The 288,358-nt window shown below is 37.7% G+C and overlaps 1 protein-coding gene, 1 long non-coding RNA gene and 1 other non-coding gene across 3 annotated transcripts; 1 reads left to right on the top strand and 2 right to left on the bottom strand.

Moving 5' to 3' along the window:
- Positions 1 to 10,740: 10,740 nt before the first annotated feature.
- On the bottom strand, positions 10,741 to 12,091 carry LOC118890710. The gene is made up of 3 exons (XR_005018812.1): positions 12,014 to 12,091; positions 11,743 to 11,865; positions 10,741 to 11,022 (listed from the first exon to the last, which is right to left on the bottom strand). It is a non-coding gene; the product is annotated as an uncharacterized LOC118890710 (long non-coding RNA).
- A 66,031-nt stretch (positions 12,092 to 78,122) lies between these two features.
- Positions 78,123 to 196,932, top strand: SPRED1 (sprouty related EVH1 domain containing 1). The gene is made up of 7 exons (XM_036843081.1): positions 78,123 to 78,477; positions 127,206 to 127,380; positions 148,705 to 148,873; positions 151,244 to 151,293; positions 166,067 to 166,219; positions 188,877 to 188,978; positions 191,101 to 196,932. Exons 1-7 carry the CDS (start codon positions 78,446 to 78,448, stop codon positions 191,749 to 191,751), a joined length of 1,332 nt encoding a protein of 443 aa, XP_036698976.1. The 5' UTR covers positions 78,123 to 78,445; the 3' UTR covers positions 191,752 to 196,932.
- On the bottom strand, positions 97,122 to 97,256 carry LOC118891458. Its single transcript, XR_005019029.1, has one exon. It is a non-coding gene; the product is annotated as a small nucleolar RNA SNORA70 (small nucleolar RNA).
- Positions 196,933 to 288,358: the final 91,426 nt, after the last annotated feature.

Raw genomic sequence — 288,358 nt, 5'->3', positions numbered from 1 at the left:
TCCAATTTTCACAGCAGTGGTTTGTCCTATGACCTCAGTTCTCTGACGGATCTAAGAAGAGTTGTTGGTTTTCAGTTTGTTTAGCTTTTTGTTGTTGCTTTTGTGTGGAGGAGAGAGACAACGTCCAAGCTCTTTACTTGCTGGACCAGAAACCGGAAGTCCATGTTACGTATTTTATTCATTTATTTTTGTCTGTTGTCTTTCTCACCCACTAGAATGCAAGCTCTGTAAGTGCAGGGATGTCTGTCTGATATGTTCACCACAGTATCCTCAGTGCTTACAACAGTGCCTGATGCACAGTAGGCACTTGGATATTTCCTTGAAGAAATTGAATAAATGAAAAAACGTATCCCGGTAGTTTCTAGCACAGAAACTTCTTAGTGGACCACTGCACAAGGGCCTTCACCTATACTGTCCCTCTGCCTGGAAAGCTCTTTTTCATCCTCCACTTTACTCTTTACCTGGTTAACTCCTAACTCCTAAGCATTCACTGAGCTTAAATGTCAGTTCCTCAGGGAAAACTTTCTTCACCTTCAGGTTGAGGATCATAAGCCCTCATAACCCTGCTATTTCCTCTCACACTTATTGTAGTTAAATAATTATATAATCACTTATTTGATATTTATATGTATCACAAGTTTATACATTCTTTAAAGGGAGGAATTATGTCTCTTCAATTCACTTTAGTATCCCTGGCACCTAACAGACTGCTTGACACATATTAGATGCTCAGTAAATATTTGTCATATGAATAAAGACAACAGTTATCTTGTTTTGGTAAAGTAAAGGTATTATTGCTACTTAACAAATTGCCCCAAAACTTAGTGCCTTAAAAATAACAATAATCATGTATTATATCTCACATCTTCATAGACCTTCTATGGGTCAGGAGTTTGAGAGTGGCTTAGCTGAGTGGTCTGGCTGGAGGTCTCTCATGAGGTTACTGTCAAGACATCAGCCAGAGCCGCGACTATGTGAAGTCTTGTCTGAGGCTGAAGGATGGACTTCCATGGTGGATCTTTCAGGAGGCTGGCAAGTTTGCAGTGGCCATTGGCAGGAGGTCTCTGTTCCTTCTCATGGCGGCCTCTTTCAAGGCTATGTGGATACTCTTACAATATGTCAATTAGCCTCCCCCAGAGTGGGCAATCTAAGAGGGATCTAACGGAAATGTAAAAAATTTTTTATGATATAGCCTCAGAAGTCACAAGTCATGACTTCTGTCACATTCTGTTTGTGAAAAGGAAGTTCCTACATCTGGCCCCATTTAAAGGGAGAGTTTAGACTCCCCACATTTGCAAGAAATTGTGTCAAAGAATTTGTGGACATAAATTAACAAATTAATGGATAAAAGAATGTAGTGACTCAAAATCAGTTTTCCTAATTTTGGAAGAGAGAAGGAAAAATAACTCTGCAGTCGTTTAAGAGCAACAAAATAAAGAATCAAACAGTAGATTAATATCTGGAGAGATTACTTTTTTAATATCAACATGGTTGCAGAGGTATAATGTTCATAAATGCTTTTCTACATTAGAATATCTTAGGGGAAAGAAATAACAAATGCTAGAAGGTCAAAGACCAACAGCCAACACAGCTATGCAAAAAAAAAAAAAAAAAAAAAAAAAAAAAATATATATATATATATATATATATCTCATCAGTGTATAAGGTAATGAATGGTAGTTGCAAAATAATTGCTCTTTCCATCCTTGCAGGGGTTATAATACACCTATAAATATCTGAAAAAGAAAATCTTCTTCAGTCTCTCCACACATTTTTGGGATTGTGGGTGGAGGACAAGGAGTACATAGAATTACTTTTTCTTTTTTTTTTTTTTTCATCTTTATTGCAGTATAATTGCTTTACAATGTTGTGTTAGTTTCTGCTGTACAACAAAGTGAATCAGCTATATGCATACATATATCCCCATATCCCCTCCCTCTTGCGTCTCCCTCCCACCCTCCTTATCCCACCCCTCTAGGTGGTCGTAAAGCACTGAGCTGATCTCCCTGTGCTATGCAGCTGCTTCCTACTAGCTATCTATTTTACATTTGGTAGTATATATATGTCAATGTTACTCTCTCACTTCGTCCCAGCTTACCCTTCCTCCTCCCCCTGTCCTCAAGTCCATTCTCTATGTCTGTGTCTTTATTCCTGCCCTGCCACTAGGTTCATCAGTACCGTTTTTTTTTAATGAATTTATTTATTTATTTATTTTTGGCTGTGTTGGGCTTTCTCTAGTTGCAGCGAGTGGGAGCTACTCTTTGTTGCGGTGCATGGGCTTCTCATTGTGATGGCTTCTCTTGTTGCAGAGTACAGGCTCTAGGCACGCAGGCTTCAGTAGTTGTGGCACGTGGGCTCAGTAGTTGTGGCTCACGGGCTGTAGAGTGCAGGCTCAGTAATTGTGGCGCACGGGCTTAGTTGCTCCACGGCCTGTGGGATCTTTCCAGACCAGGACTCAAGCCTGTGTCCCCTGCATTGGCAGACAGATTCTTAACCACTGAGCCACCAGGGAAGTCCCAGTACCATTTTTTTAGATTCATATATATGCGTTAGGATACAGTATTTGTTTTTCTCTTTCTGACTTACTTCACTCTGTATGACAGACGCTAGGTCCATCCACCTCATTACAAATAACTCAATTTTGTTCCTTTTTATGGCTGAGTAATATCCATTGTATATATGTGCCACATCTAGAATTACTTTTTCTACTGATTCCTATCAGCCAAATATCCGATCCTAGGATTAGAGAATTAAGCAGATAAAGTACAAGGTTAGAATTTGAAAAGGCATAAATTATATAATCTATTGTAATAGTACCACCATATATATTGCCAAGCAGGACTTTAGCACAAGCCAAGATCCTTAAACCACTTTTTGTGGAGGAGAAGTTAGCCTCAGTGTCTTAGATCTCCAGTTTGGGTGTATACTATCTGTCTGATAAAAAGCCTTCTCTAGTTTTAATCGACCACTGCCATCTCTTTTCCTTCCTTTCCTGGGCCATTTTGAGCATGGAAGAATGGCTTGTAAATTACTTAATAATAAATAGCCCACACCACATAAGAAATATGTGAATAAAAGAAATGGTGGTAATTCCTAGGGGATGAAAAGTCCAGTTTAAAAAAATACATGTGTGTGTATGTGCATCTCTCTGTGTATATTCCTTTTTCATCTGACTTCCTACTAAATGAAGATTTCACATAAGTGACTTTTTCATATAACAAAAACTTACTCCTTCAGGTACTCAAACATTGTTATTTTAATGTAATCACCATTAACAGACTATAGTAAAATACTATAGTCTCTTTAGTAAAATAAATGTAGTAAAATACTATAGATTTTTCTATATTTTTAAACACAGTATGCTAAACTTTACCATTTGCTTGATGATTCCAGATTATGATTATTAAGGATTGTTCTATATTTTTACAAGGCAACCTAGTGCAACAGAAAGATTATTAGATTAAGAATCACAATGACTTCATCAAGTTCTTCAACCTCTCTGACACACATTCCTCACCTGTAAAATGGGAACAATATCTTCCCTGGATTTCTCAATGTTTATGATAAATGTTAAATTATATAACATATGTAAATGTTATCAATCAACTATTGAATAGAAGAATATAGATACTAAAATAAAGGACTTTTTAGACCAAGAAGGATTATGCAACTCTGATTTTGATGTTTTTGTGTTTATTGTATATAAATCATGATTCCCCAAAACAGTTAGATTATGTTTAAAGTTACAGTAAATAGATTCTGAGTAAATGGACTCTCCTATGGAAAAAAATATTTACTTTTGATCAATGGTTTTTATAATACCCGTATTTAGTATATGGAGTTCTCTTTTTGCTTATTTTTTCCTTCTTTGCTCTATCTCTCTGGTTAGTTGAGTTTGCTAGATGAGGGAACTCTGAATAACTGAAGTTTTATATTCTGTATATCTTTTCTTAGCACGAAAGCAAATGTCATGAATGCTTTACTTAGTACAATATTCCCATGTTGATTGTCTCTGAAAATATCAATAGCTGTAAAAATATGGCCAATACTGAGCGACACAGAGTGGTCAGCATGGGCACTGATCATAGCCATCATCGTTAAGTTTCCCAAGTATTTGGGAAAAGTACTACATCAATACATTTCTAATATTATCATCAGGCTTTACTACACTGATTTCTAAGAAAACATAGTTCAACCAGCCACATTACTAAACAGGGTGGATAGTACTGGAGGCATTCTCTCTCCAGAGCTGTTGTGTAAAGCAGTGTGTCTCTCCTCCAGAGAAAACTTTCAACCTCACCTTCCCAATTCCATCACAGAACAAAAAGAACAACCGAGCTATGGAAGCTACAGGCTCCAAATTTGACAGAGATTTTTTTTTAAATAAAATTTATTTTTTAAAAACTTTAGATTTACAGAAAAAATGTGACGATGGTACAGAGAGTTCTCATATACCCACACCCAGTCTCCCCTGTTACAGACACTTTACATTACTATGGTATGTTTATTACAGTTAGTGAATCAATATGGATATATTATTGTAAGTTCATACCTGATTCCCATCTTTTCAGTTTTTACCCACTGTCCTTTTCCTGTTCCAGGATCCCATCCAGCTCTCCACACTACATTTTGGGGTCATGCCTCTTTGGTCTCTCGCGGCTGTGGCAGTTTGTCAGATGTTCCTTATATTTGATGACCTTGACAGTTTGCTGAGTACTGGTCAAATATTTTGTAGAGTGAGTCTGACAGAGATTTTGAAAGTCATTTCAGGGCAACACTTAAGGTAGTAGTTTCTAAACAGTGAACTGTGGCCCAGGGCATCAGAATCAGCTGGAAAACTTATTGCTCGTTCTGACCTCATACTATTGAAGATGAAGCATAGGTATTTGTACTTTGAACAAAACATCCAAGTGGTTTTCCTGAGCAGGTCATTTTTGAGAATCACTGGTCAAAATTGGATGTCTGAGGGTGCCCACCACTCTGCATAATCTCACTGTTGATAGAATGTTCCACAGAGAGGCCCAGGATTCTGCCATTCTCCCACCCCAACCTAGAGGGGTGGGATAGGGAGGGTGAGAGGGAGACGCAAGAGGGAGGGGATATGAGGATATATGTATATGTATAGCTGATTCACTTTGTTATAAAGCAGAAATTAACACACCATTGTAAAGCAATTATACTCCAATAAAGATGTTAAAAAAAAAAAAAAAGAACTAGTGCTCTGATTTTCATCCCTTCAGCAAGTATATACCAAGCTCCTACCACACGCAATGTGGTGGTGCCAGCTTTATAGCAGAATAAAGCAGATATGGCCTCTGCCATCACTAAGCTTAAAATCCTGTGGTAGGAGGAGGGGAGGCAGTATATGAAGCAAATAATCAGTCAGATCTCTATATATCATGGGTGTTATAAAGGAAAACAGGATGTTTGAGACAGTATAACTAGTGCTTCAATACTGATGAGTATGGGAGTGGTCAGAGAAGCCCTCTGTTGAGAAATGACATTCAATTTGAGATTTAAATAATGGGTACCAATCAGTGGTTTGGGCAATCCAAGAGCTATTAACACGAAACCTACAGGAGCAAGGAGTTTCACTTCTTGGACATGATTGTTCTCAAACTGTAGTTTCAGGTCCACTGAGCAGTGTGCCTTAAAGCAGCTTAGGAAAATAACAGTCAAAATCAGGAGGGAGTCCCCATGACTGGTGGGGGTCCATTAGGAAATCCTATTCCTGCTTGTTTGTTTATTTATTACCTGTTTTCAATCTGGGGTTCTAGTAATCAGCTTTTACATAGTTTGACCTAAAACAGTGGTTCTCAATCTTGGCGGTACATTGGATCCTCCTGGGGAGCTTAAAAAACAAACAAACAAAAAACCAATGGCTTGGCCTCACTCCTAGAAATTCTGATTTAATTGGTCTGGAGTATAGTCTGAACATGAGGATTTTCTAAAGCTCCCCAGATGATTCTAACATGTAAACAATTTTGAGAATCATTATTTCAAGAAGAAAAAAAGCTGAATTGATCTATGAGGAAAGTCAATGAAATAGTTAAAAATAATCTGTGTGTTTTGCATCTCTCTGTTGGAAAACAAAGAACAGCTGGTAAAATCGAACCATAGGTGACTAAGGTTAACGATAGCCTCACTGGCTCTCTACTTCACATATAGATGACCCTCTTTGGCACTCGATTTGTTTGTATGATGCAATCCTTTACGCCTAGGGCTTAGTGTGCTGGGCTGAGGAAAAAGATGTACGTGCAGGCTAAGAATATCTTGTCCCTCAGAAAATTTGAAGTCCACTGGAAATATATAACTAATATCCACAAAATAATAAAATAGAGTGTAGGAATTAACTGAGACAATGGAAGTTCAAGAGGTGGAAACAAGCTACACTGAGGCTGGGCAGGTCGAAAGAGACAAGAGGATGTGGGTTTTAAGTGATCTTGGGAGTAGGAAAAGGAGTAAACCCAGGCAAGGAAGAAGGAATAACAATCATAGAAGAAAGAGAATAGGGAAGAGACCTGCCTTGTTGCCCCCAGGGCGGGAGTCGGGAGTAGGAAGAAATCAGCTGTCTCTCTAGTTGAAGTTGGCCAGTAACCAGTAGCCATTATTACATCTTGTTTTTCAGAGAACAATTATTCTTGGGCATCTCTCCTCATAGTGAAGAGGACTGATTCTGTTTTTTCCATTTTCCTCCATCAGAAAAGGGACTAATCTATGATTTCTGAATGCTTTGATGTGAACTGACAGATTTCACAAATTTTATTTCCTCCCAGGTCCTCCAGTCCTCCTGTCATAGGTAGATAAAATAGCGTTTCATATTTTAATGGTATATTTTTATCACTCAGGTACAAGTGTATCTAAAGAGAAATCAGATCACATCTATATCGTATTATGTCTTTACTAAGTGCCAGGCATGGTGAGAAGCACTGCACATACAGTATTTTATTTAATTTTCACAACATTTCATTAGGAAACTATTATCCCCCTTTTTTCAGATGAAAATCATAAAGTTCAGAGAAGGTAAGTAATTTGCCCAAGTTCACACAGTAAGTGGTAGAGTCTAGACTTGTGCCATGTCTACCTTATTCTAAAGTTTAACTTGTAGGTACTGCCTTTTACAAAGTTTATAACAGACAAGAAATTAAGATTCTTGGTATTACTTTACTGCACTTAAGACCTCATGATTACTGTGCAGCAGAACCACCTGTGATACATTTTTAAACTGTAGAGCTTGGATCCCACCTTGCAACTACTGAATGAGAATATCCAGGGCAGAGCCTGGAAATCTGTAATAGTCTCTAAGCCCCACAGGTGTTTATGATGTGCAGCCTGGATGGAGAACAATGATCCTATTTAGTGGCAAGAGCTGGGAAACGTGTGTGGCCTAGATGCTACTTCCTTTGCTTATATGCAGGTCTGCATAAGGCTCCTCACCTAGAAATAAGTGTAACATCTTTCTATTCAAACCACTAGAAACAACCATAATAAGGAAAACAGTGATGATGATAATTAATAGAAGCAAGTTTGAGAAGACACTGTACCTTGGAGGAGCTCAACCAATCCCAAATTCAGGGAAATTATGAAATGTCACTATTTCTAGTCAGCAATGGGATTGTTGCATTCTTCCAAAAAATATATTAAAACATACTGTACTAGCACTGTTGTTTATGGTTTGCAGATGTGCTTCTGGAGCTGAAGGCTGTTTAAGATGAATCCAGTTGCTGGCTTTGGTCATTTCAGCATATATTTTTGGCATCCTTAGAAATTATTTTATTTAAGTACTAAGAAAGGTCAGATTTGAGCATCATCAAATAATGGCAGTCTTGTTCATCGTGATCTCAGTGGCTTTAGTTGTTTTTACAACCAGCATGTGGTTACTTCAGGCAAAGGGGTTTGGGATAACCACAGCAGGCTACAAGAACCAAAGTGGAGAGTATTTGGAAATAAAGTGGGATACATAAGTTTGGGTCAATCCTTCATCCTTTCGGAGAGCAGCAACAATTAATATCCATGTTATTCAGAGAACCATTCTGAAATAATTATACTTAAAACTAAATTTTCTTTCTTTGGGGGCAAAAGACTATCACTCAAGTGCTGTCTATGTGAAATGAGACCCGTAAAGGAAACTCAGCATTCTTTCATCATCCTTAAGAACTGAGGCACAAAGTAGAAGGCAAAGATGAAACTAAGCTTCATAAGATTTATAAAGCATCTATCAATCATTTGCTTGATTGTGGCATATTTGAAGCTCTGTACTAATACGTTGTTTCATAAGCAATTGAAAACTACCAAGAAATGTTTTTGTGTTGAGTTGTTTGACATTCCCTAGGTCTAAATGCAAGAGAATATAAGTGATAAGTCAACTTCTGGAGGTAGGAGGTTTACCTATCATTAGATCTTATGTAACAACTTATAACTGCCTAGGCTTTCAAAAATAGGCAAGGACATAGCAATTAAAGAGCAGTTTTGGAATGCATAAACTCACTCCAAGCAATAAAATTAAGGCCATAAATTTATTTGCCTACCAGCTCCTGCATATTCATTTGTTGTTACAAATGGTTTAATATAAACAGGGAGGACAAACTACCTAACATCCCCACATTCTGTGATTCCCTAGGAAGTGGCAATTATCAGTGGAAATTAACAGAGAGAGAAAGTGGAAGAGAGCAATTAACATCATAATTTCTCTTGCTTTATCAAATCCGAATTGCAACAGATTTTTTTAGTGGCTAGTTTTATACAATTAGAACCCTCTGCAGTTTGATGAGAACACATTGTTGGAACTTATTCTTAGAGCAGTCTCACCTAGCAGAAACATCTCCAAAGCATCAACTGAAAAATAGACATGTACTTAGCAGAGAAAAACCTAGAATAGCAAGGTATGTAGAACAGTTTTACATAAATACCTTTGAAATCATAGGTTTACAGTTATCTACCAAATAGTGGTGGCAATTCTGAAAGCACCACTGCTGGATAGAGGATCCGCCGCTTCAAACATCATTACACCAAGACCCACTCTTCTCAGCAGTGATTCTTTGCTCTCAGTGAGTAGAACAGACTCACTTTGCAAAGGTGAAGAAAGGTAAAAGGCCAAGTGACATAACATTTTTTAAAGTGAATTCCCCATTTTACATCTTAGTTCTAGATTTATAGAATCATAAAACATTCCATCTGGAAAGAACCTTGAAGATCATCCAGCAACCCGTTCATTTTACAGGTGAGGAAACTCAGACCCAGAGGACTTAAGTGGCTAGTTCAAGGCCATATTCCTAGTTCACTGCTGAACCACTAGGTATATCATCAGTGCCCCAGCTTATTAGAGAGAAAGAGACAGATTTCCCTCTCACATTCTACCAACTAGAAATTCTTTGAGGTTAACAACTAGTTCTTTTTTTTTTTTTTGGAAGGCACTAAACCCATTGGTCATTCCCATATTAATGGCTTGAGTGCTTTAGACAGGCAACATCTAGATGTTTCTGTGAAAGTGTGAAAGGGAGGTTTGTTTGCAACTATGTGGAGGGGAGCAGAGAGACTCTATCCCACAGGAATGTAGGAGGTTTGCTGAACTTGCCATCACATTTTAAAATGTCTATCCCTAGGTCCTAACTTACAACTTGTATGACCTTAAGAAAGTTACTTGATGTCCCTATGCCTCAATTTTCTCATTTAACCAGGATAATAACAATTACTTCCAAGGTTGGTATAAAATTAGATTTCAGGTTGTTAATTATGAAAATACCAAGGAAAATGCCTGGCATTTAGTAGGTGCTCATTAAACATTAGTTCTCTTTATTTTTCTTTTCATTCACCATTACCCCTGCCAGAAAGGTCTAATAAAATCAAAGTGGTTTTTAGATCCCTGGGCTTAAATTTCCTTATCCATAAAATAGAGATCAGATAGCCTACTTCATGGGGTCCTTGTGAAGATAGAACATGATAATGTCTATGAACGTGCTTTGTAAAGTATACACTATTATACGCATAGGGGATTGAGGCTGTAATTGTTATGATCCACACCCCAGTACTCCAGACTCAATGCTATGTTTTCCAATCGGCTTCAAACACCTTCATCTATCCCCTCCAAGTACCTGACACTCTTCCTTCAATTCCTAACTTGCCTTCTTCTCTGGTCAAATGAACAGTTGCTCAGTCTTTGCTGTATGCTGGGATGCATAATAAAGCCCAGACTCTCTACTCTACCCAACTCCTTTTCAGTGTATGTGTATTATCTCATTGGGTGCTTACCACACATTGTTAGCCATTTTTTGCACTTATATATTTGGATTCCTCTACTAGGTTTCTGTGCTCTTCAAGGAAAAATAATACGTTTTTTTGTTTTTGTTTGGGTTTTTTTTTTTTTGCAAACTCACAAGTCTAGCAGAGTACTTTGATCTGAGAAGGTTTCACAATACCTATCTGTTGAGTGATCAACAGATTACAGTATTGAATTTGGTCAATAACTTTGTTTTAGTTACTCTACTTATATTAAAAATTACCAGAGGAAATTCCCTGGTGGTCCAGTCGTTCGGACTCTGCACTCTCACTGCTGGGGCCCAGGTTTGATCCCTGGTGGGGGAACTAAGATCCCGCTAGCTACGCGGTACGGACAAAAATAAAAACAAAAATAGTTAAAAAAAAAACAAAACAGAAAACTTAGTGGAGTAAAACAACCATTTATTATGCTTGTGGATTCTGTAGGTCAGGAATTTGGAGAGGGCACAGACGGAATGGTTCGTCTCTGTTCCTAGGTGGCTGACGCTAAAAGGCTTAAAGGCTGGAGGCTATAATCATTTGAAGATTATTTGCTCACAATTAATGGTAGCTGTCCCTGGGAACTTAATAGGAGCTATTGACTGGAACACATATACATGGTCTCTTCACATGACCTGGGCTTCTTCACAATATTGTGCCTGCAAAAAAGAGTCAGGCAGAAGCTGTGTCTTTCATACCAGCCAGCTTCAGAAGTCACACAGCATCACTTCTGTCATATTCTACTGGTCAGAGAAGTCACCAGTGCACCTAGGTTCAAGAGGAGGGGAAGGTTCACCTCTAGTCTGGTTCTAAAGGAACATGTAAGTGTAGAAATGCCACTGTACCCATTTTTTGGGGAAATGTAATCTGACACAAACCTTTATTTTTCTAATGAACTAACACCAAGTTTTTCTGTGTTTTAAATTTAAGGGGCTGTCTTACTTAAGTCTCTAAATAGATGACTGGAAATCTAGAGGTCATTTGTTTTACAAATTGAGAAAGCAAGGCATGGGAAAGATGTGAGCATAGTGAGCATGGGTCCAAACAGCCCTCTCCATTGCTGATCAACTGGATATTCAGGGCAACAGAATCATTAGTTACTATTTAGGTAATACGTAAGTAGTCCCATATTTGGCATTGGGTTTGAGCTTCTTTTTCTCCCCCAAAAGATGCCTTATCCTTGTTGATACCACAAAGTTGGCTCCCTGATTGATTCCCCTGCCCTGAGAGCTGACTCCTTCCTTGGCTGAAATAACAATCTATTTCTGATGCTGTCATACTCAATAGCTTACCTGTGATTGCATGGCTAAGGGAGAGTAGAAGACAGTTTTTCAAGTTTATATGTTCTTTACTTTTCTATAAGAGGTTCAGGGCTCCCTATTATCAACACTTATCCACCCCTAACCACCAAAAAACAAAGAAAAACAAACAAACATGGATAATGTGGCAAATAAAGGCATTACAGTCCACAGAGTATGCAAAACTAACCTGCAGACATCTATTATCATAACAGTGAAGCAGGCTTCTCTAAGAAAGGTGCACAATAGAAGTTCTCCATGATCAGTTTAGTACAGAAGACTTGTTCTCTTCCAAGACATGCAGCAGGCAAAACTATGAGACAGTAAAGTTTGTATTTTGCCCTTCCTCCCCATGCATTTACACGTGCACACACACACACACACACACACACACCTCCTGTTAGTGCTCATTCCTGCTCTGTCTACACTTAACAGCACAGACTACCATGATAGCTACTCACCCTGTTCTTCTGGTCTGCTAAGAAGGTTTCTTTAATATTCTCCATATAAAAAACTACATGATCTTCTAGGTTGTTCACCCCCCTTCTCAGAGTCCTGAAGCCAATTTGTTCTACTGGTCATGATTAATTGGTTAATTAGTTATTCCTTCCAGTTAAACTATTTGTTATTAAGATCTTCTGGGGACATAGATCCTTGGACTGCAAAAAACAGTAACAAGAATCAGCACTACTTAGCAAAAGCCTTAAAAGAGTGAAAATCTTTTGACCTGCCAATTAGACTTCTGGGAATATATGCCAGGTAAATAATTGAACTCAAAGATGTGTGTAATGTAGATGTTTACCACCATGTTACTTATCATAATGAAAATTTAGAAATAATCTGAATATCCAAAAGTAGGGGAATGGTTAAATACAGTAGAGTATATCCAATTAGTGAAATAATGGCAAGGAATTCACATAATGGGATAATATACAAATCTTTAAAATAATAAATTAAATATATATTTATTGGTGTGGAAATTCTTTGATAATATATTATGAAATATAAAAAGTAGGGTATATAGCATAATATAGAGAGCCATCTGGTCTTTGTAAATATATTTTTCATATGTATAAAATTTTTCATATGCATATTCTTCCAGGAAAACCCTGGAAGGATATACACCAAAATGTGTTATAAAGCCTCTGGCAGATGTTTTGGGATTATTTTAATTTTTATCATTTTTGCTTATTTGAATTTTCTACTTTTACCCAATGATGAGTAATACTTATATTTCTTTTACAGTTAAATAAGTTAAAAATTAGAGGTAAGTCAGTAGAAAATGTATTTTAACCAAATAGAGTTTTCCATTTTCCGTCAAATATAGCATGTACACATTGCTGTATTTAAAATTGATAACCAGCAAGGACCTACTGTGTAGCACAGGGAACTCTGCTCAATATTCTGTAATAGCCTAAATGGGAAAAGAATTTGAAAAAGAATAGATACATGTACATGTATCTATAACTGAATCACTTTGCTGTACACCTGAAACTAACACAATATTGCTAATCAGCTATACTCCCATATAAAATAAAATTTTTTTTAAAATTTTATCCCATAATCAGCCATCCATTCTGTCCATGGGTAGTCTAAGTTTTAAGGGGCAGTAGGTAATTATTTTATCAAAGTATATCAAGGATGCAAATCTTACAGCTCAATACATGTATGACAGTAGGTAATTATCTTAAAATGAAAATGGAGATCAATATCTGTACCTATAACAAAGGATAAATAAGAAGTAGAAATTCAGGTGTCAAGGTGATGTCTCTCCATTCCCCAAGTTCAATCAAAGTCACATGAACGGACTGCCAGCCAGGGAGTCAACACACTAGGGAGCAATCAACCTTTGCTGCTAAGTAATGAGTGGGAGAACATTGTACTTACAGAAATTTTCTCAGGAAGAGTGAAATATGTGGCTTAAAGAAATACTTGGATAAGGCAAGCACTAGGATGCGGTGTGAGGCCTCCCAAGGGGAATGTTTAAGGCCCATTTCCTAAGGAGGTGGGTCAAGTTAACTTCAGTGTGTCTGATTGCTGAATGGTGTATGTGAATTCAGGGACAGCACTAAAGTGCTTGGACCTTAAAAGAATAGGCCGAGGGCTTCCCTGGTGGCTCAGTGCTTGAGAATCTGCCTGCCAATGCAGGGAACACGGGTTCGTGCCCTGGTCTGGGAAGATCCCACGTGCCGCTGAGCAGCTGGGCCCGTGAGCCACAACTACTGAGCCTGCGCGTCTGGAGCCTGTGCTCCGCAACAAGAGAGGCCACGATAGTGAGAGGCCCGCGCACCGTGATGAAGAGTGGCCCCCGCTTGCCGCAACTAGAGAAAGCCCTCGCACAGAAACGAAGACCCAACACAGCCAAAAATAAATAAATAAATAAATAAAATTAAAAAGAATAGGCCGAGCTCTGCTTCCAGTGGTCTTTCTTCTACGCTTTCCCCCTGTAGTGCTCAGACTCTCCTGCACATAAATATTTAAGTATTTAAAGAAAGTTGAACCTACCGAGACTGAACCAGGAAGAAATAGAAAATATGAACAGACCAATCACAAGCACTGAAATTGAAACTGTGATTAAAAATCTTCCAACAAACAAAAGCCCAGGACCAGATGGCTTCACTGGCGAATTCTATCAAACATTTAGAGAAGAGCTAACACCTATCCTTCTCAAACTCTTCCAAAATATTGCAGAGGGAGGAACACTCCCCAACTCATTCTACGAGGCCACCATCACCCTGATACCAAAACCAGACAAAGATGTCACAAAGAAAGAAAACTACAGGCCAATATCACTGATGAACATAGATGCAAAAATCCTCAACAAAATACTAGCAAACAGAATCCAACAGCACATTAAAAGGATTATACACCATGATCAAGTGGGGTTTATTCCAGGAATGCAAGGATTCTTCAATATACGCAAATCAATCAACGTGATACATCATATTAACAAATTGAAGGAGAAAAACCATATGATCATCTCAATAGATGCAGAGAAAGCTTTCGACAAAATTCAACACCCGTTTATGATAAAAGCCCTGCAGAAAGTAGGCATAGAGGGAACTTTCCTCAACATAATAAAGGCCATATATGACAAACCCACAGCCAACATTGTCCTCAATGGTGAAAAACTGAAACCATTTCCACTAAGATCAGGAACAAGACAAGGTTGCCCACTCTCACCACTATTATTCAACATAGTTTTGGAAGTGTTAGCCACAGCAATCAGAGAAGAAAAAGAAATAAAAGGAATCCAAATCGGAAAAGAAGAAGTAAAGCTGTTACTGTTTGCAGATGACATGATACTATACATAGAGAATCCTAAAGATGCTACCAGAAAACTACTAGAGCTAATCAATGAATTTGGTAAAGTAGCAGGATACAAAATTAATGCACAGAAATCTCTTGCATTCCTATATACTAATGATGAAAAATCTGAAAGTGAAATTAAGAAAACACTCCCGTTTACCATTGCAACAAAAAGAATAAAATATCTAGGAATAAACCTACCTAAGGAGACAAAAGACCTGTATGCAGAAAATTATAGGACACTGATGAAAGAAGTTAAAGATGAATCAAATAGATGGAGAGATATACCATGTTCTTGGATTGGAAGAATCAACATTGTGAAAATGGCTCTACTACCCAAAGCAATCTACAGATTCAATGCAATCCCTATCAAACTACCACTGGCATTTTTCACAGAACTAGAACAAAAAATTTCACAATTTGTATGGAGACACAAAAGACCCCGAATAGCCAAAGCAACCTTGAGAACGAAAAATGGAGCTGGAGGAATCAGACTCCCTGACTTCAGACTATATTACAAAGCTACAGTAATCAAGACAGTTTGGTACTGGCACAAAAACAGGAATATAGATCAATGGAACAGGATAGAAAGCCCAGAGATAAACCCACGCACATATGGTCACCTTATCTTTGATAAAGGAAGCAAGCATATACAGTGGAGAAAAGACAGTCTCTTCAATAAGTGGTGCTGGGAAAACTGGACAGCTACATGTAAAAAAATGAAATTAGAACACTTCCTAACACCATACACAAAAATAAACTCAAAATGGATTAAAGACCTAAGTGTAAAGCCAGACACTATCAAACTCTTAGAGGAAAACATAGGCAGAACACTCTATGACATAAATCACAGCAAGATCCTTTTTGACCCAGCTCCCAGAGAAATGGAAATAAGAACACAAATAAACAAATGGGACCTAATGAAACTTAAAAGCTTTTGCACAGCAAAGGAAACCATAAACAAGACCAAAAGACAACCATCAGAATGGGAGAAAATATTTGCAAATGAAGCAACTGACAAAGGATTAATCTCCAAGATTTACAAGCAGCTCATGCAGCTCAATAACAAAAAACCAAACAACCCAATCCAAAAATGGGCAGAAGACCTAAATAGACATTTCTCCAAAGAAGATATACAGATGGCCAACAGACACATGAAAGAATGCTCAACATCCTTAATCATTAGAGAAATGCAAATCAAAACTACAATGAGGTATCATCTCACACCGGTCAGAATGGCCATCATCAAAAAATCTAGAAACAATAAATGCTGGAGAGGGTGTGGAGAAAAGGGAACCCTCTTGCACTGTTGGTGGGAATGTAAATTGATACAGCCACTATGGAGAACAGTATGGAGGTTCCTTAAAAAACTAAAAATAGAACTACCATACGACCCAGCAATCCCACTACTGGGCATATACCCTGAGAAAACCATAATTCAAAAAGAGTCATGTACCAAAATGTTCATTGCAGCTTTATTTACAATAGCCAGGACATGTAAGCAACCTAAGTGTCCATCATCAGATGAATGGATAAAGAAGATGTGGCACATATATACAATGGAATATTACTCAGCCATAAAAAGAAATGAAATGGAGGTATTTGTAATGAGGTGGATGGAGTTAGAGTCTGTCATACAGAGTGAAGTAAGTCAGAAAGAGAAAAACAAATACAGTATGCTAACACATATGTATGGAATCTAAGGAAAAAAAAAAAAGGTCATGAAGAACCTAGTGGCAAGATGGGAATAAAGACACAGACCTACTAAAGAATGGACTTGAGGATAAGGGGAGGGGGAGGGGTGAGATGTGATAGGGTGAGAGAGTGTCATGGACATATATACACTACCAATGTAAAATAGATAGCTAGTGGGAAGCAGCCGCATAGCACAGGGAGATCAGCTCGGTGCTTTGTCACCACCTAGAGGGGTGGGATAGGGAGGGTGGGAGGGAGGGAGACGCAAGAGGGAAGAGATATGGGAACATATATATATGTATATATATATATATATATGTATAACTGATTCACTTTGTTATAAGGCAGAAACTAACACACCATTGTAAAGCAATTATACTTCAATAAAGATGTTAAAAAAAAAAAAAAAAAGTTGATTTGTAGGGGTGCCAAAATTTTAGTCTGCCTGGGACACTCATATGCTTCATTCCAATTCTGAATCCAGCATATAAATTCTCAGGACTCAAGTCTCACCAACAGTACTGGAGCTTCTGCCTCCAAATGGCATCTTCATAGGATTAAATTTATAGCCGTTAAGAGATGTGCTATAAAAACGCCTTAAAGATAAACAACAAGGACCTACTGTATAGCACAGGGAACTATATTCAGTATCTTATAATAACCTATAATGGAAAAGAATCTGAAAAATAATATATATATATATATATATATATATATATATACACACACATATATATGTAACTGAATCACTTTACATCTGAAACACTGTAAATCAACTATACTTCAATAAAAAATAAATAGCAACAACAAAACTTTTAAAGAATTCTCGTTAATAAGACTTTTGATACCAGAATGTAAGAGGATATGCTATATTCTCTCATCTTGTATTATATTCTCCCCTCTTGTATTATATTCTCCCCTCTTGTTTCTTTGAATTGTCCAAATTATTTGCCCTTAATATTTTGGTTCTATATAAATAAAATTTAGGTAATATTATTAGAATTACTAGAAATATTCCCCTTTGGAAATGGTGCAGTACTCCGTACATTCATTGGTTGAACATACTCTACATGAGTTCAAAGGAGTTATAGACAAGTCAGTTGATGACAGCCTGTCTGGTAGGTATAGTGGCAGAAAGATACATGGCACATGGCGTGTCGTGGGAAGAGAGCACCTGAAACACCGGAGAGCGTGCACGTTAAAAGAAGAGGTGACCACTAGACAAAAGAAGGGGAAAGATCATGTCCCACAGCAACATCTACTTGAGCAGTTTCCCAAAGTTTGTTCTATAGAGTAGAGTTCAAAGGGATGCTAATAGGTAATCATCAATAAAAGGGTCTGTGAAAAAACGTTTAAAAAACACTGGGTTAAGCATCAGACCAACCCCAAATGAAGAATGTACTATTAAAAATAAAGGAGAGGGAAGACCACTGGTCAAAAATGTCAATGCCATAAAAGACAAAAAAGGCGGTCGTGGCAGTCAGAGCGCTGTGCCCATCAGATCTCCTGTCAAGAAAGAACCTTCTGCAAGGAATGGAGTTGGCTTCCAGCCTCCAGCGGCCACAGCTCTATATCAGCCCTAATGTTTATGCTGAGACCACACTCCCTATAGGCTGTTCCCAATAATGACTGAGCAAGGAAGGAGAACTACATCTGGGCCAGTTCTGCCCAGTGTAGGACTCCTCTAATGGGAAACCTTTGCTCTGGAGCTGCCAATGGACCTTGTGACAGATCTTTTATCTTGTATCTTCTTTTGTTTGTTTGTTTTTTTAGTTTTTTTAAAATTTATTTTATTGAAGTATAGTTGATTTACAATGTTGTGTTAATTTCTGCTGTACAGCAAAATGATTCAGTTACACATATATATACATTCTTTTTCATATTCTTTTCCATTATGGTTTATCACAGGATATTGAATATAGTTCCCTGTGCTACACAGTAGGACCTTGTCATTTATCCATCCTATATATAATAGTTTGTATCTGCAAATCCCAAACTCCCAATCCACCCCTCCCCCACTGCCCTCCCCCTTGGCAACTACCAGTCTATTCTCTATGTCTGTAAGTCTGTTTCTGTTTCATAGGTAAGTTCGTGTCATTTTATAATAGATTCCATATACAAGTGTTATCATGTGATATTTATCTTTTTCTGTCTGACTTACGTCACTTAGTATGATAATCTGTAGGTCCATCCATTATTTCATTCTTTTTTATGGCTCAGTATTCCATTGTATATATTACCACATCTTCTTTATCCATTCATCTGTTGATGGACATTTAGGTTGTTTCCATGTCTTGGCTATTGTGAATAGTGCTGCTGTGAATATTGGGGTCCATGTATCTTTTCAAATTATAGTTTTGTCCAGATAAACACCCAGGAGTGGGATTGCTGGATCATTTGGCAGCTCTATTTTTAGTTTTTTGAGGAATCTCCAGACTGTTTTCCATAGTGGCTGCACCAATTTACATTCCCACCAACAATATAGGAAGGTTCCCTTATCTCCACACCCTCTCCAGCATTTGTTATTTGTAGATTTTTTAATGATGGCCATTCTGACCGGTGTGTCCTCTTGTATCTTCTGTATCTTGACTATGGTGGTGGCTACACGAATCCATCCATGTGATAAAATTGTACAGAGCTAGACACACATACACAAATAAGTATATGTGAAACTGGAGAAATCTGAATAAGGTCTGCAGATTGTATCAATGTCCATTTCCTGGTTGTGCTATTGTGCAGGTTATGGGTGAAGGGTATACAGGATCTCTCTGTATTATTTCTTCCAACTGCATGCAAAACTGCAATTATCTCAGAATTAAAAGTTCACATACACACACTCTAATCTTTCCTAATGTGTTAACATTTACCTTTCCCAAGGAATAGATATGTATTTTAATGGCATCTAATGGAGGTAATGCCTCTATCCAGAAAAGCAGTTCCAATAGCTGGCTGCCTTTAAGTATCTAGGATAGACCCAGGGGAAAGATATTTTTATGCAGGCAAGTCTTTCGGTAATGTTCACATCTCACGACATTGGTAGCTGCCTACTCCACCTACTCCATCTCCCTTCAGTGGATTGAAACTAAAAGTTCGTTCTTATTCATGAGGAGCTGTGTTTAGCCTTGTTCAACTAGGTAACTATCTATGTACATTTCTCTGGGTTATAGGGCAAAACTTAAGAACACTGTTTTATTCTCACTTCTTCCCTTTTTGAAGGTGAAAGAAGAGATCTATTCTTGAAATGTATGTCTAGGACCTCAAAGCATGAGAAATTAAAAAGCCAAACTCAGATGGGTATATAAAAGCTTCCTCCCTCACCCTCCTCTCAGCCACTATGGAGGAGTAAAAACCTTTTTTTTCCTGTTGACCATCAATCAACAAATATTTATTTACAACCTTTTCAACAAGCTTTTTCAACCATTACTAGATCATTAGAGAAGACTTCAAACTCCCTGGCCCTTTAAAGGCTTTAGGGATTTAGCTGCAGAAAGATGAAACCATACACAGTTAATGGAGCCCCCACTCCATACTTCAACCGCAGGTAGCTTTTAAGAATCAATTTGTGGTTCTGGATAAACGGGCTGCACTAGAATGGGAACCCCGAAAAGAAGCAACTGAAAAAGGAGATAAGCAATTAGAAAATTGTAGTTATTGTTAGAATACTGCTCAATTATATTAGACCTCTTTAAATGAAAAAAAAAGTATGTTAAGCTACAAAATAAACATTCTTCACTACTTGTGCTTTGTATTTGAATAACTGAAAATGCTCTGCAATTAGGACATTTAGTAATTTGCCTTTGCAAATAACCTGTGGGCCAAGATGATAAATGATCTACTTAGAATGCTGATTTTATTCACTTCCCTGCATGTCTTTCAAAGCCTCAGCAGGTTAGAAATTTTGTACTTACTTGCAAGATTGCATTTATTCTTTCAGCAAATCATGAATCACAAAATTGAGCACTTCCAACCTCACAGAGTAGGGGGAGGTGGTATATGGCAACTCTCTGTACTAGCTACTCAATTTTCTGTAAACTTAAAACTTTTCTGAAAAATAAAATGTTAATTAAAAACAGAACAAAAACCTCATAAGGAACCAGAGTTAAGGTTAAAAATATATCTGAATAATTTCCTTATGTTGTGTACTGATATTCTGGATTCCTCCCCTTTCAAGCAAATGTAACAAAAGCCACCTGCCTCCATCTCCCTTCCCCAAAGGGAAGAAAGGACGGCAGACCTGCGTGGTTCTTAGGGACCTCACTCCTCAGGAGGAGAGCTGGGTGGGAGTAGCTGACGTGGGAGGCAAGAAGAGAAGAATCCCTAAGAGAGGCCCTTGCCCGGAGGGTCAGTCATCCTCCGCGCCTTCTGTAGCAGAGAAAATGGCCACATCTGCTGGAAATAAAAAAGAGAAAAGCGTTCTGTGTTAGCACATGGAATGTTTAGGCATGCGAGACGGGGCAGACAAGACTGGCATACAGTCTGCGGCCAGTGGCTGGGTCAGGAGACACTGGCGTTGCGAGACACAGAGATGAAATGGTAGGAGAGCCTGCAGGTCCTAAGGCACTCGTTCCCCAGGGATTCCCCTCCACTGTCTGAGCAGAGGATCGGACCGAGTTGGTAGTTCCCACAGGGCACGGGCAAGGGGAACAGAAAATCAATTTGCTGCAGTAGGACATCCCAGCTCTATCCCATGACTGGTATGGCTGGAGGGAAATCCCTGTTATGTAAGTAATCTCTGAAATGATTCACTAAATCATGCAGTGTTGTTAAAATGCTGCATCCTTTGTAATAACAATTCCCATTAATTTTTTTTTAAAGTACACTTAACTTTAAGAGAGTCAGATGATGCCACCCATTTCAGAAAGAGTAAAAAATGGGAAGGCTCTGCCATGTTGCAGTTTCCTCACTTTCCAATCCCAAAAAGACTTTTCAGAAACATCAAACCAATTAGACTTAAAATCCTGAGACTCCTGCCTCGGCTATACACACTTTACATGGCCTTGGGCAAGAAGGTTCACTCCAAAGTCTCCTTTTTTTTTTTTTTTTTTAAATTTTTATTTATTTATGGCTGTGTTGGGTCCCCGCCTCTGTGCGAGGGCCCCCTCCAGCCGCGGCAAGCGGGGGCCACTCTTCATCGCGGTGCGCGGGCCTCTCACTACCGCGGCCTCTCTTGTTGCGGAGCACAGGCTCCAGACGCGCAGGCTCAGTAGTTGTGGCACACGGGCCCAGCTGCCCCGCGGCACGCGGGATCCTCCCAGACCAGGGCTCGAACCCGTGTCCCCTGCACTGGCAGGCAGACTCCCAACCACTGCGCCACCAGGGAAGCCCCCAAAGTCTCCTTTTTAAGTCTATAAAATGAGGATAATATCTTCCCAGGAGCAGCCACCACATCTAAAGTGCCACTGGTGACACTTTATCAACTCCGTCAATACATACAGAATGCTAAACTGCATAGGGTACGACTTAGGATGCGAGATGCCAGGAACTAATACGAAACCTCAGACTTTTAGAATGCTTCACATGGACTTCTCAGAAATGTCAGTTAATTCCCTTTCCCCAATCCTAAAAAGCCTAGAAGGGTATATAGCATGGTAATTTCCTATCATGGGTCAACATGGAGGAAGCAACATCTGGGGGTTTCCACAGCTCTTTTACAGTTCAAGGGCGTAGAGATAACACTGGAATTCCCAGCAGCAGCCTCAGTAGTAGAGTTTCAGGATTATAGACGGTGCATGTGCAGAATTGCCATAAACCTTCGAGGTATAAGAAGGGTTTCCAGATCCAGACATAGCAGTCTGGATTGCTAGTCTCTATTGTACTTTCCCAGATAAAATTAGGATAACAAATAATGCCAAAGTTGTAGACCAAACTCCAAGCTTCACTCTTCTCAATACTCCCTGCTGTGCCCAAGAGATGGATTATGGCTTCCAAATAGTCTTGTCCTGGTGCCTTTCAATGAACCCAGCTCGCCCACACAAATACATGCTACAGTCACATGGAACACCTGCCAGCCACAGGAATTAGGAATTTGTCTAGACCATTTCCCTTAAAGAGATGAAGAAATTTCCCCAAGGTCACACAACCAGGAACAGGCAAAACTGGGATTCAAATTAAGTTTACCGAACTATAGAGATGGTGACCACTGCTACCCGCGGCTCTAAGTGCTCCTTTAAAGGAAAAACAATGCTGCCAATTTGGTTTGACAGGTGACCTGGTCCAGGGTAAGAGCACTAGTGTTCAAGAGGCTAATAATAAAACACACAAAGAATCTCAGGCTCAGGTGGCTCTGTCAATTTCAAATGTTGTCATTATTTTATCTGCCAGGATTCATCTCTGCCCACATCTCATATTGTACAGGTCGCCAGTTCCTAAACAGTATTGAAGTCAGTTAATGTGTATTTTGCGTTTGCTATGTTCACTGCTGTTTACTGAGTACTATGTGGAATTAAAAGAGGAATGAAACATCTTTCTGGTCCTCTAGCAACTCAACTGGGGACTAGGGGTGGGAGTGCAGATATGGAGAATAAAGCAAAAACGCAAATGTCTGTTATTCAGCCCACAGTAAGATAAATGCCAAGAGAGAAAAACCAAGTCCTGTGGAAGCACAGGTATTACCAAAATGATTTTTCTTAGAGTACCTGAAGTTCTTTGCCATCACGTTAACCCTAAACTCACCTAATAATGTGTCTATCAGTTTACTTTGCCTCAGTAGAAGTTGCCTGAAAAAGTCTTAACTTGCTGTTGCCATAAGTCCCTCCTTCTATTTTTATAATAGAGAAGCAAAATTCTCCACTGTTGTTGGTTTTTTTTCCCCTGAGCATTCTTAACATGTTAGGACTTAGTTCTGATCTTTTTGAGAGCAGCATAATTGGTAGGAATGTGATCAAGGGCCCTATTCACTAGGAATGTACACACAATTTACATGGCCAAATTATGTCGGTTTCGGGGACATGTTCTCAAGTCACGTAGAAGCAGCTTGAAGATTAATGCACACCTAGGGAGGGTGGGAGGGAGGTGCAAGAGGGAGGGGATATGGGCATATATGTATACATATAACTGATTCACTTTGTTATACAGCAGAAATTAACACAACATTGTAAAGCAATTATACTCCAATAAAGATGTTAAAAAAAAAAGATTAATGCACACCAAAAGAATATTCTTTTTTTTCCCCCCTCAGATTGTTGCAGCAATATAGTGAGGCCATTCTCTCTGCCGGGCTTGTGTCAGCACTTCCCATCTAACCCTGTTTTTTCAAGTCTTTCAGACTTGGCTGTGAAACTGCCCTGTGGGTCTGAAATTCAGGAGACAGTATTGGAAGGCCGTTTTGATTAGATTTTTGCAAGTCTCCCTGTCTGAGCTGTCTGCTTCTTACGTGATAACCAAGGAAGGTTGCACAATTCTTAAGCTGTTGTTTCTAAAATGAAATGGGATTATCTACCTGACAACCAGGACTGAGTTTAGTCTTGCTGTTCAGGAACCAATTAAAATCAATTGCTTTGATCCTTTAGAATTATATCTAAAACACTTTTGAGTTGCATAAAAATTTGAGATATGTGATTTTAATCTCCATTTTTATGAAACATGAAGATATTATACATTTTGTCTGATTCTCTCCTTCATGCGATTTTTTTCACCCTCTAAAATCTGGAACTAAAGAAATTCTTCACATGCTTACTCTCACCTTCAAGTGATATGCTTCACTCTGATGCCTGATTATTGAGAGGCAATAGGTACCCCGATTTCCAGACAATTACTCTGTTTGTTTCCAATCTAAAACACACAGATTTCTCATTTCTCTTAGTGGTGTCAAGAATTGGGGTGTGTTTTTAGAGATGAAGCAATAAGGGAAGTTCACAGATTGGAGTGTTTCCTTTAAATCATTTTGCCCTTGGTTTCTGCAGGCTGCTGAGAAAGGCAGATTGGTGTGGTGGAAAGTGCATGGGCTCTGAGTCAACAGACCTAGGGTGGAATATCAGTTTTACCACTGTGTGACCAAGGGCATATTAATGGGCCTTAGTCCCCTCAACTACTAATCTGTGAAAATAACACTTCATTTATAAGGGGTTCAAGTGGTTAGGATTCACTCATATATTCAATAAATACTGGGGGCGGGGGGTGTTTTCTATGTGCCAAGCACATAAGCATTGGAACTGCAGATACAGTCCCCACCCTGGTGAAGTCTACAGTCAGGTAGACAAGCTTTAATCTGATAATGACCTAAATAAAAGTAAAAAGGTAGAGTTACCAAATGATAAGTGCTAGAAAGGAAAGGTACATGCTGCTTTGAGAGCATATCAACCTCATCCAGGGAACCAGGGAGGCTTCCTTAAGTGAGTGATGTTGAGTGAAGTCTGAAGGATGAGGAAGCATTAGTTAAGCAGAGCTGGGGGTACTTGGGGGGAGTTGTGTTCCAGGCAGAGAGATCAACATGTGCAAAGGCCTTGCAACGAGAGAGAGAGAGAAAGAGAGAGACAGAGTGAAAGAGATTTTAAATAATTGGTTCCTACAATTGTGGAAGCTTGGCAAATCCAAAATCTGTAAGGAAGGTCCAGAGTAGAGTTGCTGTTTGAGTCCAGAGGCCACCTGTTGACAGAATTCCCTCTTCTTTGGGGAGGTTAGTGTTTTTTTCTATTAAGGCCTTCAACTGATTGGATGAGGCCCACCCACATTATGGAGGGTGATCTGCTTTATTCAACATCTACAGACTTAAATGTTGATCTCATCTAAAAAGCATCTTTACAGAAACATCTGAAATAATTTTTGAGCAAATATCTGGGTACCATGGCCTAGTCAAGTTGACACATAAAATTAACCATCAAAAGTGCCTACTGGTACAGGTGAATGAGTGAGGTTTTGACCCTTCTGGTTTTTGAAGAGTAAAATGCTTAATCCTAGTATCCTTGGGATCTACTCCCAAGTGTATTTATTTCCGTAGATTCTCATGGCATCTCTGTGCTAGGGTGCCAGCTCAATCGAGACAGTTTCTGAACAGACAAAGCAAAGTTTTAGAAGAGACACAATGGGCTTTGTGTTCCGCAGGATTCCCACCTACCACAGGCCTCAAATGTCCCACCTTCCAGAGTGGGGTGGTGAGATGTTCCAGGAAGAGGTATAGCTGAGGGACCTCCCCTCTCAAGAGTTTCCCACCTTGGAAGATTAAGGCAAGAACTGTTTAGTTTGTCAAGGAAATTCCCTAAGGAAATATTAACTTTAAAACTTCACAGTTTCGACAAGGAAGTTATAAAGACCAACATCTAAGAGCTGAAACTTTTCCCCCACATTCTCATTAAAAAAGAAAAGGAAGGAAAAAAAAAAGACTTCTCATAAGTAGCTTCCCTGTGATACTTTCGTGCTTGTGTGAAGAAATTGGAGTTATGCATTATAGTTTAACCACACTGACTGTGTTTGTGATATCAAGTCATAATTTCCCCATGGCATTAGCATTTGACTTTTTAATTCACAAAACCCCTCCCTTCTGCTCGTGAGGAAAAAAATGGCAGGCTCTGTTTTTTTGTTCATATATCCCCTTATTCAAGAAGGTAAACAAGAGGTAAAAGTCAGAGAATTCAGAGGGTATTAGGGACTCTCTGAAGACATTCCATCTAATGCCACACCCATTTTTTGTTTTCTTTTTTTGTCTTTTTATAATTCAAAGAGGGGCAGCATATTTAATAAAGGGAAGAGAAAGTTTTCAGTGTTAAGAATCATTCTGCAGGGCTTCCCTGGTGGCGCAGTGGTTGAGAAGCTGCCTGCTAATGCAGGGGACACGGGTTCGAGCCCTGGTCTGGGAAGATCCCACATGCCACGGAGCGGCTGGGCCCGTGAGCCACAATTACTGAGCCTGAGCGTCTGGAGCCTGTGCCCCGCAACGGGAGGGGCCGCGATAGTGAAAGGCCCGCGCACCGCGATGAAGAGCGGTCCCCGCACCGCGACGAAGAGTGGCCCCCACTTGCCGCAACTAGAGAAAGCCCTCGCACGAACCGAAGACCCAGCACAGCCAAAAATAAATAAATAAAATTAAAAAAAAAAAAAAAAAAAAAAGAATCATTCTGCAGACCGGCTGATTTTTTAGTTTCACTCTAGAAGAACAAAAGACAATAGGCTTAGACGTAGCCTAAGTGATTGGAGTTATGGGGATCTGTATGATATTGAGAGAAATGCAAACGAAAAGGGGTATCTGAGACAGATTGTGGACTCTGCTTCCTGAAAAGATCAGAGTGATGCTAGACCAGGATTTTCCACACCAGTAATATGAGGACACACCGGTGTGTTAAACATCTTATCAGTGTGTCTCAGGAAGGATTTTTGCCTCACATACCCCAGGAGCCAGTGGCCCCAGGTCTGTTACTGTTCAGAACCCCCAAACTCTTTCCTTCTTTCTATTACCCTCTCAGTTCAAAACACAGCCAGAACTTTGAAGAAACAAAAATGGTTTGGACAGCCTGCTCTGAGGTGTGTCCTCACCCCAACAGCCAGCACCACTAGCGTCACTTAGATTTCCTTTCTATAACATACATGATAACAAAACACAAAGACTCATCTATGTTGACACATACCATATAACTACACACACCAACTTAAAGATATATATAAATGGCAAATTGTTCTAAATAATGTTCTATAACTTTTTTCTCTGTGTGTAAAAATATACTGATTTTCTTTTACCAAAAAAAGTGATAAATTACTCTTTTAGAGAGCTACAGTATTTCCACCAGATTAGCCGGTTATTTAGAAGTTGAGACAACCTGAAATTTGCAGAGTCTTCATCACCAAGTACCATCTTTACTTTAGGAACTAGCTAACGCCAACTTAGACCACTGTAGACAGCAAATCTCTGTTCTTCTTTAGAGGTAGAACTGAGCAGAAGCAAAGAAACCAATCAGACTTAAGGGAGTAGAAAGGCAGAGGAAGAGAAAAGGGAGGTGAACTGCTTATGGGACCACTTTTTTTCAATCCCGTGATTTATCACAGTAAATACTTGTCAAAGGACAAACATTTCATTCACCCCCATCCCTCCCCCATCACAGCTTTCCTTTTTTTCCTTCCCTTAATGAAACACCTCCAATCAGTTTTTATCCATGACTGTCAGCTCTTATTTCCACACCCTCCTCACGTTGTAGAAGTAAACCCCGGCCACTTCAGAAATGTGTAAATTCAACATAGAATGATTATGTATGATACATACCACGTCTTACTAGGATGATGTGATGTTGCTGTACCTGAAGTTCAGATAGGATGCTCTAATTGTAAATAATCTGTCAAGGTCCTCGTATGTGTATAGTTTAAACTGAGTTCGATTTAAAAGATATTTCTGAATCCTGGCATATTTGTTTTAACAAGTTTACACTTGTTTGTAAGAATTGAGAAAATTTTATTACCTTGCATTATGAGAGAAAAGGACTTTTTTCCTACCACAGAGGGTCCGACTTTTGTTTTTTGACATGATGGATCAAGAATCAATGCTAAGTCCAGGTTCCAAGGGGGAGAGGCTATTATGATCTGAATTGTATCTCCCCCAGACTCATATGTTGAAGCCCTGTATCTGTAGATATAGCCTCTAGGGAGGTAATAAAGGTTAAGTGAGGTCCTAGGTATGATGCCCTAATCCTCTGGAATTGGTGCCCTTATAAGAAGAACAGACAACAGAAATCTCTCTCTGTGTATGCACATAAAAGGAGGCCACGTGAGCACACAGGGATGGTGACCACCTATAAACCAAGAGAAGAGGCCTCAGAATGAAACCTATCAAGCCAGCACCTTGATGTTGGACTTCCCAGCCTCCAGAACTGTGAGATACAAATGTCTGTTGTTGAAGCCGCCCACTCTGTTGAATTTTGTTATGGCAGCCCTAGCAGAGGCAGACAGAGATCACATTCCTAATTGGGAGGACCAGGAGATGGGCCAGGACTCGAAACCTAGTGAGCAATCTGAATAGCTAGAATGCCCCACGGTTGAGAAAACACAAGGGAAGCACCAGTGTACATAGAAATGCGGCCTGCATTTATAGTGAGCTCTGAGAACCAGAGGATCAGCGAGTGCAGAGCTTATTGGTTTAGAGCAGAACTGGATTTGAATCCCGGGTCTTCCCAGCTGTGTGACCTTTAGCGACTTTTTCTGAGTTTCAGTCTTCTCGTTTGTGAAATGAGGATAAAGATGGTAACTATTCATTATGAAGATTAAATAAAGTATATAGGTAAAGAGCTTGGTACAGGACCTGCCTCACAGGAAGCACTTACTTAAATTATCCAAAGCAAGAAAGAGTCAGAGCAGATAGGCTAAGGTTGCCACTTAACAGCTAGCATGGCCAGAGGATGGAGGCAAAGCACAGCTCAGAGTGACAGTTCAACATGGGGGCCTGGGAAGCACATCTCCAAAGGGAGGACGACTACCAGGAACCCACAGCACTCTAAGATATAACTGTTTGGACCCAGATCAGGGGCTGGCTGCTTGCTATCTGTTCTAAGCAGACTTGCTGTTATGGACAGAGGTAACGTCATCATTTTAGAAGAAAACAAAGAGTGTAAAAGACAGAGTAATTGTAGTCAAGGAAAATCAACAAAGGACGGTGAAGCATCTCTGGGCCAGCAAGAGAAGGACACCACCAGCAACCCTAGGCCAGGGCAGGGAGTGGTTTCAGGATCCCAGTGAGATGTGTATTGTATGAAAGGGTCCCAACAGGAGTGGTGGCCTTTTCTAGAAGAACACGGCCAATGATAACCAGAGGCCTGGCAGGAAGGATGATGGGGAATAGGTAGGTCCACCTCTCTTTCCTGCTGCCCTCTTCCTCCTTTGCCAGTGCCTCCTATCAGCCAAACCCAGAAGGAAGCCAGAGGCAAGGGAGCCCAGGTGGGTTAGTCCATAGACATCAGACTCACAGGGCTCAGCGTGGAGAAGAGTGGGGTGTAAATGTGAAGGGGCACACAGACTATACAGTGCAATGAAACAGGGATAAAAGGAGTGTAACTTTCCTCTAAATAAGAAGAGGGTCTGAAGACATTGTTCTTAGAATTGAGACTAAGTCCTCTTAGGAAACCTCCTCGGTGTAACCACAGACTCATCAAGGCAGAAAGGAGCTAAGAAATCCCTCTGTCTCCTCAGGGACACGAAGGCACCTCCCTAGCTCCATCATCCAACACACATCTCCTCCTCTGACTATATTCCCTCATGTGTGTTTCAGAATCTTCAACACCTGGTTTCTGCCTGGGTGGCTCCTCTTCTCTCCTTCAGCTTCCTGGAAGCTTAAAATTCTTTCTAGAAATTCTGTTTCCAAGTGAGCTCTGATGACCCTATCCTACTATACCTGGGGATAAGTTTGACTTCAAATGTTTTAGAATCTGGTGCATATCTGAACAAAATTCAGGGGGGAAAAATTTTTAATCTTTTGCTTCTTCTTTAACTTGTGTCCTGAATGCTCTTTGTTTTCTGTTAGTCATTGAAGACTAATGGGACTTCAATCATTTTCATCTTGGACTGTAGTGCAAAGATGTTGACTTTGGGATCTAGTCCCCTTGCCTCCACCCCACTGGATATGCACTCATAAGTCTTGTTGACATTAATGAATAGTTGTGTGAGCACAGTGCGAGGATAAGAGAGACAACCAAGGGGTCAGAGTGGCAATTTCTTTCCTAGAAGCAAGAGCAATAAACTTTGTCCAACCAAGGAACCAGTGGAGTAGCAACGCAGGCTATTCTTTTTTCTTTATTCTATAGGGAAACATTATAAGTTCTCCTAATTAATAGAATCTTTTGTGCATCACATTCAGAAGAGAATTTCCCTTTCAAGAAGGAATCTAACAGCACAGAAAACATATGCATTTTTGGCTGCTTTTCAAGCCATATTTATTACCTAAGTGCTAGGGTGGAGGATGGTTTTCTTGCCAACAGGATTCATAGGACACAGCACTTGAAAGCACATCAAGGAATGAACCATTTCTGTGACAAGCACAATCGCTGCCTGTAACTCCAACTGAGCTGGTGCTGTCAGCACTGACCACACAAACCACAGACTAACTGAAGAACTTCAGGCACCTGGGATTAAACACAGTCTCCCAGTATTATGAGGTGCTGGGGCCAATCCCCAGAGCCACTTGAATTTAGAGAAAATAGCAGCTGGTCAGACAGAGACCATTTCCGACTTCTCCCCACCATTTTGGACACAGTGATCTTCCTGGGGCTGAACTCTCCCATATCCTGTTGCTGGAAAGGAGTATCCTATTCACCAGAGGGCCTAAACTACTCCACACACCCTTTGCAAAACAACATTTCTGGAAGAAATCCAATGACCTATGAAACTAAAGCAGGGAATCTGCCAGATACTTAAGACACAGGCAGGTTTTCTTTGGTGCCTCCCCCCTCTTCTGCCCACCTTCTCTCTAGTCTCTTCCAACTTCCAAAGTCAGAAATTCTCCTTCCCTCAGAGGCAGCCTGAGAAGATGAGGCTGGAATAAAAGGTAGTTACAGAGTTCATGCAAGGTGACAAAGCTGGCACACACTAAACACTTAGCATTATACAGCCACCCCCTAAGAGTGCTCTAAATCCATCAGTCATCATGGAAAAATTAGAAGCTTTACTGGATTCCTGCCTCTCCAAACAGATCTTCTGAATTTCTTAATGGACTCTATAATTCAGCATTTGAGCATAGAGCTTCAGACCAGCAAGACTGTCTCTGTAACACTCTGTCAGGCAACTTGGAACAGGCAGAGGAGGACAAGTCAAAACAATCAGCTATTTCATTAAGGGGATAAGATTAACCTTGAATAATGCCCAAGGCTGACTCACATTGTCAAATATTATATATGATCTCTATGAGCAGGCCATTTTCCCAATTCACTGAAACATCTGCACATTTCAATGAGCTAAGCTTTACCCTGTCCACTGCCCTCTGGCTGCTTTTGTTGTGGATTATATAATTTAGTGAATGATGCAACCAGAAGAATGCTTTCTACCTGTGCTTTGTACATGAGGCCTGTTGATTACTACAACAGGCTAGATGGCTCGGAACCTTGGATTTCAACACCCTGAATTGCTCTGTGACCTTGGGCCTGTTACCTCCCCTCTCCTGGCATCCACTGTAAAAATGGGGAGGAGCAAATATTCTTACCTCTCTTACCACTGGATTTGAAAATACATTGTAACTGCCATGAAAATAATCACTAGTCCAAGAGACCAATGCCCAAAGAAGTCAGGCTAAGAATCCTAGAAAGTAGGCAGTAGGCAGAATTTAAAGCAAAAATGTTTTTGCCTTTTTTTTTTTTCCACCTGCGTTGGGTCTTTGTTGGCTGTGCACGGGCTTTCTCTAGTTGTGGCGAGCAGGGGCTACTCTTCATTGTGGTGCGTGGGCTTCTCTTGTTGCAGAGCACAGGCTCTAGGCACGTGGGCTTCAGTAGTTGTGGCACGCGGGCTCAGTAGTTGTGGCTCATGGGCTTAGCTGCTCTGCGGCATGTGGGATCTTCCCGGACCAGGGCTCAAACCCGTGTGCAGTCAGATTCTTAACCACTGCACCACCAGGGAAGTCCTGTTTTTGCCTTTTTAATTTGCCTTTGTGTTTAACTATGTGAGAAGCTCTGTGTTTAAAAGAGGACTCTGAGTATAACTTAGATTTTCATTCAGTGATGTGAACAAGAGAAAGAGAAGTTAGAAAAGTCTAGGAAGTAAAAAGTTTGCTTTGTTAGATGTAAAAATGCTCACATTTTACCCCAAACTATATTCCACAAGGATCAATAATTTAAATGTAAAAAAATGATGCTATGAAAACACTAGAAGAAAATGGGTGAATATTTTTAGTATATGTGCTGCCAAAGCGATCACAAAATGGGTGAATATTTTTATAACTTTGGAGCCTCTCTAAAGATGTCGTGAAATCCAGATGCCACAAAGGAAAAAACTGATGGAATTACTACATAAAATTGGAAAACTTCTTTACAGGAAAAAATTAAAGATACACACAGGGTCAATGTGCAAAGAAGAACAGGAGGCAATGTTTCATTTCACATGTCAGAACAAGGCAAATGTCCTCAACATACCAGGTCCTCTTTAAAAAAAACCAGTATGAAAATTATGAATACAAAAATGTGCAAAGGAAATGAACAGGCAACTCAGAAAAAAGATTCAAAAGACCAATAAATGTACAGAAAGATGTTCCACCATGCTCATAACTAAAGAATTATAAACCAAAATCATACATATATGTATGTATATATATATAAATATAATACATACATTTGGCATTCCACATTCTAATAGAGTGAAAACTGATAAATAGTTGGCAAATTGGCAACATATATTCAAAAAATTTTTTTAATAAATTTATTTATTTATTTTTGGCTGCACTGGGCCTTTGATGCTGTGTGCGGGCTTTTCTCTAGTTGCGGCGAGCAGGGGCTACTCTTTATTGCGGTGCGCAAGCTTCTCATTGCAGTGGCTTCTCTTGTTGCAGAGCACAGGCTCAGTGGTTGTGGCTCACGGGCTTAGTTGCTCCACGGCATGTGGGACCTTCCCGGACCAGGGCTCGAACCTGTGTCCCCTGCATTGGCAGGCGGATTCTTAACCACTGCGCCACCAGGGAAGTCCTATATTCAAATTTTACTTTTGAATTCAAAGTGGTTCTTCTTCTAGGAATTTATTCTGCAGATATGCTCCCAAAAGTATACAAAGACTCTGCTTTAGTATTGTTTGTCATAACAGAAATCTGGAAATAGTCATGTGATGCAATACTCCAGTGAATTGTACTAACAATACAAGTCGTCGAAGATTTATTCTTAAGGAAACAATCTCTAGAACAATAAACATAGTATACATCCATTTGAGGTTAAGAAAGGATCTATAGTATTTAGAAATGTGTGTGTGTGTATATGTGTGTGTGTTGCTTAAATGTACTTCCTGTTGTATCAGAATCTGGGCTGAGGTTTCAACATTAATAATAGTAAGCAACATGTTCCCCCATATTTTAAATAGAGATATATTATTACTCATTCAGAACTTGCTAAAAGGTAAACAAAACCTTATACTTCAACTCTTAGCTCATCACCCACCTTCAGTCTCGGAAAGGATGTTAGAGGATGATCAGAGTGAGGAAGAAAAGGATGTGCCATTGGCCTGATAACATTACAGTTCCATGGGGTTCCCTCCCTCATGAGGAGGCTGAATGGAGTGCCAAGAAGAGAGAAAGAAAGAGAAAACCTAAGAAAGAATGGGAGGCTCACCAGAGTGAGAAAAAGCATCTCCCCCACCTTATTGCTTGCCAATCTGCAAAAATTCAGAGGGATCCCTCCATGCTGTTCTTGCAACAGAATGCGGTGAGAGAGCTCTTGGGTAAACTTAATCTGTGTTCCCTGGAACTCAAGGGCACAGAATGGGGTGCCTGCCTCCTGCCTTGAGAAGGCTGAAAGCCAGAGGTTGCCTGGAATGACCTGTAATAGCAGAGCAATGACAGCGGGCTGCAGTGGGAGTGGCCATTTTTCCAGGGTTTGGTGGGGCAACAATGCCAAATTTTCCCATGGGCTAAGCCATCTGGAAGTTAGCCAGGCTAGTGCCATCTTGGAAAGATCTTGCCCCGGAGCTCTGCCGGCTGGGGCAAGATAACCCCAGCAGAAACCTTCGGAGAAAGGAGAGGAATCCTAAGACTGCTCTTGAAGGAGAGTTGTGAGAGGCGAGGCTGAGAGAGAGCATCTCCCACAACAGGAACAGTTCAGAGAGCAGAGAGCAGAGTCCCTGATTGGGCAGAGGGAGTCTCTGAAAAACTCACAGAACCACCCCATGTAAAAAAAGCCAGCACTAGGTATCCACCGCCCGGAGGGCTTAGATTTCTGATTACAAAGCACGCGTTGAGCAAGGCCTGTCCTTTACCTCTGATCCACCTCTGCGGTCTGTCCGGTGCTAGAGGGGCCAGGGCAGCAGGGTTCAGTGCCGGATCCAGAGGAGTGGAAAAGCACAGCGCAGGAGGGTGAAAAGCCACATTGCACACTCCTCTTTCTCCCTGCAGGTTTCTGAACCAGGTTCAGGCCTAAGCCCCAGGAAGGGTGAGAGATTTTAAACTAGATATAAGAAGGAACTTTTGATTTTGATCAGATTGCCCTTTTAAATACATTTAAAAATAACAGACTGTTTTTAACATCTAGACGTATTTGGAAAAGCTACAGGATCTGCCTGATGTATTGTCCAAGGGCTGTGCAGAAAGATCTGTAGAGTGAGTTTGAAGGGCTTGGCTTAGGGGAAGAAGAAAGCTACTTTTTTTGATTTCACCCCATTTAGTCTAGCCCATTCGATATACCAGTTATCCATGCATTAAACACTCCTGAAAAGAGAAACAAGAAACTCCTAGCTGTGCTTACTCAAGGTGTGGGAATAGGGTGTCACACAGGTGGGGGCTGTACTGTCATTCATCTGTACTTTTTGCATTGTTTACAATAAAGACAAGTCACTCTGAAAATTTAATATGTTTTAAATATGGAGCTAACACACGCTTTGAAGCCAGATGAATTTATGACAACTCTCTGCCCTGGGGCATTTATAGTATCTTTCTCAGAATCCTCTCCTTCACCTTTAACACAGTTACCTACTGCCTACTTGGCCTAATCAGCTAGGATTGGGTGGAGTTCCCTGGCCACCTACTTGGCCCCATAGTGCACCAGAACCTTCTGGCGTCTATCCACGGAAGTGTGCTAGAGAACAAACAGCCCCCAAAAGGAGGCTCCAGACAGCCGATGCTGCCGCCAGTCAGTCTCATGGAACTAGGTGCATCCCCAGGTGAATTCCTTAAGCCTTTAAAGATGCTGTCAGGGCTCCCGATACGTATATAAGGTACCAAAAGGAGTTCCCAGCATGAACAATCTCAGGTCTCGAGAGTTTCACATCTTTCACTGAGATGCTCATTCATCCACCCATCAAGCCTTCATTCAATGTATTCTGACACCTAATATTATGATTGACCACAATGTACCATACTGTGAAGTAGAAAACAAATTGCTGACAATGCTGAGAAAAGGAAAGAGAAATTTTACTCAGTGGCCCTTTTTCCTAAGAATTATTTTGTTTATATCACAGTAATCCTCTCGTGTCAATTCAATGGTGTATTTGGTCTACAACCTCACAAATACCCAAGAGTATGGTAAGGTAGTTTCTTGCCTTCAGATTAAATGGCCTGTGAGTGGGCTGCTCACCTCGTGACTCCATCAAAGAGATAGAAGGAATCTGGGAAAGACCTTGCTCTAAGGCCTGAGCAAGGGCCTCATGCCTTTGAGTGACAGTAGCAAAAAAAGACAGCCTCTCTCACCTTTGTCTTGCCTTTCCATGGAGGGAAAGTTTGTGTATCTCACTGTATTTACTCTTCTAAAAACTGATTAGAGAGCTAATCCTTCAGGCTCAGGGAGAAACAACCAAGGACCTCTTTCCATTTGCTCTGGAAAATGCTGAGGAGGCAGTGAAGGAAAGGGACACAGCAGGGGCTGTGCTGCCACCTTGCCCAGCCCCAGACCTGCCGAGTCCTCTTGACATCCGAGCCAATCTGGGGTGCCTGCGTATTGGCTCTTCTCAGCAATTGTCACTCATTCCTGTAGGTTACAGAGCAAGAACCTCATAAATCCAAGGCAAGGTGAGAACCATGGATGAGGAGGGTCAGACACTGTGAAGTGAGCAGTGCAGGGAAAGAGGCAAAAATCAGGAATCATTTCTGATGGTAGAATCCAGACCTGTGGCCATGAGCCAGGATGATGTAGGTACCTGAGGTCAATCAGAGCAGCAGAAGGAAAAAAGGGGATGAGGGAGGGTAGAGGAAAGAGTATGTCAAGAACTTGATTTTTAAAAAAACAAACAACAGCAACAAAAAAGCAGAGGTAAAGAAGAAAGTTGAAGCAGAGGCAAATTCAGTTTAGGGCTGGCAGCCCGTTTTCTCTTTCAGTATGTTTTCCTCTGCTGAAGACACGTGATCTGCTGGGTCATGCTACGACCGCTCCCCGCCCCCCGCCTCCTGCCTCCCCAGTAGTTGGCTGTGCTAGGGAAATAGCTAACAGGATCATTAACCTGGATTTCAGAATCTGAGTATGAAGATAAAGGTAGATCCTAACACAGCTCTCTCTGGCTAGTTATGTATTACGACAAGACTGCTGGGAAAGGAAGTTGCCCAAGGCTGAAATATAACAATTAATTAACAATGCAAAAGAACAGGCTCTGAAAGGTAAGGACAGGAAGCACTCCGTAGTCCTATAAATTATTCCTGCTTATTGAGTGCTAAAAGCACAAGTTCCAGACATATATAAATAATATATTTGTATAAATAATTGAAAACACAAGGAAAATTACATAAGCAAGAACGAAATCTAAATTTAGCAAGGCCCCTGGCTTTAAGAACCCTTATAAACTACGCTTTTCACTAAGCCCCATCACCTCATCCAGGAGAAAAATCAAGATGAGAAATATTTTACTGTAGTGTATGGAACTGACCATAGCATTTCCTTTCTTTTTCCAGTTTTCAGTTTCCACACCTAAAAAAAAACAAAAAAAAAAGAGGAGTGTGAATAAATGAGCTCTAAATTCCCTTCCAGCTCTGTTACCATATTATTTCCTTAAAAAATTACTATAATACTCATTAATTAGGATCCTGTTTATACTTCTATAGTTCAGGATAATAACTTGTTTCAGGCTTGATTTTCTGTCTTTATTGCAAAATCCCCTGTGTAAATCCTAACATCTCGAGCATCCCAATCATCTCTCAATTTCCATTTTATAATTTATGGTTTGACTTATCCTTAAACAGCACTTTCTCTAGTAACCTTGGTAATCTTGGTGCTGATTAAGCTAACAAATAACTCTCTTTGGCTAAAAGTGTATACTGTAACTACAACCTTAGTTCATGAATTGGCTAAACTGTTTCTTTCTCTTTGGGATATTAGCTTGTTGGCTGTTTCCTCCAGAGGAAGACTTTATACCAAAAGCTCTGGTGTAAATTAAATAAATGGGCTTCTTTTCCAAGTTGTGCAAAAGGAGCAGGTACTCCCTGGTCTTCTTTCCTTTAGAAATGGTTACACTTGATTCTAGGGACAAGTTATCAAGTAGCCAACCGGAAGCCCTGGTTAATGAGAAAAGGAAAAGTCAGGTGCTCTCTGAGTTAGACATAGCATTCAGCATTCTTCCTTGATGACTCTGTTTAAACTCAGAGATAACAGCTAAATCAAACTGTCATTTATTGAATAGTGACCATGTGGCAGGCACACATTGTCTCTAATCTTATGACAATTTGGGAAAGAAGATAATATTATCTATACCATTAGATACTAGTACTATAGATATCAGTAACTATGTATACTTATGGATACTATAGTACTATAGATACTATAGTATAGATATTAGTGTCTATACTACTAACCTTTGAGTCTCAAAGGTTAAATACCTTGTCTGTGGCCACATAAGAGACAGAAATAAGATTTAAGCCTGGGTGTCCTCTGACTCCAGTATTCTCACACTATTTCTTAGACCCTTTTCAAGCAACATACCTCAGGGGTGAAGCCTATTGGCCTTAGAAACAATACCTGGTTTCGAATCCTGGATCTAGAATTTACTAGCTCTGAGGTCTTGCACAAGTTTCTTAGCTTATTTGAGCCCTTCTTTTCTCATCTGTTGATAGTAATAGTACTGAGTAGGGTTGAATGATGCAATATTGCAGTAATACAATAATGCAAGTACATGCACTTGGCACATTGCTTGGAAGTAATAAGCACTCAGCACATGATGGTGGTTACAGCTGCTTTTGTTATATTGGGCTCCACCAGACGCAGAATTGATTCTGCTTGGAACAAGTTCTGCAATGGAACAAGGCCCTTGCCACAGTATCCACCAACAGTAGGTCCCTAATAAACGTTTGTTAATGATCTCTGTGGTGGGCTTTATAATGTATTTTTGTCTGGGTAAGGGGGTACGTGTGCATTTATTTTACTTTTATTTACATTTCCTACACTGGAATGAATATCTTTTTCTTTTTTTTTTACCTTATACGTGTATGTGCACACGTGCATACACATATATATGTGTGTACATGCTATATATGCAGGGTCCCAGTTTGTCACAATGCCACAGAAATGGTTTATTTTAGAGTTTATCATATGGTATGAAAGAGCATATCTGCATCTGAAATTCCTTATTGACTATTTGGTATCAATACAACACATGTACTTTGAAGAATACCAAAGAATAGGGTTTTTTTTTTTCTTCATTTTCTATTTTTTAAAGATGTTATGAAATGTTTATTTATAATTCAAAAAGACACATGCACCCCGATGTTCATTGCAGCACTATTTACAATAGCCAGGTCATGAAGCAACCTAAATGCCCATCGACAGATGAATGGATAAAGATGTGGTACATATATACAATGGAATATTACTCAGCCATAAAAAGGAATGAAATTGGGTCATTTGTAGAGACATGGATGATTCTAGAGACTGTCATACAGAGTGAAGTAAGCCAGAAAGAGAAAAACAAATATCGTATATTAACGCATATATGTGGAACCTAGAAAAATGGTACAGATGAACCGGTTTGCAGGGCAGAAATTGAGACACAGATGTAGAGAACAAATGTATGGACACCAAGGGGGGGAAAGCGGCGGGGTGGGGGGTTGGGGGGGTGATGAATTGGGAGATTGGGATTGACATGTATACACTAATATGTATAAAATGGATAACTAATAAGAACCTGCTGTATAAAAAAATATAATAAAATTCAAAAATTCAAAAAAAAAGAAATGTTTATTTATATCTCTCAAATTTTACCTGGAAGCCACTTATATCTTCAAAGAATAGGTTTTGGAGCAAAATGTCACATAGTGAAAATGTGTGTGTGTGTGTGTGCATGCCTGTGTGTCTGTGTGTCCCATACCATTCGTTTACTATGTAGTTATGATGCTGTCAAATTCATCAGTTCAATTTCTGGGGAGACAACAATTATCCTTACCGTACATTCATCTTATAGTTGATAAATACAGATGGTTAGCAACAATTGTTCCCTCCCAAGCTGTTTAACAGAAAAAAAATTAATACCCGTAATTGAGTTGGTTCCCTATGCTATACATGTTCAAGGAGGCAGGCGAGAGCCATAAAATATGGCCAAGACTGGTCATAGTCACTTTCTGAGCCAAAAATCACAGATGTTTGAGGCATTAGGGGTTATGAACCTTGAATAGAAAGCTGGGAAAAGGTGTCTCTCTCTCCCAGTCCCATAAAGTGGAATACAATATCCTCTCCATGAGTAGAATGCCATTCTCCTTGGATAAAGAAGACAGTGAACCTTGTGAAAATACTGACCTTAGGACCTTTGCACTGACTGTTCCCTCTTCCTAGAAATGCTCTTCCTATAGAAACTGCGTGTCTGGCTCTCATTTCCTTTGAGTCTTTGCTCACGTGTTACCTTCTCAATGAGGCCTAGCCTAATCAGTCTGTTTAAGATTGCAACACTCTCCCCCCAGCACTCCTGATTCCCTTTACCCTGCTGTATTGCTTTATTTTTCCATACTATATACTTCTTTATCAAGTTTGGTATTTATTGTCAGTCATCTAACACTAAAATGTAAATTCCATGAGGTCAGGCATCTCTATTTTGTTCATCATTGTATCCCAAGACCCAAGAGAAGCACCTAGAACATAATAGGTCCTCAACAAATATTTGTTGAATGACCATTCTGCAGATGATATTGATGACAGTTATTTCCACAGATAGACATTGCTCCATGCAGACAGGTATTTTCCTAAAAAATACAAAATTTCCATATTCAAACAATGACCCATTACAAAAACAAAATTCTTTGGGGAAAGAAAAAGAATAAAAAATAAAATCTATTATTGTATACATTTCTTTCTTTCTTTTAACTGAAGTATAGTTGATTTACAATGTTGTGTTAACTTCTGCTGTATAGCAAAGTGATTCAGTCATACATATATATATATACACATTCCTTTTTATATTCTTTTCCATTATGGTTTATCACAGGATAGTGAATATAGTTTCCTGTGCTATACAGTAGGACCTTGTTGTTTATCCATCTTATATATACTAGTTTGCATCTGCTAATCCCAAACTCCCAATCCTTCCCTCCCCCAGCCTCTCCGCCTTGGTAACCACAAGTCTGTTCTCTATGTCTGTGAGTCTGTTTCTGTTTTGTAGATAGGTTCATTTGTGTCATATTTTAGATTCCACATATATATGATATCATATGATATTTGTCTTTCTCTTTCTGACTTACTTCACTTAGTATGGTAATCTCTAGTTGCATCCATGTTGCTGCAAATGGCATTATTTCATTCTTTTTTTTGGCTGAGTAGTATTCCATTGCATATATGTACCACATCTTCTTTATCCCTTCATCTGTTGATGGACATTTAGGTTGTTTCCATGTCTTGGCTATTGTGAATAGTGCTTCTATGAACATAAGGATGCATGTATCTTTTTGAATTATGGTTTTATTATTGTATACATTTCTTGAGGTGGGAGATCCTGACATAGTGATCCAATCACACATAGTGGATCTATATACATAGATCTACTCACACATACATCGTGATCCAAACATACAAGTCTGTTCATTTCAGGAATCTGGTCAACTAAATCACACACAGTGGTCTGTCCAATTCTTTCCCCAAGTAATATCTATTCATTTGGGGGTGATGCGGGCTAATCTTCATACAATTACATCTATCTGAAATTGTATCACAATTCCCCAGGCCTTTTTTCAATGGCTTTTGCAATCTGCCTCATACAGAATCCTAGTATTCCATGTTGAGGTGCTGTAAAAGCATTTCACAGCAAGAGCATATCAAGTACAGTGTGAAAGAGTTGCTCCCCTACCTCCAATATTTGAAGTTTATGTGAAGGTATAATTTCAGAATCCAGCACTTTTCTCTGTTATTGTTTCCAAGTTATACTCATCCTTACCCTGTAGGACAGCAGTTCTACCTAACCAAAATTAAGAATGATGCCTCTGGTGACACCAGAGTATCTCTACCTTGTATCTCCAACTATATAACTGATACTATAAAAAGAGAAAAAAATAATAAATAATTGTAACCACCCCAACTTCCCATCCTTATTTGTCCTTCCTCAATTTTTTACACCTTCCCCTTAAAGTTGACCAATAGTTACAAATTTATATCTTTATTATCATTTGTCATGTACATTTATAATAATTAATAATTAGATTGAGAGATATAAAAGTTAAATGCTTGATCATTTTTCAACAAAGTATACATGTTGTGAATTTCAAAGCATTTGAGAACTTCTGATTTAAGAATTCGTTTGGAAATTAATTTTCCCTAGATTGAATTGGATCTAGCCTGGGGTGGATGTTAAAATCAAAGTGTCTTCAAAAAGTGGATGTAGGGCTTCCCTGGTGGCGCAGTGGTTGAGAATCTGCCTGCTAATGCAGGGGACACGGGTTCGAGCCCTGGTCTGGGAAGATCCCACATACTGCGGAGCAACTAGGCCCGTGAGCCACAACTACTGAGCCTGCGCGTCTGGAGCCTGTGCTCCGCAACAAGAAAGGCCACGATAGTGAGAGGCCTGCGCACCGCGATGAAGAGTGGCCCCCGCTTGCCGCAACTTGAGAAAGCCCTCGCGCAGAAACGAAGACCCAACATAGCCAATAAATAAATAAATAAATAAAAAGATCTTTAAAAAAAAAAAAAGTGGATCTAGGGACTTCCCTGGTGGTCCAGTGGTTAACACTCCCCACTCCCAGTGCAGGGGGCCCGGGTTTGATCCCTGGTCAGGGAACTAGATCCCAAGTGCCACAACTAAGACCCAGCACAGCCAAATAAATAAATAAGTATTTTTTAAAAAAGGGGGATCTAATTCAAGTGAGAGTAGGCATATATACCCTTACCAAGCATGGATCTAAAATCACTGGAAATGCTGAATGGTTGTTACAATATTTGGAGCTCTCCCTTAGTATAGAATCACTTGCAGTGTTGAACAGAGTATTACTAGGATAAAAATTTTTTAAATCTCATGCAAAAGTAACAGGATTAAATGTGTCTTTGATGAATGATATTTAAAGAAAAAAATTCTTTAACAAAAAAATCTCCACTCATATAAAACCATCCAATCCCAATTGGCCATCGTCACTGTGATTTCCTGATCTGTGACTTCTTTGTCTCCAACTCCATGCTCTGATTGCAACTGTCACTGAGTCACACAGCCTGCTCTAGGCATGGAGCCAATTTGATTACAACAACTGCTTGTGTGACAGAGAAAGGTGGTTTTCAGGGCCCTAGCAAATGGCTCACCCAAGCTTCTGACTCTGGGGCATAAATTTTGACTGTCATTCACAAGATGGAAAATAAAGATCCGCCTAACCTAGTAAACCAGCAACCTGGAAAATACATATGGACACAGAGTTCTACAACCAGGATACGGTAGGAATGATCAGATTGATCCCACTCTAGCCTTGTAATAAGCACAAAAAAGCACAACCACATTCCTCAAAAGCACAATTTCCATGTATACTTAATACGTTTGCAATCATTTTTATTTTCCAAGGTTACAGGTGTGGCTTGCTCATGTTTTAATCCCAGGTGCCTCATACATGGCATATGCATAAAAATAGTTATTTTCATTCTAAGTGACTTGTTATTTCATAATATTTAAAATATTAACAAGTCACTTAGAGGCAAAAAGGTACCTGCTAGGTAGCCTCATCCACCGCAAAACCTGCTAATTCAGGGGGAGGAATCTAAGTATTCTTTTAATCTTTAAGACTGAACTGAATTGTTCTGTTTTAAATTAGTTTTTTTAGTTTCATGGAAACCAAGCCCTGTTTTGTTTTTGGTTTTTTTACTTAGCAAATAATATGGCATTCTACTAGTATAGTTAATACAATCAAAAATTATTTATTTAGGGAATTCCCGGTCCAGTGGTTAGGACTCTGCACCTCCACTGCTAGGGGCCCAGGTTCCATCCCTGGTTGGGGAACTAAGATCCCACAAGCCGCGCGGTGAGGCCAAAAGAAAAATTATTTATGTAAATAAGATATCTTAACCATGATGACAACTATGAAGGATATCACTTTGTATTTATTTTCATGTCTCTATGTTTCTTTTTCTGGTTTTCTATTTTATTTATTTATTTTTGGCTGCGTTGGGTCTTTGTTGCTGCATGGGGGCTTTCTCTAGTTGTGGCGAGCGGGGGCTACTCTTCGTTGTGGTGCGCAGGTTTCTCATTGCAGTGGCTTCTCTTGTTGCGGAGCACAGGCTCTAGGTGTGCGGGCTTCAGTAGTTGTGGCATGCAGTCTCAGTAGTTGTGGCTCACGGGCTTAGTTGCTCTGCGGCATGTGGGATCTTCCCGGGCCAGTGATCGAACCCGTGTGCCCTGCATTGGCAGGTGGATTCTTAACCACTGTGCCACCGGGGAAGTCCCTTCTGGTTTTCTAGAACATGAAAACTCTTCAAACCCCTGGAAAGAGTAAGCCTTTTATTATATATCTTTTGCCCTGACTAATGGTATATCTTTTTTTTCATTCATATAGTTCACCTGACAAAACCTTCCTAAACTGAGTACTTAGGCATTTGTGGGAGAAAGAAAAATAGACTGAAAAATAATCATTGGAGCTACCATATAATGAATAGTTCTTGGGCTCCACTCCTGTGCTAGTGCTTTACATGTATTATCTCAAACAAACCTACATGGCTGTTACTATTCTTATGCCCAGTTTCCAAATGAAGAAAGTTAGAGAAGTTAAATAATTTGCCCAAGGTGATCTAATAAGTAGGGAGCTGAAGTTCAACCCGGGGCTCATTGACCCCAAAGCACAGTTCTTTCCCGTTTACATACAGAGTTAGAACCAAAGGAAAAGATGCATTTTGCTATTCCAACCAGCAATTTGGATGGCAAATGAGACACATGTGCCTGAAACAACTTAAATGATTCTACAGGAATACAAAAGGTAATATAAGATGGTCTACGCAAAGGACCACTTTCTAGTAAAATAAACCAACTACACAAGCAAAGTAGAACTTGGGAAAGTCAATCCCAGACTGGAAAGAATCTGCAATTTTTAGTCATCCCCATTCTTCCTCCCTCTAGAACATTCACCTCCCAGCTCAGCCAGCTTTTTTTGTGCTTTTGTTTTGCAGCTGGGGTGTCCCTCAGGGTACTCAGCTTTCCATAGATTTCTGGCCACAGTAGAAACTTATTCTTCTTTCCTTTTAGCTGAATCAAAGTTGGAAGTTTCCAAAAAGTATTCTACTAAGAAACAAAGGGGAAAATGAACAGGGAGGAGAAAGAAGGGGAGGAGAGAAAGTTTAAAAAAAAAAATGAAGAGAGAAGTAAGAAGAACATTTGAAATTACAGAAATTAATGTTTACAAATGCCAGATATTTTTAAATTTTTGTTTTGTTGCTTTGTTTTGTTTTCCATTCCTGAGGAAAGTCTACTCAGAGCTCTGTCTTTTCAATTTAGTTAATTCAAAGATCTCAAGTTTCTTTGTTTGCCTTTCACTGGGGGTGGGGGTAGGTGGCAGCTAAGGTTTCTCTGTGAATAAAGTGCGTCCATTATCTTATTTCACTAGAGGGACCCAATGAATGTGGTATTATCATCAGCTTTTGACAGAATAGGAAACTGAGGTTCAGAAAAATGAAATACCTTTTCCAAGGGAGCAGAATTTCTGACCCTTCTCCTCTCACAGTTCCACTTTACAGCCTTCAGAACTCTCCCTTTTTTTGGCCCTGAGGCACTTGCTCCTACCACTTTGCATTCTCTCCTCCGCCCATAGGTTCTCCAGTAGTGGAAGCAAAAGTCAGCCATAGGTAGTACACCTAAGACTGGGGCTTAGAGGTTGCATGCAAAGACTCTCAGAATGCTTGGGTTCAAATCCTTGTGGATTATGTGTGTGTGACTGTGTGACCTTGGGCAAGTGCCTCAACCTTGCTGGGGTGAGATTTCTTCATCTGTAAAACGGGGATGAATCATGGTGCTAGGTGAGAACTAAATATGTAAATACCTCAGTGAAGTGATTAGAGCAGGGCCTAGCACAGATAAGCATTACATAATAGTAAAATGCTGCTATTAGGGAAGTTGTTGTGTGGGAAGGAATAAGAAATTAGGACTTTAACACTCTTCCTAAAACTATCAGCACTCACTGAGTGATGATGGGTCAGCTCCATGGCTTGGAACAATTATGATAAACAGCAAGGAATATCTCCGAAAATAGGAATACCTTGGAATTGCCAGTGTTAATACAATCAATTATATTGATCTTTGAAGTAATGGTTCACAAGGAAAAAAACACATCCTGCTGTTGAAAGATAAACAGAGGCATATCACATTTTTAAAAGTTTGAGCAAAAACTGATTCAAATCAGGCAGAGACAAACCGGAAGTGGTTAGGAGTGCTTCACCAAAAGAGCTAGTGGAAAGACTTTTCTAGAGAAAAGGCAGAAGCAAAGTAGAGAAATTATTTGATTGGCTGTAACTTAAGTGTTTGCCTTATTTGGGAAAGCCAAGTTGGCTGTTTGTGGTTGGTCGTCCTTAGGTTTCCTTTTCTTAACCTTGAGGCATTTCAGCTCAAGTTTTGGTTTGCTTACAGGAGCTACTAAGGCATTAAAGCCACCTCAGGGACTTCCCTGGTGGTCCAGTGGTTAAGACTCCACGTTTCCACTGCAGGGGGCATGGGTTCGATCCCTGGTTGGGGAACTAAGGTGCTACATGCACAGTGAGACCAAAAAAGAAAAAAGAAAGACACCTCAGTCTAATGGCCTTGTTTAATTAGTTTAACACTGTTGGCCATTTTCTTACTGTGTGTATTTCTTTGAGCAAAAAAGGAACTATAGATAAACAGTTGTTTATCTTGGGGCTGGAGCAACCTTCAGAGGTGATATTTAAATGCTTTCATATTCAACCACAGCCTTCCAACTACCTTTCATTCCAATACAGATGTTATGAAAACACACACAGAGAAGGCAGATTCAAAGACAGCCCCAGATATGAAATTCTTTCCCAAATGGACTGTTCCTCTTGAAGGAAAATGTTATTCATTTATTAAAGAGATATCTATCTATCTATCTATCTATCTATCTATCTATCTAGAAAGAGGATTACATAATTTGGAGGACTGGAGAAAAGACATTTTATAGTGATGCCCATTTAAAGAAAACTTCATTGAATGAGATATAGCTTCAAGTCAGGCCCGTTTTCAATGACCTGAAGGATTTAAATGGGTCCTTTAAAAACAGATGTATTATTTGTGCAATAGACTGGTTAAGAAAAGTCTCCAAGTCTTTGACATAAATAATAATGCTTTAAGCAAAATTAATATTCCTGCTATAAAACTAACTTCTGTCTTACCTATTGAAGCCTAACTTCTGTCTTACCTCTTGAAGTTTCCAGTTATTCTTAGAATAGTTTAGATGGGACCTGGGAAACTTTATTTTTAACAGGTTCCTTGGGCAATTCTGATGCACACCAAAATTTGGAACCCGCTGACATACTTTTTAAAGGCTGCCAAGTAGTATATTATATAGACATGATACCATTTATTTCATCAATCTCCTTGTCTTGTGCATTTAGGTTTAATCTAAGTTTCCACCATTATAAATCATGCTGTGATAACTTTCTTTATAATAACAGCTAACATTTATTGTGTGTTTCCTATGTATCAGCCACTGCACTACACACTTATTTCCTTAGGACAAATTCTTAAGAGGTAGAGTTACTCAGATAAGTTTTGTGTATTTTTAAGGTTTTTGATGCCCATTGCCACGATGACACTCCAGAAGGTCTGCTCTGTGGTCACTTTTGAGTGGGAAAACACTGACGGTTATGTTCCATGAAGACTAGTGTTCAGCTATCAGCTCAGTAAGCACTGACAAACAGTGGCTCATTCAAGAGACTTAGAAAAGATACAGCACAATGTTCTGACTCGTTCATCATATCTTAGCTGCTATTGTTGCTAAAAGTAGCACTCCTGAGTGGTTGCTTCCAGGAATGCCTATCCAGAATCCGGCCACAGAGACTGTATGCTGTTTCTGGGAACTGGCACATTTCACATGCTGTCCCTTCCGGGGCCCATCAAGGCACAGCCATCTCTGGTAGTCAAGGGAATGCAAGGCAGTGTGGAAATGCTGGATTCATTTTTTTAAATAGCATTTAATAAGAAAATGTTCTGATATCAGACCAAAAAATATGTACTGACCTATGTGTCCAGGTAATAAAGAAATTAAAGCAGGCCTAAAAAAACTAATCAGGTAGGCATACTGGAGACATCCAGTGAACAAAAATGAAATGCCTTTTCTCTCCATTGCTCTTTTCTTAGATTTTCATGGAATGTAATGTGTGGAGAACTCTGTGGTATGAATTAATTATTCATACCACATCCTAGCCTTCTAACATGGGAAGGGGCAAAAGAAATCATTTGGAGGGATGGTATTTTTCCATGTAACACCAGTGTGAGATGTTTTTGGCTACCTAAATAGATATTTTTAAAATCACAGCAGCAATCCGTTATAATGCTAGCACTGGGAAACAAAGTCATATTGTTTTCAAATAAATCTGGCTGATTTAATTAACATAAATTAGATCATTTAGGATCTGTGCAGAAACGGTAAAATGCAAGCACTATTTCACCTTTTCAAAGCAGAGGGAAACCACTTGCTATCGTGAAAGTGTGGAATTTTGAAACTGGAATGGATTTTATTTTTCATTGTCTTCTCCAGTCTTTTTCAGAACATAGTAAGAATAGAAATTATGAATAATTTCAATAGAGATTATCTAGTCCCCGTTCTTATTTTATAAATCAGAAAACTAAGGCACAGAGAAGTTAAGTGAACTTCTGAAGGTCACAGAGCTGGCAAATGGAAAGTGTGAGGTCTGACTACAAACCAAGACTCGATGTACTGTCTATTCCTATATATTCTTTCCCTCTTGGCATTCCCAAAGAATTTGCAATTGTACATATAAATGTTCCTCCCTTGAGGAAAAGTAGTAAATGGGGCATTGTAACTACTAGCTAAAGGTGTTTATTTTTTTCTCTCTACGTACACTGTGCCTGCTATATGATGAAAACATCTACCCCTTTGAAAGCCTTGTGTATGTTAAATATGTATCTTATGACTGGGTGTGTCTCAGAGCAATCACTCTTTGTGTGGATTTTAGAAAAGCTGATATCAGAATCAATTGGCATGTAGGAAAGCAATGACGAGGCAGAGAGAATGGGATATTTTCTTGAGTTTTCGATCAGGAAGATTAGGGGCAGTGATTTAAAAAAGCAAAAACAAAAAACTAGGCTCTTTAGAAGAAGGGTGATGAGAAGACAATCTGTTTGATCTAAAGAGTGAGGACAAGAACTTCCATGGCTGTTCACTGTTGTAACCACCCTGATCACCTGAAAGCAGCAGTTCTGGCACGTAGTGAGTGCTCGGTAAATGTCTGTTGAATAAGAGAACACAAGCCTGGCACTCAGGAAACCTGGAATCCACTTCTAGCTCTCTTACTAGCCTTGGTCCACCTACTTTTCTGAGCCTCATTTTCATCCTCTTACATTTTCATCATGTAAGGCTTGGATTAAAGTATTTCATGGTAGATACAGACACTTTATTCTGCCACACACCCTCTTCAACTCCATCATCTATATGATTACAATGGCACCACACTACTAATCACCAAATTCATAAACCCCAACCCTGCCCATGGATAATGTTGATTGATCCAGTGGGTCCCATATTAGTTTTTTTCACAAGGAATTTCAGAACTGGAACCAAAAAATTAATATCAGCCTCCTTTTGGTGGCCGAAACTGATGCAATTGAGAGTATACAAACCTACCTCTGGTTTGTGGCCACCTTCCTCAATTTGATATGAGTGGTAGAAATAGCCAATAGATAGAAAAAAGAAGCAGACACAGAAGTAGAGCAGAATGACAGAAACAACTTTTAAATCCATGACCCTGAGGCCCAATGCATTCTTGTCCTTTATGTAATTAGATGCCTGAGAATTCTCACATTAAATTCCCCATTTTTAAAAATTAAATAGGACATGTAGCCATTAAATCATCTATTAATTGAGATGAAAAATTATATCCAATATATTCTAATATCTCTTTCATTTCTAAAAGTTGAAGATTCTAAGGACTATGACGCCTGCAGCATAGCCAGATAGGAACATTATACTTTGACAGGAAGCAATTTAACCAGAGCAGACATGAAAACAAGAAGATGTTCTGCTGATGGGAGATTTCCTAGAGTGGGGATCAAAGGAATATTTTCACTCAGACATCAGGGAATTAAATGAAGTCTTGTCTTGCCTAAATGTGAAGGTAAGTCATGGAGAAACAAGACAGAATGGATGTTATTTCCACAATCCCAAGAAAGCTATAAAACAAACTTCTCTGTGATAATTTAAAATTTTGATGTTTTGTTCACCTGACCTTAATCCCAGGCCTAATACAGAGTTCTGTGTGCACGAAGTGTAGAAGCACGGGTATTGTTAAGAAGTGAAAGTGGAGAAAATTATAGACGCTTTAGTGACATCTTAAGTCGAATTAAATAAAGTAACTAAATGGTATGTTTAGAATTTGCCTTCTTGCATATAATTCATGTCCCCAAGATTTCCTTCCTCTGTAGTAGAATAGTTTTACATTTTCACTGAGTGACCCTAGTATGTACTTTATTGAGTGATTACTATGGAAGAAGCACTGGAGAAGAACTATAAGCGTATTTCCTTGGGACTCTGAGATAAAGGTCTTCGTTATGAAGTGTTGGGAAGCTTTTGATCCTGTGTGCTGTGGATCTGCTTTGCCATACTCTCTCTCTCTCTCTCCATATATATATATATATATTTTAATTGAAGTACAGTTGATGTACAATATTATATAATTTACAGGTGTACAATATAGTGATTCACAATTTTTAAAGATTATACTCCATTTATAGTTATCATAAAATATGGGCTATATTCCCCGTATTGTTCAAAATACCCTTGTAGCTTATTTTATGCCGAATAGTTTGTACCTCTTAGTCCCCTGCTCCTGTATTGCCTCTCCCTCCTTCCCTCTCCCCACTGGTATCCACGAGTTTGCTCTCTGTATCTGTGAGCCTGCTTCTTTTTTGTTGTATTCACTAGCTTGTTGTATTTTTTAGATTCCACCTGTAAGTGCTAACATTCAGTATTTGTCTTTCTCTGTCTGACTTATTTCACTGAGCAAAATGCCCTCCAAGTCCATCCATGTTGCCACAAATGGCAAAATTTCATTCCTTTTTTATGGCTAAGTAATATTCCATTGTGTATATATGTGTGTGTGTGTGTGTATACATATATATATATGTGTGTGTGTGTGTGTGTATATATATATATATATATATATATATATATATATATATATATATATGACATTTTCTTTATCCATTTATCTGTTGATAGACACTTAGGTTACTTCCATGTCTTAGCTATTGTAAATAAGCTGCTATGAACACTGGGGTGCATGTATCTTTTCAAATTAGTGTTTTTGTTTTTTTTCAGATATATACCCAGGAGTGGAATTGCTGGATCATATGGTAGCTCTATTTTTAGTTTTTTGAGAAACCTCCAGACCGTTTTCCACAGCGGCTGCACCAATTTACATTTCTACCAACAGTTCACACTGTACTTTTATCTTGGTGATGATAATGGGGCAGAAGTCCCCTTCCCGCCATACTCTTCATGTTCTTTTCTCATGAATGAACGTACTATTTTCCTGTTATTTTCAAGTTGTGTCACTTGGTTTTAAATGTAGATCTGAACTGGGTTTGGTATCTAATATTGATCTGACAAAAAGTCATTTCTAAATGGAGTCTCTGAAGACGCCCTAATAGACCAGGTCTCTTAGTTAACACATATAGCAAAGAAGAACTGACCCCATTGCTCTAGTGGTCTCCAAAGTGGTGGGAAAACCCCAGGAAGTATACAAATGATGATCTATTGGGGTACACGAATACAATTTTATAACTGTTACTTTCACTTGTTTTTTATCTCATTTATTTTTAAAATTTTATTTTGGAGTGTTTTATAATGAACATAACATATATATATATACACACACACACACACACACAGACACACACATATATATATATACACACACACACATATATATAATTTTTACATTGATTTATTTGATGCTGTATTTAAACATTACCAATAGGGCTATAGTTCATTCTTTGAATGATCTTGGGAGCAGGGATAATGAGATAAGGAGAATCATGTTGTAAAATAATGCTAGATTTGGTTGGAGTCAGAGAACATGAATTCAAATTCTGATATACTTCTTACTAGCTGTAAGTTTGGGCAGATAAGTTCACCTTTTTGAGACTTCAGTTTCTACATCTGCTAAATGGGTATATGAGGTTTACATGAGACAATGTACATAGGTTTAAGCAGAGTATCTGGTACATAAAATTTTAAATAGCATATAAATCTCAAATATATTATTAAATACTCATTTTCTTAGACTCTCTAAATATATCACATTATCATTAATCAACACATAGAAAGGGACTATTCAAACCTGTAAAGTATGTTATCTTAAGATAAGGAATATCCATCCAAATATCCTAGTATTTGGGTAATACTAATTACTGAGTAATAATTATTCCTTAGGTAGATTCAGTAGAATAAAGGTTTTCCTTTCTTTTCTTCTATTATTATCCCAACAATACCTGATCAGTTTCATTTAAATCCATGGCTTTATAAAGAAACACCCAAATAACATCATTCACAAAATCCTTCTGCAAAATATTTCATGAACTGAGGTAGAAAACTCTGGCAAGAAATTGCACCCAAATATTTTGGCTTGGACCTTTATACTATTTCTGTTTTGCACCAATTTTTTTTTTTTCTTTCATGAATGGCCTGGCCTTAGGCCAGACAGGAAGGAGTTGGAAGGAAAAGATAGAGTTTGGCTGGAAAGAAAAGTTCCAATTACCTCTGTATTTTCCTTAGGGGACAAATTCCCATGCCACCAGAGAGGAATTTTAACCTGACCTGGGTAGTGTTGCCTTACCTACCAGGGGCTCTCAACATTGGTACTGTTGACATTTTGAGCTGGATAGTTCTTCAATGCAAGGGGCTGTTCTTAATAGCATCCCTGGCCTCTTCCCAGTAGATGTCAGTGGTATAATCCCTTCCCCCACTCCCATCCCAGTTGTGATAACCAAAAATGTGTCTGGACATCACCAAATGTTCTCTGGGCGGGGGGAAAACCACCCCTAGATGAGAACCACTGTCAGAGAATAATCCCCATTATCTTTTCTACCGTGCTCAAGATTGAGTCTAATGAATTAGGGAGAACGTGAAATCAAAATCCAAATTTCACAATGTTTTTTCTAGAATTTTTTAAGGGCACACTTTGTAAATATTTGGCCACCAGCTTGTGTTACACCTAAAAACACAAATCATATGATGGGCTACAGTCAATCCCATCTTTCTTTATAAGAATCCACATCTCTACAGTTTTTGTGAATCTTTGAAGCACAGCAAGGGAGATGCCAGGACAGTGTTCCCAAGATGGAAGAAGTATGTCTGGATGTGGGTGGAAAGAGTGGCTGAGCCAAAGGCTATAGAGCGTGAGGAACACCAAGCCCACAATGCAGTGCATTTCATTGGTGCTGATGTGAGCCCTGTTTGTTTAGCTGGCCACTGGGTTGATGGCATGAGAGGGTCAGAGGGCAATTTTCCCCATTTCTTTCTTTCCTATCTCCTTCTTCTTTTTGTCCTTCAGCTTTATTATTTTTTTCTTTCTTGTCCTCTTACCCCTCACTTGCTTCTTTTCTCTCCTTGTCCATGTCCTTCTTCTTAGAGTTCCTTTCCCATGTTACTATTTTAACCAAACACTGTTCATGTAAGCCCAGCAGTGTGGCTGTGAGTAGGGCTCTTGAACCAGTTAGCCTGAGTTTGAATCAAGGCTCTGCCACTTTCTTGCTGTAAGACCTACTCAAGCAAGTTATTTAACTTAATGTGGTTTCATTTCCTCATCACTAAAATGGAGATGATAACTACCTATCTCATGATGAAATTTGTATTAACACATGTGAAGCACATGGAACAGAGCCTGGCATGCAGTAAGCACCCAATATATGTTAGCTATTATGATTATCTTCATGTCCTCTACCAAGGAAGAATGATCACACTTTTTTTTAAATTGAAGTATAGTTGATTAACAATATTGTGTTAATTTCAGGTGAACAGCAAAGTGATTCCATTTTTTTTTTTTCAGATTATTTTCCAGAATAGGTTATTACAAGATATTGTATATAATTTCCTGTGCTATACAGTAAATCCTTGTTGCTTATCTACTTTATGTATAGTAGTTTTTATCTGTTAATCCCATACTCCTGTTTGTCCCTCCCTCCCTCCCTCTCCCCTTTAGTAACCGTAAGTTTGTTTTCTGTGTCTGTGAGTCTGTTTCTGTTTTGTATATAGAGTCATTTGTATTATTTTTAGATTCCATGTATAAGCGATACCATACAGTATGATAATCTCTAGGTTCATTCATGTTGCTGCAAATGGCAATATTTCATTCTTTTTTATGGCTGAGTAATATTTCATTGTGTATATATATACAGCACATCTTCTTATGCCAATCACCTGGGTTTTTTTGGTTTTGTTTTTGTTTTTTTAACTTTATCTTTTGGATAACTTTTTTTAAATTTATTTATTTTTGGCTGCATTGGGTCTTTGTTGCGGTGCGTGGGCTTCTCATTGTGGTGGCCTCTCTTGTTGCGGAGCACGGGCTCTAGGCGCGCGGGCTTCAGTAGCTGTGGTGCGAGGGCTCAGTAGTTGGGGCTCATGGACTCTAGAGCACAGGCTCAGTAGTTGTGGTGCACGGGTTTAGTTGCTCTGCGGCATGTGGGATCTTCCTGGACTAGGGCCCGAACCCGTGTCCCCTGCATTGGCAGATGGATTCTTAACCACTGCACCACCAGCGAAGCCCCCAATCACCTGTTGATGGGCACTTGGATTGTTTCCATGTCCTGGCTATTATAAATAATGCTGCTATGAACAATGGGGTGCATGTATCTTTTTGAATTAGAGTTTTCATCTTTTCTGGATATATGCCTTGGAGGGGGATTACTGGATCACATGGTAGCTCTATTTTTAGTTTTTTAAGGAACCTCCATACTGTTTTCCATAGGGGTTGCATCAATTTACATTCCCATTAACAGTATAGGAGGGTTCCCTTTTCTCCACACCCTCTCTAGCATTTATTATTTGTAGACTTTTTGATGATGGCCATTCTGACCGATGTGAGGTGATATTTCACTGTGGTTTTGATTTGCATTTCTCTAATAATTAGTGATGTAATTGAGCATCTGTTCATATGCCCGTTGGCCATGTGTATGTCCTCTTTGGAGAAACGTCTATTTAGGTCTTCTGCCAATTTTTTGATTAGGTTGTTTGTTTGTTTGTTTTTATATTGAGTTGTATGAGCTGTTTGTATATTTTGGAAATTAAGCCCTTGTCAGTTGCATCATTTGCAAATATTTTTTCTCATTATGTAGGTTGTCTTTTTGTTTTGTTGATGATTTCCTTTGCTGTGAAAAAGCTTTTAAGTTTGATTGAGTTCCATTTGTTTATTTTTGCTTTTATTTCTTTTGCCTTGGGAGACTGATCAAAAAAATATTACTACTATTTATGTCTGAGAATGTTTTGCCTGTGTTCTCTTCTAGGAGTTTTATGGTGTCATGTCTTATATTTAGGTCTTTAAACCACTTTAGTTTATTTTTGTATGTGGTGTGAGAAATTGTTCTAATTTCATTGAATTACATGAGGCTGTCCAGCTTTCCCAACACCACTTGCTTTCTCCATTTTATATTATTGCTTCCTTTGTTATAGATTAATTGACCATAGGTGCGTGGGTTTATTTCTGTGCTCTCTATTCTGTTCCATTGATCTCTAAGTCTGTTTTTGTGCCAGTACCACAGTGTTTTGATTACTGTAGCTTTGTAATATAGTCTGAAGTCTGGAAGGGTTATGCCCCAGCTTTGTTCTTTTTCCTCAGGATTGCTTTGGCAATTCTGGGCCATATAAATAGTACCACACTTTTATGTAAGATTCCAGGAACATCTACCCATATGTATTTATTGAGAGGGTTATGATATATTACTGGTCTAATATAGAGGATAAAGTTATGTTTCTGTCTCCTAACACCTTTTGAAATAATGCTGGTTTTATTTAATACCTTTGTGCTGGGGAAACTGTGCTAGGGGAACACTATGGACAAAAGTACATTTTATAGTAATAGAACATATGTAGTTCCACTGAATTTCTCCCTGAAGTATATGTATTGTTATTGCTAGTTGAAATACAATGTACACAGTGTTGCCATGTGACTGGAGAAAAAGCAAATTTTAGAAGTACATAAACAAAAATAGAATATCAAATACAGGAATGAAAATTTTGAAAAGCCCTAGTTGATCCTTGAACAACACAGGTTTGAACTGTGTCAGTCCACTTATAAGTAGATTTTTTAAAATAATAAATACTACAGTACTACACAATCAGGTTGACTGAATCTGTGGATGTGGAACTTTCAATATGGAGGCCCGACTGTGAAGTTATACACAGGTTTTCTACTGAGTGGGTTGGTGTCCCTAACCCCAGCGTTTTTCAAGAGTCAGCTGTATTTTTATTTTTTTATCTATTATTTTTCTTAGAAAAGATAGCGACCCATGCAGAAGAATGTTTAATAAATGAGTATTTTCATAACAGCTACTTCACAACAATATTCAGCTAAGGGAAACAGCTAAGGAAATTGAGGCATATAGAAATTAATGAGAAACAGTTGGATTAGGAAATTCACTGAAGAAACTTGAATAAAATTAAACCTAATGATTAGAGAAAGGCAAAATAAAACAGCAATAAGATACCATGTTGGGTGGTACTAGACTGGCAAAAATTAAAAGAGATTTTTTTTTTAAACATCTTTATTGGAGTATAACTGCTTTGCAATGTTGTGTCAGTTTCTGCTGTATAACAAAGTGAATCAGCTATATGTATACATATATCACCATATCCACTCCCTCTTGCGCTTCCCTCCCACCCTCCTTATCCCACCCCTCTAGGTGGTCACAAAGCACTGAGCTAATCTAAAAGAGATTGTTAATATCCACTTTGAGTAAGGGTATAGAGAAAAGGGTACTCTCATACACTATTGGTGAGAAAATAATTAATTAAAAAAATGGAAGAGCATTTTTGGAAGACAATTTGGTATTATCTTTCATTATTTAAAATATTCGTTCTCTTTGACCTTGTAATTTCATTAATATAAATCTTTCCAAGAGAACTCTTCACTTTTAAGCTCAAAGATAAGTGTACAAAGATGTTCATTAAAGCATTGTTTCTAGCAGAAAAATCAAAATCTGCAAACAATGACTGATATCCATTTATAGAGAGAAACAGATAAATTATAGTATAGTCACATTATAAAATACCATATAATCACTTACAAGAATGAACTCTACTGTCGAAAATGTACTTGGCATGTTAAAAAGGAAGTAGAATAATATGTAAAACTTGTGTTCATTATATGTGTATGTCTATAAGTACATAGAAAAGGATCTGAAATTATATATTCTAAACTGTTAATAGTGGTCACCTTTAGGCAAGCGAGATTGGAGTCCTCACTTTTACTCTGTACTATTTTTCTACAGAGTTCTAAGTTTTTACAGGAGCACTTGTTTTAATTAATTTAAAACTGAACCAAAAAAGGCAGTTTAGTAGCACTTGAGGATTACTGTGGTGATATATGGAAAAGGCCATGTAAATGTTCAACTCTGATATATCTGATTTGAGGTAGCTGATTAAGTCTTGGGATTTCTTCATCTTGATATCATTTTGTGCCTTTTAAATTTATAGTTCTGAATCGCACAAGGTGCATGATGACCCAGCTTCACATGAGCTTCCTTCATATTTTGGAGAGGCAACAGGTAACTTCTGTCAACACTGTTGAGGGTACAATACTAGACATTTTGAGAAGATAAAAGAAATCTTAGAAAGTAAAGCCCCCATTCCCTTAATGTGATATACAGTAGGAATCTAAGAACATTTTTTGGAATAAAATAAATACAACAAAAAATATGTCAGTATAGAATTTTTGCATGCATTCAGAAGAGATGAGAGAAATGGAAGGCTCAGTGAAAACTACCTTGGGGTGGATGACATGAGAAGCAGCCTTGGGCATTTAGTACACAAAAAGCAGCCACAGACAGTTCTTGAGTTGGGAATCAAAACAAAGTGCATTATGTAAAAGATTATTTTCTCAGAGTATTTAGGTACTAATTAGTAGACTGCTGAAATAAACCAAAATTGCCTATATAATAAATAACTGCCAGAAAACATAATTGAAAACAAGCAAGCCACCTACATAGACATCTATTAGATCACTGGGTGGTATCAAACAGACATTCTCCCAGGGAAAGTGAAGGTAGGTATTAGTGAAAGGGGTGAAATATTTAAATAGGCTGAAGTTTGGGGAGTGGCTGTAAGAGCTTTATCCTCATGGGGCTTCATCTTCAGCATTCTGACCTTATTGTTATATAAAAATGTACAAAAAAAGAACAATTTATCAAATCTCTCTTAGCTCCAATTGTCCCTTTGGAGGTAGAAATTATACAAATAAAAACCATCAGCATTTTTTTTTTCTTTTCACACTCTCCTTGAACACATGGGTAACGACATTTTCAAGGATGGTGTTCCATTTCATTGTTCTTGCCTATGTTTCTTCACAATAGTGTTTTACAGTAACTCAATGTGAAATAATAGGGAAAAAAAGATGATAGATAGATAGATAGATAGATAGATAGATAGATAGATAGATAGATAGATATTAGATATATATTGGTCTCTGCCCCTGGTTCCTGGCCCAGAGCGCATAAAACCCTTGTAATTTCCTAAATGATAAGAACACTAGGACCATCTCTTGTTCTAGTATTTGTCTTTGACCCCCATCCCTGACATAGAGCTCCTGAAACTCTTGTAATTTCCTAAATGATAAGAACACTAAGACCACCTCTTGTTCTAGTATTTGCCTTTGACCCCCCATCCCTGACATAGAGCTCCTAAAACTCTTGTAATTTCCTAAATGACAAGAACACTAGGACCAGGGCGGAGTCAAGATGGCGTACCAGGAGGACGCGGAATTCACGTCTCCTCACAACTAGGGCACCTACCAGGCACTGGTGGGGGACCATGGACACCTAAGGGGAGGGGAGGAACCCCCAGTGACCGGGTAGGACGTGGGGCATGGGGGGAGTGAAGGGGGAGGAGAAGTGGAGGAGGGACGGGACTGGCGCCCCTGAGGGGCGGCTGGGGGAGGGGAAGGGATCCCATACCCTAAGGGGGAAATTGGGGAACCACTGGGAGGGCAGAGGGTCAAAAGGGAGCGTGGCCAGGCTTCTCCTGCCCACTTGGGCCCCTGGGAGCCTGCTGAGATCCTGGGCCTGATCCTCTGCCCACTGAGGCCCCCTCCAGCTGCGCAGTCCTGAGGGAGTGGGAGGGAGGGAAGGGGGAGCAAAACTAAAGGCTGGACCTCCAGGACAAGCACCCCTGAGGGGTGGCTGGGGAAGGGGAGGAGTTCCCAAACCCAGTGGGACCCACGCACATTTAGGGGTCCAATGGCGATGGGGGAGACCCTGGGGGAGATGGTGGGGGAGGGGCACAAAGGAACAGAAGGGAACACGGCCAGTGCCTTCCCTGTCCACTTAGGCACCGGGAAGCCTGTTGGGCTTCCTCTGCCCTCGGAGCCTCCCTCCTGCTGCACAGAACCCAAGCCCCACGCCTACACCCCCACCCAGGGCCCTACCTCTACACTCGGAGACCCCCTCCCAATGGCGCTGGGCCTAAACCCCACCCACACACCCTCACTCAGGGCCCTACCTCCAAACTCTGGAACTCCACACTCCAGAGGCCCTCCTTTCCACATGCTGCCTCTCCCCTTAAGTGCAGGTCCTAAGCGGAGGCCCCGCCCCACGCTTGAATGTCACCCAGCCTAGGCCACGCCCCCAGGGCCTTTTGTGGCTACATGGGTCCTGAGCCTACGCCCTGCCCCACGCTCAAACTTCACCCCCCCAACCTGCCTAGGTCCCACCCCACCCTAAACCCTGCCGCTGCCTAAGTTCCACCCCTGCCCATAGCCAAGGCTTTTTTTTTTTTTCTTCTTTTTTCCTCTTTTAAATTGGGATCCTGTTTTACCTTGTTGATTCATTGTTGTTGATTCTTTTATATCTTTATTTTTCCTAATAAATCTTTTATTTTTCTAATTCTATTTTATTCTGTATACTTTATTATTGTTCTCTTCTTTTGGCTTGTTCCCTCCCTTTTTTTTTCTCTTTTTTTTTTTCCTGTTGTGGTTTTATTTTACCTTTTGCAGTTGTTTCAATTATAGTTTTATTTTTCCTAATATATTTTTTATCTTTCTAATTTTATTTTCACTTTATTCTTTGACATTGTACTGCTTTCTTTCTTTCTTTCTTTCTTTCTTTCTTTTCTTTTCTTTTCTTTTCTTTTTTTCTGCACCACGAAGCTTGCGGGATCTTGGTTCCCAGGCCGGAGGTCAGGCCCAAGCTCCTGTGGTGGAAGCTCCAAGTCCAAACTACTGGACTAAAAGAGAATCTCAGACCCCAGGGAATATTAATCAGAGTGAGGCCACCCAGAGGTTCTCATCTCAGCACCAAGACCCGGCTCTATCCAACTGCCTTCAAAATCAAGTGCTGGACGTCTCAGGTCAAACAACCAGTAAGACAGGAATACAGCACCACCCATCCAAAAAAAAAAAAAAAGAAATGACAAAAATTGAAGGCGAAATAGGCAACCTACCTGAAAATGAATTCAGAGTAATGATAGTAAAGATGATCCAAAATCTCGGAAACAGAATGGAGAAAATACAAGAAACATTTAACAAGGATCTAGAAGAACTAAAGAGAAAACAGTGATGAACAACACAGTTACTGAAACTAAACATACTCTCAAAGGAATCAATAGCAGAATAACTGAGGCAGAAGAACGGATAAGTGACCTGGAAGATAAAATGGTGGAAATAACTACTGCAGAGCAGAATAAAGAAAAAAGAATGAAAAGAACTGAGGACAGTCTCAGAGACCTCTGGGACAATATTAAATGCACAAGCATTCGAATTATAGGGGTCCCAGAAGAAAAAGAGAAAAAGAAAGGGTCTGAGAAAATATTTGAAGAGACTATAGTCAAAAGCTTCCCTAACATGGGAAAGGAAATACTCAGTCAAGTCCAGGAAGCACAGAGAGTACTATACAGGATAAACCCAAAGAGAAACATGCCAAGACACATATTAATCAAACTATCAAAAATTAAATACAAAGAAAAAATATTAAAAGCAGCAAGGGAAAAGCAACAAATAACATACAAGGGAATCCCCATAAGGTTAACACCTGATCTTTCAGCAGAAACTCTGCAAGCCCGAAGGGAGTGGCAGGACATATTTAAAGTGATGAAAGGGAAAAAACTACAACCAAGATTACTCTACCCAGCAAGGATCTCATTCAGACTCGATGGAGAAATTAAAACCTTTACAGACAAGCAAAAGCTAAGAGAATTCAGCACAACCAAACCAGCTTTACAACAAACGCTAAAGGAACTTCTCTAGGCAGGAAACATAAGAGAAGGAAAAGACCTAAAAAAACAAACCCAAAACAATTAAGAAAATGGTAATAGGAACATACATATTGATAATTACCTTAAATGTAAATGTATTAAATGCTCCAACCAAAAGACATAGACTGGCTGAATGGATACAAAAACAAGATCTGTATATATGCTGTCTACAAGAGACCCACTTCAGACCTAGGGACACATGCAGACTGAAAGTGAGGGGATGGAAAAAGATACTCCATGCAAATGGAAATCAAAAGAAAGCTGGAGTAGCAATACTCATATCAGACAAAATAGACTTTAAAATAAAGACTATTACAAGAGAGAAAGAAGCACACTACATAATGATCAAAGGATCAATCCAAGAAGAAGATATAACAATTATAAATATTTATGCACCCAACATAGGAGCACCTCAATACGTAAGGCAAATGCTAACAGCCATAAAAGGGGAAATTGACAGTAACACAATCATAGTAGGGGACTTTAACACCCCACTCTCACCTATGGACAGATCATACAAAATGAAAATAAATAAGGAAACACAAGTTTTAAATGACACATTAAACAAGATGGACTTAATTGATATTTATAGGACATTCCATCCAAAAACAACAGAATACACTTTCTTCTTAAGTGCTTATGGAACATTCTCCAGGATAAATCATATCTTGAGTCACAAATCAAGCCTTGATGAATTTAAGAAACTGAAACTATATAAAGTATCTTTTCCGACCACAATGCTATGAGACTAGATATCAATTACAGGAAAAAAACTGTAAAAATACAAACACATGGAGGCTAAACAATATGCTACTAAACAACTAAGAGATCACTGAAGAAATCAAAGAGGAAATCAAAAAATACCTAGAAACAAATGACAATGAAAACACGATGACCCAAAACCTATGGGATGCAGCAAAAGCAGTTCTAAGAGGGAAGTTTATAGCAATAAAATCCTACCTCAAGAAACAAGAAAAATCCCAAATAAACAACCTAACGTTACACCTAAAGCAATTAGAGAAAGAAGAACAAAAAAACCCCAAAGTTAGCAGAAGGAAAAAAATCATAAAGATCAGATCAGAAAGAAATGAAAAAGAAATGAAGGAAACAATAGCAAAGATCAATAAAATTAAAAGCTGGTTCTTTGAGAAGATAAACAAAATTGATAAACCATTAGCCAGACCCATCAAGAAAAAAAGGGAGAATACTCGAATCAACAGAATTAGAAATGAAAAAGAAGTAACAACTGACACTGCAGAAATACAAAGGATCATGAGAGATTACTACAAGCAACTCTATGCCAATAAAATGGACAACCTGGAAGAAATGGATAAATTCTTAGAAAAGCACAACCTTCTGAGACTGAACCAGGAAGAAATAGAAAATATGAAGAGACCAATCTCAAGTATTGAAATTGAAACTGTGATTAAGAATCTCCCAACAAACAAAAGCCCAGGACCAGATGGCTTCACAGGTGAATTCTATCAGACATTTAGAGAAGACCTAACACCTGTCCTTCTCAAACTCTTCCAAGATATAGCAGAGGGAGGAACATTCCCAAATGCATCCTACGAGGCCACCATCACCCTGATACCAAAACCAGACGAAGATGTCAAAAAAAAGAAAACTACAGGCCAATATCTCTGAAGAACATAGATGCAAAAATCCTCAATAAAATACTAGCAAACAGAATCCAACAGCACATTAAAAGGATCATACACCATGATCAAGTGGGGTTTATCCCAGGAATGCCAGGATTCTTCAATACATGCAGATCAATCAATGTGATACACCATATTAACAAATTGAAGGATAAAAACCATATGATCATCTCAATAGATGAAAAAAAAGCTTTCAACAAAATTCAACACCCAATTATGATAAAAACTCTCCAGAAAGTGGGCATAGAGGGAAACTACCTCAACATAATAAAGGCCATATATGACAAACCCACAGCAAACATCATTCTCAATGGTGAAAAACTGAAAGCATTTCCTCTAAGATCAGGAACAAGACAAGGTTGCCCACTCTCACCAGTATTATTCAACACAGTTTTGGAAGTTTTCATAGCAATCAGAGAAGAAAAAGAAATAAAAGGAATCAAAATTGGAAAAGAAGAAGTAAAATTGTCACTGTTTGCAGATGACATGATACTATACATAGAGAACCCTAAAGATGCTACCAGAAAGCTACTAGAGATAATCAATGAATTTGGTACAGTAGCAGGATACAAAATTAATGCACAGAAATTTCTTGCATTCCTATACACTAATGATGAAAAATCTGAAAGAGAAATTAAGGACACACTCCCATTTACCACTGCAACAAAAAGAATAAAATACCTAGGAATAAACCTGCCTATGGAGACAAAAGACCTGTATTCAGAAAACTATAAGACACTGATGAAAGAAATTAAAGATGATACAAACAGATGGAGAGATATACCATGTTCTTCGATTGGAAGAATCAATATTGTGAAAATGCCTATACTACCCAAAGCAATCTACAGATTCAATGCAATCCCTATCAAATTGCCAATGGCATTTTTTACAGAACTAGAACAAAAAAGTCTTAAAATTTGTATGGAGACACAAAAGACCCCGAATAGCCAAAGCAGTCTTGAGGGAAAAAAAGCAGAGCTGGAGGAATCAGACTCCCTGACTTCAGACTACACTACAAAACTAAAGTAATCAAGACAATATGGTACTGGCACAAAAACAGAAATATAGATCAATGGGACAAGATAGAAAGCCCAGAGATAAACCCATGCACATATGGCCAACTTATCTTTGATAAAGGAGGCAAGAGTACACAGTGGAGAAAAGACAGCCTCTTCAATAAGTGGTGCTGGGAAAACTGGACAGCTACATGTAAAATAATGAAATTAGAACACTTCCTAACACCATACACAAAAATAAACTCAAAATGGAGTAAAGACCTAAATCTAAGGCCAGACACTATAAAACTCTTAGAGGAAAACATAGGCAAAACACTCTATGACACAAATCACAGCAAGATCCTTTTTGACCCACCTCCTAGAGAAATGGAAATAAAAACAAAAATAAACAAATGGGACCTAATGAAACTTAAAAGCTTTTGGGCAGCAAAGGAAACCATAAACAAGATGAAAAGACAACCCTCAGAATGGGAGAAAATATTTGCCAACAAAGCAACTGACAAAGGATTAATCTTCTATATATACAAGCAGCTCATGCAGCTCAATATTTTTTTTTTAATTTTTTTAAAATTTTTAATTTTTTTAATGCTATTCTTGTCTGCTTACATTCTTTTTATGTATGTATGTATGTATGTATCTATGGCTTTGTAGGGTCTTCATTTCTGTGCGAGGGCTTTCTCTAGTTGTGGCAAGCAGGGGCCACTCTTCATCGCGGTGCGCGGGCCTCTCACTATCGCGGCCTCTCGTTGCTGAGCACAGGCTCCAGACGCGCAGGGTCAGTAATTGTGGCTCACGGGCCGAGTTGCTCCGTGGCATGTGGGATCTTCCCAGACCAGGGCTCGAACCCGCGTCCCCTGCATTGGCAGGCAGATTCTCAACCACTGCGCCACCAGGGAAGCCCTCAGCTCAGTATTAAAAAACAAACAACCCAATCCAAAAATGGGCAGAAGACCTAAATAGACATTTCTCCACAGAAGATATACAGATTGCCAACAAACACATGAAAAGTTGCTCAACATCACTAATCATTAGAGAAATGCAAATCAAAACTACAATGAGGTATCACCTCACACGGATCAGAATGACCATCATCAAAAAGTCTACAAACAATAAATGCTGGAGAGGGTGTGGAGAAAAGGGAACCCTCTTGCATTGTTGGTGGGAATGTAAATTGATAGAGACACTATGGAGAACAGTATGGAGGTTCCTTAAAAAACTAAAAATAGAACTACCATATGACCCAGCAATCCCACTACTGGTCATATACCCTGAGAAAACCATAATTCAAAGAGTCATGTACCACAATGTTCATTGTAGCACTATTTACAATAGCCAGGACATGGAAGCAACCTAAATGTCCATGGACAGATGAATGGATAAAGAAGATGTGGCACATATATACAATGGAATATTACTCAGCCATAAAAAGAAACAAAATTGAGTTATTTATAGTGAGGTGGATGGACCTAGAGTCTGTCATACAGAGCGAAGTTAAGTTAGAGAAAAACAAATACAGTATGCTAACAAATATATATGGAATCTAAAAAAAATGGTTCTGAAGAACCTAGGGGCAGAATAGGAATAAAGACGCAGATATAGAGAATGGACTTGAGGACATGGGGAGGGGGAAGGGTAAGCTGGGACAAAGTGAGAGAGTAACATTAACATATATACACTACCAAATGTAATATAGATAGCTAGTGGGAAGCAGCTGCATGGCACAGGGAGATCAGCTGGGTGCTTTGCAACCATCTAGAGGGGTGGTATAAGGAGGGTGGGAGGGGGCTTCCCTGGTGGCACAGTGGATAAGAATCTGCCTGCCAATGCAGGGGACATGGTTTCAATCCCTGGTCCGGGAAGATCCCACATGCCACAGAGCAACTAAGTCCACGCACCACAACTACTTCTCCTGAGCTCTAGAGCCCGCGAGCCACAACTACAGAAGTCCATGCGCCTGGATCCCATGCTCTGCAACAAGAGAAGCCACTGCAATGAGAAGCCCATGCACTGCAATGAAGAGTAGCCCCTGCTCGCCGCAACTAGAGAAAGCCCGTGTGCAGCAATGAAGACCCAACACAGACAAAAAAAAAAAAAAAAATATTAAAATGGAGGGTGGGAGGGAGACACAAGAGGGAAGGGATATGGGGATATACATATACATATAGCCGATTCAGTTTGTTATATAGCAGAAACTAACACAACATTGTAAAGCAATATTACTCCAATAAAGATCTTTTAAACAAGAAAGAAAGAAAGAAAGAAGAACACTAAGACCATCTCTTGTTCTAGTATTTGTCTTTGACCCCAATCCCTGACACAGAGCTCCTAAAACTCTTGTAAATTCCTAAGTGATAAGAGAGCTGGGAACATCTTTTGTTCTAATAAGGTGACTCTGGGTGGGCTTCTGGATGGGGGACAAGCCATGATCAGAAGCTTGGAATTTTTGGCCCCATCCCTTATCTTCCGGAGAGGGGATAGGGAAGTAGAAACTGAGTTAATAATTGATCATGCCTATGTGAGGAAGCCTGCATAAAATGCCAATAGTAGGGGGTTCAGAGAGCTTCTGGGTTGGTGAACACATGGAATCTCTACCCCTTTCCCCATACCTTGCCCTGCACATTGCTTCTATCTAGAGGTTCATCTTTATCCTTTATCATATCCTTTTGTAATAAACTGGTAAACATCAGTAAATACTTCCCTAATTTGGTGAGCTGCTCTAGCAAATTAAACCTGAGGAGGGGCCTTTGGAATCTCCCATCTATAGCCTATTGGTCAGAAGCCTAGGTGATAACCTGGGCTTGTAACTGGCGTATGAAGTTGGGGGGCAGTCTTGTGGGACTGAGGCCTTAACCTATGAAATTTGATGCTACCTCCAGGTAGATGGTGGCAGAATTGAGTTAAATTGTAGGACATGCACCTGGCGTCGTTTGGTGTGGGGGAAAAACCTCTACATGTTTGGTAATCAAAAGTGAGGTGTTCTGTGTAAAAGTAACAGAGACACACAGGAGAGAAACATAGTAGGGAAGAATTGATTTTTCCCTACACGAAAGGAAGAAAACTGATTTTTTCCCCCCTGAGTACTCACCTACTGTCAATCCTCTATTTTAAGTGAAGCAAAACCAGTTGTTCCTGTAGCACTTTATTTGTAACTCTTATAGCACTTACCATGGTGATTTACCAACTTACATCTTCACCAGACATGAGTTCTTTGAAATCAAGTACTGCTTTAATTTCATTTCTAGTACTTTGCCTGGCATATAAAATAATCAATCAATTAATTAATACTTCTGGTATAGATAGCTTTTGTGTATTTATTAAAGATGGATCTTTTGAGAGGTGGACGTAACACCACTCTCCAATGAATTCTGATGATAATTTTTCTGAAGCTTCTCTCTATCCTTTACTGAGTACTTTTGGTTTTATAAAAGAAGATCAATATCAGAAGTGAAGGTGATGAAAAAGAATAAAAAACCAAGAAATAATTATTGTTAGAATTAAATGAGTTACATTTCAAGTGATTTCCAAGGAAATTTGACATTGTAGATATATGAAAAGTATAAAATAAACTGGAATCATACATAAATAGAATTTATGAATTTGAGTGAAAGCTTGGCATAATCTCTAATATCATTTATACATTTGAATGGATAGGAGCTCCAGAGACAGCTGTCTGACCTATCACAGAGCTCACTTTATAAGTTATTATACAAAAGCAATTTGATACACATGAATACTGAGGTTTTATAAAAACTTGGAAATGATGATTAACTAAATATAGACATTAAACAAATACGTAATTAACAATAATGTCATGGGACTGTCAAGAGTAACTCATTTCTAAGATGTAGACTAGACCAAATAGTGTAGGACTGTAGAAAACAATTTCATTTTACCAAATCAATTCTAAAAGCTCTATGGAAACTAGCAGGGGATGTACTTCAAATAAGCCAGGACAATAAGTTAGTAAAGAGAAACTGTTCAAAGTACTTGGCACAGCTTGGCAGGGGACCCAGAAGGAAGACTGGGATGATCCAACCAAGGAAGCCAACTTGAAATAAACAAAGATTGGCTAAGACCCAGAAGATAATAAGGGTGTGAAGTGTTTTAGGGCTTCCTGATAAAGAGCTTTAGAGCTGAGGGTGGCATTCTCTAGTATGAAGGAAAGTCTGTGTCTTCTTAGGATTTTAAATCTTACGGAGAATGAAAGCATCTCTTTCTGGTGATGTAAGGACTGGCCAGATGTCACTGGAACTGAAGTTTTCAGTATCTAATAATTTTTAAACACAGCACATGGTGTATACTTTAGATTTTATCATACAAAGATACTAAAGATATTATCATAGGATTCCAAAAGGGATATATTTGGGGATGCTAATAAGATTATTGTCATTAGAGGGAAACAACAGTAGTTATTTTTACTACTTGCCACGACGTTTGTTCATATAACATCTTGTATTTTCTAAATGCTTCCTTTTGGTTTTCCATGTCTTCCTAGCTAGACTGTAAGTTTCTGAAAAGCAGGTTCGCTCCCAGAACCTCAAGTAGTCCTGAATATTCTGTAACCAACATGTATTGCTATTTGTATCCATTCTCTTCTCTCTAGCCCCCGACCAGTGCCCTAATTTTTTTCTTATGTAGACCATTGCAACAGCCTTTTTACTGCTCTCCAAAATCTCACAATATATCTAGGAAGACATGGAAAACCAAAAGGAAACACTTAGATAACACAAGATGTTATACAAAGCAGATAACAAAAATAACTGCTATCTTTTCCCTCTAAGACTGACATTTCCTCTATAGCTCTCCTTCCTTATATCACTATTGCCTAAACTTCTATATTCTTTGAATTATAACTATTAAACTATATATTATATATGTGTGTACACATACACACACACACACACACACACACACACACACACACACATTGCCAACATAGATGGAGGGCTGGAAGGGCCAATGTTATATGTAAACACAGGGTCTTAAGTTTGTTTTTAGATTATAGTAGAGCAAATAGAAGTTAGGACATGCAAAGTTTTAAGACTCCCTGAGTGGGCTGTGTAGAACCAGCAGGGTTCACTCATGCCTAATAAAGTGTAATAAATTCCAATTAAAGTGTGATGTTGCAGAGTGGGGAAAGGAGGGAACCTTCAGCTTAGAAACAGAGAGTACCCCAACTTGCCTAAAAAAAGAATGTTTTTTAGGAAAGTAGGAAGATTTGAGAGAAAAGAGGGAAACAGGGAGGGGGTGAGGAAAGGGGCAGACCTCAAGGGCACAGTCAGTCCACTGGCAGAGTCCCCGGACTGCAAGGAGCTCAGAGTGCATAGTAGGCTTAATCCAGATAGAAGCGGAGATAAGGTGCTGGGCGGTCTAAGTCCTAGACCAGAAAGAAGAGGCTGAAAGAAAACAGGAACAAAAATCCTCTTAGGGGGGCCAGGTAAAAGGGCTGGAAATAATGAGGGGAATATTTTACTTTTATAAAAGGAATATTTTACTTTTATACAAAATCCTGAAGAACAATAGACCTAGTCAAGGTTAGGAAAGTCCCATAATTAGAAAGAAATCTTCAGCAGGACTTCTTAAACTTTAGTGTGCAGATGAATTACCTGGGGATCTTGTTAAAATGCAAAGTAGAATTCAGTAGGGCTGGGGTGGAGACCAAGAGTCTGCATTTCTAACAAGTTCCCAGGTGGAGCTATGCTGCTTTGAGTAGCAAGGATTTACGGTATTAAACATGAGCATTTAAAGCATTTTTTATAAAAGAAATAGATCAATGAATCAGTATAGAGATCTTCCCAATATAGAGAGATCCCAATACAGAGATCTTCTGTGGGTTTATCAAAGACTTTAATTATGAAATTATCCTCCCTTTTACCTTTAGTTGAGGGCAATGAAGACAGTTTTTTTTTATTGGAGTATAATTGCTTTACAATGTGTTAGTTTCTGCTGTAAATGAAGACATATTAAGATGAAAAGAGGGAATACAGTGCCTCAGTTCAAACCAATAATAACATATTTGATAACATAATTATTGCTAGGTGTCTGTATTAATAACAAGATAACTACCTGTGTTGGTTACAGCTAGTACATCTGCATGTTAAAGTGCCCCAAAGAACTTTCTGTGATGACAGAAATGTTCTCTATCTGAACTGTCCAATATAGTAGCCACTAACCATCTGTGGCTATTGAGTACTTGAAATGTAGCTAGTATAACTGAGGAGTAAATTTTTAATCTTATTGAATTTAATTAATTTAAATTGAAACAGCCACGTATGGCTAGTAGCTTCCATGATCATCAAAGCTGCTGGGCTGACCAAAAGACAATCAGATGTTTTTGCCTTCTGATGGAAGTAGTCTTCCTATCAAGGCTCTAGAACTAGCTACCAATCTGCAGAGGAGACCCCAGAAGTGTTCAGATCACATTCTGAGAACTGATAGTATAAGAGAATTTACTACCTGACGCCCACAGAAGGCAGTTGATAAAACAGCCAGGGAATTCAATACTCCCTTTATCTAAAGAAGAGTTCTCCTGCCAAGTCATCATCTACAGTAATACTGACTTGAAATAGAATATCCCACGAAGGATTCTGCCTTTGAAAAGTTCCATATAATACACACAAACACACACATATGTGGGCTTTTGAAGGAGAATTTTTTTTTTTTTTTTAAGTTTTTGGCCATGCCAGATGGCATGTGGGATCTCAGTTCCCCGACCATGGATGGAACCTGCATCCCCTGCATTGGAAGCGCAGAATCTTAACCACTGAACATCCAGAGAAGTCCCATGAAGGAGAAAATTTGAGTTTCACCTCTAGCTACATCCTCACTAATGTGTGACCTCTGGCAAGTCACCTAACCTCTCTGATCTTCAGTTCTAATTCTCTCTGTAAATTGGAGTTGATAATACCTAGTGGGCAAGGGTGTTAGGAAGGTAAGTTCCTGAAGGACACTGTAAGTTTTAAAGTCCTATGCAATGGCTAATTATTTATTACTCACTAAAAGGGAAGTGAAATGCCATATTTAGAACAGAATCCAAGGAACTGCTCAGACTCTTTTGTTGTACTGAACTTGTGTTGCATGCCACATGACCTTGGAAATGTTATGTAACGCATATTCAATCCTTCATTTTTGTTTTAACGGGATATAACCTTCAAGGAACGAGCATTCCAAAGCCATTTGGGAGAATGATGGTAAGGGAGGAGTGCTTTATTTAGTAGTGTGGGGCCTGGTAAGCATCCTCCCTGCTAAGATTATACTGAAAAGAAAGGAAATCGCAGACGGCTCATTTCCCTTGTACTGGTTGTAATCTTGTGGAAACTTCCTGTAAAAGGCAGTTATAGCATTAAACGTAAACTGATTTCACACTCGCCGGATACTACCAGGGCAACAATTGCGGTCCTTTGGGAGAAAAATAAAATAGCATACTTATCCTTTATACTTTGTATTAGTTTGGAAGAACATAGAAACCCTAGTGATGGAGAAACAAGACTCATGCCAGAGGCAAGGAAACTATTTAGAAACATGGTTACCATTTAGTAATTCCACTGAGAGGCAGAGCTCATTAGCCAAGAGACTGGTTACACTAAAAAAAAAAAAAAAAACACAAAAAACAAAGAACAAAAGAACCCCAAAACATTCATTAAACAAAGTACAGCATGAAAAAAGAGTCCCCTTTGATCTAGGTACACATTAACTACAGTTTTAAAATACAAAATACAAAATTTTAATAACATCTGCTAAGGGGTAATGTTAAGAGTAAGTTTAGAAATGGAAATGTGTACATATATTTTATGTACTGTTAGAACCTCAAATGTTGGCATGGCTGTCTCCTTTTTGCTTTCCAAGAATACAGATATCTGCTGAGAGCTTATTAGTGCAAGGGACAGAGTGTGTGAAATGCTGAACTGCAGCAGTGTTGAAGTCACAATAGGAAGCCAGAGGGACTCCTGATTTCCATCACAGTGTCAGTCAACACAGCATCATTTTCATACATACATAAGGCCTTTGCATAATATTTGAAAAGCCTCCATTACTTGAAACCACTGCTAAAGAGAATAGCAAAAAATGTGAAATGCAGCCTCTGCCTTCAAGCCACTTAAAAGAAACATGAACTCAAAAAAGTTGATTAGGAAGAGAGAGAGAGAGAGAGAGAGAGAGAGGATTATCAATAAAAGTATAAAACAGTGAAGGCAAAACAGAAAAAGAATTTGTGAAGACAAATTCTGAGTACATAAGAAAGATAATCAGTATGGACAAGTGGTCTGGAAAGAGGGAGAAAGCCTTGGAGAGCTACATGCTGTCTGTCAGTGCCTCCATGAAAACAGGCTACCTTTGCTATGCTTATGAACCCTGGTCTGACACACACATGGAACCCAGAACACAGTTGTACCTTAATTTTCATGGCATCCTATACTGGCAACTAGTTGGCAATTGTGCTGTTGGTTCATGCATGATTTTGATAATTAATCATCTATAACAGGTTAAGTGGCTGTGGCTAATTCCTAAAGCTGAGGACAATAGTACTGAGAGCCACCTGTGAGCACCAGCAACTGTGACCAGCCTCTTTCCCAAAACCCACCTGAGAAAACACAACTGAGCAAATACAAGTGTCCCCTGCCCTGCTGACCCCTGACATGGCCATAGAATCCTTCTTGACTAGTGCTCACTGGTAGCTATACCAGCTGAATGAAGTTGGAACTTGGGTGAAATTGTGATCTATATCTTCTCACGTGGCTTATCAAGTCTTATTGGATCTACCTTCCCTAGCTAAACCAGCCCTTTGGCCTTGACCAGTACCTACTTAGTCTGTGATATACGTTGGACCGCACTTTTTTGTGTTCTGCTGGAATGAGCTCTCAGGGATGTGTTCAGAGATGGGATGACACAAATAGTTGCAAGGAAAGAGGGAGAAGCCTGTGAAGGGCTAAGAAGGATCTAGTACCTAGCATGCTTCTGGAAAAGCAGATTTCTTGGTCCCATTGCTGATCTGCTGATCACAATCTCTGGTGTGGCGCCTAGGAATCTACATTAAAGCAGTACTTGCAGTGTACTTAAAAAACCTTTTTATTATGGAAACTTTTAAATATATAAAATAGTACAGAATAACCAATCTTGTTTCATCTAAATTCCTACCTACTTCTCTCCACTCCTGACCCCACTGGATTATTTTGAAGCAAATCTTAGATATTATGTCATTCATTTGTAAATATTTCAGTATGTATTTCTGAAAGATAAGGACTTTCACAACACCACAACACCAATTCTTTATAATCATCAATTTCCATGTAGTGTTTGTTTCTCCAATTATCTCAAATTTTATTATTTTTTTAAGGAGTGAGATAGATTTTTTTTTCCTTTTTTTCTTTTTTTTTTAAATTGGGGTATAGTTGTTTTACAATGTTGTGTTAGTTTCTACTGTACAGCAAAGTGAAGTAGAGTTTTCTGTGCTATACAGCAGGTTCTTATTAGTTATCTATTTTATACATATTAGTGTAAATATGTCGATCCCAATCTCCCAATTCATCCCACCTCCTCCCACCCCGTTTTCCCCCCACGGTGTCCATATGTTTTTTCTCTACATCTGTGTCTCTGTTTCTGCCTTGCAAACCAATTCATCTGTACCAATTTTCTAAATTCCACGTATATGTGTTAATATATATTTTTCTCTTTCTTTTTACTTATTTTTCTCTTTTCTTTTTACTTCACTCTATATAACAGTCTCTAGGTCCATCCATTTCTCTACAAATGACCCAATTTTGTTCCTTTTTATGGCTGAGAAGTATTCCATTGTATATATGTACCACATCTTCTTTATCCATTCGTCTGTCAATGGGCATTTAGGTTGCTTCCATGACCTGGCTATTGTAAATAGTGCTGCAGTGAACATTGGGGTGCATGTGTCTTTTTGAATTATGGTTTTTTCTGGGTATATGCCCAGTAGTGGGATTGCTGGGTCATATGGTAATTCTATTTTTAGTTTTTTAAGGAACCACCATACTGTTCTTCATAGTGGCTGTACCAATTTACATTCCCACCAACAATGCAAGGGGGTTCCCTTTTCTCCACACGCTCTCCAGCATTTATTTGTAGATTTTCTGATGATGCCCATTCTAACCGGTGTGACGTGATACCTCATTGCAGTTTTGCTTTGCATTTCTCTAATAACTAGTGATGTTGAGCACCTTTTCATGTGCCTCTTGGCCATATGTATGTCTTCTTTGGAGAAATGTCTATTTAGGTCTTCTGCCCATTTTTTGATGGGGTTGTTTCTTTTTTTGATATTGAGCTGCATGAACTGTTTATATATTTTGGAGATTAATCCTTTGTCCATTGATTTGTGTGCAAATATTTTCTCCCATTCTGAGGGTTGCCTTTTCTTCTTGTTTATAGTTTCATTTGCTGTGCAAAAGCTTTTAAGTTTCATTAGGTCCCATTTACTTATTCTTGTTTTTATTTCCATTACCCTAGGAGGTGGGTCAAAAAAGATCTTGTGGTGATTTATGTCAAAGAGTGTTCTTCCTATGTTTTCCTCTAAGAGTTTTATAGTGTCCGGTCTTACGTTTAGGTCTTTAATCCATTTTGAGTTTATTTTTGTGTATGGTGTTAGGGAGTATTCTAATATCATTCTTTTACATGTAGCTGTCCAGTTTTCCCAGCGCCACTTATTGAAGAGAGTGTCTTTTCTCCATTGTATATCCTTGCCTCCTTTGTCATAGATTAGTTGACCATAGGTGCGTCGGTTTATCTCTGGGCTTTCTATCCTGTTCCATTGATCTATGTTTCTGTTTTTGTGCCAGTACCATATTGTCTTGATTACTATAGCTTTGTAGTATAGTCTGAAGTCAGGGAGTCTGATTCCTCCTCAAATTTTAAAATACTTGTTTAAATCAGGATCCAAATAAGACATAACACACATTGCATTGTTGTTATGTCTCTTGTACCTCTTAAGGTCCAAACACTGGGATAGACCAGGGCAGCTGCTGATAGAAAGTCAGACTAGAAGACCCCTGGGCTCTGAGCTTCATTGTAGGACCATTTCTGATGGTTTCAGGGTAGAAGACTAAGAGCTCTGGCCATTCAAAGACAATTTTTCTTTTAAAGTTGGTAAGATCTTCAACAACTGTGTGAGAGGAGAGAGCTACAAATTCACCCTTTAAAGAAGGGCACAAAATTGTCCTGAGAATGGCCTGGGGAACACCAAAGGCAGTGAATGGATGGTGACTGTGTCTTGGTCATGGGACTGGGAGCAATTTGGAAAGCATCAGTTCGAGCTGTTGATCATACCTTGTCCCTTTAGGTAAGCAATGTGTGTACAAGTAGCCAGCGCAGTGCCTTGCACACGACAGCCAAGATGGTTTTCGTATCTTCTCTCAAAGTTTGTAATTGATACTTTTCCTGATGCACTTGAACCTCAAACAGATATGAATTTTCTTCAAAAGAAAAGGAGACCTTTGCAAGTGACCCAACTTTCCTTGTACTTACTTACCCATAATAACTCTGAGAGCTATGCTTTATTGATGGCTTACTAGGGACCAGGCCATGTGTGTAGCAAAAGTGGTACATGGAAGAAAACTGATGGTTATTTGTTGAATGGATGAACAAGGCTACTGAATGCTTTACATTGAAACTTCAGAGCAACTGCCACCACCTTGTCATGGAGTTTACTATTATCTCCGTTTTACCAAATCATGGTAAGAGCGAGACACTGAGCTCCTAGTCTGTTCTAAGTGCTTTCAGTATATTATCACCTCATTAATCAGTACAGCAGTTCTAGGAGTTAGGTACTATTATCCCCATTTTTTACACAGGCACAGAGTTTAAGTAACTTGCCTGGAACACAAATTGTCTAGAACACAAATTACAACTGATGGAACTTGATTCAAATCTGAGCAGGCAAAGTGGTGAGTACTGGAAGGAGAGCAGGGTAGTACCAACACTCCCAGTTACAAGTTCTTTGGAGGAACAAGGCCAAAAATGCAGGTTCAGTGGTAACAGAGGTAACCTCTGACTATGGAGGATCCCCTTACCTCTTCCTTTCACCAACACTGCCCCTTCCTTGCTCTCAAAAAGGATAATTCTGCTGCGAGGCAGGAAGCAAGAGTTACATAAAGAAACCTCGGAAATCAATGGGACGGTTTTTTGGGCAGACTGACTAAACTCCTTCATTTATTCCTCAAACACTTATTAAACACCTATTATGTCCAAAACACTGTTAACAAGCTAGTGTAGGGCTCCCGAGAACAGCAATCCTGAAACTTTCTGGAGATGGCAAAAGAGGAGTGCTGGCTCGTTCGGGAGTTCTCCCACTTTCTTCTTCCTCAGGAATTGTTCTACCCCTCAAGGTGGCAGGAGCAGGAACCTTCATTCTCAGGTCTCACAAACCTGAGAATGAAGAGAAAGCACTGCACACAGAGCTAGACTGATATCTCGGGAGATGCGTCAGAAACCTGGGACTCAGTCCGCCAGGACTGATGATGTATAGGCTGGCTTTCTAGGTAGAGAAGAGATAATAGAATTTGCAGAGACAGGAGCTCTGAGTCTTCTGGTCCCGCAGACCCTAGACTCCGGCCCGCAACCCCAGCAGGTTTCTGTACAAAAACCTTTTGAACTGAATGCATACATTGTCCTCTAACAATGCAAACGCAGCAGCTGCCTATTGAATAATCGTCCCGCCTCCGTTTAGAGCAGTTCGTGCGTGCCACAGAGGCATCTTCTGCGCTATAGTTATGCAACCTCACTCGCAGCGGGAGTTATTTCCTGTGCTTCTGGCTGCGCCAGATTCATGTAACACGCCTACCCAGGGCTCAATGTAAGTCGTTCTCCATTAACAACCAGTCTAGCTTTCAGAGATGAATGCCCCGCACAGCATACCCCTTGCGCGGTAAGAATTCAAGGTATTAAAACTCTTTCTCGCTCTCCAACACACACACACACACACACACACACACACACACACACACGCACTCTCTCTCTCTCCCTCTCTCTCTGTGTGCACGCAGCTAGGAGACTGCAGCAGTGCAACCAGAGGGACAGCAGGCGGAGCTCTCTTTGTACAGTCCCTCTCTCCAACCCCCACCAACTGAAGATGAACTCATGCCAGTTCCATTCTTTGCAAGGAAAACACACACACACACACAAACCCAGAACAGAGCAGCCTCCAGTTTCCTCCTGGAGCACACTGTCATTCTAGCCTCTCCGTTCAAACAACCCGGATATTCCAAAGCGAGTAACGGGGAGCATCGCGCCGCAACAATGCAACCTTCCGAGCTGCTCCCCGTGCAGCTCCCACCCCCGCCCCCTTTCGCGGCGTGCCAAGAGTTTGGAGCGCGCGCACGCACATGAGCGCGGTGCCTGCGTATCCCTCCGCCTCCCTCCTCCTCTCGCCGCTCGGAGGCTCGACAACGATTTGGGAAATGAAGGGAGGAGGGAACTACTTTCCTGAAACTTGCTATGCTGCACACGACTTCGAGTTGCAGTGATTCGCCCGGAGGCCGAAGCTTTTAGTCCTCCTACCCACACGCCCTCTCAGTCCGGGCACCCCGCTCGGCAAGCCCAGCCCGTACCCGCTCCGGCCCTCCGGGAAGCCGGCGTCCCGGAGAAATCACCAGGGACTACTTCGCCTCCTTCTCCCGCGGGCGCCCCCCGGTTCGGGCAGCGGCGGCGGCGGAAGGAGCGGGCGGCGTGAGCGCTTCCGCCGCCCCCCTAGCGGCTCCCCTCTGGCGAGCGTGAGGAGCTGGCCCGCCGAGCTGCTGGTGGGCACTGGCTGGTGGGGGGCTCGCGGCCGCTGTCCTCGCTCTCCCGCCTCTTCTCGGGACCCTGCACCTCGGGCGCGCCGCTCTTCTCCGGCCCGGGTGCGGACGATTGGTTCGCTCGCCCCTGCCTCACACGCGCCCCGCCGCCCCCTCCTCCCCCCTCTGGAGTCGTTCGGGCCGGAGCGTGTCTGGAGGAATCCGCCGCCGTGAGGCCCCTCGCCCGCTTCTGCTAGTCCCGAAGGACCGGCCCGGTCGCCGCCGGGGGCTGAGCGGGCAGCCGGCGGCGAGGCGGGAGATGGTGGGGTGGGCTCCGGCAGGACCGCGCCGCCGCCGCCCGGAGCCTGGGCTCGGCACCCCCCCGCCGGCCCCCACCGAGCGGAGCCCTGCTTCCTCCTCGCCGCATCCCTGAGGGAAGCGCCGCCTCTGCTCCCGGGTTCTCCGCCCGCCCGCCCGCTCGCTCCTTCCTGGCCGGACCCCGCCGCGCTCCACCCCAGTGGCCGGAGGAGCCGCTCTCCAGTCTGCCTTCACAGCCCCCTTCCGTTTTTCCTTTGCTCCCAATCCTCCCCGGCCTCATCTGATCTCTTGGTTGGGCGCTGAGGCGGGGGAAGAGGCTGGGGTCGCCACGGCGGAGGTTGTCGCCGCCACCCCCCTGCGGGGGTGGCCGGGGTTCCCGGCTGGGGGGGCACCGTTCCGGGTGAGGCATCCACCATGGTGAGGCCCCTGAGCCGCTGCCCCCGCGCCCCCCCGGCCGCCGCTGCCTCCTGCCCCTCGGTGCCGCTGCTGCTCCTCCGCCTGCTGTTGCTCCTCCATCTCCAGATCGGATCACGGTGAGGGAAAGATGAGCGAGGAGACGGCGACTTCTGACAACGAGTAAGCACCTCACAGATCTACATTACTTCCCCCCCACCCCCCATTCTTCCTCGGCACCTCCCCAGACCCCCTCGGAGACTTGGGTGCTTGCAATCCTGGAGAGTTGAGTGCATTCTGTTCTGGAGAAAACATTTGATTTCCTTAGCCATTTTATTTAATGGCAGCAACCCCCGACCCCCACCCCCACCTCCAGTATTTAGTTGCTTGCTTCTGGGAGAAGGTATTGAATGTTGGGCTGGAGTTGGGCTGGAATGGCAATTTTATGTCCATGAGATGGAATAATGTAGATGGATGGAGACGGGGTAGAAATTACCCCAGTGCCTGGAAGACCTCTGACCTGTCCTTTTTCACTTTAGCACACCAGTCAACATACCTTGAATATCCGTCCAGACTCCTTTATAGCTATTTCGCTTGGAAACTAATGTGTGGGAGCACCTCCTGCAGCATACTGCTCTTGAATCTTAATTCGATGAGTCAGTGACTCTTAAATACCGATTAAGCCTCCCCCCTCCCCCCCCCCGCCCTTTTTAAACTTATGACCTGTAAGATTCTTGTAAAAAATAGGGCGAGGGAAACATTTTTATAATTTAATAGCATTAAGGACACCTGGAGTGTGGGAGATGTTGAACTATTCTATTTTGCCTTTGCGAATACTGGATTTGTCTTTATCAGGAGCATAAAAGAATTTTGTAGGCTAATTTTTATCTTTCAGCTATATTGAAACACACCGTTTACGTTGATTTAACACTGTTTACATTGCTGAACATCTTGATGACTTCATTCATTAACTTGTAGAGCGTCCCGGCTTAAGTTTTTGTTTATTTGGGCTGTCCTTATGTTTTCTAAACGAAATACTTTGGCTTTTAAATATTTTGCTTTAACATAACAGCTGACTGGAGGAATAATGATGCGGCAACAGTTTCCTATTGAGACGGGGTTTAATTCCATGCGAATATTTGTGTCCGTTTTCTTGTAATTAAATTCAAGTTTTATCTTCGGAGGGTTGGAAATAGTTAAGTGAGTTAGGACTAGTCCTAGGACACATTTCTTTAAGTAAAGTGCATTCCTCGAATCAGACCTTTCTGAGAAAACTTTAAAGTCCAAGGCCTAGGCTTGTTTAACATAAAATAGCTTGAGAAATGCCAAGCAGCGTCCCCCCACCCCTCAACACACTCTTCTGATGAGCGGGGGTGGGAGAAGGTGGATTGCTGCAGTGTCAGTGCGGTCTAGAAGCAGAAGTGGCCGCCATGTTCTCTCTCTTTTTGTGAATCGCCCTCATTTGCATAGCACACTCTTCATTCATAAAAAAATAATTAAACATCCATCACCTTGGACATCTTGAAAGGATTTCCCAAGAAGAAAATTCGAAGCTCAGTTGTCTGTCTTCATGTAGATTTTTGAGTTCAGAAAGTAAGGAGAATTCGAAGTTATAGGTTAAATTCAAAAACAGACGCCCACACAAACAACTACCCCTGTTCTCAGAATGTTGACACAGTTATGTGGGAAATATCAGTTCGGGGAGGTGCTGGGATCACGTGATCGCCTCCATTCATAAAATACCTGGCTGTCCATTCACAGTGCAGTACACTGTCTCACTGCCTTCCCGCAGATTAGACCTACTTTGAGAGAGATCAAGAAGTATCTCAGCGCTTAGTTAGGAGAAAAACTGCTAAAAATCCGAACAGAATGACGATAATTTTTGCTGCTGTCTTCTTTTAAGAAAGTAGCCTGGATTAAAATGTCAAGTTCTATTTTGGAGATGGGAGAAGACTAATTACTATATTTAAAGTAAAATATTGAATACCTCCTTTTTGGGTGCAGCTAATTAGAAACGCTAATATGGGAATGTGAATTGACACACCTGTGAAATACAGTTTTTAAGTGAGCTCTTTTTCAAATACTTGTCATGGACAAATTGAGAGTACAGGTTTTTTGGTGTAGTGATTATCAGTGGATGATGCCACTTTTACACTAAAAATGAATAAATATTCCCGGTGGTTTAATTCCAAAGATTTGATATTTGAAACACCTAAGGGCAGTATTTACTGGTAGGATTGCCTTTAAAAAAAATTTTTTTTTTTTAAATGTGTTTAGTATGGGACAATTTGGAAATTATCTCACTCACCCAGACTTTTAGAATTCTGTTTTCACAAATTTATCCTGGTTTATTCGTAAATTTTTCCCTACTAGGGGCTTTGTTATGTTAATGTTGGTAGGACAAGAATAATGTTTTAGCGTATAATTTTTTGCCATGAGATGTTAACTCTTCATGGGGACAAACTCTTGGAGGTGTTACTTTAAATTTTTTTTATTTTAGAAAGTGATGTGTTCATCCGATAATCAGTTTTATTATAGCCCGCATTGTTTGTGTAATAGCTAAACCACAAAGAGTGAACTTCTTAGGAATGTAGACTTTATTCCGATAACTTACATATTTCATCTTTCATATATATAGTAATGTTTTGAAATGGCAATTTATTATATACAATCATACATATTATGAAGAAACAAGAGATATATTATTGTAGATGCCCTTAAAGCCTTAGCATAGTTTAAAACTGCCCTGTAATATGGATTTTATTTGGGCCTTATGTTTATTTTTTCCTTTTGCTTTACTCTCTTTTTTTAAATCCACAATCAATAGGTATTTACTTAAAGTAGAGACTGTTCTTAACACTCGAATGTTTTTCCACCTGATTTCGACCTTTAAAAAGAGTGAAAATCACCAATATCTTGGCAAACTGTTAACCTTTTCTAGATAGCCATTGTGGTAAAATCTAGTAAGGCCTTTAGAGGCCTCATTTTGAAATCCTCTAGTACATGCTTATTTGAAATTAGAGTTCTGTGTAGAGAGAGAAATAGTTCTCAGAGGTTGACTGTGGGTATATAATTAATCAAGAATTACTGAAGGATCATATTATAAGTCTATAACACTTTGTCTTAGCAGTGCCAAACTTGGGGAAGGGTTGGTGAAAGTCTGCTTTTCTTCTCTAACCTTCAGTAGGAACTGGAACTGCATTAAAAGTGCCATTTAAAAAAAAAAAAAAACCCCTCCATGCAAGAGTAATAGTTCATTTCAAATAATGTACAAAATGGTCTTTAAAGTAAGTAATAATTTATTTATTAAACAAATATTTATTTATTTAATAAGTCTTAACATTTGATATATAATCAAACTTTACCTTTTCTGTGATGTTGATGATGAATCATATTCATTTATTGGATTTTTACTATGTGCCAAGAATAAAAATATGTGATAAATGCTTTACACATGTATTATGTAATTTATGTATATACATGTAGCTTCAACAGAGTAGAATTGCATAGTAGGTACTATCATACCTTAATATATTGTGAACATTTTCCTGTGTCATTAAATATTTCCTAAAACATAATTTTTAACACCTACATTATATTCACTGTATAACATATATTAGTTTTAATCAGTCTACTATATCTCTTATTTCTGAACAATGCTGCATTTGATCCTGAGTTCTGTCTTCATCCAAATTTATTACTTTTTCCTTGAAATAATCTAGGAGTGGAGTAAAAGATGCAAATTTTAAGTTGTTTTATTTTTTCTGCTAAGTTGCCCTCTAGAAAAGAAACAGTGTCTGAGAGTGCTTATGCCTTGAAATGTCTGTCCAGTTCTCTTTGAAAAAAATTTTACCAATTTTGAAGGTGGGAGTGAGATCATGTTCCTACTTTTAAAATGTGATGGATAATAAAATTGATTTTTCAAAAAACTTGTTAGGTTGTTTTGGGGCAGTTGGACTGTTTTTAAATATAAGCAGAATTAAAATGATCATACAAAAGGCATCTGCAGATAACTTATTTAACTCTTACCAACTTTTATGCAGTATGGTATAATATAAAGAACATTGGACTTGGAATTGGGAGATGCATTTCTGTCCTCAGTGTCACTAATTTATTCTATGATTCTGGGCAAGTGACAGCCTTTGTGGCCCTTAGTTTGCTCACTTGTAAATCAAGGAATTTGAACTAAGCATCATTATGGGCCCTTGTGCTAAATTACCCTAAAGTAATACAGCGATAGACATGTTGCAAGTCACTAGACTTGTAACATACATATTTGTTAATTGGTCAATTTTATTAGATTGTTGATTTTGACATATTTAAGCAAATGAAAGACTTCCAGTAGAGATCTTGTAGAATTATGAAGTAGAAGCATGAATTTTGAAGAAACAAGATAAATTTGGAAATAGTTGGTGCATTCATAATCTTTTAAGACTTTCTCATTTTGAGCTTAATTTAATAGCCATGTGTCTTTGATAATATATATACATCACAGATGGAGAACTTTGTAGTGCTCTTTTTTTTTTTTTTCTTTTAAATAAATATGGTCTCTGGATAAATAAGTGAACAAAAGGCTATTGGGCTTAAACATCAACTTGAGTAGTTCTAAGAAGAATATATTAAGATACCAGCCCTCATGCTTTACTTACTGGCCTAGAAGTGTCAAAAGTAAATCTTCTCATTTGGTTATTCATACAAATCATGTTAATCTACTACTAAAGGATAATTTCACATTTATTCAGTGTAACAAATTAACTCAGACAATGAATTTTTTCATTCTTTAACATTTAAGTTTAATTCGCTGTTTATCTCAAGTTGTATGTCATAGCTGCATCTCATTTTAGAGTCCAGTACTAAAGTTATTACAAATCCCCAAGATGTTGTTTTTGTGGCACTCAGAATGGTTTGAAATGGAAAACAAACAAACAAACCTATTGGTGTATTTTTGTTTAAACATAGTTCATTATTTTTGCTAAAACATAATTCATTAGTAATGGATCTCAGACTGAGGTGTTAAATTGATTTAGACACAGAGTCTTAGAATTCAGAGTGTTTTTACTAATCTCTAACTGAAACTTGTTTACTTTCATAATTGAAGAAAATACCAGCAAAGCATAGCAGCATCAGAGGTACTTGTGACGGCAACTGTATTAGTTTCCTAGGGCTGCCGTAACAAAGTACCACATGTGTGTCATGCCCATCTTCTCATAAGGACACTACTGGATTAGGAGCACACTCAACTCCAGTATGACCTTCTCTTAACTAATTACATCTGCAGTGACCCTCTTTCCAAATAAGGTCACATTCTGTGGTACTGGGGGTTAGGACCCAACATCTTTTTTGGAGAGATTCAATTCAACCCGTAATACCAATAGAAATCAGATTTTTTTTTTTTCTTACAGTACAATTGCTGTTCAGTTGTTACAGATATCTTGAAATAGCACTTATGGTCATCACTAGTTTGAAATTATTATAGTTATTAAGCCATTGCTAGAGCTTGTATTTTAATATGTTAGTACAAAAACATTACTATATCAAAATTAATATTTTAGTATATGTGCTGCCAAAGCAAGCACCAAAATTAAAAATATTTTGATAATTATTTCAATATAATTGATTTCTTTTGTAATTTTATGTATTTTGTTTTAAGCCTTTAATATTCTGAGAAAGGGGGCCATTGGCTTCACCAGACTGCCGAAGAGGTCCATGGCACAAAAAGCTAAAGTCTCCTGCTATGACTGAGGTCTAAAGACTGAACCCAAAGATAGAGATTATAAAATAGGAAGATTAAGAAACATGAACGATAAGATGAACAAGTCCAAGTTACAGCTAACGGTTGCAAAAGAAGAGGTAATGGGAGAGAGGAAATATTGAGAGATACTGGCTGAGAATTTTCAAAAAGTAGCAAATTAAACCCAATTCAGTGAACTAAAAACAACAAAGCCTCACAGTAAAACCGAGTTTATCGTGAGATTGCAAGAATGTCAACATGAGAAAATCAATGTAGTTTATCACATTTGAAGATTAAGGAAGAGAAATGATAAAATCTTAAATGCCAGATTGTCATTCAGTCTCTGCTTATAATATGGAAGTGAATGTCCATAATTTATAGATTTATAATTGTTCATAAATATGGATTTATATTATTTTTCTGCTTCCTAGAAGATTTAGACTTTTAATTTTTCTGATTTAAAATGAGAGTGTTGGATTTGATCAACTTTTAGTGTTGCTTTTAGTTCAAGAATCCTAAGTGATTTTCTTTGTACTTCTGAAATCCACATTTAATCATTCATGTAGCTCATAAATACAGGATTGACTACATAAATTACTTTGTATCTGAAATTTTAAAATTACCTTGGAAGGCATTTTCTTTCTATATTTAGAGTATGAAGAATAAGCTTTGGTAAATTTAAGAGTAATTGGAAATTAAATTTTAATCTAATATCAGTTTTATTATTTTATTTCTAAATGTTATCTGTAAAACAGGGAGTATAGTTTAGATAAAGGCCATTATGACTTGGAATGCAGAATGTAATTGTTCTTCTGGTAGTATATAATGGTACTGTTTCTTATGATTAGACACATTTTGTTTGTCTATTCCCTTGGTTAGAGATTACTTTCACAAATACACCGTATTTGTTAATGTGTTGGTATCCAGTAGTTGCATTACTGAAATTTAGATGGAATTTAGTGAAATGTGACTTTGATGCCACTTTTTCAAAGTTACTGTAACTTTTACCACATCAGAATGTTAATGATTAACTTTGGCATAAAATCACCAAACATTTTTTACTGTTCTGTTGTGAATTACATTGATATTCTGAGATTGGGATTAGGGATCAATTCTGGGTTTGCCCCCTTAGTAATATGTAAAAACATTTCAGAATTTTAGTTGCTGAATTATATATGTGGATTTCTTAGTTTTTCTGGATTTTCTTCAAGAATTTCAGTTCAGTGACATTTGAGTGCCTACTGGGCACTTGACTTTTATTTAGCCCCGGAGATACAAAGGTAGGTAAAACCTGATAACTGCTTTCACTATCCAGCAAGGGAACTAGATCTTCTGAAATGTGGTGAGTGCTCTGCGTATGAAGTTCTTCAAGGCTTAAGAAGAAAGTAATTCTACCTTTGGTGGATGGCAGAGTGGGAGTTGTGTGAAGGAAGCCTTCAGAAAAGAGATGGCATTTAGGAGTCAGCCAGAGAAGAGGGCAATGGAAAGAGGAAGGGCATTCCAAGAAGATGGAAAAAAAACCCCAAACAAGCATAAAAGTTATTTCAGTGGTCTAAACCAAACCTGCAATATCTCCCAAGTATGCCTGTAGTTGAAGTGGAAAATTGACCAAGGAGAGTATTAAATAGTAATAGAAAAATGAATAGGGAGAATCAGGAGTGTTTTTAAGGGAGAGTGAGAAGAGACAACAAAAGAAAAGTCTTGAGAGGTAGGAGAGAAAGTATGGAAGACAAAATGGGAAGTGATGAAGTGGAGACAGCAAAAAGTAAGATTACATAAATTTAGGGGGAAGTGTTAATAGTTGAGATTATTTGTTGGATGAGATGGTGTCAGTAATGGAGAGGAAGAGAAAAAAAAGATTTAAGGAAAGGTGGGTAATTGGGAGAGCAAGGCCCAGGAAAGAGAAGTCTTGCAAACTGTTTTACTGCTTGTGTCAGATACTGTCCTAGATTTAATCCTTCTAATGACCATGTGAGCTAAGTGTTATCCATAGTTTACAGATGAGATAACTGAGACTTAAGAGAGGTTTAGTAACTTGCCCACAGCCACGAAAGGGAGTGTTAGAACTGAGATTCAAATTGCACTGTATTTATACTACACTATATCTCATATATTTAATGGCCAGACTAGATTTTGAAGAAAATAAGTTTGAAGTGATAGGTAGACAAGTAGAAGTGACAGCTGTTTTGAGGGACTACAAGTTTTGGTAAAGTTAAAGAGCATGTAGAGTGGAAGTGGGGAAAATCTAAAGATAGATTTTGATCAAAGAACACAGACTCCAGAGTGATAACATATGAGGGAAGATTAAAGTAGAAAAAGGTTGTTAGAAGTAGAGGAACCAGGATCTGTTAGGATATTTAAAAAGGTCACCACTGTGGCTGTTCAAGTTGCTGGGTTGGTATCAGAAGTTGAGGCAGAGAGGAATCCTGAGCCAGCACCAGTGTATCTTATAAGTGTGTAGGATGAGCTGCTTAGAGTGGGAGTATGAATATTGACATCTGCCACTGCAATTTAAAGAGACAGGAGTAAGCGTTTTGGGATTGGAAATTGAAAAGGATTATGCCAAGGGGAGGAGGATAAGAAAAGGGAAGGGCTTAGCCTGGAGGAGTTGAGAGTATTGGAAATGAATAGGATCTCATGTAATAATGGTCCTACCAAGAATGAGGGGTGTTGGGAATTAGGAAATAGAGAGGAAGACGAAATATGAATAAATTATCCAGATTTGGATTTTATTAAGAACTTTGTTTTCTGAGAGGCTGATCAAGATGTTGACTGATTTTGTAGGGCTTTATCCAAATAAATTATATTGTCTTTGACAGAATGTTTTGTATTTTTTGTGTACTCCATTCCTAATGTGGTTAGAAAGGCCTTTTCAAAACAAAATTCACTAATTAAATTTCTACAATTAACATGGTGTTCATAATTAACATGATCCTGTGGTTACTACTGACTGTCCCATTAAGACTTTGGCAAATCATGTAACCTGTCTTTGTGCTTGATTCTCCATCTGTAAAACCAGGATAACATGGCCCTACTTCAGAGCCATGTTAAGATAACACGTAACCTCCCTTCCCCTCCCAATAACATTTTTTGATTAGAGATAAGAGAATATTAAAAAGAACTTACAGTTCTTGAGAAGAAAGGTACTATGTTCATGAAATAATCAGTGCTCATTTTCATTTAGCCTGAAGGTAAGGTTACTTTTTAAAAAGGATTATTGATCTGCTGGAAAAATTGTATTTCAGTTTCAATGTTAAAAAGCTGCTTTTCAGAAAAACTTAAAATTTAAACATTCCAACAAGCAAAAAAATAATTTAAATCTATATTGTGAACATTTTTAAAGCAATTTTAATACCTGAGCACATTTTGGAAGTACATATGAGTAGATTTGATGTCTCTCCATTAATTTCAGGGAAAAGCTATCTTTCTCAGAGTCAAATGAAGGAGTTTTCAAATTATATGGAGGGAAAAAAATCTACTTTCATGGGAGAAGGGGAGAGGAATTTTTTTTTCAGGCTATTAAAGATTTAGACATTTAATTTTTCGCAACTGTAATCAACTAGGATCCCTGTTAATAGGTGAGATAGGCTAGATCTGCTAGCTAGAAGTTCATTGCTTGTGGTTTAGTGCCGACTTTAATTTGGACAGCTAAAGGTCTGTAAGCTTATGTTTAGTTCATTTTATAGTCATCAACAGCTAAAGGAAAAATTTGTTTATATTTTGATTTAGCCTGATGTTTAGCATTATTATTCTGAAACTGTATCATTAATTCAAAAATAACAGCCTTAGATACATAATTACTGAAACTTGGTTTACGAATGAATTTTAAGTTATCTACAAATCAAGATTTTGAATGAATGTAAATCAGGAACTTAAAAATACGATGATGAAAAATGTATATGCTTTTTCTCTTGAGAATTATTTGATCTAAAAAACCAAACTTAATTAACTTAATAAAGGTTAAGAAAATATAGCAAATAACTTTAATAAGTAGCATATCAAATTAAGATATTCTTCAACTCTGCATTATGATTTTTTCAAAAAGGAAGGGGAGAGACAGGAGATGAATGAATAAGACAAGGTGGCCTCTCTAATCATCTTAGTTTTCCGTAGCAGTTTTTCATCTTGATACTTCTGGAGAGAGCCAGACTTAGCTTCTAAGCGAGCCAAAAGAAAAAGAATGTATCTGATGTTATATAGACCCTATTATTGTTGAGTCTGAAACTGTGTAATGTGTACTAGGCCCCAGCATACATCAAATAAGTCGTTTGATTATGGGTAACTTCTAGTCTTCCCATTTTTGCATTTACGCCTTTTCAGACAGATTTAGCTAGGTACTTAGGAGGAGGAAAACTGAGCTGAATCCTTTTAACTGACTCCTATTGTCTGAATGTTTGTTTCCCCACCAGACTCATATGTTGAAATCCTAACCTCCAAAGACAATGGTATAATGAGGTGGGGCCTTTAGGAGGTGCTTAAATCATGAGGATGGAGGTTCCACAGAGATCCCTAGCCCCTTGCACCATGTGAAAAGTCCCTAGCTATGAACCAGGAAGAAGGCCCGTACCCAGCCATGCTGGCATCTCGATCTTGAACTTGTCAGCCTCCAGAACTGTTAAAAATAAATTTCTGTTGTTTATTCGCTACCCAGTCTGTCGTATTTTGTTATTGCAACCTGAATGAACTAAGATGCTGACTTTTCTTTGTTTTGGGGAGGACAAGGAGCAATAATTACATCAAAGAAAGAAGAAAATCAATTAAAAACCCAACATAGTTTTCAGTTGCTTCTGGTTCCATACAAATATATTTTACGTGTTTTAATAGTGTACATATGAATATTTATTATTTATTTTCACTGGATATACTTAAAGAATTTCTATGCTTATACATAGTTTTTTAGTAATCATTATTTTAATGCCTATAATAGTTCATCAAGTTGTACCATAAGTTTACATAGCTGTTTTCTTCTTAGTGAACACTTCAGGTGTCCAGCTCTTATAAGTAACATTGTAATGGGCATCTTTTCTGCATATAATTGTTTTTTTCTGTTCAATTAATTTCTTAGGATGAATTTACAGGAGTGAAATAATTATGTCAAGGAATATAAGTGGCTTTTTAAAAATTCTGGTTATGAAATGCTGCTTCCAAAAATTTGTATTTTTTCTGTTGTGGATTATTTATAAATGACATTCTCATATTTCTTAGATTCCATTTTTGTTCTTTAGTACCTTGCGGGTTTTTTTACATAGCTCCCAGTATGTAATTAAATGATAGCTAATATTTGAGTTATTACCAGCATTGTCTTAAAATCATTTGATAGATTTAGTCTTCATAACAACTATTTTAAATGTTACTACTATTATTACCACCATGTACAAAGATGAGGAAGCTGGGGCTTAGGGAAGTTGAATAGCTTGGCAAAGATTACATAGCTGGTGAAGACTCCAAAGCATGTACCCTAAAACAGTAGCTTTTAAACTCTCGACTGTAATAGTAACAAATACTTTATACTGTTTGACACAGTGTACATACATACATACATGCATTCATACACACACACACAAAACCTTTTGTAAAACAACTTAGACTTACTGTGACGACACAGGCTGACTTCTGTATTCTATAGACTAGAATTATATATTACAGAATATTTTATCTATTCTGTGTAAGAAGTTAATGCTGGTAAAGGCCCTTGTAGTTAAAAGTACCCAGTTCTGAACTACAGTGCATTATATGGGATATTGTCCTCTAAGGATGTATCTCCTTATTGGTACTAAAGATTTACATTTATGTTCAGCTTATTATTTCATGAAAGAAAGAGATAATATGAAAAGGTATAGGATTCTCAGGGGAGTGCATTTCAAGGTTGAATTGTGAGGCATTGTAGGGGAATTCAGATTTGAATTGCTGTAACTAGATTATAGATAATAAGCCTTATGTCATTGCTTCTCAGATTTCTTTCACTGAAGTGCCCCGAATGTTAAGGGAGTGTATCCCAAAGCAGCCTGTAAAATTGTATAATTATTTTGAAATCTAGTAAACTATCACAAAGATATCATGTGAATATTGCATTTTAATCAATAATAGAGTTGTATTTTCAGTATGAAATGTTTTTAGTCATTTATATTAGGAAAAAAAAGAAGAACTCTTAACCATGCAGTCTTTACGTATTTATATCCTATGGCATTATATGTCTCTAACTTGTATGACACATTCCTGGGAGAATGTGTACTCTGGTGAGAGGCAGCATTTGGGGTACATTAGGGTGTTGCTCAAGGGTAAGTCATGATTGTGCACTGTAATTATAGCAGCTGCCATTTTCAAACAAAAAGTAGGAATGTATGAATCCAGCAAACATTAATAGAAACTTTTTGAAGTACAAAAACAATATAATCACATTGTAGGAAACTTGGAAGACAACTGGAAATTACCCATAGAAGAAATTTTCTTTTTTGCACTCTTATTAAAAGTTTTGTAAAGGCAAGAAATATATAGGAAGGATTTGAAACTTAAAATTTGTTGTTTCTCTGAAAACTTCATGTAGATCATACGATTTATATAGATAGTGAATTACCTGGGTCAGAAAGAATAGAATTATGCTAATTGGCACACTAAGAAATCTGCAAAGCTGTGTAGAAAAGAAAGAAAAACTCAGGTTCTAGTCTCAGTTTTGCCATTTACTTATGTGACTTAGAGCAAATCTTTTAGTGTCTGAGCATCTGTGCTAATGAAGACAGTAATCTTTTCTCATCCATAAATTACTTTTTGCCTGAAAATTGTATAAAAATGGATTTATGTATGTATGAGTTTTGATTTACTCACAAGGAAAGGTAGTGTTTTCTAGAGGATTGGGGGAAAAAAAGAGAGGTAAGGCAGAAGACAGAAAAAGAAAAGGTTCTAGCAAAACCTTAGGGAGAGGAGGAAAGCTGAGGAAAATGAACCTAAGCCTTAGAATTGAAATGTCTGGGCCTGTTTGGGGAACTAAAGGGGATTGTACACATAAGGAATATAGCTAAGTTAAAGATTATATAACCTCCATATTGAGAAGTAATGCAAAATATCTACATAGGTTACATAAGCTTTGCGAAATATCTACATAGTTAAAATCAAACTGTGTATTAAATGCACTGGAAAATGCCCTTTTAAAATATTGTTTTCAGTAAAACAAGTTCACAAGAATGTTGAGAACCTGAAGTGGGATGGGGGAGATCCTAAACGCTTTAAAGTGATCAGGGGATGGTAAATGAGAATTCGTTATACAAGACCCACTATTTTTGAAAGATAGTTACTGTTGATATTCTGTCCATTATTTGAGCATGCTTTCCTTATTTCTTTATTAATGAAGGTAAGGTAATTATAAGAGTTTTCATAAGCTCATATATTAAAGCAGTGTTTGGTACACAATAAGCACTGTTTGCCAGTATGCCTTCAGATATGACTGCAGTCTCTTACCTTATTTTCTTTCTAAGTATTTAAGTCTTTTCCTCAGTTGCAGTAATAACCTTACCATCTTAGTTGGGGAGGGATTCCTGCCAGCTTTTGTACATCTCCAGCCTTTGAAATCATTATAAAGCAATTGTAGAAAATACATTTTTACCACTAGGTTTTAATTCACTGTCTCTCATTTCTTTCCAAATGTTTCTATTACTTTATTGAAATACTTTTTTTTTCTCTGCTGAAATTTTCCTTATTTCCATTTGCTACCATTTGGGCCTTATCGGAGTTCTTTGAGAATCTAAAGCAGTGTTTCCGATAGAAGTTTCTGTGGTGAAGGAAATGTTCTGTTTGTGCTATCCAGTATGATGCTCCTGTGTGGCTGTTTGGCTTATGAGTACTTGAAATGTGGCTTGAAGGACTGAGGAACTAAAATTTTAATTTAAATTGCCACATGCTAATGATTCCTTTATCAGATAGTGCAGATCCTGAGTGTTTCTAACCCTTCAGTCCCAGCAAATTTTTGAAACCAATGACATGGTCTCTATTCAATCTTAGCCAGTTTGTTGAAGAAAATTCTAATCTTTTAAATAGGGGGATAGCTAGAGGAAGTGCAGCATTTTCCAAAGTATGGAACTTGCCCCTGGTATGTAAGGTAATTTCAGTTGTTTCACAGATGGGGCATTAAATTGACAAGTTACTCCTTTCTCAATACTTTTTGCATCTTAATTAAAATTTATTTTTTATATGTTTGTTGTTTTTTAATAAGGAAGGAGTGATGTCAACCTCAGTCTCTGGTAGATAAGCCAATACTGTTTGGCTTTTACTATATTAAATTTTATGGTTACCATCTATTTATGGCTTGTGATAGTTTTTTTTTTTTTTTTAATTGGCTGTTGTGATTAAAACCTTTCCTTTTAGGAATAACAGTTTTTGGATAATATATATGGTACACATATAAAGCAAAAAAGTAATGAAGGTCATGACTATCAAAACAAAATTGAGTTTGTGACATACTGATCTAGTGGAAGAATTGGATTGGTAGGGAATCAGGAGCCCTGCTGTGCCACTAGTTTGCTGAGCAGGTCTCTGTCTTTTTTAGGGATGGTTTCTACTTTTAGGAGGTGGGAAAGAGGTTGGTTTAGAGTGAGAAGAGATTTTAAATCTTAAAATGTGTTTTATTCTGTAATAAATCATACCATTTTAGGTAGTAGCTAATGTGTGTTAATAAGCATTATGTCATTTGACCCTTCATTCCAAAGCAGGTTACAATTAACTCTCAATTCTTTTTTAAAAAACCTTTGGTGCACAGAATTAGACTATTCATTATCTTGGTTCATACTGTCATCATTGGTCTATATATGGACCTCTGTAGTCTACTATTTTTACTTTTTAATTGACAAATACCCACTCACAGTACAATCCAAGAATCAGGACAGTGATGATTATTAAAATCTACCTAATGTGCTTCTGTTATATTCCTTTTATCTCTTCTTAGAGCTTACTCTATCCTGAGTTGTGTATTTACCATTTATTTCCTATTAAAAAAAACTTTATCATATATATTTGAACTCTATAAAAGGAATATACATATGTAAATATCAACTCCTGAACTTGATTTTTTTTTACACTCAGTAATAGTAAGATGTGTCCATTCTTTTTGCTATAGTTTTTTGTTCATTTGCCCTGACGTGTAATATTCCATTGTGTGACATTACCACAATATAGACAATCTGTTGTCTAAGGATATTTGAGTTATTTTCAGTTATTTCCTATCATGAACATTACCACTGTGAACATTTTTGTAATATGCTTCTGATGCATATATGCTAAAGGTTCTCCTTAATATATATTTAGGAGTAAAATAGTTGGATTTAAGTTATGTTGTAAATTTTCAAGTTTATAAGGTAATGCCAAACTGTGTCCCCACATAGTTCCAATTTGTACTCCTACTGGCAATGTAAGAGAATGGGTATAAAAACTGCATTTTTATAGCAGATAATGATATTTGCTAACATTTTTTGATTGCTTACTATGTGCCAGACACTGTTCTCAGTGCTTACATGAATTAATAAATTCTTAAAATCCCACAACCACTCTATTGGGTACTGTTACATCCATTTTATAGATGAGGAAATTGAGGCATGATGAGGTTAGTTAGTAAATGACTGTTAGGATTCAAACTTGGTTAGGTCGGGCTGCAGAGTCCAGCCTCTGAACTGTTGTGATATTTTACCTCTCCAAATGCATATCTGTGCATTCACCTTCTCTTCCCTTTTTCCCCTATCCCCATCAATTTCTTGGCCTTTATGTACTTGAGATAGTGAGTGTTGGTTATTTTGTCCTTATATTATTGTGTGTTAGCATTGTCCATTGTATAGTCTTCCTTTAAAAAGCAATTTCTTTGAAAACCTGAGTTTCCTAGAACAAGTAAGATGGCTCAGATGATATCTAGCATTTTTGGCTCTAGTATTTTGTAATTTGACATAATCTCCTATATATTTCATAATTTCAGGGTAATCTTATTCACATTTTCTCTTTTTAAATATTAAAATGTGAAACAGTTTAGTGTACTTTATTTCATTGTATAATTTTATTTAAAGTTAATTCTTTATTTTTTAATAGAATCTTTTTAATCTATTAAGTAGTTAAAAAAATTCTGGCATGGACATGAATGTATACTCATCTCCACATAGGCTTTTGTATGTACATCTCTTGAACTGAATGAATTTTTTTCCTTTAACATTTGTAGGTATTGTTCTTGAGGTAGTTTATTTATTAAGCCAATTATCTTTGTAATCTGCTAGATGCTTGGTAGATGTTTTGTTTTTTGTTTTACCTTTTAGGTACTGAGTTAAGATGAAGTGTTATTTTAAAATTCTAATTGTAGTGATAGATGAGAATTTATTTGCTTAACGTTGAATGACAAAATTCTAGACCCAATAATATACACCTAATTATCCATATATCTTGCCAAAGTAGGGTATTATCTAAACCTCAGATGTTAAAGTGTTTAGGTTCTGTAAAAATAGTATTTAGAACTGTTTCAGTAAAGAAAAGTCTGTTAATTCAAATCCGTTATATGTGTGCTGCACATTTAGTGGTAGTTAAATGTTTTCGGTGCAGTGGGCCCTAAAGGATCAATCACACGTGTGTTGGAGTGGTAGGCTGATAGAAGCAGCCAAACAGATGGAGATCAGGATGTTGCAGCATTTCTCATTAGTCAAATTTAGTCCTTCTTCTGGATTTTACATTGCTCTTAGGTTTGGCACAGTCATTAGTGCTGATGCTGAATGAAACAGCTACAGTAAACGTTTATTGAGCCTTTCTTATATGCCAGAGAAAGGATTGGAAACTAACATTTTTGAGATTCCAGGTGTTAAGCCTATAGGCTTTGGGGATGTAGATGAGTAAAATCTGGGTCTTTGCCTTCACAGAGTTCTCAGTCTGCTCTTAGAAATACATGATTGGTTCTTTGGTAATGAAGGACTTGATTCTCTGCTAGGGGAAAATACAGTTGTCCCAGAAGAGTGAGGAAAAACATTGAAAGTAAAAATTACTTCATTTTGAAGAGACATGTTTACATGTTATGTGTAACTGTGTATAGTTCAGTAGTCTTGTGATCTGACAAAGTAGCTATAGTCTTGTCTTTCAGTTCACTTTGAAGTAGGATAGATTGTGTAAGAAAGGCAAAAGATTTAGTGTCTTAACAACTTAGAGCTAAGGGTAGATGATTACTATGAACTTAGTCTTTTTATAACTTCACACATTATGTATTATAAAGTTCTATATATTAATGTTTATTTATAGGATGTGAATGACTTTAGTCTTTCCTTTTTAAAAAATCATGTCTGACTAGCAAGAGCTTTGAAATGAGTAATTTGTAATTGTCTAGCCCAGTTGGGTCAGGCTTTAGTGTAAGAGCATGAGATATGTCGTTCAAAGACAGATAAATGGTTCAGACAGCCTAAATTTCTGATAGGAAGACTAAGGGGCATTTTAGGTGAAGTACACAGTTGTGGTTCCAGACTCCTCACATAACTTGTCATGAACCTACTGAACCTACTGTAATTTTTCTCTGTTTCCTCTTAATTATTTGTATTAAAAATTGGAGATTTTATGGGCAGAGATGTCAAGGTAGAAGCACTGAAGGGATTACATGAACATTGCCTCTTACCAGCCTACATAATCTTGAGAATTTTTTCACTATTATATACTAAAGAGCTGCTCAAAGATATGTGGCAGTTATTGGTAAAACAAGTATAAGCTAGTCTTCCTCATATTGCTGTGTTTCTTCAGAAATTCATGTGTGTTTATATAATCTCACTTTGAAATAATTTTAGACCTACAAAATAATTTTTTCTTACAAAAAAGTAGGAAAAAATATACAAAGAATATCCATATATTCTTCAACTGGCTTCCCAAAATTTTAGTATCTTACATAGCCCAATCAGGAAATTAACATCGATGTAATAGTATCTACTGACCTTATTTCAAGTTTCATCAGTTCCATAATGTCCTTTTTTCTAGTTCAGGATACAATCCAACATTGCATATTGTATTAAGTATTCATGTCTCCTTAGCCTCCTTTAATCTGGAATAGCTCTTCGGTGTTTCTTTCATAATTTTGAAACTTTTTTGAAGAGTACTGGCCAGGTATTTTGTGGAATGTTCTTCAGTTTGATTAAATTGAAGTTAAACATTTTGGGCAACAATACTATAGAGTGAAGGTGTCTTCATGCTTTAGGAGGTCTGTGATGGTGATATATCCCATGCTGATGATATGAACTTTGATCATTTGATTAAGATGATGCCTGCCAGTTTCTCAAATGGTAGATCCTTTGTGTAATAAGCATCTTCTAGGGGGTGATACTTTGAGATTATGTAAATATCCTGTTTCCTATTATACACTTGCTCACTATTTTTAATGTCTGTTTATGAGTCTTGTCTGTAACAAATATTGTGATGTTTGCCAAATTGGTGATTTTGTTTCCATTATTCCTTTCACCTTTATTAATTGGAATTCTATAGACAGCTTTCTCTTCTCCCCACCATTTATTTATTTATTATTTATTTCTATTAGTATGGACAATAATCCATTGCTGTCATTATTTTGATACTCTGTTGTCCTAGATTTGGCCATTGGGAGCCCCATCAAGCTGGTTTCTGTGCCTTTTGACATGTTCCTTCATTTTTTGAGCACTTCCTTTTTGTTTTGTTTGTTTAAATATTTTTTTTTGTTTTTTGACAGGGAAGTAGGATTTATTGGTGGGCATGAGCAAGGAGGGGACACTGTTAAGGCTGTCATGAATGCAGGGCCCACCATTTGTCCAGGGGCCACAATTAGGCATGCATTTGACCCCACACCCATCCGGGATGAGCCACTTTTTTGCTACCCTGTTTTCAAATTCATCTGCATTCAACTTAGTAAATCCCTACTTCTTGGAGATATGGATCTTCTGGCAGCCAGGGAACTTGAACTTGGCCCTGCAGAAGGCCTCAATCACATGCTCCTTGCTCTGCAGCTTGGTGCGGATGGACACTATTACTTGGCCAGTGTGGACCCTGGCCACTGTGCCCTGGGGCTTTCCAAAGGCACCATGAACACCTGTCTGGAGCCTAGATTGGGACAGCATGACAGTCATGAATGGCCACTGGAAAGGGCTGTCTCCAAGGTCCCTTAGGGCAACCCATAGAGGCAACAGGCTGCATACACTACCGAGGAGGCTGCTGTTTGCAGCCATTGCACACGGGGCCCCCATGGGGAAAAGGGCGCGGTCGGCTTAATTGACCGCAGATGAGCACTTCCTTTTTGGCTTCACAAGATGTTCTAGGCTCATTTCGTATTTTCCCTGCCACAGCTGTAGAGTCATCCTATTTATCCAAGGAACTCTGGTTTCTTTTATTGGAGAATTATATTTAGAAACTATTATCTGAGTGGTAGGTGTGCTTATTGGCATTAGGGTGATGCTGGTGGTACTAACCCCATTTTACAGATGAAGAAAACTAAGCTGAAAGTTAAAGTCTTGTTCGTAACAGCCAGGTAAAAGTGATACAGTTGGGACATAAACTCAGGCCTTCTCTGTCCAAAGTCCGGGTTCTTTCTACTTACTCTCCTATATCACTGTAATTCCTTCCTTACACTTGTCTTTTCCGTTAATTCTGTTATTTGTCTTTCCTGGCACGAACAGGGCACACTTTAGTTCGTAATATTCAAGACAATTATTAAACATTATAATAGGTATAGCTGTTTCAAAACAGAAAATAGTCATTGCAGTCCCCAAAATATTATATTCTTGCTATGGTTAAGGCAGTATGCTAGACATTGGTAGTATTTGAGTATATGTTTTGGGAGGACATTGTGCTGAGAATGTTTTTTTGTTTGTTTACTATGTGGCTTTTTTTTTTTTCCCCCTCAGTAGTTAAGGGGTTGAGGTAGGTGGTATCGCTATTGTAAATTGATTCATTATCCATGGCTCTCGGCCTTAGCGCCATCTTCTGAGAAACGTCCGCCCCGTGAGAGCGAAGTGGAGGAAGCAGCGCATGTGCAGGCTGAAGCGCAAAAGAAGAAAGGTGAGGCAGAGGTCCAAGTATACTCGTACCCGTGGAGGCCACGGGAGCAGAAACAAAGGGCAGCCAGAGTCCAGGCAAGCTGGTGCAAATTGTCAGACTGCCTGCCTCCTGTCTAGAAGTTGTCTCAACGAATCTGGAACATCCATGACCATTACGATCGCCTCAACCACCTTGGAAAGACCCACCTTGCTCGTATCAAAACGGTCCCCTTTGGTCCTTTGCCCTGGACCTGTGATATTCTGGACTAGTTCTGTTCTCAGTTGTGGCTGAGAATGTAACATGTGTACAATAAATCATCTCTTTTGCTGTCTTAGCTGAAGAAAAATAAAATAAGTTGATTCATTATCCATGAATCCAAATGGCTTAGAGATTTATATATTATGTATAAATTATGCTAAATGAATATATAGTATTTAGATTAATATATAATATTTATGTGCCTCCTTTTAATACATTGCCACTTAATTTAGTAATATTATGCAACCATATATGATATGTTTGCTAAGCACACTTACGTAAGCACTTTATGTTGTTGCTTTTAATTCTTACAGTATCTTCTTGAGTCGATACTATTTTTCCCATATTCCATGTGAGCAAAGAGACTTAAGTGATTTGCCTAAGATCATAAAGTTTAATAAATATCATAAAGTGGTTTTAAATCCAAGTTTTATACTGCCTACTGTGTGAAGTACTGTTTCTGTTATATATGTATTCACAGTTTCAGAGTGTCTGTTAGTTGTCATGTTGAGGGTTTGATGAACGAGTTTATTCTGTATACCTCCATGGGGGATTTTGAGTTCATTCTGCCAAGGTTGGAAGCCCAGTTCTGTCACTTACCAGTTTTGTGATCTTGGACTTTTGTAAATCATGTCTGTAAAATGAGGATAATAATTATATGTTTTGGAAGATTATTGTGAGGATTAAATGTAATCCATGTAAAACATTGAACTGTGTAAATAGCAAGTACTGAAGTGTTAGCTGCTATTAATAGTAGTAGTAGTAGAAGTAACTAATTCGTTGCAAAGAAACTTTAAAAGTTCATACTGTAGAATAAATACTAAGTATTAATTGACAACTATTTATGATGGACTACCTGGGATAGTTTTACAAGTCTTGGATAGTTCATGGAATCAAAGAAATTTAGAATGAGAAAGGATTTCGATTAAATAGCATCTTGTCTCTTTAAGTTTTTTGGATGAGGGTATTAAGGCCTGGAATGATAAAATAATTTGCCCAAAATGTTACAGTTGCATTGTATCAGTCTCAGTGGAAACTTTGATTTTTGACTGTTAATTCTATGTTTTTTTCCACTGTAGATTTTTTTCCCAATATCTGTTAAGGGAAATAATTTATTTAGGGATGTCATCCTCTTCTTTACTTTCAGGAATCATTGATACCAGTAATCAACAATAATGCCTAAAATATAGCTAATGTAAGTTGGAAGAGAAATATCTGATTTGCCTTTTTAAAGGGATTTTAAAGGGATTTTAATCAGAATCCCTTCATTAATAGGAACAACAGGTAAATGAAAAAGCATCTCTGAAAGCACAGTTCAGATCCTCATGCTAGTCAGCAGGATCTTGGCAAGAAATAGTTTATTTAGCTTGTGGGTGAGTTGTTTATTTAATTTTTAGAAAAGTAAAAGATGCAAAGAAGGTAAAGGTCATGTAGATTCTTATCATCCAAAGTTAATCACTGTTAATCAACTGTCTTAGTCCCAGGTTTTTAAAAAAAATCCATTATTGTTTTTGTGATGGTAATTATAATTGAGTTAGGCTACTAAATCTATTTTATCTAAAAATAGATGAGATGAAAAATGTGATACTTTAGCCTCAGTTGTTTAGGACATTTGGTTGAGCACTGTATTCAGGAAGTTAATGAGTGTGTATGTGGACCAGCAAACTACATTTTCTTTTGTAAGCAAAACCAACTGTTTGCAAAACCAAACAAGAACGAGTAAGTGCAAATTATTTAGCATCTCTTATAACTAAAAGGACTACTTAGAATGTGAACTCTTGACCATCATTCAGGAATGTGGCTGTAAAATGGATGGCACATTAAAGGAGAAAGCAGTGAATTGCTTTGCCTAGTGAGTGAGCTTAGCCCATCACCTAACATCCATATCTAAAAAGTTGTTATTTATTCTTTTCCCCCACACACATAGCCATTGTGACAAATTCATAATCTACCAGTATGATGAGATATTTCGAAACTAGGTTAGATGAGGAAGAGTCATAGGAACTTGTCATGTTGAGCTTGGGAAGAGTTGATCAGCAAAAAATGTTAGCTATCTCCAGATAATTAAAAACCTCATAAAATATTTGGAGTAAACTTAGATTCTCTTATTCCTGAGAAAAAAACCAGATGGAGGTTAAAGGGTGGGGATGTAAATTTTTGTTTTATGAAGAAGACAACTTCCTAATGATGTGAGTTGGCTAATAATGGAATGGACTGTCTCCTGAAGTTGGGAGTTTCACAACTTGTTATTTTCAAACTGAGTTAAAAAGAATTATGATCATCAATGTAGATCTTTTCAAAACGGATCTTTTCTTTAACCTGTGTTGTGTGTTGTGTTAGTCTATGTCTTTCAGGTTCCTTATAACTGCTTAAGTTCTATGCTTTTTAATTTTTATACACTTAGTACACCACTCTGATTTGAAGTTTCCACCTTCTGAAAATGGCACATTTTTCTGTATAAAAATAAAATGCATACCTTTGGAGAAGTACCTCACAGTTTGAGATGTATGGATGAAGAAAAAATCATCTGTTAATCTTTTGGTTTAAAGGAAAGCACACATCACACATATTCAATTCATGTTCACTTATAGGAAGTTCCTGAAAATTTTAAATGTAAAGTTCCTACCCATTTCAACATACCTTCCTCTTTAGTAGATGCTATGAGCTCTTATAGGGCAAAGAAAGTATGTTTTTGTGGCTGTTTTAAATTTATCTGTGGAATATCTATATGAATTTTATCTGTGGAATGAAAAAGCTTTCACTCCTTGATGCTTTCGCCAGCATTACTGAGATCATATATGTTCCCATGTATACATCTTTTTGGAAATAGGTGTGATTTTACTATATGTTCATTAAGCATTCCTTATTCTGCTCAAGAAACCATGGATGGTATGTTTGATTCATTCCAGCTGTGTCTGATATAAAAGCTGCTGACCTAGATAGATAAGTGGTATTAGACTGGTTTGAGTTTTTGGATATTAGAAACACTTGAAAATTCTTATCTTTGCCTATTTCCTAATACTAATGGGAAATATATTCTCTATATCTTAACTATAATCCTTTACTTATTACAGATTTTAAAATGAAAGTTTATAGATTATAATTTGATGATTAAAATTTGCTGATGGTTGTTTAACTTGATGATTAAAGTTTGGCGATGGTTGTTTTATTTCACCATTCCCTGTTTTTAATTTCACATGAGGACCGTGGCTTGTAGGTTAGTAGGAGCCTTACTGGCATGCTGTTTTTGTTTTGTTTTTTAAACTACTGTGTATGAGGACCACGATGCTGATTTAAATCCAATGTTGCTCATAATTGAAAAGCTTCTCCTGAGTTTTAGTGGATTTCCATGAGGTATACTAGGTTGCTGAACATTTTTGGGGTCAGGGGATGGAGTGGTATTGGGCTTTATATAAAGGGTATGTTGTCAGGGTGGACATGTTTACTTTGTGAAATTAGGATTACAGATTTGAGACTTGTTTCTCTGCAGAAGGGGGAGTCATGATTGTGGAATCATTTTTTTAAGTAGATGCTCTGACCTTATATTTAGACTTATAAAATTGTAGAAAAATGGAAAATATAATTGATAAAGAATATTTATTCCAAATATTATTCTTACTTTTACATAAATGAAGCTGGGAGTAAAGAGCGACTTTTTTTTTTACTTTCTAGTCACAGCTATAAGTTGTGGAGCAGAACTAGAACAGCATGGGTTTTAAATCCTTGCTCAGTCACTTGCAAGTGACGTAAGTTACTTAACCTCTTGAAACTTTAGTTTCCTTATCTGTAATATAGAATAACACCCTTTTGCAGGGTTATCATCAGAATTAAAGATAAGTCCCAAATAGATTAGGCATATGGTAAGAGCTACGTAAATGTTTGCTATTAAATGTTTGTTATTAGACCTTGGATTGCTTTGTTTCATTTTGGTACTTTTATTGTTTTTGTGATTATAAAAGAAGAGAATAAAGGTAACCTCTAACTCTGCTACTAAAGGATAGCCATGATGACATCATGTTGTGAAGTTTTAAGGTGTATTATTCACATTTTATCTTTTTATTTCTCTAAAACTGAGTCTTAGGGCTTAGCCTCTTACTGTGAATGAAATATGTAGCTCTTGCAGGGTTTTGAGCAAGAGTCATGTGACCTGACTTATATTTTTAAAAGATCACTCAAATGTTCTTGGCTTCTAAATATACTTAGACACTTTTTTTTGTTGTTGTTACCTTCTTTTTCCCCAAAAAAGTCCACTGATATATATATATATATTTTTTAATTATTATTTATTTATTTACTTATGGCTGTGTTGGGTCTTCGTTTCTGTGCAAGGGTTTTCTCTAGTTGCGGCAAGCGGAGGCCACTCTTCATCGCGGTGCGCGGGCCTCTCACTATCGCAGCCTCTCTTGTTGCGGAGCACAGGCTCCAGATGCGCAGGCTCAGTAATTGTGGCTCACGGGCCCAGCTGCTCCGCGGCATGTGGGATCTTCCCAGACCAGGGATCGAACCCGTGTCCTCTGCATTGGCAGGCAGATTCTCAACCACTGCGCCACCAGGGAAGCCCCCCACTGATATTTTAAACTGAATTTCCAACAAATAAACAGCATTTAGATAGAATTATTATCTTTAGAAAACATACAATAAAATGTCCTTTTATTCATTCAGGTCCTTTATACTCTTCATTAAAGTTTTACAGATTTCTTTATATTGATCCTACGCATTTTAGTTTAGTAATTTTATATATTTTTTATTGTAGATTGGCTCTTTTTGTATTGTAATTTCTTAATTCACTGGTAAATAAGAAAGCCAGTTAATTTTTTAATTATTTCTTATATCCAACTGCTACACTGCACTTTTTTTTTTTTTTAACAGACTTTATTTCTGTAGAGAAGTTTTAGGTTCACAGCAAAATTGAGTGGAAGGTACAGATTTCCCACATACTGCCTATGCAAACACATGCCTATCTGCTACCATTGTCAATATCCCCCACTAGAATGGTACATTTGTTACAATTGATGAATCTATGTTGATACATCATTATTACTCAGAGTCCATAGTTTACATTAGGGATTACTCTTGATGGTGTAGCGTATTAATCACAGTTGTTTTAAATTCTTGGTTTGATAATGCCAACATCTCTGTCATATCTGAGTCTGGTTCTGATGCTCTGTCTCTTTAAATTGTGTTTGTTACCTTTTCGTATGCCTTGTAATTTTTTCTTGATAGCCAGACATGATGTATTGGCTGAAAGGAACTGCTGTAAATAGGCCTTTAATAATGCCCTGGTAAAATGTGAGGGGGGTAGGGAAGTGTTTTATAGTTCTATTATTAGGTCTTCTTTTCCTCCAGCTTTAATGAGTTATAATTGACAAATAAAAATTGGTTATACTTAAGATGTACAGTTTGGTGTTTTGATATTCGTATATATTATGAAATAATCACCAAGTCAGTGTAATTAACATATTTATCACAGCATATAGTTATCTTTTTTATTTTTCTTTCTTTTTTCTTTTTGGTGGTAAAAACAATTAAGATGTACCCTGTTAGCAAACTTCAAGTATATAATACAGTATTGTTAATTACAATAACATTGCTGAACATTTGGTCTCCAGAACTTAGTCTTTTGTGATCCTATGTCTCTGGACTGTGAACTTCTCAAATGCTTCTTTGTTTCTCCCTCACCCCTCTTAGGTAGGACAAGATGGCTGGAGTGGGCTGTAGCTGGGTATTTATTTACCTTCCCTTAGGTCAGTTAGGTTCTGATACAACTTTAGGAGGTTAGACTCTGGTTAAATAATTTCTCCCGAGGGCAAACTTTGTTAAGAACAGTGTGCTCCATGTATTTCAAAATGCTTCCTTTCCCCCATCTGGAAATATGAGGGAATTTTTCTCTGATATTCACTGTGAGGACTTGGTAGAGTGCCAAGGGGTAAAACTCACAAAAGTGGGGGGCATTTCGATGACTGGGTCCCCTTGGAGTTTTTAATCTCAGAATTTTCCACACTGAGCCTCCAGCAATTCATCAATTATACCTCAGGTTCCCCTCCCCCAGCACTGTTTCCCAAAGAGCTCTCTGCTCTTGCGTTTCTGTTACAATAAATTGTCATTCTCTGTATTCATCTGCCTGGCTCTCCAAGTTTGGGGGCAGTGGTTTGCCCTGTGACCTCACTTCTCTTATGGATCTAAGAACTGTTGTTGATTTTTAACTTTGTTCAGCTTTTTACTTGTTGTTAGCATAGATTGGTGGCTTCCAAGCTTCTTATGGGCTGGTCTGGAAACAGAAAGTCTTCCTTATTTTTCTAATACATTTGCTTGTTTTTTTGGGGGGGGGTGGGCTGTGTCGGGTCTTATTTGAGACACGTGGGATCTTTCATTGTGGCATGCAAGCTCTTCGTTGTGGTGTGCTGGCTTCTCTATAGTTGTGGCGCTCATGCTTCTCTCTAGTTGTGGCATGTGGGCTCTGTAGTTTGCGGCACGCGGGCTCTCTAGTTGTGGTGCGTGGGCTTAGTTGGCCCGCAGCATGTGGGATCTTAGTTCCCCAACCAGGGATCGAACCCACGTCCCCTGCATTGGAAGGTGGATTCTTTACCACTGGACCACCAGGGAAGTCCCTGCTTGTGTTTTTTTAGATAAGCAATCGTATAATCTACAAATAAGGATAATTTTTAAATCAATATTTGTATTTCATTTCTCTTTTCCTTCCTCACTCCTCTTTAATCATATAACTGCAATATTAATTTTTTTAACTTCCTCAGTAATGTCCTATAACTGGCTATAATAGAAGCATCTCAGGTGTTTCACTTAGAGGTATGTAATAATCATTGAGTTTTTAATAGCTTTTACCATGTTAGGGAAGTATTTTTCTAATATTTCTTTACCAAGAATATTTTCAAGAACTAATGTTGAATTAAAAAATTTTTTTAAAGCATCGTTCAAGGTAGTAAAGTTTTTCTGAAACAGTGTTTCTTAATTCCCAGATTAGTTCCCTTTTCAGCATTTGAATCTTGGGCTGCAAACTATGTAAAAATAGTATCATCCTACTTTATTAAATTTATCAAATTTATATTTAAAACTCTGCTCCTGCTCTGTTTCTGTGTATTTTTATTTATAGTGCACATTATTATGTTGCTATTTGTATTGTCTATCATGCTATTTAATAATGCAATTTAGATGGTGAACTCCTTGAAGAAAAAAGTACCCTTTGCATAAAGTAGTGTTCTATCAGGAAAACCACTCTATTCCTTCCTTCACTGTTCCGCTTCTTTCTAGTTTACCTATGTTCATCCTTCCCCTTTCATCGGATCCAGAGTGCACTTATTTCCTGGGTAGACAAATCACTCTGAGATCTGAGGTAGTCTTCCCTGAATGACACATAGTTGAGACAAATTTTATATCTTCTGGGTTTTGCTAGGATTGTAAGAATGTACCTGCTTGCAACTCTCAGTGTCATTAGAGTTGGTTTTGGAGGCTCTTAGGCTTACCTGCCCCAAGTCAAAATTACTTGACCACAAAGGCACAGGGGAATGACTGTTTCTGGAGGAAGGGAGCTCAGAGGAGGAAGGTAGAGGAAGCTAGGGGAAATTTCCTATTTTAATCTTGCTTAGTACTAAAAATTGTATAAAACATTTTATTGTCGTCATAGAGGTTTATCAATGTGCACATTTAAGTTAGAAGTAAAATTGGGGTGTTTTGTATGTTTTTCTGTTCATTTATTCAACAATTACATACATATTGAGCACTTACTATATCTCAGATAACATTCTAGTGAACAAGGAAAACAGTGTCCCTGCTCACATGGAACATAAGTCCTATTAATAGGAGACAGAAAATAAATACCTAAAGAAATAAGTAAATAAGGGACTTCCCTGGCAGTCCAGTGGTTAAGACTTTGCCTTCCAATGCAAGGGGTTCGGGTTCGATCCTTGGTCGGGGAGCTAAGATTCCACATCCCTCGGGGCCAAAAAACCAAAACATAAAACAGAAGCAATATGTAGCAAATTCAATAAAGACTTTAAAAATGGTCCACGTGAAAAAAAAAATCTTTAAGAAAAAGAAAGAAATAAGTAAATAAGATAATTTCAGATAGTCATAAGCATTATGAGGAAAAGAAAACCAGGAAAATAGAGTGTAATAGATAAGGGTGGAGGAAAGCTGGATGTTGGGGCTAGTTTAGATTGGGTGAATCTAATTTGAGGAGGATTCATGTTATCTAATGCTTAAGGAGGAAGCCAATAGCATATCTCAGGGGAGTCTCCAAGTAACTGCAGAGGACCTGGGGTAGAGGGAGACTGTTTAAAGCGTGGAAAGAATGCTGTTATGGTTGGAGAGAGGTAGTCAGAGAGGTGTTGTTTTGTAAGTCATGCTAAGGAGCTATTAAAGGACTTTAGATTGCCAAGCTATTTTAAATCAGTATTTTAGTTCTGACTGTTGAATTCTTGAATTAGTGCTTTCCTTTGGAACTTTAATTTTTAAGATTATCTAAGGCCTAATACTAGAGTAACCTGTCCGACTATATTGCCTGAAGTGATCGGAAATAAATTATTCTAAGTAGAATTTTTTTTTTTTTTTTTTTTTTTACTTATTTATTTATGACTGTGTTGGGTCCTCGTTTCTGTGCGAGGGCCCTCTCTAGTTGCGGCAAGCGGGAGCCACTCCTCATCGCGGTGCGCGGGCCTCTCACTATCGCGGCCTCTCCCGTTGCGGAGCACAGGCTCCAGACGCGCAGGCTTAGCAATTGTGGCTCACGGGCCCAGTTGCTCCGCGGCATGTGGGATCCTCCCAGATCAGGGCTCGAACCCGTGTCCCCCGCATTAGCAGGCAGACTCTCAACTACTGCGCCACCAGGGAAGCCCCTAAGTAGAATTTATAGTGACAGATTTTCAGTTCTAATGTATTCAAAATTAAGATTAGTTTTACAGTTTATTAATATTCTGAATAAATAGTTATTCCTAAATACAGCTACACATCAGGACTCTTTAAGAAATTTAAAATACAGCTTTCCTAAGCCTCATCCTTTAGGAATCAAGGGAGTAGACCAGTAGACCTTGGCAGCCTGTGTTTTTTTTAAAGTTCTCCAGATAATACTCACAGAATGAGCCAACCCTTGGACATGAGTTTAGGAACCTCTGAACCAGTGGAATTTTTATCTGGAGCAAGTTTGGCCATGATTCCTGGTCACTCATGTGGTCATTATTAAATAAATTTGTTGGGATTTTACATGTTTTGTGTTTCGTGTTTAAGAGCAAAGTGTATTCAGCACTTTGAAATGAAAAAAAGTATTAAAGTGACATTTAGTTTAGGGAATTAAGGATAAAGTACTAATTGGTTAATTGCTGTTTCGTATTTCTCGCATTCTGTAGGAGATGCCAAATCCTATGTTTATTGCATAGTGTTTTAGTTAAAAAGAGAGATGAATGCAGTGGTTAAAGTGGATAAAAACAATTTTTATTTCAGTTGAACTAAAGATTCATTATTTATTTAAAACAGAAGATGAAAACTGCAGGTGAAACCAGTCCACATATAAATGAGCCAGTATTTAAGAAGTCAGGGGACTTCATATAGGCAGGATTTCCAGGTTCTCTAAAAAGATCAAAACATTCTCGTAATACTGAGCTTGCATTCCTGCAAGGCAGCTGCTAGAATGGAGTATTACATATTCCCTTTAGATGGCCACAGTCCCCACCACTACAAGTATTATAAGCACTTTACTATTTTTGTTCATTTATGTTTGTTTTTGGCCTTTGCGTTAAGACCTAAGATACTATTAGAGGTATCTTTATAGGCTGAATCTGAGTCTTCTGTGAAATGAGAAGAGGTAGAAAATTCAAACTTTGATTTATAGCTATTAATTCCTTTCTAACAGACAGTCTTACTTAAAATGATTTGTTTAACAAAAAGATACTAACAGAATCTGAATTATTACTTTATTCTCTATTGCTGGAGAAATGAGTGTTCTACATTTATTGTATCAATCCATTAGTACTTTTGCTTTCAAATCATGTTTCCAATAAACTAGGCTTCTCTTTTGCATTTTAAGGCAAACCATTGTCTTGGTTTTCATTACACTGTATTCCTCAGATTTTCCCACTGATCTTAAGTACTCTGACCCCTATCACTGACTCCTCTCTTCCTCCTTAAAAGAAAGAGTATTTCTCCCAAAGCTCAGTCTCACTATATTCTACTTTTCTTTTTTTTACAGGCTTCTGTTTCATTTTTGAAGCTTCCATTACCAGAATTGATGGTAATTTTAAAAAATTATTGCCCTTATTACTTATTCAAGTTAGTTGTCTTGTGATTTCTTTGAGAACAGGGACTGTGTCTTATTCATCTTTGGATACTTTCTGTTTAATATGATATTTGGCTTGTAAAAGACATCCAATCCATTCATCCATATATCTGATTTTTTATCAAATATCTATTATGTGCTAGGGACTGTTGAATTACTTATGCTCCCCATGGCTTTTTAGTTAATTCCTTTGAGTGTTCTTACCACAATCGATGACAACTCTTATTCTAGATAACAACAGATTCTATTCTGCATCATTTACACTCTGTGTACTACCACTGGACTGAATCTTTACAAGCTTACAGTATTGGAGGTTATCTTTGACTACTGTATTTTTTGTATCCTCTCCTTATTTTCATAATATTTGTTCTGTTTGTAAGTTTTGTTTAAAAGAATAGATTGAGGATTCTACCTTGAACTTCATTCTGTAAAGATACTGCTGCTTTCCCAGGTTTCATTATTGAAATAGCATTTGGATTCAAATAACATCTTCCTAGCTGCCTTTCTCGCTCTGCTTCCTGAATATTCCAAGGTTTCCTGATCCTATTTTTCAATATAATTACTCTTAGATATCAATTTAATTACATCCTCCCTACGCAGAAGCTTAGAATAGTTCCCTTTTGAGTATCCTTCGCCAGTAGGATTCCTATTTAGTGTAATTCATTTTTGTTGTCTTCAGTAATATTCCAACTCAAGCAAGAATAACTTTCATTGCATACTTGTATGTCCTCTTTCATGATGTGTAGCCCATTTTGATTAATTTTTTACCTTATCTTGAATTCAAGCCCATGTTACCTTCTTCAATATTGTAATGGTCATCTATTGTTTTAGTATGCCAAGTATACCTTGATTATTCTTCTATTAAAAGGTCCAAGTAAAAAGTACCAAGGAAAGGTACTTTTCTTGGCGGAAGTCATTCCTTCACTTTTAGGCCTTTTGGTTTGAGTGGGTTGACCCTCCATGGGTGTGATTAGTTCAGGGCAGACAAATCAGAGACATGAGACTCAATTCCACGACTTTTGAACTATGAGAAGAGGCATTCTCTGCTTCAACTACAAGGATTTTGCATACCTAGAGCTAGTTGGGTTGGGGGAGATAAATAAGGAACCTTAACCAGAGTCAACTTTAAAATGAAGTCAGTTTTGTTTAAAATTAAAACCCTTTCGGTTTGAAGCCTTGTCAGTACACTTCAAACGACTCAATAGCAGGGATCCTGCTAAATTTACCACGTTGACATTTGTATGTCATGTCCACATGCGGGCAGGGGTGTATGTGTGTGTGCGCGCGCGTGTGCACGTACACGTGCAAGAGAGATTACTTTTTAACTTACTCTACAAGAATCCAACAGCTTCTTGGAACTGTGGAGAAAGATTAAAAAATTTTATTTTTAAGTAAATGAATACATATAAACGTGAATACCAGAATATCAGTGAGTTATATCAACCATGCATTTGCTTGGTTGTAACAGTGATAAAAAGCATAGGCTTTCTATTCAGACCTTTGTTTGAATCTTTGCTCTATCACTTACCATCTATGTAATTGGGTATGGAAAAATTGAGGAGTTAAAGAAATCTCACTGTAAGGAAAAAAAAACTAGTTCTGAAATTGACTCTTAGTTATTTTAGTCTAACTGGAGAAATGTTATCAAGAGAATGTCTTTGTTTTGATCCCCAAAGGGATCCCTTTGCCTTTGGTTAATTGGCAGCTGCCAGACTTTCTTCTCAGAAGGCTTGATTCGGAGGAGCATATGTCCTGTCTTCCCACTTTTAAAATCTACTCTGCCAGCACAGATTGACTGGCGGTTCTTATAAACTTCCTCACCTGCTCTCTGTCCCCACAACTCCGGATACACATCTGATGCTATTTCTAAATGTTCTGTCACAGTCCACTTTTTAAATAAGGTGTGACTAGAATATTTTTCTGCCTCTGTCAGTGACATTTTAGTTGAGATGTTGTTGGAGGATATTTTACTTGTTGAAAGCAGCAATGTTTTCATTTTTACAACTCATTATTAGAAATACATACATTAAGAAACTTTAGTCTTAAACAGAATATTATTACAATGAATAAGTTACATATAATTAGGTAATATCCATAGTCTGATTGTTGATATTAATAAACTGAATTACATTGAGCGAGCACCTCCTTATGTATGTATGTAAATGTGTCCCCATCTACTTAGCAGTTACTCTGTTTTACATAATAAAGACCTAACCAAATCTATTCTCCTTTATGGAAAATGACTTTGGGTTAAGCTCCGGTCGTCTGGAATCCTGATGAAGATAGAATGTCAGTTGTGTTAGTAGGCAACATTGCTGATTGGTAAACGGCATCTGCATGGGGAGGATTGTGAATGAACTAAATATATATACCTGGTGGAAAGCCAGAGCTTTGCTCTGCCCTGAACGTGGTGTATTTGTTTACACGTGGGTATATCCCTTGCCAGGACTTCAAGGAGCTATGTCCATGGACTGTGTGTTACAAGATATTTTGACTCTTATATGGAATGTGGGGCTTTTAAGCCAGGAGTGTTTCCATGCATTCATGATTTCATACGCATGGGGTTTCATTCCCTCCTAACTGAACTATCAATCAAGGAGCTAAAGAATAGCCCCTGAATTGCTACGAGGATGTTGCAGGTGTCGTTTTGGTATCATCATTACCTGCATATGAAATATTGTTTATTAGTTGTAGTAGGGAGAGAGTTACGATGGAACAGGAAAATGTTGAATGTTAAGTTCTTGCTGTATACGAGGCACTACATACAGGTGGGCAGGGAAGTTTAAGATGTGATAAATTGGAGAATTGGAAGTTAAATAATAGAAGATAATTTTAGAGGAATCATAAGGGTAATAACTGCCTGAAAGATATGTGATGAATACATTGAATTCACCAGAAGGAGAAGCCTTTATAGTCTCTAAAGGACAAGATGAGAGTTAAGTGATGGTCTTTTACCTAGCTGTAAAGACCATTCCAGGGGAGAAAATATGGTCGAAGGTAGGATTATGCATATATTTATTTCTTCGGTGGCTACTTCAATTTATAAAAAAGAGAAAGTACTGGAGATTACCTACAAGTGTTGTAAGATAGAAAGTAAGTATTCCAGATTTTAAGAATGTCTTCTTTCAATATATGCTCACCTGACAACTTATTTTTGTAATCTCTTAATAAGATTCCCTGGCCAGTATGGTAGCTGTTAGCTACATACGACTATTGAGCACTAATCAGAATTGACATATGCTATATTTGTAAAATGTGCACCAAATTTCAAAGACTTAGTATGAAAAAAATGTAAAATACCTCATTGATTATTTTGTATTATCTATTTAAATATGTTGGATATAATGGATTAAAGTATACCATTAACATTAATTCTACCTGCGTTCACTTTTTAAAAATTGAGATGAAATTCACATATAACATAAATTTAACCATTTAAAGTGTACAATTTAGTGGCATTTAGTACATTCATATTGCTGTGCAACCCCCATCTCTGTGTAGTTCCAAAACTTTTCATCACCCTAAGAAAAAACGCAAACCCATGGGAATTCCCTGGCTGTCCAGTGGTTAGGACTCTGTGCTTTCACTGCTGAGAGCCCTGGTTCAATCCCTGGTCAGGGAATTAAGATCCTGAAAGCTGTGTAGCCCAAAAAAAAAAAGAAAACAACCAAACCCATATCCATTAAGCAGTTTTTCTCCTTTACCATACCCCTAATCCCCTGGCAACCACCAATCTATTTTCTGTCTATAGATTTGCCTATTTTAGGTATTTCATATAAATGAAATCATGCAGTATGTGACCTTTTGTGTATGGCATTTTTTTTTTTCATTTAGCATATTTGTGAGGTACCATGTTGCAGCATATCAGTACTTTATTCTTTTTTTATTAGATGATGTTGTATTCATTATTAAAAGTATGGTAGGTATTAAAGTCTTCAACTATTACTGTAGGTCTATTTCTCCCTTCAGTGTTGTCAGTGTTTACTTCATATAGTTTGGGACTCTGCTGTTTGGTGCATATATGTTTATAAGTGTTACATCTTCTTCATGAATTGACCCTTTTATCAGTATATAATGACCTCTGTTTCTTATAATAATATTAATATATTCACCCCAGCTCTCTTGTTTTATGGAATACTGTTCTCATCTTTTCATTTTCAACCTGTTTGTAGTTTTGGATGTAAAGTCAGTGTCTTATAGACAGTATATAAGTTGATATAGTTTAAATTGATACTAGCTTAGCTTTAATAGCCTATAAAAGCTCTGCTTCTGTTCATCTCCACTCCCTTTTATGTTGTTATTGTCACAGTTTACATCTTTATACTTTAATGGGCCCATTAATATAGATTTATAATTACTGTAGACAAGAAGAGAAGTTAAAAACCAAAAATACAGTAATAATAGCTTTATATTTACCTATGTAATAACCCTTACCAGAGTTCTTTATTTCTTCATATGGCTTTGAGTTACTATCTAGTGTCCTTTCATTTCATCCCCAAGGATAGAGGCAAACTCCCTCAGCCCTTTAGTTATCTGAGAATGTCTTAATTTCTCTTTCATTTTTGAAGGGTACTTCTGCTATGTATAGATTGGTTGACATTTTTTTTCTTTCAGCACCTTAAATATGTCATCCCACTGCCTCTGGCCTCCATTGTTTGCTATAAGTCGGCTGTTAATCTTATTGAGATTCCCTTGTATATGATGAGTAGCTTTTCTTTCACTGCTTTCAAGATTCTTTGTCTTTCAACAACTCCAGTTTCTATCTCTTTGTTTATCCATTGTGGAGTTTGACTTCTTCGATGTGTAGATTTATTATATCTTTATCAAATTTGGAAAGTTTTCTGGCACTTCAGATATTCTTTCTGCGCCTTTCGCTTCTCTCCTGAGCCTCCCCATTACACATACATTGGTACATTTGATAGCATCCCACAGATTTCTTAGGCTCTGCTTATTTTTTCTCATTCATTTTTCTTTCTGCACCTCAGATTGGGTCATTTCAGTTGACATATCTTTAAGCTCACTGATTCTTCTGCTTGCTCAAATCTGCTGTTGAAACCTTTTAATGAAGTTTTCATTTCAGGTACTGTACTTATCAGCTCCCAAATTTCTATTTGGCTACTATTTTGTTTTTGAATTTTATTTTATTTTATTTTTTATATAGCAGGTTCTTTTTTTTTTTTTTAAATTATTAGCACCTTTAATTATTAATTAATTAATTAATTATTTATTTATTTTGGTTGTGTTGGGTCTTCGTTTCTGTGCGAGGGCTTCCTCTAGTTGCGGCAAGCGGGGGCCACTCTTCATCGCGGTGCGCGGGCCTCTCACCATCACGGCCTCTCTTGTTGCGGAGCACAGGCTCCAGACGCGCAGGCTCAGCAGTTGTGGCTCACGGGCCCAGTTGCTCCGCGGCATGTGGGATCCTCCCAGACCAGGGCTCGAACCCATGTCCCCTGCATCGGCAGGCAGACTCTCAACCACTGCGCCACCAGGGAAGCACCATATAGCAGGTTCTTATTAGTTATCCATTTTATACACATCAGTGTATACATGTCAATCCCGATCTCCCAATTCATCACACCACCCCCACCCCCACCACCCTCCACTTTCAAACCCCCTTGGTGTCCATATGTTTGTTCTCTACATCTGTGTCTATTTCTGCCTTGCAAACTGGTTCATCTGTACCATTTTTCTAGATTCCACATATATGTGTTAATATACAATATTTGTTTTTCTCTTTCTGACTTACTTCACTCTGTATGACAGTCTCTAGGTCCATCCACATCTCTACAAATGACCCAATTTCGTTCCTTTTTATGGCTAATATTGGCTCCTTTTTGTAATTTCTGTTTCTTTATTGATATTTTCTATTTGCTCATACATTGTTTTCCTTGTTTCCTTTACCTCTTTGAGTATATTTAAGACAGTTGACTTAAAGTGTTTGTGTAGTAAGTCCAGTATCTCTGCTTCATCAGGGACAGCTTCCATTAACTTCATCTGTGACTGGGCCATACTTTCATGTTTCTTTTCATATTTCATAAATTTTTGTTGAAAATTGAGCAGTTTGAATATTTTAATGTGATAACTCGGGAACTTGTATTCTTCCCATTCTTCAGGGTTTGTTTTGTGGCTGGCTTTGGGCTGTGGTTGTTTGGTTGTTTTTCTAAACTATTTTTGTAAAGTCTTTATTCTTTGCCATGTGTGGTCTCTGAAGTCTCTGTTCCTGTTGCCTGTGATCCTTTTGTGTTTTGACAAAGATTTTCTTAAACACCAGGAGTTTAAAAAAAGAGAGAGGGAGGGAGGAAGGAAGGAAAACTCTCCCATTCTTTGCAGATTATTTCTGTATCATGGCACTCCTTTAATGCTTAGCCAAGCCGTTTACAACTCTGCCTTACCCATTACTTCCTGCTTGTGCTGAGCCTAGATGAAGACTTTGGGTCTTCCCAGATCTTTTCTGAACATGTGTTCTGCCCTGGGTATGCATATGGCTTCTTAATTCCCTAGAAAAACTGTCTCCGCAGCTTTACCTTCCAGGCTTTTGGTACATCTGTTGTTGGCCTCATTGTGATATTTTGCCCCCAGCAGCAGCTGGTCGTTCATTTGTCTTACGATGTGTTTGAGGAATGCAAACGCCTTGTGTCAGTCCTTCACATAGCTCCAGACAGGATTCTTTGAGACTAAGGTCTGCTGTGCTCTCTCTGGAACCAGGGACCAGGATCCCATACTGAGAATGCAGACTGTCATCTTTAAGACCATTGCTGATGGAACTTCCCTGGTGGTGCAGTGGTTAAGAATCTGCCTGCCAATGCAGGGGACACAGGTTTGAGCCCTGGTCTGGGAAGATCCCACATGCCGCGGAGCAGCTAAGCCCGTGTGCCACAACTACTGAGCCCACGTGCCACAACTACTGAAGCCTGTGCGCCTAGAGCCCGTGCTCCACAACAAGAGAAGCCACCGCAGTGAGAAGCCCACACATTGCAACGAAGAGTAGCCCCTGCTCGCCGCAACTAGAGAAAGCCCACGTGCAGCGACGAAGACCCAACACAGCCAAAAATAAATGAATAAATAAATTTATTTATTTTTTAAAAAAAGACCACTGCTGAGGCAGGGCTGGGAAGTGAGGTTAGACCACTGGCAAGTAAAAGTGCCACAAAGCTTTCCTACCATTTTAAAGTTGCCTTTTGATTTAGCATTTGCTTCATCATTGTAAACCTTTGACTGTTTTCTAGAGTTCTGACAAAGTTGCCTGGCAATTTTTGTTCTTTTCTTTTTTTAGTATTTGTGTTGTGGGATGGGCTCTTAGAGCTCCTTTTTCTACCATTTTCATGGCCATCCTCCTCTTTACTTTTTTACTCTAACTACTGGAAAGTTGAACATTATGTATTTGGCTTGCGTTGTATTTCGATTGGACAGCACTGCTGTAGGGTATTCAATTTTCAGTGAAAATTGAATCCATTTATGTTGAATTTGGAAGGAAAAAAATGTTCAAAGGTCCCACAATTGCACAGTTAGGATTAGCTATTTACCATTGTACTTTCTATTCCCAGACTAATGTGGCATTTTCAGAGGAACTCTATAAACTTCCTGCTATAGGATAGTGTTATTAACATTGTGTATTTATGTACCTCCATCACTGAAGGCTCCTAAATTTTGACTCTCTTATCATTTGATTAAGTGTTCAAGCCACCTCGTGCTCTCTACTTCTCTCTTGATAGGTATTGTAAGAACCACTGAACACTCTTGGTAGGTATTTATAAGAAGAGCTGAGAAGTCTTCATGCTGCTTCATTGGATTTTATTTTTTATTTCTGGATTCAGTTGTACACATATTTATTAAATGCCTATTTTATGGAGGTACTCATAGGACTTATCTTCAAGTGTTAGCCATAACCCGTACTCTCAGATGTTGGTGATTTTTAATATTGAATGTGGAGATACTTTCTTTTTCTCAGGAGATTATTTTGCTGATTAATTTGGGTCCCTGCCACTGATTCCATATCTTTAGCATCCTCGGCTTGTGGCCTGACCCCTGAAGAATTGGCATCCTAGATTTGCAGGGTTGGCAGCTTACCCTTGTTATTCCTCTGTTCCTTGCCATTAAATGCCAAGATGTTATATGCATTCTTAGCATGGGCAAAGCTGCACTCTAAATACTTGCATGCAGGTACATTTGAAAAAGTGAGCGCCCTTCACCTCTACTAAAAATAAGGTAACATGTACAGAACCATATAGAAGGAGTTGGCAACATATTCAGAAGTTGTGGATATTAAATGTAAGGGATTCTTTTGGCTTCATTAGCGAAAGCCATCTTATATTGACAGTGAAAGAATTCCCACGTCAGTACTGTCAATTGAATTTCCCTGAGTCTGTTCCCTGACCAGAGAGAGCAGTGTTCTCTCACTGAATGTTATTGCCATTGCCCTGATACAGTCAAAAGATTATTACTTCATCTCAGGCATAAACCTACAATTTTTTCATTAATATCTCTGGTGGCACAGATAAAATCAGGCGGTATAAATTTACTAAAGACCCTGAGAAACTAGGGTAATAAACTACTGTGCCTTCTTCCTACTTGGTAAAAAGGAACTTCTCATATAACTACATAGCAATACTCATGAGGATATAATGTACCTAACCTAAATCAGAAAAAGAGAGTACTGTTTCCTTTTTGCTTTAAATAAAAATTATCAACCACAGCTAACCATCAAATATCAATTATTTGAGTCTCCTGCTCACACTTTACATGATGGAAGCATTTACAAAAGATATCTAGCCCAATGATAGGTATCAGGAAAGACTTTCTGGAGAGTAATAAATAAAACTAGATAATTGTTATAATTTAGAGATTGTCCATGGCATCTGTAGGAACACCTCTCTGCTAAACATGTCTGCTTTCAAAGGGTAGAAATCATTTTTCTCCTTCCACCCAGGAACCCCTCAAGCATACCTTTCCTTCTTGAAACCTTGTTCTAAGGTGTGAGAGGACTCTGGAATCCTTTCTCCTGACTGTCCACCTTCTGAGTTTTATCTCCTGTCTTAGGACATGCCTACTTTTTTGTATATCCAGTATGAGAATATCCAGCTTTCTTCAGGTAAGACCTTATTTGCTATGTGACCTTATACAGAGCAACTACTTTAAGTGTAGTAAAATGAGCCCAGCATCTTTCAAAGGAATACATGCATATGATATGATTTGTGGGATGTTCTTAGAAGTATGTGGAGAGAGCTGGGATGCCAGTCCTTATGTTTGAACAAGTGTGTGTGTATGACTGGAGAGAACTATAAATTGTAAACAGGTGGGAACAGAGCAGAGGTATTGCTTCTCTCAGGTTGGTGGGAGGGCAGGGTTCAGCAGGTTTTGACATCAGGGAGGGGAACAAGGCTGTTCAAATCAATCTGCATTCTGCAAAACAGTCATCATTGTACCGTTAATGGCAAGTGCTAGCTCCTGCTAGACAAATACTGTTTTGAGATCATAGCCCTTCAGGGAGTGTGTGTGTATGTATAAGAGTTCGGTAAATGTATTTTTGAATGGGTAATACATACACATGGTACAAAATTCAAAAAATATAAAAGGTTATTTAATGAAAGGAAAATTACCCTTGTACCTCTGTCTCATTTCCCCTTGCTAGGGAAACAGTTACCAGTTTTATTATGTAAAGATTCTATTCATATACAAGCATATGTGTGAATGTGTTTTTTGCTGCAAATGGTTGCATACTGAACATACATACATACCTTTAAAAAAAAACTTAATAGAACTTAGAGATCAGCTTACTTTGACAATGTAAAGAGCTTCCTTATTTTTGTCATGGCTACATGATATTGCATTGAATAGGTGTTCCATAATTTTACTAGTTTCCTATTGAGTCTTCTTTAGGTTGCTTTCATCCTTTTTTTCTGTTAAAAACAACATTTTTCTTTAAACTTTGCTTATAAAGGTATAATTTTATACATATAGAAGAAAATGGGTAGAAGTAGCATTTGCTGAGTCACAAAATATGTACATCTTAAGTTTTGATAGATATTTCCAAATAACCTTCCAAACATGTCATACTTCCGTACTCCTCACCAACTTCTGTGTTAACTAATTTCTTGGTATTTGCCAATCTGATAAATGAATAATGGTCTTTAATTTGCAGTCCTCTTATTTTGAATAAAGTTAGGGGTTTTTGATTTATGTATTTCATGGCACCTGTATTTTTCTTCTGTGAATTTTGTTCATGAACTTTGCCTATTTTATTCTGGGTTGTTGATTTTTTTTCTTATTTTTTTGGAAGTTATTTTTAAGGAAATACTGTGCTTGTTTTCTGTTAAAACAGAACAGTTGTTGATCCTCCTCCCCCAAACCCCCCCCCCCATACCTCAAAGATGTCCTTGCCCTCATCCTCAGACCTGTGAATATGTTAGGACTTTGCAGAGGTGATTAAGGTTATGAGCTGTCATATGGGGTGATTATCCTGGATTATCTGGATGGGCCCAATTGAATCACACAAATCCTTAAAACTGGAGAACCTTTCCTGACTGTGGGACTGCAGTCAGAGAGAGATGTGACTATAGCAGAAGGGTCAGAGAGAAAAAAATATTCCTGGCTTTGAAGATGGAAGAAGGCCACAAACCAGGGAATGTGGATGACTTGTAGGATTTGGAAAAGACACAGAAACCCATTCTCTTCTATGGCCTCCTAAAAGGAATGCAACAGTGCCAGCACCTTGATTTTAGCCTTGTGAAGCCCTTTGGACTTCCAACTCATAGAACTGTGTAAATTTGTGTTGTTTTATGCCACTAAGTTTTCAGTAATTTGTTATAGCAGCAATAGAAGGCTAATACATATTGCTGTACATTTTTTCTCAATTTGTTACCTTTTTTTTTTAATTTATGGTGTTTTTTTACTATGCAGGAATGTGTTTTGTATAGTTGAATTTATCTTTTTATTTTTTAATGGCCTCTGGATCTTAAGCCTTTTCTACTACAAGATTATTCTAAAACTTACCATATTTTATTCTAACGTTTTTATCTCATTATGAACTCTAGTATTAATGTTGGTTCCCTGTCTTCTACATTCTGATCTCTTACTGACAGTGAATACTTTTATTTATATCAGCTCTTCTGACATAGACCTAGAAAACTTCATAAGATTGGTGCTGGTAGTCAAGGAGTTGGGGGACATACTAAGACATGGACAGTAGTCATGCCAGAAGGCAGGGACATACTAAGTGTTAGAATTTTAAACTACTTTGGCAGGTTGATGATACTGTTCAGCAGAACCTAGAATGGTTGATTTTAAAGGAATATTTTGTGAATACCTCTTTATTCTTCAGATTTTAGTTTTATGTTTTCATTCTTGTGGGAGACTTCCCAGATGCCTATGACTTGGTTAGATGTAAATGTTTCCATCATGTAAGCAGTATGTGGAATATTTAGATAACTGATGCTGATACTTAGCTGTGGTTAAAAATTTCTACTAAAAGTAAGAAGTTCTGATGGGGGGCTGTCTCCTCAGTTTGTTATATAAAACTATCATAAATACAGAATGAGACGAATTTAGGCCGTTTCAGAATGCAGATATTGTAACATCATAGAGTTAGTTTATTATATCAAGTCAATATAGTGGTAACATTTATTGAGTACCTAACTGTGAGCCAGGTACACTGCTAAGCACTTTGCATAATTTCCTCATTTAGTTCTCAAACCCTGCAGTAGATGCAGTTATTATCCCCATTTTACAAATCAGAAAAATGAGGGTACAGAGAGTTTAATTTGCTCAAGATTGTAACTTCTAAATGGTTCAACTGCCTTTGGAATCTAGGAAATCTGACTTGCTATTAAACACAATGTTATTAACTGCCATGTGGTACTTTAGATTGATGATTACTACATGGAAAATAATAAGTGTTATAGTTTTAAAAGTTGCCAGTACAAGGACTTCCCTGGTGGCACAGTGGTTAAGAATCTGCCTGCCAATGCAGGGGACATGGGTTTGAGCCCTGGTCTGGGAAGATCCCACATACCACAGAGCAACTAAGCCCATGTGCCACAACTACTGAACCTGCACTCTAGAGCCGGCGAGCCACAACTACTGAGCCCACGTGACACAACGACTGAAGCCTGTGTGCTGCAACTGCTGAGCCCGCGTGCTGCAACTACTGAAGCCTGCGTGCCTAGAGCCTGTGCTCCGCAACAAGAGAATCCACCGCAATGAGAAGCCCACGCACCGCAACAAAGAGTAGCCCCCACTCGCCACAACTAGAGAAAGCCCACGCGCAGCAATGAAGACCCAACTCAGCCAAAAAGAAAAGTTGTCAATACAGAAGCAGTATTTCAAGACCTTTATCTTTCTAATTAAACTAATTCCTTAATTTCCATATCTGTAAAATGAAGAAATAACCCATCTCATTGGGGTTGATGCAGTAAAGTTCTGTTAAAACACAAATCAGATTACTCTACTCCTTTGCTTTTGTCACCCTGTGGTCTCTTTATTGTGATAAATTAGAGTACTAACTTTGTTTATGGTGTGCAAGGCTTGATACAGTAAAGTCCAGTAAGTTAAGTATTATTTCATTTCTTACCCTTCTTCTGCTTATGCTTGCCATACTCTTTTGAACTTAATATTCGTCCTTAAACATGACATACTTGTGTCATGCTCCCTGCATGGAATGTCCTTTGCCTTTTTCTACCTGATATACTGCTATTCAAAATCCACATCAAATATGAATATTAGTCATTTCCTCTCCTGTATTCCCAATTTGTGTTAATATATCTTTGCCCACTAACTTATGAGCTTCTATAGGAAAGAACCATAACTCTTAAATTTTGTTTATGTGTGAAGCATATAAATAAATGCTTACTGGATAAGTGAATAGTCCTAATGTGGTTATCTTCTAAATATCATCTGCTTCTTTATAGCTTAGAAAGCAAGTAAGTACTTACACTGTGAAGTGCTATATCATAAATTACTTCTATTAAATGCTTCCTTTTTTTATACCCCGTCTCTGTAATAATGTTTAATATTTTGGATGGTAATGTTTACTTAAAATATACTGTAGAGAACATAGGATGTTTTGTCACTGTAAATATCCCTCTATGGGAAAATATCATAAATTCTCATTGTACTGAACAAACCTTAAGGAATTCTAAGTATCTTCTCTTTTTTGTTGTTGTTCTTTGAGGGTATTTTGGGCTATTTTGTTTTGGTGCAGTTGTAGTTAGAAATGGAAAGTAGTTATCTTTGCCTCCTGTATATGGATTGCTTTCATATTCTCAAGAAAGTTTTTCCCTCATCTTTTGTATTGTTTCCTGTTGCTACTGTAACAAATCACTACAAACTTAGTGGCTTAAAATAATACAAATTTATTATATTGTAGTCTGAAGGTCAGAAGTCCAAATGGATCTCAATGGGCTAAAATCAAGTTATTCGTAGAGCTGTATTCTTTCTGGAAAATCTAGGGAAGAATTCATTTCCCTGCCTTTTCCGGCTTCTAGAAGCCCGTATTCTTGTCTCACGACCCCTTCTTCCATCTTCAAAGCCAAGTAGTGTAGCATTTTCAACTCTCTGATTCTGACCTCCTCTTTTGCCTTTCTTTTCTACTTTAATTGCTCTTATTTTGGTTTCATTTTCATTTTCTGGATATTACTTAACATATTTCATTCACTTGGAAGTATGATTTTGTGGTCTACTTAAGAGAATGTGATGTAACTCTTCTTAACCAGCATTCAGATAACACATTTGTAAGGAATTATCATCTTGATAAATCTGTAAATTATAGGACCTAAAAACCCATTGCAGAGCAACTTTGCCCTAGGGATTAAATGTTCTTAATCTCAGGTTTGTGAACCTCTTGGAAGGGAGTGTGAATCCCCAGAATTGTGTTCAAATGTAAGTTTTTAGCCATATATGTATTTTCATCATAGGAGGTAGTCTGTGCTTTAATCACAGTTTCAGTAGCATCTAAAATACCTTTCTTTCCTTTGTTTTTCTTCCCTTTTCTCTCTGTTCTTCTTTTTTTCTATATATATATAGGCACACACTGTATATATACTGCATCTTCTTAATCCAGTCATATGTTGACAGGCACACTTGGGTTGCTTCTGTGTCTTGGCTATTGTAAATAGTGCTGCTATTAACATTGGGCTGCATGTATCTTTTCGAATAAGTGTTTTCATTTTTTCCAGGTATATACCCAGGAGTGGAATTGCTGGATTATATGGTAGTTCTATGTTTAGTTTTATGAGGAACCTCCATACTGTTTTCCATTGTGGCTGCACCAGTTTACATCCCTACCAACAGTATACAAGGGTTCTTTCCCTTTTCTCCACATCCTCTTCGACTTTTTAGATAAACTACTGGGAACAAGTGCCTTTCAGCTATTTTAAAGAAGATCAAGAATGAAATGCTGAGTTTTTGACAATAAGAGTACATTGTCATTATACATAGCTGTTGTCTCAGAGACTAATAGATTGCAAACATGATACCCAGAGAGAGTAAAAAATCCTACAAGTTCTTAAATTTTAATTCCATGATGACAAATACTATTTTTCTTTATTTTCCACATTTACTAGAATGGGCATCTATTGTCCACATGATCAGGAAAAAACGTTGTTATTTTAAGTAGGAGACTGTGATTTCGTTCCTTGCTCTTAAGTCATTTTTATCTAAGTAGGGGATTACAATTACAGATTTTAATAATGCTACAAAGCAGAGTATAATAAAGTTTATAAGAGCTGCCACTAATGTCCTTGGGAGTGGTTGCATGTTTTTAGACAAGAGTTACTGTTTTTATTTGGGGAAAGAAGACATTTGAAGGCAAGGAGGTGATGAGATTAAAAGCACAGGTGAAAAGTTTAACCTTGGCAAGAAGGAAGGTCTTTCAAAAAAAAAAAACCCCACATTAAACAACTTGAAAATTTTTGTGTTAAGTATTCTAGTCTTAGAGGTTAAAGTTGAAAGCTGAGTTGTTAAATTCTAAACTAATGAAGGCTGTGGTATAGGGAATACAAATTTATTTACATAAGCTTCTAGAATACCTTAAAGTTTAAAGGATCAACTTGAATAGTTAAGGGAAACAGTTATATATTTGGTATGGTTGAAAACACGAGATTCAAAAAACAGTTTATATAAATTATTGGCCAACTTTATAACCTGTTTTGTTGTATTAAGGTGAACAATGAATCAGGCAACCTTATTCTTCCAGTAAGAAAATCTTTATTTTATTCAATTTTCCTAAAAGGGCAACACATCTCTTCTAGGTGGTACTTTAATAAAACAGAAAAAAAGAAATTGGAGTGGTGAGGAGAATTACGTTAGGGATACTTTTGTTTAAAACATATTCCTGCACTGTTAAAAGTAACATTCTAAATTTTCTACAGTATTTTGAGTAAAGCCAAGATATAGTTAAAATGTAAGTTTTTAATTTATTTAAATTACTTTTTTTTAATTACTTTTAATTTATAAATATTAATTATAAAATAATTTTTGGAGAAACTGAAAAATGAAGGGAAAATATTCTAATTGCACCATCATAAAATAACTTTTAAAATTACTAGGGTTTTCGTGTATTTTTTAATACTCTTGCTTAAGCACAGTTTTATATTTTTAAAATACAAAATATGCCTAAGAAGCATTATACAAATTGTAAATGAGAATTAGTAATATTCAAAGATGATAAAATAAGAGTCCATATGCTCTGAAGAGGATAACTGCTGCTGCACTCTGAAGTTAAAATATACACTGAGCTTCTAAATGGGGTTATTTTACTCCTTGGGTCTCCCCAGTCTTGTAGAATCTAGTATAAAATTCTTAAATTTTCTAGTTTACTACATAATTAGATGAGAAGGAAGAGTCAGGATCCTAGAGTAAAATAAACACTTAAATAATTATGGGGAACTTGAATTTTGGTTTTGACCGAAGTTCTACCTTATGACTTCGTAACTTCACTGAACTTCAAATGTGCTGAGCTCTACATGCATGAGTTCAATTCACACATATTTAATCTGAACCTAATATGTCTAAGTTACGTGCCATGTTTCTGGTATATCCTTAGACTTAAATTCTTAATAAACCAAATAACCTTCATTTACTATTACCTCTATCCCTCCAAGATGGTTTCCACCGTAATAAGCTTCTCCAGCTTCTTGGGATGCATGTCATGTTTATTTATAGTAGAGATACTCGTTCCAGCTCCTCCCGGAAGGAGGATTCCAATTTGATATCTACCTCAGCCCAGTTTTTATGCACCCATAACTCCTCTGGTCAGTTCTCTGAACTGAAGATTGGTAAGAATTGGCCCCAGACAAGAATCAGAGCCTCTAAACAACTGAATAATAAAAAGCTTAGACAGAATAGTCGTCTGTAAATCTAAAGACTTTCAGAACTTCTATACAAAGAATTATTTTGACCCTAGTAATAGAGAATTTTGTTTGACCTTGTAAATTTTATTTTTTCCCAGCTCCTCCCTGGCTTTGAATTACCAGTATGACAACTACTTCAATTTTAAATTCTTTGTTGTAGTAATAATTAACTTATAATAACACTTATATAGTGTTTATTATGTGTCAGGCATTGTTTATGTTTATTAAAGGTAGGTATTGTAACTTTCTCAAGGACATGTAGGTAAGTTGCTGAGCTAGGATCCAACTTAATAAAGTTTGACTTTAGACTCCTTACTCAACCAGCAACACAGTGCAGCTTTAAAAGTATACAGCTCTCTGGCAGAAGACTTGTGTCGAGACTATATGAAGAACTTCTAAAAATCAATAATAAAAGACAGCACAATTAAAAATAAAAGACTGGGACTTCCCTGGCGGTATGGTGGTTAAGACTCTGCACTTCCACTGCAGGGAGCATGGGTTTGATCCCTGGTTGGGGAACTAAGATCCTGTGTGCCACGCGGTATGGCAGAGAAAAAAAAGACTTAAAAAGAAGGCATACAAATGTGACCAATCAGCGTATGAAAAAAATGCACATCATGGAAAATGGATATAAAAATCACAATGGGTTACCACTTACATACTTACTACAATGAGTAAGGTTTAAAAAACTGAAAACAACAAGTGTTGGCACAGATGAGGAGTAACTGAAACTATCATACATTGTTGATGGGAATGTATAATGGTCCAATCACTTTGGAAGACAGTTTGTTAGTTTCTTATATAGTTAAACCTACTACCCTATGACTCATCAATTCCATTCCTAGGTAATTATTAAAGAGAAATGAAAACATATGTCTACAAAAGACTTAAACAAGAATGTTTATAACAGCTTTATTCATAATAGCCAACAGCTAGGAACATTTCAAATGCCCATCAACATAAGAAAGAATAAGTGAATTGTGATATATTTATTCAGTGAGAGGACTCTACTTAGTGGTAAAAAAATAATGAAGTACTAATACAACAGCGTAATGAGTGAAAGAAGTGAGACAAAAAGGGTACAAGTCGTGATTCTATTTGATTCCATTTATGTGAAAGCCCATAACAGGCAAAACTAATGTATATATTAGAAACTGGGGATAGCAGTGTTACCTAGGTTACCTATTTGATGGGAGGGAGGCTTCAGGGAATTTTCTGGAGTTCTATATCTTGATTATCATGTTGGTTGTACAGATGTGTAATTTGTCAGAATTTGTTGAATTTTATGTTTAATATCAGTATGCCTTATTATGTGTAGAGTAAAGTAGAAAAAAAGCAAGGGGCAGATCTCAGACAAGCACTCTGACAACAGAAATGACAACTGGCAACCTAACACTTAGAATGTGCAGAGACACTAAGTAGCACATAATTGTTCCATTGAACCTCAGTTGATAGTAGTAATAACCAAGACATGTTTAAGTTATATTCAGTGTAATTTTCTAAGAAGTCACCAAGGTATACCACTTTTAGAAAGGATTTCATTAATAATTATTATATTAAAAGTTTTACAACTAAAATGCTGAGATGTCAGTTATCTAGAACATTAGTATATGAAACATTACTTAGATTTTATGTAAAAAATAGTTGTGGCTAATACTGGGAAATGATTCTAAATGGAACTAGAATATGGTCTCTCTTAAGAATAGTCTGCCAAAAAGAGGGCATGAAAGACCAATTTACTTGATAACTTACTAAAATAAAACATGTTTATATATATTTGTGATTTAGATTCCCAGATGTTAGAAAAAATCAAAAATGTGTCTGAGCTAATAAGCATGTTTGTTTCAGCATTTTACTTATATTTCAAAAATGTTAGAAACATACAGATGTCACAATTAAATGTGCTAAGATACAGCAGTAATTTGTCCTGGTTATATTGTAGGAGGTGGACATATATTAGATAACTGTGAGGGCCGACTGTAGTTTGACCGTGTTTGTCTCTGGGATCCTTTGTTACATGTTCCATGGCAATCACATGTGCTTGAACTACTCAAATGATGAATTGAAATAAGAGATCTGTAGTCTTTTATTGTGAGATTGGTCTTCAAGATAAGTTAACCTTTAAGTCAGTTACTCTGTGGTTTTTGACCTTTTTCAATTAGGTTACTGTCTGTGGACTGTCATGGAAGTAGTAAACACTTTAGTTACTGCATGTTAATTGATGTGGTCTTTGGTTTCTCAAACAAGACTGACACCTTGGCTGTTTTTTGTTTATGGAAAAGCTAATTTCTAATCTTTGCATCTATTTTAGTAATAGTTATGCACGAGTGCGAGCTGTGGTGATGACCCGGGATGACTCAAGTGGTGGATGGTTACCACTTGGAGGGAGTGGACTAAGCTGCGTCACTGTCTTCAAAGTCCCTCACCAGGAAGAGAATGGCTGTGCTGACTTTTTTATTCGTGGAGAGCGACTCAGGGACAAAATGGTAATGAATAATGCATCTATTGCTATAATTTAAAAATTCTATAGAATGAATTTTCTGCTTAAAATTATGATTAGTATACTGTTATTTATGAAAATTATTTTTGTCCAGGATCAATGATTGTTTCTGTAGCTCTTTTAAAGTTAAAGACAGCAAAATATGCCTGTTTCTTTGCAGCTGTGACTGACGTTAATGTGCATGTGTTAGAGGGGAGCTGCTTTTCTGTTAGGTTTAATGCAAGAACATTCATGAATAGTCCCCCTAGTTATTAACCCAGGTGCACCATCTTCCCCTTCTCCCCACTGTTCCCTAGACTGGAGCTTGGCACTATAGTCCACAGGCCACATCCATGCCTGTCATGTGTTTTTGTACAGCCCATGAGTTAAGAATGGTTTTTACATTTTTAAATGACTGGAAAAAATTGAAGAGTAATAATTTTATGAACATGAAAATTATATGAAATTCAAATTTCTATGTCCATAAGTAAAGTTTTATTGGAACATAGCGAAGCTGATCTGTTTACATTTTGTCTCTGGCTGCTTTCACACTGCAGTGGCAGAGTTGAGTAGTTGCAACAGAGACTGTAAATATCTGGCCCCTTACAGAAACATTTTGCTGGCCCCTACCCTAGACTCTTGTGTTCTCAGATTGTTTCTCTTCATCCCCTATCAATCTAGGCTCATCATATGACTACCTGGTGGCCATCCTAGGTTTTAACTCTACTATCTTCCACCCAGACAAGTGTTTTCTTACATTCATATATTTAAAATTTTGAATCTAACCTTTGATAATGTTAGACATCTACTCTCTCTTAATTAGTGTAGAAAGCTCTTTCTCTTTTATTTCATTCGTGAGCCAAAAAATAATCATATCTAAAAAGCTGAGTAATGTTAATATCATTCCTGCATTAAGCAGAGAGCATACAACTTAGAAGCAAAAAGAGAATAAAGTGCCCAAAATTTCCAAGACTCTTGAAAATAACTGTTATTCCCTTTAACTATATATCTGTGGATTAATTTGTGAGCTCATTCAGCATCTATAATATTATTTCTATTGAAAATGTGTTTTAAGTGTTGAATAATTCTTTCATACAGGAACATTTTGAATAAACCTACTTTTAATTTTGGTTCTTGGTTCCTGGATATTTTTTACTATTGAATTATTTCAGTAATTTTAAAAGTTGCCTAACTTGTCTGTGCTCCAGTTTCTGTCTCAGTTAAGTGGAGAGTTTTCCTAAATCATCTTGAAAGCCTTCTAACTCTAATTTTTTGTGAGTTTAGGATTTACTACTGTGTATCTCAATTAACCAGAATGTGGTTTTAGGACTAGGAAACCCCATTTGAAGTCAGAAGTATATATGATAAATTTAACATGTCATCTCCAGAAGTTTAAATATTTAAATGTGGTTCTGGCCTTGGATAACATGGTGGCTAGCATATACTGATGCTTATTTAAAATATGGCTTGTAGACTTCTAAGAGAGAGCCTATGGTGACCTGTCCTGGAGTGTAGTGCTTTTTGTCTGAGCTGTTGATAACTGGGGAGTGTTGTTGGAGAAGAAGTTGTAGATTTTAGAAACTGAGTACAATACTGACAATCTAAGGCATTTTTTAATAGTAAAGATGGAAAAAGAGAAGAAAGAAGTCAAAGGTGGAGAAAGGGAGAAAAAAAAGCTTGCTAGAAAAAGCATAAGAACAAGGAAAAGATGACCTAGATGTGAAAAAGAGGAAAAAAAAAAAATCAGGTGAAACAGAGCACACAGTCGACCCTACGTATCCATGGGTTTCACATCTCTGTATTCAACCAACCACAGATGGAAAATATTTGGAAAAGAAATTACAGAAAGTTCCAAAAAGCAAAACCTGAATTCTCCTTGTGCTGCCAACTATTTACATAGCATTTACTTTGTATTAGGTATTATAAATAATTTAGAGATGACTTAAAGTATATGGGAGGGAGGATGCGTGGGTTATATGCACATACTATGCCATTTTATATAAGGACTTGAGCATCTGCAGATTTTAGTGTCAGTGAGGGCTGGGGGGCGGGTCCTAGAACCAATCCCCTGTGGATACCAAGGGACTACTCTATTGGCTATATTGATGAGCATGGACAGTTTACTTGAGGAAAATTAAATAAGGAACGAAATCTGTATCACTAGGAGTGAGGCTGGTCAGAGATAAGCTCAGATTAATGTTTTAGGTGGTTGCTCAGAGTGTGGCTTTGACATAAGCTTAGAGAGAGTAAGCCTGGGATTTGGACATAATACAAACTTATTTCCTAATGTGGGACATAAAAAAGAGCCCTTAACTTAATCCTAAGGTGTAGAATCATAATAGACTAACAAGAAAATAGATTCTTTTGATAGAAGCACTGACCTAGGAATCAAAACGGTTGTTTCACTTAACCATTTCTCCTTGAGGAAGCTTGTTATTTGTGAAACAGGAATGATAAATATATCTCAGTGTAGACATAAAGGAAACATTACTTTCAATTGGAGGATTGTCTTAATTCTTGTAGGGAATAGTTATAATAAAGCATTTTAGGTCATGGGGAATTGTATGATCAAAGGCAGAGGCAATGCATGGCCATAAATTGAAAATAGCAGTCTTGTGAAGTCTCAAGACAAATGGGACAGTGACATTGAAATAAGCAGATTAATTGGCCCCTTCTGCTGCATAATACACTTCTAAGATACTTCTGAAGCAATTACAGAATTGAAGTATTATTCTTTTACATTATCACCGCATTTTGGGGTCATTAATGTCCATTTCTATAGATATTTTTATTGATTGGCTTTATTTTAATCCATTTTTCTGGGTTCTAGTAATATAAAAAAGGTGTACACTGTGACTGTTGAATCTATAAGTTTACAAAGTTAATGATAGTTTTCTTTAATATCCTTCTTGATGAGTAAACTGAATTTTAATATTGTTCCTATGTAATAGTTAATCATGTAAAAGATAGTGCTACAAACTGTGTCCTCTACCCATTTTGTCTGTGGGTCACATCTTAGAGTCCTCTACCTTGGATGAATTCTAGAAATGAAGTAAGATAGCTATCCCTCATACCTCAGGAAAAAACTTGTGTCCTTTAAGAAAGAATAGATAATTAGTAATGAGGTACCTATAGCCACTTGTGTAGCTAATAAAGAAATACTAGATAATATTTTAAAGAGGGCTTATAATAGTCAAAATACTAGTAACAGTAGTGAAGATGAAAGGTGGCTTTTCTGAAGAGTGAATGAAGCATTTAGTAGAAGATTTTTCCAGTCTTAGATTTACAAGTACTTGTACTAAAAATGTCTTGTTACACTTCCCAGAGGGTTATATTTCACTCTTTTTTTCTTTTTTTTTGATAAGAAAGGGAGCACAGATCAAGAGCAGGCTGATGAGGATTTTTTCAAGAAGGTGGCATTTTGTATAATTTGCTCAGTATTCATTCATTCATTCATTCATTCAGAGTGACCTGAAATTATTTCCTATGATGCTTACCTATAACTTGCTTGTTTTCGTGATACTTACAAAGGTAGAGTTTATTTCCCAAGTTGCTAATCTAAATTAGAGCTTCCCAAGCTGTGTGCCATGAATAGGTAAAAGTGGCTGGAGCCTCCAAGTCTCTTTGCCTCTTAACCACTAGGCTCCTTCTCTTTTCTGGTTGCCTGATAATTGTTATTTTTCTGAGTATGCCTGAGGAATAAGTTGGAAAGCACTGCTTTATGTAATTGGCTTTCATACTTTATTGATAATTCAGGAGAAATTAAAAAAACACCAGGCTTTGGTGTTGTAGCCCAAGATATGAAAGTACTTTCTCCCAGATACTTAGGGATGTATGGAATGGTCTTTGACAAGGATAGCTTCTCAGAACCCCTTCTCTTGATATGTATGAGTTGTATCCTCCATTTCCTTCTAAATCTTTATAGCTTTGATTTCTCCCTTTAATTCTTTAATATAAGTTAGTGTTGTCTTGGATCACATTTTTTTAAATGCTGACTAAAACTTAACTGTTAATTTGTATAGATAATCTTTACTGTAGAGCTTCAGATTCCCCATGATAGAAACTTTCTCTTTTGCATTCATTTTTCTATAGTGGCTCTTCTCTATTGGTGTGACATTGCTATTTTATAGGCAAACATTTTATCAGCTTACCATATGTATATGTTAAATTATTTGATCATTTTTAGTTGAATTGTACGTGATAGGAAAATCTAAAATACTGACCTATAATACACTTTTAAAGTCTTTATAAGTACCTGAATAAACTTTCAATAATGATATTAAATTTTTGCTAAAATATTTACTACTAAACAAAGTTTTTAATAACTGTGGAGATCTAAATTAGCCATTCTTAAGCTTTTATTGTAGGACAATAAAATACTGTAAATTTACTAATTAATGTTATTGTGCTTTTTAAAGCATATTGTGTGCTAAGAGATGACAAAAATCAAGTGGGCTACATAGAAAGATACAGTAAGACTTACAACCTCTGTACTTAAGATGTTCTGTGGAAAATAGAAAAAGGCACTGTTCAATGTCAAAGCAAACTTATAGCTATCATTATAAACTTAGAAGTTTATAGTAAGTATAATAATTGAAACGAAGAAAGGAAAAAGCAGGAGATATCAAGTTTAGGAAGTTGCCAAAGAGATTAAGGAATTGTTGTTTTGGATTAATAAGTAATTAGGTTGTGGATAAAAGCGGTTTATAAAAATTAAAATGCCTATGAGATAATAGTTCTGTTGTTTAAAAAGATACGTTTCTAAAATGGAGTTTCTTTACAGTTATTAGAGCCTAAAGCAAAATTCGAGGATTTTTAAAGAAGAAAATAAAATGATTATAACATAGCAGTAGCTTTATTAAAAATGAGACTCATCCTCCTTTCCACCATGGGAAACCCCAAAAGACCAGGGAAATATCTTTCTGCCTTGGATTGAACTTTATAAAGTACAGAACCACAATTTTCTGCTTAGCCTTTCCCACTGTGCCTCTGTGAATTATTCCATTGTGTAATATCAGTCCTTCTACAGTACTCTTCCTCCACTAAAAAACCAATTCTATTAACTGGCATTCCCCTTAGGACTCAGCAGCTCTGTCTCTCGAAAGATACCGGTTCTCCTATTCACCATAATATCACAGAGTTGGGAAATAAGTGGGAGTGGGAGTAGAGGTAGTGTCAGCATTTTTGTTGTTCCTTATTCCCCTCACAGAATGTTACTATATAACCCACATACAGACATTTTTTTACTGATACTCTGTACCATTCAGAACACCATCCTTTAGCTTTTATTTTCATCTACTGATCTTAGCAATTCCTTCTAAATGCCAACTTTTCCACATCTGAGCCTCATCATCATTCTTGGCTACTTTTCTTTGCATGGTCTGACCTTCTGGTCTTCATTTCAGCAGGCTACTTTCCTGGATCTGGTTGTTACCAGAACTTTTCCATTTGAGGAATTTTACAATTTCCTGTCATTTCTATTTTATTTCCCATCCCTTGCTCTACAGTTTCATGCTTACTCTATTATCTGTGCCTCTCATTTCACTAGATTCCTTCTGGCTTCAGTATCTTTTATTATTTTCTTTTTAAATCCAATCTGAATTTTCCTTGTCAGTCATTTAAACCACTCTTTCATTGATATTTTAGTGGACAATATGTTGCTGAGTTGGTTTTTTTTTTTTTATTTTTTTATTTTTGGCTGCATTGGATCTTCGTTGCTGCACGCGGGCTTTCTCTAGTTGTGGTGAGTGGGGGCTACTCTTTGTTGCAGTGCACGGGCTTCTCATTGCGGTGGCTTCTCTTGCTGCGGAGCACCGGCTCTAGGCGCACAGGCTTCAGTAGTTGTGGCATGTGGGCTCAGTAGTTGTGGCGCATGGGCTTAGTTGCTCCGCGGCATGTGGGATCTTCCAGGACCAGGGATTGAACCCATGTCCCCTGCATTGGCAGGCGGATTCTTAACCGCTTCGCCACCAGGGAAGCCCCTGTTGCTGAGTTTTAATCTTACCTTACACTAAAGGAACTTTGTTGAATACACATTATTAAAAGGGACAATTCAGTATTTAAAGGTGAGTCTGTCATGCAACAAATATTTATTGAACATCTACTATTTGCTAGATACTTGCTCTTCTAGGCACTGGGGATATGTAAATGAACAAAGACAGAAATCCCCGTTCCTAAGGGAACATACATTGTGGTGAGGGCCAGAGAAATACTACCATAAATAAATAAGTAAATGAATGTTATGCTAGACATAATATTAGACAGTATTAAGTGCTGGGGGAAAAGGAGTGTAGGGGATTTTTTGTGGGGAGGTTAGTTAAAGTTTTACATAGAATAACCAAGGAAGGCCTTACTGAGAAGATCTAGGTAACATTTGAATAAAGATTTCTATTATGAACAAGGCCTTATATTTTAGTTTATATGTTCAGATTTTTAAATCTTGAGTATTCTTTTTTTTTAAACGTTTCTTTAATTAATTTATTTATATTTTATTATTTTTGGCTGTGTTGGGTCTTCGTTTCTGTGCGAGGGCTTTCTCCAGTTGCGGTGAGCGGGGGCCACTCTTCATCGCGGTGCGCGGGCCTCTCACTATCGCGGCCTCTCCTGTTGCAGAGCACAGGCTCCAGACGCGCAGGCTCAGTAGTTGTGGCTCACGGGCCCAGTTGCTCCGCGGCATGTGGGATCTTCCCAGACCAGGGCTCGAACCCGTGTCCCCTGCATTGGCAGGCAGATTCTCAACCACTGCGCCACCAGGGAAGCCCCTTATTTATTCTTAATTCTGTTTCATCCTTTTCATCTCGACCCCTCTTCAGTCTTGTCTGTATTATTGCAGATAAGGTTTCTAATATTTTTTCAAGGCCCAGTTTCACCTCTCTCTAACTTTTATATTGCTTACAATACTGAACTTTATAAAGCTTGGGTCTCATATTCCTTTAGTAGTTCCCCCAAAACTCCTAGATACAATTTCATCTCCTTAATTTCACCACAATAAACTCGTATAATCTGACCCTTACTTCCTTGAATCTATCTGCCTGTTTCCCAAAGACAACACTTTCATGATGTTGCCTTACTGAGTTGCTCATGGTTCACTAAAAGCATGCATTGAACTTAGGGAAATGCTATCCCCTCTTTTACATTAACTAAATAACTATAAAGATAGTATACTACAAGTTGTATGTGGAATAGAGAATGTGTACATACAGCTTGCTAGTCCTGAGGAAATAATAATGGCAGGAACAATTTCCCTTTTATTGTCACAGGTAACTCACAGATGGACAGATAGGAAAATTGAGTTAGAGGAAGCACCTTGGGCAAACCAGTTTTGCTGTGAAGGACTATAATTGAAAGAAATGCTAATAATAATAACATTCATCTAGTTTAGAATAACCTGTTCATTTTAGGGTCAATCCATTGAAAAGATAATAAATTATACTATTAATTACTTTTCTGTACAACCATGAATTTTGTGACTTTCTCCCAGCAGTTTTTAAATAGTTCATTCTTTAATACTACTAATATTCCTTGAAGGAGAAAAAACCTGCCTGCTGCATTTCTATTCTCTTTCTTTTGGAGCAAAAAATAGCTCTGTGTGTGGGGGGGGGATGTTAGCGGTTTCCTGTGTTTGTGTGTGTGTGAGCGGTTTCCTGAAAATTAAGATTTAGAATGTAACCCATATTACCTTCCTGGTTGCTATTATTTCCTCTTTTTAGAAAATGTCAGCTTAATACTTATTATTCAGTTGTTTTGAACTAACTTCATTTTATTCTTTAGTTATTGATTTATACTGGTTGATCTAGTCTATCAGGTTCATCATGATTATCTTGGCTTCATCTTTCCCTTTTATACCTGATTGTGATATATTTCACAACCTTTCCATTACATTCCCATTGCCATTAAACTATTATAATGGATAATAGCCTCCCTAATAGCTGAAGCGCAAAATCTTTGATCTCAAATTATTGACCTTACTTAATAGTTTTCTAAATATTTCCTTACTAAATTATAATCTGAATGTAGCATGCTTTTAGTTGATTGGTTGATTGATATTATTCTTTTAATTAATCAACAGCTGTTTGAGACCCTTCTGTGTACTAGGCTTCTTTTTTTTTAAGTTTAAGGTGTACACTATGATGGTATGATTTAGACTTCTTGTATCAGTCTGCTCAGGCTGCCATAACAAAACACAACAGACTGGCTGATTTAAACAGCAGAAATTTATTTTCTTACAGTTCTGGAGACTTGGAAGTCCTAGATCTGGGTGCTGACTTTTCTCTGGGATAGATGACCAAGAGTACAGTTGCTGGGTTGTATGGTAGTTTTATGCTGAGTTTCATAAGAAACTGCCAGACTTTCTTCCTGAGTGGCTGTACCATGTTAAATTTCCACCAGCAGTGTGTGAACAATCCAGTTTCTAGGCATTCTTGCCTGCATTTTGTGTAGTCAGTGTCTTTTATTTTAGTCGTGTTGGTAGGTGTGTAGTGGTAGCTCATTGTAGTTTTAATTTCCATTTCCCTAATGGCTACGGTTGAATATCTTTTTATGTGCTTATTTGTGTCTTCTTTGGTGAAATATCTGTTTGTGTCCTTTTCCTGTTTTCTCATTAGATTGTTAGTTTTTTTGCTGTTGAGTTTTGAAGGTTTTTTTTTTTTTATTCTAGATACTAGTCCTTTTCAGGATATATGGTTTCTAAATATTTTCTCCCAGTCTACAGATTGTCTTTTTAACCTTCACGGGATATTTTGCAGAGCAGAGTTTTAACTTGATGAAGTTCAGTTTATCAGTTTTTCCTTTCATGGATCACGTTTTAGGTGTCAAGTCCGTGAACGCTTTCCCTAATCCTGTGTCCTGAAGATTTATCCTATTTTAAGTTTTATAGTTTTACATTTTATATTTAAGTCTGTCGTCCATTTTAAATAATTTTTATATAAGGTGTGATACTTAGGTCAAGGTTCAGTTCTTTTGCCTACAAATGTCCAGTTTTTTCCAGAACCACTTGTTGAAAAAGCTGTCGTTTCATTAAATTACTTTTGTACTCTTAAAAAATTAGTTAAGCATTTTTATGTAGGTTCTCCATTTTGTTCCATTGCTCTGTCTATCCCACCATAGGTATCACATACTGTTTTACTGTAGCTGTATTGTAAGCCCTAATAGTGGGTAAAGTGATTTCTCCCATTTTATTCTTCTTTTTCAATATTATTTCAGCTATTCTAGGGTTTGTGCCTTTCCATATAAATTTTAGAATGATCTTGTCTATGTCTACAAAAATCTTTACTGGATTTTGACAAGAATTGTATTAAACCTGTTGGTCAATTTGGGGAGAATTGACATATTTACTGTGTTGAATCTTCCAGTCCATGAATGTGGTATATCTCCAGTTTAGGTCTTTGAATTCTTTCATTAGCATTTTATAATTTTCAATGTATAGATCCTAAAGATATGCTTTGTTAAGTGTATACCTACGTGTTTAATTTTTCTTGGAGCAATTGTAGATAGTATTGTGTTTATAATTTTGGTTAGTGCATGCTCATTGTATGTGTATAGAAATTCAATTAATTTTCGTGTGTTCATCTTGCATCCTGTTACCTTGCTGAACTGTGAGGTTTTGTGGTAGATTCCCTGGGATTTTTTAATGTAGACAATCATGTCATCTACAAATATGAACAGCTTTATTTCTTCCTTTTCAATCTGTATACCTTTTATTTCTTTTTTTTTCCTTATTGCAGTGGCTAGAACTTTAAGTTCTGTGTTGAATAAGAATGGTCATAGTGGACATCCTTACCTCATTCAGATTTTAACGGAAACATATTCAGTCTTTCACCCTTGAGTATGATGTTAGCTATAGACTTTTTTATAGATGATTTTTTGTTTGTTTGTTTTTTGGCTGCGTTGGGTCTTCGTTGTTGTGCACAGGCTTTCTCTAGTTGCAGCGAGCGGGGGCTACTCTTCATTGCAGTGCGCAGGCTTCTCATTGTGGTGGCTTCTCTTATTGCAGAGCATGGGCTCTAGGTGCGCGGGCTTCAGTAGTTGTGGCTCGTGGGCTCTAGAGCGCTGGCTCGGTAGTCGTGGCACATGGGCTTAGTTGCTTCGCGGTATGTGGGATCTTTTCGTACCAAGGATCGAACCCATGTCCCCTGCATTGGCAGGTGGATTCTTAACCACTGTGCCACCAGGGAAGTCCCTATAGATGATTTTTATTGAGTTGCTGATAATTTTTATTATGAATAGGTGTTGGAATTTGTCAAAGGTTTTTTCTGTGTGAATTGATATGATCACATCTTTAGCTTGTTGATATCATAGATTACACTGATTGATTTTTTTTAATGTTGACCCAGCCTTATATTCCTGGAATAAGTCCCACTTGGTCATGGTGTGTAATCTTTTTGTATATTGTTGGGTTTGATATGCTACTATTTTTGGAGAAATTTTGTGTTTAAGTTCATGAGAGATACTGGTCTGTAGTTTTCTCTTTTTTTGGTACTGTCTTTGTATGGTGGTGGTGTCAAGATATTGGTGGCCTCATAAAATGAATTGGGTAGTATTCCCTCCTCTTCTGTTTTCTGAGTTTGTAAAATTGATGTTAGTTCCTCTGAAAATATTTGGTAGAATTCTCCAGTGAAACCATCTCAGTATAGCGATATCTCTCTCTCTCTCTTTTTTTTTTTTTTTTTTCTTTTTTGGCCACGCCCTGCAGCTTGTGGAGTCTTAGTTCCCTGACCAGGGATCAAACCCCGGCCCTTGGCAGTGAAAGTGTGGAGTCTTAACCGCTGGACTGCCAGGGAATTCCCAAGTGATCTCTTTTTGAGAGCTTTTAAATTACAAAATCAGTGTCTTTAATGGTTATAGAACTATTTAGGTTTATCTATTTTATCTTGGTTGAGTTTTGATTATAATGTGATTTTCAAAGAATTGGTCCGTTTCTTCTAAGCTGTCTAATTTGAGTGTAAAGTTGTTTTTAGTATCTCAAGTACTGTTTTAAAGGCTACAAGGATCTTTAGCAATATCCCGTCTCATTCCTAAAATTGGTGATTTGTGTATTCATTTTTAATTTGTCAATCTTACTAGAGATTTATCAATTTTATTGCTTTTTTTTAGACCAGCTTTTTGTTTCATTGAGTTTCCCCCCCCCATCTATTTTCAATTTCTATTTCTATTGATTTCTATTATTTGATATTTTCTTCCTTCATCTTGCTTTGGGTTTATTTTGCTCTCCGTTTTCTAGTTTCTTGAGGTAGGAACTTCAGTTATTGATTTGAGACCCTTCCTTGTTCCAACATCCGTAACCTTTTGAAAGACTTCAATTCACTGTAATATGAAGGTTTGAATTTATAAAGTTTAACCTTATTTACTAAATTATTCAAATCTTATGTATCCTTTTTGTGTGTGTGTTTGCTTCAATTTAAAGGCTGAAGACCTACAACTATCATTATGTTTTTGGATATTCTTGTGTTTCTAAATGGTTTTTTTGTTACATAGATATTGCTGTGTAAGTCAGTTAATAAAGGTTCATGGCTGTTAAATTCTTAGATCACTGAGATTGATTCCATCAGAATTGTATGGGCCCCTCTCCAAATTATGCAGACCCAGTTGAGGGTGAAGAGAATTGTTTAAGCTTATTTAGTTTTATTCTAGCAATTCAGAGTTCTGACAGCCTGTGGGGACTTGGGAAAGAGCCAAGTAAAGAAGCAGGGGCGTATTGCCTGTGCCTAAGAATTTGCCACCAGGAGTTAGAGCAGTATTCAAATTGTGACAGTTCCCTCCTCTGTTTTGTATCTCATCTCCTGTTCCCTCATCTTGTCGCCTTTCACTATCATTTTCTACTGATCCAGTTTCTTTAATGGTTACAGGTTTCTAATGGTTTTATATTTTCAGTCAGTTTTGGTAAGTTATAATTTTTCTAGGAAATTGCTATTTCACTTAGATTTTCAAATTTGAGGTCATAAAACCTTACATTGTATTGTATTCTTCGTTTTTTAATATTTACTTTATTATTTATTTATTTTGTCTGCGCTGGGTCTTAGTTGCGGCACACAGGACCTTCATTGTGGCATGTGGACTCTTACTTTCAGCATGCAGACTTCTTGGTTGCGGAATGTGAACTCTTAGTTGCAGCATGCATGTGGGATCTAGTTCCCCGACCAGGGATCGAACCCGGGCCCCCTGCATTGGGAGCACAGGGTCTTACCCACTGGACCACCAGGGAAGTCCCACACTGTACTCGTTATTACTTTCTAAATCTCTGCTCTGCCTTCAGCTTTGATTATGTAGTCACAGTATAATTATCCTATTTAGGAAATTTAACATGAATGTAGTATTTCAGTCTTTAGTCCATATTCCAGTTTCACCAACTGTTCTAATAATGTTCTTACAACATTTTTGTTCTCTCAGTACAAGATCATGTAGCGTTTAGCTGTCATGTGTCCTTATGCTCCTTTAATCTGGAGCAGTTCCTCAGTCTTTCTTTCATGACATAGACATATTTTTAAAATAGTGGCTCCCTCCCTTCCTTTTGTGGTAGCTGAACTGTTATTATTTGAGAAGGAACACTACCACTGTTCCTTCTGTTACTTTTAAAATTTTTTCTAAAATCTTATTCATCTCAGAATCCAGCTTTGAACACAAATTTTTATTACTAGATAATTGGTAAAAATATGTTATTTGAAAAAAAAAATATGTTATTTGATAACAATATAGTTTCGTATTTCATAGAATGCACTGGTGTCCTTTATAAAGGATAGTAGTTTTTATGTCATCCAGAAAACTAAAGTTCATAATACAAGGCAACTATTTGAGATACCAATTACTGATTTTGGTTATCAAGTAATTTAACTTGAATATAGAGATTTTACTTCAAAAATGAAATGCTTTTTCCATGATTCAAAGGTATTTCAGAAAGTTACAAAAATAATTTGTCTAGTTACCAACTATTACTACATCTTAGATAATACTTTTTGTAAACATGTAATTATCTACTTGTAAGGTAGCATCTATAATAAGGTTACATAGTAGTTTGAAAGTACATTTTTAACTTTGCTCTCCCAAATTATTAGTTGTTATTAGTGAAACAGAAATGTACTTATACCCATTTTTGGCTTGGTCTATTTTAAATTCTTCTGGCAAACAGTCCAGTAATTTGCTCTATATTTCCTAAAATAACTTGGAATATATCTTCAGAAGTTTTGGTTATTTAGTGACTGTGGTGTCCCCTCCCCCACTTTTTTTCTCTGTAATATATCCTAGAATTTCTTTCAGAAGAAGGAAAAGCGTTGGAGATTATGTTTTCACTGTCTTTAGAATCAATTAACTTAAACTTCACGGAATCTATTCACAAGCTCTTTGAGGTCCTGAGTACCTTTATTTATCATTCAAACTCCTCCCCCTCCCATACTCAAAAAAGTAAATACTGACCTCTCAGGCTTTCATAGCAACTGTACTATTATGGGCTAGTGGCATCACCTTGTGACCAAAATCACCATTGCTACTAGTATGTATTGAAGATCTACTCTGTTGTCAGACACTATTTGAGTTCTCTGTATGTATTGCCTTATTTAATTCTCAAGTCAGATGGGTAATGAGTGGTGGAGAGTGGATGGGACCCAGCTATTCTAAGCTGTAGAACCCACAAGCTTAATTAATTTCTATACCAAAATTCCTCTTACGCTTTAATAACATTTTTCTTCTTGGGAAGTGTATGTGTACTGTTCCTGTTCCTTCTGTTATTCATATCTTAATTATTTTATTTTGGAAATTTTTTACTCATGTGAAGAATATCCATTCTCATTAACCATCTTTCTTCTTTTCCTTTCTCTTTTAACTCTTAGCTTGGTACTATAAGGAAACCACTTCTCTTCCCTGACTCCCTTCATCTATATCAGATTTTAATATATTTATGCTAATAGTAGTTTTGCTTTCCTTAAATTCAGAGTTCACCTGTGCATCTGTTTGTTTGTTCTTTCATAATATCTATTTAACCTTTATAGAAGAAAGACAAAGAATATTCGTTCTTTTTGTTGCCACTATCTCAAAAGACTTTAAGATCTTATTAAAATATTCATGGTTCCAAAAGTATTTATCTAGCTAGAAAAGACTTGTATGTCTTAAGCAACTTAGACCTATTTAGAGTCTATCATATTAAAATGCAAAGCTGTTCTACCAAATACCCCTTAATATCCTCCCTTCGGTATAGTCCCCTTCCTAAAGGTGGTTCCAGTCAGTCTGTTTGCAGTGACTATATTCTACTCAAACCTAGTCAGGTATATTGGTATGTAAAAGTCTGAAGTTTTTTCTTTTAGAGGCGGTCAGTATAAAAACATTTAAGTGCTTTTGAATTTGTTGTTGCTTTTTCTAGTTAAATTTTTTTCCATTATACTTTTTTATAGTTTATAATAAATAGTGATTCTTTTCTAATCCCAGTATACTTGTAGATGATCCAAAAGTTCAAAATATTCTAGTACTGATTCTAAAACATGACTCTTTAATTTCTTCTTCGTTAACTAGCCACGGGCTTAGTGGATCCATTAGGGGTTATTGATGTCAAGTTACTTTGGCAGCATATTCTTTTGTAGTTATTCTTGTTGAGTCACTCTTACACTTAATATTCACTTTACAGTTGTTATTTACACTCAATATCTTTTCTGCTTATTAGTTTAATATATCACCTGTCTTCTTTAGGGTAGAAATAAGGGCAGGGCCACTAATCTACTTTCAAATTTATCTTTCTCTAATTTATACATGTCCTTCATGGTTACTATGGAGGTCTGATGAAATTCACATCACTCCTTAACCCCAGGAAGAAGTATAGTCAACTAATAATTAGAATTAGCTAGAGATGTGTTTCAAGTTTGACAACTGTTTACAGACTATTTTTACGGTTATACTTTTAATGGCTTCTGGCAGTTGCTTTTAGGGTAGTCTTAACAGAACTTAAAATTATTCATTTCATTTTGTACTAGATCTTTTCTTGTAAAAAAGTTTTAAGAGTGAGTGCAGGTCATGTATTCTGGGAGAGATGTAACCACTTCAGGCCTGTAGAACACCTGTTACTTTACTTTATTGGTAATTAGTAGATGTAACTCCCTATTGGCCAGAAGTAATTTATCAGGGTACCTCATTTTTACAACAGCATAAATAATTCACCTGGCAGTGCTGGATTGGTTGATTGTAATCTCTTGGCAAAAATGTAATTGCCATTTTCTACAGTTTGTTTGCTAGTTATTCCAATCACAAATATGGTAAACTTTGAATCTGCTTCCTGTATGCCTATTACTGTTAATATTACTGTGATCTTAAGATACAGAATTAATACAGTGAAAATTGCAGTGAACTAAAGTCAGAGCACATTGTTCTGATATAGTTGAGAAGAGGCAGTGGAAGTGGGAGGCAGCATAATTCACTAACTTTTAAGAATCCTTCTAGCTCGTAAAATTATTTTTGTTTTTTCTGGAATGCAGATTTAGTTTTGATCACATGGTAGGTAGAAGCCTTTTGAGACATTCTTTTAACTACTTTTTTTTTAACACCTTTTTAACCTCATTGATCTTTTTTAAAAATTTGAGATGGACAGTTGTTATCCCTATTACTCAATAAAGGTGTGGTTTATATTGTCCTTAGTGTGATGAGAATGCATTTATTTTTTAAATGCTACTTAAAGTCAGAAGCAAAACAACTTTTTAATATATTGTGTGACTTAGATGAGAAATTGTTATGCCTTAGATATGGAGGCTTTGATAATTATGTAAATGCTGAGTGATGCAGAACGTTCTAGGAAGCATAGTTTTTAAATTATCTACAAAGATGGTGAGTGGTTATGTCAGTAGATTACCTGCACTTTTCTTTCTCATTACCTATTCCTAAATTCAGAATAGCTATTGCCATAGTAGCCTTTTCCTAAATGATAGTTATTTTTATGGTACGCTAAATATATACTATGAACAGTAAGATATATTTTATTTCCTAATATTACTTTGTAGATAAAAGTTAATGACATAAATTGACATCTACTTCATAATTAGGTGGCATTTTGTTTTTGTACCAACATGATGTGTATGATGTGCAACCTCAGTATTTATATGACTTCTAGGTGGAACACATTCTTGCATAGGTACTTGTATGAGTCAAAGAACTAGTTTATTATCCTTACCATTTCCTCAGTGTATTTTAAAGCTCATTTAAAAAATTTATTTTTCTATGTGTTTTGGGAGCCTCTATAAAAAAATAGATGGCCATTTGTAAATAAGTGGTATAGATGAGTATAGATCACGTTGAAATTTTATTTATCTAACAGATAATAGTTGGAAAACAACTTTGGGAAGTTTCAGAGAGGAGCTAATTCAGCAATATTTTCATGTATTAAAGATTAATTTAGTGACATTTTCATGTAATGACTGTAGGACCAAACTCCGTTTTTTATGTCCTTCTCTTTTTTAATAATTGCAATTTAACAGTTTTCTAAAATACATATGTCTTTCCCACTGTTTATGAATACAGTAAATATGTTGCAGTAATCCATAATGCCAATTTTAACTTCTTGAATTCCAAAACCTAATTTAATTATGAATTTTATTATTATTTTTGCAAAATGGTTGTTGTAACAGATAGTTAAATCTTTGTCAAATGCCAAGTGCTAACACACTTTGCCTGTAAGCAAGCAGGACATTATTTTGTTACCTTCTTTGTTACTTATTGCAGAATAACAAGACTTACTATCAAAGATATTCAGTGACAGGCTGGTAAAATTTAACAATCAGCTTTTGGTGGGGGAGGGTAGGGGGATTGGAGAGAGGAAATGCTTTATAGCTTAACATACTTCCACCATGGCTGTTTTCAGTCAATATAACGTCACTGCATGTGGAGTTGGGAAGAAGTGATTAGTAGTGCACCATTATTTTTTCTTTTGTTACCTGTGCCTTTGGTGTCATATCCAAGAAAACATTGCCAAGTCCAGTGTCATGAAGTATTTGTCCTATGTTTTCTTCTAGGAGTTTTATCGTTTTAGGTCTTCTTAGGGTCCTTGATACATTTTGAGTTAATTATTGCATGTGGTGTTAGGTAAGGGTCTAACTTCATTCTTTTGCCTGTACACATCCAGTTTCCCAGTACCATTTGTTGAAAAGACTTTCCTTTCTTCCACTGAGTGGTCTTGGCACTTTTGTCAAATATGTTGAGGTAGTTTCCTTCTAGTTCTTGTTTGTTAGGTATTTTTATCATGAAAAGATGTTGAATTTTGTTAAATGCTTTTTCTGCATCAATTGAGATGATCATGTGGATTTTTTTCCCCTTTATTCTGTTCAAGTAGGATATTACATTGATCAATTTTCATATGTTTAACCATCCTTGCATTCATTTGTTGAGGATTTTTTGCATCAGTATTCATAAAGGATATTGATACATAGTTTTCTTGTAATGTCTTTGGCTTTGGTATCAGCACAATGCTGTCCTCATAGAATGAGTTAGGAAGTGTTTACTCCTTCAGTCTTTTGGGAAAGTTTGAAGTATTGGTATTAGTTCTTTAAATGTTTGATATAATTCACCGGTGAAGCCATCAGGTCCAGGGTTTTTCTTTATTGAGAGACATTTAATTACTGATCCAATCTACTTACTAGCTATATATCTATTCAAATTTTCTATTTATTTCTGATTTAGTCTTGGTCTGTTTTATGTTTCTAGTAATTTGTCGGTTAAATCTAGGTTATCTGACTTGTTGGTGTACAATTGTTCATAGTACTCTCTTATAATGCTTTTTATTTCTGTAGAATTGATGGTAATGTCTCCACTTTCATTTCTGATTTTTATAATTTGTGTCAATTTGCGTCTTCTCTCTTTTTCTTCTTAGTCCTTCTAGCTAAAGGACTTATTAAAATCTTTTTGAAGAACCAACTTTTGGATTCATTGATTTTCTCTATTATTTTTCTGTTCTCTAATTTGTTTCTGCTCTCATCCTTATTATTTCCTTTCTTCTGCTAGGTTTGGGTTTAGTTTGTTCTTCTTTTCTAGTTCCTTAAATTGTAAAGTTATGTTGTTGATTTAAGATTTTTCTTTTTTTTTTTAATGCAGGTGTTTGTACATTTTCCCCTTAGTACTGCTTTCACTGTGTGCTATAAGTTTTGGTATGTTGTGTTGTTTTTGCCCTCTAAGTATTTTGTAATTTCCCTCATGATTTCTTCTTTGATCAGTTGGTTAATTCCCAAAATTTTTTTAATTTTCCAGTTTTCCTTTTGTTACTGATTTTTAATTTCATCTTATTGTGCCCAAAGATACTTTGTATGATATCCATATTTTTTATTATATTGAGATTAATTTGTGGCCTAACATATGGTCTGTCCTGAAAAATATCCTATGTGCACTTCAGAAAAATGTGTGTTCTGTTGCTGAGTAGAGTGTTTTGTATATGTCTGTTTGGTCTAGTTGGTTTACTATGTTAAATTCTCTATTTCTTTATATTCTGTCTGGTTCTTCTGTTGATTATGTGAGTGAGGTATTGACATCTCCAACTATTACTGTAGAACTGTGTTTCTCCCTTCAGTTGTGTCAATTTTTGCTTTATATATTTTGATGTTCTGTTACTAGGTACCTAAATGTTTATTGTTGTATCTTTTTGCCCTATTGAACCGTTTATTAATATATAATATTTTTATTATAATGTTCTTTTTGATTTAAAGTCTATTTTGTCTGATATTAGTATAGCCACCCCTGCTCCCTTTTGGTTGCTCTTTGCATGGAATGTCTTTTTCCATCCTTTCATTTTCAACCTGTTTGTGTCTTTGGTTGTGCTTTTATTTGTTCTGCCAATCTCTGTCATTTGGTTGGACAGTTAAATCCATTTACATTTAAAGTAATTGCTCATAAGGAGAGACTTCTGTCATTTTGCTGTTTTTGTATGTCCCTAATAGCCTTTTCTCCCTCATTTCCTGCATTCCTATCTTCTTTTGTGTTTAGTTGATCGTAACAAAATGTTTAAATTCCTTTCTCATTTCCTTTTATTTATATTCTATAGCTATTTTCTTTGTGGTTACCATGGAGGTTGCATTTAACATCCTAAAGTTATAACACTCTAATTGGGATTTAAACTAGCTTAACTTCAATAACATACAAAAACTGTTTCTTTACAGCTTTGACCCCATCCCTTTCATTTGTTGATAAATTACATCTTTATACATTGTTTACCCAGAAACATAAATTAATACTTCTTTTAAATGTATTAGTCTCTCAAATTTTGTAGAAAACAATATTTGGAGTTATACACCACAGTTACAGCAATACTTAGCTTTTACACTAATGATTCATTGTTTTCTTTAAATGTAATAGTCTCTCTTAAATTTGATAGAAAACATAAAGTGGAGTTTCAAACCAATGTTAAAAATATTGCTTTTATAATTGCCCTTGTATTTACCTTTATTTCTTTATATGGCTTCAAGTTACTTTCTTATGTCATTTTATTTCACCTTGTAGGTCTCCCTTGTGCGTTTTTTGCAGGGCAGATCTAGTGGAAACAAACTCCCTTAGCTTTTGTTTATCTGGAAATGGCTTAATTTCTTCATTACTTTTGAAGGATATTTTTGCCAAATATAGAATTCTTGGTTGACAGTTTTTTCTTTCAGCACTTTGAATATGTCCATCCACTATCTTCTAGCCTCCAAAGTTTCTGAAGAGAAATCTGCTGACGTTCTTATTGAGGATTCCTCTTATGTGACAATTCACTTCTCTCTTGCTACTTTGAAGAATCTCTGTGTCTCTGTGTGGCCTGTTGAGTTCATCTTATTCAAAGTTTGTTGAGCCTCTTGGATGTTTATGTTCATGACTTTCATAAAATTTGGGGAGTTTTCAACCATTCTTTCTTCACATATTCTCTCTGCCCCTTTCTTGCTCTTCTTCTAGTTCCCACGATGTGTATGTTGGTCCTCTTGATGCTGCCCGTAGGTCTCTTAGACTCTGTTTGCGTTTCTTCAGTCTTTTTCCTTTCTGCTCCTCAGACTCTAATTTCTGTTGTCCTATCTTCCAGTTCACTGTTTATTTTTTGTGCCTACTCAAATCTGCTTTTGAATCCCTCTAGTTGAAGTTTTCATTTTAGTTATTTACTTTTCAGCTTCAGAATTTTTTAGTTTCTTTTTAGATTTTCTATCTCTTTATTGTTATTTCCATTTTGTTCATGCATTGTTTTATGTCATACTTTGCTATATCACCTACTGAAAGAAACAAAAAGAAATCAACAGAAAATGTCCCGAAAAAGACCCAATGGCAGATCATTAGACAAAGACTTATTAAAAAAACTGTTGTAAAGATGCTCAAAGAACTAAATAAGATATGGAGAATCTTTGAATGCTTTGGGAGTTTTCTGTTGAACACTGGACATTTAAATCATAATATGGTAACTTGGAATATGGTAATATGGAAATCATATTATTCCCTTCCCTGGAGTTTCCTAATTTTTGTTATTGTTTTTGTTTTCGTTTTTTTGATTGTTGTAGGTTGTCTCTGTGCCAAGGATCAGCCTGAGGTGTAAATTTAAGGTTTTTTCATGTCTTTTCTGAGCCTTTCCCTGGATATGCATAGTCACTTTCTAATTCTTCCTGTATATGTAGTTATTTTTGAATGTCCTAGTCTTCAATGTCTGGCTCCCATCATGGGAAAAAGTGATAAATGACAGATAAAAAAGGGAGCTGGCTTTTTAAATACCTTGGAAGTCACTTCATTCTGATGCAGAGGAACTTGCAACAATGAGGGAAGATACAACAGTGGCAAATGGCTACCCTCCTCTTTGTCTGCACCTCTGTGATCAGAAGCAGCAATTAGTGATGAGAGCACCGATCCCTGATACTTGGAGGATAAGGTCCTTTTTACCTACCATGGCTTCTGTAATTTGCATGTGCACAGCTCCCTGCCCTATGGCTGGGAGTTGGGATGAAGGAGGTGCTGCTACTGTGCTAATACCTGAAATTGACAAAATTAACTGCAATTTACTGTCCATGTCTTCCCTGGAAGTTACAAGCTTTCAACAGACTCTATAGAGTTCTAACATAGTCACAGCAGACAGATTCTGCCAGTCAGTTTTGTCTAGGTAGGGAGACAGATTCCTGGTGTTTCTTGCCTCCTGCCATCTTCCCAGAATGGTGGGAAGATGGTGCCTCCTGCCATCTTTCCAGAATCTTCTTTAATCCCATCTTAATTTCTGTATTGAGTGACTTTGTGAGTAGCTTAAGTAGCAAGACCTCTGTATTAATGGGGTGGGGGTGCTTTTATTAAAATATAACAGCTCTTTTCTCACCTACCTTTGTATTTAAGAGCTACATTAGATGCATTTGATATATGTATAGTAATTTTGGCATTTAACTTTTGGCAGGTGGTTTTGGAATGTATGCTTAAAAAAGACCTCATTTACAATAAGGTCACTCCAACATTTCACCACTGGAAGATTGATGACAAGAAATTTGGCCTTACCTTTCAAAGTCCTGCTGATGCTAGGGCTTTTGATAGAGGCATTCGAAGAGCTATAGAGGATATTTCTCAAGGTAGGTTATTTTGACTGTTTTCTTAATTTGTTTATCAGTTATATATAATAGAAGTGACTTTAAGCAAGTCAGCTTTTGTGATATGAGATCAGGCTTTGAAAGCTGACTGTAGGTGAAGATAAAATAATGGGCTCCTTAATCTGTTTTATGTTTGTCACATCACAGTATATACCAATTACCTGTATTATCTTGAAGAGCCCATCAACAGCACACTTCAGATAATTTGAAAGTTTTAAAATAAAAGCTCAAAGAAGAGGGCAGCAGTCAGGTAGAACTTTGAAAATCCTCCATGAGTATGTTACTCATATCCTTGTTTTGGTAATTATAAAGAGAAAATTTGTAATAATCAAATATATGTCAACTCCAGTTATTCTATGGCAAAACCTTCCTTACTGCTTTATCTGATTTCATTAATAAGGATTGGCAGAGACCTCAACCCAATCTATCCCTTTGTATATCTTAACCAATCTGTTAAGATCATTAACTCTAAAGCTTGCAGGTTTTAAAGGGAGGAAGAATATTTACACGTAAGACTGGCCTCTGCTTAATTAAACAAAAAGAAATCACGTTAAAACCCATTTCTTTCCCCCAAAGAAGTCATAACTAAGACTTGATTTGTTTTTCTTATTGAGAAGAAACATTATCTCTATTAGAAATAACCTTCTTATACAACATAACTGAATGAAAATGTGTTGACAACATTGTGGCTCATATATTTTGAAGATGGCATTTTAGTAGGAAAATCAGAAGAAATAAACTAATTATGAGACAAACCATAGGCAAGAACATGGAAATGCTTAGTACAAATATGTATTGCTAACTGTGTGAAACTGAAGTTAAATAATGTATTTAGCTACTTTGAAAGACTAGAATTTGGTAAACAAACAATCTTTGATTTCTGATTCAGAAAAAAATTCCATGAAATGGTAGCACTCATTTTTAATACAAGAACCCATAACTTCTTCCTATATCAGGGTTCTCATTGTTCGCTGCACATTTGAATCACCTGGGAGCCTTTTGAAAAATAGCATAATTGGTCCCCACTCCAGCCCATTTGAATCAGACTGCCCGGGGAGTGGTGCTGAGGCATTCCTTTTTTTTTTAAGTTCTGTGCATTTCAAATGTGGTGAGGAATTGTCAAATGATTATATATCATGAATTTAGGGAGGGGCAAGATGAATATGGATCTTCAGATTCTCCAGTAGTAGTTGTGGTTCTCAAACCACTGCAAGAAACTTAAAAATAAAAAAATTTATGATGCCCAATGCCTCACCCCTCAGAGATTCTGACATTATTGGTTTGAGACTGTATTCTGGCATCATTATAATTTTTTTAAAGTTTCCCAGTTAATTCTGATATTTTGTTAGTGTTGAAGAACCAGTGCTTTAAAAAGAAAATCGTTATCCATGGTTGCTGGAATATTTAGTTTTGAATACTTTTATGCCCACATTCATACCCCCATAGGAACATACTTCTTTCACTAGGATCAGATAGATTGGGTTTAACCTTTTAAAAGAAAATTAATAAGGAGACGCTTACAAACACCTAGCCAGGTAGAATAGACTACAGTACTCAGCCTGTCTCATTGTTTTTGAACATTTTTGAAAACATACTGGTTAGCATTATTATCAGCCACTGTATAGGTTTTCAACAATCCCATTAAATTTTTCTTACTTAGCCTCCCATGACAGTAAGAATAAACTATGCACCTTTTCCATAGGGCAGCTTTCTCTTCATCTCCATGCAAGCTATGTCTCAAGGGTAGCATAAACTCAGAATACTTTGCTAAGGTAAATCCTTCCTTATTAATTTATTGGAACTAAAGGCACTCTTGAACGCCATGAAAACTTATATAGAGGCATTGGTGCACAAAAGTCAATAGCAACAGTTGGCTGTTGACTATCAACAGTGGATTAAGGCTCATTTTTTTTCCTTACTAAAGCTACTAAAATCCTAGTTGGGGGTACTAAATACTGTTTCCTGGGTCAGAGTACTTAGAAAAATTGAATAAATCATGTGGGCATCACCTAAACACCAGAAGAGTGTGGTGCATATACTCTTCCTGGCAGTTTCAGTATTTCAGAGAAATCAGAGGCAGGGCTTGCCAGAGATAGCGTACTTTCACAGAAGACACCTCTTTAAGTAAGTAACTGGAAATTTACCTGTAGAAGAGGAAAGCAATCACTTTATTCTCTCTTTATCTAACAGAGGGGCAAGTATGAGTGACCAACATCTGACTGGTTGCCAGGCAGTCCAGAATGATCTCTGATTAGTCTTCTACAGTATCATAGTGATATTATCAATGAGTCAGCAATACTAAAATCTAAAACAAAAATTCTATGCTTAATTAACTTTTACCCATTTTCTTAGGATGCCCAGCATTTAAAAATGAAACTGAAGGAGCAGAAGACAACTTACAAGTAAGTAGTTTGGATTAAAAGGAATTTCTAGACATAAAGGATGTAGAGGAAATCACTAGCCTTAATAAATAAACAATTCATATAAATTCTTAAGAAATTTCTGGACACTGTATTTGTCAGGCAATACAGGAAAACAAAACCAATAGAATGTGTGTATGTATATATATATATATATATATATACATATATATGTATGTATTTATTAATATGTGTAAAGAGGACTTGGTTTTGTTCGGTTTGTTTGTTTAAGAAATTGGCTCATGTGACTGTGGGAACTGGCCAGTCCGAAATTCACAGGGTAGGCAGGTAGGCAGGCATCCCAGAAGTTCTGGCAGGAGTTGATGTTTTGCTCTTGAGTCAGAAGGCACTCTCAAGGCAGACTTCCTTCCTCCTTGGGGGACCTCAGTCTTTTCTTTAAGTCTTTCCAGAGTGAGTCCACCCACTTTATGGAGGATAATCTCCTTTACTCTGAGTCTACTGATTTAGATGTTAGTCACATATGAAAATTACCTTCACAGTAGTTAGACTGGTGTTTGACCAAACCACCATCGCCTAGCCAAGTTGACAGATAAAATTAACCATCACAGATACCCCACCGCATAGGCAAGGTACTTGTATTAAAAATTCGTAGAAAAGTAATTTCAAATTATTAATAAGCATATGGACACCCTTCTGTTTTATATCACTAGTAATCAGCAGGTAGTATAAATTAACATTTATTAGTTATGAAATTATCAAGATTTAAAAATTAATACTACCCCAGACTGTGTCTTTTCATGAGGTTGACAGATTGACGCTCTGCTAGAGAAAATATAAATTGGTAGATTCTTTGTAGAAAGCAGTTTGGTAATAATGTATTTAAAAGCTTTAAAAATAGAAACAGGACTTCCCTGGTGGTCCAATGGTTAAGACTTCCCCTTCCAGTGTTTCAGGTTCGATCCCTGGTCAGGGAGCTAAGATCCCACATACCTTGTGGCCAAAAAGCCAAAACATAAAGCAGAAGCAGTATCGTAACAAATTCAATAAAGGCTTTAAAATTGGTCCACATTTAAAAAAAAATCTTAAAAAAAAAAAAAAGAAATATTCATACCTGTTGATCCAGTGAATCAATTTAAGGAAATAGAGATACACAAAAAATTTGTGTACACAGATTTTTGGGTGTGTATGTGTATGAAATATTGATAATAAAAAATAAGCTATCTAAATGGAATGGAAATGGTTGAATTAAGGTATCTTTGTCATGCGACCACTAAAAATTTTATTATTAATTTACTTGCAGTGTATTGAGTAGTAAAAACAGATAATTATATGGTGTTGTCATCCATTGTTACTCAGCTAAAATGTTAAATAATTTTGTTACTTTTGGATTGTGGGATTCTGAGATATATGGCTTTCTTTTTAGTACTTTTAATTTCCTAAAGTATTAATACTTTTAGGATAATAGTGAAAGAACCCAAATTTATATGTATACCTTGTATTAATAATCAATTATTCATATTATTGTAAAAATAGTCATCACCTAAAGGACATGGCAAAATGTTTTATGTACATTTATAATCAGAAAATAAAAATGGCTTTTATTTCTGAAAATTTGAGAAATATAGCAAAGTTCAAAAAATAAAACATAGATATGCTACCATCCATGATAACCATCATACATATTTTTTAAAATATTTATTTATTTATTTGGCTGCTCCAGGTCTTAGCTGCGTCACGCAAGATCTTTGTTGCCGTGTGTAGGATCTTCATTGCTGCATGCAGGATCTTTAGTTGTGGCACATGGGATCTTTAGTTGCGGCATGCAAACTCTTAGTTGTAGCATGTGGGATCTAGTTCCCCGAACAGGGATTGAACCCGGGCCCCCTGCATTGGGAGCACAGAGTCTTAGCCACTGGACCACCAGGGAAGTCCCATACGTATTTTTAAATATGGCCTCTGAGTTTTTTTCTGGACAAATAAATGGGTACACATGTGTTATTATGATATCATTATTCTGTAGCTTTTTTTTTTTCACTTAAATACATAATGATATTTTGTGACCTTAAATATTTTTTCAACTTTACAATTTTTAATCTTTTTTGTGTCTATCTAATTTGTTTTCAATAGATGTATCCTAACCCATTATCCTTATTGTACATTTAAGAGTTCTTATTTGTGTTTTAATATATGAATCTGTTTATTGATGGTTAATTATTATTTTAAAAACTGAGTTTCAGTTAATTAGGTATAAGAAATAAGTAATAAAATGCAAAATAAGTATACTTTTTATAGTTAAGTGTTTCCTAAAGTTCTGTTCTGGTATCAATGAGAATATGGAGCTGGAAATGGGAAAACATTTTCTGAATTGCTCCCTGTGAAGAGAGTAAATTTGGTTAAAATTCAACTTTAAAAAGAGTTTTTTAACATTCTGCTTTGGTTTTACTTCATTTCTATATATAGCACTGTATAGAGGAAAAACTTTTACAGGACTTAATTGTTTGCAAGACTTTGTGCATATTGCCATCAATGGCTAGTAAAGAGAATTACTGTATAACCAAAGCAACAAGAGTAGTTAATCTGTTGTGAGCTCCTTGGGATCTCTGCTTCATAGTAAGTTCTCTCCACTGCCTCCAGTCCAACAGGTTATACACACACACACACACACACACACACTCTCTCTCTCTCCCACACGTACACACACACACACCTAAAAGAGTTATTTATATTTTAGCTTCATTATATACTAAAGCACTTGCTTGGTTTTTATTTTCATAATAAAATAGAAAATGTGCATTGTCACTAGAGACTCTAAAATAGGCTTCCATGTAAATGTAATTTCACTAAGAGCAATTTTTATATCAAGTTTTAGTTCTTGGTTTTTGCTTACTCTGGTGTTTTTAAAATAGATTCTTAAATTATATTCCTTTTGGTGGAATCTTATTCTCCTCCCCTTGAGTGGGCGCTATACTTACTGGGTTGTTTCTTAATAAGGAGCATATGGTAGAAATGACAAGAGTATGGCTTCCAAAGGTAGGCCATAAAAGATATTGCAGCTTCTTTCTGGCTCTCTTAGATCCCCTGTACTGGAGGATGCCAACTGCCATGTCATGGGGACACTCAAGCAACTCTATGGAGATGTCCTTGTGGTGAGGAACTGAAGTTTTGTGACAATAAACATGTTAATGAGCCATCTTGGATGCAGGTCATTCACCCCCAAATGAGCCATCAGATGACTGCAGTCATGGTTGATGTCTTAACTGTAACTTCCCTAGGGACTGTGAGCCGGAACCACCTTGTTAAGTGGAAGCTTAAAGTTAAGCCTTTGAGGAGACTGCTGATGAGGTCTTAAATGAAAATGAAGAGCACCATATTGGAAACTGAAAGAAAGGAAATCACTGTTATATAGTAGCAGAAAGTTTAGCAACACTGTCACCTGTAGTAATAAGTGAAGTAGAAAATGTACTACTTCTGGTTATGGTAAAGCAGTGGATGGGAGAAATAGGCTCAGGAAGGGCTCCTAAACAAACAAAAAGAACCAGGACTTGCTGGTTTTGAAAATTCTCATCCTCTCAATATGTCACACTATGCTAAAATTAGGAAATGGCTTCCAGGCAAAGATCATATCCAGGGCACTCTCAGAATAGGTTTGTCTAAAGATGAAGCCAGTGGTGTGACTATAAAATCCTTTGTTAAAACCTCAGAAAGATGTAATGTGAGCCTCAGAGAACCTTTCAATCAAAGTAAGAGGGCTTAAAGCAGATTAAGGGTGTCCTCAGCAGAAATTTAAAGTAGAGAAGAGTTTGTCTCAGAATTGTGACTGTGCTTTTTGTCTAACAGAGTGAATCCCAGTAAGATTCCCAAGAGACCCACAAAGTTTTCTAAAGAGTTAATTGGCAGAAATATTACCAGTCTGAGGAGCGGCCCCTTGGATCCCCAAAATTTTACTGGCAGGAAGCAGGTTGAAAAACATTTTACATGTAAACATGGACTTCCTTTCATAAAACGGAAAGATAACTCAGAAATAGAACCAAAATCTCAAAGGGCAGAGCCAAGAGCTATGGAGAATTATTCCCATATTCAAGGAACTTCTAACATGTTCCCACCTTGATTACAGAATTACTTTGGATCAGTGACTCCATTTTCTCTTATTCTGAACCAGAAGTTTTATAACAGTTGTCCTCTGCCTGTCCTACCATTGTATTTTGGTTGTGTGTGGGGCAGATAATTTGTCTGTTTAGTTCATGGGTCCTCACAATGAGAGGAACTGTACTTAAGGAACACCATTCAGCTAAGTTGCTCCCAAATTTCTTACTCAAAGAAACTATGAGATAGTTCATTCAGCTAAGTTGCTCCCAAATTTCTTACTCAAAGAAACTATGAGATAGTAAATGTTCTTAGAAGCTGCAGTTTTGTGGTAATTTGTTATGCACTAACAGCTAACCAATACATAAGCAGAAAAGGAAGATGAGTAGAATGAAAGCTAACATTTATAGTCATGTTCATTTCATCTTGCTCCCATTCTCAACTTTTTTAGATGATACATCTAGCTTAGGTTAAATTCCATTTTTCAATAGAAGATTGTATTATATCTTGGTTTTATAGCCCCTTTACAACTAAAAGTATGTTCAGGTAGAAAAAAACACAGTTCTTATTAGTTTAAAAAATTCTGAGCCCGATTATGTATGTATAATATATTAACCTTAATTACACCAAAAGGGGCTGGGGGATACTGAGATGCTAGCAAAATGTGAAATTTTTAAAAAAAGAATCAACTTACAGAATTAAACTGCCAAAGAAAACTCTTAAGTTTACTTTAGTACCATTTATTTCATGATATGCTACAGTTTTCACATACATCATTCTTATTTTGGAATGTATTGGAGGTTATAAAGTATTCTAATTCAGTTAACCACTTTATTAGGAACAAAGTACATTATTGTTTTGTAATCCACCTATGGGCTTGACATACATAAACATTTTGAAATTATTTTGAGTGCAAGTTGACTGTAGTTTATGATAGTGGTTATGTCAGGTTTACTTTATTAGTGATTATTTTCAAAGACAACTAAAATGGCTTTAAAAGAATAACCCATTCTCTAATTATTTTAACCCTAAGGAAGTAATGACTGTTAGTTAGATCATAAATGTCTTTAAGACTTTAAATATCAGAGTGGAAATCCTCTCCATTTTGAGTACTTATTAATTCATTCAGTAAATATTTGAGCACCTGTTCTGTTCCAAAAACTATGCTGAACATTTGATTATTTGCTGGTAGACAACTTTGAGCTTTCAGCAATTCAGTATCTTTATCGGTATCATAAATCATCAGAAAGGTATTTACCTTTCTATTTCATACCTGTCTTTGAAAGCTTTCATAACATCATTATTTGGATTTAAAATCGTATCTTGCTCATCTTTTATCCCTGATGTTTAGTACAGTTTTGACCATATACATAGTTGGTAGGAAAGGTTTTTTGAAGAAAAATCTTCAAAATTAAGGAGTTTAAAAAAAAAAAAAACCCAAGCAGCAGTAAGGTATGAATGTTCTTTTCATTTGGTTTCTTTATTTAACTATTTTAATGAGCCGGTTAGGTGGGGTTTTTTGTTTTGTTTTAATGTTAGCTTACATTTAATTAAGATTATTTTTACAGTGTTTTTCCAACCAGAGTTGTTAGTCATAACAGTTTTTATTGTTCAGATAGGCTAGATTGCTAACAAAACCCATAAAACTCACCTCACGATTGGTTTGTGATTATAAGAGGAAAAGATCTCAGATTCCATGCTTTGGGGCAGAAGAAAGGTGACACCTAATTGATCTGAAGTGAAAAGGTATCATATTTTCTCTTCGCCACTGAGAAATACTTGACTAACTTACTCTTTTTTAGAATTAAGTAAGGTCATTTTTGAGCCAAATGATTAAAAGGATTGTGATTTACATTTATTGTTCAAAGTCATTTACTTTAGTCAAAGGGGATATGAATTGTTCATGTACTCATTTTCAGAGGTGGTAACATTTTAATAAGGCTCTATATCTGAAAACTAAGTTAATGGATAGAACTTTATTTAGCTAGCAAAATGGATTTTATATTACCGTGATCTCTCACCATCCTACCTTATAGTTAAGTTCCTGTAACCTTTATATATTTTAGATTGAGTTTAATTATCTAATAAGGGAGTAAAAAAACTCTATATAATCTTTTTGCACAATATTTTGTCACTATTTAATTTTTCCTTGACTCTTAAACTAATCTTCATGTAGAATATTTGGATAGTTAGAAAATTATAAAGAAATCAGGAATCATTTATCCCTACCTAGTGGTAATTGTTATTAAGATTTTGGGTTCTTCTTCTTAAGTTTTCCTTTGTTCTTGCATGTTATATTCAAATACATACTTCTTTTTAAAAGTACCATCAGAATCAGTCTCTTCTCCATTTTGATTGTGTTTTTGATAGGATTTTTGTTTGTATTGGTAATGGTAGTGATAGTAGTGGTTGGAATTTAAGTAGTACAAATCATAAAATTTGAACACACACAGTCTGATTTCAGAGTCTTTGAATTTTGCCATTATATTATGTAACTGTACTACAGTTTATTTAACCATTCATGTTTCATTGAACATTTACTTTATTTTCCACAGTCTTATACATTAATTTTTGTTGGTACTTCTGAATGTGACCTTAGGATAAAATCCTAGAAATAGATTTACCAATTAAAGGATTGTCTAAAGGTTTATATAGTTAGCAGGAACTATGCAACTATTGCCTGCCTATTAACTAAAAAACAGATTTAAAGACAATAAACAATCCCTGAAAACCTAATACCACATTTAAGCCAAACTAACTTTTCATTTAAAGGGTACTTTCTGTTGATTAATAAGGTGGAGGACTTGTTTTCCTTTTTTGTTTTTGCTGGACATTATATGTTGGTACTTTTCTCACATGCCTTCCATATTATTTCATCACTGATTACTGTGTTCAGGTTGCCTAAACAAAGTACTATATACGCTATTAGTATTTTTAGACAAAGCTCATAGACATGCAAAATTGAAAATTCAAAGTTTAGTTTATTCTTAAACTAATAAAAAGTAACTAAAGAAATCTAGCAAACAGAATAGGAGACATTGGTGGTCAAATATAAAATGCATTGCTACTGGGTGCTACATCAAAGTGTAAATAGTGATTTTGTTGGGCTTGTAGAATTGTTAGTAATTTTTTTCCTTTTCTGTGCTTTCTAAGTTTGCATAATTTGACTGTATAGTTTTAAATACCAAAAGAATAGCTTTGATAGCATTTTTAACATATGCAATGCTAAAATATAAGATTTCTTTATCAAAGAACATCTAAAATTTTTTCATCATGCTAAAGTAAACTAATAATATAATTATTTAAAACTTCTCTTGTTGAATATGACCCAGTCACACGTTCAAACTTGTGATTCGTGATATACAACTACAAGAATGAAAGTTTGGAGCAACTGATAGCCTGTGATATCACTTTTTTTCACACTATATTGTTTATTGGGAATCGTACATTTTAAAAAGTTTACAGAATAATACTGTTTTCTCTGCCTCAGAATTAATATAGAGAGAAGGGACAAAGGCAGGAGAAAAGCAAAATCTGTATTTATTTTCTCTACAGCTGTCATCTAGACTTATGTTCTGAAAGAGAACTACAGCTAGAATTATTTTATTACTTTATACTGCATCCTTTTGCCTTTACACACAAAATTGCTGTAATAGTCTTGGAGAAATAAAAAGCTAAACAATCTCTGAGCAACCATAGAAGAATAATTATTATACCAGCCTCTGAGAGTGGAACAGATTTCCACTGTACGTGAAATATTGGCATGGTTTACTTTTTAGGTAATACAGATGAGCCAATGCCAGCATAGTACTGAAAGCATTGAATGTGGATGTATATTACTGCTATAGACAACTTTTTAAAAGCTGGAGCTCATGCAAATGTATGTACATCCTTTGTGTGTATCATACATTAGATTTCCTGCTCTTGTGGAAGATTTTTTGGCATTTTCCACCACCTAACTTGAGATTACACCCCTTTTCCCATAGTAATTGTTACCTTTAAAGAGTTGTAATCCAGTAAAAAACATTCAGGTTTGACTAAGCCAGAATACTTTTTACTCAGTCTGATCCAAGTTTTAAAAAATGTTTTGGCTACTGTTAATTTTAATAATGAAAATGGTACAAATAATCTTTTTTATAAAATAACAATTAAAATTTTTTTCTTATATGAGTTTGGCAGAGATAGTTAAATAATAAGGCCCAGTGTGGGTAGAGATGTGAGGAAATAGTCTTTCTTGAGAGGTTTTCAAAGGGCACGTAAGTTTGCTAGAGGGTAGCTTATACTCTCTAGTATTAATGGGAATTAATCCTAAGGAAATAATATTACCAGTGCACCAAGATGTATTTATAAGGAGGTGTGTTGCAATGTATATGACCAAAAAATTGGAAGCTATTTAAATGCCCCTAATTCGAGTTTTGCCTACAGAATATATAACATATACAAATATTGAACTTCTTTGCAACCATTTTAAAGCACAGGGTACATCTTTATATATTGACACAGGGAGAGGTTCATGGTATGTTTTGTGGTAAAAGAAAGCACTACATGGATAGACCTAAATATATAAATGGAATCAAATTATACACAGACTATAAACATATATATATGTATTAAGAAGTCTAGAAAGATATATGTCAAATAATAATAGGTGCTATTCCATGCAGGGGGGGTGTGAAGAATTTTTTGTGTAATTTGTACTTTTAACAGTTATTAAAATTATTTCTTTTGTGGGTGAAGACTTTTCATTGTTGTTTAAGGAGTTCTTTTTCTACATTTTTTTCTATTGCCAAATTTACTCCCAAGGGTCTATATTAATATAATGTGATCTGACTTGTGGTTATTTGCATGTCACTGATTATTTATAGCGTACTCACTATGTGTCAGGTATAGTTCTAAGCTCTAGGAATAAAAGAGGGAAAGTCTGTCATTACTGGCTCATGGGAGAAATACAAATAAAAGAACACTTAGAATATAGGGTGATAGATATAAGTATTTTTGAGGAAGTTCAGAGGAGGGAGTAACTTTGGAGTGGATTAACAGACTTTTTGAGGAGTTTATGGCCGATGTTAAGGAGTTCTTTTTCTTTTAATTTTTATTTTATATTGGAGTATGGTTGATTTATGTTGTGTTAGTTTCAGGTGTACAGCAAAGTGATTCAGTTATACATATACATACATTCATTCTTTTTCAGATTCTTTTCCCATATAGGTTATTACAGAATATTGAGTAGAGTTCCCTGTGCTATATATAGGTCCTTGTTGATTATCTATTTTATATATAGTAGTGTGTATATGTTAATCCCAAACTCTAAAAAGGAGTTTTTCTAGTGGAAAAATTGAAGATAGTCTTTGTGGGCAGAGGAAATGACATGTACAAAGAATCAGAAGTGTGAAATGTTAGACAGTACTGGAGAGAAACAGTACATCTGAAGCAAAAGGAGATGATGAAACAGTAGAGTAGGAGCCATGGTAAAGTAACAAACCTATGCATTCATTTGTTAGTTCTTTTGTTCATTCTCAAAATTTCTTGTTCATGAAAAGAAAATACTATGTAATTTTTAGTAAGGCTAGTCCATTATCATAGAAATTAAATAGCATATCAATAAATAAGAGTGAAAGTTGTGATAATGCCTAGTCTTAGTGAGAATGTAGAACATTGCTTGTGGATATGTGAATTGTTAAAACCACCTTGGAAAATAATTTTTATTTTATAAATCAGAGCATACGTGTATCTTATAATCTAGCATTTCCACCCCTGGATATGTACCAGAAAAATTCTTGTATATATGTATCATGAGGCCTGTAGAAGATTGTTCTTAGCACCCTTGTTTGAAATAGCAAAAAATTAAGTGTTTTATCTTAGGCAAGTTACATAATGTCTTTGAGCTTTAGTTTCTTCCTGTGGAATAGAGAGATAATAATGCTAACTAGCTCGAAGGGTTGTTGTGAGGATTAAATGAGTTAACCCATGTAAAGTACTTGAGACAGTGTCTGCTACATAGAAAATGCTTAATAGGTGTTAGCTATCATCACTACAAAGAAGTGAAAATGAGTGAGCTATTGGTACATATGTCAACATGAATAAGTTTCATGAAAAAAAATGAGCAAAAAAAGCAAGTTCCAAAATGTCCCAAATAGCATGATATCAGTCAAATAAAATTCAGAAGCATCTAGAACTAAATATTGTTTAGGAATAATACTTATGTAAAACTGTAAAGAACAGTAAGAAATTGTAAAATAAACAACTACTTCAAGATAATATTTACCTATCCAAGTGGTAGAGGCGGGGGATGCTATTATTTGTTGTCTTGATAATATTATATTTGTTGTCTTGGTTATTTCTCTTTCTTAAGTTGGGTGATAAGTATACACATATTCACTTTATTACCTTTATATTATTATGTCTATAGTCCTTTATATAAAATATTTCCTAAGGGAAATATCAGTGGTTTGGTGTATGTATATCTTTACTTAAACTGATAAAATTTTAAAATACCTATTCATCCATCCTATCAATTTGACAGATAGGATCATGTCATACTGACAGTTCTGTCCCTAGCTTTTTTTCATTTAGCAATATCTTGTGAGCACTGCATACAGATCTTTTTAATGGCTTTTAGAATTCTATCATATATGTATACCATAATTTTTTAACCAGTCCTGTGCTGATACAGCCATAGGATGTTTTCTCCTTTTCTTTTTTTGTTAAAAAGAGTGCTACGATGATTATTTGTGTGTGTATGTATCTGTATATACGATCACTTTCTCAAAGAAGAAATGCACTCCCACCAACAGTGCAAAATATCCTATTTCTCCATACCCTTGCCAGTATTGAGTATTATTATATATATTTTCCATCTTTTCTAGTCTGTATAAAAAATTGGCATCACATTTTTAAGTCTTTAATTGAAGTCCAGCATCTTCTTTTCATGTATTTATTGTCTATTTCTTTTTCCTGTGAAATAAATTTGGACTTTGTCTTGTACCTCAGTGCTTCTGGGGTGAGAGAGCCCATTTCTATGGATTGTGTAAATTATGTATCTTGAAAGCGTTCCTCAGACAATAATGATTCTCGGCCCTCTATTCTCCAGTGTGTACAGGGTTCCCCAATAGAGCTTTGATAATTGGATACCTTAGAAGGGTTCTGAGTAGAAAAACCAACAGATTTGCATGCCTAGCCTTTCACAAGACTGGAAACAAGGAGATCGCTTAGAAACCTACTAAAATAAGAGAGGCAAAATAGATAATGAGAGCTTGCATTAAGAGAGTAGGTAAGTGGATATGGAGAAGAGAAAATGGATTTGAAAGACACTCAGAAGATTAGCTTGTTTAGAAAATTATTTTATTTTACTGACCAAAAGAGATATTCTGCATGAATCCAGAAGGGTTTAGGGCAAGGGTTGAACAATGTCTCAGTTTATTATCTCAGATACAGAGTGGCGGGGGGTGGAGGGAGGAATCTACTTATGCCAAAAAGCAAGTGACTGGTTCATTAGTCAGTTGAATTACTTGACTATTTTGATAGAATATAATTGTATTTTTAAATATTATGACTCTATATCAAAAGAAGGGGGGAAAGTATATACCTAGATTTTAAAAGAAATTGCCCTTATAAAAGTAAATAAGCTCTAAAAAAATTGGAAAATCATTCATTATCATACCATCAAGGAATAGTATTAACATTCATTTTATATCCTTTTAACCTTTCATCTTTTTATGGTTATAATACTATAAATAAAATTTTATATACTGATTTTTTAACATTAAACAATTCTCCACAAAGTAGGTATTATTCATAAACCTAATTTCAAATGACCACTCATTCCATTAAGTGGGCATACCATAATTTACATAACCATTCCCTTAATTTGGGACGTTAAGGTTATTTCTTCATTTTTACTATTAAAAAAATTCTGAGAAAAAATATTTTGTGCCTAAAGCTCTTTCCATTTAGTACATTTTTTTCTTTACTAGATTGAATAGGTGGTCAAAATGTGTGAATGTTTTAAAAGCTTTTGATACATTTTACTAAAATTGCTTTTCAGAAATGGTTGGTCCGGATTTTACTCCTGTGTATAGAATAAGCAGTGAATGAGAATGACCATTTTCCTTATCACCACTTTTTTTAATACTTTGTCAACTTAATATACCCCTGAATTTAAACTTGCTGAAAGAGACATAGTTAGGTAGTAGGAAAATGCTCTTTTCCTGTTTAGGATTCTCTAAAAATGTTAGTTTCTCACAATTCATGGATAATATGTCCCTTATTGTAGATTGTAGACTCTACATTTTCAAACAGTGAAAGTTTATTTTTACCATATCAGACACCTGAAAGATGTTTTAGTTATTAGCTGAGACACATTTAGGTGTATAGTTATAAATTCACTGTGTAGTATGAAATATTTCTTTTTTTAAAAAATATTTGTTTATTTATTTGGTGGCACCAGGTCTTAGTTGCGGCTCATGGGCTTCTTTGTTGTGGCATGGGAACTCTTAGTTGTGGCACGCATGTAGGATCTAGATTGAACCCGGGCCCTCTGCATTGGGAGCGCAGAGTCTTATCCACTGCGCCACCAGGGAAGTCCCAGTATTTCTAATTAATAGGTTAATTCCAGGTATTTTGGTAAGCATTTTTAAGTTGAACTAAATCATTTATTACCCAAATACTATACACATTTTATTTGTTTAATAATAAAACAGTACTTTTGATATTTCCCTTTAAAAAATAATGTATTTTTAATCAAAATGAAATTTATTACTGTTTAATGTAAGTAGAATTAACCTAAGTCAGTACAGTAAAACACTGGGTCATGTAAACATTTTGTATTTGTTTAGATACAGATTTTTAAGTAAGCTTTATTATATTTTACAATTCTTAAATGACTTCTCAGTTAGATTAGAATGCAGTAAAGACAACCTGATCAAAATAGTTGTCACCATTAAAAGCATAATTACTTTATTATGATCACTACTAATACAGTTTATGCTTGTTTATAATTTTTAATCACTTGAGTATCTCAACTAACCCTGAGATTTTTAATACAAATACTATACCCAGTTTATAAGAAGGAGCATTTAGAGAAGTTAATTGCTTAAATTTCATACCCAAGTTGGATAAGACAAGGTTCCAACCTAGGCCCTTTCTCTAAACCTTTTTGTTGTTATTGTTGTTTTCTTCTATTCAGTTTGCTTATGATTTTTGACAGTTACTTGGGTCATTTATTTTGAAAACTCTCTGGAACAAATAAATACGTTTCCCGAATTCTTTTTACTCTTCCCAATTTTGATCATGCATTTTGAAAGAATGTTTGCTGAATACCATTGTTTAGCCACCTCCTTTCCAATAACTTAGCATTAACTGTCATAACACATTGATGCAACTATTAGGAAAATTAGCTAAAAATAGCAATTAACTGGGTTTGACATATGTAGTTTTAAGTGACGGTAGACTCTCAGATACATTTTTTAAAGCTTAATTGCTTCCTGATAAAATAACAGCTTTTAGTTTTCAGAGCATTTTCACATATATTATCATCTCACTAAATCCTTATGAGAATCCATGTCATAAAACAATATAGGTATTATAATTATTTAATTGAAAAAACTGAGTTCCAGAAAAATTAAATGTCACAAAGCTTCTTTGTTTCAGAGCAAGGACCAGAACATGCATTTATAAATTTATAATATCTTAGCCATAACTTTTATGAACTTTATTGCTTAATATTAGAAGGAATACCAAATTTTAATAACTTTTATGAACTTTATTGCTTAATGTTAGAAGTAATATCAAATTTTAATGTTTTTTATTTTTATAAAAAAGCTTGTAAGGGTTTCTACTTTTAAAATTATTAGCCCTATAATGATTACTCTAATTTACTTTAGAATGAACCAGTAAAGGTATTTCTGTCATTTTAGTTGGCTGTCACTTTTTCTTCCCAAATAATTATATACTAACGGGAAAAATAATAGCAAATAGTTATCTCATTTCTTAAAAAAAAAAAAGAAACAAAACCTTTTCAGGACTTTCTGTTTTGTAATGTGCTAAGTTTCACTTATTCAACATTTATTTCACAGAAATATTGTTTATGAAATTCCAAAAGCATTTTGTTAGTGACTGTCATTGATTGAACATATCTCCTTCACTGAGTCTTGTATATGATTTGAATCCTTCTAAATAATCAGTAAATTCAGGCTAATTAATTCAGTCACTCATTCAATTACTTTTAAAATTACGTGGACTACTGCCTTCCTTCTTCGATCCCTCGTATCACACAGCACAGTCCTTGGTACTGTGTAAAAAGAAAAATGTTCTTCAAAAAAAACTTGCAAAGTAACAATTTTATTGATTTGTATTTTCTTCCTCATAATTTCTTCACTTTCTGTGTACATATATCACTTTTAGTTATAATTAACAGCTTTATTGTAATTAGATATCTTTCTCACTTGGCATGGATAGCCTTCTAATTCTTCCTATGTTATTTTTTTTAAGAAAGTCCATTTTGCTTATAAAGTTGATTCTTTTTTTTTATTCATATTATTTTATTTTGACATGGCTTCCTAACGCATATTTGAGTTTGGGGAATTGCCATACACACTGATGGTGGTGGTACATACTTACTGATTTGCTAAACTCTTGTTAGAGTGAAGGTATCTTATTTTGTTGTTGTTTTTTACATTCTGGTAACTAATGAGTTGGGGATTGTTCCCATTAGGCAGCTGAAGAGGATACTTCCAGTTCTCTAGTGAAAGATCATCCTTTCCAGCAAGAGACAGTTATAACCAGTGAGCCTTACAGAAGCTCAAGACCTTCTCCTTTTGAAGATCTGAATGCCAGAAGAGTCTACCTGCAAAGCCAAGCCAATCAGGTGAGAAAATAAATATTTTTCAATATATTATTCATATGTATAGAAATCGGATGTGTTAGACGAGAACATTAGGACCATCTGCCCTTTACCAGTCAAAGAACAACAGAAACCCAGGAGAATAAGACTTACAGTGAATCAAATCCGGAATGAGACAATACATATATGTCATAATGTCCTATACAGGTGTAATAATTGAGTCATAAATTTGACTTTAAATTTTTTGATGATAAAGGGGAAAAGGTGTTAGTTACATTTTCATTATCCAGTAGAGGGATACAAAGGAACATAAACCATAGTTTCTGTTCTAAAAGAGTTTATGATGGCGTAATAGATACGTGCTCCATGGTGATATGGGAGCACAGGATAGGGGTATTGAAGTCGTTGTGGAAGATGAGAGTTTGTGTTTTTTCTTAAGATACACCTGAACTTTTCAAGGATGAGAAAAATTGTTAACTAATTGAAGAGGGTGGGGCTGGTGATGAAAATTAGGGGGGAAAACACAGGAGGAGCAAGGGGATGAATGTTTTAAACAGAGGGAATTTTAGTCAGCATAGTCTGCCATAACAAAATACCATAAACTGGGTGGATTAAATAACAGTTTTTTGTCCTCACAGTTCTGAAGGCTTGGAAGTGCCAGGGTTAGGGTGCCAGCATGGTTGATTCCTAGTGAGGGCTCTCTTCTTGGATTACAGACAGCTGCTTTGTCTCAGTGCCAGAGAACGCCCAAGTGAGCAAGCTCTCTGGTGTCTCTTATAAAGGGCACTAATCCTATCATACCAGGACCACACCCTTCATGACCTAATTACCTCCTGAAGGCCCCATCTCCAAATAGCATCACATTGGGGGTTTGGGTTTCATATAATTTGGGGGGGGACAGGGGTGACACAAGCATTTAGTCCATAGCAGGGAACAGTATGAGCAGAGGTATGCATGATCTAGGGGGAAAACAACATGGAGGGTGAAAAAGAGAGGCAAAGAGAGCAAGAGCCAGACTGTCGGGGTTTTATGTCTTGCAAACCACCTTGGACTTAATCTTGTTTGTTGCTTCACAAACCTGGGTACACATTCATGTGCCAGAAGACACAAGAAACCACAGGTTAAACACAGTGCATTTTCATGGAGTGTCACTTTTACTTAAAAACAAAAAAATCCAAAGTGGTGTACCAGGTTTACATTCCCACTAGTCATGGGAATTTTCCTGAATACTTGGTATTGTGCCCCCCCTTCCCCCCTCCCCCTTTTTTTTTTTCCAATTTAGTCACTTAGTGGAAGTAAAGTAGTATTTTATTGTGATTTTAGTTTATACTTTCCTGATTACTACTGCTGTTGAGCACCTTTTTTTATATGCTTATTGATCATTTAGAAATTCTGTTTTGTAAAGTACCTATTCAAGTATTTTGCACATCTAATATTGAGTTGTCTTTTTCTTATTGATTTATAGGCATTTTCTTTTTGTTTATTTTGGAAATAAGTCCTTTGTTGGATATGTATATTGCAGATATCTTCTCTCTGGTGGTCTGTCTTTTCACTCTCTTAATAATGTCTTTTGCTGAATAAGAGCTCTTAATTTTAATAGAAGAGTGATTTAGTGATCATTCCCTCTGTGGTTAGTGCTTTTTGTGTCATGTATAAGAAATCTTTGAGTATCCTCACCAAACCATGAAGATATTTTATGTTGTCTTTCAGAAGCTTTATTATTTTTTCTTTCATGTCTGATTTTTATAAGTGGTATAAGATTAGGAGGTCAAGGGTTCCCTCCCTGCACCACAACCCCCAAATCTGGATGGCCAGTGATCCAGCACCATATAGTAAAAAATCTATGCTTTCTGAAACAGGTGCATTGCATTTTCAGCTTTATCATGTGACTGTATGTGTGTGGATCTATTTCTATTCTCTGTTCTGTTCCCTTAGCCTATTTGTCTATTTTTATACCGGTACCACACTTTTAAAATAACAGTAGTTATATAATATTTCTGGGATCTGGGAGTTATGTCCCCCAGCTTTGTCCTTTAAGATCTTGTTGTTCTTGACCTATGTAAATTTTAGAGTCAGCTTATCAATTTCCACAAAACTCCTAGAATTTTGATTGACATTGTATTGCATTCATAAATTAATTTGGAGGAAGTTAACATCTTGACAATACTGAATCTTCTAATCCATGAAATGGTAAATTCATTCATTTATCTTTTGTTAGATTTATTCTTAGGTATTTAATTTTTGTAAGTTTATTTAGGTATTTAATTATTATAAGTATATTTTGTAAATTGATCTTATATCCAGAGACATTGTTAAATTAATTTATTAACTCTGTACTTAAAATCTGTAAATTTTTTAAATGTCTGTTTCTTGTCACACTGGCTAGGACTTTCTAGTGCAGGGGGGATTGACTTTCTTATTTTGTTCCTTATTTCAGGGGAAAGCTTTGTATATTCATTGCATTCATCATTAACTATGATATTTGCTGTATGTTTTCATAGATCCTTTTAACAGATTAAGGTATCTATCTATTATTCCCACATTACTAAATTTTTTATGACATGCTTCTTCTGCAGTAATTGAGATGATTCTAATTTTTTTCCTTGTTGATTTTGTTGATTGGTAAATTGAAATAATTGGTTTGCAACCTTGCAGTCTTGGAATAAACCCATCTTGGTTGCCATATAATACTCATTATACATACACATATAAACATATGCACACATAAAATTGGGTTTAATAATATTTTATCTAGGATTCTTATGTCTGTGTTCATGAAAGAGATTGGCATATAATTTTCTTTTCCCATAAAATCCCAGGCAGGTGTTGTAATCAAGGTATGCTAACTCCATGAAACAAATTGGGCAGTGTTTCTTTTTTGCAGTTTGTGGAAAAGTTTAAAATTTGTTGTTTTTCTTAAATGTTTGGTAGAATTTCCTGGTGAAGCCATCTGAGCCCAGAATTTTCTTTATCAGATGATTTTGAGCTACAGATCGATTTCTTTAACAGATACAGGACTATGCTGATTTTCTAATTCTTTTTAGAAAGGCTTTTTACAGGATTTTGGTTTTTATTCCTTTTTTATGGAAAATTTCAAACATAGTAGAAGTTGAATGAATAGTGCAGTCAATTGCTGTGTACTACCCTGCTTCTGACATTAGTCATTGGCAAAATGATGATATGCCATATTTTCATTATTATTCAGAAATGGATTGATTTTTAAACATTTGGGGTTTTCTACTTTTCTTTTTATTGCAGATATTCTAAGAATATACTCTGAATGATTTCATTCATTAACATTTGTTGAGGCTTGTTTAATGACTCAACATAAGATCCGTGTGCCATGTGCACTTGAAAAGACTTCATATTCTTAGATGTTGTGTGCAGTGTTCTTTCTGTATATTAGGTCAGGTTTGTTATCCTTATTAACTTTAAAAAAAATCTGCTTGTCAGTAACTGAGCAAGGTATGTTTAAAAATCTCCAACTTTGATTGTAGAATCATCTTGTTTTAATTCCATCAGTTATTTACTTTATATATTTTGAGGCTATTATATATTGCTTGTAATTTTATAATTGTCATACCTTTATGTTGAATTGACTCTCTTGTCATTATGAAATATCCTTCCTTATCTCTGGTAATACTTTTTGCCTAAAAGCCTACTATGTCTGATATTAGTATGGTTACATCAGTTTTCTTTTGGCTAACATTACCACAGTGTGTGTTTTCCCATCCTTGTACTTTCAACATTTATGTGTCATATATAAGATGTCTCTTTTAAACCATATGCAGTTGGGTTTTGTTTTTTTCTCAGGGTGTTTTTGTCTTTTAGAGTATTTTGTCTACTTACTTTTACTGCAATTATTGATATAGTATAAATCTACCATCTTACTTGTTTTCTGTTTGCCCCATTTTTCTCTGTTCATTATTTCCTCCACTTGGCTTATTCAGGTATATTTAACTACTTAATTTTTCTTCTTTATTAGATAATTAATAATACAGTTCAGTGCTTTTATGGTAATCCTAGAGATCACAATACGCATTGTTAACTCCTTAGAATCTACCCTAAATTGACTTTTTTTTTAAACCACTTCTGGAAAATGCATGGATCCTGCAATACCTTAATGCCATTTATCTCTTCTTCATTTACCGTTTGTGTTGTTGTTGTCGTCATGAAATTCATTCTGCGTGTATGTATGTATAACCTCCCAAAATAATATTTTAAACAGTCAACATTGATTTCAGTTTATCCGTCTACTTATGCTTTTGGCTGTTCTTTAATCCCTTGTTTATTACCATACTACCATGTAGGATCATTGGCTGCTTGTTGCTGTTGGTGAATCTTCGTTGTCGTTTTTCTGGAAACATCTTTTACTTCCTCCATATTTGAAGGATGTTTTGCTGACTGTCACATTCTAAGTTATCATTTATTTTCTTTCACCACTTTAAAAGATGTCACACCATTGTCTACACTTTTCCATCATTGCTAGTAAGAAATAACTGTCTATCTTTGGCTTTTCGCTGTTTTATTATGCTATGCCTAGGTACTAGGTTTTTTTTATTGGGTGTATAGAGCTTTTTGAATCTGGCTGATATCTTTGAACAGATTTAGAAATTTCTCCACCACTGTCTCTTTAAATATTGCTTCTAAATCTGAGGCTCAGGGAGAGATATGGACTGAACTTGAAGTTGGGAGTCATTATCTAACGATGGAAATTAAAACTATGAGAGAAGTTTGAATTACTCTGTAAGAAGAATAGTATTCAAAGCTGGAACACTGAGGATCACTAAATGTTAAAAGACAGGGTGTTGAAGAAGAAGAGTCACACAGATAGGAGAACTAGGAAAGGGCAATAGTGTCTCAGAAGCCTGAGAAGGAGAGTTAAAAAGGTAAGTGACAGAGTAGTTAATTAATGTATTGCAATTACATGGTCCAATAAAGGACCTGGATGAATCCTGGATTCATCTCTGTAAAGGTAATTGATACCCCTAGCATAGTTCCAGTGGGATTAGGAGGCATTCATGACAGGAGAAGAAACAACTTTTTTTATTTTTTTTGCCTGAGCTCCTTTCAATAGTTTGACTACAGAGGCCTTCCTTTGGAGAGCAGATGGAGCTAGAAGGTGGAGGGCCGAGGAAATAAATATGTTTAAAATTTGAAGGGATAAAGAAAGTGAGAAGTTAAAGATTTGGGACAGAGAGAATAATTGATAAAGACCCAAAGGAGACGATCAAAGACACAGGAATTACACTGAAAGAGGAATTACTTCATTTTTCTAGACTGAAGAGAAGTTTAGGTAGAACTACAGATTTATTAAAAAGGAGGTAGAATGTTAATGAAATTCAGACTTGATCAATTCAGCAGTGTGTGCCCTCACATTCTTGGATAAACCTAAAATTTAATTGTTATTTTTATCTTAAAAACTTGAATATGGGGGCAGGGGGTAAAGAGAAAATAAAAAACCTTCTGGATCATCTGGGAATTTTTCTTCCAGCAAGTCCCAATACAGCCATACCACAGCAAATAAATATAGTTTGAAATATTCAAGTTAGACACAGATTGTGAAAGGTTCCCTGCTAATAGATCTGATTAATTAGGTTACTTAAGGTCACAAGAAACATATATTCTCAGGCTATGTAAGTTGGTGGGGACTTATCGTAATGACCTGGGCAAGTACCAGGCTAATAGCATGTATTCATACAACCTCTCTGGTCCTCCCAAAATTGGAACTTCAGTTAGGATTATCCCCCTTCCTCCACTCTAAGTCTAATGCCAGTGTTTCCCATATAAGTTAATGGTATATCACTTATACATTTGCTCAGGGCAGAAACTTGAAGCCATCCTGACTCATTCCTCTCTCAATCTCATACTGTAGATATCAGCAGTCAATCAGCAATCCTGTAAGCACTACATTCAAAGTATATTTCTCAGACCGTCATCATTTCTTATTGCTATAGTCTTCTAATTTCCCTACTTCCACACTTATCCTTCCCACCCACTCCAATAATCTGTTCACACAATAACCAAAGTGATCCTTTAAAAAGATACAAATCAAATGTGTTCAAAACTTTATAAAAGTCTAACATCCTATTTAGAACAACATACAGAGGTTTTACAGAGCTGTGCATGATTTTGTTCGTGGCTTCTCCAGATTTATTTTCTATTCTTTCTCACTCACAAGCTCCTTAATACCTCGACCTCCTATGTTTTAAATATATTAAGAATATCTATGCCTCAAGGGCTTTGCATCTGCTCTTCCTTTTATCTGGAACACTCTTCCTCCAGATGTTCCCAGAGCTTGCTCCTTACTTCAGGTCACCTCTTCTGTGAAGCCTTCCCTGAGCACTCTAAATGAAATACCAACCCTTCCATCACTGTATCCTTATGCTATTTTATTTTTCTTAATAACACTTATTTCCTGATTATAATTTGTCTCCTATTTGTACTTTTTTTGTTTGTTCACTGATACGTTCAGGAATCTAGAAGTTCCTAAGATAGAGTAAGCACCCAGTAAATATTTGTTGAATGAAAGAATACATGAATAAATGCTAACAGCATCACCTTGAAAGCATCCTACATCAGAGGAATAACCTTGCCAAAAGGACTAGACTACTTTCTTGCTGTCAAGAAATATGAAGAGTGTGAGATTTTACCCTAGCTAGCAAGTTATATCAATGCTGCCAGAAGACATAAGACTGCTAGGTCAGAGACAAAGGACTGTTACTCACAGCACGATAAAGTAGCATGAGCTTCATGTTTGTGTTGGTTCCCCTTGCTTCCCAAGTCCCATGGGGTGGTGCTAAGCTGCTCAGGTGAATATTGCACACTCAGTGGGTTTGCATCCCAATATTGGAACCCTGAGTTTTGGGGAACCCCAGTCTTTTATAATGGGCGATAATCCTGCCTGACTTTTGCCAGGGAGGGACACAGTGTCTTTGTTATACTCGTTAACTAAACCTAACTTCAAAGGAGAGATGCTATATCTTTCAAGGGTTTCCCTATTCACACATCTTTGAAAAGATAGTCTGAAGCAAAGGCAGATAATACCTCTACACACTGGGTCTGCAGAAGTGAGACCCATGGAGAATTGTCACCTAACACTAGTTTAGGTTTTTCCCTCTAGCAGTGCTTAAACAGGTATTGTCAGTGTTTGTCCTTGGCTCATTTTCTATGCTTCCATGGACTACTTAAATCCTTTTGATGGATTAGGTACATTCTTTCAAACTGCTAGTGATCTCAGTCAGGTTTTAGTTAAATCTAATAGGCCTGGAGGCCTTTATAGTCCTTTTACTCAATTTCGCTTACTTTCAAGTTCCTGGAGGTCATTTCACTGCAGATGAATAAGACCACGTGTATTATGGTCTTACGATCAAAGGTTTATGATGTATTTAATACATAGAAAATAATACATGTAATGAATACCTGAGAAACCAAAAAACTTTTAAAAAAGAGCACCCCCAATCCTGTTCCCTTGCCTTCATCCTGGAGGTGACCTTTACCTTGGACTGTGTTTGCTTATTAGCATTCTTATGCTTTTCTTGGTAATTCTACTACTTCTTTTTCTTCTGCCAGTAGATATTTTAGTTGTTTCCATATTTTTGTTATTAGGCATACTGTTAGTACAAACTTTCTTGCCCCTCAGCTATTCTTGTGCAAGAGTTTCTTTAGGGTGTACAGAAATGGGCCTTTGATATTGATGTGCTATAAAAAGGCTCTTGGGCAAATTAGTCTATAGGATTCATGTGTTCTGTGACTATAAGAGATATATTTTGAGCATTTGAGAGGTTAGAGAAATAATGCTGAATATTCCGTTACAAACTAATTTTAACTATATACTCTTATATAACTTGTTATTGAGTAATAAAATTTTCAGTGACACTTCTTTTTGAATTTTATTTGTGGCCAGTATCTCCTAGTTTATGGTGGTTTTTCACTCTTTTTATGGTGTTTTGGTGAACAGATGTTCCAAAATTTAATACAGTTTAATTTATCATTCTTTTCGTGGTGGTGTTTTTAAAAACTCCTCCCCATCCTTATCTCAAAGATTTTTCTCTTGATTTTATTCTAAAAGTTTTGCAGTTTTGTCCGTAAAACAAACTGTTTTTTGTTCCACTTTTATTTTTTCCATATGGATTACTGATTGTTAACAGCACCACTTATTGGATCCTTCCCCCTACTGATAGGCAGTGCCATATCTGTCATATATCAAGTTTCTATTTCTGGTCTCTCTTATCTGTTGGTCTGTTTGTCCTGGCACCAGTGCCACGTTGTCTTCTTTACTATAGAATGTTTTAACTCTATAGCTTGTCTTAAGATCTGTAGAGCAAGTGCATCTACCACTTTTTTCTTCTTCTCTTTTTTGTTGGTGGGTGGGGGAGCTGTTTACTCTTCCACAGAATTTAGAATTAGCTTAGGACTTCCCCAGTGATCCAGTGGTTAAGACTCCGCCTTCCAATGCAGGGAGTGTGGGTTCAATCCCTGGTTGGGGAACTAGGATCCCTCATGCCATGGGGTGCGGCCAAAAAAAAAAATTAGAATTAGCTTATCAAGTTTGTTGAAAAATCCATTTGCAGTCTGTATTTGAATTGCACTGAATCTGTATATTAGTTTGGGGAAGATTTTAGCCTTCTTTTCGATGAATATATATCCTTCTATTTAGCTCATCTATAGCGCTCAATAAAGCTTTGCATTTTCTTCATGAAAAGATATCATATATCTTTTAAAAGAGTGGATATATGGGGCTTCCCTGGTGGCGCAGTGGTTAAGAATCCGCCTGCCAGTGCAGGGAACACAGATTCGAGCCCTGGTCCGGGAAGATCCCACATGCCTCAGAGCAGCTAAGCCTGTGCGCCACAACTACTGAGCCTGCACTCTAGAGCTTGTGAGCTGCAACTACTGAGCCCACAGGCCACAACTACTGAAGCCTGCGCGCTCAGAGCCCGTGCTCCTTAACAAGAGAGGCCACCGCAATGAGAAGCCCACACACCGCAGCTAAGAGTGGCCCCTGCTTGCCGCAACTAGAGAGAGCCTGCGTGCAGCAACGAAGACCCAAAATGAGTCAAAAATAAATTTAAAAAAAAAAAGAGTGGATATATGTATATGTATAACTGATTCACTTGGCTGTTCATGTGAAACTAACACACATTGTAAGTCAACTATACTCCAATAAAAATTTTTAAAAAATAAAACATTGGAGAGGTTATAATCATGCAAAAGTAATCCAGCCTGTGCCCTAGAGCCCGCGAGCCACAACTACTGAAGCCTGAGCGCCTAGAGCCTGTGCTCCACAACAGGAGAAGCCACCACAATGAGAAGCCCGTGCACCACAACGAAGAGTAGCACAAGCTCGCTGCAACTAGAGAAAGCCTGCATGCAGCAATGAAGACCCAATGCAGCCAAAAATAAAGATCTTAAAAAAAAAAAGTAATCCAGAAATCTTACTTCATCCACATCAGTCCTTTAGTCCTACAACATAATTAAAATTGAAATACTTCTGTTTCTCTTTATGCTCCTATCATGTGATTAAAGTGCTAATGAAAGTAAAATTCAAAACTGCCGGAAACAAGGCCAGGAATGAGATAACCTCTTCAGTCATTAACTATTTTTATTAAACTTCCTTTCCTGTTTAAGACACTACTAATAATGAGTAGGTGGTTCGAGTTGGATATATCCATTTAAATTGCTTTTTGAATTGAAGCATACAAACTTTTTAATCCAGCATTTCTACTTTTAGCAATTTCTGATACAGATATACTTGGACATGTGTATTAAAGATAAATATGTATAAGGATAATTTATGCAATATTGTTTGTAACAGCAAAAGGTGGGGAAAAGCCTTTATATATATATAAATCAGACTAGTTAAATTAAGTCATCCATTCAATGGAATATTAAGCTGCTATTAAAAGAATTAGGTAGAGCTATATGTATAAACACATACACACCCTTGCATGTGTGTGTAGATTAAATATGTGGCCAAAAAGTGGTAAGTACCACCTGAGTGGTACATTTGTTACAATTGGTGACCCTACATTGATACATCATATAATCACCCAAAGTTCATAGTTTACAGTAGGTTTCATTCTTGGTGTTGTGCATTCTGTGGATTTGGACAAATATATAATGATATGTATCCATCATTATAGTATCATATAGACATTTTTCACTGACCTAAAAATCCTCTGTTCTCTGCCTGTTCTTCCCTCCTTACCTCTCCCTTCTTCCAAACACAGATCCTGGCAACCACTGATCTTTTTACTGTCGCCATAATTTTACCTTTACCAGAATGTCATATAGTTGGAATCATACAGTATGTAGCCTTTCACTTAGTAATATGCACGTAAGGTTTTTTCATGTCTTTTTTAATACTGAGTAATATTCCATTGTCTGGATATACCACTGTTTGTGTATCCATTGAGTCTACTGAATAGATAAACAAACTTAGTTTCTTCCAAGTTTTAGCAATTATGAATAAGGCTGCTGTAAACATTTGTGTGCAGGTTTTTGTGTGGACATGTTTTTGAATCCCTTGGGTAAATACCAAGGAGTACAATTGCTGGATCATACGGGAAGAGTATGCTTAGTTTTATAAGAAACTGCCAAATTGTCTTCCAAAGTGGCCGTACCATTTTGCATTCCCATCAGCAGTGAATGAGGGTTCCTGTTGCTCCGTGTCCTCCCCAGCATTTGGTGTTGTCAGCGTTCTGGATATTGGCCATGCTACTGGGTGTGTAGTGGTATCTCGTATTTTTAACTTGCATTTCCCTGGTGACTTACGGCGTGGAGCATCTTTTAATATGCTGATTTGCCATCTGTATATCTTCCTTGGGAAAGTGTCTGTTGAGGTCCTTGGCACATTTTTTAATCAGGTTGTTTATTTTCTTATTGTTGATTTTTTAATAGTTCTTTGTACCTTTTTTCTAAAGAAGAAACCTATTAATGAAAAATATGACACATATAAAGAAAAAAAGAGGTTTTTGTACATTTTAGGTATCAGTCCTTTATCAGGTATCTTTTACAATATTTTCTCTTACTCTGTGACTTGTCTTCTCATTCTCTTGACATTTTATTTTTCAGAGTAGATGTTTTTAATTTTAATGAGGCCCAGCTTATCAATGCTTTCTTTCATGGATCTTTGATATATCTTAAAAGCCACTGCCATAACCAAAGTCATCTATTCTGTTCCATTGACCTATTTTTTTTTTTTGCTGGTACCACACCATCTTTCTTAATGTAGCTTTATAAAAGATCTTGAAGTCAGGTAATGTCAGTCCTCTAACTTTTATTCTCCCTCAGTATTGTGTTGGGTATTCTGGGTCTTTTGCCTCTCTATGTAAACTTTAGAACCATTTTGTTAATATCCACAAAATAACTTGCTGGGATTTTAATTGGGATTGCATTGAATCTATAGGCCAGCTGGGGAAAAGCTGACATGTTGACAGCATTGAATCTTCCAATTTACAAACATGGAATATCTATATTTATTTCTTTGATTTCATTCATCAGAGTTTGATAGTTTTCCTCATACAGATCTTGTACGTATTTTGTTAGATTTATGTATTAAGTATTTCATTTTGGGGGATGCTAACGTAAATGGTTTTTAATTTCAAATTCCACTTCTGGTTTTTTTGTTTGTTTGTTTGTTTTTGCCACACCGCATAGCATGTGGAATCTTAGTTCCCTGACCCGGGATCAAACCTTTGCCCCCTGCAGTGGAAGCACAGAGTCTTAACCCCTGGACCACCAGGGAAGTCCCTTGTTCATTGTTGGTTATAGAAAAGTGATTGTCATTTGTATATAAGCCTTGTATCCTGCAACTTTACTTTAAATCATTTATTAGATGCAGGAGTTATTTTGTTGATTTTTTCAAATTTTCTATATAGATGATCATGTCATCTGTGAACATGGACAGCTTTATTTATTTCTTCTCAATCTGTATACTGTTTATCTCTTTTTCTTGTCTTACTGCATTAGCTAGAAATTCCAGTATGATGTTGAAAAGGAATGGTGAGAGAAGGGACATCCTTGCCTCCTTGTACCTGATCTTAGTGGGAAAACTTAAAGTTTCTCACCATTAATTATATTAGTTTCAGGGTTTCTGTAGATATTCTTTATAAGTTGGAGAACTTCTCCACTGTTCCCAATTTACAGAGTTTTTATCATGAATGGGTGTTGGATTTTGTCAAATACTTTTTCTCAATATATCGATAAGATCATGTGGTTTGATGTGTTACATTAATAGATCTTTTAATGTTAAACCAGCCTTGCATAGTGGGGCTGAATCCACTTGGTCATGATGTATAATTCTTTCTATACATTTTTGGATTCAATGAGCTAATATTTTGTTGAGGATTTTTGCATCAGTGTTTATTTGAGATGTCTGTATTTTTGTTTGTTTTCCTTTTTGGTAATGTTTTTGTCTGGTTTTAGGATTAAGATAATGCTGAACTCTTGGAATGAGTTAGGAAGTATTTTCTGTTTTCTATCTTCTGAAAGAGATTGGAGAGAGTTGGTATAATTTCTTCCTTAAATGTTTTGTGGTATTCACCAGTAAACTCCAGCTGGATCTATGTGCTTTCTATTTTGGAAGGTTATTAATTATCAGTTCAACTTCTTTAACAGATATAGACCTATTCAGATTGTTTTCTTCTTCTTCTTGTGTGAGTTTTGGCAGATTGTGCCTTTCAAGGAATAGATCCATTTCATCTAGGTTATGAGATTTGTGGATGTAGAGTTGTTCATAGCATTCCTTTATTATCCTTTTAAATATTCATAGAATCTGTAGTGATACCTCCTCTTTCGTTTCTGATAGTGATTTGTGTCCTCTTTTTTTTTCTCTTAGTTGTCCTGACTATAGGCTTATCAGTTTTGTGGATCTTTTTAAAGAACCAGCTTTTGGTTTAATTAATATTCTCTGTTGATTTCCTGCTTTCAGTTTCATTGATTTCTACTCTAATTCTTATTATTTCTTTTCCTTGCTGTGGATTGAATCTTTTTCTAGTTTTCTAAGGTAGAAACTTATATTATTGATTTTAGATCTTCTTTCCTTATATATTTAATGCTATAAATTTCTCTCTATGCACTACTATTGCTGTATCCCACAACATTTGATAAGTTGTGTTTTCATTTCTATTTAGTTCAAAATAATTTTTAATTTCTCTTGAGATTTCTTCTTTGACCCATGTGTTATTTAGAAGTGTGTTGTTTAACCTCCACTTATTTGGTGATTTTCCAGATACCCTTCTGTTACTGAGTTCTACGTTAATTCCTTTGTAGTCTGAGAACGGACATTGTATGATTTCTACTCTTTTAAATTTGTTAAGGTTTGTTTTATGTTCAAGAATGTGGTCTATCTTGCTTAAGGTTCCATGTAAGCTTGAGAAAATGTGTATTCTGCTGTTGTTGGATGAAGTAGTCTTCAGATGTCAATTATATCCACTTGATTGAAGGTGTTGTTTGGTTCACCTGTGTCCTTACTAATTCTCTGCCTGCTGAATTTGTTCATTTCTTTATTATTTTTTGGCATCTTTATTGGAGTATAATTGCTTTACAATGTTGTGTTAGTTTCTGCTGTATAACAAAATGAACCAGTTATATGTATACATATATCCCCATATCCCCTCCCTCTTACACCTCCCTCCCACCCTCCCTATCCCACACCTCTAGGTGGTCACAGAGCACTGAGCTGATCTCCCTGTGTTATGCAGCTGCTTCCCACTAGCTTTCTATTTTACATTTGGTAGTGTATATATGTCAGTGCTACTCTTTCACTTCATCCCAGCTTACCCTACCCACTCCCCGTGTCCTCAAGTCCGTTCTCTACGTCTCTGTCTTTATTCCTGTCCTGCCCCTAGGTTCATCAGAAGCCCTTTTTTTTTTTAGGTTCCATATATATGTGTTAGCATACAGTATTTGTTTTTCTCTTTCTGACTTACTTCACTCTGTATGACAGACTCTAGGTCCATCCACCTCACTGCAAATAACTCAATTTCATTTCTTTTCAAAGGCAAGTAATACTCCATTATATATATGTGCCACATCTTCTTTATCCATTCATCTGTCGACGGACACTTAGGTTGCTTCCATTTCCTGGCTATTGTAAATAGTGCTGCAATGAACATTGTGGTACATGTGTCTTTTTGAATTATGGTTTTCTCAGGGTATATGCCCAGTAGTGGGATTGCTGGGTCATACGGTAATTCTATTTTTAGATATTAAGGAACCTCCAAACTGTTCTCCATAGTGGCTGTGTCAATTTACATTCCCACCAACAGTGCAAGAGGGTTCCCATTTATCCACACCCTCTCCAGCATTTATTGTTTGGAGATTTTTGGATGATGGCCATTCTCACCAGTGTGAGGTGATACCTCATTGTGGTTTTGATTTGCATTTCTCTAATGATTAGTGATGATGAGCATCCTTTCATGTGTTTGTCGGCAATCTGTATATCTTCTTTGGAGAAATGTCTATTTAGGTCTTCTGCCCATTTTTGGATTGGGTTGTTTGGTTTTTTGTTATTGAGCTGCATGAGCTGCTTGTATATTTTGGAGATTAATCCTTTGTCAGCTGCTTCATTTGCAAATATTTTCTCCCATTCTGAGGGTTATCTTTTCGTCTTGTTTATGGTTTCCTTTGCTGTGCAAAAGCTTTTAAGTTTCATTAGGTCCCATTTGATCATTTTTGTTTTTATTTCCATTTCTCTAGGAGGTGGGTCAAAAAGGATCTTGCTGTGATTTATGTCATAGAGTGTTCTGCCTATGTTTCCCTCTAAGAGTTTTATAGTGTCTGGCCTTACATTTAGGTCTTTAATCCATTTTGAGTTTATTTTTGTGTATGGTGTTAGGGAGTATTCTAATTTCATTCTTTTACATGTAGCCGTCCAGTTTTCCCAGCACCACTTATTGAAGAGGCTGTCTTTTGTCCATTGTGTATCCTTGCCTCCTTTATCAAAGATAAGGTGACCATGTGTGCATGGGTTTCTCTGGGCTTTCTATCCTGTTCCATTGATCTATATTTCTGTTTCTGAGCCAGTACCAACCATACTGTCTTGATTACTGTACCTTTGTAGTATAGTGTGAAGTCAGGGAGCCTGATTCCTCCAGCTCCATTTTTCTTTCTCAGGATTGCTTCGGCTATTCGGGATCTCTTGTGTTTCCATTCATATTGTAAAATTTTTTGTTCTAGTTCTGTGAAAAATGTCATTGGTAGCTTGCTAGGGATTACATTGAATCTGTAGATTGCTTTGGGTAGTAGTATAGTCATTTTCACAAGGTTGATTCTTCCAATCCAAGAACATGTTATATCTCTCCATCTGTTTGTATCGTCTTTAATTTCTTTCATCAGTGTCTTACAGTTTTCTGCATACAGGTCTTTTGTCTCCTTAGGTAGGTTTATTCCTAGGTATTTTACTCTCTTTGTTGCAATGGTAAATGGGATTGTTTCCTTAATTTCTTTTTCAGATTTTTAATCATTAGTGTATAGGAATGCAAGAGATTTTGTGCATTAATTTTGTATCCTGCTACTTTATCAAATTCATTGATTATGTCTGGTAGTTTTCTGGTAGCATCTTTAGGATTCTCTATGTATAGTATCATGTCATCTGCAAACAGTGACAGTTTTACTTCTTCTTTTCCAATTTGGATTCCTTTTATTTCTTTTTCTTCTCTGATTGCTGTGGCTAAAACTTCCAAAACCATGTTGAATAACAGTGGTGAGAGTAGGCAACCTTGTCTTATTCCTGATCTTAGAGGAAATGGGTTCACTTTTTCACCATTGAGAACGATGTTGGCTGTGGGTTTGTCATATATGGCCTTTATTATGTTGAGGTAGGTTCCCTCTATGCCCACTTTCTGGAGAGTTTTTATCATAAATGGGTGTTGAATTTTGTCAAAAGCTTTTTCTGCATCTATTGAGAGGATCATACGGTTTTTATCCTTCAGTTTGTTAATATGGTGTATCACATTGATCGATTTGCATATATTGAAGAATCCTTGCGTTCCTGGGATAAACCCCACTTGATCATGGTGTATGGTCCTTTTAACGTGCTGTTGGATTCTGTTTGCTAGTATTCTGTTGAGGATTTTTGCATCTATGTTCATCAGTGATATTGGTCTGTAGTTTTCTTTCTTTGTGACATCTTTGTCTGGTTTTGGTATCAGGGTGATGGTGGCATCGTAGGATGAATTTGGGAGTGTTCCCCCCTCTGCTATATCTTGGAAGAGTGTGAGAAGGGTGGGTGTTAGCTCTTCTCTAAATGTTTGATAGAATTCACCTGTGAAGCCATCTGGTCCTGGGCTTTTGTTTGTTGGAAGATTCTTAATTACAGTTTCAGTTTCAGTACTTGTGATTGGTCTCTTCATATTTTCTATTTCTTCCTGGTTCAGTTTCAGAAGGTTATGCTTTTCTAAGAATTTGTCCATTTCTTCCAGGTTGTCCATTTTATTGGCATATAGTTGCTTGTAGTAGTCTCTCATGATCCTCTGTATTTCTGCAGTGTCAGTTGTTAACTTCTCCTTTTGCATTTCTAATTCTGTTGATTTGAGTTTTCTCCCTTTTTTTCTTGATGAGTCTGGCTAATGGTTTATCAGTTTTGTTTATCTTCTCAAAGAACCAGCTTTTTTAGTTTTATTGATCTTTGCTATTGTTTCCTTCATTTTGTTTTCATTTATTTCTGATCTGATCTTTATGATTTCCTTCCTTCTGCTAACTTTGGCGGGTTTTTTTGTTCTTCTTTCTCTAATTGCTTTAGGTGTAAGGTTAGGTTGTTTATTTGAGATTTTTATTGTTTCTTGAGGTAGGATTGTATTGTTATAAACTTCCGTCTTAGAACCGCTTTTGCTGAATCCCATAGGTTTTGGGCCAACTTGTTTTCATTGTCATTTGTTTCTAGGAATTTTTTGATTTCCTCTTTGATTTCTTCAGTGATCTCTTGGTTATTTAGTAGAATATTGTTTAGCCTCCATGTGTTTATATTTTTTACAGTTTTTTTCCTGTAATTGATATCTCGTCTCATAGCATTGTGGTCGGAAAAGATACTTGTTACTATTTCAGTTTTCTTAAATTTACTGAGGCTTGATTTGTGACCCAAGATATGATCTATCCTGGAGAATGTTCATGAGCACTTAAGTAGAAAGTGTATTCTGTTGTTTTTGGATGGAATGTCCTATAAATATCAATTAAGTCTGTCTGGTCTAATGTGTCTTTTAAAGCTTGTGTTTCCTTTTTTATTTTCATTTTGGATGATCTGTCCTTTGGTGAAAGTGGGGTGGGTGTTAAAGTCCCCTACTATTATTGTTACTGTTGATTCCCCCTTTTATGGCTGTTAGCATTTGCCTTATGTATTGCGGTGCTCCTATGTTGGGTACATAAATATTCACAATTGTTATATCTTCTTCTTGGATTGATCCCTTGATCATTATGTAGTTTTTTGTCTCTTGTAATAGTCTTTATTTTAAAGTCTGTGTTTTGTCTGATATGAGTATTGCTACTTCAGCTTTCTTTTGATTTCCATTTGCATGGAATACCTTTTTCCATCCCCTCACTTGCAGTCTGTATGTGTCCCTAGGTCTGAAGTGGGTCTCTTGTAGACAGTATATATGTGGGTCTTGTTTTTGTATCCATTCAGCCAATCTGTGTCTTTTGGTTGGAACATTTAATCCATTTACATTGAAGTTAATTATCGATATGTATGTTCCTATTACCATTTTCTTAATTGTTTTCAGTTTGTTTTTGTAGATCTTTTCCTTCTCTTGTGTTTCCTGCCTAGAGAAGTTCCTTTAGCATTTGTTGTAAAGCTGGTTTAGTGGTGCTGAATTCTCTTAACTTTTGCTTGTCTGTAAAGGTTTTAATTTCTCTGTTGAATCTGAATGCGGTCCTTGCTGGGTAGAGTAATCTTGGTTGTAGGTTTTTCCCTTTCATCACTTTAATATGTCCTACCACTCCCTTCTGGCTTGGAGAGTTTCTGCTGAAAGATCAGCTGGTAATCTTATGAGGTTTCCCTTGTATGTTATTTGTTGCTTTTCCCTTGCTGCTTTTAATATTTTTTCTTTGAATTTATTTTTTGATAGTTTGATTAATATGTGTCTTGTCATGTTTCTCCTTGGCTTTATCCTGTATGGGACTCTCTGCACTTCCTGTACTTGACTGACTATTTCCTTTCCCATGTTGGGGAAGTTTTCAACTATAATCTTTTCAAATATTTTCTCAGACCCTTTCTTTTTCTCTTCTTCTTCTGAGACCCCTATAATCAAATGTTTGTTCATTTACTGTTGTCCCAGAGGTCTCTGAGACTGTCCTCAATTCTTTTCATTCTTTTTTCTTTATTCTGCTCTGTGGTAGTTATTTCCACTATTTTATCTTCCAAGTCACCTACCCGTTCTTCTGCCTCAGTTATTCTGGTATTGATTCCTTCTAGAGAATTTTTAATTTTACTTATTGTGTTGTTCATTATTTGTTTGCTTTTTAGTTCTTCTAGGTCCTTGTTAAACATTTCTTGTATTTTCTCTATTCTATTTCCAAGATTTTGGATCATCTTTACTATCATTACTCTGAATTCTTTTTCAAGTAGACTGCGTGTTTCCTCTTCATTTGTTTGGTCTGGTGGGTTTTTACCTTGCTCCTTCATCTGCTGCATATTTCTCTGTTTTCTCATTTTGTTTAACTTACTGTGTTTCGGGTCTCCTTTTCGCAGGCTGCAGGTTCATATTTCCTGTTATTTTTGGTGTGTCCCCCCAGTGGGTGAGGTTGGTTCAGTGGCTTGTGTAGGCTTCCTGGTGGAGGGGACTGGTGCCTGTGTTCTGGTGGGTGGAGCTGTTTGTTGTCCTTCTGGTGGGCAGGGCTGCAGCCGGTGGTGTGTTTTGGAGTGTCCTTGAATTTAGTATGACTTTAGGCAGCCTCTCTGCTCATGGGTGGGGTTGTGTTCCTGTCTTGCCAGTTGTTTGGCATGGGGCATCCAGCACTGGAGCTTGCTGGCCATTGGGTGGAGCTGGGTCTTAGTGTTGAGATGAAGATCTCTGAGAGAGCTCTCGCTGATTGATAATATGTGGGGCTGGGAGGTTTCTGGTGGTCCAGTGTCCTGGACTCCGTACTCCCACCGCGGAGGCTCAGGCCCAACACCCAGCCGGAGTACCAAGACCCTCCCAGCCACATGACTCAGAAAAAAAGGAAGAAAGAAAAACAACAACAACCAAAAAAATGAACAGACAGAACCCTAGGACACATGGTAAAAGCAAACCCCTGGTGAAATTTCAGACCCACAGAAAATTGGGTCTGCTTCATTCGGAAGATCCAGTAGTGAGCCAAAAGAAGCCAAGAAGGATGGATTCCAGGTATGCAGAGATTGTAAAGTTACTTTTGGTTCTCAAGACATCAGTCTGTTCATTTCTGATAGAGAGAGATGTTGAAGTCTCCAGCTATGATAATGGGTGTATCCGTTTCCTTGAGGTTCTATCAGTTTTTGCCTCATGTAATTTGATGCTGTGTTGTTAAACACATATACATTGAGGATTGTTATGTCTTCTTGGGGAATTAACCCCTTTATCATTATATAATGCCTTCTTTATCACTGATAACTTTCTTTGTTTTGAAGTCTGCTCTGTCTGAAATTAATACAGGAACTCCTGCTTTCTTTTGGTTAGTATTAGCGTGGTGTATTATTCTCCAGCCATTTACTTTTACTCTAACAACACTAAACCACTTTACAGTGAGTGGGAGTACTTTATAATAACCATAATCCTAATTCCTCCTTCCACCCCTTGCATCACTGCTGTGAGTCATCTTATTTTATATACATATATATATGCATATGTATGTAAATATGTGCATAATCATACATGATCAGATACACTGTTGCTGTTTGTTTTTGGCCACGCTGCTTGGCATGCAGGACCTTAGTTCCCTGACCAAGGATTGAACCCATGCCCGTTGCAGTGGAAGCATGGATTCTTAACCACTGGACCGCCGGGGAGGTCCCCCACTGTTGCTATTTTTTGAACAAACTTCTGTTAGCTCAGTTAAGAATGAGAAAATAAAAATTTTTATTTTATTTTCACTTATTTCTTCTTAAATGCTCTTCCATTCTCATGTAGATACCAGTTTCTGACCTATATTATTTTCCTTCTCTCTAAAGAACGTCTGTTAACATTTCTTATAAGGCAGGTCTACCAGCAACAAATTTCCTCCATTTTTTTTTTTTTGCTTAAGAAAGTCTTTACGTCTCTTTCACATTTTTTTTAATGTTTATTTTTTAATTTAATTTTTCTTTTACATGATAGCTTGTCTCTCTTAATCCCCTACCCCCATGTTGCCCCTCCCCTCTTCCCTCTACCCACTGAGAACCACTAATTTGTTCTCTGTATCTGAGAGTCTGTTTCTTTTTTGTTATAGTCAATAGTTTGTTGTATTTTTTAGATTTCACATGCAAGTGGTATCATAGAGTATTTTTCTTTCTCTGTCTGACTTACTTCACTTAGTGAAATACCCTCCAAGTCCATCTATGTTGTTGGAAATGTCAAAATTTCATTCTTTTTTATGGATGATAATATTCCATTTCGTGTGTGTGTGTGTGTGCACTCGCACGTGTGTGTGTGTGTGTATACACACCACGTCTTATCCATTCATCTGTTGATGGACACTTAGGTTGCTTCCATATCTTGGCAATTGTAAATAATGCTGCTTTAAACATTGGGGTGCATGTATCTTTTCAAATTAGTGTTCATGTTTCTTTCAGATATATACCCAGAAGTGGAATTGCTGGGTCATATGGTAGTTCTATTTTTAGTTTTTTGAGAAACCTCCATACGCTTTTCCACAGTGGTTGCACCAATACATTCCCACCAGTCTCCTTCACTTCTGAAGGATAATTTTGCAGGGTACAGAATTCTAGGTTGGCGGATTTTTTCTCTTACCACTTTAACTATTTCACTTCACTCTTCTTGCTTGCATGGTTTTTGCAGAGAAGTCAGATGTTAATTACTCTTTATAAGTAAAATATTTTTTCCTCTGGCATCTTTCAGGATTTTTTTCTTTGATTTTTTATAGTTTGAAAATGATATGCTTAGGTGCTTTTTTTTTTTCCTTTTTCCTTCCCTCCATTTTCCTGCTTGCTGTTCTCTGAGCTTCTTGCATATGTGATTGGACATCTGACATTAATTTGGGTAAATTCTCAGTCATTATTATTTCATATATTTCTTTTGTTCCTTTCACTCTTTCTTCATCTGTTCTTTCTGTTTTGTGTATGTTACACCTTTTGTAGTTGTCCCACAGTTCTTGAATAGTCTTTTTTTTTTTTCAGTCTTTATTATCTTTCCTTTCAGTTTTGGAGATTTCTATTGCTTAATCCTCAAGCTCAGAGATTTTTTTCCTCAGCCATGTCCAGTCTACTAAGCTCATCAAAGTTATTCTTATTCTTAGTACTTCTGATCTATAGATTTTTTGGGGGGGGGGTGGTATTCTTTATTAGGATTTCTGTTTCTCTGCTTTCATCGCTCATTTGTTCTTGTATGCTATCTACTTTAAACATTGGAGTCTTAGCATATTAATCATAGTTGTTTTAAATTCCTAGTCTGCTGAGTCCAATATCCCTGCCATATCTGGTTCTGATGCTTGTTCTGTCATTTCAAAATGTATTTTCGTCTTTTGGTATGTTTTTTTAATCATTTTTCTTGGTTGCTAGACATGATGTGCTGGGTAAAAGGAACTGCTGTAAATAAGCCTTTAGGGATGTAGTGGTAAAGTGTATAGGAAGAGGAAGTATTCTACAGTTGTGATTAGGTCTCAGTCTTTTAGTCTGAGCCTTTCCCTCAGGATTGTGAATATCACAATTATTTATCAGTTTTTTCTCTCCCTTAGGTGCATCAGATGGTTAGAGTTGACTAGTGTTGGGTATATCCCCTCCTCCAGATCAAATAGACTCTGATAATACCACAGTAGGTCAGACCCTCCTTAACTAGTTTTTCCTGAGGACAGGCCTTGTTAAGAACAGAGTGTTCTGGCACATTTCATAATGGTTCCTTCTCCACTCCCCTGCTGGAAGCATGTACGGATTTTTCTGATACTTATTGTGGGAACCTGGTTGATCTCCTAGAGGAAAACTCACAATAGTTTGGGGGCTTCACAATGACTGTCCCCACCCCCAACCAGGAGTTTTTTTTAGCTCTCCGAGTTGTCCATCCTGAGCCTCCAGCAATTTGTCAATTACAGTTGAGATTTTTTTTTTTTTTTTCCCCACCCTGGCACTGGTTTCCATGGTGATTTTCACTCATGAGTCTCTGCTCTGGTAAGCAGTGACTCCCTTTTTTTTTGCTGTCTCTCTCTGCAGTCTTAGGGGTGGGGTTTGCCCTGTGTCCTCCTCTCCATGGATCTAAGAGGAGTTGTCGATATTTTTTGTTGTTGTTCAGCTTTTTTACTTGTTGTTACAATAGAGTGGCAGCTTCCAAGCTCCTTATATGCCAAAACAGAAACCAGAAGTCTGTATTACTTTTTAAATTAAATTTTAAATGTATAAGGAAAGACCTAAGTTTAAATAATAAATAGGATGACTCAAGTAATGCTTTTTGTTAAAACCATTTTGAAAAACCTTACTGCTAATAGATTATGAAGTTTTGGAATACACATTATATATAGTTTTATTAAAAGTAAGGAATGCATTCTTTTGTCACTTAAGTAGAAATTGTTTGTATTTTAGATAATGTTCAGTCATCCAGGCCTAGACATTCAGGGCAGAAGTATAGAATATGTACAGCGGCAAATACCCAAGGAATGTGGAAGCCTGAAGTCCCAAAATAAGGTAAGTAATCTTAGTTTTATATTCTGATTTGGAATGTAACTAATTAACATGTAAGTGAAATTTTCCAGTCTTTCTAATTCTCCATATAGTTGTACTAGAATTGTTTTTTAGTGTATAAATTTTCTATTTGTTTATATATACTTCTAAACCCCATTACTTAAATTCCCTCCAAATTTCTGGTTTGAGTCTGGGGGATTGTCAGTATACTTATCACCAATAGGAATCGTATGTTGTAATTTAATGGTCTGCATCCATCACTCCACCTTTAGTCCAGACGTGGACTTTTTTTAACCACAATTCCAAATATATGGGGAATAGAAGTCTGCCCCAACGTGGATCCATGTGCTTACTTACAGAGTAGTCACTGTGTCCAGGGACCGGCACTAGAAGATAGAAATGTGACTACTAGACACCCACTTATATGGGTGAAGGGAAGCGTCATTTTGATTTATGCCTGAAAGGTTTACTTTTCTCCCTGGCCTCAAGGAAACAGCCTCACCAGAAGGATGAGAGAGTGTGATGTGTTTTAAGTCATTTTCAGAGACTTGTGTAGCCAACCTATGAACACGTATTTCTTTGTATTAGTTTGCCAGGGCTGTCATAACAAAATACCACAGACAGAGTGGCTTGAACAACAAAAATGTATTTGCTCACAGTTCTGGAAACTGGAAGTCCCAGTTCAAGGTGTTGATGCATTTGGTTTCTTCTGTGGCCTTTCTCCTTGGCTTGCCAATGGTCACCTTCTGGCTGTGTTTTTTTTCCTCTGTGCATCCACATCTCTGGTCTCTCTCTCTCTCTCTTTCTGTCCAAATTTCTTCTTCTTATAAGGATACCAGTCAAATTGGATTAAGGCCTACCCTAAGGGCCTTATATTTTAATCACCATTTTAAAAGGCCCTATTTCCAAATGCAGTCACATTCTGATATACTGGGGATTGGGGCATCAACATATGGATTTGGGGGGACACAATTCAGCCCATAACATTCCACCCTCTGGTCCCTCTTCTCACATGCAAAATACATTCACCCCATCACAACACCCCAAAAAACTTAACCCATTCTAGCATCACCTCTAGGTCCCAAATCTCATCTAAATACCATCGAAGTCAAGTGTAAGTGAACTCAAAGTTTGATTCATCCTGAGGCAAAATTCCTCTGGGCTCATGAGGGAGGTGGCCCCACCCGCTTGGCCATCAGTGATAGCATCTTCCTGAGAATTTTCTTGCTCTTCAAGTTCTGGTTCATTTTTGTTTCAAAAATTACTTATTTCAATTAATCACTTTCTTCTCATATTGTAGTATAAGCAGCAAGGAGGAACTAGGCTGCACCCTCAGCACTTTGCTTGTAAATTTCTGCTAAATATCCAAGTCCATCACTCACAAATTCTACCTTCCACAAGAGACTAGAATACAATTCACCCGCATTCTTTGCCACTTTATAACAAGGATCAACTTTCCTCTGGTGTCAACAGTATGTTCCTCATTTCCATCCAAGCCCTCACCAGAAGCACCTTTAATGTTCTTATTTCTACCAAGTCTCTTCAAAGTTACCTAGCCTTTTTATAACATGCACCTCAAAACTCTTTCAGCCCCTACCCATTACCCAGTTCCAAAGGCACTGCCACATTTTTAGATGTTTGTTAGCACAACATCCTACACCTTGGTACTAAAATCTGTATGAGTCAGGGTTCTCCAGAGAAACAGAACCAACAAGAGAGATATATATATAAAGAGAAAGAGATTTATTTTAAGGAATTGGCTCATGTGATGGTAGAGGTACATATTCAAAATCTGCAGGGTAGGCTGTCAGGCTTGAGACCCAGGGAAGAGCTGTAGTCTGTATCCAAAGGCAGACTGCTGGTAGAATTCCTTCTTGCTCCAGCAAGGTCAGTCTTTGTACTATTAAAGCCTTCAACTGATTGGATGAAAGCCACCTACGTCATGGAGGATAATCTGCTACACTTACGGTCTACCCATTGAAGGTTTATCTCGTCCAAGAAACATCTTCACTTAAACATGTAAAATAATGTTTGCCAAATATCTGGGCACTGTGGCCCAGCCAAGTTGGCACATACAATTAACCTTCGCAGTCATTATTGCAATTTTCCTCTCTTTCCTTTTTAGGTCCCTTTGAAATCAATCCGACATGTCAGCTTTCAAGATGAGGATGAGATTGTCAGAATAAACCCTCGCGATATCTTAATACGTCGCTATGCAGACTACAGACATCCTGACATGTGGAAAAGTGACTTGGAGAGAGATGATACTGACTCCAGTATTCAGTTTTCTAAACCAGACAGTAAAAAATCAGACTATCTATACTCTTGTGGAGATGAGACTAAGTTAAGTTCACTCAAAGACTCTGTGGTATTTAAGACACAGCCTTCCTCATTAAAATTTAAGAAGTCAAAACGAAGAAAAGAAGATGGTGAACGTTCTCGCTGCGTATACTGCCAAGAAAGGTTTAATCATGAAGAAAATGGCAGGGGAAAATGTCAGGATGCTCCAGACCCTATTAAAAGATGCATATATCAAGTTAGTTGCATGCTCTGTGCAGAGAGCATGTTGTATCATTGTATGTCAGACTCAGAGGGAGATTTTTCTGATCCCTGTTCATGTGACACTAGCGATGACAAATTCTGCTTACGATGGTTAGCCCTAGTAGCTTTGTCTTTCATTGTACCATGTATGTGCTGCTACGTCCCTTTGAGAATGTGCCATCGTTGTGGTGAGGCGTGTGGGTGCTGTGGTGGGAAACATAAAGCTGCTGGATGAAAGCATCCAGTGCCAAAATGAGCTTAAAATCTTTGTGTCCAGGAATTAGCTAACTTGGATTTGTGGAAGCTTTTGGCAAGCATTATGAAATCTTGCCTGGTATCATTGGGGCCACACGTGGAGGAAGCAGAACTCATCAGTTCTTGGCATTTCACAAATGCTAGCCATGCCTAACTTTTTCCCTGGAGTGCATGGCATGTTTTGTTGCAGGTTCTAAAGAATATTTGCAAAAGGAAACCATTTCTGGTTATTGGCTATATAAAGTGAGCATAAATATGATCCAACTAAAAGGGATTAATTTTTTGGCATTTTTGTATATTTATGCATTAGGTGATGGGACTTTTAAAGGTTGGAATTCATTAAGATATAAACTTAAAGTGCACTAGGGGACAGTTGATTTCAATCTAAAAAAAGTTAACACTTGGGAACTGTAAGAAGTAAAACAAGTGCAACTAAATCATTTATTAGTTGTTTTTTGAAAGCAGTTTTATGTATAAATAACAAATGTTTATATTTAACTAAATATAAGGTACGAATTATTACATATTAAACTTTTCCTCCCCTTCCTAGTTCTGAAGTAGATGTACATATATCTACTGTCACATTCCATTATATTTTGAATATTTTACTTATCTAGTTAATAACATTTTTGTTCCATGTGAATGATTTGATATTTTCATTGTCATTTCCCTTTGGCTACAGTTTATATTGAGTTATATCTGTACATTCTGGTAATCTAAAATCCTTAAAAAATATTCTAATAGCCTTGAGTGACCAACTTTTTTTTAAAGCACAGATGTAATTGTCTAATGTTATGATGGGAACATAACACTTATTTTTATATGAAAAGAGACTGAGTAAACATTATAGAAAAAAGTAAGGTTTTGGGTTGTTGTTTTGTTTTTTGTGGTATTCAACCAGCAAGTTGTTTTCTTTCAGAGTTTCCTCCTTCAAAAAATTATATTGCATTTACAAATGTTTTACAAGGTGAAAAGTGTAACTGGATAGTTAGAGTAAGTAAAACAGTTTCCTCCTGAGATTTCCACTTATCATTCTGCTAAACCAGAATATGTTCAGCTGTGTTACTAACTTTTTAGCTTAATTCTCAGTGCTTATTATCACATAACAATGATAACTTTTCTCAATTGCATTTTATTTTATTTAAACTGGCCAAAAGCAAAATTATTTTATGTAAAGGATGTGCTAAACTATCCCAAGAAAGTATTTAATCCAGCATTGTGAGTGAAATATCTTGTACGTATAAATTTATTTCTTTTGCAGAGCATTGTCTTACTGGATGTTTTATTTACAAAGTAGTTGGATAAATGTTCTAGCAAATTGTTTGAAGTACTTTGGGGTCAAATTGTCTTTTTTTTTTTTAAGTGTTACATTAAAACTCTAACCAAGTAAGGGGTTCCTTAAGAACATTCCCTTAAAGGGAAAAGTTGAGAAGTGTGCCTTTTTTTAATGGCTTGAAGTTTCAGAAGTGATAAAAATTAAAATCACACTACTGTTAGAAGCTCATTTTCTATGCAGGTTTTTAAATGTCATTTATGTAATCATTCTTTTTACATATCACACTTAAACTTGTGTTAGCTTTCTTCTTTTGCCCCAGATCAAACTGAACAATGTATATAACACTATCTGTCTGTAAAATACTTTTTTTAAGAAAGCATTTATATTTATATGACAGCTTGAACTGACAACATTGTGTATATAGATCATCTTAAAGTATTATTTCACATTGAAAAGAAGAAAAATATATTGATAACTATAGATGTTATGAAGAAGAGGTTATTTCTAGTTTTGTACTAAAAATTAATTGGATGAACTAAGTCCAAAACATGACACCGTAGCAGCAGTTTTAAGTCTTATTTTTACTGTTTATATATTTGGAAGCTGCTACACCAGATGATCTTCATCCCTGAAGTTTTCAGCTAAACTTGGTTTCCTAGAATAGACTGTTAACTTTCAAAATTACTTTTTATTGGTAAAATGGAAATACTGGTTTTCCTTGTGAATGACTTTTCATATTTGTAAGTGCTGAGTTTATAATTCAGGTTTGATCAGGTGTGAACAACTGAAGAAAATAACTTGCTGGCTATATAGGAAAATGCTGTGGAAATGAACTGTGTATATACTTCTGGGAAGAACAAATTTAATCATTTCTTCTGTTGAGCACTAATCAGTATAGTGCAACTCCTGGTCCTGTACTGTATTTTATATGCAACATATATGCTTTAATATTTTAATGTTTGTGCATTAATATTTTCAATTTGTTTAACCACTTTGCTGCTAAGATTTTTCCGTCCCATCCCCATTTTTTCCTTTACAGTTTTAAACAAGTTTCTTCATTAAAAACTATGGTCATGAAATGGTTTTTATTTTACCTTGGATCTTTATAGTTTAACACACCCAGGTTCCAAATCAGTCTAGAAGACTAACTGATAATATAATGTTACCTGAATCCCTATGTGGAAATTTTCTCTTGAGTAAATTAGAATTCTTATGTGAATTCTTAGGTTAAATTTCTCATTCTTAAACGTGTATAGGTATATTCAGGAACATTTTCTCATTCTGCATACAGATTTGGCACTGCCAATTGGCTTGTCCTCTAAAACCTTTCTCTTTGGTTTTAATCTGGTAGTAGAAGCAAATGGCTAAACAAAACTGCTTAAGTAATAGTAAATATTGAAAATGAAATCATCTAGATGGCATGACAAGAAAGACTTTCGTCTGATGGCTTGTTCAGAATTGATAATCCTTAAATGATTTGTCTCCTGACTTGACAGGGGAATCATTTGATTTCTGAAGAAATATGAGGTATGTAACTTCAGCACCACCTACTGGATGATTTATAGACCATACGTGAGGTGGCAGTTGGGATCTGACAGGGTTCATTATTACTACCAGTAAAGGGCTATTTAAGTGGTGGCCACCTCCAAATGGAGAAAGCAGGAATAAGAAATATCTCAAAGGAACTGTAAAACCAATCTTTTCCCTAATGTGTCTTGTTGAAAGATTTTAAGCACTTTTTTCTTACATATCCTGTTTTAAAATATTTATCAATATTTGGAACTGGCAATCAAACTTAATGTGCCGAAGCATTTATAGAACCAATTCTTTCAACTTGCAAAAGCCATTACCAAAATGGTATTCTTACTTTACTCCCATTACCAGTCAGGGAGAATTTTTTAGAAAAAATAAACATCACTGTATTTCATCATGACAACTTCAGAGAGTGTGTGTGTCTCTGGGATGATGTTGGGCAGGGGTTAAAATTTAAAGGGGGAAACTTAAAACTACCTATTTTCATTGGTTATTCAGCAGTGCCTAAAATGAACTTTTGAAGTAATACAAATGCACTTTCAATTCATGTGTATAGTGCCATCTGATATCTTGGGTAAGTCTTGTCTTTTCTTTTTCTCTCCCCAGCCCCCCCTTAAATGAACACTACAGAGATGTTTCTTAATACCTATATGTCTCCGAAATACAGGAAATATGTACTTTCCTCCAGATTTAAAGAATCTTAAGGATGTTTGTTTTGTTGAAATTTACTTTAGGTTTTGTGATACACTTTGGAATATGTGTTTAAGATTGGGTTTTTTATTTTAGCCTAAAGATATATTAAACAAGTGTAACATTTTTCTACATGAAACTTTGAAAACTTTAGTTACCTGGAAAACATAGATTCTTAACTAAATATTCTTATTCTTAATTTGATTTCCAAGATCACATTTCTACGTATAAGGGGAAGCACTAGAAACTTGCATCATTGTTACACTAAAAAAAAAAAAAAATTGGTCTATACTCCACAATAATAGCACCATAAGGTGTTTTGCAGTAAGTCAAAACAAAGAAATCACAACCTGAGATAATTTATATAAACCAAAAAATAAGGTGGGGGGGGCTTTAAGTTATTAAGGTACTGTTTGCCTAGCAGCCAGGTGGTTATAAAACTTTGATATGCTTTGAAACACTGATGTTAGCCATTGTTCCTGAAAGCTCCTTAAATTGCATAAGTTGCTAGTTTTGAAATTTTTCAAGAATAATCTAGTTGAAAAGCCTTTGTATTAAAGATACACATAGAGATTTTTGTGAACATTGCCAGTATGTAGTATCATTTGCTTTCTATTTTTGACCTCAAAAGTGCCTCACTTGTATATTATTTCCATTAAAAGCTTGACTGCATTCTTTCCAATAAGCAATGAAAAATTGTTTAACTCATGTCATAATGTATCTCCTTAGATATAGTTGACTAGCTTGATAGTTTTGGATATATAATGTAAATACGCATATATAAGTTTGTAACTGTTTTTGTTACATCATACCCATGTAATTGGACATATCAGATGATATCATAAGAATTTGTTTTAATTACCTGATTAAACCTATCATGAAATATAAAAGGACTTTTTCTTACTCTTCTAGAGATAAACTATCGCATAAGAGATAATAATTACTAAAGGAGAAAGCAGTAGTAGAAATGGAAGCTTTTGATCATAATTTTTTAAGGTGTATTTTTAACCAAAAGGTCATGTATAGTTCATTTTAATGACATATTTATTCACCCTTGATTGTATCCAGATTTTTTTTATAGTTTGTTACCTGATACATTATTTGGTTTGGGAACATGTTACAACTAAGTCTGGATTAACGGCCTTAAATGATGTGTGGGAAATTTTTAACCCACTACTCTTACTCTTCTTCTTTTTTTTTTTTTGTATCATAGTTTCAGAGTTTCACTTAACTTGTAATATAAGCAAAATTAATCTAAATGAAAAAGTATTAGGATAGTACGCAAAAATCATAATGTATTTCAACACCAGAATAACTTTTGAATTACTTATATTACAGTTGTATTTATTTGAAAAATCAAGAACTGTTTATACCTTTACCATGAATTATGAAATGTTAGTCTTATGTGTTTATTTACAGGTTTTCAGAAATTTACTTTATGTTCTTCACATCAAGTTAATACCCACAAGTAAGTAGAATAGTTTTTACACCAGAGAAATTGAAACTAGGGTTTCTGCTTGGCTGTCAATATAGTGTCATGCACACAGTAGTCCTTAAAAAACATCAGCATTAATAATATGGAAGTTGGAGTCAACTTTAAAATCAACTACTCTTAAGATTTGCAGTTTTAGAGGGATCCTTAAAATAATGGCTAAAAAAATGTATAATAAACGTCTAACAAAATCATAGTTGAAATGGTGTTTTCTTTTGTCTAGCAGTCTTTATGTTTTTAAATGATCACGTATAGTCCTCAAATAACCATATAATGTAAGTATTATCCTCATTTTACTAAAGAAGAGGTTTAGGTTTCAAGAGGTTAAAAAGTATCCCCAAGATCACATTGGAAGTACCGGGATTGAACCAAATTGTCTTACTCCAAAGCCCATACTTTTAGTCACAATGCAGTTTTGTGTTTCGTTATAAGAGTCACAGATGTACTTCATAGAATCACCATATTGTTCTGTTAAAATGAAATTTTGTTTAAGTTGAACAATATGATGATTCTGTGAAGTACAAAGCCTTTAAAGACAAAGCCTGTCTTTAAACCAGAGTTGCATTTAGTATCAGGGCTACTACTTACACACGTGTCAGAATGATGAGTTTACTGTCCCCTCTTCCCTCAAGCTTAATTTTAACTTAGAAATAATAGAATAACCAAGAGTCTGTGTACAATTTGGAAAGAAGTAGGAAGAATTCCAGAATTTCTAATACTGAAATAAGATTCTTTCTGGATGATAAAACTGAGACCTGTTTAGCTTTCATTTCCATTACTTATTAATTTTGCAATGTCAAATTGCAAGATACTTTCTTTTAAAAATGTGATATAGGAGATCTTATGGATATTACTTGTCAAACATAAACCCCTTTTGTGCTCTCAATATTTTTTTCTCTCCTGTTATAGGAATAATGTCTCCAACTTCTCCAAATCTATGAAGGGAAGAATTCATGGAGAAGAAATTTCAATAGTGTATTATAATTCATTTTTAAATTCTTGTGTTCTTACCAAGAATGACCAGCAAGCTTAAATGTGTGTCTTTCATCAGTAGAGGAATCCACAGTGTTTCACTCTCTCTTAAAATTTAAGAGAAAACAAGGTTGTATGAATGTATAAGCTCCCAGCTAGTTAATAGTTCTTGTTAAATTATCAAAGTAAAATATACAGATAGCATGAAACCCCAAAGTTCTAAGAAAGAAATAGGGATCCAAACCAAATTATTTAAGATTACTGAAAAAATTGAGTTCACTGACATTTTAGGACTGGAAGGCCCCTTAGAGATCAGTATAACACCCTTATTTTACAAATGTAGAAACAGGTCCAAAGAGGTTAAGATATTAGTGTAAGGTCATTAACTTATATAGAAACACAGCCTGTACTTTAAACCCATACATCCAACTTCCTACAGTGACTCTCTTGCATGCATCTCAAATTCAGTAAGCCCAAAACTTATTTCCCCCGTTCCTTAAACCTTTTTTCTCTTCTCTGCCTTGTTAGATGGTGATACCACTGTATATCCAGTAGTCTAAGCCAGCAACCTGGTTATTATCCTTGGTTTCTCATTTTCCCTGAAGTCATCTCACACTACTGATGTTGAGGCTTAGGCACTGAATCACTTGAACATCTTTATTTTTAACAAAAGATGGTAAATATGACTGGAAGGTGAAAGTACTCTAGACTGCAATAAAATGGTGATAAATTGAGATCTTCAGGTTGAGATATCCCCAGATTTAGACAAAAGAAGTGGTTTGTGTGGGATTGAGGAATCGAATGATGGTGACTTGAAAGAATACTTCAGCACCTAGAACCAACTAGGGAGTTAAGAGCAACTTGAACTATCGAGTGCAAACATAGAGAAATGATAAATTTTAAACTATATTCCCCTTTCCTTACACCCATTCCCTTTTTTTCAGTAATATAAGCTTGTTGTCTATTGTTTCTTGTGATGGTTGTTTTCTGAGAGTTTGGGTGAAAGAAAAGTCTGTTACTGGAAACCTTTGGAATCTTATTGCTGATAATATAAGTAAATTAATAGCTCCATAATCAGGTGAGCCCATAGTCAAAAGGTTTTCTTTTTACAACTCATTTTTCCCTAAAGCGATGTCAGAAATAGCCATCGTGGTACAGATTTCTTCCTCTTTTGAATGTTACATCTCCAGGCAATGCCAACTCTTTAAAGGATGTTTGGGAGGTGCCATTTCATGTAGAGTAGTAAGGGAAGGCCATGTAAATTTTAAGTAGGAAAAGAACTATCCAAGTTGAAGGAAGAGCAAATGCAAAGGGTCTGAAGAGGAAGGAGTTTGGTTTGTTGAACAGCAAGGAGGCTAGTTTGACTAGAGGTGGCAGAGTGAGGAACGTCACAGAGTACCAGGCACCAGATCTCAGGGCCTTGTAAGGCAGGGGGAGGAGTTCAGATTTTATTCTGAGGGTGATAAAAATCCACTGGAAGGTTTTGAACAGAGACATTTCATGATCTGGCTGCTATGTGGCCTATTTTTTTTAATGATTAATAGATTTATTTATTGCTTTATATCTACTATTCCTCTCTCTTTTCAAATGAGAGTTTTTATTATAATTAGCCCATTCTTGCTTCAGCATTGTATATTGGATGTGTTGGAGGGAGGGGCAGACCAATTGACTATTAGATATATGGAGAAGAAACATGTCTCAAAAGAAGAGAAATACATAGGTCATTTGGAGATCCAGGACATTAAGCAGGATACAACACTAGGATTGTACTTTATGTTGTCTCACTTGGGAATGGATTGATTGTGTTCTTAGTGTGGGTAGAAAGGATCAAAGGAATAACTGATGACCTGATTAAAACAGAGATTGTTACCACTGATCCAATATCCATGTCCTTCTCTACATCTCCAAGCTTCCCCTGGGGATAGGTTGAGGCCATAAGACTAATTCTAGCCAGATGATTTGAGGGGTAGTGAAGTGTTGGGGCAAGGCGATTAAGAACCAGTGTGCCTCCTTTGTCTCTTGCCTGCTAAGGATTTCTTGGAAGTCATGTATAGCTAGTGTAACATGATGGAGGAGGACCACCTGAACTTCTCTGGACTTTACCCAAGTAAGGAATAAACCTTTAAGTCCATGGTGCTTTGGGGTTTTTTGTTTGTTTTGTTTTATTTTGTTTCAGCAACATAATTTAGCATTAACTAAATGATAAGCATAATTTAGCTAAGTGATAAGCATTTTCCTGAATCATTTTAGAGTGTTGATTCAACTTTAGCCAGTGAAAGCAATTGCAAAGTGAATCACTTTCTATGTACAGTTTGTATCAGTAGACCATTAATCTGTCCCCATCCTCACTAAATAAATCCTAAACTTTAAAGAGTATCTATCTGAAGAAGCAGAACTTTGTTAGCTGTCTTAGGTTGTTTATGTGACTTTGTCTAACACTGAGTACAGGAAAGAGTCACGCCAAGATATGAAGCTGAAGATTCTAAGTTTACTGCCATATCCCCACTGGCAGTCCCTGGGGATGAATGAAAGGTAATCAGACATTATATTATGAAGACTCATATGTCTTACCAGAAAGTTTAAACTTTATCCTGATGATTATAAAAATCCATTAACGGGAGGAGGATACCATGATCAGATTTACATTTTTGAGTAATTATTAAATTACTCAACAAATATTTATTAAGGCGATTCCAGGATGAGCAAGACAGACAAGTTACCAGCTTTCATGGAGCCTATATTCTAGGTCGGGGAGAGTGTATTCAATAAACAACTTAATCAGAGAGTTAAAAGTTGTATACCTGGGTGGCCAATGACAGCCTAAGAAAGTGGCTTTTGAGATGAAATCCAAGTATCAATAGGGAGCCAGCCATGTGAAAATTAGAGGAAAGTGCATCCCAGGAAGAGGGAACAGTCCTGTGGTAGAGACTGGTATTCATATCTGACTTGTTTCTTCTTGGCACACAGGAGTACACACTTCCCCACTATCTTGCAGGTAGGTGGGCTTATGGACAAGTTCTGGAAAACAGACTGTGAGACGAAGTGATATAAATAATTTCCAGGCTGATAGAAGACCCTCTAGTACCCTCTTCCTCTACCATAACAATCATGGGTAAGGCCACATATTGAGATGGTAGAACCTCAAGACTGAGGCAGCCTGAATTATTGAGTCTTCTCATGGACAACAGTTGTCTTAGAGAATGACCTAGCCCCTCGGGTTACTTTGTGTGATTTGGGGATTGTGTCTTACAGCAGCATAACCTATCCCCATCCTGTCTAATGCAGGCCCTGAGCTGGGAACAAGCTTTATGGGTTACAGGATGAGCTAGAAGAGCAGAACAGGAACAGAGTGAGCATGGGGAGAATGTCAGAAGCCAGATCACGTAGGCTTTTTAAACCAAGGTAAGGAGTTTCTATTTTATTTTAAGTATGAGAGGAAATAATTGAAGGGTTTTAAGTGGGGGATGACATTTTATAATTTACAATTCTAAAAGATTACTCTGAGAACTGTACGGAGAACTGATTGGGGAGGAGGGAGGCAAAACAGAAAGGAGGAAGGCCAACTGGGAGACTGTTAGTCTTTGTGAGTTATTCTTTTTTTTTTTTTTAACATCTTTATTGGAGTATAACTGCCTTACAATGGTGTGTTAGTTTCTGCTTTAGTTATTCTTGTTTGGATCAGGGTGGAGGTAACAAGGATGAAAAGAAGTGGACAAAATTTACATATGTTTTGGAGGAGACATCAAAAGGATTTCCTAATGGATTAAATGGGGTGGGTGGGAGAAGAGAATCAGTAGAAGAGAATAATTTGGGGGCTTAAATCTGGAGAAATGTTGATATAGACAAGCCTGGGAAAGGAGCAAGTCTTGGGGGTGGGGGTGGGGAGGCTGTATCACATTTGCAGTGACTATTTGCAGTGGAGAAATTGACTAGGGACTTAAATATATGAATATAGTTTTGAGGAGCAATCAGGTTTAGAGATATAAAATTGGTATATAAATTATTTTGCCCTGACCTTTTATGGGGCTCATAGGATTAATTACATAATAAATAAGCTTCATCTAATGAATACATATTGTACCCCCAAATTGCAGAACATACTTTGTTTTCAAACACATTTAGAAAATTTATAAAAATTGACTATACATTGGGCCAGAAAACAAATTTGGTCAAAAACAGATCTCTGATCTCAATGAAGTTAGGAAACAGAAAGATAATTAGAAAAAATATATATAAGGAACATTAGAATCACACTTCTAAATAGCTTGTGGTTACTTAAAATAAAAATTTAAGATTCTTTAGACCAGAACAAAAATTAAAATAACAAATATCAAAGCATGAAAGATGCAGCTAAAGCAATACTTGGAGAGAAATTTATAGCTTTAAATTCTAATATTAGAAAAGAAGAAAGTTTTAAAACTAATGAGCTACTAAAAAGCCAATATGAAAAGTTAGAAAAATAATAGTGTAATAAAGATGAAGAAAGTTTATAAAGGAAGAAAAGAAGAAGAGTTGACCTGAGATAAATAGACTGCCAGATATTTCTCCAGCAAAAATGAGTTTATTTGGGATCGGCCGAGAATTGTAATTCAGGGTCTGGAACCATGGTTGGCCACATGCATGTCCTGCATGGCAAGGGAAGGAGAACAATGTTACAGAGAGGAAAAGGAAGTTGAGAGAGATAGAGTCCATGCCTTTTCATTGGCTGAGTCCTTGCCCGGAAAGAAGAGGGTTCATTCTTCTTGTTGGGCTCTGCTCTCACCACAGGACATGAGAGTGCCCCCTTCTGGTCTCCTGACTCTCTTTAACTGAGGTTTCTGTTTATTAAAATTTTTACAGAAGATAAGGTTGGAATTTAATAAACTAGAAAACATGCAATATAGAAGATCAATAGAGCCAAAAGTTGGTTTTGAAAAAGCTAATAAAGTCGATAAACTTTTGGCAAAATTGGATCAAATAAACAAAGGACAAATAAACAAGATCAGCATTCTATATCCAACAAAAATATATTTCAAAAGCAAAGCTGAAATAAAGACGGTTCAGTTATATGAAAGCTGAAAGAATTCATTACTAGCAGACCTACACTGTAATAAATGCAAAAAGTCTTTCAGCCAGAATGAAAATGATACCAGATGGAAATCTGGGTATAAACAAAGGAATGAAGAGCACCAGAAGTAGTAACTACATGATCAAATAAATGCTTTACTCATATTTAATTCTTTTTACAAGAATATTGACGGTGTAACTAATAATAAAAACAATGTAGTGTGTGGTATATAACAGATGTAGAAATAAAATGTATGACAATAGCACAAAAGCTAGGAGGAGAGAAATGGAATTACAAAGTCCTTAGATTGTATGTGAAATGTTATCACATGAAGACAGACTGATAAATATTTATACTACAAATTCTAAGGTAACCTCTGAAATAGCAGAACAGAATTATGCAAAGATTTCCCCTATCCTTCAAGGAGATAGCCTTACATTATTAGACTGGAAACTAGTTCTCCAGACTGGGCCCCAGGACCTAATTTGCAAAACAGAAACACTCATTAAGTTGTTTTCTTAAATAAAGGTGCCAACCTCCTGATCCTTGGCTGTCGGCACCACAAGCAAAGGGCTTTGAAATTACAGTTTCCTTAGGCTGGGCTTCTAGCTTCACCAATCTCAAAGGAAAGGGGGTCAATAGAAAATTTTATGTTTGCAATCCAGAGCCATCCTTTCAAGCACATGTGGAATCTTCACTAACAAAGTATAATTTCCACTGGGCAAAGACTGAATGCTATTTAAATGTTGTTTATACTTCAGCCCCACGGAGTACTCTTCATTTTGACTTGTATCTCTGCTTAGAAATTCGCTCAGTATTTGCTAAATAAGTGAATGATTGGCTATGTGGAAACTGTATAAATGAATCACAGAAAGATCCCTGAGGGTCCCCCCACCAACCCACACGTTCCCACCTCACCACGGTTAGAAATCTGTCCTCTCAGAGCTTGTCATGTGATTGGGCTGCTTTTGCCTTTCTTCTTTTGAGCTGCATCATGACACTGCTACTTCTGCTTTTCTGTCGCTTTTAACCTGGCCTCAATTCACAAAATTATCTGAACTCACTTCTAATACCTTGCTCATAGAATATTATTGCGCGTCCTGCATAGACCTTTCATGTGCCAAGAGATCTATCATTCCCTGCCCGCCAACATTGAATAAAAAATACATTCATTACTTCAATTATTTACCCAGGGTTAGGGTCTCTTCTCTGAAGAAGTTCTAAACAGATTCTTGAAAGACTAAAGAAGTGGAGAAAATGTAGTTAAGCAACTTTCAGTCTCTTTCCAAAAGGATTCAATTTAGTGCCTCCTTTAGAGAAATTTATTTTCCTTCTCAGTCAGTAAGATGCAGATAATAATGTTTTCAAATACTAACCATATGGTTAAATTTGTTGGTCTGTTTCTCTATTTGGTAAATTATTATGGTTCATAAAAATCTATTATGCCAGCTTTCTTTAAGAAAATCTTTAAAATGCAGTAATGCCACCTAGTATTTAAATGACGTACGATTTCACAAATAAAGTTATTTTGTTTTGTGCATGAATGAATGGATGGAAAGGAAGGTGAAAAAATCTCCAATTTCAAGTGTTATATGCCTTGTTCTCTACCTCTAACTTTGAGAGTAGTGCCTGGGGGTGGGGATTAGGGTTGGGAAAAGGGAAGGGAGGTGAGGACAAGAAGATTGAAATTTAGAGTGGAGGTAAAAGGTGAAACGGGGTCTGGGCTCTGGTCCTCCTCTGGCTTTTCTTCATTGGCTCCTCAAATCACCCCTTGATTGCTGTAGTCCCAAAGATTCCACCCTGAGATAACTTGACTTCCCACTCAGTGCCCATTTCTGGGGAAATCCCATTGGTTTGGGGGGGCTTCAGCTGCCACCCTTGTTCAGCTGACACCCAATTCTACAACTCTGGCTCAGACATTTCTCATGAGTATAAAACTTGTGTTTCCGACTGCCAGTGGACATACCCAACTGGATATCTCTCTGGTAGAGCAGGGGTTGGTAAACCATAGCCTGTGCAAGTCTGTCCTGATGCCTGTTCTTATACAGCCTGCAAGCTAAGAGTGTTCTTTACATTTTTAAATGGTTGAAAAAAAATCAAGAGACTAATATTTCACAACACGTGAAAATTATGTGAAATTCAGATTTCATTGTCCATAAATTAAGTGTTCTTGGAACATAGCCATGCTCATTTAATTGACTGTAGCTGCTTTCATGCTACAATGGCCAAGTTGAGTGGTTATGAGTAGTTGTGGCGGAGACCGTATGGCTCACAAAGCCTAAAACATTTACTCTCTGGGCCTTTATAGAGAAAGTTTGTTGATCTCTACTCTGGTGTGATTCCCCAAGCTAGATCAAAAAAGATGATGCAGCTTTTGCACTGTTGACTGGAATACTCAACTTGGAAGCCTTCAGTTATCATATAAGCAGTCTGGGTGCCCTGGAGTCACCATGTTGTGAGAATGCACAAACCAACTGACATGGAGAGTCCATGGGAGAGCGCAGATCCAGTCTCCCGTCCCAGCCATCCCTCCATCCCCAAACTCCCATTGCAAGTGCATTATAAACTCCCAAACCAGAACCGTCCAACTGAGCCCTTCTTGAATTCTAGACCCACAGAAAACATGAGCAATACTAAAATGACTGTTGTGGCTAAACCACTACATTTGGGGATGATTTGTTATGCAGCAGTAGGTAACTGAACCACTGCCATTACTTTTTGTTACTACAATAGCCTCTTCTTTGTGGTATATAATCATTGTGGTATCATTTCCAATCATCTGTTCCCTCCCCTGGAAGAGAATTTTACATCATCATCCTTGTTATTGCCTTCCTATTGGCTGAGTATTTTTCCCCATTCCTTTGTTTGGCTTGGCCACCTGGCTTGCTTGGGCCAATGGAGATGTGAGTGTGGGTTCTAAACAGAAGCTTTTAGAGATATGCCCTCTGCCATGAGAATAGTGCATCTCCTAGAGGGGCTGCTGGTCTACCTGAGTCCTAGAATGGGGAGATGTGGAGTTTGCACACAGTCCACCTGCAACCTGGGGTAGAACCTCAGAGCCACAAAGCTGCTGAACCCCAGCTGGTTCATTGCTGATATGTAACATGAATGACAAATCACCTTCATTGTTGCAAACCACTGAGAATTTGAAGTTTCTTGTTCCTCAGTGTGACTGTAGCAAAATGAGCTTCTACTATGTGCCAAGACCCTGAGCATATATAGACTACATTGCAGTGGATTGCTTCTGGCCCCTTATCTCCTGCCGTCACCTGACAATTTCTCCCTAGCACTTCCATGTTTCTATGCCCTTTGCACACTCTTTTTCCTCTTCCTGGAATGCCCTTGGCTGCCTTTCAAATTATATGTACTCCTCAAAACTTAACGTCATCTCCTTTGTGATGGTTCCCCCAACATTCCCCAACAATCTTTCCTAGTACCTTCTCCAGCACTTATCTTTGTATGGTGATATCTATTTCTGAGTCTTTGTCCCCTGCTAGACTGCCATCCCCTTAAGCCACAGGGAGAGTATCTTTTCCATGTTGTATCAAGTCCCCAGACCCTCGCACAACGCCTAGCACTGAGAGTTCTTAAGGGATGTTTGTTGAAGAATGACCCAAGACAGAGGCAGTCCTGAGGGTGAGGGACTGGATTTAGTTTGGGGCAACCCTCTGTTTGGAACCCTCTCATTTCTTGCCTCCAGCATTTTCCTGCCAGAACAAATCAAATTCAAATAAACATCAAGAGCAAGCTTGAAGGGTAAAAGAGTCACAGAAAAGTTTGGGGGTTGATTTTTATATATGTGAAGCTTGGTTTGCTTGCTGGTTTGTTTATTTGAGTACCACCACACCACTCATCATCTCCTCTCCCTTTAGCAGTCTTCTTGTCCTCAAATCCCCCCAACCAGTGAGTTCCAGGCAACCACCCAACTGACAATACCCTAGTGCGCCTTCAAAGAACTACACTGGGCCTCTGCTAGAACAGGCATTTCTGATTCACCGTCTCCCGCTTTGGGGACCTCTGTCAGAGCTGGGCAGCTTTCTGAGAGAAGGCAGTTGAGAAGTCTAGCACGTAGTATGGAGCACAACAACCCTTCGCTGATTGATGAGGACTGCTTCTCAGCAGAACTGGGTTGTCCCGCAAGCATGATGGGGACACATTTAGGGAGTCTTGAGTTTTCCGTGTATAAAAACCCTGTAAGAAAGTAATAATGTAACTATCAGTGATTGGGAGTATTACTTGTTATGTGTTTGTTTTATTTGACTATAACCCTGACTCTGCCTCTAGCTAGCTCTTTGAGCCTCAGCAAAATGAGTGGTTTAGAAGTAACTGAGAGCTAATGTTCCCTTAAACCTCTGAGATTCTAAGATTTCATAATGGATTTAGCAGCTGCAGGTTTTTGATGATGTGCCCAGAAATACACACCACAATTGGATCAAGATTGTGAAAGCGCCGATCTTTAAATAAGGATGAGTAGGGGAACTGATGAGATTTTGGTGAGGATAAAATAAAATGCTGGATGTGAATGTGCTTTGGAAATGTCTATGCATTTTGTGAGAAGTGCGGCCCACATTGAAGAGTGAAACACTGCATTCAGTAGCTTGCTATCTCCTTAACAGAATTGGTGATTATTTTATACTAATGAGAGTCCACAAAGGAGAGAAATGGCTGAAAGCAGGTTCTATTGAGAGATGGTAGAAAGAACAGAATGATCCTCACATTGTTTATGGTCTTCTGCCCTTTGTTTGCTTCATGAATCAGTGATCATCATCACCATCTGACCAATCTGCAAGCTAGAAACTCAGCGCTCTTCTGGACCCACCCCTCTCCGCATTCCCACTACCAGGGCCGCTGCTCAGCACCACCTCCTTGGTCCAAGCTGCCATTGCATCTTGTCACCATTAGTCTGTTCCACCCATATCCATCTGTGCCCTGGCCCATCTCCCTCAGTCCCTTCCCTACTCTTCAAATCATATGGAGGGCCTCTCCTGCTCAGATCCCTTCCATGGCTCCCCATTGGCCCTAGGACAAAGCACAGCCCCTTAATACTGCCATGTGCACTCTACAGCCCCCCTTGGCCTCTAGGGCTCCAGACATTCAGGCTTTCTTTCAGTCCAAGCTCCCTCTCGCCGCAAGGCCTTTGCTCAGGCATTCCTAAACCTGACAGCTCCCACAAGTCTCCTCCCTGATGAATTCCTATTCATCTTTCAAGAAGCCCTGGCATCATTTCCTCAGGAAAGCTTTCCCCGGACTCCCTGACTGGTTACGCTCTCTCATGGCTTCCTGCACGCACTTGACATTTATTTGTGCAATTGTTTGATAAATCATAAACTGTAATTCCATGAGATCGGGAGCTGTGTTTATTTTTGTTCATCATTTGAATTTCTAGCACCTAGCAAAGTGAGAGCTCAATAAATATTCTTGAAATAAATGAATAGTATTAAGCATTGCCCTCTTCCCCTGGTCCTCCCCTGAGGCCAAGTACCCCCGGACCAGAACACTCCAAGTTATTAGATCTGTTTTCCTTGTAGACAATAACCACCTAGAGGGGCACTGAGATCATTTCATACTTGCATTGCAGGGTAACTCGAGTGCAGAGTGAACACCGGGAGGGGAAATGAGAGTGCTGTAGATGAGATAAGACACACCTGTGTCCCCTGGTGCCCAGGAGTGGTTCTGCATGCTTGTGTATGGAGGTCCTACATGGACAGAGGGCACCCACCCATTGGTCCCTGAGCTCTAAGGGCCCTTCCAGGTCTGAAAACCAACAGAAAGAAAATTCAGGAAGCCATGAATAAGTCATTAATCTGAGAGTGACCAGAAAAATCATGGGCCTGGCTTAAATTGTATCTATGTTGGTGAAACAAAATCAGCCCACTCAAAAGAATTATTAAGGCAACTGTGAGAAAGAGATTAAAGTTTGTTTTTGCTGTACCTTTAAAGTCCTGCTTATTCAACAGAATGATTACATTTGTGCTTGGTATTTCTTGTCCTTGTATCTCTATACGAAAGAGACTCCTTCTCAACCTCTCAGCTTCATTCAGGACACTAGACCGACCCTTCCTTCTTTCTTGAAACTTTTTTCCTTTAGCTCTAGGAATACTCCTTTCTGGTTTTTGCAGAAAGGAGTAGACTCTTGGTTCTCCTTTTCAGGCTCCTTTGCTAGCTCCTCCTCCTCTGCTAAGCGACTAAATTGTGTCCCTGGGCTTGGCCCTTGGCCCTTTTATCATCTCTGAGTGATCTCAGCCGGAAACATGGCTCTAATTACCATCTGTTAACTGAAGGGCTCCCAAATTTGTATCTCTGATTTCAACCTCTCCCCTAACTCCCAGACTTGCATAACCAAAAAAAAAAAAAAAAAAAAAAATGTTCTTAACCTCTCCATTTGGATGTGGTGCTGGATATTTTCCATTTCCCCTTCCAGCTTCACTCTCCTCCCATCTGTACTGAGCCCTGCAAGGCTGACCATTATGCACAGCATCACCAAGCTGTCTTTCCCAATGGGAGGCATCAGCGATAGATAGGAAGGAGAGGAGGTGGGGCAGGCATGGCCTTGTCTTCCTCTTTGCCTGCTCACCAGCTACCACTATCTTTTCTGGCTTCTGATAAGCCCGCCCTTCCTCCCCTTGTCCTGTTAGTCCTGGAGCAGGTCACAGTCACTTTCTGTGCTGTGGCTTGTCCAGGGAGCTTCCCCACCACTTGTTGGTCTCCTTGCCCCTGCTCTTATAATCGTCCCTTTAGTCAACTCTCCTCAGTGCTCCAGTTTGAGTGTGTGTCTGCTTTCTGCCTGACTGATGGAAATGGACACCTACTAGACATCTCAAACTTAACACAGCCCAAATAAGACTCCTCTCCCCCCTAAACTTCACAGTTCTCCCATCACAGTACAGTGCATGGCACCAGCATGCGTCCCCCTTGCTCCAGCCAGACGCTGAGACTCAGTTTCTACCATAAAATGCTGGCATTTTGCTCAGTCCTCATGATTTCTACATGAAGGTTGTTCATCTGTGACTCTCCGTCTTTAACAACTACAATTGTAGTGGTAACACTTCAAAGTCTGGGGCTTGTCCTGAATGCTGTTTAGTCCATTTGCAATGAGAATTTCCTAACATTCCCACTACCTTGTGAACCCTTCAATGACATAACATTATTCATCTTGTGTCATCACCCAGAACAGTATTTGAACTATAGTAGATGACCGAAATATGTATGTTGGATTTTTGAGTTAATGTTCGCTAGATGTTGGCCTAGTTAAAGGGACACTTTTTGTTCCTTGTATATTTAAACTTTAAAATAAAAGTGTAAAACTTTTTTCTGATTAGCAAGGTCTAACTTACCTGAAGTAGTTCTTCTCAGCCTTAGTATTCTACGACTTTTAGTTTGAATTATTCTAAAGTGCAAGGGATGCGGAATTAAGCAGGAATGTTTTGGCTTTGGGGTTGTTTTTGAGCCGAATAAAGTCCACAGAACTACTGGGAGGCTTTTTACATGAACAGATGTTATGTGACCCTGTAGAAGGAAATGTGCATTTGAAAAAAAAGGGACAGTATAAACAGTAAACATGCTGGGAGGTCAAACTGAGAATGGGAAGAGGAAGACTGGAATAGGAGGGCTGAGACAAGGGACTATTTCACACCAGCTCGGAAAGAGCTAAGCATTTTTCTGATGTCTTTAAAAGAAGTTTTAGCCGTTTTTGGAGAAGAGCTGATGTGGCTATTTATGAACATCACGTTGCTAGGTGACAGCATGGATGAGCACATGTAACCTATCACTGATTCCAAGAACTAGCAATGAGGGATATACGGGGCGGGGGGCAGAATCCAGGAAGGAATGCAGAGGCATCAGGACAAGAAGGGTCTGGAGTCCATGAATCAGCTTTAGAAAAACCTTCATTTTTCTCTCTCCATTCGGTAAAATGATCTGTGGCAGGATCTTATGTCCACACCTTTCCCCTGCTCTCTCATTCGGGGGCCCCTTTGTTGCCAGCAGCCTTTTCCTCTCTTATGACATTTGGCCCTCCTCTGGGAGAAAAGCAGCTCTCTGCTTCCTGCAGAAAGGCCAAGTCGGGAAATCACCAGGGAGGAAACCCAGGAGTCAGGCTCCCCATGCGGCTCGTCTGAGAACCGGCATTTCTTCTCTCTGTGCACGCGCGGCGTGGGAACGTGTGGGAGGCCGTGGGCTGTGCTTGAGTGGGAGCGGGGGCGGCGAGAAGGACGCTGCGTGTGCTGCAACGTGATGAGGCTGCCTTCCAAGCAGCTGATCACCTGCAATTTAAATATATTTTTTAGCCATGGAAATCCTAGTGACTGAAGCAAAGCCAATCACCATTTTGAAAGGGACTCCTCATGTTTAGTTGCCTAATAACCTCGGGATATACAGGTTCACAGAGCTGGCCAGAATCAATGAATAGTCACCGGTGGGGATATTAGGCAACATCCTGGGGCTGTAAGAATTTCTGAACGCTTTGGGGCAGGGTGGTGTGTGCGCTTGTGTTCTGTAGGCCTGTGTTTGCTGAGGCTAACCCCCACCTTAGGGACACAGGCTTGAAGATAATTGCAAGGTGGATGCTTTGAGCCTCATCCAAAGCACTTACTGGAACTAAATGCCTTTTAATCTCCTCCTGTCACTGAGGCTGCAGTGAGTCTTCTGCACCTCCTAGTGGCCATGAGTTTGTGCAAACTAGGTCCCCTTTTCCTCCTGATGCAGCTGCTTGCTACTTGGAAAACTGGGGTTGGTGCTGTTCTCTCTAATCTGGTTTTCCCTGCTTCTGCTGGTGGTATCTGAGCTGCTCTTATAGCTCATTGCAGTTCTCCAAATTCGAGGTTATCCTCAGTGATCCTAGCTCTTGAATGCAACCCCCAACAAGAGCCCTCTGATAGTCGCCTTTATGCAAATTTTTAAAAGGATGGTTCATCGGGACTTCCCTGGTGGTCCAGTGGTTAATAAGACTTTGCCCTTCCAATGCAGGGGGCGCCTGTTAGATCACTGGTTGGGGAACTAAGATCCCACGTGTGGTGCAGTGCGACCAAAAAAAAAAAAAGATGATTTCTCATTATGAATACAAAATGGCTTCTAAGTGAAACATTAAAAAAATACACGTTCCTTCTTCCTGCTGATACCCCTGCCCTCCAAGGCAAATGGCTGGCAAGAAAGGCCAGGCTGGACTTCTGTCCCCATTTGTCCTCTTAGCCTGGTTGGTGCCCCATGAACAGCATATGTGGAGGCCTTGTATTGAGACAGCATGCTAATTTTGAAAAAAAAGTTTTCTTATGAAAAAATTTTCAAACCTATACGAAGTAGATGGAATAAGAAGAATAAGATAAACATTCAATACACAAAATACCCATCTTCAACAATTTTCAGCTCAGAGCTAATCTTACCTATATATACCTTACTTTCTCCCTCACATCAAGTATTCTAAGAAAATTCTAAAGGATTGAGTTGAATCTGTATCATTTCATCTGTAAACATTTCAGTATGTGTCTCTAAAAGATAAGGACTCCTATAAAAATATAAGTAATACCATTATCACAAACAGTTAAAAACAGTTAATAGTAATTCCTTAATACCAACAAATATCCAAGTTGATGTTCATATCTTCTTGTTTGTCTCATAATTTTAAGTTTGCTTGTTTGAATCAGGACCCAAATAAAGTCCATATGTTGTGATTAGTTGATATGTCTCTTAAGTCTCTTTTAATTTCTTTCTTTTTTCTGCCTTGCAATTTTTTGTTGAAGAAATGAGGTGTTGTTTCGTAGTTTTCCACAGTTTGGATTTTACTGATCAGTTCTCTGTGGTGATATAACATCTCCAGTATATATTATTCTTGGTATTTTCTGTAAATTGGAAATTGAGTCAAGAGTCTTGGTCAGATGCAGGGTTTTGTCTTGCTGTTTGTTTTTGGTGAGATGAATTCAGGGGGTGGTGGGTTATGCTTCTGATAGGAGATGTGTAATGTGTGGTTGTTTTTCTATCTTTTTGTGATATTATCAGCCAACAGTGTTCTGTCTGGTACCATTAATTCATTAGGGGCTGCAGAATGATGCTTTTCTAACTCCTTTGTTCCTTCTGCATTTATGAAGTGAGATTCTCCATAAAGGGAAGTTCTCTCAGCAACTATTTGGTTTGCTAGGTCATACAGGACAGCAAGATAAATGCTTGATACTTTCATTTCACTTATCAGTTTCCAAAATAGTGAGGTGGTTTCTAGAATCCTTCAGAAGCAGTCAATGAGATTTTTTGAGTATTTTTTAAATCCAGGAACTCCTGGATTTAACATATTTGACATGTTTTAATCCTTTACACATCATTATCTTTATTGATGTTCCCATTGTCCTGTTTCTTGGTCAGTAGAAACTCAAGTAGTTTGGCTTCCCCAATATTGTCCTTCTGTTGTTGTTGTTGTTGTAGGTGGTGGTGGTGGTATACTACCATTTAGTAATTCATTCATCAAAGTCATTGGACTTTCCCCCACTGGTTTTAACATCCCTTTCTACATTGTTGACATTCCACCATAAGGTGAAGCTTTCTCTTCCCCATATTTGTTTATTATTTATTCATTATGTTAAGTGTGGACTCATGATTTTTCAAAGAGTTATGACACCTTATCATCATTTATTTTGATACTCTATTGTCCCAGATTTGGCCAGTGTGAGCCCCTTCACACTACCTTCTGTGCCTTTGACATGTCCCCATCAATTTTTGAACACTTTTTTACTTTCTGGCACAACAGATGTTCCAGGCTCATCTTGTACTTCCCTGTAACCTGCCATTTATCCACTAAGCTGTAGTACCTATTAGTGGAGGATGGTACCTAGAGATCAAGATCTGGGCAGTAAGTGCTTCCACTATTATTGAGGTGTTGGCTCACAGACTTCTCAGTGGACAGACTCAGGAATATATGTATCTATATGCATATGGAGATACACATTTACATCTATATTTCTGTATCTGGTTATCTATCTATCTATCTATCTACCAGGGCTCCTTCTCTGATTTTTGTTCCCCTAGTCTGTGAATCTGGTTAAAAGCTTATTTAGGCTTTCAGCCATTATTTTTTAGACTGGCAATTGCTTAGAGGGGAAAGGCACCGCTAAATGCTGGGCTTACCTCTCTGGGCCTCACCTCTCTCTTGGATCTTGGTCCACAATTTCCCACCACCTTAGTAGCTCTCTAATACTTTCAAACACATTTTTTTAAATGAAGTATAGTTGATTTACAATGTTGTGTTAATTTCTGCTGTACAAAAAAGTGATTCAGTTATACATAATACATTCTTTTTTGTAATATTCTTTTCCATTATGGTTTATCATAGGATACGGAATATAGTTCTCCATGCTATATAGTAGGACCTTGTTGTTTATCCATTTCATATCTAATAGCTTACGTCTGCTAACCCCAACCTCCCACTCCATCCCTCCACCAACCTCTTTCCCCTTGGCAACCACAAGTCTGTTCTCTATGTCCATGAGTCTGTTTCTGTTTTGTAGATAGGTTCATTTGTGTCATATTTTAGATTCCACATATAAGTGATATCATACGGTATTTGTCTTTCTCTTTCTGACTTACTTCACTTAATTATGATACTCTCTAGTTGCATCCATGTTGCTGCAAATGGCATTATTTTGTACTTTTTTATGGCTGAGTAGTATTCCATTGTATATATCTACCACATCTTCTTTATCCATTCATCTGTCGATGGACATTTACGTTGTTTTCCATGTCTCGGCTATTGTGAATAGTGCTGCTATGAACATGGGGTTGCATTTATCTTTTTGGATTAGAGTTTTGTCTGATATATGCCCAGGAGTGGGATTGCTGCGTCATATGGTAGTTCTATTTTTAGTTTTTCTGAGGAACCTCCATACTGTTTTCCATAGTGGGCTGCACCAAACTTATGTGCCCACCAACAGTGTAGCAAACACATTAAAAAATTTTTTTGTTTAATTTTTCTAGTTGTTATAAATGGGGAAGTAGTTCTGAAACAACCTAGTCCACCAAAACTGGAAGCAGAATTCCATTGAAAGGGAAATATGAAGTATGAGATTTGTTTTATGAAAGATGAAGTGTACCAAATATGCTGATGTTTTCTCTGATGCCATATTGTTACTGATAGCATGCTCGCTAGCATATTTTTTTTAAAATTAGCATTCTTGATCTATTCCTACAAGGTAAAAGATGATATTTAACAGTAAGCGAAGAACCACTTTTCAAAAGAAATTTGTGCTATGGAGAATTGTGAAAAGGAATGTTTGAAAAACATGTCCATCATCTCAAGATTTTGTTGTTGCAAATGATATCAGGTCAACACTTCTAAAATCTCGCATTTGCACAGCCATTCAAAACTAGAACTCTTATGGTTTTCTAACCTAGTAAAATTTTTCTAGCTAAAAAAAAATTTTCAGTGAGTCTTGAAGTCATTTGTTAAAAATACAAAAATGCAACATTTTCCAATTGTTTGCCCAACAGCAGCAGAAATGGAAATTTACTAACCAGATTTCCCTCCTCTCCCCCCAAAAAACCCTTTTGTAAACTGGTAGATGAAGTTTAAATAATACGAACCATAGTTTAATAAATATAACCAATAACATACTTCTTTCATTTGGATTTACTTATCTTTGTAAATTTTTTTGTAAATACAGCTTCCGTTAAATCAAGTATAAAAGCTGACTTTAGGATCAGATATTCGAAGCATATTCAGTACCATTGTTCACATTAATAATGTCTTAATGAAATACAAAATGATTTTGTATTGTTTTAATAAATGTTATTTTAAAATATTATTTCATGTTTTTTAAGATGTTATTTAGAATGCACACAATATATAAATATTGTAGTATATATAACTTATAAATAAACTTACATATATTATTAGGGGCAATGCTCAAAAATATTTGCTGATGGGTATGTGAACAAAAAAGCTCGAATGCTACTGCTCTAGGGAATATATCAGAGGCAGTGCACATACTAAAAAATTCAGTGTTTATATTTCAAAGACAAAACAAACTGTTAAAAAGAAAAACAAACAGCTGGGTTAGCATTCCCTTGAATTGCAGAGCCAGGAGGAAGTTGGAATTTCTGCTTCAAATTACTTCTCCTCTTTGCTTTTAGACAGGCAACATTGTTTCCACAAAGCTCTCCTGCAGTTGGAGAGATTCTCAGCCATTGTTGTGTGGTTTTTAGCAGCACAAGTTTTGAGTCCTGGTGAAATTGCGTGAACTCAAGGAAGTTGTAGAAACTCTGCTCAACTAGTTATCTGCAGGAGGGGCTAACAATAGTATTTTGTTTAATTATTTTTGCCACCTGACATCTGACCACCTCTCCTGTTTACAGTTGCCCCCCTGCCCATCCTGGGAATCTCTATGGCAGCCAAAGGGGCAGGTAGACATGAGTGTCTGTGGCAGAACTGAACACCCGGTGCTACCAGAGACTTCTATAGTATCACTTTTCCAGTCCTTGTTCTTTGCCCTTCCTGTCAATTCTGTGAGCCAATCAATAGTCTTCAAATTTAACCCTTTTCTGCCTAAGTTAGCGTGAGTCAATTCTGACACATCTAAGAAATGTGAGAGGTACACTGTCTCGCTGTGATTTACTTTGTTGTTGTTGATTCTGTTTTTTAAATTATCATGCAAAATTGTTTTTTGTCGTTGTCGGCTTTCTTTTTGGTGTCCAGTGTTATGAATGTTAATACCGCCACAGGTTTGTGTTACCACCACAATCAGGATACAGAACAGTTCCATAATGGGAAAAACTTCCTCCTGCTATTTCTTTATAGGCAGGCCTGCCCGCTCGCCGGCATGTGCACCACCTAGTAGTCAGTCTGCAGCCTGGCCAGTGGTCTATTGTTAGTTCAGTTTTCCAAGCTTTTGGTATGCCCATTAGGATCAGACCCACGTAAGCACAAGAAGGTGAGCCCGGTAGTTCACAAAAAAACTTTATGGGTTCACTTTCCTGAGCTTATTCCTCTCTGCAATTTTCCTGTAGTTTTTAGTTCCCTGGGCTCCCCTCTTTGGTCCTCGGGCCAGAATGCTGTGGCTTTAGTTGCCCCACTATGTTGTCCACAGGGCCAAGTGGTGGAAGATTGGAGAGACAGATAAAAACCCAGGCAACCAGGTTCGCCCCACTGTCTTGGGATCACAGCTCCACCCACTGGACAGGAAAGCTCCCTTCTCTCAAAGTCTGGCTCTAGTCGAATTGCAGCCTCTGCGGTGCTGCCTCGGGATTGCAGACATAGGAAAAAAGAGAGAAGGGAAATAGAGGGAGGGGGACCTCTGCATCCTCTCTGAGCTTTAGGAGTTTCCCTTTCTGCTCCGGAGCCAGATCTAGAGGTCTTTTCCTGAACTCTGTTCACACCAGTGTCCACTTCTGAGTTCCAGGCTGCCTTGAGTTCAGGCCCTGGGATATCAGAGAGGGAAAAAGTGGTAAACATCGCCAGTTATGGTGGTCATTTTAATCTGGTTTTCTTCCTCAACCCACCTGCTACCATTTACCTTCCAGAATCCTCAAATAGCTGCTCCATACATTCTGGGAGACTGAGGTTTTGTCAAGATTCAATATGATATTACATGTTGTATCAGGATGCCTGTCTGGAACTTAAGGCTCATGAAATGTTAGATATTATTATCTTTACTAACTTTATTTATATTGGTTGATTAATGTACTAACCAAGATTAATTGGAACATCAAATTTCTTCTGAAGTATGTAAAACCAAAAGACTGACTTAAAAACAATTCTGTCCAGGACAATGTGTGATAATGTCTTCTTTTGAAAAGAGTTTCTGAGAAACATCTTTCCTTCCTCCCCCTACCCCCTTTTTAACTTGACTTAGAGATCATGTGTATTTACAGTTAGGATGTGCTATGTTAATGGTATCTATGTCACAGAACAGAGTGATCTGAAGACACCACACCCCTATCATTTGTAGATCCAGATGGAGATGGATGGGGCAGGGAGGCTCTGGTTCATGGATGGTGCATTTCTTCCTTTTGAATCCTCGTTTTGAGCACAAGCCAATTAGTGTGGAGACTTCCAGAGTTCATATATTTTTTTAATTTATTTGTAACTTAGCCCAGAGAACAGAGGACAGGATTTAGAGTCTAGAGAATTCAGTTCTTCTATACCAGAGGTTGGCAAACTATAGCTTGTAGCCAAACAAATCAGGCCCACCCACCACCTGTAAATACATACATACATAAGTCATAAATAATGTAGTAAGTAAATAAAATTTTATTGGAATAGAGTCATGTTTGTTTCTTTACATATTGTCTATGTCTACCTTCCTTTTTCTCCAGTTTTATTGAGAAATAATTGACATAGATCACTGTATAAGTTTAAGGTGTACAGCATGATGGTTGGGTTTGCATATATGTTGAAATGTAGAGGTTGTCAATCCAGGACAGTTTGGGAACTGCACAGTGTCAGAGCCCTGGCCTCCTTCTGTTCTGTTGCCCCACTATGCATGCCTTCCATTCTCAATGGTCCTATGGCCCTAACTGATGGCTAAAACTGTAATCACTACATCAGAATTCTGAATTTTAGGATTATTTGTTCTAGTTCTGTGAAAAATGTCATGGGTAATTTGGTAGGGCTTGCATTAAATCTGTAGGTTGCTTTGGGTAGTATTGCCTTCTTAACAATATTAATTCTTCCAATCTAAGAGCATGGGATATCTTCTCTGGTCACCAGTTTTAAAGATTATAGCATGAGTTTGTATCCCTACATTTATCACTTGATTTTACTTATTTTTGGACCATTTTTCTTGGGTTTTGAGGGATAAAATTTAATACTTAGCTTCACCCTGTCACTCTATTCTAGAAGGCTTTATTATCCCTCAGGCTTTGGGAGAAAAATGAACTATTCAACTGATTACTTCTCAAAGTTAGTGTCTCAATAAGACCTTACCAGTTCTGCATTAATATTAAAGCTAAGAAGCAGTGATAATAGCAATTAAGAGATAATAAAAGACCATGGAATCCATTAGTGTTTTTAGCCAATGGAAAATGATTCCAAGGTCAAGGACAAAACAAGATTAAACTTCCCAAGGTGGATGCTGATGAGTTGCAAAATAGCCTCAAGTCTACCACTCTTCACATGCTTGGGGTCAACCTATTCCTTTTTTTTTAATCATGGTAAAATAGACATAACATAAAATTTACCATCCTAACCATTTTAAAGGGTATAATTCAGTGGCATTTAGTCCATTTACATTATTGTGCAACCATCAGCACTATCCATCTCCAGAACTCTTTTCATCTTGCAAAACTGAAACTCTGTATCCATTAAAGAATAACTCCCCATTAGCCTTCGCCTCCAGCCTCTGGCAACCTCATTCTACTTTCTGTGTGTATGAATTTGTCTACTCTATGTACCTCATGTAAGTGAATTAGACAGTAATTGTCCCTTTTGTGGATGGTTATTTCACTTAGCATGATGTCCTCAAGTCATCTGTGTTGTAGCATTCCATTGTAAGTGTATATATACCATATTTTGTTTATCTATTTATCTGTCAGTGGATACTTGGGGTTGCTTCCACCATTTGGCTTCTGTGAATAATGCAGCTATAAACATTGACGTACAAATATCTTTTCAAGACTCTGTAATTTTTTGGATATATATCCAGAAATAGGATGGCTAGATTACATGGTAATTCTGTTTAATTTCTTGAGGAATTACCATACTGTTTTATATCAGTTTATGTCTCTTAACTTAAAATGAAATCTCGGGACTTCCCTGGTGGTCCAGTGGATAAGACACCACGCTTCCACGGTAGGGGGCACAAGTTTGATCCCTGGTGGGGGAACAAAGGTTGCTCATGCTGCATGGCATGGCCAAAAAAAAAAAAAAAAAAAAGAAAAGTAAAAAAGAAATCTCGTGCCAGGGAGCAATTCACCCTGGGTTGGGGTTTGCTTTTGAAGGACTACAGAAAACAAAGTCTAGAAGCTAGTAAGTAATTTAATGGTAGCCCCAAGTTGAAAAACTGTATCACAGTTGCAACCAACCTAGCAAAGTAAAACTGAGGGAATAGAACATTTGAAATAAATAACAAACAACGGATTTGGATATTAATTATTCTTTCCCTACTTGGAACTGTGCTGTGTATAATGCTCACTATTTTCTATTTCAGGTGTCCCTGAAGAGGCTCTGGGTGATTAGCACTTGGCAGAGGCTGGGATGCTCTTTTCAGAGAAATACTTCCATGGAGTGAGATGGAAACAGTTTAGAGTCTATTCACCATGGTTTGGTGTCCTGTGGATTTCACTGGAATGAATCACTAACTGGGCTTCCAGAATGCTACCCTGAGATAAGTGGGCAGAGCTCTCTTTGACTTAAAGCAAGGGTCTGGAATACATCTTGTGTTCCCCTGCCAGGCGGAAGGCTGTCTGTGGAGGAGGTTGAATCTGCAGGATGGTGGGCTTTCTTCCCACAGCTGCTAGGGCCTTTCTGGAAATGAGAGACATATTTGTAACTTTTCACAGGCTAGGTTAGGCCTGAGGTTGCCTGTTTTCAGGTTCTAGGCTAGTTTTTATTGACAAAATATAAATTCCAGCTTTAGAAGTTGGGCTAGGGGTGGGAAAGAATGCTTTTAGAGGTTTATATTCAAAAAAAAAAAGAAGGAGAGAAAGCACATCAAGCTTCTTAGACATCAAATGGCTCTAATAAAACTACATTTTGATGGGTTAAGTGTAAATGATCCCAAAACATGTGGATTAAATTTTCCAAGAAGCACACATGGATTAAAAATCAGAAGGAAGGAGATCTTGGCAATGTTAGTTTGGGGCCTTCCCAGACTCCCAATGCTTTCCTATTCTTGGTGCCTGGTGGGTTTCCATAATCACACTCGTTTTTTTTGTGATGGTGACTCACAGGATGGTTGACTGAATAGTTGTCTGAGAAATGAGGCATTGCCAATGGCCAAATTGAGCATTTCAGACTGAAAACTCTACTTGAGCTCTTATCATTCACGTTGGTCTCTGTATCCCCAGATTCACCAATGACTCAGCCATTCCCATCCTCTTTATCACTGGGCACATCCATGTAAGGAGCACCAACAATTCTGCCACTATCCTCACCTCCTCACTCAAAGGACACTACCTGTGTGGAAGCACCCTCACCTACCTCCTGCTTCACTCAGGTGAAATGGTGAAGGATATGGTACGGAATAGAAAAAGAACACAGGCATTGGGTTCAAATCTCAGTACCACCACTTCCTCCTTCTTCCTTCAACTCTGCATCCTCATTCTTACTGTAGTATTGTGAGCATAAAAAGAGGAGATGCAGATGAAGTGTTAAAGAGTGCTGGGTACACAGGAGGTGACTAATAAATGGCATTTGGCGCTGGGAGGCGCTCCTGTTTCAGTTTTTTTTTTCCTTTTTGTTGTGCCATGCCCTGCTTCCAGAGGCTTCCTTAACCACTTTTTCCCTAGTGGTCTTGACATCTGCTCCATTCCCCAGACCAGAGTTAGAAAATGCAAGGGTGCATAAAAATTGCCTTGGGTGCTTTTTAAAAATGCAGATCCCAGGAGCTCCAGATTCTCAGGGCTGGAGCGGGAATCCGTGTCTCACATAAGCGTGATGCTGGTGCAGGGCTGAGGACTGCACTTGGCACACAGGCGGCCTCTAGACATGGGCCACGTGTCCTGTGAGCCACACACATGTGGTCACGTACAATAATGGCTTAAATTCAGGTCTCTCTGGAAACGTATTAGCACTCGATTAATCAACAGGATGTCAATTTTGAAAGCGGGTGTCTGTGTGGAAAGGGGCTGGCTGGCAGCCCCAGAAGATGGAATTCCTGAGCGGGTCCTGCCAGACCAGTGACTGCTCCCATTCATGGGGTTCCATTCTTCTTCCTTAAATACGCTTGAATGGAGGGCTTTACTCTGGGGCTTTGAAATAATCAATGAGAGCAGTGGTCCTTAAAGAGTGGTCTCAGACCAGCACGATCAGCAACACTAAGGAACTTGTTAAATTACAAAATATTGGGCCCCTCCCCAGAACTTACTGAGTCAGAAACTGGGGGTAGCACCAGCAGTCTGTGTTTTAGTAAACTTGGCAGGTGATTCTGATACACGTTAAAGTTTGAAAATCACAGATTTAGAAGGACATAGTCATTATTCTTGAAAGCAAATGTCTATGTTAAAGTTTGAAAATCACAAATTAACCTTTTTTAAAAAATTAATTAATTAATTTATTTTTGGCTGCATTGGGTCTTCGTTGCTGCACGTGGGCTTTTTCTAGTTGCAGTGAGCGGGGGCTACTCTTCACTGCGGTGCACAGGCTTCTCACTGTGGTGGCTTCTCTTGTTGCTGAGCACGGGCTCTAGGTGTGCGGGCTTCAGTAGTTGTGACTTGCGGGCTTAGTAGCGGTGGCTCGCAGGCTCTAGAGTGCGGGCTCAGTAGCTGTGGCGCACAGGCTTAGTTGCTGCACGGCATTGTGGGATCTTCCCGGACCAGGGATCGAACCGTGTGCCCTGCATTGGCAGGCGGATTCTTAACCACTGCACCACCAGGGAAGCCCGAAAATCACAAATTTAGAAGGACATAATCATTATTCTTGAAAGCAAATGTCTAACAATAACAACCTGTGAATAACAACATGTGAATACATGTATAGAATGTTTGGAATACATGTATAGTGTTTAGAACTGTCTGTTCCAAAATGTGTTAAAATAATTATATGTAGTGCATACACACACATGCTGGCCCATGCAGAAATATATTCTGGAAGTTTGCATAGAACTATTATAGGAGCTCTGAGAAGTGAGACTGGGAATGGGGGTGTGAAGAGGAGAGAACTGAACTTTTCTTTCTTCTTTCTTTTTTTTAATAAATTTATTATTTTATTTATTTTATTTTTGGCTTCATTGGGTCTTCGTTGTTGTGCGCGGGCTTTCTCTAGTTGCAGCGAGTGGGGGCTACTCTTGGTTGCCGTGCGAGGGCTTCTCATTGAGGTGGCTTCTCTTGCTGCGGAGCACAGGCTCTAAGCGTGTGGGCTTAGTTGCTCCGCGGCATGTGGGATCTTCCCAGACCAGGGTTCAACCTGTGTCCCCTGCGTTGGCAGGCAGGTTTCTTAACCACTGTGCCACCAGGGAAGCCCCTGAACTTTTCATATTACACCTTTCTGAACTGTTTGGTACATTTTCTTTAAATATGTGCATATGTTATTTTTATTTTAAAATGTTAACATAATAACAACCACCGAAGAAATTAAAAATAACTGAAAGAAAATACTATAAATATTTATCTGATTATGAGAGGGAAGAGTAATCACAGAGAAAGAAAGATTAGATTTACATAACAGAATAAAATTTTTGTAAATCAGTATGCTCCCAATACAAACACACACATGTAAAAGCAAAGAGACTAAGAAAATGGATAGCCTCTGGCAATCAAGGGAAAAGAGAGATAGCACAAGTTACTAACGGTAGGAATGAAAAAAAAGGAACATCAATACATGTAAATTAAAAGATTAAAAGGATATTATAAATGTTTTTTCTGGCAAATAATTTGAAATTTTAGATGAAGTGCACAAATTGCTAGAAAAACATAATTTACCAAACTGATAAAAAGAATGAGAAGATCTAAAATCTGTATCTAGTGAAGAAATTGAATCCATAATTATAAATATTTCCACAAAGAAAACTGCAGGTCAATATAACATCACCAGTGAATTATACCAAACATTTAATAAAGAAATGTATTTCTTCATAGAGAAAGAAATACTGATAAAGGATTAAATGCTTATTAAATAAAGAGTTCCCTTAAAAGTCAGTGAAAAAAATGCTTCATTAAAAAACTTGAAAAGCACAAATAGGTAACTCATAGAAAAAAGGAAAAGGAACTTAATTACCAATAAACTTATTAAAACGTTCCTTCTCACTAATATTACATTTAAAAAGTTATCATTTTTGTGCTATTGAAGGTGGTACAAACTGGCAAATGCTGTGAACTTTGTAGCAGGCAATTTGGCAATATGTAAGAAACATCATTTGACCTAACACTTCTGCTTCCAGGAATTATTTAAGAAAATGAACATAGATGAAGAGAAAAAGTTATTTATTAGAATGTCCATCTCTATGTTGATAGTAATAAAATAATTTTCAGAATTCTAAATGTCCAATGATAGGTTAAATAAAATAAATTTTGACATATCCATACAATGGCATATACGCAGCCATCAGAAGTAATGTCAGAGAATAGTTTGCACACGGAGAATGTGGAAAACAGTGAAAGAATAGGTTAGAAAATAGTATTAGCTTGCTTTTCTTCACACACACCCATACCTCCCCCAACCACACACTCATGGTAAGAAAATGGAAAAAACATGCAAAATGTCCAGGTGGTTCTTCTGGATGGTAGAAGTCTAGGTGATTTAATTTTTTTTTTCTTTTTGCTTGACAGTATTTTCCAAATGTTATAAAATGAATACTCAATACTCAATACTCAATAATTACATAATAAAAATAAAAATTATTTGTTAATACCTATGCAGATAAAAATGAAAACTAAAATAGCACTAAAAACAACAGCGCTAGGAGTATCTGCATTTACTCTATGACAGATGCTTAACCCAATTATTTCTGACAACATACTGATAGAGTGGATACTATATCATCCCCATTTTACAGATGAGGATAGCAGGCTTGGAGACACAAAGCATCTTTCCAAAGGTCAAAGAGCTGGTGAGTAGAGAAGCCGGGGGCAGACGCAAGCCTTTCTGACTCTAGAAGACTACTTTGAAAACCATCCCCAAATGTTGGTTGACCACTAGTCAACCCAGGGCCAGAATCTGAAAGATTTTTACAACAATTACAAAGCCCAAGAAGCTGATTTGGAAAAAATGACTGGTGATCTATTCCGTGCTGTCCCAACCAGAACAAACATGGGTGGACCCACCTTTGTGTCTGTCATTCAGAATTAGAAGATTTGAACCAAATGACAAAAAATGGAGTCTTGGGCTTCCCTGGCGGCACAGTGGTTGAGAATCTGCCTGCCAATGCAGGGGACACGGGTTCGAGCCCTGGTCTGGGAAGATCCCACATGCCGCGGAGCAACTAGGCCCGTGAGCCACAATTACTGAACCTGTGCGTCTGGAGCCTGTGCTCCACAACAAGAGAGGCCGTGATAATGAGAGGCCCGCGCACCGCGATGAAGAGTGGCCCCCACTTGCCGCAACTAGAGAAAGCCCTTGCACAGAAACCAAGACCCAACACAGCCATAAATAAATTAATTAAAAAAAAAAAATGGAGTCTTCCCTCTCCTATGTTGGCACTTTCCCTTGAAGCAGCCAGTGTTGTCCTGGTTTCCCATCTGTACCTCTTTTTTCTGTATTCAGCAGAATAAAACACTTTCAGGAAACAACTGGGCAGGAAGTAAGAGAGGACCGAATTTCATCCTGGGAGGTTTGATTCCCACAAGTAAAGTGCTGCGGTGGGAGCAGTCAGGAAGCATTGTCGGCGCATGGGGACTGTCGTGCTTTATAAACTCCATCTGTTCAGAGCATCTGAGAGTCATGCAATGGGGCAGGGCAAGAGTCTGTTTCATTCCAGCATATCCCTATTAGATGAAATCTAAAATGAATGCTAGAAACTGGGAACTAGCTGAAAACTTTGTGCATCAACTCATACACGGACACCAGATCTGAGAAGGTAACTCAAACCAACCCACTTGGAGTGGGGTCAGGTGGAAAGCATGCATTCTATGTATATATTAGCCAACACAAGATCTGAATGGAGCTCACCTCACTCTAGGATGAGAAGAGAGAGTAACATGTGGGGCTCGTGGAGAAAAGTATTGCCAAGTATCGATAAAAGGAAGAAAGCATCATTCTCAAGATTCAGAGAAAGGACAAACCTCTGAAAAATGGTTTATCATAAGAACGAGGAGAAAATCATTTGGTGTGCCCCTAGACTGCAGAAAGACATGCCTCTATGAAATGGGAACAAAAAACTAGAGAGCGAATGTAGCTGACATGAAAAAACACTGGCACTAAATGAAAAGAAGTACATGAAAGGAGAAAAGAGAACAAACAGAAAAAGTAAAAATTCCATAGTAATCGTTCATTATTTACTCAGGAAACATTTACTGTTCACATATGTGCCAAGCACAAAAATAGAAGCAGGATGGAGCAGGGTTAACATAGTAAAAATTGAATCAAAGACATGGAAAACAAATCTGAGAAGATTCTTGAAAATGCAGGGAGGACAAAGAGATGAAAATGAGAGAGAAGATGATTGACAGGACAGGAGTAGAGATCTATTCCTGCAGTAACAGAGGCTTCTGGTCACAAAACAAAAACAAAGATTAAAAAACAAGGAAAATTGGAGTACAAATGTGATCAAAGATAAATTTCCTAAGCTTAAAAATTAAATAAATAAATATGATATGTACATGGAACTAGTTTACAACATTCCAGACAAAATCAGTGAAAAGAGAATCATCTTTAGGCATAACCTGAATGTTTTAAAAAACGAACAATGCGGAACTTCCCTGGCAGTCCAGTGGTTAAGACTTCGCCTTCCAATGCAGGGGGTGCAGGTTCGATCCCTGGTCAGGGAGCTAAGATCCCACATGCCTTGCGGCCAAAAAACCAAAACATAAAACAGAAGCAATATTGTAACAAACTCAATAAAGACTTTAAATTGGTCCACATTTAAAAAACTCTTAAAAAACTAACACTGATTTTTTAAAATGATTTAAAAATGTTTACGCAGGGGAAGAATTACCTACAGAGAAACAGCACCCAGGCTGGCCGCAGAATTTTCACTTGTAAAACAAAATACCCGATGAAAATGTAGCAAAACTGCCAACATTTTGAAGCTAAATGGTTGTAAATGAGTAAGCTTATACAAAGCACAACTTTATATAAAAGTGCAAAAATAGTTTAAAATATGTTAGAGTTTGGGAAATATCATGAAAATTCCTATAACTATTCCAGCTTATTGAGGGTGTGGGGTAAATAGCACACATCTTATCTGCCCAAGTTCTGCACTGATTTAGAAATCATCAGAACTTGGGGAGATGGGCCAAAATATTTCCTTATGTTGTTGCTACAGTTCATATTGGAGGATGTGCCTTATCTCTATGGACTACTGGCTTTCCTAACTGAACCCTAGGACTAGATAGCTGTACCCACAGATGTCTTCCCGACGTGGGTGTCTGTCTTGTAAACATCCAGCGTGGAGGGGCTGAGCAGAACAGATGCTTCCCGAAGGCAGGCTTGGCTCAGAAAGGATGAGACGATCCCAAACATGACTGGTTTTTAGGCTCAACTTGCTGGACAGATAAGTCACTGCTCCACTCACCCGGGGGAAGTGAGTGAAGGGACGGGAAAGGAGCCAGGAGTGTTCCACCTGTGACATCAGGAGTAAGGGAGAGGTATCCGCCCTCCCCATTACATCAGTTCAGAGCTCTCCTTCCTGCATACCCCCCCGCCAACAAGTGCAGCTGTCTGAGAAATAAGTGAAAACAAAAAAACTGCATATTGGGGAAGTTGTGATATAAATGGTCTGACATGTATGCTCTCTATTGGAATCTATATTAAGGAAAAAAAGGATAAAATTTATGTTATTACAGCATTATCTACTATATAAAAATAGCTCTGTACTATTCATAATAGTAAAATATTATAAATAACTTAAATGATTATCTTTAGGAAATGGAAAAGTTACTCTGCCTTAAAACTAATGTTTTAAAAAGGTTTTTAACAACCTGGCAAAATGTAGGAGTCATAAGGATAAATAGTACAGAAATGTATGTAGTTTTATGCTGTGTGTTAACTTGAATTGATTGTGAGTGGCTGTTTTGGTTTTGTTTTGTGGGTTTTTTCCAGATAGACTTTGAGGCCACATCTGGGCTCAGTGGGAAAGAATGGTGTGAACAAAAGTGGACATGGGATGTTGTTGTTTGCGGTGGGATGGGGGTCAGGGTAGGGGAATGGTGTGATACCTGCCAAATATTTACCATCCATCTTATGGTATAATTTCAACTGTGTCAGAAGAAAAATGCAAATTAAAAAACAAAGATGAGAGGAAGATACACCAAAATGTAAGTAGATGTGGCCTCGGAGTCAGGATCACGAGTGGTGTTTTTCCTGCTTCCTCTAAGTGTTGCTATTGTGGGTCTAGAGCTGGTCTCCCTGGGATTGAAGCCCGGCTCTGCCACTTGCTAGCACATGTCAACCTCTCTGTGCCTCAGTTTCCTTTTCCAAAGAATGATGATAATAACTGCACCAACCTCATAAGGTCAGGACTCAGGCAGATGGGCCAAAATTCAATGCATTAAAATATATAATGTTTGTAGGACAGTGTCTGGCACACAGGAAGTCCCATACAAGTTTTAGCCATTATTATTAATGGTAGTAGTAGTACAGTGAGCAAATATTATTTTTATAATGAGATAAGAAAAAACAGGAAAGACAATGCAGAAATATGAGAAATATATTTGACAAAATTGTAAGCGGCCAGAGCCTTAATTATGATTTTACATTTAATTTGAATGCAATTATATAAAACTATGTATGTTACTGAACCAAATTTAGGTCTGCTCACCTGCACACAGTAAAGCCAATCTACTGACGCCAGGTTGTGGTGAAGGAAAGTACAGCATTTATTGCAAGGCCAAGCAAAGAGTAAGGGTGGCTCAGGCTCAAAAGACCAGAACTCCCCAGTGGCTTTCAGGGAAAGGTTTTTCATGACAGGGTTAAGAGAGAGGGTTGCAGGGTGCGTGATCAGCTCATGGACATTCTTCTGATGGTTAGAGGTGAGGTAATCAGGAGTCAACATAATCAACCTTCTGGTTCCAGCTGGTCTGGGAGTCTACGTGCTTGTGTTAACTTCTTCCACCTGGTGGAGGTTTCAGTATCTGCAAAACAGCTCAAGGTATGTTTCAGAACATCATCTATAGCCCTTGAGGAGGAACTAAAGGTCCTTGACGTTGTTTAATGGCTAAACTATTATTGTTTTGTCTTGCTTGACTGTTTTCCTTTGTTTTGGCATTTTCTCACTTCTTTGATTAAATTTGCTCTTTGGGACTTGGGGAAGACCTAGGAGGTTAAAGCTTTTCTACAAACAAGAAGCAGGCAGAGGACATGGGACTGACTGTCCTGGGAAGGCCCCATGGGGTCCTGCCTCAGTTACATTTATACATGTGGGAAAATATTTGAAAGAAATATAAAAAAGAAAGACTTTTAAGAGATTGAAATTATGGGCTTTAAAAACCATTTCCTTTTATGTCCACATTAAGTAATTTAGAAATATCATGTGATTAAAAAGATTCCACCCCCCATATCCTTACAGGCAAATAGCTTATCTACAGTAGATGTCTATAATTGTGTTTGCTTAGCATCTTTCTGCCCTTGTTCTGAGAAAAATAGTCCCCTTTTGCTGGGTGTCATTCTCCTCGGCAGCCATGGGGTTTGTACAAAAGTTCTTATAGCTGATTGGCCCAAGGGAGGGCACTTGACCCAAGTTGAGCCAATTAGAATCCTTCCTTGGAGAATTTTGAATTTGGAACTGGGAGTATGAATCCACATCTGTCTCTGGTGCTGAGAGTCATGATTTGAGAGCATTGGCAGCCGTGTTACCCACCAAGGGGAGTGAGTCTTTCCTAGTGAGAAAGGGTAATACTGCACACAGAGGGAAGGAGAGATGAATGGAAGTTTTAATATACATGTATATATACATATGTGTGTATATATGTACATGTATATGTTTGTGTGGACATATACATGTACATTCTATATCTATCAATGGTGTCCTGATTACAATTATGTCCTTGGTCTCAGTTATTCCACTAATCCTGTCTTTTCTGCAGTTTCACTGTTTAACCCTTATGTTATATGTGGAGAAACTCCAGTATCATTCCAATAAATTTCCCTTTTTGCCTGAGGTAGTTTTGAGTTGGTTGCAACCAAGAACAGTGACTAATTCATATAACAGCTTTACTAACAACAACAACAAAAAAATAGGGAACAATCTTAATCAACAATTTTAGGGAATGGTTAAATAAATTATGCTGCATACATACTATGGGAAATTATAGTCATTAAAACAAAACCTTCAAAGAATATTTGAGAACTCATTTGGGATATTATTAAATAAGAACAGGAGAGTCCCTGACATTGGCAGAGGGATGGAGATTGAGAGCAATCCAGGAAGAAGGACCAGCAGAGGCCTTGAGGGCCGATGAACTTGGCTTGTGAAGGTACTGATGGGAGGCTACTGTATCTGGAACAAAGAAAAGCAAGCGGAGCAATGGAATGAGGCGAAGATGGCAGGATCAGTGCTGTGGGCCACTGGGAGGCATTCGCATTTTATCTCAGAGCAACGAAAACTCATTGAAGGGTTTTGTAAAAGAGGAGTAACAGGAACGATTTACATTTTTTAGCTTCTGGGAAGAGAACCTACTGGAGCTGGGCAAGAGTGGAGGCAGGGAAAATGGTCAGGAGGCAGTTACGGGGGAAACCACATAATTCAAAATCTGGATGATTTTGAGAGTGAAAGGGAGAGACTTCTTATCATTACAGCAGGACCACAGGTTCAAGCCAGGACTTCCCTGGCCAAATCTGGACAGGTGCTATTATAGTAGTCCAGGCAGCAGACAGTGGTGACTTGAACGAGGGTGGGGAGATTGATAAGCATTCTGGCCATGGGGTGGGGGTGGGGGGGCAGCTTAAGGATGAATCTCAGTTCCTGATTGGCTACATTTGGCATCATGCTCTCTTGATGTTCCTTGCTTTGCCTTACTATGTTCGATAGGTAGCTTTTCCTGGTGATTTCAATGCCTCTGTATCGATGGTTCTCAAAATTTAGTGTGTGTCAAAACATTGTGGGCTTGCTAAGGCACAGATTCTTGGCCCTCACTCCTAGAGCCTGTGATTCAGTAGGTCTGAGGTGGAGTCTGGGAATTTGCATTTGCAACAAGCTCCCAGGTACTGCTGGTGCTGCAGGGCTGGGTACCATACTTGGAGAACCATTGCTGTAGATGTATGCTGATTGAGAAGCTGACTCAGGATCTCTCTGTACTGGCTCTGTCCAGTTTCCATTATGTATGTTTTTAGACCTTTTCTGATGCAGGTTTCTTGTTTTTGTTTTTTAAATCTCTAATGTATCTCTGTTTCATTGCATTCATACAATCATGAATTGCTATATCTAACTGAATGGGGTATCTCTGGATCTAGTCAGGAAAACTATGGTTATTCTTTTTACCTCTTGTACTTTGTTCTAAAATTGCACTGGGCTTAGTTTTTCTTTGATGGTGGTTGCTTTAGAGTTTCTCACCTCCAAATCATTCCTTACCCTTTTTTTTTTTTGGTCATGCTGCAGTTTTCCTGTACTGGTCAATTGCTGACTAAGCTCACATGCTGCTCTTTGTCGCTTGAAGCTACACTCTTTATTCAGCCACAGTTCTTGTTGTCTTCAGCCCTCTCACATCTCAGGAACCTCATCCTTACCTTCCTGGCTGCAAACTCAGCAACCTCTCTGTTCCCAACTTCTTGCAGATCTCTGTGGACCATGGGGCTGCACTAAACACAAGCAGCACCCACTGCAGTACACCGTCTGTCTGTCACATCTCTCTGGCCTGCCGTGACTCTCTGCTTTGTCTCAAATCTCTCCTGGTCTCTGCTGACTTAGGGTCTTGTGAATCCTCTGATTCACCACTCATGAATCCCGATAAGTCCACGTAGGAAGGCACAGCTTCTGAGAACAGTGTTGCCAGGGAGACTTCAGCCTAGAAATAGCAGCCACTTTTCTCAATAGTCTTTTCCTGTTCCCGCTTTCAAAATCATTCCCCTTTTTCACAGCTTCAGGGTTAGAGACAAAACAGCTGTGCTTCATGTTTGAAAACTGCAACTCACATTCAAAATGCTACAATCCTGGCGGAAAGCCCGTTTTCAGCACTTTTTTTTTTTTTTTTTTGAGAAGTAGGCAAAGCTTATTCTTTTATTTTAATATAAATTTGTGTGTATTTTAATTACACAAGTAATACTTTTTCATTGTTGAAAATTTGGAAGATGCAGAAAGCAAAAATAGGAAAATAACCACTGATGATCCAAAAAAAAAAAAAAAAAACCCATCCAGAGATAACCTTCTCAAAACTTGTAAATCCTCTTATCCATATTTTTTAGCAGCAGAAACTTTCCTTCAGATACAATCATATTCAGAAGCCCAATATGGAAACAGATGAAGCTGCTTGGGTTGGAGAGGAGGCGGGAGACTTGGGGCCCAGCTGCTCAACTTGACCCTCGTTGCCCACGATAGACCAGCAGTCCCATCTGCTGGATGCTTAGCCTGTGTGAAGACGCTTCTCTAGGTCATTCCTGTGCAAAGCTTGGACCCTACAGATTCTCTGCCAAAGGCATTCTCTGCTTGGCACTCTGGCTGCCTGGGGGCACGAGGAACAGATGTTATTTGGGGGGGGATGGGCCCTCCAGCTTCCATATATTTCATCTTTTCTCAGAGTCCATGTCACCTCCAGTCTAAAGCAGAGATTGTTAACCGGGGCTCAAACATTCCCCGAAAAGTGTATAGCCATAGCTTTAATTAGTGCAGGGTTCATGCAAATTCTTTTTTCCTTCATAAATGATATTTTAAAGATCTCAGCAATTTCCACTTCAGCAATACAATCGAAATCTTTGCATTTCAACAGCTAAATGGTTGAAGTGCTAGATATTTAGGAACAAAGGAGAAAACAGTTTGAGTAGAAATTTTGTTCCCATTGCTTTTAAGTCTGACCTTAACGTGTCCATCGTATTTTTTTAAACAACTGATTGGCATTTTCCTCCTTAAATTTAAATTGTCTTACATCTCATATTTGAATACCACCATTATGAGATAATTACATAGCACATAAAACTAAACTTAGAATAAAAATTAATGGTAATGGCACTGATTTCTTATAAAGATTATGCTTCTTTCCCCGTTACTAGGATAATTCAGTATGCCATAAGGTATGTGAAAGGTATGCTTTAAAATTTTTGTAATTTCACCTATTTTAAATGCACTAAGAAGATTTCTTTCAAATGAAATCCCACAACAAGGTCATCCTTTTAAAAGGTGATAGTGCTTTTGTAATGTTAGCGCTTTTACAATGTGACTAGAGGTCTGTATTTTGTTGTTTTATAGGTTCCGTCTGATCTCACATTTATTTTGAATTTTCTGAAAGTTGGGTCCATTGTGTATTGGGTGTCCTCGGCTAAGTACTTGTCCCACACAGGAGAGGCAGGTCTCATTCTTGGACTGATGGAGACGCAGCTAATAGAAACAGCTCTCAGCTCTAAACACTCCCTTGGCCAGGCTGAGGAGTTTGCTGCATTTAAGGCATCTTCTGGGCGGGGCGGGGAGGCAGGGCTGGGCGGTGACTGCCTCCACCACCATCCCGTCACCCCCGCCTGAGCGTCTGCACCCCCTAACGACATGCAGAATAGTCTATGCCCCATTTATCTCTTACTTCGTGCTCATGGGAAGTTATGACAATTAAAAGGACAGATTGAGATGAGACCCTAAACTTCCTTTCCCTTCATAGAGGCCTCAATTAGCTCGTTTCATTTAATATCCTTTTATTTTCAATGATTGTTTCTAATGTATAAACGCAGCACTGAGTGCGCTCCTGTTAGTGGATGTTCAAGAGAAGAGACAGAAATCCGTGGTTAAAAATTTTAAAGGACAAAATTAAGGCAAGAGGCAACATCGCTGTGGCTTCCTCGAGCGTGTGGGCGTCTTTCTCTGCTCCCTGGAGCTGAGGTCCCCCCTAGCGGCTCCGCAGCGACTTCTGCTTCTTGTTAAGCTAGGCTGCGCCGCGTGCCAGCTGGTGGCTCCCGAGTGTTCGTCTGAGTTAGAGAATCACAGCAAGTTCTGCATCTCTTTGAAATCAGTTGCATTCAGGGCTTTTTGTTCCATGTTGCATGGCTTTACATGAAAAAAGGTCCCTGAAACATGGCAACAGTAGGTAATTGACATTCTTCATTTTCTTTTATGTTAGTTGCCTGCTCTCTTTAGATTAATCCTTCCCATGTTCTGCCCAAAAAAACACAAGTGTGGTCAGATGAACAGAGACATTAAAGGTGTGGATTCAGGGCACACGGTCCACCCCAGTGGTCCACTCCTGAGAATCCCAGCTCTTTCTGAACACACCCCTGTTAATCTGTGCTCCAAGGCCCTTATGCTGCAAGAGGACTAAGGATTTCTTTTTACCTCTTGAGACAATTTGGACGTATCTTAGAGGCTCCGGGGCCCTAGAAATTTTTCCGACTTGTAGACTAGTCCCCGAGTGCTGGACCCCTTTGTCTCTGAGCATAGAGTCTTGCACGTCGTATGTGCTTCATATGTGTTGATTGAATAAAATAATGAATAGGTACTTCTGTGTATATGACACCCTGTCTCAACTCTGGTTTCATACAGAAAATATATTATTTCCCCTGGCATACTCTCCCTTCAGAATCATTGAATACTTGAAAATCATCCCTGAAGAGATAAACACTGTGTCTAATGACAAAGTATTTCTGTTTTTCACCCCTTCTTGGGGGATAAATCTGTAGGTATAGACCATGCCTGCTCCTAGACTGTAACACTGTTTGTTTCAATCTAGAGGGCAGACCTGTGATTAGTAGTGATGTGGGGACATGGAGTCCATCCATTTGGAGTCGTATAGAGAGCCTACTAGCCTGACAATTTGATCTAACAATCAAAATGTACTGCTGTTTGAGGGAGTGACTTCCAAGGAGGGGCCATGTGAGCCTCTGCCAGGGATGGTATAAAGAAAAGTTTAACACAGGAAGTTAGTGGAGAATAGGTAAACTCTAAAGTCCCTGCCAGCTCTGCTATAGGAGTCTGTGATTCTTCCTCTAAATTTTAAAATAGTCTGGTCTTAGGAGCCAATCATCTTAGCTTTTGTTTTAAAAAAAAAAATTAAATGGAGGACTATGAATCGTTGCAACTAAGCAGTAGTCTGTGGCCCAGTCTCACTGAGGAAATGGTTCCCTTCTTGAGCTAGAGTATCTCAGGCATGCTCCTAGGTATCCAGCATCCTCCTACCACCCCTTGGGTTTCTTTCCTCTTCTAGTCCATCATGTGGCTGTCAGATCATTGCCAGGCACTGCTTTTCCTAGACAAGATGCCCGCGCCTAGGTTGGCACGATTCCCCAGGACCCCCTCCTCCTGCACCCACCATCTGTTGCCCTGCATTCTCCTGATCTGCCCCACTCTGACTGCTACCTTGCCAAAGAGGGAGGAGAGTGGTGAGAATAGAAAGCATATCCCCTACTATCTAGTAAACTCTGTCACCAGGTCATAACACAGCCCTCCCTGAGTCTGTCTTCTGATACAGTTCTCTCATTTGGCCAGATAATGTAGTCTGTTGTTGCTCCTCAAAAACTGGAAGCAGACTGAACTAGAAAGCAAAGCCCCAGGAAAGAAGGTGGAACAATGGGCATAAGGAGACCAGGGTCTCCTGGGGCGAAAGGAACTGATAGCCTAAACTCTATAGCCTGAAAGAGTCAAAGTTAGGGAGCCCTGTTGAGATGGACCCTGGCTAAGGGTCCTTTGAAATAAAGTTGCCCTGAAGCATCAGGGGGGTGGAATTAGTGGACAAGTCTGACACTGGTTTAGGAATGACATATGATCCAGGGCTTTGAGATGGTCCCAGCCCTCCTGGGAGCGGCCAAGTTGTGATCTGAAAGGGTTGGTCTCAAAGAGGCCTGTGAGAGTCTGAGCTTTCTCCATGCAGCAGAATGCTGGGAAGATCTTCCTCTTTCAAAGAGACCTTATGAAATAATCAGGCGTGTGGTGTGTACTTCTGCAGCCGGAGTCTCTTCAGCCTAGCATGTGACTGAGCTAGGATTAAAACCACACCAAGTTCCTAAACCATTATGAATCCAGAGCTGAGTGGCATCTGTGTTTTAATGACTGACACAGGATGTCTGGTGGGATTCCAGAAATCAGCAAATGGGTGAGGATGACTTTGGGTGGGGGGCTGGAATAATGGGGTCTGCCTGGTACTTCCAAAATCTACATGGGTAATCAGCAATTTAACATTCTCTGCTGGTGAAAAATTGAGCTTGACAGAATCTGTATATAACAAGACTGAAAAACCTCTCCCAAATTCTTCTGTGATCTCACACCCACGTCCTTCAATGCTTCTGCATCTTATGTGTGACTCCTGCTTTGCAGCAAACAACATCGTATGACCTCATCGTTCCAAGCAATAGGGCCAACATCTATCTCATCATTTCAAGAAAATATAATCCTTGAAAATTTGTCACAAATTGTACAAAAAGAATGGACTAAGGACACACCTGTGACATACTTATGCTTTTGCTTATTTCAGGTATAAAGATACTAATTCTGTTTTGAGAGATTACTTCATTTCCAACAGTACTAAATGTTATCTAATTTTTTTAGCAAGCACTTTAGAATGACATGAAATTACTTGGTTCTTAAAAATAGCTTTACATAATAATTTATTAGACAAGGAATAATTTGATACTATGTCTTTGGGGAAAGAAAAAGTATATCTTTAAATATCACATACAGACTTCAGATAAAATTACCTACTTTCAGAAATTTTATTATGTTACCTTCTAGTTTAATGATCATTGGATTTGTCTTGTAATCAATTTGAAATAAACCACGAAACACTAGTGAATAGAATGGGCTATAATTAGGAAAAACCTGGCATCCCAAGTTAATAATAATAGGATTTATGAGAATGGGATGGAAAAATGAGTCCTGCTGTCAACAGTATGATTTCCATAATACTTGGGCTATAGGGTATTGGAAGTTATAGGTAGGAGCTAAAGGACTCATGATAGAGGCATTCTTTCCTTTTAAATGCAGCTAAATATTATTCTCTAACATATACTCCTAAATTTAATGTTGATTTTATTACAGATTTTAGTTTCAGATAAATATTTATGGAGTGATGTTTCCATTTGCTTTGGTTGGTTTGCAAGCAGCAGAAACTAACTTAAGCTAAAAATAAATTATTAGAGAATTGGGGGTAGTCCATGGAATTGAAGGAAAAGCTGAAATACTATGCTGAAGTTTTAAGGTTCGTATATAATACCCCATTCTTTCTCTTCAGCGTTTGGGAACAGGTGAGAGGTATATATAAGATTTATTAAAATGAAGACTGAAAAATCACCTTTATTTCCTAATAAAGCCGATTGCAGCTTTAAATCTGTAGCTAATCATGACCAACTATCAGTTATACTGTAATCTGATTCATGTCTTAGTTCTAGAGTTTCATTAGTATGTATCTTTATAACTTACTCTAAATTCTATCAGACCTTTCCATCACTAGCACAGGCTCCAAATATTTTTTATCTAGCATGAAACTTTAAAAAAATCCTTGCACTTTTCTTCTCTTCCTGAATTCAGTGGCAATTTCAATTGAGGGAGTCAAATTGTATATTTATTGCTAAAGTCAATCTTTTCTTCTGCATCTCACTAACTGGATAAGAAATGTTTGTTATATATGTTAAGCCTCCAAGAACACAAAAATTCCCTTAATGATATCTTTCCAATCAGAAGTTTCACTTAGCTCTAAAAAGTGTGAAACATTCCTCCTCCCAAAAGGTATTTCAGAAGTTACTGCTCACTGAGCAGAATTTAAATCGATACATGATAGCATTTGCTTGTCTTTGTTTTTTTTTGTTTTTGTTTTTGTTTTTGTTTTAAGCAATACTTTGAACTCAGACACTGCCGGCTTTACAGTTACAGATTAGAACTATCCAGTGAAATTTAAACAAAGTGCTTTTAATCAATTTGAATTGAGTTCACATGATTCCTAACTCAGATTAGGAAACCTCATAACTCAAATCCTCTTTCTTCACAAACCTACCTATAAGAAGGTCTTATCACTTATTTTATGCATGGGGAAATAGATTTTAACTGATGCACTTATTCACGGCTTAGATGTTTGCAGGGCTTCATTGATATCAGTGTGAAGAAATGTATTTCAGATTGTAAAACATGTTTTATCTCGATTTGTTTCAAAGTCTTCCAAGGAATAGGTTTATTCACTTTAATATCATTCACCTGGAAGGGACACACCACTGTTTAGGAAAGCAAGGTAGGCTATTGCAACTAGCACTTAGGCGGCTGTTCCCAACCTGGCTGATTAGCTGCAACACCTGAGTAGCCTATAAAAGCCGGGGTCAGGGGGGCGGAGTCACTGGCTTGGGTAGTTAAGGATGAGGTTCCATGATGGCGTGGTTGCTGGAACAGTGGCTCAGACTGGAAGAAAAACAGAAGAGGCAAAGGACTGGAGACGTGACAGACACCTGCCTGTGAATGGTGGCTTACAGGAACAGTGGATGTTAGAAGTTGCACGTGATGACCAATTGGGTAAGAGAAGGATTTATACGTGCACATTTTGAGGAGAACTGAAAAACCCGACGCATAATGCAAGGTACCTCATTGAATCTCCTTACCTTCCCCTCCTCCCCTCACACTTTTGGAATATATTTAAAATTTTTATTAATATTTTAAAAGTACAACTGAAAAGGGGAAGTTAACTGGTTTATGCTATTGTTTAAATTCAAAATATACGTAAATATTTAGTACAAGAGTGGTTTCCAAACCTTACTGTTCAGTAGAATCATCTGAAAAACCTTGATATATATATATATATTTCTAGGTCCCACCTCTTTTGCTGGATCAGAATCTCTGAGGATGGAGTCTGGATATGTCTTTGTGGAGCAAGTTCTCCATATGGTTCTGAGCGGCAGGCGTCCCTGCTTCTGGGCCGGCACAGGTGAATTAAGTCAAATACCTGTGTTTTCATATTTTTAATCGTAGAACACAGAAAAGCTAGGAACCAAAATGCAGCTGGAATGATGCCTTGCAGTAGTAGTTCTCAAAAATGTTTAAGTTAGAAATCTTTGTTCAAAGAATGTTAGCTTGGTCTGTAAACTGTGAGAACAACAAGTAGATAAGCTGGAATTACTCCAGCTGATTGGTGGTATGGGGGCAGAGGTGGCTGAGATTAGCTGCATTCTCCCCTTGGCTTAAAGGGGGCTGGCAGGAACCCCAGGGCTCTTAAGGGAGCATTTACAAATTTGGCTTTCATTTTCTTTCTTTCCCTCTGCCTTGCCCACTGGAAATTTCCCAGTTTTTGTTAATATCACCGTCCTTCTTGTTCTCAGGAGTCAGAAGCCCAGGAGTCAGGAGGCTGCCTATTAGGGGACCCCTACAGTCTCTACCTTTTCTCCTTCATTGTTTCTCAGGATATAAAGCCCATGGTGCTCTAGACATTGTCTTTGTTCCCAGACAACAGGCCCCAGCTTGGATTTTTAACTCCTGATCTTTCCTGGTGAATGAAGCTGGACAAGCTGGAAGGCAGGTTGATGGTTCAAGCCTCTCCAGGTGTCATCCTCTTGAAATGCACTTCTGAATGTCTTTTCTTTCTTTTTTTTTTTTTAAAAATTGATTAATTAATTAATTTTTATTTTTGGCTGTGTTGGGTCTTCGTTTCTGTGCGAGGGCTTTCTCTAGTTGCGGCGAGCGGGGGTCACTCTTCATCGCGGTGCGCGGGCCTCTCACTACCGCGGCCTCTCTTGTTGCAGAGCACAAGCTCCAGACGCGCAGGCATCAGTAGTTGTGGCTCACGGGCCTGGTTGCTCGCGGCAATGTGGGATCTTCCCAGACCAGGGCTTCGAACCCGTGTCCCCTGCATTAGCAGGCAGATTCTCAACCACTGCGCCACCAGGGAAGCCCTGAATGTCTTTTCTTCAAGCAGATGTCTCAGAGGGCCAATCCTAACGGTTCTCGGATATTTATAGTCCCTTCACTCCTCCCATTAGGGGCTCCACTCCCTAATATCCTGATGGTTTTATCTTAGAGATAAGGGTGGAGTGGTTAGATAGAACTTCCTGCATTCCTCCCCTCCTCCCTGGGCTATTATCTCATCTCTACTTTGAGTGTATCAGTGATTATTATCCATACTGCTGTGCTCTGGGGCCTTCTTAGCCTTCTCCATCACTCTGTCCTAGGGCAGTCCTTACTGATCACCATGTCTTCACCCAGAGGAGGTGGGAGCAAGGAGGAGAGGCTTGGGTTTTATGACAGCTGCTCAGCTCTGTAGTGACTGGAGTCGCACTTGAGCCCTGGCAAGTCACTCACTGCTCTGGGACTGACAGTTCACCTGTAAAATGGATGTAATTAGGTCATCCCAAGGCGCTCTTTCGTTTAAGAAATGTATGACTTGATCTATGATTCTTCTTTCTTCCTTTTCCTCATATTTTATCAGTGCTAAGAGCATCGTTTCCCCACCTTTCAGTAAGTACACTAGCTGTCCCTGCCCTTCATTCCTTCTGCCCCAGGACTCATTCACAGCTTTATCACCTTAGGTCTAGAACAACAGCAACATCATCCAGTGTTCCCCATTCTCTTCCCCAGCCCAAAACGTCTTCCCTTTAGAAGCTTATTCCTTTACCATCCTGTTTATCAAACTAACTTAGCAGCTTAAAATATTTCAGCATTTTTATGGATTCTATGGGTGAAGAATTCAGAAAGCGGGAATTCCCTGGCAGCCCAGTGGTTAGGACTCCACGCTTTCACTGCTGAGGGCCCGGGTTCGATCCTTGGTTGGAGAACTAAGATCCCACAAGCCATAGCACGGTCAAAAAAAAAAAAAGAATTCAGAAAGAATATAGTCGGGATGGTTTATCTCTGCTTATAATATTTGGGGCCTCAGCTAAGATGACTCAGAAGCTGGGAGTTGATGCTGGCTGTCTGCTGGGATATCTGCTGAGACTTGGGGCCAGAACACACACAAGGGCCTCTTCAGGTAGACTGTGCTTTCTCATAGCATGGTGGCCTTCAACTTTTTACATGGCAGACCAGAGAACCAAAGGCCACTGTCAAATAAAACGAGTCATGAATTGCGTTGGCCTTTGATCTAGCCTAAATTATTAGCATCACTTCCACTGTGCACTACTGGTCCAGCAGTCACACACTCTCCCACATGCCAGGGAAAGGCATAGCCTGCACCTCTCAGTGGAAGTGGTGTCAAAGAATTTGTGGGCAAGTTTTTAAACCACCCCAATTAATGACTCAGATAATTCTCTTCTGCCCCCACCCCCATGTCTTTATATGCATCCCAGTGGTAATCTACCCACGTTAAATACACTATATAAATTATAAAGGTGTAGCGGTGTCTCTCCAGGAATTTTTCTCTGGAACCCATTTCTCTCTCTTGGACATACAACTATATTTGTGGATGTTTATATATTTGAATAAAATTAAACTTGATAAGGCTGAGAAAAATATTCTGCCAAAGAGTTGAGTTTAATTTATACTAGTTTAACTGGGGATTGAAAAAACAAAGGTGTGTCCAATAGAGCAATTTGAGTAATGGCGTTGGCTTCTGTTGTGAGAGAGAAGAGGAAAGTCTATCTTTGCTGTTAGAAAAGTACTAATTAACGAGAAAAGGCACTTACCTATCAGTAACTGTGTGTTTGAATCTCCGGACAGTGGGAGAAGATTATTCAAAGGTGGGGTTTCGGGCTCTGATCACATAAGAAATAAAAAGAACAGTAACTAGATCCTTTTTTTTAATTTAATTTTTATTTTATGTTGGAGTATAGTTTGATTTACAATGTTGTGTTAGTTTCGGGTGTACAGCTAAGTGACTCAGCTATAAATATATCCATTCTTTTTCAGATTCTTTTCCCATACAGGTTATTACAGAATATTGAGTAGAGTTCCCTGTGCTATACAGTAGGTCCTTGTTGATTATCTATGTTACATATAGTAGTGTGTATATGTTAATCCAACTCCTAATTTATCCCTCCCCCCATGTTTCTCCTTTGGTAACCATACATTTGTTTTCAAAGTCTGTGAGTCTGTTTCTGTTTTGTAAATAAGTTCATTTGTATCATCTTTTAGCTCCCACATATGAGTTGATATCATATGATATTTGCCTTGGTCTGACTTACTTCACTTAGTATGATAATCTCTAGGTCCATCCATGTTGCTACAAATGGCGTTATTTCATTCTTGTGTTATGGCTGAGTAATATTCCATTGTATATATGTACCAAATCTTCTTTATCCACTCCTCTCTCAATGGAGATATAGGTTGCTTTCATGTCCTGACTATTGTAAATAGAGCTGCAATGAACATTGGGGTACATGTATCTCTTCGAATTATGGTTTTCTCCAGATATATGCCCAGGGAGTGGGATTGCTGGATCATATGGTAGTTCTCTGTTTAGTTTTTAAAGGGACTTGCATACTGTTCTCCATAGTAGTTGTACCAATTTACATTTCCACCAAACAGTGCAGAGGGTTCCCTGTTCCCCACACCCTCTCTCAGCATTATTGTTTGTACACTTTCTGATGATGGCCATTCTGGACCAATGTGAGGTGATACCTCATTATAGTTTTGATTTGCATTTCTCTAATAATTAGTGATGTTGAGCATCTTTGCATATGCTTTTTTGCCATCTGTATGTCTGCATTGGAGAAATGTCTATTTAGATCTTCTGCCCATTTTTTGATTGGGTTTTTTTTTTCTTTACTACATATATATAGAGAGAGCTACATGAGTTGTTTGTATATTTTGGAGATTAGTCCCTGTCAGTCACTTTGTTTGCAAATACCTTCTCCCATTCTGTGGATTGCCTTTTCATTTTGTTTATGGTTTCCTTTGCTGTGCAAAAGCTTTTAAGTTAATGAGGTCCCATTTGTTTATTTTTGTTTTATTTTCATTACTCTAGGAGGAGGATCAAAAAGATATTGCTGCAATTTATGTCAAAGAGTGTTCTACCTATGTTTTCCTCTAAGAGTTTTATAGTATCTGGCCTTACATTTAGGTCTTTAATCCATTCTGAGTTTACTTTTGTGTATGGTGTTAAAGAATGTTCTAATTTCATTATTTTACTTGTAGCTGTCCAGTTTTCTCAGCACCATTTATTGAAGAGACTGTCTCTCCTCCATTGTACAGTCTTGCCTCCTTTGTCGTAAAATAATTGACCATAAGTGCATGGGTTTATTTCTGGGTTTTCTATCCTGTTCCATTGATCTATATTTCTGTATTTGTGCCACTATCATACTGTTTTGATTATTGTAGCTTTGTAGTATAGTCTGAAGTCAGGGAGCCTGATTCCTCAAGCTCCGTTTTTCTTTCTCAGAATTGCTTTGGCTATTCGGGGTCTTTTTGTGTTTCCATACAAATTTAAAAATTTTTTGTTCTAGTTCTGTGAAAAATGCCATTGGTAGTTTGATAGGGATTGCATTGAATCTGTAGATTGCCTTGGGTAGTATAGTCATTTTGACAATATTGATTCTTCCAAGCCAAGAACATAGTACATCTTTCCATCTGTTTGTTATCTTCAATTTCTTTCATCAACATCTTACAGTTTTCAGAGTACAGGTATTTTGCCTCCTTAGGTAGGTTTATTCCTAGGTATTTTATTCTTTTTGATGAGATGGTAAATGGGATTGTTTCCTTAATTTCTCTTTCTGATCTTTCATTTTAGTGTATAGAAATGCAAGAGATTTCTGTGTATTAATTTTGGGGGGTGATTTTTAAAAATACATTTATTTATTTATTTTTGGTTGCGTTGGGTCTTCATTGCTGCACGGGCTTTTCTCTAGTTGCAGCGAGTGGGGGCTACTCTTTGCAGTGCAACAGACTTCCTCATTGTGGTGGCTTCTCTTGTTGTGGAGCACAGGCCTTGGGTGCGCGGGCTTCAGTAGTGTGGCTCGTGGGCTCTAGAGTGCAGGCTCAGTAGTTTGTGGAGCAAGAGCTTAGTTGCTACATGGCATGTGGGATCTTCCTGGACCAGGGATCAAACCCGGGGCCCCCTGCATTGGCAGGTGGATTCTTAACCACTGCACCACCAGGGAAGTCCCTGTGTATTAAATTTATGTCCTGCAACTTTACCAATTCATTGATGAGCTCTAGTAGTTTTCTGTAGAATCTTTAGGATTGTCTATATATAGTATCATGTCATCTGCAAAAGTGACAGTTTTACTTCTTCTTTTCCAATTTGGATTCTTTTTATTTCTTTTTCTTCTCTGATTGCTGCGGCTAGGACTTCCAAAACTATGTTGAATAAAAGTGGCAAGAGTGGACATCCTTGTCTTGTTCCTGATCTTAGAGGAAATGTTTTCAGTTTTTCATCATTGAGAATGATGTTTGCTGTGGGTTTGTCATACATGGCCTTTATTATGTTGAGGTAGGTTCCCTCTATGCCCACTTTCTGGGAGTTGTTATCATAACTGGGTGTTGAATTTTGTCAGAAGCTTTTTTTCTGCATCTATTGAGATGATCATGTGGTTTTTATTCTTCAGTTTGTAAATGTTGATGTATCACACTGATTGATTTGCAGAGATTGAAGAATACTTGCATCCCTGGGATAATCCTACTTGACCATGGTGTATGATCCTTTTAATATATTGTTTGGATTTGGTTTACTAGTATTTTGTTGAGTATTTTTACGTCTATGTTCATCAGTGATATTGGCCTGTAAATTTTCTTTTTTGTGCTATCTTTGGTTTTGATATCAGGGTGATGGTGGCCTCATAGAATGAGTTTCGGGAGTGTTCTTCCTCTTGCAATTTTAGGAAGAGTTTCAGAAGGAAAGGTGTTAACTCTTCTCTAAATGTTTGATAGAATTTGCCTGTGAAGCCATCTGATCCTGGACTTCTGTTTGTTGGAAGTTTTAAAATCACAGTTTCAATTTCAGTACCTGTGATTGGTCTGTTCATATTTTCTATTTCTTCCTGGTTCAGTCTTGGAAGATTGTACCTAAGAATTTGTCCATTTCTTCTAGATTGTCCATTTTAGTGGCATATAGTACCTTGTAGTAGTCTCTTATGATCCTTTTTATTTCTGTGGTGTCAGTTGTAACTTCTTTTTCATTTCTAATTTTATTGATTTGAGACTATTTTTTCTTGATGAGTCTGGCTAAAGGTTTATCAATTTTGTTTATCTTTTCAAAGAACCAGCTTTTAGTTTCATTGATCTTTTCTATTGTTTTCTTCATCTCTAATTCATTTATTTCTGCTCTGATCTTTATGATTTCTTTTCTTCTACTAACTTTGGGTTTTGTTTGTTCTTTTGTCTCTTTCTAGTTCCTTTAGATGTAAGGTTAGGTTGTTTATTTGAGATTTTTTCTTGTTTCCTGAGGTAAGCTTGTATCGCTATAAACTTCCCTCTTAGAACTGCTTTTGCTGTGTCCCATAGTTTTGGATTGTCGTGTTTTCTTCGTCATTTGTCTCTAGGTTTTAAAAAATTTCCTCTTTGATTTCTTCAGTGATCCATTGGTTGTTTAGTAACATATTGTTTAGCCTCCACTTGTTTGTGTTTTTTACAGTTTTTCTTGTGAATGATTTCTAATCTCATAGCGTTGTTGTTGGAAAAGATGTTTGATATGACTTCAATTTTCCTAATTTACCGGGGCTTGCTTTGTAGCCCAGCATGTGATCTATCGTGGAGAATGTTCCATGTGCACTTGAGAAGAATGTGTATTCTGCTGCTTTCGGATGGAATGTTCTATAAATATCAGTTTAAGTCCATCTGGTCTAACCAATTTAAGGCCTGTTGTTTTCTTATTGATTTTCTGTCTGGATGATTTGTCTATTGGTGTAAGTGGGGTGCTAAAGTCCCCCACTAACAGTAACTAGATTCTAGCACTGATAAATCACATTAATTCATTCTAGTATTCTAAGTATATTTATAATGTCAGTAGATTTCTTTTAAAGAAAGGGACATATAGTGAGCCTCCCAGCAAGTTTTCTTCAGGGAGAATCCACTTTAGTGTCAAGGAATTTTTATTGGTCTTCATCCAAAACCTTTGAAAGCAAGCAAGGCTTTTGGATCCTTAGCATAAGGCTGAGAAGTTTGGAGGAGGGAAAAATGACAGACTTTTGCTTTCATAAAGACAACCAAATCATTTCCTTCTGGGAAAACAGACTTTATTAGATATAATATTTCATTTTTTTAAAATTTCTTATTTATTTATATATATATTTTTGGCTGCATTGGGTCTTTGTTGCTGCACACGGGCTTCCTCTGGTTGCGGTGAGTGGGGGCTACTCTTTGTTGTGGTGCACGGGCTTCTCATTGCAGTGGCTTCTCTGTGGATCATGGGCTCTAGGCATTCGGGCTTCAGTAGTTGCAGGCGTGCAGGCTCAGTAGTTGTGGCACGGAGGCCCTAGAGTTATACGGGCTTCAGTAGTTGCATGTGGGCTCAGTAGTTGTGGCTTGTGGGCTCTAGAGCTCAGGATCAGTAGTTGTGGGTGCACAGGCTTAGTTGCTGTCCAGCATGTGGGATCTTCCCAGACCAGGGATTGACCCCATATTCCCTGCATTGGCAGGTGGATTATTAACCACTGTTATAATATTTCTGAGTTTGTTTCCTTTCTAATTGCTTGTTAGTGTTTCTCATAAAATAGGCATCACAATTCACCAAAGCCCCTAGTGGTATGGCAGTCACACAACATTATCTATGAAGATTTTTCTACAGTTGAACCAACACAGGATAGAATAGTATCCTCCATAAAAGGCAGCATTGAGATTTGGAACCCAAAAAGTTTATGTGGCAGTAGGGTACAAAATATGCTGCAGGTGCTTGTAGTTCATGATCATGATCATAATCTTCATCATCATAAATGCTTGAAATTGAAAAATGTAAAGTCAAACTTAATCAATTAGGGTATCTGATTTGGCATTTTGTAGCTGTAGGTTACCATGTCTACCATTTAAAAGAAGTTCCTAGCATTATGTATGCATCAAGAAAGAGAGTGTTTGTAGTTGAACTGGATAAAAATTACCAGTTAATAACTTAGTACTATGTGAAATAAAACAGGGAAATGTCTACTTCTAACTTTATGATAATTTTTTTGTAATACTTTTTTATACTTCAAAGAAATTCAAGATAATGTCAGTAACAATTGTCTACATTTTCACTGAAAACTATGACATTGATGAGAGAAATTGGAAGAAGGCACCAATAAATGAAAGATATTCTGTGCTTATGGATTGGAAGAATTAATATTGTGAGAATGTCCATTCCACCAAAAGCAATCTGAAGATTAAGTGCAATCCCTATCAAAATTCCAATGGCATTTTTTTACGAAATAGAACAAATAATCCTAAAATTAGTGTGGAACAAAAGAGCCAAAGTAGCCAAAGCAATATCGAGAAAGAAAAGCAAAGATGGAGGCATCATGCTTCCTGATTTCAAACTTATTACAAAGCTATAGTAATCAACACAGTATGGTATTGGGCATAAAAACAGATGCATAGGTCATAAAACAGAATAGAGACCCCAGAAATAAACCATGCATATATGTCAATTAATTTTCAACAAAAAGAGCCAAGAATGTACAATAGGGAAAGGATAGTCTCAGTAACCTGCTGTTGGGAAAACTGGACCCTGTCTTACACCATAAAGAATATCAACTCAAAATGGATTAAAGACTTGAATGTACAGCCTGACACCATAAAACCTAGAAGAAAACATAGATGGAAGCTCCTTGACATCAATTTTGGCAATGATTTTTTTGGATTTGACACAAAAAACAAAGGCAACAAGAGCAAAAATAAACAAGTGGAACTACATCAAACTAAAAAGTTCTGCACAGCAAAGGAAACCAACAAAATGAAAAGACAACCTACAGAATGAGATGAAATATTCTGAAATCATGTATCTGATAAGTGGTCAATATCTGAAACATAACTCATAAAATGTAATAGCAAAAGAAAAACAAAAAAAAAAACCCCAAACAATTTGATTTTAAAATGGGCAGAGGAACTGAATAGACATTTTTCCAAAAAAGACATACAAATGGCCAAGAGATCCATGAAAAAATGCTCAACATCACTAATCATCAGGGAAATGCAAATCAAAACCACAATGAGGGTGATTGGGATTGACATGTATACACTGATGTGCATAAAATTGATGACTGATTAAAAAAATAAAAAACCACAATGAGGTATCACTTCACACCTGCTGCAATGGCTGTCATTAAAAGGCAAGAGATATACACCAATAACAATTTTTAAATATATTAGAAAAGAAAAAGACAAGAGGTAAGTGTTGGAGAGGATATGGAGAAAAGGGACCCCTTGTGTACTGTTGGTGGTGAGGTAAAATGATGCAGCCATTGTGGAAAGTAATGTGTATGTTCCTCCAAAAATATAAAATACAGGGGTGAGGTGTTAGTAAAATGGGTGGAGGTAGTCAAAAGGTATGAGCTTCTAGTTTTAAGAAAATAAATCCTGGGGATGAAATGTACAGCATGGTGACTACAGTTAATAATACTGTATTGTATATTTGAAAGTTGCTAAGATCTTTTCCCCCCAGTTTTATTGAGATATAATTGACATACAGCATTGTAAAAGTTTAAGGTGTACAGCATGATAACTTGACCTACATATATCATGAAATAATTACCACAATCAGTTTAACATCCATCATCTCATTTAGATACAAAAATGAAGAATAAGAATGTTTTCTTACTTGTGTTGAGAACTGATAGAACTTAGTCTCTTAGCAACTTTCAAATATACCATACAGCAGTGTTAACTATAATATTCAAGTTGTATATTACATCCCCAGTACTTATTTCTCTTTGACTGGAAGTTTGTACCTTTTGACCATCCAGTCCCTGCCCCCCACCCCCCACCTCTGCTAACCACAAATCTGATTTCTATATGTTTAGTGGTTTTGTTTGTCTGTTTTCAGATTCCACAAATAAGTGAGCTCATAGAGTATTTGTCTTTCTCTGTCTGACTTATTTCACTTAGCATAATGCTTCTAGGTCCATCCATATTGTCACAACCACAGGCTTTCCTTCTTTTTTATGGCTAAATAGTACATATATGGATAATATGTATATACATAAATTATATCTTCTTTAGCCATTGATGGACACTTAAATTTTTTCCATGTGTTGGTTATTGTAAATAATGCTGTTACGAACATGGAAGTGTAGGTATCTTTTCGAGTTAGTGTTTTTGTTTCTTTTGGATATAGTTCCAGAAGTGGAATTGCTGGATCATGTGGTAGTTCTATTTTTAGTTTTCTGAGGATCCCCCATACTGTTTTCCATAGTGGCTGTATCAATTTAAAATCCTACCAACAATACAGAAAAGGGTTCCCTTTTCTTCACATTCATACCAGCATTTGTTATCTCGTCTTTTTTTTTTTTTTTAATTTTATTTATTTATTTATTCATTTATGGCTGTGTTGGGTCTTTCGTTTCTGTGTGAGGGCTTTCTCCAGTTGTGGCAAGCGGGGGCCACTCTTCATCGCGGTGCACGGGCCTCTCACTATCGCGGCCTTTCTTGTTGCGGAGCACAGGTTCCAGACGCGCAGGCTCAGTAATTGTGGCTCACGGGCCTAGTTGCTCCGCGGCATGTGGTATCCTCCCAGACAGGGCTCAACCCGTGACCCTGCATTGGCAGGCAGATTCTCAACCACTGCGCCACCAGGGAAGCCCTTTAATGGTGTCTTTGAAGAGCAAAATTTTAATTTTGATGAAGTGCAATTTATCAAATTTTCCCTTTTTGGATTATGTATTTGGCATCATATCTCAGAAATCTTGGCCTACACTAAAGTCATGAAGATTTTCTCCTATGTTTACTTCTAAAGCTTTATATTGTTAGGATTTATATTAGACCTCTGATCCATTTTAAGGTAAATTTTGTATATGATAAAAGATATAAATCAGTTATTTTTTCTTTTCATATGATTATTTAAATTTTTCCAGCACCATTTGTAAAATGAATCTATCCTTTCTCCACTGAATGCCTTTGTACCTCGGTCAAAGACAAATGTCCATATGTGTTTAGGTTTATTTATGTACACTCTTCTCTGTTTCCACCGATATATCTGTCTTTACAATAAAACCATGCTGTCTTCATAAAAGGAAGCGAAATTGAGTTGTTTGTAGTGAGGTGGATGGACCTAGAGTCTGTCATACAGAGTGAAGTCAGAAAGAGAAAAATACCATATGTTAACATATATATATGGAATCTAAGAAAAAGAAAAAGGTTCTGAAGAAGCTAGGGGCAGGACAGGAATAAAGATGCAGACATAGAAAATGGACTTGAGGACACGGGGAGGGGGAAGGGTAAGATGGGACGAAGTGAGAGAGTTGCACTGACATATATACACTACCAAATGTAAAATAGATAGCTAGTGGGAAGCAGCCACATAGCACAGGGAGATCAGCTCGGTGCTTTGTGACCACCTAGAGGGGTGGGATAGGGAGGGTGAGAGGGAGGCACAAGAAGGAAGGGATATTGTGATATATATATATACATGTAGCTGATTCACATTGTTGTACAGCAGAAACTGGCACACCATTGTAAAGCAATTATACTCCAATAAAGATGTTAAAAAAAAAATTCTGTCTTAATTACTACACCTTTATGGAAAATCTTGAAATAAAGTAGTGTTAATTCTTCAACTCTGTTCTTCTTAATTTTCCAGTTTTATTGATATAATTGACATATATTACTATATAGGCTTAAGGTAGACAACATGATGGTTTGATTTACATGCATTGTGAAATGATTACCACAGTAGGTTTAGTTAACATCCATCATCTCATATAGATACAATAAAAAGAAAAGAAAAAAAATTCTCCTTGTGAGGAAAACTCTGAGGATTACTCTCCTAACAACTTTCCTTTCTATCATAACGTCAGTACTGCAGTTATCATGTTGTACATTGCATACCTGGTGCTTATCTTTCTTAAAAACTGGAAGTCTGTATCTTTTGACCACCTTCCTCCAGTTCCCCCACCCCACCCCCTGCCTCTAGTAACTACAAATCAGATCTATTTTCTCTGAGTTTGGTTGGGTTTTGTGTTGTTGTTTTAGATTCCACATATAAGTGAGATCATACAGTATTTGTCTTTCTCTCTCTGACTTATTTCACTTAACATGATGACTTCAAGATCCAACCATGTTGTTGCAAGATATATATCTCACAACTTCTTCATCTTTTCATCCATCGATGGACACTTATGTTGTTTCCATGTCTAGGCTATTGTAAATAATCCTGTTATGAACATGGAGGGGGGGCAGGATACAGATATTTTTCAAGTAGTATTTTTGTTTTCTTTGTAAGTACCCAGAAGTGAATTGTTGGATCATATGGTAGTTCTATTTTAATATTTGAAGAACCTCCAAACTGTTTCTACAGTGGCCGTACCAATTTAACAATCCCACCAGCAGTGCACAAAGGTTCCCTTGTCTTTTTTTTTTTTTTTGACTGTCATTCATTTTTTTTTTTTCAAACATCTTTATTGGAGTATAATTGCTTTACAATGGTGTGTAAATTTCTGCTTTATAACAAAGTGAATCAGTTATACATATACATATGTTCCCATATCTCTTCCCTCTTGCATCTCCCTCCCTCCCACCCTCCTTATCCCACCTCTCCCTCCCTCCCACCCTCCTTATCCCACCCCTCTAGGTGGTCACAAAGCACTGAGCTGATCTCCCTGTGCTATGCGGCTGCTTCCCACTAGCTATCTATTTTACATTTGGTAGTGTATATATGACAACCATTCTAGTAGGTGAGGTGATATCTCATTGTGGTTTTGATTTGCATTTCTCTGATGATTAGTGACGTTTAGCACCTTTTCATGTGCCTGTTGCCCATCTGTATGTCTTCTTTAAAAATGTCTATTCAGATCCTCTGCCCATTTTTTTAATTGGATTGTTTTTCACTACCTGAGTTGTAAGAGTTCTTTATATATATATGTGTGTGTGTGTGTGTGTATATATAGGATATTAACCCATTATTTGTTATACAATTTGCAAATATTTTCTCCCATTCCATAGGTTGCCTTTTCATTTGTTGATGGTTTGCTTTGCTATGCAGAAGCTTTTTAGTTTGATGTAGTCCTGTGGTTTATTTTTGCTTTGGTTGCTCTTGCTTTTTTTGTCAAGATAGACACAATAAAAAGTATCTATCTATAGTATTGCCAAGATTGTCAAGGACATTAAGGAGCTTACCGTCTATTTTTTCTTCTAGGGATTTTTATGGTTTCAGGTTTATGTTAAATATCTTGTTCCATTTTGTGTTGATATTTGTGTATGGTGTAAGTTTGGAGTCCATTTTTATGCTTTTGCATGTGGCTGTCCAGTTTTCCCAACAACAGTTATTGAAGAGACTATCCTTTCTCCATTGTGTATTCTTGGTTCCTTTGTCATAAATTAATTGAATGATAGCTGTGTGGGTTTATATGTGGGGTCTCTATTTGTTACAATTGATCTATGTGTTTGTTTTTATGCCAGTACCATACTGTTTGATTAATATACCTTTGTAATAGAGTTGAAATCAGGAAGTGTGATGAATTTAGCTATGTTTTTCTTTCTCAAGATTGCTTTACCTATTTGGGATCTTTTGTGGTTCCATACAAATCTAGGATTGTTTGTTCTATTTTTGTGAAAAATGTCATTGGAATTTTGGAAGAGATTGTATTGACTCTGTAGATTGATTAGGTAATATGGACATTTTCACAATATTAATTCTTCCAATCCATGAGCACAGAATATCTTTCCATTATTGGCATCTCTTCAATTTCTTTCATCAATGTCTTATAGTTTTCAGTGTACAAGTTTTTCATCTTCTTGATTAAATTTATTCTCAAGTATTTTTTCTTTTTAATGCAGTTGTAAATGGGATTGTTTTCTTAATTTCTCTCCTGCCAGTTTGTTGTTATTGTATAGAAACACAACAGACTTTTGTATATAGATTTTGTATCCTGCAAGTTTACTGAATTCATTTATTCTAACAGGTTTTTTTTTTTTTTGTAGAGTCCTTGGGGCTTTCTCTGCATATATTATCAGGTCATTTGTAAATAGAGACAGTTTTTACTTCTTTGTTTCTGATTTGGATACCTTTTATTTCTTTTGCCTACATGCTCTGTCTAGGACTTCCAATACTTTGTTGAAGAAAAGGGGTGAGAATGGGCAACCTTGTCTTATTTCTGATCTTAGAGGAAAAGCTTTCAACTTTTCACTGTTGAGTGTGATATCAACTGTGGGGTTGTCTTATATGGGCCTTTATTATGTTGAGGTATATTCCAGCTATATCCACTTTACTGAGTTTTTTTTTTTTATCATAAATAGATATTGAAACATTATGTCAAATGCTTTTCTTCTGCATCTATTTGAAATGATTATATGATTTTAATCCTTCATTTTGTAATGTGGTGTATCACATCGATTGATTTGCAGATGTTAAACAAGCCTTGCATTCCGGCATAATCCCACTTGATTGTGGTAGAGGATTCTTTAACGTATTGCTGATTTAGGTTTGCTAATATCTTGTTGAGGATTTTTTTGCATTTCTGGTTCACAGGGATATTGCCTGTTTTCCCTTTTGGTAGTGTCCGTGTCTGGTTTTGGTATCGGTAATGCTGGTCTCATAAAATGAGTTTGGAAGTGTTCCTTCCTCTTCTATTTTTTGGAAGAGTTTGGGAAGGATTGATATTAATTCCTCTTCAAATATTTGTTGAATTCAACCAGTGTAGCTGTCTGATCCTGGGCTTTTGTTTGTTGGGAGGTTTTTAATTACTGGTTCAGTTTCATCACTAGTAATCAGTCTGTTCAGATTTTCTATTTCTTCATAATTCAGTATTGGTAGGTTATATATTTCTAGGAGTTTATCCATTTCTTCTAGGTTGTCCAATTTGTTGGCATATAATTAAAATTGTTCATAGTAGTCTCTTATGTTCCTTTGTATTTCTGTAGTGTCAGTTGTAGTTTCTCCTCTTTCATTTCTGATTTTATTTGAGTCCTCTCTTTTCTTCTTGGTGAGTCTAGCTAAATTTTGTTTATCTTTTAAAAAAATAAGCTCTCAGTTTCTTTGATCTTTCTGTTGTCTTTTAGTCTCTGTTTCATCGATCTCTTCTGATCTTTTTTGTTTCCTCCTTCGACTAACTTTGGGCTTCATTTGTTCTTCTTTTTTTTAGCTTCTTGAGGTATAAAGTTAGTTTGTTTATTTGAGACCTGCCTTGTTTCTTAATTTAGACATTTACCACTATGTGTTTCCCTCTCAGAACTGCTTTTGCTGCATCCCTTAAGTTTTGGCATGTTGCATTTCCGTTTTCCTTTGCCTCAAGGTATTCTTTGTTTTCTCTTTTGAGTTCTTCTTTGACCCATTGTTGTTCAGTACCATGTTATTTTAATCTCCACGTATCTGAATTTTTAGTTTTCTTCTTGTAAAGTGATTTCTGGCTTCATAACCGTTATGATTGGAAAAAGATGCTTGATATGATTCAATCTTTTGAATTTATTAAGTCTTGTTTTATGGCTTAACATATGATTTATCCTGGAGAATGTTCCATGTGTGCCTGAGCAAAATGTGTTTTCTGTTGCTTTTGGATGGAATGTCCTATACATGTCTGTTAACATGTCTGGTCTAATGTGTCATTTAAGGCCAATGTTTCCTTATTGATTTTCTGTTTGGATGACCTATCCATTGATGAAAGTGGGATATTAAAATCCCCTAATGTTATTATATTGCTGTCTATTTCTCCCTTTAGGATTGTTAACATTTGCTTATCTACTTAGGTGCTCCTATATTGGGGGCATAAATATTTACAAATGTCATATCCTCTTGTTGGATAGATCCCCCCTGCTGTGTCTTATTGATGAATTAGGTCACATTTTATTCTCACAAGGAGAATGCCATAAAATTAGACCAAATAACCCTGCCTCTGGACCAAGGCTGTAACCAGCTAACTTTAAAGTGTATGGTTGCATGGGAAGGCTTTGCATGTCTACTGAGTTGAAGTTTGTTAGGAAGGGTGAATGGAGAATGGATGTCAGGGAGGCAACCATCTCTAATATACCTGATTAATTGGAGGATGACCAATCAAATGAAGTTCTAGTTTTATTTCCAGTGGTGGTGGGAAGCAAGCATTTCTTTGCCTTTGAATGTAATGAAGAAGTATGTAGTTTTGATTGCTACTGGCACCTATCTTGTGACCATGAGGGGAGTCTTCTCGAGGATGAAGCCAACCATAGGGCCAGAGCTCAGGGATTCATAGAGAAATGGATAAGTAGATCTGGAGCCCTGACTACACTATGTGTTTGGGCTGGATTTTGGACTTTTTAGGTACGTAAACCAATGAATTATGTACCTAATTATTAGTTAAGCCAAACTGAGTTGAGTTTTTGTTGCTGATTTATTTTTATTTTTATTTTGTTTTTAGTACATTTCTAAACAACAGAATTCTGAGACCTAGAGGTTGATGCAAAGCAAAGGCCAGTATTACAGTCTCCAATGCTAGAAGAAATAGAACTTTCAGACAGGAGACAATAATGAGAGAGTTATGTCTAGCCAGCAATTGGGATCAAGGGGATTCAGATACTCCCTGCCAGATGTTCCTAATTGGAGTAATAAGTCTTTTAGAAGAATATTGTGATAGAAAAAATTCAGTGGCTTCACCAATCAATTATTTCTTCTATGCACTTGGGGAGACTATATTTCCCAGCTTCCCTGCAGATAGGTTGGGGTTAATGTGACTGAATTTTAATCTGTCCAATGTGGGCAGAAAGCGATGAGCTTTCTTCTAGATCTTACCATAAAACTCTTTGTATAAACTGCCATTTCTCAGTTTCCTTTTTATGCTATGTGTCAAAAATAGCAGAGTCATGAGAAGAATACTAGGTCCCTGAATTATGACATGGAAGAATATTTTTCCGGTTACCAACTGCTGCATAATAAACAACCTCAAAACTTAGTGGTTTAAACAACAGTGTATTATTATCTCTTATGATTCTGTGAGTTTCCTGGGCTCAGCTAGTGGTTCTTACTTGAGATCTCTCATGCAATTGCAGGCAATTGTTGGCTAGGACTGCAGTCATCTGATGAATCAACTGATGGACCAAGAGGGTCCACTCACACTGGCAGCTGATGCAGGCTATCTTTTGGAAACCCAACTGGGGCTGTCACCTGGCATGCCTCCATGTGGCATCTCCATGTAGCTTGAGTTTCTCTTAGCCTGGTGCCTGGGTTCCAATAGGAAGCATCTCATAAGTGTGCATTCTAAGAGGCAGGACGTGGAAGGAGCCAGATAGTTAAGGACTACACCTGGACTGGCACAGCATCATTTCCACCATATTCTATTGATGGAAGTTACCAGGCCTGCCTCGATTCAATGGAGAAATAAATTCTACCTCTTGATGGGAGAGTGGCAAAGTCACTTTGCCAAAGTGCATATGGTATTGATAACATTGTCATGATCATCTTTGGAAACACAATATGCCATACTCTCCCACCAAACACCTCTTGGACTATGACATAAACAGATATACACTTATATTGTCTTAATCCACTGAGATTTTGGGATTGTTATAGTGGTTACTTTGTCCTGAGTACCATACATAATACTGTATCAACTGAGGGGACCACCCTCTTGTCTCTCAGATTCACAGTAATGCCTCTTCCCAGCTTGCATAAGGAACCTTATCTTACAAATGAGGATATCATCATTTCAAGCAGAATATTTAGTCCCAGGTGCAAGGAGGTACCTGTTATGCTTACTCACATGGCCATTTGGGTGCACCAAGTTTCAGCTGCCAAATCAAAGGTCTGGCTCAAGTTCTACTGGGAAATAATCACATTACAGGCAGAATCATGGAACAAGCACAACTGCCCACCTCCATACATCTGGTTGGTTCAGGTCAGGCATCCACCTCAAATAGTAGGTTCTAGTCTGCAAATCCAAGTATCTTATTTCAATTGCCAAGGTATTTTCCAAATGAACTTACCCCTAATTCCAAGGATATGTTTCAAATGAATTTTACATATTGCATTATTTGTAAGCATTCTTCAAGAGATTCTTAGGGTCCTTGCTATACACCTCTTTGTTGTAGGGCCTACTCTGAATCATTTGCCTGGTAACTACATATTGGTCAGAGGTATAGTCTTACACTTCTACTTTCCAAGAGTCTTGTTTATGTTGCTCAGGGGCCCAAAGAGCTGATAAAAAAAAAAAAGAGTGTATGGCTACTGATTGTTCTTTTCCAGTGTGTATGATGCCAGTAGAAACTCTCCTTGGATTTCCTACACATGTAATATAGTCTGGGAGGGCCCACCCATTCATGGCAACTAGTAAGGTAGAGGTAGTTCCCCTTAGTCAAGAAGATAAGTTTGAACACAGACCATTTTATGAATATATCAGCATGCACTGAGACCGGTCAGGACAGGTTCTTGGGGTTGATGCAGAAGAGTACAGTTTTGCTGTACAGCCTCTGATAGTTCAATACTGGAACTCATAACTCCTCTGCCTTTTGGTGGGTTCAGGAGGGCCAACTTCATAGGCATGTGACCTGTGCAGTTGCACTGAACCTACTTTTAGCAGAGCTCCATGCTTGGTTTAATGCCACGCTACGCAGGTTGTGGGATCTTTGTTCCCCAACCAGGGATTGAACCCGGGCCTTCAGCAGTGAGAGCACGGAGTCCTAACCTCTGGACCACCAGGGAATTCCCACCATCTTGAAATTATTCATAATTTTTTAACTTTTTCATTTTGCACTGGGACATGCACATTATGTAGTTGGCCCTGGGTAAAGGACCATCATTCCTCTAATCAAACCAATCTGTCTAATGATGTTCCTGCACTATTACTGATGTCTTGAAGGTAAAATTGACCTGAATGAAATCTAGGAATTGCCACAGAAGTTAATACCTCCTGATAATAGATGATATTAAGGCCAGAAATTTTACAATATTCACAGAATCCAAAACAATGTATCTGTGGATACCGTGGTTCGGTTCTATTCTCTTCTTTCTATTCTACAATATTAATGAGTACACTCTGGGAATGAGGGATGCAGTCTCAACAGAGAAGTGATCAGAGGCCAGTGAAGTGAAGAACGTGGAGAGGTAGCAACAGCCGTATCAGGCATGGCCTTTTAGGCCATGTGTATATTGGACACAGATTTTATGTGCCTTCTTGGCTTTCCTCCTGGACTTGTAGCTGCTTGCTTTACCTCAGCTACCACTTGCATCTGCCTGACACCTCCTGGGCCTCTGTCTGAGGCCAACTAGTTTCTTGTCCTTAGAGTTCTAGGTTCTCTTCTTTGCCATTGTCATGTTTCTTGGCCAACCAGCCATGCACATCTGGAGTTTCTGGCTCCTTCTGTACTTCTGCACTTGGAGGAAACCCAGACCACAGGACATGGGATTTGGCACCTAGATAGAGTGTCAAAGGGGAAAATGATGCAACCTTAAGTGCAGGAAATTTGGGGCCAGTGGGAAAGATATAGAAGGAGATGAGCTGGTAAATACCCTCCTTTTTCTCTAGCTCAGGGACTGTCTTAGAACAGTTTTTCCTTGCAGTCCAGCATGTTGGAGGTATGGGTATTGACTCCCGGGAAAGCAAATGTCTTGACTGGAAATTAGGGATAAAGGAGGTCTGGGGGAGAGATAATGTTTAGATCTAAGGGAGTGGGCCCAATGGAAGTGGATCTTTGTATCTCAAGGTTGATGGGAACATGTCTAGCACAAAAGATACACTCAACAATCAGGAGGACAGGATGTTGCATCCCATGGTTGTCAGCCAGACCCTATCCTCAGCCACCGCAGTGCTTTCCTAAAGAGCCCATGAATGGAGCAGCCCTGGCAGCAAGGATGAGTTATGCATTGACCCAACAACTTGGGTTTCCCTTCATCAGGCTGAGGAACTCAGTATGTGATTGTGTATGTGTTTTGCTTTTAATTTCTTTTAAAAGTTTACTTTAAAGATTAGTAAATTGGTAAAGTGTTTATAACAGTGGCAGGTACATAGGAAGCACTCAATGCTATCAATTGTCTTAGTGTGGGTTCCCTAGAAAACACAGCTGGAGGCAAAAGCTTGGGTACTAACATGTTATTAGTAAGTTCAAATCCTAGGGAAGCAAGAAGAATTGAAGAGGACGGTAAGGCAGAAAAGGAGAGAAGATATATAGGAGTACCTTATTGCACTACTGAATGCTAACATGCAGGAAGCTAAGGCCTGACGATGGTTTTTTCCTTAGGGATTCCACCCAGGCACCTGGTGGAAGGTGGTTATATCCATCTTAGAGAGGGTTTTGTTTCTGGATCAGACTTTGCCTTTTCTGCTACAGTTTCTCTGCTGTCATCACCAATTGAGGGCTCACAGAATGTTTTACCGATGACAGTATTGTCTTGAAATAAGTTATCCATTTTATGACAGAGATGGTGAGACAATGAATGAAACACAAAAATGTTTAGAGGTGCTACCTACCATGTGCCCTCTGAGAAGCAGCTGTCCTGATAGAATGCTGAAATGGCCTATTGATATTCAGGTTTGCTGATCATTTAAAGTCTTTTGAGGAGGTTACAGAGTCTACCACCTTGACAGATTAGTCTTGTATCTCTCCTGTCAGGAAGAAGGGAGGATTATGTAATACATTACAAGTGAGTGCAAGTGCTCTGAGTGAAGCAACGGCTGAACTGACTGGCCTTAGTTTAGGCATCACTCAGAGCCATGCATGTACATTGTGCTCTGGCCAGAGTGGCCCTAGCAATAGCTTGTGCTGTTTAAGTGGCCTCCCTTGCTCCTACAGACTGAAGGCCTCATTGCCTTGCCTGCTCTGAAATCTTCAGGCCACTTGTGGGCACACTGTAGTGTTATTTCCATGTCATGTGCCTGGCATTTTTCTGCCCTGGGGACTCAATATAGCTGCTGAGGTGCACATGTAACCTGGATGTGGGGGGGGAGTCATCCTCCTCTTGGAGCAAACTTGGACAGACAGAAACATGAGCTGGCTGATAAATTCTTCATCTTTCACCCAGAGGGATGATTGAGAAATTCAGTAGCTTCATAGCACATCAGTGAAAAAGCAGAGCAATGCAATTGTTGTTACCAAGCTGTGGCCAGTTTGGTGATGCCCTACCATATATTCGCTCCACTTTCCTGCCTTGCTTGCTTCTTCTATCCTTCTTGCTTCTCTAGGGTTGGACCTACCAATAACGTCTTACCACCTAAGCTTTTCCACAAACTCTGTTTTCTACTGAACCCAAGCTAATGGATACCATTTATTATGTGCTTACTGTGTACAGACACTATTTTGAGTACTTTACATTATTCATTTTTTATTGTGACTATATATATATATATATATATATATATACAACATAGAAAATTTGCCATCTTAACCATTTTTAAGTGTACAACATTATTAATTTATTTCTAAAGTAACTTTAAAAAAACTAAAGTAAAACATATATACAGACAAGTAGAGAATTCCTAAGTATACAGCTCAATGAGTGTCTGTAATTGAACACATCTGCTCAAGATACAGAATATACCAACACCAGAGAGCCCCTCCCTCGTACCTCTGCCAGTCATTCTCCCTTCCCAAAGAAGATCACAATTTTGACTTCTATCACCATTTGTCTGCTTTTAAGTCTTTTTAAAGATTTAAAGAACTCTTGCAGTAGAAAAGAACTCTTTTATGCCTGGATGCTTTGCTTAATGTTTTGTTTCTATGGTTCAGTTAATGTTGTATGTGGCAGTGGTTTGTCCATTTTCTTTGCATATAGCATTCCATTGCATGATTACTCCTTAATTTATTTATCCATTCTACTGTAAACAGACACTTGGATTCTTTCCAGTCTTTGGCTGATATGAATAATGCTGCTGTAAACATTCTTGTACATGGCTTTTGGTGCTGAGCCATAGGGATTGTATAGGTTCAGCTTTAATTAACACTGCTTAATTTTTCCCCCTAAATTTATGTTCCCATTGATAGTGTGTAAGAGTTCTAGTTTTACATTCTTGCTGACATTAGATATTGCGTTCTTTTGTAATTTTAGCCATTCTGTGTGTGTGTGTGTGTGTGTGTGTGTGTGTCTATATATATATAGTGGTATCTCAGTGTTATTATTATTATTTATTTTTGGCTATGTTGGGTCTTCCTTGCTGTGCGTGGGCTTTCTCTAATTGTGGTGAGCAGGGGCTACTCTTTGCTGTGGTGTGCGGGCTTCTCACTGTGGTGGCTTCTCTTGTTGTGGAGCATGCGCTCTAGACGCACAGGCTTCAATAGTTGTGGCACATGGGCTTAGTTGCTTAGTTGTGGCTCGCGGGCTCTAGAGGGCAGGCTCAGTAGTTGTGGCGCAAGGGCTTAGTTGCTCCGCAGCATGTTGGATCTTCCTGGACCAGGGATCGAACCCATGTCCCCTGCATTGGCAGGTGGATTCTTAACCACTGCACCACCAGGGAAGTCCTCAGTATTATTTTAATTTGCATTTTTGTAATGGCAGTGAGGTTGAACACTTTCATACAGTTATTTACCATTTGAATACTCTCTTTTGTGAAGTGGCTATTTAAGTCTTTTGTCCAGTTTTTCCCCCTTTGACTTGTTTGACTTTTTCTTATTGATTTGAAGGATTTCTTTACATAATCTGAATATGAAGCCTTGTCAGATATATGTATTGTAGATATTTTCTCTCACTTGTTTAGCTTGCCTTCTCAATTTCTTAATGGGATCTTTTTATAAACTTAATTTTTATAAAGACCAAGTTGTCAATATAATATAAAGTATCTATAGATCCTGTGGAATAGACAGAATTTTCTTAAATAGGACAGAAAAGCCCTAATAGACTGAGTAACATCTGCCTATCCCGATTTCATGAATATATTTTATATTATCTTCTAGAAACTTTGTTTAATCTTGTAATTTACATCTACGGTCCCTCTGGAATTGATTTTTGTATATAGTGATGATGTATTTAAGATCAATTAAAAATTAAAATGGAGTAACTGGGGTTCAGACATGCAAAATGGAGCCTGGTGGCCATTGTGGATGTGGTTTCAGACATGTTCTTGCATCACTGAGAACGTGAATTTTCTGAGCTGTATCAAACTCAAGGATACCACCATTCATTTTCAAAACAATATCTGCCAACAGCTGCCAGCTGCAACCTTATGGTCTCAAGGTCTCCCTCTGTAATGTGCAACCATTGTGGACACCAACTAACCTTGCTTAACAAGCATGCTTACTTCTTGCCAGCCCCAATCCTAGTTCTTGACAAACAACTTCTATAACTTTGTGGTTTTTCCTATATAAGCCTCCCCCGTTTTGTAGTCAGGTGAAACACAATTCACGTGCTTCTTGAATCTGTCTCCCAGGCTATAGTCCTCAGCCTGGCTCACATAAAGCTGTCTTCCATTCCATAATATAGATTGTTTGTTAATTACTTGCATCAATATTGCTTGGTGTAGTCGGATATTAGAGAAACCCACCTGAGGTTACCTGGAATCTACTTTGAACTGGCATATGGTACCAAGCCTGGGCCCCTGAGCCCCCTGGCTTTACAGAACTCTTCGTGTGATTCGGTGAGTTCCTCCCCTGATATCAGGACCTCCTTATTTTAAGTTGTTGGTCCTGACTTTTATTCAAGCTGTTAAGATCTTAAGATTAGGAGTCTTAAGGGGTCAGGGTTACTGGTACATTTCCTAGGTGAAAGGGACCTAGGGGGAATTTCCTAGGCAAGGAAAGCCTAGGGGGAATTTTGGAATGAACTGGGTTGGCTGACCTCTTTTTAATTTGGATTAAAATTGGAAAGATTTATCTATACCTATATCTATACCTATATAGTCTTAACAAACTGTTTGACAGCAAAATGAGAGACTGAGTTCATTCAGCTTCAAAGAGAAGGGACACTAGCTCCTTCCAGCCTCAGGGTGTTCTTAGGTGACTGAGAACCTAGCAGAAGAGTCTGAGGATTGATCCTTGCGATGTGTAGTGGTCCCATAGGGAACCCCATCATGACACCTTAAGTAACTGATGGCTTACCAAGGGACACACACACATAAGGATTGGTCATCCAGTGCTTCAAGCCCGCATGGTGGCTTTCGACTGCCAGCAGGAAAAACCAAGACACAAAAGAGGTGAACCAAGGGTGCCACCTTGAGAAGGTAAGCTCACAAGCAGCACACTTCTGACCCAATACACTGTCCTTAGAAATTGTTCAGACTTTGTAGTAACATGAAACAAAAACAAAATGCAAAGTTGTGCTTTTAAAACCTACCAGCTCCAGGATGGGCAGGCACCCACTGGAACTCTGGCTGGTTTTATGTACAACATGTAGGGAGCCAATAATTGCAAGTACTTGACAAATGGGAAGATTTAACAAAAAATAAGTTAGATCTTAAATGGCCAAAATGGGGCTCTTTTGACATTCCAAAATTGGTTTTTTGCATACACAGTGAGAAAGCCAGCTTGATGAAATGTCTTTTTAAAATTCTGACCCTAAGGGAGCAAAAGTCCTTCTAGAGAAAGCTTACATTTTCTTTCTTTCTCCCTTAAAGTTATAAATCTTATGTCTTTGAAATGTAAACACAGCCCACATTGCCTGACACTACAACCTTGGCTCAATCAGAGGAACCTAAAACTAAAAGGAAAAAAAAAAAAAGGAAACGAAGGCTTTTTAAACTCAAATGAGTAAAATTAACTTATTCCATCTGTTATATATAGACTAGTGAGTTTTATATTGTAATACCTGATTCATGACTAAGTCTTAAAACGAAAACTGAGACCTCTGTCTGTGTCTGTCTGGATGTATGTATGTATATTATAAATATATGTCTCTACTTTCAGATGGCATTACCAAAATTAACTTGTAGAAGGGGCTATATTTAATTGGCTTAAAGAAAATTAAACACTTGTATAAATTCTCAGAAATATAATGGAAACTACCCAAAGGAATTTCAGGTTCACATGATCTGGGAAATATTCAATATTAAATTAATATTGATTTAACTTTTATTTTTACTTTTTATTAAAATATAGTTGATTTACAATGTTCTAATTTCTTCTGTACTGCAAAGTGACTCATGTATACACATATGTACATTCTTTTTTTATATTCTTTTCCATTATGGTTTATCCCAGGAGAATGGACATAGTTCCCTGTGCTATACAGTAGGACCTTTTGTTTATGCATTCTAAATGTAATAGTTTGTATCTACTAACCCCAAACTCCTACTCCATCCCTCTCCCTCCCCCCATCCTTGGCAACCACAAGTCTGTTCTCTACGTCTGCGAGTCTGTTTCTGTTTTGTAGGTAGGTTCATTTGTGCCATATGTTAGATTCCACATATAAGTGATATGGTATTTGCCTTTCTCTTTCTGACTTACTTCACTTAGTATGATAATCTCTAGGTCTATCCATGTCACTGCAAATGGCATTATTTCATTCTTTTTTATGGCTGAGTAGTATTCCATTGTATATATGTACCACATCTTCTTTATCCATTCATCTGTAGATGGACATTTAGGTGGTTTCCATGTCTTGGCTATTGTGAATAGTGCTGCTGTGAACATAGGGGTGCATGTATCTTTTTGAATTGTAGTTTTGTCCAGATAGATGCCCAGGAATGGGACTGCTGGATCCTATGGCAACTCTATTTTTAGTTTTTTGAGGAACCTCCATACTGTTCTCCATAGTGGCAGTACCAATTTACATTCCCACCAAAAGTGTAGGAGGGTTCCCTTTTCTCCACACACTCTCTAGCATTTGTTACTTGTAGACTTTAAAAAAAAATTTTATTTATTTATTTATTTATTTATTTATTTATCTTGGTTGTGTTGGGTCTTTGTTGCTGCATGGGGGCTTTCTCTAGTTGCGGCAAGTGGGGGCTACTCTTCATTGTGGTATGCGGGCTTCTCATTGCGGTGGTTTCTCTTGCTGTGGAGCATGGGCTCTAGGCGCGTGGGCTTCAGTAGTTGTGACATGTGGGCTCAGTAGTTGTGGCGCACGGGCTTAGTTGCTCTGCGGCATGTGGGATCCTCCTGGACCAGGGATCGAACCCATGTCCCTGCATTGGCAGGAGGATTCTTAACTACTGAGCTGCCAGGGAAGTCCCACTTGTAGACTTTTTAAAGATAGCCATTCTGACTGGTGTGAGGTAGTTTTGACTTGCAATTTTTGAATAATTAGTGATGTTGAGCATCTTTTCATGTGCCTATTGGCCATTTGTATGTCTTTGGAGAAATGTCTATCAAGGTCTTCTGCCCATTTTTCGATTGGGTTGTTTGTTTTTTTGTTGTTGAGTTGTATGAGCTGTTTGTATATTTTGGAGATTAAGCCCTTGTTGGTTGCATTGTTTGCAAATATTTTCTCCCATTCCATAGGTTGTCTTTTAATTTTTCTTTAATGGTTCCTTTGCTGTGCAAAAGCTTGTAAGTTTGATTAGGTCCCATTTGTTTAGTTTTGTTTTTATTTCTATTGCCTTGGGAGACCTAAGAAAACATTGGTATGATTTATGTCAGAGAATGTTTTGCCTATGCTCTCTTCTAGAAGTTTTATGGTGCCATGTCTTGTGTTTAAGTCTTTAAGCCTTTTTGAGTTTATTTTTGTGCATGGTGAGAGGTGTGTTCAAATTTCATTGATTTACATTCAGCTGTCCAACTTTCCCAGCACCACTTGTTGATTTTATATTTTTGCCTCCTTTATTGAACATTAATTGACCATAATTGTGTGGGTTTACTTCTGGGCTCGCTATTCTGTTCCATTGATCCGTATGTCTGTTTTTGTACCAATACCATGCTGTTTTGATTACTGTAGATTTTGTAGTATTGTCTGAAGTCTGGGAGAGTTATGCCTCCTGCTTTGTTTTTTTTGTCAGGATTGCTTTGGCAATTCTGGGTCTTTTATGGTTCCATATACATTTTTGGATGATTTGTTCTAGTTCTGTGAAAAATGTCATGGGTAATTTGACAGGGATTGCATTAAATCTGTAGATCGCTTTGGGTAGTATTGCCATTTTAACAATATGAATTATTCCAATCTAAGATCATGGGATATCTTTCCATTTCTTTGGATCCTCTTCAGTTTCCTTTATTAATATTTTATAGTTCTCAGCATATAAGTCTTTCACCTCCTTGGTCAGATTTATTCCTAGGTTTTTTTTTTTTTGGATGTGATTTTAAAAGGGATTGTTTGTTTACATTTCCTTACTGTTATTTCATTGTTAGTGTAAAGAAATGAAACTGATTTCTGAATGTTGATCTTGTATCCTGCTACTTTGCTGAATTCATTTATTAGATCTAGTAGTTTTGTGTGGAGTCCTTAGGGTTTTTTATATATATCAGTAGTATCATGTCATCTGCATATAGAGTTTTACCTCTTTCCTTCCAATTTGGATGCTTTTATTTCTTTTTCTTGTCTGATTGCTGGAGCTAGGGCTTCCAGTGGTATGTTGAATAGAAGTGCCGAGAGTGGGCATCCTTGTCTTATTCCAGATTTTAGTGGGAACGCTTTTAGCTTTTCACCGCTGAGTATTATATTGGCTATGGGTTTGTCATAAATGGCTTTTATTCTGTTGAGATATGTTCCCTCTATACCCACTGTGGTAAGAGTTTTTATCATGAATGGATATCACATTTTGTCAAATGCTTTTTCTGCATCTATTGAGATGATCATGTGATTTTTGACTTTTCTTTGTTGATGTGGTGTATTGCATTGATTGATTTGCATATGTTGAACCATCCTTGTGAATTTGGGATGAATCCCACTTGGTCATTGTGTATGATCTTTTTTATGTGTTGTTGGATTCGGTTTGCTAATATTTTGTTGAGAATTTTTGCATCTATATTCATCAAAGATATTGGCCTGTAATTTTCTTTTTTTGATGGTGTCTTTGTCTGGTTTTGGTATCAGGGTGATGGTGGCTTCATAGAATGTCTTTGGGAGTGTTCCCTCCTCTTCAGTCTTCTGGGAGAGTTTGAGAAGGATCAGTATAGGTTCTTCTTTGTATGTTTGGTAGAATTTGCATGTGAAGCCATCTGGTCCTGGACTTTTGTTTGTAGGGAGTTTTTTTTTTTTTTTAAATTACAGATTATATTTCCTTTCTAGTGATCAAGGTGTTCAAATTATCTATTTCTTCTCTTTTTTTAACATCTTTATTGGAGTATAATTGCTTTACAATGGTGTGTTAGTTTCTGCTTTATAACAAAGTGAATCCGTTATACATATACATATGTTCCCATATCTCTTCCCTCTTGTGTCTCCCTCCCTCCCACCCTCCCTATCCCACCCCTCTAGGTGGTGACAAAGCACCGAGCTGATCTCCCTGTGCTATGCGGCTGCTTCCCACTAGCTATCTATTTTACATTTGGTAGTGTATATATGTCCATGCCACTCTCTCACCCTGTCACATCTTACCCCTCCCCCTCCCCATATCCTCAAGTCCATTCTCTAGTAGGTCTCTGTCTTTATTCCCATCTTGCCACTAGGTTCTTCATGACCTTTTTTTTTTCTTTCTTAGATTCCATACATATGTGTTAGCATACTGTATTTGTTTTTCTCTTTCTGACTTACTTCACTCTGTACGACAGACTCTAACTCCATCCACCTCACTACAAATAACTCCATTTCGTTTCTTTTTATGGCTGAGTAATATTCCATTGTATATATGTGCCACATCTTCTTTATCCATTCATCCGATGATGGACACTTAGGTTGCTTCCATGTCCTGGCTATTGTAAATAGAGCTGCAATGAACATTTTGGTACATGACTCTTTTTGAATTATGGTTTTCTCAGGGTATATGCCCAGTAGTGGGATTGCTGGGTCGTATGGTAGTTCTATTTGTAGTTTTTTAAGGAACCTCCATACTGTTCTCCATAGTGGCTGTATCAATTTACATTCCCACCAACAGTGCAAGAGTGTTCCCTTTCCTCCACACCCTCTCCAGCATTTATTGTTTCTAGATTTTTGGATGATGGCCATTCTGACCGGTGTGAGATGATATCTCATTGTAGTTTTGATTTGCATTTCTCTCATGATTAAGGATGTTGAGCATTCTTTCATGTGTCTGTTGGCAATCTGTATATCTTCTTTGGAGAAATGTCTATTTAGGTCTTCTGCCCATTTTTGGATTGGGTTGTTTGGTTTTTTGTTATTGAGCTGCATGAGCTGCTTGTAAATCTTGGAGATTAATCCTTTGTCAGTTGCTTCATTTGCAAATATTTTCTCCCATTCTAAGGGTTGTCTTTTGGTCTTGTTTATGGTTTCCTTTGCTGTGCAAAAGCTTTGAAGTTTCATTAGGTCCCATTTGTTTATTTTTGTTTTTATTTCCATTTCTCTAGGAGGTGGGTCAAAAAGGATCTTGCTGTGATTGATGTCATAGTGTGTTCTGCCTATGTACTGCCTAAACTCTTTCCTCTAATAGTTTGATAGTGTCTGGCCTTACATTAGGTCTTTAATCCATTTGAGTTTATTTTTGTGTATGGTGTTAGGGAGCGTTCTAATTTCATTCTTTTACACGTAGCTGTCCAGTTTTCCCAGAACCACTTATTGAAGAGGCTGTCTCTCCTCCACTGTATATTCTTGCCTCCTTTATCAAAGATAAGGTGATCATATGTGCGTGGGTTTATCTCTGGGCTTTCTATCCTGTTCCATTGATCTATATTTCTGTTTTTGTGCCAGTACCATACTGTCTTGATTACTGTAGCTTTGTAGTATAGTCTGAAATCCAGGAGGCTGATTCCTCCAGCTCCGTTTTTCTTTCTCAAGATTGCTCTGGCTATTCAGGGTCTTTTGTGTTTCCATACAAATTGTGAAATTTTTTGTTCTAGTTCTGTGAAAAATGCCAGTGGTAGTTTGATAGGGATTGTATCAAATCTGTAGATTGCTTTGGGTAGTAGAGTCATTTTCACAATATTGATTCTTCCAATCCAAGAACATGGTATATCTCTCCATCTGTTTGTATCATCTTCAGTTTCTTTCATCAGTGTCTTATAGTTTCCTGCATACAGGTCTTTTGTCTCCTTAGGTAGGTTTATTCCTAGATATTTTATTCTTTTTGTTGCAGTGGTAAATGGGAGTGTTTCCTTAATTTCACTTTCAGATTTTTCATCATTAGTGTATAGGAATGCAAGAGATTTCTGTGCATTAATTTTGTATCCTGCTACTTTACCAAATTCATTGATTAGCTCTAGTAGTTTTCTAGTGGCAGTTTTAGGATTCTCTATGTATAGTATCATGTCATCTGCAAACAGTGACAGCTTTACTTCTTCTTTTCCGATTTGGATTCCTTTTATTTCTTTTTCTTCTCTGATTGCTGTGGCTAAGACTTCCAAAACTATGTTGAATAATAGTGGTGAGAGTGGGCAACCTTGTCTTGTTCCTGATCTTAGTGAAAATGGTTTCAGTTTTTCACCATTGAGGACAAGGTTGGCTGTGGGTTTGTCATATATGGCCTTTATTATGTTGAGGAAAGTTCCCTCTATGCCTACCTTCTGCAGGGCTTTTATCATAAATGCGTGTTGAATTTTGTCAAAAGCTTTCTCTGCATCTATTGAGATGATCATATGGTTTTTCTCCTTCAGTTTTTTAATATGATGTATCACGTTGATTTGCGTATATTGAAGAATCCTTGCATTCCTGGAATAAACCCCACTTGATCATGGTGTATAATCCTTTTAATGTGCTGTTGGATTCTGTTTGCTAGTATTTTGTTGAGGATTTTTGCATCTATGTTCATCAGTGATATTGGCCTGTAGTTTTCTTTCTTTGTGACATCTTTGTCTGGTTTTGGTATCAGGGTGATGGTGGCCTCGTAGAATGAGTTGGGGAGTGTTCCTCCCTCTGCAATATTTTGGAAGAGTTTGAGAAGGATAGGTGTTAGCTCTTCTCTAAATGTTTGATAGAATTCGCCAGTGAAGCCATCTGGTCCTGGGCTTTTGTTTGTTGGAAGATTTTTAATCACAGTTTCAATTTCAGTGCTTGTGATTGGTCTGTTCATATTTTCTATTTCTTCCTGGTTCAGTCTTGGTAGGTTGTGCATTTCTAAGAATCTGTCCATTTCTTCCAAGTTGTCCATTTTTTTGGCATAGAGTTGCTTGTAGTAATCTCTCATGATCGTTTGTATTTCTGCAGTGTCAGTTGTTACTTCTCCTTTTTCATTTCTAATTCTGTTGATTTGAGTCTTCTCCCTTTTTCTCTTGATGAGTCTGGCTAATGGTTTATCAATTTTGTTTATCTTCTCAGAGAACCAGCTTCTAGTTTTATTGATCTTTGCTATTGTCTCCTTCATTTCTTTTTTATTTATTGCTGATCTGATCTTTTTGATTTCTTTCCTTCTGCTAGCTTTGGGGTTTTTTTTTTTTTTGTTCTTCTTTCTCTAATTGCTTTAGGTGCAAGATTAGGTTGTTTATTCGAGATGTTTCCTGTTTCTTGATGTAGGCTTGTATTGCTATAAACTTCCCTCTTAAAAGTGCTTTTGCTGCATCCCATAGGTTTTGGGTCGTCGTGTCTCCATTGTCATTTGTGTCTAGGTATTTTTTGATTTCCCCTTTGATTTCTTCAGTGATCACTTCGTTATTAAGTAGTGTATTGTGTAGCCTCCATGTGTTTGTATTTTTTACAGATCTTTTCCTGTAATTGATATCTAGTCTCATAGCGTTGTGATCGGAAAAGATACTTGATATGATTTCAATTTTCTTAAATTTACCAAGGCTTGATTTGTGACACAAGATATGATCTATCCTGGAGAATGTTCCATGAGCACTTGAGAAAAATGTGTATTCTGTTGTTTTTGGGTGGAATGTCCTATAAATATCAATTAAGTCCATCTTGTTTAATGTATCATTTAAAGCTTGTGTTTCCTTCTTTATTTTCATTTTGGATGATCTGTCCATTGGTGAAAGTGGGGTGTTAAAGTCCCCTACTATGATTGTGTTACTGTCAATTTCCCCTTTTATGGCTGTTAGTATTTGCCTTATGTATTGAGGTGCTCCTATGTTGGGTGCATAAATATTTACAATTGTTATAACTTCTTCTTGGTTCGATCCCTTGATCATTATATAGTGTCCTTCTTTGTCTCTTGTAATAGTCTTTTCTTAAAGTCTATTTTGTCTGATATGAGAATTGCTACTCCAGCTTTCTTTTGATTTCCATTTGCATGAAATATCTTTTTCCATCCCCTCACTTTCAGTCTGTATGTGTCCCTAGGTCTGAAGTGGGTCTCTTGTAGACAGCATATATACGGGTCTTGTTTTTGTATCCATTCAGCCAGTCTGTGTCTTTTGTTGGGAGCATTTAATCCATTTACATTTAAGGTAATTATCGATATGTATGTTCCTATTCCCCTTTTCTTAAATGTTTTGGGTTTGTTATTGTAGGTGTTTTCCTTCTCTTGTGTTTCTTGCCTAGAGAAGTTCCTTTAGCATTTGTTGTAAAGCTGGTTTGGTGGTGCTGAACTCTCTCAGCTTTTGCTTGTCTGTAAAGGTTTTAATTTCTCCATCACATCGGAATGAGATCCTTGCTGGGTAGAGTAACCTTGTTTGTAGGTTTTTCTCCTTCATCACTTTAAGTATATCCTGCCACTCCCTTCTGGTTTGCAGAGTTTCTGCTGAAAGTTCAGCTGTTAACCTTATGGGGATTCCCTTGTGTGTTATTTGTTGTTTTTTCCCTTGCTGCTTTTAATATGTTTTCTTTATATTTAATTTTTGATAGTTTAATTAATATGTGTCTTGGCGTGTTTCTCCTTGGATTTATCCTGTATGGGACTCTCTGTGCTTCCAGGACTTGATTAACTATTTCCTTTCCCATATTAGGGAAGTTTTCAACTATAATCTCTTCAAATATTTTCTCAGTCCCTTTCTTTTTCTCTTCTTCTTCTGGGACCCCTATAATTTGAATGTTGGTGCATTTAATGTTGTCCCAGAGGTCTCTGAGACTGTCTTCAGTTCTTTTCATTCTTTTTTCTTTATTCTGCTCTGCAGTAGTTATTTCCACTATTTTATCTTCCAGGTCACTTATCCGTTCTTCTGCCTCAGTTATTCTGCTATTGATCCCTTCTAGAGTATTTTTAATTTCATTTATTGTGTTTTTCATCATTGCTTGGTTCCTCTTTAGTTCTTCTACGTCCTTGTTAAATGTTTCTTGCATTTTGTCTATTCTATTTCCAAGATTTTGGATCATCTTCACTATCATTATTCTGAATTCTTTTTCAGGTAGACTGCCTATTTCCTCTTCATTTGTTAGGTCTGGTGTGTTTTGACCCTGCTCCTTCATCAGCTGTGTGTTTTTCTGTCTTCTCATTTTGCTTATCTTACTGTGTTTGGGGTCTCCTTTTCACAGGCTGCAGGTTCGTAGTTCCCGTAGTTTTTGGTATCTGTCCCCAGTGGCTAAGGTTGGTTCAATGGGTTGTGTAGGCTTCCTGGTGGAGGGGACTAGTGTCTGTGTTCTGGTGGATGAAGCTGGATCTTGTCTTTCTGATGGGCATGTCCACGTCTGGTGGTGTGTTTTGGGGTGTCTGTGGCCTTATTATGATATTAGGCAGTCTCTCTGCTAATGGATGGGGCTGTGTTCCTGTCTTGCTAGTTGTTTGGCATAGGGTGTCCAGCACTGTAGCTTGCTGGTCGTTGAGTGAAGCTGGGTCTTGATGTTGAGATGGAGATCTCTGAGAGATTTTCACCGTTTGGTATTACGTGGAGCTGGGAGGTCTCTTGTGGACCAGTGTCCTGAAGTTGGCTCTCCCACCTCAGAGGCACAGCCCTGATGCCTGGCTGGAGCACCAAGAGCCTTTCATCCTCACGGCTCAGAATAAAAGGGAGAAAAAATAGAAAGAAAGAAAGAAAGAGGATAAAATAAAATAAATAAAAAAATAAGCTATTATAATAAAAAATAAGAAAAAGATTTTAATTTTTTAAAATAAATTTATTAATTTTTATAATAAAAAATAAAAAAATTAAGAAAAAAATTTTAAAAATTTTTTTAAAATAGAAAATAAGGAAAAAATTATTAAGAAAAAATTATTAACAAAAAATTTTTTAAGTAAAAAAACAAACAAACAAAAAAAAACGGACGGACCGAACCCTAGGACAAATGGTGAAAGCAAAGCTATACAGACAAAATCTCACCCAGAAGCATACACATATACACTCACAAAAAAAGGAAAAGGGGAAAAATTAATATATCCTGCTCCCAAAGTCCACCTCCGGAATTTGGGATGATTCGTTGTCTATTCAGGTATTCAACAGATGCAGGTACATCAAGTTGTTTGTGGAGCTTTAATCCGCTGCTTCTGAGGCTGCTGGGAGAGATTTCCCTTTCTCTTCTTTGTTCATACAGCTCCTGGGGTTCAGCTTTGGATTTGGACCCGCCTCTGTGTGTAGGTCGCCTGAGGGCGTCTGCTCTTCGCTCACACAGGACGGGGTTAAAGGAGCAGCTGCTTCGGGGGCTCTGGCTCACTCAGGCCGGGGGGAGGGAGGGGCACGGATGCGGGGCGAGCCTGCGGCGGCAGAGGCCAGCGTGACGTTGCGGCAGCCTGAGGCGCGCCGTGTGTTCTCCTGGGGAAGTTGTCCCTGGATCACGGGACCCTGACCGTGGCGGGCTGCACCGGCTCCCGGGAGGGGCGGTGTGGAGAGTGACCTGTGCTCGCACACAGGCTTCTTGGTGGCAGCAGCAGCAGCCTTAGCATCTCATGCTCGTCTCTGGGGCCCGCGCTGATCACCGCGGCTCGCGCCTGTCTCTGGAGCTCGTTTAGGCGGTGCTCTGAATCCCCTCTCCTTGCGCACCGCGAAACAAAGAGGCAAGAAAAAGTCTCTTGCCTCTTCAGCAGCTGCAGACCTTTTCCCGGACTCCCTCCCGGCTAGCTGTAGTGCGCTAACCACTTCAGTCTGTGTTCACACAGCCAACCCCAGTCCTCTCCCTGGGATCCAATGGAAGCCCAAGCCTCAACTCCCAGCCCCCGCCCACCCCGGTGGGTGAGCAGACAAGCCTCTCGGGCTGGTGAGTGCTGGTTGGCACGGATCCTCTGTGCGGGAATCTCTCCGCTTTGCCCTCCGCACCCCTGTGGCTGCACTCTCCTCCGCGGCTCCGAAGCTTCCCCCCTCCGCCACCCGCAGTCTCCGCCCGCGAAGGGGCTTCTAGTGTGTGGAAACCTTTCCTCCTTCACAGCTTCCTCCCACTGGTGCAGGTCCCGTCCCTAGTCTTTTGTCTCTGTTATTTCTTTTTTCTTTTGCCCTGCCTAGGTACGTGGGGAGTTTCTTGCCTTTTGGGAGGTCTGACGTCTTCTGCCAGCGTTCAGTGGGTGTTCTGTAGGAGCAGTTCCACGTGTAGATGTATTTCTAATGTATCTGTGGGAAGGAAGGTGATCTCTGCATCTTACTCTTCCGCCATCTTGCCCAGACCCCCTCTATTTCTTCTTGATTCAGTTTTGATGGGCTGTATGTTTCTCAAAAGTTGTCCATTTCTTCTAGGTTGTCAAATTTTTTGGCATATAGTTCTTCATAGTATTCTCTTATGGTTTTTTAGTATTGCTGTGGTATCGGTTGAGATTTCTCCTTTTTAATTTCTTATTTTGTTTGTTGGGGTTTCCTCTCTTTTCTTTTCTTCTTGGTGAGCCTGGCCAGAGGTTTGTCAATTTTGTTTACCCTTTCAAAGAACCAGCTCTCGGTTTTTTATTGATTTTCTTTCTATTGTTTTCTAATCTCTATTTTATATATTTCCTCCCTGATCTTTATTATTATTTTTTCCTTTTTCTGACTTTAGGTTTTGTTTGTTCCTCGTTTTGTAATTCTTTTAGGTGGTATGTTAGGTTGTTTATTTGAGATTTTTCTTATTTTTTGAGGAAGGCCTGTATTGCTATGAACATCCCTCGAAGACCTGCTTTTGCTGTATCACATAGATTTTGTATGGTTGTGTCTTCATTGTCATTTTTATCAAGGTATTTTTAAATTTTCTTTTTGATTTCTTTGTTAACCCATTGGTCTTTTAGTAGCACGTCGTTTAGGCTCTATGTCATCATTTTTTTCTCATTTCTTTTCCTGTGATTGATTTCTAGTTTCATGCCATTGTGGTCAGAGAAGATGCTTGAAATAATTTCTATACTCTTAAATTTGTTGAGGTTAGTCTTGTGCCCTAGTATGTGGTCAGTCCTAGAGAATGTTCAATGTGCACTTGAAAAGAATGTGTATTCTGGGCTTTTTGGATGTAATGTCCTGAAAATATCAATTAAGTCTAACTGTTCCATTGTATCATTTAGGATCTTTTGCCTTACTGATTTTCTGTCTAGAAGATCTACCCATTGACTTGAGTGGGGTGTTAAAGTTTCCTACTATTATTGTATTCCCATCGATTTCTCCCTTTATGTCTGTTAGCATTTGTTTTATGTATTTGGGTGCTCCTATATTAGGTGCATATATGTTGATGGGTGTAAAATCCTCTTGTATTGATCCTTTTACCATTACATAATGTCCTTCTTTATCTTTCTTTATGGCCTTTGTTTTAAAGTCTATTTTTGTCTGATATGAGTATTGCAACTCTTGCTTTCTTGTCATTTCCGTTTGCATGAAATATCTTTTTCCATCCCCTCACTTTCAATCTATGTGTGTCCTTTGCCCTAAGATGGATCTCTTGTAGGCAGCATATTGTAGGCTCTTGATTTTTTTATCCTCCCTGCCACTCTATGTCTTTTTAAAAAATATATAAATTTATTTATTTTATTTTATTTATTTTATTTTTGGCTGCATAGCGTCTTCGTTGCTGCACGCGGTCTTTTCTCTGGTTGCAGTGAGCGGGGGCTACTCTTCATTGCGGTGCACAGGCTTCTCATTGTGGTGGCTTCTCTTGTTGGGAGCACGGGCTCTAGGCATGCGGGCTTCAGTTGTTGTGGCAGGTGGGCTCAGTAGTTGTGGCTCATGGGCTCTAGAGTGCAGGCTCAGTAGTTGTGGCACACAGGCTTAGTTGCTCCGTGGCATGTGGGATCTTCCCGGACCAGGGCTTGAACCCATGTCTCCTGCATTGGCCGGTGGATTCTTAACCACTGCCCCACCAGGGAAGTCCCCACTCTATGTCTTTTGATTGGAGTATTCAGTCCACTGACATTTAAGGTAATTATTGATACATATGTATTTATTGCCATTTTAAACGTTGTTTTCCAGATGATTTGATGTTTCTTCTTTGTTCCTTTTTCTTTTTGTGATTTGATGATTTCCTTCTATTTTATGCTTGTGTTCTCTTATTTTTGGACTTTGTGAATCTACTGTATGTTTTTGATTTGTGGTTGCCCTGTTTTTCAAGTATGTTAACCCCTTCCTATATCTGCTTGCTTTAGACTGATAGTAATATAGGCTCAGGTACATTCTAAAAAAAAGAATCTACATTTTCTTACTCTCCTTCCCCACCTTTTATGATTTTGATGTCCTATTTCACTTGTTCATGTTTGTCCTTTTGCTGTTCCTTATGTTTATCATCACTTTCATAAATAGTTTTTTTTTCTTTCTTTCCGATCTGTTTACTAGCTAATTTAAGTGATTTACTTTCCATTTATGATTTCCTCCTTCCTGTATCTTCTAGCTTCTTTACTAATTCAGAGAACACTTTCAATATTTCTTTTAGGATAGGTTTAGTATTGCTGTATTCTTTTCATTTTTGCTTGTCTGAGAAATTCTTTATTTCACCTCCTATTCTAAATGGTAATCTTGCTGGGTAGAGTATTCTAGGTTGAAGTTTTTTTTTCCTTTCAAGACTTTGAGTATATTTTGCCACTCCCTTCTTGCCTGTAAAGAAATCAGCTGATAGCCTTATGGGGGTTCCCTTGTAATTAACTCTTTGTTTTTTTCTTGCTGCCTTCAGAATCCTCTTTAACTTTTGCCATTTTTATTATAATATGTCTTGGTGTAGGTCTGTTTGGGTTCATCTTGTTTGGGACCCTTTGTGCCTCCTGTATCTGGATATCTGTTTCCTTCTTTAGGTTTGGGAAGTTTTCAGCCATAATTTCTTCAAATACATTTTCAGTCCTCTTTTCTCTTTCTTCTCCTTCTGGAATCCCTATATGCATAGATTGACCCAGTTTATATTAGCCCATAGGTCTTTTATATTGCTTTCATTTTTTTTAATTTGGTTTCTGTCTGCCATTTTGATTGGGTAATTTCCATTATTCTTTCTTCCAGATCACTTATTCTTTTTTCTGCATTATTCATTCTACTATTCATTGCCTTTAGCTCAGTTATTGTCTTGGCAAATTAATTTTCTAATTTTTCTTGACTCCTCCTTAAAATTTCTAATTCCTTTTTACAGTAATCTGCTTTTCTGTTGATAGCCTTTCTTAATTCCTTCAGTATTTTCATTACCTCCTTTTGAACACGGTGTCTATTAGACTGAAGAGGTCTGTTTCACTGTTTGTTCCTTCAGGGGAATTCTGTCGGTCTTTTAACTGGGAGTGGTTCCTCTGCTTCTTCACTTTGCTTATATTTCTCTAAGGAAAAACAATTATCTACTGTAGTCTTGGAGGCTATTTATATGTGGGAGTGGCCCTGTGTAGCTTGTGTGGGTATAATATTTTTTTGGTGTGAAGGCTGTTTCTGGTTTGAATGCTTGCCATCTCTTTCCTCAGTGTGTGCTGGCCGTTATCCCCTTGATAGGGTGTGTGCAGGTGCGCAGCCCACACACACTCCCAGGAAGGTGGGGGCGGCAGTTGGCACCCTTTTGTGGGACCCTCAGCAGTGGCAGCAGTCTGCACCCACCCCTGGAGTCTGAGATGGTAGTGGCAGCTCACGCCCGTCCCTGAAGTTCATGTAGGCAGTGCCCTGCCACCTGAGAGCTTGAGTGGAGAGAGAAGCTCCTATGGCAGTCCCTCCCCTCTTTTCACAACCCCCCCCCCCAACAATGGCGCCTTGCCTTTTTGGCAGGCCCAGGCTCCTTCCTGTATTCCCTGGGTTATGGTGCACCACACCCTTGCCCCCTCAGGCTGTCTCCACACAGCCAACCCCAGTCCTTTCCCCAGGTCTGACCTCTGAAGCCCGAGCCTCAGCCCCCAGCCCCCGCCCATCCCAGTGGAGGGGCATTTCAGGTTGGGGAGTGCCAGGTGGTGGCACCAATTGTGCAGGTCTCTCTCTGCTTTGCCCTCCGCAAAGCAAACCGGTTGCTGTGCTCTCCTCTGAGGCTCCAAAGCTTCCCCTTTGTCTCAGCTGATCTCCCTGCCAGTGAGGGGACTTACAGTGTGTGGAAACCTTTCCTCATCTTATTTCTGTTACAAAATTTTGTCAACAAGAAAAATGACTTGGTATGATAAAATTTTTATAAGTAATGAAATAGATATAAATGATATGAGAGTTTTTAGCTAAAAGAAAAATTATGTTTTAGGGTATGTCTACTTAAAAATAGTTTCCTCAAAACTTTTGGTAATTTAAACCTTAGAGTTTTGCTAAGTTAAATTAAATAATGGGAATTCATTGAATGTCTAGATAATTTTTAAATGAGATAAAATACTGAAACATTAATTACTTAAGTCTATTTTTATCTACTTTTGACCCCTTATTATAGAGAGACTAAATATGTTTGAGACTATTAATAAATATATTTTGTGCTTTATTGAAATATTGTACTAAAATTATTAGAAATAATATTAAAAAAATGACTATGTGTAAAGTAGGATATATGTTGTCAGTAAGAGAAAGTATAAGGAATGGAAATGCATCTTGTTAAAGGAAAAGAAAATAATTTTGTCCTAAGAGAGGTTGAAAAAAAAGAGAAAGAGGGAAAGCATAGGACAAAATCTGAAGGTAAAAAAAGAAGTTATATAAAGTTTGTGGAAAAGAAACCCTAAGAAAAGAATTTTGTATGTGATCAGGACTGGCTAAGATTGGAATGAATTTAATTAAGTAAATGAGTTTTAATATTAAATGTAAGGGTGGTACAAAACTAGAATCTGATTTTCTCTGTCTATTAAGAAGACAAAGTCTTCTTGGAATAATTATCTGGTTTTGATAAAACACTGTAAAGTTTCTTTAACCTTTTAAGGAATCTGTTGCAACTTTCTGTATTTGCCTTTGAAATCGTTTTCATTACCTTGGTTTAGAGAATAAGTATTGTTTTGCAGTGACCTACGACCCCATTTGAGTAAGTGTTTTAAGACCTTTTTGGTATTTTTGACAAACTTCCTCCAAATCAAATTCTAATAAAGTCTTTTGACTTACAACTTTGGATGTCCTCTCTCCTTACAAGAAGAGAGACATTTAACTAATCATGTATATTTGATATGTTAAATTACATAAGCGTTATCAGATAAGAAGCAATGTTAAGCCTCCTTTATGTTGTGTCTGTACAGATATAAATGTTCCAGAATATTATGTGAAATTTCTAGAAGCCTTGTATGTCCTGAGGTAAAATGTTATCTGTCATCAAAATTGAAGCTCACACTAAGAGGACTGAACCCAAGTATCAGGGAAATGCCCAAACTGACTTTCATACAAAGGCAGAAACAATAAAAGAATCTGTAAAGAGTGTGACACATGTGGATAAAGCCCATTCCGCTTCTGCAAAAATTTGATCCCTCATTGCCAGACTTTTGCCATCCTGATGTCCTTGTAACATGGCAACAGTCTGCTCCTGAATCAGAGAATTTAAGATGAGTAAACAGGGCTTCCCTGGTGGCACAGTGGTTAAGAATCCGCCTGCCAATGCAGGAGACACAGGTTCGAACCCTGGCCCGGGAAGATCCCACATGCTGCGGAGCAATTAAGCCCGTGTGCCACAACTACTGAGCCTGCGCTCTAGAGCCCACGAGCCACAACTACTGAGCCCGCGTGCCACAACTACTGAAGCCCGTGTGCCTAGAGCCCATGCTCTGCAACAAGAGAAGCCGCTACAATGAGAAGCCTGCGCACCACAAAGAAGAGTAGCCCCCGCTTGCCGCAACTAGAGAAAGCCCGCATGCAGCAACGAAGACCCAACACAGCCAAAAATAAATAAATAATAAATTTATAAAAAAAAAAAAAAAGATGAGTAAACAACAGCTATAAAGGAAACAAACAGTCAGAGCAGTGGGAAACCCAAGATGGTTGCTTGATTCTTCCCAGCTCCCTGGCAAACCTCCTTTTTCATGTGATGTGTGAAAGCCTCCTCTTGCCATGAGGCTGATGCCCTCACGATAGCAAAGAAACTATTTAAAAAATGTGTTTTCCCCTTGGGGTATACCTTTCACAATGTCTAGTGATGAAGACACCCACTTCATGAGGCAAATGATGAAAGTGTTAAGAAAAACCTTGTGGAGACATCCCTGGTGGTCCAGTGGTTAGGACTCTGCGCTTCCACTGCAGGGGGGCGTGGGTTTGTTCCGTGGTCAGGGAACTAAGATCCCACATGCCACACGGTGCGGCCAAAAAAGAAAGAAAGAGAAAAACAAACCTTGCAAACCTCTTGAAATTATCACTGTCCCTATCACCTTCAATCATCAGGCAAGGTCAATGGAACTAATGGAAAAGCTGGACTCAAGCAGAACAAGAATTAATTACATGGGGGACTTCCCTGGTGGTCCAGTGGTTAAGACTCCACGCTCCCAATGCAGGGGGCCCGGGGTTCGTTCCCTGGTCAGGGAACTAGATCCCGCATGCCACAACTAAAGATGCTGCATGCCGCAACTAAAGACCCACATGCTGCAATGAAGATCCTGCATGCTGCCACTAAGACCGGGTGCAGCCAAATAAACAAACAAACAAATATTTTAAAACAAACAAAATCCTTTAAAAAAGAATTAATTACATGGCAGGGGGGTGGTGGTGGTGGGATGAATTGGGAGATTGGGATTGACGTATATACACTAAGATGTATAAAATAGATAACTAATAACCTGCTGTATAAAAAATAAATAAAATTCAAAAATAAAATGAAAGAAGAATTACATAGGATTGAATGAACTGATAAATATGATTATAATTTTTTATCGTTTTGTCTAAAATACTACTGATTTTTTAATCATTCGTTTTCCAGATAAAATTTTAAAGACTTAAAACAATTTGGTAAATTAAACATTTTTAAGCAGAATTGAAACACTTATCTTTTTCTCCCTATCCGATTTCTCCAGAATTCTCAAACTAAGCCCTTTTCCTGAAGCTAAATGACTTGATACAAACTTCAGAGAAATTGCCACAACAGCTCATATTTAAATAATCCTCATGCTTGTTTCTGTATGAGCCACTCAGAAAGTTTACTTGAACACCTGATGACATCATTAGAGACATTTCAAACTGCAAAAGATGCTTTGACCCTGACATCTAGAAATCTTGATTGACTGCCTCTTGGTCCCAGAAACTGGTTTATAAGTTGCTCTAATTATTAACCTTTGTTTTTCTTTCATTTCTATGAAAGTCCTCTTATTAAATACCTGATTGCTTGCCCCATAGTCCCAGCTTTGGGAGCACACCTGTATCACCACCTCCTAAAATGAGATATAACTATTTAACTAAACTGAGCTGTTTTCAGAACTAAAAACTGGTTCAAAGAAATGGAAGACTCTGCTAACCCATTCTCTTCACAGTTACCAGCTCAGCTTTTAATACGTGAAACTTCCAGAGACGTTTCAGAAGAGGAAACTATTGGGGCCCTAGGTAGGCCACCACAAAATGTGCCTCAATGGCATATTGATTATTTTGAATTAAAGTTACTTAAGAAACAGCCAATGCAAGGGGGATGCTCTCACTCTCCTTTCTGTCTCCCTGAAAGCAGGAAGTATATCTCCCATGTGAAAAGTGCACCCCCTGCATCTGGAAGTAGAAGGACACCCTTATCACCAGAGATAGGAAATTCAGGCCAAGAATCCTATAGAAACAAATATTATTATATCTTTAAGTTACTATACCAAGCCCAAACTCTGTTAAGTTAAAAGTAATTAAATTAAATATAATCAGGTATAATTCTGGTTATTGTAACCAAGTTTCTATATTGATTACTCTGTAAGCAGATATTGAACGGTGCCTTTTAAGTCTTCTTTATAGACAGTTATTATTGTACTCCGATGCTGTTGCAAAAGTGCTGCATCTTCAAGACGATTCATAAGAAGCCTATGGAAGCAGTTAACAGCTCCACATCAAGAGGATGGCTGTGCGAGGATTCCAGCCCACACTGACTTAAAACAAGGAGCTGTCCTGCAGCTAGAGCCCCTAAATAAGGCATCCAGAGATTTTTACTCCCTGACAGGCAGGGTCAATGCCCCCACTCAACCCTGAAGCAGCTACAGGAGACAGACCATCTATCGCCCCTCTGCTTCCCATACAATTACAGGAGTAAAATCTCTGAAGGAAGAATGAGCTGGGGGGGCGGTGGTTGGGGGGAAGGAGCAGGGCACAACCATGAAAAGAATGACACAGTTGTTGAGGATATGACAAAAACTGGTTAGAGCCAATTAGGCCCAACATGGAGGAAGATTCGACTTCCAGTAGACCTTGAGCTTCATTTTATGCTCATTGTAATATAAACATGAGCATCTAAATGACACACCTAGAGGTGCCATGACAGTTCTGAGGCCAACCATAAAAGGCCAAAAAGTGGGTGGTGGCCCAATTCCTGGAAATCCCTGCCCCTTCCCCAAAATATTTGGAATAATCCTCCCAATTATGAGCCTATGGAATTACCCACCCTATAAAAACTAACCACCGCCAGACCTTTGAGAGGGCCCACACTCTGTCTATGGAGCGTGTATCTCCCAGGGCTGCTTTCCACTTTTGAGACAGACACATATGGAACGTGTATCTCTCTAAATAAACCTGCTTTCCCACTTAGAGCCCCCTTGCCTGCCCACTTGTATCCTTCACAAGCATCCTATATTAATCTACTTCTTGCCTATCTTCTTTGCCTCTTGCAGAATTCCTTCTGTGCTGAGACATAAAGAACCTGAGCTTCATTAACTCCTGAGACCAGGTATGTGATTTCAGCTGGGAGGTTGTGGGTTTGAGTCCCTTCCTAAGCCAGAGATTGTGAATTCAAGTCCCATCTGAAGTGCAAATGGGTTCGAGTCCCAATCTGAGGTGTGCAGTTTCAATTACATCCCTGAGGGATCAACTAACCTCGATTGTAATCAAAACGCGACCTGCCTGAAACCATACCCTGAAGTCTATCTGGGCTCAAATGTGACCCAGGCGTGTAGCATACTCTTCTTTTTCCTCCTCGCAATGTGAGTTTTCCTGGGGCAAATCTACCCCAGCTCTGAGGAACTCAGTGGATCTGGAGCAGGTTATTAGCCATTCCAGCGATGAAAGGGACATGAGACCAAAATTGATCATCAGTGCTTTCTAAAGGAAAGATTTCAATGATGACATATTTAAGATCAATTAAACATTAAAATGGAGTAACTGGGGTTCACACATCCCAAATGGAGCCTGGTGGCCATTGTGGATATGGTTTCAGACATGTTTCTGCATCCCTGAGAACGTGAATTTTCTGAGCTGTATCAAACTCAAGGATACCACCATTCATTTTCAAAACAACATCTGCCAGCAGCTGCCGGCTGCAACCTTATGGTCTCAAGGTCTCCCTCTGTAATGTGCAACCATTGTGGACACCAACTAACCTTGCTTAACAAGCATGCTTACTTCTTGCCAGCTCCAATCCTATTTCTTGACAAACAACTTCTGTAACTTTGTGGTTTTTGCCTATATAAGCCTCCCACATTTTGCAGTCAGGCAGAACACAGTTCAAGTGCTTCTTGAATCTGTGCTCCCTGGCTGTAGTCCTCAGCTTGGCTTGAATAAAACTCTCTTCTATTCCTTAATATAGATTGTTTATTGATTATTTGTGTTGCTAATAGCATGAGGTAGCACGATTTGGATATCCCATTGACCCAGCACCATGTATTGAAAAGGCCTGAACTACAATGGTGACTTTGTCATACTCAAGTGACTGTGTAAGTGCAGTTATCTGTTCATGAGAGGAATTGGTCAATAAATTCTTTTTAATAATGTCCTTATTGATGTTCGTTTTAAGGTAATGTCCTCTTAAAAAGCATTGCAGAATACTACATGTTTTTCTAGTCTGTGGAAATGTTTGTATAAGATTGGTGTTCTTTCTTTCTTAAGGGTTTGGGGAAATTCATCAGGAAAACACTTTGGGCTTGGAGTGTTCTTTGTGGGTGATTTCTAATTTGTCATTCAATTTCTTTAATAGATGTAGAACTTTTCATATTTTAAATTTTCTCTGTATCATTTCTGTTAAATTGTGGTTCTCAAGGAATTTATCAATTTCATCTAAATTTTCAAATTTATTGGCATAAAATTATTCATAACATCCTCTTACTGTCTAATATCTGATAACCAGTACCAATGTCCCCCTTTTCATTCCTGATACTGGTTATTTGCTTCTTCTTTTGTACTTATTTTTTCTTGATCAGTTTGGCTAAAGGTTTGTCAATACTCTTAGTCCTTGCAAAAAGACTCAAATTTGGCTTAATTTCTTTATTGTATTTTCCCTCATTTCATTGATGTCTACTCTTTATTATTTCTATCTTTTTGTTTCTTTGAATTTAATTGGTTTGCTTTTTGGCTTCTTGAGATTGATACTTAGATAATTAATTTTCAATCTTTTATCATTTCTAATATTTGTATTTAATGCTATATATTTTCTTTTAAGAATGGGTCTACCTGCATCCTTCACATGTTGATGTGGTATTTTTTTATCACCATTCAGTTCAAAAATATTTTCTTATATCCATTTGTTGTTTAGTTTAATCCCTAGTTTAATTCTAGTTTAATCTGATTATTTAGAAGTGCATTGCTTAAATTCCAAACATCAAATATTTGGGGACTTGTTTAGTTTTCTTTTTTTCTTATTGATTCCTTGTTTAATTCTAATGTGGTCAGAGAACATACTTTTTATGATTTCAGTCTTTGAAAGTGATGAAACTTACTTTCAGGTACAGTATAAAGTCAATTTTATAAATGACATATATGAACTTGAAAAAATTCATATTCTGAAGGTTTGGGGAGCAGTGATTCTTATATCAGATTTGTAAATCATGTTTTCCAAGTCTTGTGTATATCTATTGATTTTTTTCTTTTTCTTTTTTTTTTTTTTTTACTGATTATTACATCAGTTAATGTGTTTAAAATCTTCCTCTGTGATTGTGGATTTGCCTATTTCTCCTTCAAGTTTGTTAAGTTTTTTATTTATATATTTTGAGGCTGGTTATTAAGCAAGTAAACATTTAGGGTTGTTATAGCATAGTGTTGTCTTGACACACTTATCATTATGAAATGTCCTTATTGATGTCTCCTAAGGTTACTAAGAATAGTACTTTCTATGACTTCAACTCTTTGAGAGAGGCAATAACCACTTAGAAAATACATTCTCTGTCTTTGGTTTAGAGATGAATTCAAATACATTAAGCTGCAAATAATTTTATACTTAAGCCTGGGTATATGGTAGAGGAGTCATTACTGATATTTGTTCAAATTTATGCGTAAGCTTCCCTCAGGGGATTTTACAAATTTATTGGTAAGCTTTTTATTTGTAACAGTGATTTGGGAGGTGAGAGCATTAGTGTCTTTAGTGCATTAGGGCCAGGGATGTTATGTATTCTGTGAGGCATGCGACAGTCGTTTACAAGGACCAATAGTTACTGTTTTGCACAACTTTCAGTAGTTCATTTGGTTATTCATTTGGGTGATATAACTGTTAATGATTTTATGCTCTATGCTGACTCTTTTACATATGAACCCTAAAATATTTTTTGTATTCTTTAGATAGACACTGAATTCTCCGTAAGTAATACACAGAGGGACTACTGTGTTTTGTTTGTTTGGAGTTTTATGGAGAGTCAGTCACAATTTTGGAAAAGCACATCAGCTACCCTATTCTGCCCATGGAATTTTTGTTTTTTATACAAGTCGCCTATATTTTGTCAGCAGTGCAACACATAGTCTGTATGTGTGTTGAAGAGGATTCTATAGATAGATGCAAGCATCTGATCACTTCATTGATCTTCTACATTTCATAATGAAACAGTATTTTGTTATAAATTTCCTTCTCTATTTCTTCTTTAAAGTTGGAGCTTTGTTGTGTATATTCATTTAAAAATTATTTGTGTAGGTACATGATATTATGTACAACTTTAGCTCAAGATAATTAATATTTCATTTAAGGATTTTTGTTATAAAAAGAGAAAGCCGGAATCTGATCGGTTGAGAACTTGGTAGAATCACGATGTTTGCTAAGACAACTCAAAGAAGTCTTTTTATTTCTACTGTTTATTGTTATTATTATTTTTAAAAGTTAGCATTATTACATAAATTGGTTTTAGGCCGGAGAGCCAATTGCCTCCGGGCCGGGAACATTTTGTCCCCCCAGGGCCAGAGGCACTCCTAGGCAGTCCAGGTTGAGACCCGGCCGGAACCTTGGCGCCGCGACGCGCGTTTCCGGCGGGTCCTTAGAGCGCGGAACAGCTTTGGTCCGTAGGACCATGAGAGGGCCGGGAAACCGGGTCCCCGAAGCTACGATGGAGGGGGACGGGGCTTGACACTCTAGAGGCGCTGGGTGAGTAGTCCTGGGGCCGCGCCTTTCCCCCGCAAACGTAAGCTGTCCCTCCGCTTGGCTGCCTCCGTCTCCTCCCCGTGGGCCTTCGCTGAGCTCTTGCCGCTCGGTGCAGGCCTCCGTCCCTGCCTCGCCGCCTCCGGCGCGGACAGAGTTAAGAGGAAGGCGGGAGAGAAATCCGCTTGGGGGGTGGAGCAGGCCCGGAGAGCTGGGGCGCTTGGCCCCCTCTTCCGAACTCCTTGCCTCGGAACTCCGCAGCCGGGACCCGCGGCGAAGGCGCGGAGGGGCCCGGCTGGCAGAACTCCTTTGGGGAATTGCTGCCCCGCGGGTGCTATTATTGTTGACGCGCCGGGGGCGAGGCGCTGGAAGCCGGAGTGCAGCTGTCGACTGTTGTCTCCTACCTTGTACAACCTGTGGCTTAATTAGGGTGCGGGAGCGAATCTCCTGCTTCCTTGACCCGAGAAAGGGGTTTTAGTTAAATGCAAGTCCATTCATTTCACCGTTTCTTCCATTCATTAACAACATATTAATTTGGTGTTAATCTGTATTCATTAATGCGTATTTATGTGCTAGGCCGAGGAAGAAGACAGTTTTCAGATTACTAGTAGGTTACCTAGTCGGGGACGATAAAGAGTCTACTGGTGTTTGCAATTCAGGGTGGTTAAGTGCTATGAGAGCTCCTGGAATGATGTTAATACCTGCAGGCATGGGTATCAATACATGCAAAATAGTCTCTCCTTCAGCCTCATCCTGTTTTTCTTCACAGCCCTGGGGTCCCTATCCCAAATTATCTTGTCCTGAACATTTATTTATTGTCTCTTGAACATCCACCCTCCCCACCCTCCACCCCCTAATACACAAAAGTCAGCTCCAGGAGAACAGGTACCTTACCTGTCTTGTTCCCCAAAACATCCTACAACCAGATCTGCTACAATAAATAGTGGTTGGATGAATGGGTAAATGAATGAAGAAAAGTTCAAAGCAGAGAGTGCACAGAGGTAAGCATAGGGCCAGATAGTTGCAAGTCAAGAAAATACACATTAATTAAAGACATTGGAGCCATCTGTACAATTGTGTGCCCTGCCACATCTGGAATTTCTTGGATAGGATAGGCTGTGCCTTTGCAGTGCTATCGTGAAGCTCGAACCACCCCCTACCCCCCCTTTATTTTTCTTAAAACCACTTGCTCCTCTATCAATTGCTTCTTTGGGACCCTGATAGTACCTACTTTGCAGCGACTCATTGTTACAGAGCCTTGCACTTACTAGATCCTGAATAAATATTTGTCAAGTGAAAGAACAGAGCCAGTGATTATTTAGGGGGCATTTTTACTTCTGTGAAATCCCGTGGAAGTTTTCACGTAACTTGGTTAAGGAAGTAACCAACACAAAAAGTTAAAATAATTAAAGTGTTTCGGACCCAAACAGTTTGAGCTCCCAAGTATTCCAGATAAGACTAGTGGGATTCTATAAATAGTTTTTGAAAAATGGAAAGTCAGTGCTTTTTAAAATTTCTTTCATTCTTTGAATTTGTTTATGTTATAGGTGTTTTGAAAAATGAAGTTTGGTATAATCTTCGCTTTTATCAAGGAAAATTAGTTTCAGATTATTCAATATAGAAAGTAAAACAGTTTACACACTTTTGAACTGATTTTTCCTGGAATAATTAAGGACAAGATTTTGAAGTTTGAATTTTCCTATAATGATAATGAAAAGTGAAAAAAGAGTAATTGTTTATTTACAATATGTGTTGTAACTGAACATGTGTTTCAAAGTCTCCATGTAGATTGTGAATAATGCATTTTCTGTTGTGATTAAAACATTTAGGATATCAGTGAAGGTACTTCAGTTTATCAGATAAAATAGGGAATTAAAGGGAGGAATTAAAAGGGAAAATCTATGTGAAAGAACAGTTTAGTGATGTAGTACATTATAAACGAAAACAGGGTAGTAATAACTTAGTTTCCTAATCTGTGAAAGGAGCAGGCTGGATCAGATTTCAGAAGTCTCTTTCAGTTCTGACAGTCTATGATTTTGTAGAACAGTGTATCTCAACCCTGGTTATACATCAAAATCATGTTTGAAGCTTGTAAAAAAATGTTTCAGTCTGGTATATACCACCAGCTGAGTGAATCATGATCTTCAGGGGTGCAATATAAGCATGCATATTTTTAAAAAGCTTCACAACCTAGGTTGAGAACCACCATTGTGGAGGGAAATTTATTTCACATATTTACTGAGCACAGCTCTGTATTGGACACTGTTCTGAGAAGTCATTGGTGAGCAAAACAGACTTGGTTCCTGTCCCAATGGAGCTTAGAGTCTGGTGGA

The sequence above is a fragment of the Balaenoptera musculus genome, chromosome 2 (assembly GCF_009873245.2).
Source record: "Balaenoptera musculus isolate JJ_BM4_2016_0621 chromosome 2, mBalMus1.pri.v3, whole genome shotgun sequence".
Taxonomy (NCBI): domain Eukaryota; kingdom Metazoa; phylum Chordata; class Mammalia; order Artiodactyla; family Balaenopteridae; genus Balaenoptera; species Balaenoptera musculus.
This window is presented reverse-complemented; position numbering and strand designations above follow the sequence as displayed.

What these genes read in the sequence shown, in the direction of transcription:
- SPRED1 (XM_036843081.1), top strand. Translation starts at nt 78,446, where the DNA reads ATGAGCGAGGAGACGGCGACTTCTGACAACGA. An exon ending in ACGGCGACTTCTGACAACGA is followed by an intron (nt 78,478 to 127,205) that starts GTAAGCACCTCA and finishes CATCTATTTTAG; the next exon opens with TAATAGTTATGCACGAGTGC. An exon ending in GAGCAGAAGACAACTTACAA is followed by an intron (nt 151,294 to 166,066) that starts GTAAGTAGTTTG and finishes TGTTCCCATTAG; the next exon opens with GCAGCTGAAGAGGATACTTC.